Source organism: Amblyraja radiata, chromosome 46 (assembly GCF_010909765.2).
Source record: "Amblyraja radiata isolate CabotCenter1 chromosome 46, sAmbRad1.1.pri, whole genome shotgun sequence".
In the NCBI taxonomy this organism is placed as follows: domain Eukaryota; kingdom Metazoa; phylum Chordata; class Chondrichthyes; order Rajiformes; family Rajidae; genus Amblyraja; species Amblyraja radiata.
The window spans coordinates 5,797,907-6,013,747 of NC_046001.1; the positions used below are offsets into that span (position 1 = coordinate 5,797,907).

At 45.4% G+C, this 215,841-nt stretch overlaps 2 protein-coding genes and 1 long non-coding RNA gene across 8 annotated transcripts; all 3 read right to left on the reverse strand.

The window, feature by feature from the left end:
• Positions 1–4,185: 4,185 nt before the first annotated feature.
• Positions 4,186–165,389, reverse strand: tns2 (tensin 2). Of its 6 annotated transcripts, none has more exons than XM_033015572.1 (29): positions 164,984–165,388; positions 99,281–99,395; positions 89,132–89,169; positions 74,151–74,195; positions 69,769–69,810; positions 67,993–68,042; positions 66,718–66,889; positions 64,544–64,594; positions 62,932–63,054; positions 61,899–61,963; positions 61,421–61,504; positions 59,349–59,461; positions 56,281–56,341; positions 55,562–55,637; positions 50,850–50,979; positions 48,823–48,888; positions 47,601–47,717; positions 39,018–40,640; positions 35,159–35,351; positions 25,289–26,064; positions 23,655–23,741; positions 21,894–22,025; positions 20,379–20,471; positions 19,435–19,512; positions 18,386–18,463; positions 16,630–16,798; positions 14,729–14,797; positions 10,900–10,929; positions 4,186–9,409 (listed from the first exon to the last, which is right to left on the reverse strand). In XM_033015572.1, exons 1-29 carry the CDS (start codon positions 165,080–165,082, stop codon positions 9,268–9,270), a joined length of 4,917 nt encoding a protein of 1,638 aa, XP_032871463.1. In that variant the 5' UTR covers positions 165,083–165,388; the 3' UTR covers positions 4,186–9,267. The 6 variants fall into 6 exon arrangements, with proteins under 6 accessions (XP_032871463.1, XP_032871462.1, XP_032871466.1 ...); XM_033015571.1 differs by having other exon boundaries at positions 39,018–40,643; XM_033015575.1 differs by lacking the exon at positions 164,984–165,388 and adding an exon at positions 130,084–130,254 and having other exon boundaries at positions 39,018–40,643.
• Positions 165,390–188,286: 22,897 nt separating this feature from the next.
• pa2g4 (proliferation-associated 2G4) lies at positions 188,287–209,498 on the reverse strand. The gene is made up of 13 exons (XM_033015817.1): positions 209,274–209,498; positions 202,418–202,546; positions 201,648–201,753; positions 200,935–201,004; positions 199,236–199,328; positions 198,422–198,485; positions 197,287–197,365; positions 194,237–194,315; positions 193,010–193,143; positions 192,705–192,799; positions 191,857–191,984; positions 190,582–190,641; positions 188,287–189,584 (listed from the first exon to the last, which is right to left on the reverse strand). Exons 1-13 carry the CDS (start codon positions 209,356–209,358, stop codon positions 189,519–189,521), a joined length of 1,188 nt encoding a protein of 395 aa, XP_032871708.1. The 5' UTR covers positions 209,359–209,498; the 3' UTR covers positions 188,287–189,518.
• LOC116968848 lies at positions 195,820–196,780 on the reverse strand. The gene is made up of 2 exons (XR_004410543.1): positions 196,261–196,780; positions 195,820–195,969 (listed from the first exon to the last, which is right to left on the reverse strand). It is a non-coding gene; the product is annotated as an uncharacterized LOC116968848 (long non-coding RNA).
• Positions 209,499–215,841: the final 6,343 nt, after the last annotated feature.

Sequence of the window (215,841 nt, forward strand, 5' to 3'; positions counted from 1 at the left end):
GATATGGAAACTAGTCCGCCCAAGACCACTAGAGATTGTTGTGAGTGCAGCCCATTCTATTACACAAATTAGTCTCCAGCCTCTCCACCTATGGCTCCATCTACACTTCACGTTGCATCAGGGAAGCAGCCAAAATAATCAAGGATCAGTCACACATCAATCATTCCCTCTTCTCCCCTCTCCTGTTGGACAAAAGATACAAAAGCTTGAAAACATGTACCACCGGGTTCAAGGATGGCTTCTTCCCAACTATTATCAGACTCTTGAACGCTCCACTCATAAGCTAAGGATGCATTCACGATCTCCCAATTTGCCTCGTTGCAGCTCTTGCACTGTTTTTTAATCTGCACTCACATTTGTTTTCTCTTTTTGCACTACCTTTTGTACTCATGTATGGTATGATTTGACTTGACAGCACACATACAAAGTTTTCATTGTATAGCGGTACACGTAACAGTCAATCGATACCAATGTGATCCACTTCAATCCTTTTCTGCCAATTCCATAGGTTTTTTAATATCTGCTGTATTGGCACATTTTGTCTCATCCTATCACAGATATTCCCTCTGTTCTGCCATTCTCCCCATCCACCACCTTCTCTGCTGCTGAAAACGTACTTGTTTTCTCTCTGTGGGGCATCGGACCTGATTAATTATTTCTTTCTCCACAGATGCTGTCTGATCTGCTGAGTGTTTCCAACATGTTCTGTTTATGTTAGCATTCGGTTGCCTAGCGTTAAAATATCCTGGGCACCCTATTCCAGACACCCTCATATCTCTAAGTTAAGACATTTTGGGGGACATGAGGAGGCCATTTGACCCATCAGCCCCAAATGCCTGACCCCTAAACAAGGGCATGGTCCCATGTTTTGGAACCTCCAGCCTCTTACCAGGACTCTCCATGTCTTAAATGTAGCAGAGAGATACAATATCTGAACAAATCAAAACACTCTTGGAATAAGTTTCATTCAAGCAATCTTCAGGAGGCCAGTAGGTCGTTACATTGCAGGGAAATGAACGGAGCCACTGCTTTGATGATGAGAGGACGCGTGAGCACCAGCATGGATCAGTGGGGCCAAATGTCAAGTTTATATGATGGAAATACTCGGATAGGTTTCTTGGGAAGTGTGGTGTGTGTTGTGTTGCTCACATAGTCACTTCCTACTACTACTACTGCTACTATTTTGCCGGATCTACTTAGCAGTCTGAAGAAGGGTCTCGACCCTGAATCGTCACCCATTCCTTCTCTCCAGAGATGCTGCCTGTCCCGCTGAGTTACTCCAGCTTTTTGTGACTACTTTGCTGGGGACGTTTCAGCAAGGAATGCCGTTCCTCCAGAGCTGCCCAGGCCGAATCATTGCACATCTAAGGTTTGGTGTCTCTCCTGAAATTGGCCGGCTCCTGTGGCAGGGGTGAGTTGATCACATTTCACGGTGCTAACTGGCACATGTGACAAATAAATGTATCTTGTATCTTGACACACGGCCACTTGGAAACACGGATAGAATGCAAAATAACTAGTTTTAAATGTCCTAATGTAATGGCATTTCAAATAGTTGTAGCTCCATTGCATACTTCTAGTGTAATTGCCCTGTAAGTTATTGAGGAACTTGCATCGAAATAACACATCAGGTTGAACCGGGAGAACAGGGTGTTCTATCAATATTGTTATGACCATACCTCTTCCAACGGCCAGCCTCCAACACCGTCAATGTGAAACTTGCTATCAAAGTCAAAACCCGTCTCACCCGCCCACCCCGTCACTCTTGGTCCCAGCATCATTTCCATGCTCAATCCCCCCCTTCCCCCCGATTTCAAACCCCCCTGTGCCCATATCGACAATCTGAGAGTCTGGAAAACATACTGGAGGGATTCCACTTACTTTCCCTGCAGAATTTGTTTTGGTCAGATTTTCATTCAGGTCTTGAGCCAGAGAGATACAGCTTTTGCTCACGGATTCCGTGCCGACCGACCATCCATTTACTCATCAAACATTGCTCCCATTTTTTGTATTATTCAGAGGCCAATTAACCTACAAACCCGCTCGTCTTTGGGATGTGGGAGAAAACTGGAGCACCCGGATAAAACCCACGCGGTCACAGGGAGAACATACAAACTCCGTACAGATGGCGCTGTGATGCAGCAACTCTACCGCTGCGCCATCGTGCAAAAACAAAGAGGTGTCTGTTTGATGCCCCTTTCCTGAAAATGTGTTGCCGTGCGAGTCTTCATGGGTTCCGGATTTCTTCTAATTCTTCAATGAAAAGCATCTTACTTTCCTTTGACATTATGTCACTCATCAGTCACTCATCTCTTGTTTTATCCCTTATGTGGATAGAATACTCACCGTTCCTTTTAGTTTATCATTTTGCATCCTTCAACAGGAGGCATGTAATTTTAGTTGATCGAAAACACTGAGCTCGATGTCCTAGTAATATTTTCCAGGTAACTCAGTCAGTATTTAACGTCCCGAGTCCAATCCACATTGCCCCGTGGTCGGGCATTTCCCAGTCTATCACCGTAACCTTTGTGCGAGCCCCGTCTCTCAATCAATTTTCCATGACATCAAATGCTTACGCACACCGCCTCATCTGTTTGGTGTCTGGCGATGTTTTCTCCGCTATTGCATCTTCTCGTTGACGTGGCTTCAACGCATTTAAAAAATAATTGTCCTCTCACTAGACGTTAGACGTGGGAGTCGATGACAAAGCGAGGATTTATGGTCCATTCTTATTTGCCCTTGAACTTGCATTGCAGTCAGGGTACTTAAGATGGGTCTGGAATTACATAGAGTCCAGACTGATAAAGAGAGATATAACTAGAGGGTTTAATGACAATCCATGGCCATTCTATTTCTAAAAAATAATTGGATGTAAATGCAACTCAACGTCTTTAGAAATAATTTCTAGCGCTTGCTGTTTTATTAACAAATTAAATTCTGTTATACATCGCAGCACAGGAGTCCCATAAACTCTACATTGGCACGGGGAACATTGAAACAAATTCCAACAGCATCTCACATCTTCCAGCAGGCGGCGCCGCTGTAACATTCTTCCCACTGTTAGTACAAGAAAACAAAATATTCTCTCAACTGCTCCAAGCACACATTATTCACACATGGTCTGGAGGAACAGAGGTGAAAACAAGTCAGTCAGTGCTTGTCTCGGTCTCAAAACCTACCCACAAATGGCGTACATTTATAATGTCCCCCAACTGAGCCAGGGTTCAATGTGGCTGAGTTCAAACAGGTAAAGTAAGGGCATTTACTGACACAATACTGCTTGATCCCCTTAATGCAATCCAGGATTCCCAAGTGCTCACTGACAACCCCTGCTAGAGATGTGCCGTGTGGACAAGGCAGTTATGGTTGTGACTACGCCCATGATCAAATAGCTTGTTGCCATGTTGGGTCGAGACTGGTAAACAAATAAGATCATAAGGTCATAAGGAATAGGAATAGAATTCGACCATTCGGCCCAACATGTCTACTCCGCCATTTAATTATGGCTGATCTATCTTTCTTTCCTAACCCCATTCTCCTGCCTTCTCCCCATAACCTCTGTCACCTGTACTAATCAAGAATCTATCTATCTCAGCCTTAAAAATATTCACTGACTTGGCCTCCACGGCAAAGAATTCCACAGATTCGCCATCCTCTGACTAAATACATTTCTTCTCATCTCCTTCCTAAAAGAACGTCCTTTAATTCTGAGGCTATGACCTCTAGTCCTAGACTCACCCACTAGTGGAAACATCCTCTCCACATCCACTCTATCCAATGTTGGTAATTTGCGTAAGGAGTGTGCCTCAGGTGGAGGGAGGAGAGAGGGGTGAGGAAAAAACTTCTCCAGCAACAGAAGCTGTGTCCAGGTAGAACCAAAGCACAGCAGGATTTTAAATAAAAAGGACAGACAGTAGTTAAAGATTTAACACAGGAAACAAAAGTCCAAGTTACTCTGATCAACTATGGGAGCGAGCTGTCCCATGGAGATCTTTCACCTCATCTCTCATGCTAAAATGAATGTTATAACTGACTGACAGGAGCTCTACTCAACTCTCCAGTGGCATTTGTCGCTTTCCCTCTCTTTCCCCCTCCGTTCCTCAGCAGCTTTACAGGTTTAGGCACAGAAAACCTAACCTGCTTCTTGCGCAACTCCAGCAACCTTTTAAAGCCTGATTTTTTTTTCTGTAAAACCTCTGTGAATTATTCACCTCGTTGGATCCTAGGTTTTTTACGATTTTTTTTAGCATCTTTTCCTGTCAGAGAGTGAATGAGGGGGCTTCAGGTCCCAAAGTGTGAGACAAAGTTCTAAGTCTTTCCCAATTAGAAAGCAGCCACATTTTCATGCAGAAATTATTTTTTGAAGGGGGAATTGACAGCTGATGAGCCGAAGAGGTGCTCCTTCTTTATGTCTCGACCGAGAGCAGCACCAGATCTTGGCCAGTCCCACCTGCACCAGACAACTTCATGTAAAGGTTTGGGGGGAAAGGGCAAGAGGACATCTTCGGAGCTGAATTCAACAAGAGAATACAAGGGTCGAACTTCGCTGTGTGCTTGGAAAACAGACATTTACACAAGGCACACCCACAAAAGAATACACAACGTGTTTAGCTGGTGTTTGATATCACACCTCATACACAAAAATAGTAACGGCATAAGGATAATATATTATACATTCTTGACTAAAGCTTATTCCATAAATTCTCCAATATCAGGCAAAATAAATGTCTGAGCTATACAAATAAAACTATAGACTTTGATTAAAATATGTAATATACAGTGATGTTGAAAGCTCTTCAAATATATACCTTTTTGCCACTCAGTCCAAGGGTTACCTCAGCATCACATATTTGCAAAGTAACAGCCAGTACCCCACAGGCAAAGTGGGTTTTAGACTTTGCTGGGCAACCATCATCTCCCTTCCCCACTCCTTGTGTACTTTATGGGATGATATATTTTTCGCGATGGGCAAATTAGAGCAAGGATTGGAAAGGCCACTGTCTAATTTTAGGTAAAATAGAACCCATTCCACGTATGTCCAGGTGAGTGGGAGCTGCCACTCTCTCTCTCATCTCCCCACCACTGCTTGGGAGAGCCCAATCATTCTAATTGTGTTTTATTATTCCTTCAAAAGACATGGTGTTTATCATCCACACTTCCCTGGCCCTAGAGCCAAGTGGATCTGAGAGAGCAGTTAAAAGTCTGGAATCACATCTGGGGTAAGGTAGGCAGATTTCCTTCCCTTAAGCACAGTGGTGCATTAGTGGGCTTTTATGAGAATTTGGTCATTTCTAGAATACACTATAACAGAGACCCTGGCTATAGTGAGCTAGCTTTATATTCCAGATTTATTTAATTAATCTACCTGAATTTGAATTCCCCTGCTGTCATGGTGGGATTTGAATGTGTCCCTTGGATTTGTGGTTCAGGCCTCTGGCTATTTAGTCATTCTGCAATTTACCCCAAATATCATGATCATTGCCTTGCAAGCCTCCTTCCTTGTTTCTAGCCCCTGGCAAGATTTGGGCCAAGGGACTCACTGTTCCTGCTCACCATCCACAAGCCACTGCACCAATGTGAGGTCAGAGCTCCGAGAGCAGCACTGTGGAGCGAGCGGTGTGCTACAAATCTCTTCTCTCGTCATCGGTAACATCTGCAATTCCACCAGCCGAACCACCCTCCTCCCCAAAAACGAGGAAAAGCATTTTGCCAGTACGGCCCTGGTTGTTCTTAGCTTTGATTAATCTGTGAAGCCAAACTTTGAGTATATCGTTAAACATAAAGGTTACAACACAGTTAGCAGTGACTGACTGACTGACATTTTGTGACTGTTTATCATGGTAATAATGAAATCTCTTGGATTAATATTTTTGAGATGTCTATATCGGAAAAAGAACATAAAAAATATATTTTTCTTCACTGAAATGAATGCTCGTGATTCCTCCTTTTATTCAGGCACGTAACCAGAAGGCCATTTGCAAACACATTAGTTTGAAAGACAAATCTCCACACTGCAGGCTTTTGTACTAAGTGGCTGTGTAGAGTGGTTTAATTCTGGGCAAGGGCTCTCTGGGGGGGGGGGGGGGGGGGGGGGGGTCTGTGTTTGCTGAGCTACATCCACACTCACCATCAAAAGCTGCCGAAAACCCTTCCCTTCAACCATCCATTGTCGATCCCTTAGCTGCTTGGTATCTTTAAAAGATCTCTTGCATGTGTACACAATGACAAGGTGTCTGGTGTTGGAGGGTTGACCTATGTCTGTGGCAACCTCTCACCAGCTCTGCAGAAAGCTGCAATGGGGAAAAAAAGAATTACATTCCTACAGCACCTTCCACAAGCTCAAGATATCCAAAGCGTTTGATCTGAAGTGAAATGTGTTGTAAATTGCACACAGCAATGACAACCAAATCATTAATTTTACTGGTGTTGGTCAAGACTTTGCATTTGGTTGGAAGCCACGTGAGCATTCCGACCCTGAAGTGTGGAAGGACATTTGTGTGTTCAGGCTAGAAACTCATAATCCATGTTACCCACCTGAGGGAGTGGTGACCCGTGGTAATAACTCATCGACACTAATCCGTTCCCAAGGGTCTCTCAGTTACGTGCCCCAATAAAATACATTGGCATATTGAACAGGCACAGCAGAAACGATCACATGAAATCGCCACTTGTCAGGTGTTGTGACTCTACTCTGAGATCATATAATAGCCAATCTTTGTCATCAACACATTCAGATACGCAGCACAATATATTATATACACACAATATATATTATATATATCCAGGAAGCTGGTGCTGAGCATCACTGTTTGTTACTAGCTCCATGGTTCCTGTTTACATTAGAATAGAGACCAAGGCCATTTATACTAGCATTTCAAAGGCAAATGAGTACTTCTGCAGGCCAGCACATGTGATCCAAATAATTGAATGCAACATTAGTCAAGGCTGATTCAGAGGCCAGTTCTGGAGATCAGAGGCAAGAACTTGAACTGCAGAAAAGCTACAGGATGCGTGAGCGCTAGGTTCCATCTTACTCTCCTTCTACAGTCCAGTGGTAATGGGGTTGGAGTGTGGTATCTGAGGTTCCCAAGGTGATGTTCATCAGATGGCCAGCTCAGGAGGCCACAGCACAAACCATCCATCACCCAGAGATGCATCTAGGCTGGTTGTTGGGAGAGATGGCAATAATAGGAATGAGGGTAGCTGTTGCTGAATGAAGGATGCTTTAGCACACTGCGGCACTTACTGATGCACACCCCATTCTCTCAGGGATCTGTCACATGGAATTTGTGGTAGGTTAGAGTGTTTGGCTGTGCTGACATTCAAAACCAACCGAGCATCAAAGATGTCCCTGATGGTGCAATGAGAAGGAGATAGTGCAAGGGAATTCAGGACAAGTGCAGCAAGGTTCTGGGAGAACACCAGCTAACATTTCCGATCGACCCAAAAACAAATACTGCAGATGCCTAGAACCTGTCGTAAAAACAGGGAATGCTGGAAACATCAGCAGGTCAGGCAGTATTGATGGAGAGAGAAACAGTTAACATTGACAGGTTAATGACCTTTCAGTGGAAGGTCTGTCAGTGTTCCAGTGAAACTTCATCCACCTGAAACATTGCTAGCAGGGGATTGAAACGTTTTTTTAAATGCCAGGTTGTGCAGCAGATGGACAGATCATTCTCAAGTGTAAATCAGGGCAGAGCAGCAAAGCTCCATGTTTTGGTGCTGAGAATACTTAAAGGGGCAAACAAACTCCGTCCATCCCATGGGAAGTGTCGCAGAAATCAACACTCAGCCAAGGCCACGTTAGGGGGAGCTCACATCTCGCCACCCAGTCTTGCTTGGTCTTGGCTTATTCCCAATGGAACAACCATGGTGTAATGGCCCAGGAACTGAGAGAGCAGCCCTTGCAAATTAGGTCTCCACTTGGATTTTTGTCTTGGGAAGGTGAGTCTGGTTTGTAGGTAATGAAAGCAACTCAGAAGATAGTCTGGTCACTTTCATGGTTCTATTGGGGGAAAAGGTTGCTGTAGTTTCTGCTTCCTCCACTCTTTAATTAGCCTGTTTTCTGAGCAAACTCAGACTGTTTGCTGAACAGAACAGCGCTGGTTTTAAGCCTAGACACGCACCGTAGCCCACGTCCAATTCCCTCTGATACACGAGCTGGGTTTGTGCCCAGACTGACCTATTCTGATATCAGTCGGAAGGACTGTTCGTTCTATCATTCCACAAAACAAAGCTTTGGCGAGTTAACATGCGCTATAGTTGCTGGCAAGGAGTCCCACACAAATCCATCACACTTCATCTTCATGTACTTCCAACTGAGTTCTCACCAGCTTCATTCTCCCAGCGGCTTTCATTGAAAGTCTCGATAAACGTCAGACCAATATTACACTTTCACTGTCAGACTAATATTACAGTTAGACCTGCTCTGAACTAGATAGCCTGATGATCAAAGGCCGGTGCACATTTGACTTTCTGCTGTAGAAGATGGTGGTGTCTTTATACAACTGTGAACACTCCAAGCTACTAGGGACATTTACACTGCAGCACCAGATACTCTGAAAATTCCCTATGCGAGTTTGAGCGAGTTCCTGGTTTCACAAGTCTGGATCTAACATTGATCCCAATCTGTCTACCACCCTTCAATCATCCCACAGCCCCTTTCATCCTTATTTAGTCCCCCTCCTTCACAATTTGCACATACTCTTTGTATTATTCACATGCAGCATCACTCAGTAATCAAGTCTGCAGGGCTCCCCTTTACATGGGCAGTTACAATGAGAATCCTCAGCAAAGCGCAACGTAGGCAGTGTACAGGGTGGTCAACTTAACTCGCCACCACTCTCTGAAGGGGAGCTGGGCTGTGAGGGAGCAAGGCCCTGCTGAACACCGCCACTCACAAAATGGCGCCATCGAACCAGAGTTCAGATGAAAAGGAATCTCATGCAGTCTGATTATCCACCTAGAGGCTAAAGTGGACCTTAAACAGAGAGAAGGGAATGTTTCTAAGAGGAAAACTGATGTTTCTAAAGAAGCTTGTAAGAAGGAACTGCAGATACCGAAGATAGACACAAAAAGCTGGAGTAGCTCAGCAGGACAGGCAGCATCTCTGGAGAGAAGGAATGGGTGACGTTTCGGGTCGAGACCCTTCTTCAGACTGGTTAGGGAGCTTGTTCCTTTGGGTGATGCAGGAGGAGCTAGCTATCCTTCTTGCCTGGCCAGGTGACTCCTTTGGTTTGTCTTTGAATGCAGCAAATCCCTGACTCATCTCTTCTGTGGGCCGAGCATGACTTTGGTGATGAAGTTCACTATGGCGGATGCTGGCTGCTCTGGGTCGAGTTCAGCAAACAGATGGCAGACATTGTCAGACGTGCTTCCCTGCTTCTTCGCCACAAAACCAAACATCCTGCAAGGGGCGGGAAAGAAAAAATAAGAAGAGATCGCTGCATCACGCTCAACAGTATACGCCACCCCTCTGACCATAACTTAGAGCAGCACTGTGCACAGCCTCTGCCTCACAGCGCCAGAGGTCCTGGTTCGATCCTGACCTCGGGTGCTGTCTGTGTGGAGTTTGTACCTTCTCCCTTTGACCGCGTGGGTTTTCTTCGGGTGCTCCGTTTTCTTCCCACATCCCAAAGATGTGCGGGTTTGTAGGTTAATTGGCCCTCTAAATTGCCTCCTAGTCTGTAGGTAGTGGGAGAATCTGGGGGCAGTTGATGGGAATGTAGGGAGAATAAAATGCGATTAGGGTGGGATTAGTGTAAATGACTGGCTGATGGTTGGCACAAAGTTGGTGGGCCGAAGGATGTCTCTGTGACTCTCAACCTGAATGACCCATTCTCACTCCCCTTCATTGGCAGGAGAGGATTCTGTGGACACTGTGGTCATCAAGCAGGGAGAAGTCCCTTCAAGAGTCTGTGAATCCGTCTTAACGTTTCTAAAACTGCAGCATCTTTGCATGCGTGCAACAGTTCAGACTGTGGAGCGGGAACAGTGGGATCAGCTGGCCCACAAACCACCCGCTGCTTGGTGGGCAGTCAGGAGAGGTGTACTGGCTACATCCCTCTCCCCTACACATTCCCCCACTGCTAACCCTCAGTGTCTGGCCTCAGAAACTGTGGCCACCAGGGTGAGATGCTGGGAGTCTGGAGCCTCCCCCTCAGGATGCCGACAGAGAGGGCAGCGAAAAAAAACATTGTCATACAAAAGCAAAACCCTGCACATGCTGGAAATGCAAACTAAAAATGTAACATACACAGCAGCTCAGGCAGTGCCTGAGGAGGGAGAATGAGCTTATGCTTCAGGCTGACGACCTTTCACCAAAACTGGGAAATGATGGAGGCGAGGCAGGCTTTATTTTTAAGACAAGCGGGAGGCGTGGAGACAACAGAGGGTGGGAACCGGAGAAACCGAGTGCCACAAATGGCGGAGGTGCAAGGCGATAGGGGCAGGTGAAGTCACAATACATGGTCCCAGAGGTGGTGCAAGTGGGAATCAGAATTATTGTTGGAACGAGAGAAGCAAGTGTTGACTCCAGAGGACTGCACTGTGCCCAGTTCGAAGCTGAGGTGCTGTTCGTCAAGTTGAGCTTCACTGAAATAGTGCGGGGACAAAAACCAAGAGGTGGTGGTGGAGAGTGAAAGGTGACTGGACGGCCAAGGTCACGTTAGGGGATTATCAATATTAAGTGCAGCAGTTTTGAGATCCTCTGAATGTTTGGGCCCCAGTATGGCTCAGTGTGTGGGAGTTCACGCTTGCTAGAGTCTGGAGAAGGTTGGGAGTGGATGGGAACTCACCAACCAAATGGATCCAACTGACTTGCCTGTGGTTCCCACGTATCATAAATCAATTAAAACCCCCCCAACATTCTCCCCACAACTCCCCAACATCACTTACTTTGATGTTGTGCCATCTGGGTTAGTCCACCTGAAAAAAAGAGTAAACTGAGCGTGGGTGTGTGTGTGTGAATGAGTGTGTGAAACCAGACATAGCACGAATGGGCTCGCTTTCATTTGATAAGCAGAAAGAGTGTATTCCAGTGTGAATTGAAATATTGTATTTTTTCATGGTGCAATTGAAAAACTAAAATCCTTGGCCATCTCTGCACAAAATTGAAAACAAATAATCGTGTCCGGATTACAGAATCAGGCGTGAGAAATTGCAGAAGCTGGCAAAGAGGCAATCATTTACTGAAACAAAACACAGAGTGCTGAGTGCTTCAAATAGAAGGGGAGCAGGTTGAAACTCAGGCTAGGGTGCTTAGTCTAAATAAGGGGGATTATGAAGGTATGAGGACTGAGCTGATTAAAGTTGACTGGGATAGCAGACTCAAGAATAAGACGGTACATGAGCAGTGGTGTACGTTTAAGGGTATACTGTATAACCTTCAAGAAAAATTTATTCCTATGAAGAAAAAAAGGGGTAAGGGTAAGAACAGTCAGCCATGGCTCAGTAAAACTATAAAGGATAGTATTCGGCTGAAGGCAAGGGCATATAAGGTAGCCAGAGATAGTGGAAGGGTAGAGGATTGGGAAGCATTTAAAGGTCAGCAAAAAATAACTAAGAGATTAATTAAGACGGGGAAAATAGACTATGAAAGGAATTTAGCGAACAACATAAAAACTAATAGTAAGAGTTTTTATAGCTATATAAAAAGAAAAAGGGTGGCTAAGGTGAACGTTGGTCCATTGGAGGGTGAGACTGGAGAGTTGTTGGTGGGGAACATGGAAATGGCAAAGGCATTAAACGAGTATTTTGTATCAGTCTTCACCATAGAAGACACAAAAAATATTCCAACGCTGGATAAACAGGGGGCGGTAGGAATGGAGGAGCTAAATACTATTAAGATCACCAAGGAGGTGGTATTAGGGAAATTAATGAGACTGAAGGAGGATAAATCCCCTGGGCCTGATGGATTACATCCAAGGGTCTTGAGGGAGATAGCGGTGGGGATTGTGGATGCATTGGTGATAATTTTCCAAAACTCCCTGGAGGCAGGAACGGTCCCAGTGGATTGGAAAATGGCCAATGTAACACCTATATTTAAAAAAGGAAGTAAACAGAAGGCGGGTAACTATAGACCGGTTAGTCTAACATCGGTGGTGGGTAAAATGTTAGAGACAATTATTAAAGAAACACTAACGGGGCACTTGGATAAACATGACTTCATCGGACAGAACCAGCATGGTTTTGTGAAGGGGAAGTCCTGTTTAACGAATCTGCTCGAATTCTTTGAGGAAGTAACAACCCGGGTGGATAAAGGGGAACCGGTGGATGTGGTATACTTGGACTTCCAAAAGGCTTTTGACAAGGTGCCACATAAGAGACTATTGCTAAAAATAAAAAATTATGGGATTGGGGGTAATATATTAGCATGGGTAGAGGATTGGCTAACAAATAGGAAGCAGAGAGTGGGGATAAATGGTTCATACTCGGGATGGCAACCGGTAACTAGCGGGGTTCCGCAAGGGTCGGTGCTGGGACCCCAGTTGTTCACAATTTATATAAATGATTTGGAGGAGGGAACCAAGTGTAATATATCAAAATTTGCGGACGATACAAAAATGGGAGGAAAAGTAGGGGATGAGGAGGATAGGAAGAGTCTGCAAAAGGATATAGATAAGCTAGGTGAGTGGGCAACAACTTGGCAGATGAAATTTAATACTAATAAATGTGAAGTCATTCACTTTGGGAAAAAAAATGATAGGGCAAGTTATTTTCTAAATGAGGAGGAGCTGCGTTGTAATGCAACGCAAAGGGATCTAGGGGTATTAGTACATGAATCACTAAAAGTTAGTATGCAGGTGCAGCAAGCAATCAGGAAGGCCAATGGAGTTTTGGCCTTTATTGCTAGGGGGATTGAGTATAAAAACACGGAGGTCTTGCTGCAGCTGTACACAGTATTAGTGAGACCACATTTGGAATACTGTGTACAGTTCTGGGGTCCATACTTAAGAAAGGATGTACTAGCCCTGGAGGCAGTGCAGCGAAGGTTTACAAGATTAATTCCTGCAATGAGGGGATTGACATATGAGGAAAGGTTAAGTAGGCTGGAACTCTACTCTTTGGAGTTTAGAAGAATGAGAGGCGATCTCATTGAAACATATAAGATCGTGAGGGGCCTTGATCGGGTGGATGCACCGAGGATGTTCCCAATGATCGGGGAAACTAGAACTAGGGGACATAGTTGCAGAATAAGGGGGGGCTCTTTTAAAACTGAGATGAGGAAGAACTTCTTCACCCAGAGGGTGGTTAATTTATGGAATTCACTGCCCCAGGGAGCAGTGGAAGCAGAAACTTTAAATATATTTAAGACTAAAATAGATGGTTTTTTAGCTGCCAAGGGGATAAGGGGCTACGGGGAGAGGGCAGGGATATGGACCTAGGTATGGTTAGTATAGTAAGACCTGAGTGATCTCCTGGACAAGTGTCGATCGCCTGGATTGGGGTCGGAGAGGAATTTCCCGGATTTTTTTCCCGAATTGGACCTGGGTTTTTATCCGGTTTTTTGCCTCCCCCAGGAGATCACGAGGTTCTTGGGGTGGAGAGGGGTGATAGCGGTATAAAGGGGAGGGTAGTGTCTTGTGTTTTGTGTCTTGTGTCTACTGTTTGTGGGTAAGTGTGTCTGTTTAGTGTTCAGCCATGAGCGAATGGCGGTGCGGGCTCGACGGACCTGGTGGTCTACTCTCGCACCTACTTTCTATGTTTCTATGTTTCTAACTCAGCGGGTCAGGAAGCACTGGATGCTGCTTGGCCAGCCGAGTTCCTCCAGCACTCTGTGATTTGCTCAGCATTCCAGCATCTGCAGTTTGTGTGTGTCTCCAATAATTGACTGAGGATAAGTTCCAGATTTGAGGACGTAATTCAGATACGAAAATCTTGTGTGCGAGGCCAGGCTGCTAAAACAGTCAACGGCAATTTCTAATGTACAAAGCATCCCGTGTGAAATGCCTCTGGAGTTATCAAAGAACATGTCTAAACCTGAGCAATGAGGAAAATTATTAGGATAGATCACCAAAGGGAGGTTGATGGGAACTCCTTCGAGGGGGAAAGAGAGTCATGGAATGTTTAGGGATGGAATTCCAGAGTTAGGGTCCAGGCAGCTGAAGACAAGAGGAGTGCAGCAGTTAAGAACGCTTGTGGAAGCTGGAAGAACATACAGAGACAACTATGGAGGGATTTGAGGATGGAGATTTATAAACCATTATTGGAGCAGGAACCAATGTAAGCACAAACGTGACATAGAAACATAGATAATAGGTGCAGGAGTAGGCCATTCGGCCCCTCGAGCCAGCACCGCCATTCAATATGATCATGGCTGATCATCCAAAATCAGTACCCCGTTCCTGCTTTCTCCCGACAGGTGGATGTGAACTGGAGTGAAGTAAGAGTCTGAATTAACTCCTGCCCAAGAGGCTGAGCATGTCTCCAAATTCTATTCACATTGACGTCGGGCTGTGTGATGCAGCAGGGCTTTAGTGCTCAGAGCTGCAGAGCTGAACTGGGAACAAATAACCTGGAATATTATTTATAAAGTTGGTAATGAACCCTCAAAATCAAGGGGTATGGGGTTTGGTCAGGGTATGACGAGATTATCAACGTCCATACCTTCGCAGAGCTGGCCGTCACCTGCTCACTGCCTAATTTACACGTTCATATTCAAAGTGTCTGAGGCAGAGGAGAGACTGTGTGTGGCAACGTTGGCACGGGTCAAGGGTGGAGTTACCTTCTGTCCTGTGGGCCCAGGTTGCAGAACGTTACCGTGTTGACTGGGTAATGGCGTCTGAAGAAAATCCTGTTGATCAGGAAAGAAGACGACACGTTTAAAAAAGTGGAGTTTGGGTGTTTGTGCGTTCTCAAACTCCACTGTGAAATACAGTCTTAAGACAACCAGAACAAGCCGAACAAAACATTTATTTATAAAACACTTCAACTAGCTTTCTACAAGATGCATTCCGGGATTTTAACTATTCACCATCACTTTTTAAAAAAACTGATTTTGTTTTGGAAATGGGCAGATTTTGGCAACACAATATATTTTTCTGAGTCTAACTAGTTAATATGAATCCGTCAGGGCCTGGCTGTGAGCCTGCAATAGGCTAGTGTGCACACAGTGCGGTCTGAATTATGGCCTCTCCTCAAGAAGCCGCCAACAGGAAAGTGAAGTAAATCAAATTGCGGATAATCATTCATTTCTCAGTCCTGCATGTCAAGAAAAAAAACTTTTAATTTGTACTTTCATGATCTCAGAAAGGCCCTACAGGCAGCGAAGCAGCACTGATGTGTGGTACAGAAGCATGAAAGCGCGCACCAGTCTGAAGAAGGGTCTCGACCCGAAACGTCACCCATTCCTTCTCTCCGGAGATCCTGCCTGTCTCGCTGAGTTACTCCAGCTTGTTGTGTCCACCAGACTCAGGAACAGCTTCTTCCCCTCTGTTATCAGGCTTCTGAACGGGCCTTCCATAAGCTAGGGTACTGTCCGATTCACCTCTACCCCATTGCAGACATTGGACTATATTCTGCACTCTGTATCTTCCCCTTTGCTCTATGTTTTGTACTTGAGTTTGAACTGATTTTATTGTTATATGGTATTATCTGATCTGTTTCAATAGCATGCAGCAAAACAAAGCTCTTCACTGTATTTCGCTACACATGACAATAATAAAGCTGAACTTGCTGTTGTAATGCAGTCAAGTTGTGCACAGGAAGTTCGCACACATGACAGTGTGATTGTGGGCAGATTGTTTATTTCAGTAATGTTGTGGAGTTTAGATTGACTTGTACACTGTGGAGAGCTCACATGCTCTTTGGAATAGAGCCATTGTATCATTTACACCCACCCGAGACAGCAGGTGGGGCCTCAGGATTATGACCATCACATGAGAAGTTTGAAAAAGATGTTCAGGTAGTTTCTAGGGGATCCCCTGAGCACCATATTGCAGAAATGGAAGGTTTTTTAGTTTAGTTTAGTTTAGAGATACAGCGCGGAAATAGGTCCTCCGGCCCACCGAGTCCGCACCAACCAGCGATTCCCGCACATTAACACTATCCTACACACACTAGGGACAATTTACACACACACCAAGCCAATTAACCTACAAACCTGAAGGTACACAAAAAAGCTGGAGAAACTCAGCGGGTGCAGCAGCATCTATGGAGCGAAGGAAAAAGGCAACATTTCGGCCCGAAACGTTGCCTTTTTCCTTCGCTCCATAGATGCTGCTGCACCCGCTGAGTTTCTCCAGCTTTTTTATGTACCTTCGATTTTCCAGCATCTGCAGTTCCTTCTTAAACAACCTACAAACCTGTATGTCTTTGGTGCGTGGGAGGAAACCAAATATCTCGGCGAAAACCCACGCAGGTCACGGGGAGAACGTACAAACTCCATACAGACAGCACCCGTAGTCGGGATGCAACCCGGGTCTCCGGCGCTGCAAGCTCTGTAAGGCAGCAACTCTACCGCTGCGTCACCGTGGGCGCTCTACAACCAACGAGGTGTTGTTGCCCCAGCTCCAATATCTCCACATTAGTAAATTAAAGGGTCTGGGCCGCCACTGGTGGCTTTACAGGACACGCAGCAGATATTACAACAGCTCAAGGTCTCTGGTAATCCTGATTTGGCCTTACTTGCGTTGGCTGTCTGTGAGGGTGATGCCCTGCACGGAGACTTTGAAGTGGACCATGGTGGCAGTGGGCCGAGGCTGCATGGAAAACGTCTGCATGGTTGCTTTGGCAACTGCCTGTGGGCCAGTCAGCGACTCTGTCTCCACCGAGTTTATATACAGCACGTTGCAGGCTGAAAAGAGGAAACATAGATTAGATTGCCCTGCCCAGATCAAACGCCAGCACAAAACATCGTGGAGCTTTCCCAAGGATAAAGAAACAAAATGTATTAAATAGTTGCAAGCATGCCTGTACGATCCGTGCTCTCATGAAGCAATTGTATCTGTCCACATGCTCATACACTCAGAACTACTGAATCATCAGCCTGTTACTGAATCTAAGTCCGTGCACAATAAATGTAAGAGGATAGAGACAAAATGCTGGAGTAACTCAGTGGGACAGGCAGCATCTCTGGAGTGAAGGAATGGGTAATGTTTCGGGTCGAGATCCTTCTTCAGACTGAAGAAGGGTCTCGACCCGAAACGTCACCCATTCCTTCACTCCAGAGATGCTGCCTGTCCCGATGAGTTCCTCCAGCATTTTGTCTCTATCTTCGATTTAAACCAGCATCTGCAGTTCCTTCCTTCACAAATGTAAGAGGATGTCTGTCTGTCAACAACTGATGGAAACCCTTTATCCCATCTCGGCTGTGATAGGTTTTTTTTTGAAGTGCTACCCAATTACTCCCAGTTCCCTGCCCTTTCCCCATTTTTCCATCCCGATAACAACTATAGCTGTGTGGTGACAAAGTTATTGTAGTGGTAAAGTTATTGGATTAGCAGCCAGAATTCTGGACCCGAGACACGAGTTCAAATCCCACGGTGGCATCTGGAACAGTTAAACACAAATAACTGGCTTAAAAGAAAATGTCTTGGTGAAACCATTGGTTTGAACCTGTTGGATTCACCAGCATCCTTTATCTAGTCTGGCTGATGTGTGAGTCCAGACCTTGGTTGAATCTTAACTGCTTTCTCAGTTCAGGGGCAATAAGGGATGGGCGATAAAGCAATGACAGAATTGTGTCAATTGTGAGCTATATTTAAGAGGGAGTTAGATGTGGCCCTTGTGGCTAAAGGGATCAGGGGTATGGAGAGAAGGCAGGGATGGGATACTGAGTTGGATGATCAGCCATGATCATATCGAATGGCGGTGCAGGCTCGAAGGGCCGAATGGCCTACTCCTGCACCTATTTTATATGTTTCTATGTGAGGTGGCACAGTGGCACAGTGGGTAGAGCTGCTGACTCACAGCGTCAGAGCTCCGGGTTCGATCCTGACCTCGGGTGTTATCTGTGTGGTGTTTGCACGTTCTCTCTGTGACCACGTGGGTTTCCTCCTGGTGCTCCGGTTTCCTCCCACATCGCAAAGACATGCGGGTTTGTAGGCTAATTGGCCCTCTGTAAATTGCCCCCTCGTGTGTTGGGAGTGGATGAGAAAGTGGGAAAACAGAACTAGTGTGAACTGATGATCAACGCGGGCTCGGTGGGCCGAAGGGCCTGTTCCCATGGTGTATCACTAAACTAAAACATAAATTAAACCAAATGAGAAGCCCAGTTCCCTTTTGGAAGTTTTAGTTGAATCCGCGTTCATCTCAGGCAGCATACCAAGGACTTGGATCCAGGCCAGATCTAGGGTTGGGATAGATTGCAATATTCCCTCAGCCAAGCAGCAGTGACCTGGCGTGAAGCTGGTCCACAGAGGCCCAGAGTTGCAGCACTCACCTGCTCCCTGTTTAAGCAATTCAGCAGCGGTACTGGTGTTGCCGGGTACAACGCTGTCCGCAGTTTCATCCATGGGATCTGCAAGAGAACGGCAGGACGCGTCAGTGGGGCTGTCAGTGAGAACTGTGGAAAGCATGGGGGGAAAACAACGAGGGGTGGGAGAGAGGATTGGAAGGGAGGGTGGGAAGTGTGAGGAGAGGGAGAGGACGGACATAGAAACAGAAAATAGCTGCAGGAGTAGGCCATTCGGCCCTTCGAACCAGCACCGCCATTCAATATGATCATGGCTGATGATCCAGAATCAGTACCCCGTTCCTGATTTTTCCCCATGTCCCTTGATTCCGTTAGCCCTAAGAGCTAAATCTAACTCTCTCTTGAAAACATCCAGTGAATTGGTCTCCACTGCCTTCGGTGGCAGAGAATTCCACAGACTCACAACTCTCTGGGCGAAAAGGTTTTTCTTCATCTCAGTCCTAAATGACCTCCCCCTTATTCTTAAACTGTGGAGGCCTCAAGCTTGGCATCGACTCCATTCCACATGAGATTAAGTATTGTTGGCCGCACAAATAGTGTAAAGGAATAAATGAACAATGATTGTTTCAAATTTAGCTCTGCTGGTTTGCAATACAATTACTTTGTTAAAATAAAAGCAATGTCCATGCGCAGGATCAAGTGCATCCTGGTGCAAGCATTAAATATTGCAATATATTGTTCCCAAGGCAGGGCTGTGCAGGAATTGGGACACTAGTTCTATCCTACACTCTTGGGACAAATTACAGAAGCCAATTCACCTACTAATCCGCATGTCTTTGGGACGTGGGAGGAAACCGGAGCACCCGGAGAAAACCCACGCGGTCACGAGGAGGAAGTAAAAACTCCGTACAGACAGCACCCGGGGTCAGGATTGAACCCGGGTCTCTGGCGCTGTGAGGCAGCAACTCTTTAGCCAATTTTCATTCCAATCTCTTCCATGCAAAGAGCCCAGAGTAGGTGTGAAGGGACTTGATGACTCGGAAGCACTCCAGGCTTTTCACAAAACAAAGGATTACCTTTATTTGGAATCTTCAGCTTGTAGGGCAGGGAGATGGGCGTGATGGAGTGCTGATACACCAGAGCTGACAGGCTTCCTATGGGACACCCAAACACAAAAGCAAGTTAGTTCTCAATGCCAAGTGTCTGAAGGCTCATTTAACATCAACTGCTTTTCTCACAGCAACTTACGATATAACCAAAACATCTGGAAGACCACCACTGGGAGCTATGAGCATAATGTATTCACTAATAGATCCAGAGAGGAATTCAAGGAATCCTTACTTGCCAAGAGAGTGTTTAAAGTTGGGACTTATTTATATAGGGTGTGACTGAGTCAGATATTGTAGAGTCATTTACGAGGAAGCGGAATAAACACATGTGGGGAAAATGGTATCGGAAGACGTGGGGATGAGGAAAGAGGAAGCTAGATAGGAGATACAGTAGATGCAAAATGCTGGAGTAACTCAGGGGGACAGGCAACATCTCTGGAGAGAAGGAATGGGTGACATTTCGGGTCATGACCCTTCTTCAGACTGATGATTTAAACCAGCATCTGCAGTTCTTTCCTACACAAACTGGATAGGAGAATGGTCAATCTGAGATTAAGTACTGTCTGGCATGGACAGTTGAAGTCATAGAATGAGTGCAATATAGAGATAGAGTCATCGAGCACAGAAACAGGCCCTTCGGCCCAACCTATCCATGTTCACCAAGATGTCTCATCCAAACCCATATCCTTCTACACCTTTCCTATGCATGTACATGAGGGGGCAGCACTGAGGGAATGTCGCAGTACTGAGGGAGCACCACACTATCTGAGGGGCAATGTTGCCCTGTTGTTGGGGAGGTCTAGAGGGAGTGCTGCGTTGTTGGAGGGAGCATGTTGAAGAGGACTTGCAGACTGTGAATAGGTTTGGGGTCACCTGTGTGAGCCTCTAACCTGCCATCTCAATAAACGTACCGAAGTGCGGTTCATTCTGACAGCCCTTGATCTTCACTCCCTTTGAGCCTGTTTCGATGAGGAAATGCCGTACGAGCAGCTCATTTGGGTTGCCTGTGGTAACAATGCAGAGAGTCAGCACACAGAGTCAATACAGCAGAGGGAGGCCATTCAGTCCTTCTAACTCATCCTGACCCAAGGTGCTTGAGATCCTCAAAACCGAAATGTTATACGTTTTACATCCAAACGTGCTACGAGGTTGGCTCAGATGTACTCTCCGTGTTTGCCAAATTATAGATTTTAATCCCAACCTCATCAATGGAGCTTGTCCACTTGGCATTTCTGTTTCCGAGCCAATCTGATCCAACTTTGGAGTTGGTCTGCGTGCGGGCCCGGTGGGTTTGGTCCACAAGTCAGATTCCTAACCTGTTACCTGACTGTAACTCAGTCATAAGTGAACAACACTCGTTTCAACCGCAGGTGCCAAACTGTACACAAAGCCAGTAGCAGCAGCTAAGGCGTGCTTCAATATAGGCTCCTTCCAAGAGAGACACCAGTTGGAACTCAGGTGAGGTGTTAAACCTTCTGGAGGGACGGGTAACAGGAAATCCTGCTTCACTTATTTAAATGTTCAGGTACTCCAGTGGCTCGTCATGGCACCACCAATAGCTAGATCCAGCGGGGAGCATAGCTCTGTGGGCATAAGAGCTGGTCAGAGGTTGAGTATCCTGTGGCAAGCGACCCACCTCCTGACCCACCAAAGTCTTTCCACCATCTATAAAGCTCAAGTCAGGAGTGTGAGGGAATACTGTCTGCTTGCCTGGATGATACAACTCCAACAACTCTCAAGAAGCTCGACTCCATCCAGGACAAAGCAGCCTGTTTGCTTGTCACCACATCCACCACCTTAAACATTCAGTCCTTCCATGGTGTGCACATCACCAAAATTCACTATAGTTATTCAACGAGGCTGCTCTGAGAGCATCTTCCAAACCCTGCCACTGAGAAGGGTAAGGGCAGAATATATACCATCCTGACTTGGAAATATATCACTGGTAGTTTATCACTGGGTCTAAATCCTGGCATCTCTCACCTCAACAGCTCTGTGCGAGCACCTCCACCAGAAGGACTGCCGCGGATCAGGCCAAGAGGTCAGCTCACCACCATTTTCTCAAGGCAATTGGGGTTGAACAATAAATGATGGATTTAGCCAGCGATGCCCACATTCCAAAAAAATGAATTTAAAATTGTCGATGTATGATTATGTGTAAGCTCACAAACGGGGAGCATTCAACACGTCAAGATGGACACAAAACGCTGGATTAACTCAGTGGGACAGGCAGCATCACTGGAGAGAAGGAATGGGTGACGTTTCGGGTCGAGACCCTTCTGCATTCAACACGTCAATCTTGGCCGTTTGTGCGATCCCATTATCGGTAATCTAGCTCCTTTCTTCATTCTGGACATGGGGCAAACATGAACACACACGAAATGTCAGCCCCCACATCGAGACCCGGGTAGCTTTGTGCAACCTACCTTTACTGCTGTGGGAGCTGAAGTTAGCTGGAGGCGTCACCACTTTGAGGGCAAGGCCATAGGCCCCCTGGAATGAATTGCTGTCCCGAATCAGGAATGAGCCAGGCTCCCGGTCTTTCAGAAGGGCAATGGCTGCAAGAGGAATACATTGTTAGCATTCTTTTCAAATAAAGTGAGTAGATTTTTTTCATTACTCGCATCAGCTGTGGTCGGCCTACAGTGAGCTATCTGTCCAGACCAGTCACAAAGCTGCATGCCACCCTGGATCAAGGGTTAGAATTGACTGCTTGTGACCCTAAGATAGACACAAAAAGCTGGAGTAACTCAGCGGGACAGGCAGCATCTCTGGAGAGAAGGAATGAGTGACGTTTTGGGTCGAGACCCTTCTTCCGACTCCCTTTCCAGTTACAATGAATTTAATGAGACAAGAACCAGGCGTCTAAGTGGTTCGCTCACTCCCATTTTACTTGGCTCTTTGCTAAGTTCTGATAAAAATGAGTGGGGTGGGGGTGGTGGTAAAGAAAGGCTGTGCTGAAGAAAGATGCCAGAGAAGATCAAAGTGCCTATCGGTGAAGTTAATGCAGATCCTGAACCGCCCATCTCTTTCCCTAGACTCCCCACTTTGCAATCTATCTACAGCCTGGTTTAGAATAGGTTAAAACTAAATTAGAGTTGAAGTTGTTATCTGTGGAGCTGTGTCCAGAATGGTTTGTTCCATTCTCCATGACGACAGAAGCTATGAAGTCTGTTCCCACCAGGCTATTTTTGAAAGAAAAGACCTCGATGTCAGAACAACAGGAAGTTGCTGCCGACCTCTGCCTGGAACGTAATGAAGGAACGACTCCAAGTTGCTGAGCTCGGATATTTTGCTATTCATGGGACAAGGCAAGGTACCAAAATGATCACTCAAATGAGGAGGTCACCCACGCGGGGCATCCGTACCCGGTGGACGCACGCAGTGCACGGTGCAGGTCGTGGTACCACGCTGACACTGAGCATTTGATTTTAACGTGATTTCTGTGCAAGGTTTCCATTGGGGTCCGTGCAGTGTCAAAATAATCTACTCCAGTGATGCAGCCTGTGAACCGCTGCCTCATAGCGCCAGAGATCAGGTTCGGTCCTGACCTCGGGCGCTGTCTGTGTGTGTGGAGTTTGCATGTTCTCCCCGTGACCACGTGGATTTCTTCTGGGTGCCCCAGTTTCCTCCTGCACTCCAAAGACGTGCGGGTTTGTAGGTTAATTGGCTTCTGTAAATTATTCCTTGTGTGTAGGATAGTGCCAGTGTACGGGGTGATTGCTGGCTGGCGTGGACTCGGAAGGCCGAAGGGCCTGTTTGCATGCTGTATCACTATACAAAACTAAACTGTGTGTAGGGAGTGGGGGGAGGTGATATGGGGAGAATAAATGGTGAATGGATGTTTCATAATCAGTACTCAATGGGCCAAAGGGCTTAGTCAAAGAGAGAAACAACACAGACACTTCAGCCCAATTTGTCCACGCCTCATCTAAGCTCGTCCAATTTGCCTGCATTTGACCTATTTCTCTCTAAACCTTTCCCATCCAAATGTCTTTTAAATGTTGTCATAGTACCTGCCTCAACTACCTCCTCTGGCAGCTTGTACTACATATACATGTGTGGAAAGAGTTGCCCCTCAGGTTCCTATTAAAACCTCCTCTTCTCAATTTAAACCTATGCCTTCCAGTTCTTGATTCACACTGCCAAATATAGTATAGAACACGGCATCTGCCATCAAAGTTCACCTTGGTCCCTGGAGATGTTTGGCTTGTACCAAAACTTCGATGTGTCCTGGACAAACCTGGCACTGATCTGGCTTTCCTGATGTCCGTCTGCAGGAAACACAAAAGGGAAACATGTTCAACATGTTGAAACAGAATGGTTTGGACTGCACAGAGACGAGGGACAAAAGGACAAGCTGAAGAAACGTTTCAACCCAGCGTGTTGAGGGGGCAGCTGACTCTCACTCCTAACCTCTGCTTCCCAACCTGCCTGAGGTTGCAGGTCGATGGTGGCCAAATCCTGCACCTATGTTCTATGTTTCTATGATTGGAATCATCTTCAGGAAATCATAACATCAGTGCTAGAGTTGATAAGCAAAGGACTCGCCAATATAAGAAATGTAAGAAATACTGTAAAACCTTGCAGGAAAGCCATGCACAGTGCAAGCCTCCATTTTACCAGCATTAAGCTCGACAGGTTACTTTTGAAAATCACAAGGGGGTAATGGGATTTGTCTCCTGGGTGGGAGGAACAGCAGGAATATAAGGTCATAAGTGATAAAGCAGAATTAGGCCATTCGGCCTATCGTCCACTCCACCATTCAATCATGGCTGATCTATCCCTCCCTCTCAACACCGTTCTCCTGCCTTCTCCCCTAACCCTCGAAACCCGTACTAATCAAAAATCTATCTATCTCTGCCTTAAAAACATCCATTGACTTGGCCTCCACAGCCGTCTGTGGCAAATAATTCCACAGATTCACCACCCTCTGACTAAAGACATTCTTCCTCATCTCCTTCCTAAAGGAACATCTTATCATTCTGAGGCTGTGACCTCTAGTCCACCTGGCAGTTCAGGGGTCTGGCAGCTCTCAAGAAGGTCCCGGAGTCAGTTCCCGGACTCTGGCATGTATAAACCAAGGGGTTACAGTCTCAATATAATAAAGGGTCAGCCGGAGATGAGGAGAAATCTCTTCATCCAGAGGGTGGTGATTCCATGCAATTGTTTACCCAAAATGGCTGTGGCGGTTCAGATGTTAATATATTGAGAACAGAAATCAATAGATTTTTAGATCTTCTGATATTCAAGAGATGTGGATAATTCCATCTCCATCAACATCAACATGGCATCAGTCTAAGATCTGAGATTAAGGGACTTGGTGACACAGCAATGAAACAGGACCTTTGGCCCAACTCGCCCGTGCCGATCAAGATGCCCCAGCATCTAGTCCCATTTGTCCGCAATTGCTCCATATCCCTCGAAACAAGCAGGAACCCGAAGTCTCGGGAGCTCCAACGCCGCAGAAGGTTCAATCAGCCCCAACGCGAGGTTCGATGGCTCGGCGCGGGGGAGCTGACATCCCCCCCGATGCAGGAGCTGGACGCCTCGACGCGGAGGGCCCGAACACCGCCGGCTACGGGAGTCAAGATCGTCCCGTCAACGGAGGGCTCGAGGCCCACGACCGAGGAAGAACAAGGGAAGGACTTGAACTTTATTTTCGCATTCCATCACAGTGAGGAATGTGTAGGAGTCACTGTGATGGATGTTCATGTTAAAATGTGTTTTTTGCGTCTGTTGCTTTTTAAATTGTATGACTGACCAGGCCAGTGAATTTTCACTACACCAGTTGGTGTATGTGACAATAAATGAACCTTACCTGTAAACGAGTGCATTGGGAAGGCCAATGTGGTCGGGGAGAAGGTCACGTGCTGTGCGGTGCTCTCGCTGGGAGATTGCGCGCCTCTGTGCGTGGGTGAGAAGGACCTTCCATTGGCTGGTCCGTGGCTGGCAGACATCCGCCGTTTCTCTGGTAGAGGCGGCTGCTGTGGGCACATCGAGCCGCCGGCCTGGTAGGTGAAGACTTGGGAAGGAGAGGTGGGCGAACTGTAGGGGGACGCGACGGGGAAGGCAGGGGTTGGCGGTGCCTGGGACTCCGGAGATCCTTTGCAGGACTGCAGGGCGACCATGTCTGGGCTCAGCGGGTGGTGTTGCACGCTGGCAAAGCACGAGTCTCCGGTGGTGCCATGTGGTGGGTGCCTGACAATGGCCGAGCTGGGTGGTGTCATCGAGGCACAGTGATCTGCGGCAGTCTCTGGCACACTTCCCTTGGCAGCTGGGCTACGAGGTGGCGGCGTCCTGCTACAACCATCTTTGCTTTGGTTTGGACTCAGCTGTGCGTCGATGGCGATCGGCTGGCGGGTGGTTCCCGGGTCACCAGGTGCCATGTGGGTCTCAATGCCATTTACCTGATGGGCACCAGACTGTTCGGCTGGGCTGCCGGGGCTCCTGTTCATTTGACAGCCATTTCCTGGCTCAGGAGAGATACCGACTAAGCACAGGCTCGCTTCTGGCCGGGGCGGGGTTGGCTGCCTTTGGCCCGTAGCAGGAGGAGACTGGACAGGAGTCCTTGGGCTGCCCTCCGCTGTTGCTGTGCTGTTGGCAGTAACAAACACATTTGTAAAAAAGTTATGCCATTTACATTTACCCAACATAAAGAATCAGGATACAAAGGCCCAGATATTTCCAGTCCATTGCTGGTGCAGTGGCAGTGTGTTGGACTCCAGAATCCATTGACTCCAAGTTTGGAAGGAAGTATCGTGTCCAGTCATAACAAGCGTATAAGCATTAGTGAACTTCCAACCCACTTGTTACAAAGATGCCTCTTAAGGTGGAGCTTAGTGAGCTTAGAAACATAGACAATAGGTGCAGGAGTAGGCCATTCGGCCTTTTTCAGCACCGCCATTCATTATGATCATGGCTGATCATCTAAAATCAGTACCCCACGCCTGCTTTCTCCCCATATCCCTTGATTCTGGTAGCCCTAACATAGAAACATAGAAATTAGGTGCAGGAGTAGGCCATTCGGCCCTTCGAGCCTGCACCGCCATTCAATATGATCATGGCTGATCATCCAACTCAGTATCCCATACCTGCCTTCTCTCCATACCCTCTGATCCCCTTAGCCACAAGGGCCACATCTAACTCCCTCTTAAATATAGCCAATGAACTGGCCTCGACTACCCTCTGTGGCAGAGAGTTCCAGAGATTCACCACTCTCTGTGTGAAAAAAGTTCTTCTCATCTCGGTTTTAAAGGATTTCCCCCTTATCCTTAAGCTGTGACCCCTTGTCCTGGACTTCCCCAACATCGGGAGCAATCTTCCTGCATCTAGCCTGTCCAACCCCTTAAGAATTTTATAAGTTTCTATAAGATCCCCTCTCAATCTCCTAAATTCTAGAGAGTATAAACCAAGTCTATCCAGTCTTTCTTCATAAGACAGTCCTGACATCCCAGGAATCAGTCTGGTGAACCTTCTCTGCACTCCCTCTATGGCAATAATGTCCTTCCTCAGATTTGGAGACCAAAACTGTACGCAATACTCCAGGTGTGGTCTCACCAAGACCCTGTACAACTGCAGTAGAACCTACACAAAATTGCTGGGGAAACTCAGCGGGTGCAGCAGCATCTATGGAGCGAAGGAAATAGGCGACGTTTCGGGCCGAAACCCTTCTTCAGACGGTAGAACCTCCCTGCTCCTATACTCAAATCCTTTTGCTATGAAAGCTAACATACCATTCGCTTTCTTCACTGCCTGCTGCACCTGCATGCCTACTTTCAATGACTGGTGTACCATGACACCCAGGTCTCGCTGCATCTCCCCTTTTCCTAGTCGGCCACCATTTAGATAATAGTCTGCTTTCCTGTTTTTGCCACCAAAATGGATAACCTCACATTTATCCACATTATACTGCATCTGCCAAACATTTGCCCACTCACCCAGCCTATCCAAGTCACCTTGCAGTCTCCTAGCATCCTCCTCACAGCTAACACTGCCCCCCAGCTTAGTGTCATCTGCAAACTTGGAGATATTGCCTTCAATTCCCTCATCCAGATCATTAATATATATTGTAAATAGCTGGGGTCCCAGCACTGAGCCTTGCGGTACCCCACTAGTCACTGCCTGCCATTGTGAAAAGGACCCGTTTACTCCTACTCTTTGCTTCCTGTTTGCCAGCCAGTTCTCTATCCACATCAATACTGAACCCCCAATGCCGTGTGCTTTAAGTTTGTATACTAATCTCTTATGTGGGACTTTGTCGAAAGCCTTCTGGAAGTCCAGATACACCACATCCACTGGTTCTCCCCTATCCACGCTACTAGTTACATCCTCGAAAAATTCTATAAGATTCGTCAGACATGATTTACCTTTTGTAAATCCATGCTGACTTTGTCCAATGATTTCACCACTTTCCAAATGTGCTGCTATCCCATCTTTAATAACTGACTCTAGCAGTTTCCCCACTACCGATGTTAGACTAACTGGTCTGTAATTACTCGTTTTCTCTCTCCCTCCCTTCTTAAAAAGTGAGGTTACGTTTGCTACCCGCCAATCCTCAGGAACTACTCCAGAATCTAAAGAGTTTTGAAAGTTTATTACTAATGCATCCACAATTTCTGGAGCTACTTCCTTAAGTACTCTGGGATGCAGCCTATCTGGCCCTGGGGATTTATCGGCCTTTAATCCATTCAATTTACCCAACACCACTTCCCAGCTAACCTGGATTTCACTCAATTCCTCCAGCTCCTTTGACCCGCGGTCCCCTGCTATTTCCGGCAGATTATTTATGTCTTCCTTAGTGAAGACGGAACCAAAGTAGTTATTCAATTGGTCCGCCATATCCTTGTTCCCCATGATCAACTCACCTGTTTCTGACTGCAAGGGACCTACATTTGTTTTAACTAATCTCTTTCTTTTCACATATCTATAAAAACTTTTGCAGTCAGTTTTTATGTTCCCTGCCAGTTTTCTTTCATAATCTATTTTTCCTTTCCTAATTAAGCCCTTTGTCCTCCTCTGCTGGTCTCTGAATTTCTCCCAGTCCTCCGGTATGCTGCTTTTTCTGGCTAATTTGTACGCATCATCCTTCGCTTTGATACTATCCCTGATTTCCCTTGTTATCCACGGATGTACTACCTTCCCTGATTTATTCTTTTGCCAAACTGGGATGAACAATTTTTGTAGTTCATCCATGCAGTCTTTAAATGTCTTCCATTGCATATCCACCGTCAACCCTTTTAGAATTAATTGCCAGTCAATCTTGGCCAATTCACATCTCATACCCTCAAAGTTACCTTTCTTTAAGTTCAGAACCATTGTTTCTGAATTAACAATGTCACTCTCCATCCTAATGAAGAACTCAACCATATTATGGTCACTCTTGCCCAAGGGGGCACGTACAACAAGACTGCTAACTAACCCTTCCTCATTACTCAATACCCAGTCTAAAATAGCCTGCTCTCTCGTTGGTTCCTCTACATGTTGATTTAGATAACTATCCCGCATACATTCCAAGAAATCCTCTTCCTCAGCACCCCTGCCAATTTGATTCACCCAATCTATATGTAGATTGAAGTCACCCATTATAACGGTTTTGCCTTTGTCGCACGCATTTCTAATTTCCTGTTTGATACCATCTCCAACTTCACTACTACTGTTAGGTGGCCTGTACACAACACCCACCAGCGTTTTCTGCCCCTTAGTGTTTCGCAGCTCTACCCATACCGATTCCACATCCTCCAAACTAATGTCCTTCCTTTCCATTGCGTTAATCTCCTCTCTAACCAGCAACGCTACCCCACCTCCTTTTCCTTTCTCTCTATCCCTCCTGAATATTGAATATCCCTGGATGTTCAGCTCCCAGCCGGTCACCCTGGAGCCATGTCTCCGTGATCCCAACTATATCATAGTCATTAATAGCTATCTGCACATTCAACTCATCCACCTTATTACGAATGCTCCTTGCATTGAGACACAAAGCCTTCAGGCTTGTTTTTACAACACTCTTACCCCTTATACAATTATGTTGAAAAGTGGCCCTTTTTGATTTTTGCCCTGGTTTTGTCTGCCTGCCACTTTTACTTTTCACCTTGCTACCTATTGCTTCTACCCTCATTTTACACCCCTCTGTCTCTATGCTCACACATTTAAGAAACCCTTTCCCTTTAACTCCATCCTCCACTATCCCATTCGACACCCCACCCCCCTTATTCAGTTTAAAACCACCCGTGTAGCAGTGGCAAACCTAAGAGCTAAATCTAACTCTCTTGAAAACATCCAGTGAATTGGCCTCCACTGCCTTCTGTGGCAGAGAATTCCACAGATTCACAACTTACGGGGTGAAAAGGTTTTTCCTCATCTCAGTCCTAAATGGCCGACCCCTTATTCTTAAACTGTGACATCTGGTTCTGGACTCCCCCAACATCGGGAAAATTTTTCCTGCATCTAGCCTGTCCAATCCCTTAAGAATTTTAAATGTGTCTATAAGATGCCCTCTCATCCTTCTAAATTCCAGTGAATACAAGCCCAGTCGACCCGTTGCCTGAAGTTCAGAGGATCCAAGAACAATGATGTGAACAATACGTTTGATTCTCTGGGAGCACAGTCTGAGTTGGGAGTCAGGGTCTGGGATTAAAGGGGTAACCTACATATCAACCACTGTGATGTTATCATGGTATAGAAACATAGAAACATAGAAAATAGGTGCAGTAGTAGGCCATTTGGCCCTTCGAGCCTGCACCGCCATTCAATGTGATCATGGCTGATCATCCAACTCAGTATCCTGTACCTGCCTTCTCTCCATACCCACTGATCCCTTTAGACACAAGGGCCACATCTAACTCCCTCTTAAATATAGCCAATGAACTGGCGTCAACTACATTCTGTGGCAGAGAGTTCCAGAGTATGCTTCTGGGAAAGGCAGTTTATTGTCATCAGATTTTACATTTATAGATTGCCTGACTGTCGACAAACGACTTTTAATGATGCATTGGATGTCTACAGTGGCGGCGATGTGAGGTGCTTTCACTGGGAGCCTGCTTGCCTCTGCTGGCTAGTCCATGGCAGGCTGACATCCACCATTTCTGGCGCACTGAAGCTTGGTGCAGCCAGCGTAAAGGGTCCGTAGGGAAACAGCGCGGTCTAGGGTCCAACAACCATTGGGGACTGAGGGGCAGGGTCTCCTCAATGCTTCATGGATGTATTGTTTAAGCAGGAAACAGGAGTGAGATTGATACAATGTTTAGGACTGACACTACAATGATTACATACTACAAATGGCGTATATTTTTGGAATTACTAAAGAAGGCTGCCAGTTCTGCAGAAAACAGTGGAGGAACTACGGACACACCAGACTCTCATATTGGGAGGGAAACATTTCAGGAGAGATTCAGTTGAACTGGTTCACCTGTGGACCATCGGTACCATGGAAAGTGAAATGGGCAGTGGAGTGAGTGAAGAGTGCATGGTGCGGCACTGAGCGTCACACACGCACCACAAATGACTCCTTGTGTCTGTGCAATGAGCAGCATTGTCAGTGGAGGGACACAACACATGGTAACGGGGGGGAATGGGAGTTGAAGGAAGAAAGGGACAGGGAGAGGTTTGTGAACGGCGAATCCATGCAAGCACTTAAGAGAATGTAAGCTGGAACATACTTCTTTTGAGTTAGGGTTAAGGATTATGAATTCTTGATCTCAAATCCCTCTAGGGTCTTGCCAATCCTGCAATTTACTTCAGCTTTACAACCCTCTGAGATTTATGCATTCTTTTAATTCCGACATCTTCAATTTTAATTGCTCCATTGTTGAGGGCTGAGCATTCAGCTGTCTGGGCCGTGAGCTGTAAAATCCCACCTTTTTTTCTCGGACTCTCTCTCTCTCTCTCTCTCTCTCTTTGTCCAAGATTTTGGTCATTGGGCCTCATATCTCCCGATGTGACTCGGTGTGAAATTTTGGTTCAGTAATTGCTCCAGGGAAGTAACTAGGGACATTTTACTCAGCTAGAGGTACTAGATATATGCAGTCATTAAGGAGACAACTTCAGCCAACAGTCTGAAGAAGGGTCCCGACCCGAAACGTCACCTACCCATGTAATCCAGAGATTTTGCCTGACTCGTTGAGTTACTCCACCACCTTGTGTACTGTTTTGTAAAACAGCATTGGCAGTTCCTTTGTTCTGCCAGCTGTTCATTGTCTTTGATACTTTTGATTCAACCTGCACCAAGGAGTTATTTGCTGCACCATTGTCAGATCATTGTTCCTTGTGTGTTGGCCCAATACTGTCTCAATAGGAAGCTTGTCTGAGTTGGAGACTCGAGAGAGTCCAACATAACTTGAAGATGATAAAATGTTCTGGATTGGGATTGGGGGGGGGGGGGGGGGGGGGGGGAGGGAAACGTGCAGTCATGTAAAATGAGAAGAATTCTCAGAGCCCGCGCTATCATTCATTTAATTAGGCAGTTGAAGTATTTAGGACAGTGGGGCTGATATACGACCAAGAGACAAACAACCCTATAAATGGTTGGAGTCAGTGTCTCCAATGACTGCATGAGTGCCAAACCTGTGTTGTAACAGTTATCCTCGGAGAGCACTCCCATCAGCCACATGTGTGATCCATCCTAGGCTGAACAGAAGCAGCTGTGGGATAAGAGGGAGCCAACATTTTCTATCAAATTAATTGTGCCAAGTCTTGTGACTTCAGCCACATCATCGTCCCTCTGTGAGCCCTTCATAAAGAACGCTGGGCGTTGCCGCCTTGAGGACTTGAATGTCATTGTCCATCTGGAAATTCCATGTCCTCAATTTCAAAGGTGCCCACGGAATAGGCAAAGAACGGGCAAAGAGTGTAATGAACCAGTTCTGGGTCCCCCCCCCCCCCCCCATCACATGCAGTGGCTAGGCTGCTCGAACATGCAAGGACTGCCAAAGAAGGGTCTCGACCCGAAATGTCACACATTCCTTATCTCCAGAGATACTGCCATGCCCGCTGAGTTACTCCAGCATTTCTAAGGAGTGCCAAAGATTGTCCATCCCAGCGTCTTGGGATCACTCACTGTTTCCCGAAACTGGCTGCTATGAATTCCAGCAGCCATTTCCTGCACAGCTAGCTCCCACCAGCAGGAACGCAATAAATGACCAGAACTTTTGTGTGATGTTGTTTGAGGGATAGATGTTGGCCCAGGAGATTGGGGAACGCTCACCAATCCTCTTTCAAAATAGCATCTACCTGAGAGAGTATACAGGGCCTCCAACAGTGAAGGACACCCTCAGTACTCCACTGCAATGTCAGTCTCCATTTAGGTTCTTGAATGTCTAAAGTGGGATTTGAACTCACAATGTTCTGACCAAGAGCCCAGCGTGCCAGCGGAATGCAGTGGGATCACAGAAGTAATCGATCATCGAGATCTATGGTGCAGGAGGAGGCCATTCGGCCTATTATTTCTATGCCAGCCAACACAAGAACTAATGAGGTTTTTCCAACTTTCTATCGCACTGTGAGTTATGGCAGTTCAATTGCTTCTTCTTCTTGCGTATGGCGTGCACAGCCTAAAGTTGTAAGACAACTTGTTCTGTTTGATCTTCTGTTTGTGCACGCCAGGTTGATTGCATTTGTCGCAACAGGGTGGACCACGTGAAGGTTGCAATCTCCCACCCCAGTTCAACTGCTCATCCAGTGTGATCATTTAACTTAATTTACACAACCATCTTCTGACTCACCTGATCTATCTGTCCTGCCACCTTCAGGAACCTGCGGATGCACACCCCACTGTCCTTTTGTTCCTCTACATTTCTCATGTTTCCCAGAGACACAATGAGCCGCCTGTTATTCCCAGAACTACCACACCCCACCTTGAGCAGGATATGTATTTATTATAACTGGGAATCAAAATCAGTGGCAGATGTTTTATCTCCTTGTGTTTAGGTTATCTAATACTTTCCACCCGGACAATTGAAATGTCTCCCAGGCATTGCTTCACAAACCACCTCCAAAACTCTTTCTTAACTTTCTGGGAAGTCTAAATGATCCACAGGTATAGTCTGATGTAATTTGGTATTTTTGAGGCATTTTGCCCATTTTGTTACTTCTCTATTTCAAACAAGAAAGCAATGTATATAGTGTAGGCAGGAACTGCAGATGCTGCTTTACACCGAAGATAGACGCAAAACGCTGGAGTATCTCAGCGTGACAGACAGCATCTCTGGAGAGAAGGAACGGGTGACGTTTCAGGTCGAGACCCTTCTTCGGGCAGTTTGAAGAAGGGTCTCGACCCGAAATATCAACCAATGTATATACATATTGCTGCATAAACAGAATGACTTGTTTGGGAGGCATTCATCACAAACGCATTCTAGCCAACATTAAATCTGTGAAGCACAACTACTCTCTGCAGGGTGGACCACAGATTAACCATCCAGATCACTTCAGATGGCTGTACACATGAGAGGTTCTTGCCACTGCCACCCTGATGTTGAACTCCTCCATAGAATAAATGGCTCTATGGGGATGCCAACAGCTGCAGTTTCCTGACCAAAATACTGGGTAATCTGCCCAGGTTTGACCTAATGCAGGCTCAGCAAAGTCTATTCATTTCAACAAAGAGGGACAAATGCAAGGAAGCGAGTTAAGTTTCAGGCAATTTACAAATGTTTCATATCGGGTGAGTTAATTGAAATCCATTTAACTGTTTGCAAGTTGATTTTCAATTTTTTAAATGTGCTTTTGATTCTTTTTAAAATGTGATAAGTTCTTTAATAGATGAAAATTTTAATAGCAAAACACAAAATGCTGCAGTATCTCAGCGGGTTAGACTGCATCTGTGGAGGGAATGGGCAGACGACTGTTCGGGTCAAGACCATCTTCGGACTCATTAGACTGAAACATGTTATAGCTTGATAATTCTTTTTTTAAGTTATTGAACATTTTTCAAAGTTTCTAAATGCCAGAGACATTTGGAGCCATTAAAATACTTTCAAAAGTTCTGACATTCAGTAAGTATATGTGGTATAACATATGATGAGCGTTTGACAGCACTGGGCCTGTACTCGCTGGAGTTTAGAAGGGGGGGGACCTCATTGAAACGTACAGAATAGTGAAAGGCTTGGATAGAGTGCATGTGGAGAGGACGTTTCCACTAGTGGGAGAGTCTAGGACTAGAGGTCATAGCCTCAGAATTAAAGGACGTTCCTTAAGGAAGGAGATGAGGAGGAATTTCTTTAGTCAGAGGGTGGTGAATCTGTGGGATTTGTTGCCAGACGGTTGTGGATGCTGAGTTAATGGGTATATTTAAGGCAGAGATAGATAGATTCTAGATTTGTACGGGTGTTAGAGGTTATGGGGAGAAGGCAGGAGAATGGGAGGGAGAGATAGATCAGCCATGATTGAATGGCGGAGTAGACTTGATGGGCTGAATGGCCTAATTCTGCTCCTATCACTTAATGACCTGATGTGGCTTAAATGCATATCAAAACATTTTGGGGGGAGTCGGAGGGGGTGTCCTGTCATTTACAGAAGTAAGATCTTACACTGTATTGGGCTTCTTTGATCAGGACTCCCCTTTGGGAAGTTGCTTTAGATGAGCACAGGCAGGAGAATGGCGAGCATGGGAAGGTCACTGCTCACTGAAAAAACGGAAGTGCTCTCCTTTTTTCTTGCTGCAGATTTCTACATATGTTGCCACAGAGGAATGTACCTTTCAGTATCCGGTCCAGAGCTGCCTGTGGATCCAGGAGTCGATGCTTCAGTCATGTTGGACGGAGAGCTGCACAACACCATCCCTTCACAGTGGTGTCGCCTTGCAATCTCAGGGTTTCTATGTTTTCCAGGGACACCTTGTACCAACGTTTGTTTTCCCCGGGCTATTTGATCAGTGTTGATTTGGACTTCTAACAGAAGAACGAAGGGAACATATGCTTAATGGTTTCTCTTTATAATACTATCGAACATAGAACAGTGCAGGTAGACACAAAGTGCTGGAGTAACTCAGCGGGTCAGGCAGCATCTCTGGAGAGAAGGGATGGGTGACGTTTCGGGTCGAGACCCTTTTTCAGTCTCGACCTGAAACGTCACCCATTCCTTCTCTCCAGAGATGCTGCCTGTCCCATTGAGTTACTCCACATTTTGTATCTACCTTCAATTTAAACCAGCATCTGCAGTTCTTTCCTACACATGGAACAGTGCAGCACAGGAACAGGCCCTTCGGCCCGCAATGTCTGTACCGAACATGTTACCGAGTTAATTCCTTCTGCCTGCACATGATCCATATTCCTTCATTCCCCGCATATTCATGTGCCTATCAAAAAGCTTCTTAAATGCCACTATCATATGTGCCTCCACCACCACCCCTGGGAGTGCATTCCAATCATCTGTGTAAGAAAACTTGCCCTGCACATCTCCTTCAAACTTTGCCCCTCTCACCTTCAAGTTATGTCCTCAAGTCTTTGACATTTCCATGCTGTGAAAAAACTTCCGACTGTCCACACTATCTATGTGTCTCTTCATTTTTATAATCTTCTATATCAGGTCTCCCCTCAGCCTTCAACCCATCTACATTAATGTCCAAGTCGTTTAAATATCTAGCAGGCAACAGAGATCCCAGCACTCCACCACAGGACACAGACGTCCAGCCAGTGGAACACCCTTCCATCACGACCCTCTATCTTCTCTGGGTAAGCCAATTCTGAGTACAAACTATCAAGTCTCCCGTAGATCCAATGGAGGACCTAGCGTGGGGGGACTGACTGCCGTGAGGGACGGTGGGAGAACAAAGGGGGGGGGGGGGGGCTCTCTAGTTTAGAAACCTCTGCCCAGGGGATAAGTCTGTTTGTGTGTTTGTTCATTTGTTCCGGTGAAGGCGCTGTGCACACGGCAGCCAGACAACACTCGCTTGTCTTTTTGTTTTTCACTTTTAATTTAATTTGAATTGCTAGTGTTCGTGTACCTTGTTGTGTGGTGTGACTGTTGGCAGACCAATTTCCCTCCGGGGATGAATAAAGTTCTATCGTATAGTATTGTATCGTATCGATCCCATATGTCTTAATCTTCTGGATCAGCTTATCCTGTGAGACTTTGTCATTCCTGCATCCCTGGACAACTCTAGCAAGATTTACTCCACAACTTCACTTGAAGACATTGCCTGCTTTGTTGAACTGTTTGGGATGGGCTGCCAACCTCTTTCTCTTCCCACTCTCGGCCTGGACCACTGATGGCGACACTTCCCTAGCAGTGGCTCAGAGGTTGATCAAGTTCACATCAGTGGTACCACAGCAGCCAGGGGAATGGCAATTAACTGCATTGAGCTAATCTCACCAAAGTCCTTTCTGAGTGTACATCCCACAGTTACCGACTACAAGTCACAAACAGATGCAGAGAGTTGTTTTTTTTTTTAATTTCCATCCTTGAGTGGGATATATTGGCATTGGAGGAAATGCAGTGTAGGTTTATCAGCAAAATAATTGTATTCCAAACATTACTTTACAAGCGTTACTTTATGGGACTGACATTTGATGAAAGAATGGATCGACTGGGCTTGTATTCACTGGAATTTAGAGGGATGAGAGGGTATCGTATAGAAACATATAAAATTCTTAAGGGATTGGACAGGCTAGATGCAGGAAAAATGTTCCCCATGTTGGGGGAAGTCCAGAACCAGGAGTCACAGTTTAATAATAAGGGGTAGGCTATTTAGGACTGAGATGAGGAAAAACTTTTTAATCAAAGAGTCGTGAATCTATGGAATTCTCTGCCACAGAAGGCAGTGGAGGCCAATTCACTGGATGTTTTCAAGAGAGAGTTAGATTTAGCTCTTACGGCTAACAGAATCAAGGGATATGGGGGGGAAAGCAGGAACAGGGTACTGATTGTGGATGATCAGCCATAATCATATTGAATGGCGGTGCTGGCTCGAAGGGCCGAATGGCCTACTCCTGCACCTGTTTTCTATGTTTCTCAGATGAGATCCCACAAACTAAGTTTGTTTTCTCTGGAAGTTAAAAGGTCATGAGGAGATTTGATCGAGCGATGTATTCAGGGGCATCGATGGGGTGATTGGGGGGGAAACTATTTTCAGTGGTTGGGGAGTTTGGATAATCAAAGCTTTTTGTGCCAGGATTTCAGGAGTGAAGTCAGGAAACACTCCCACGTGCAGAGGATGGGGAGATAATTTGAACTGTGTTCTGCAAATGAATAATTGGTGAGTCAGATATTGGATTAGAAAATAAATAGATTTTTGGCACAAATATGCATTGAGGTACCACATGGGTCATAGATCGGCCTTGATCTTGGTGAATAGCAGAACAGGCTTAAAGGGGCTGAATGGCCTTCTCTCATTCCCATGTTCCCAATAATTATACCCAAAAGAATCCCAACTATTGGGAGCAATCGTCATGCGGTGGTGATGGTGGCTGAGGGCATTGCCAGGAATTTTACCCATGGCTTGCACACCATTTGGGAGAAAGTTGCTCAATGGAGCCACCCGGTGGGCAGAATCCACAATTACAGTCCTGCAAAAATGAATGGAGACTGTTGAGAGAGCAAAACTAAAGAGAACAGGAAAAATATTTGAAAATAGGACTTGTCCTCCCGCACGAGATTTTTACCAAGATATAGATGAAGTTTGTTAAAGCTTCAGTCAATAAGCCTCAACTGTGCTTGGGTAAGGTCTTTAAATAGGAGTGGCTTAAATTAAAGGTACACAAAAATGCTGGAGAAACTCAGCGGGTGCAGCAGCATCTATGGAGTGAAGGAGATAGGCAACGTTTCGGGCCGAAACCCTCTCTAAGTGGCTTAAATTAAACCAGGTTGCCGTTTATCTTCTGTGCTTTTGCCATTTATTCAGCAGTGGTCAGGGAGAGGAGGAGAATATAATTGTTCTATGGTTTCTGATATCACTTTGTTGAATTGTTTTAATCAATCCCAGCACCACAGCAGGGAGTTGCAATGCCCACTGTGGGCTTTCGGTAGCAAACTGGCCGAGAATGGGTAAAAGTAACTAGAAAGTCCGATTAGCATTAAGATCTTATTTTCCAGGGAGCATTCCGACCGACATTGTGCAAACTCTCCATGCTCTTTGGACCGAGAGAAATGCTTGAGCATAAAACATGCAGCAGGCAAAGGGGAAGTTTGCATAGACCTAATTAACTGAAGCATCTGGAATTTGACTTCTGAGAGCAGATGAAGGAAAGGCTTCCTCTTTGGGATGAGATGACAAGATTTAGATCATCAGGGAAGCTTATAAAAGTTAATCGCTCATAGAGCTTAGTCTTATGAACCATGTGGACACCAGTTATTGACAAGGACATCTCAAATTGATTTTTCGTCCACTCCTGTTCAACATTTGAAAAAGTATTTCCAGAAAGCAGTAGGTAGGAGGACAAATGGAGCAGGTAATAGATTAGAAGAGAATGTCAACAGGGGAGCCTGCTGGAATCCTGTATAGATTGAAGAGGTATGGGGATGGCTTCCTGAAGATAGAAGAATTGAGGAATCTGCAGAGGGCAGGAGCAGAGGAGACAATCAGGAAAAGGACACAATCCACGAGGAGCGTGACTTACCAGGTGGTTGGTGTGAGAAAGCGGCTTCTGGGCTTTGTGGATCTTCATCGGTTATTCTTGCTGCTCGATCACAAGCACTTGGGTTCCTGGACAAGACCCGGGGTACAGTCGGGCTCACTGGCGACACAGAAGCAGGCCCTTGTGGGCTCGGACTACACGGTCCCAGTGCAGGAGGTGACATGAGTGGACTATCTGGGTAGACCTCACAGCCTCTGTTGGCACAGTACTGCTCCTGGTAATGGTCGTATGGACAACTGCAGTGTGGATGTTGCTGGTAGTCTGGGCTGTACTTCAGCTCTGGGTACCTGCCGTAAGGAGGGTGTGATTCAGGAGACCCTTCCATGCTTCTCTGAAGCTGCCCATGAGGCACTGGTGAAAGCGGACTGGAGTATGTGTGCACCAACGGGGTTGGCATTGGCATATTTGCATGGGCATGGCTATAACCAAACGAAGGGCATCCGAGCGCTCTTGGGTACTGGCTGTATGGGTGTGCAGGCATCAGCAGAGGAACTGTTTGGGGAGCTTGTCCATTTCTGATCGGATGGTTTAGCAAATGTGGCTTCAGGTGATCATGCTGCCACATGTCCAGGTCAGGATGGCAAGAGTGCTGGTACAAGGACTCATGGTCCAACTTAATGGCATTGAACGCTGCTGCAGACCTCTCCACCTCTTCCTCTGACATTTTTAAGGAACAGTTACGGCAGCCACAGTTATGAGACATGATTTCTGGTGGGTTGCGCTCAAGAAATTGCACATGCTGTCCATCCAACAGTCCCTCTAACTGGTGGTAATCAACGAGCCGGTTTCTATTCGCATTCATGTCGTGATCTCTCTGAGCATCATCCCTCTGTCTAATACGATGGATCAGACCAGGAGGCATTCTCTCTGCGCAAGTATACTGGTGAAACACAGGCGCGTAGCCTTGGAGGACTTCATTGCGTGGACGTTGATAGTTCACCCTGTCTAACATGGCTGCCTGGTGCTGCATGGGGTCTATGCCTTTCACATGCTCGTAGGAATCATGCATCATGCCCTCCATCCCAATCTCACCCACTGGACCCACGTTTCTCTCAAACGTGGGCCGTCTTCTCTCCAGCGTCATGTCTGGCCGGTAGTAGACATCGTTCCGTATTCCTTCAGGGCTGTGGCCGTAACCAGGTATCCTGTGCTCTGGTGAGTGATGGCTGACCTTGAAGTTGTACGGGTGGTGGATGTTTCTCGGCAGAGTGGCGAACCGATTCATCTCGCACACCACTTCATCGTCCAGGATGTCCGTCTCTCGTTCGTTGGAGCCCGATCGGCCATTGGAGCGGCTCTGGGAAGCCGCCCGTGGTTGGGATAGCGCATTGTGCACGTTCTTCACTGCACCGACGCCAAAGCCACTCAGCAGCTGATCCAGCTGCTCCTTCTCTACCTGCGAGGGTGCCTGCTTCGTGCTAACGCTGTGGTCTTCTGTCTTCACCGATGCAGTGGAGTGGCCAGAATCCGTGCTGACAGACAAGGTGTGGCCGCAGTGAACGGACGTGACGCTTAATGGGCTTCCGTTGGCTGTGCCAATGCTTGGACTCCTCTTCTTCACCTTGGCATACAGGCTTCCATCCAGTGGCCCTCGTGTGTGAGGTACTTCTTACAAAAAGAAAGCTTCAGCATTAGATCTGTGACAGAATTTACAATCTAAACGTACAAAGAAGTTCACAAGTTAGAGGAGCAGAATGAGGCCATTCGGCTCATCGAGTCCACTCCGCCATTCAATCATGGCTGATCTCTGCCCCCTAATCCCATTTCCTGCCTTCTCCCCATGATCAAGAATTTGTCTATCTCTGCTGTAAAAATATCCACTGACTTGGCCTCCACAGCCCTCTGTGGCAATGAGTTCCACAGATTAACTACCCTCTGACTAAATAAGTTGCTCCTCGCCTCCTTTCTAAAAGAGCGCCCTTTAATTCTGAGGCTATGACCCCTGGTCCTAGACTCTCCCACCAGTGGAAACATCCTCTCCACATCCACTCTCTCCATGCCTTTCACTATTCTGTAAGTTTCAATGAGGTTCCCCTTCAACCTTCAGCGAGTACAGGCCCAGTGCTGTCAAACACTACATTCTTTTTGCACAGAGGATGGTGGGTATATGGAACGAGCTGCCTGAGGAGGTAGGTGAGGCAGGTTCTATCCAACATTTAAAAGACACTTGGACAAGTACATGGATAGGAAATGTTTAGAGGTATATGGGCCAAGCGTGGGCAAATAGGACCAGAGTAGATAGGGCATCTTGGTCAGCATGAACCATTTGGGCCAAACTGCCTGATTCCAAGCTGTATGACAATGACTCTAAATGGAGATAAAACCTATGATTTGATGTTAAAATCACTTGCATGCCACCTGGAATAGAACATGAATGGGCAGTGCAGACCGGAAGGAATGTGGATGATTCTGACCTTGAGGAACATCTTGCCATGTTCCTCACAATTCTCTAAATCTTCTCAAGCTCTAAGCAATGATTTAAGTTTACTTCATTTCCAAAACTTAAAAATTAATTTTCAATAAGGCGCAGTGATTTCCCCCAAATGAATCGTGTGGCCATGGTCATTTATGGTGCAGGAGGAAGCAATCCGGCCTTTGGCACCATGCCAACTATCCAGCCTGATCCCACGCTCCCACTCACCTAGAAACAGCAAATAAAGTGCTCACTCAGATACTTTTCGAATGTGGTGAGTGAGTTTTTCAGCCTTCATCACCTCTTCAGGCAATGAGTTCCAATTCCCTGCCACAATTCCCTCAACTCCCTTCTAATGCTTCCACATTGGACATTCTTTTAGGAAGGAGATGAGGAGGAATTTCTTTAGTCAGAGGGTTGTTAATCTGTAGAACTCATTGCCACGGAAGGCTGTGGAGGCCAAGTCAGTGGATATTTGTAAGGCAGAGATGGATAGATTCTTGATTAGTACGGGTGTCAGGGGTTATGGGAAGAAGGCAGGAGAATGTGGTTAGGAGGGAGAGATAGATCAGTCATGATTGAATTGCGGAGTAGACTTGATGGGCCGAATGGCTTAATTCTACTCCTATTCCTTATGTTCTTATGACATGTCACTTTAAATCCAAGCCTCCTTTCCCCACCCCCAGGAACCCATCAGAATTGTCCTCTTTGCTGAGGGAAATAGAGTCACGGAAACAAACCCTTTGGCCCAACCCGTCAATGCTGACCAAGATGCCTCATCCCATTTGCCCATATTTGGTCCTTTCATTTTACCCTTTCAAAGCCTCTCAAGTTGATAAACCGCAATTAAAACTTCCCCCCCAGTCATCTTTGTTTCCAGTTAAAAAAAAACTCCAGCCTGTCCTCATAACTATAATTCTCCAGCCCAGGCAACATCGTCATATCTTTCCATGTAAGCACTCTCTCTAATGCAAGGGTCTCCTTCCCATAGTGTGGCTAGAACTGCACCCACTGCTCCAGCTGTGGTCTAACTGGTACCTTGTACACTATCGGCATGTCCTCCCTGCTCCTGGAGTCTGTGCCTTGGCCAATCTATCTGCCCTGCTACCTGCAGAGATGTGTGGACATGCACTGCAAGATATCCATGTTCTTCCTCACTTCTAAGTTGCCACCGTCTACTCTATACCAGATGGTAAATTTGCATCCCTGAATAACCTCATCTGAGGAAGGGTGCCCAACAACGTATTACAAAGGGTCTGGAAAGGGGTCGTGGAAAGAATTTTGTTTGTGAAATTGAGATAGACCCAAAATGCTGGAGTAACTCAGCGGGACAGGCAGCATCTCTGGAGAGAAGGAATAGGTGACGTTTCGGGTCGAAACCCTTATTCAGACACAATTTCATTGTGAAATTGAGAATCTGGCTTCCTTCTGATGTCTATTAGCTGGCACTCGTTGTCAAGGTTCCACCTTGAAGGGCAATCGCTTGTGGGCAGCGCCAGAGTGCTCTCAGCAGCCATCAAACAGTGTGAGGCAGGATTAAAACCTAATCAACTGCAGTGCACTCTGAGATGTATCAACTGGTTCAGTCACAAATACCTCTGGCATTTTGTTTGCCTGCATCAGCAGTTCTCCCGCTAAACTCATTGGCTGTCAGGCACGCGTTAAGATATTCCCATGCATTCCTCCATCCCCCGTGGTCACAGGCACATTTCCTGTTTGGATAAAGAAACTGAAGTTCTGGACTTTGCTTTGAAATTGCACATTGGTCGGACAAATGAGTGTCGGACTTGCGTTCTACTGACATCTTTGACAACTGCGGGGGCATCTCAAAACGCCAGTAAAATAGTTTAAAAGTGCAGTCATGGTGGGAATGTACGAGTCATGCCAGCCAAACTGTCGACCTCAGGATATTGAAGAAAACACCACTGGACCATTTATCGCAATCCAACAGGGCTGATGGAACATGTAGGGAAGAACTACAGATGCTAGTTTAAACTGAAGATAGACACAAAGTGCTGGAGTAACTCAGCGGGACAGGCAGCATCTCTGGACTTTAGGAATGGGTAATGTTTCGGGTCGGAATCCTTCTTCAGACTGAAGATCTGAAATCTGAAGAAGGCTCTCGACCCAAAACGTCACCCATTCCGTCTCTCCAGAGATGCTGCCTGTCCCGCTGAGTTACTCCAGCTTTTTATGTCTATCTTCGGTGTAAACCAGCACCTGCAGTTCCTTCCTACACAGTTGTACTTCCAGAGTACCCTTCCCTCCCCCTTCATTACCGCACTACGTCACAGCCTGCATCCCAGGGCTCCAGTCTCTGTAGTGAGACTTGAACCATCTTTCAACCCAAGACACGAGAGTGCTGCCCAATGAGCTATGGGTGGCATCAATCAAACTTGGACCACTCGGTTGTATTTGACACATTGGCTTAAGCGGGTTTACGGACTTGACTGGCACCAGTGAGTGTGTGGATGTCAACTGCAACTTCTACTTGTGATTCTTGGCTGCTGTTATATTCAGTCCTTGTTAACACAGATGTGTAGGCACGAGGGATGTTGAGATATTTCCTTTTAATCAGTGGTCTGACTCACAATGAAGCTACTGCTAGGAGGAAAGAAAATGTTTGCTTGAAGTGGTCTGTAATAACACGTGAAAGGGCCTGGCTGGTGCTGTGGACATATTCCTTTCACCCGAGCTCGAATCCAGCCAAAACCAACACGATCAAAAGTCTCTGTGTCTGCACAGCTCAATCAGCCCTATAGTCAGCACAGGCCCTTTGGAAATAAAGATCCTGCCCCTAGGTTCAGCCAGACAGGTGGCTGGATTTGTGCGCCACGACACTGCATCCTGGAAGTCAGGGCTATTCTGAGTGTGATTAAGCTTTATTCTCAGGTACAAGCCGCTGGGATTGTTTGATACACGCAAAAGGGGAGGCGGCCATATCACGTCCAGATGAGCAGAAGAGAACCAAGTTCTAATGCAGTTGAAATGATAGAAGTTTACAGCAAAGAAAGTGGCTCCACTTTTCCAAGCGTTGAGGTGAGGAGGCTGGTTTGCTTGCTGTTGTGTGCTGTGTTTTAAATGGTCAAGACCTGGTGCAGTTTAGTTTAGTTTACAGCGCGGAAACGGGCCTTCCGGCCCACTGAGTCCGCGCCGACCAGCGATCCCCGCACGTTAACACCACCCTACACACACTAGGAGCAAGTTACATTTACACCAAGCCAATTAGCCTACAAACCTGTACGTCTTTGGAGTGTGCGAGGAAACCGAAAATCTCGGAGAAAACCCACGCAGGTCATGGGGAGAACGTGCAAACTCCGTACAGACAGCACCCGTAGTCAGGATCAAACCCGGGTCTCTGACGCTGTAAGGCAGTAGCTCTACCGCTGTGCCACCGTTCTCAGCACTGTGGCTGGGATGGTGCCATGGTAATCACAGTCCCACATCTTGGACAAGCTCCTTCAACCAAGTTCACGAACAACTCACCACCAATTTATTAAGGGTAATTCAGGATGGGCAAGAAATGCTGCTTATATCCCATGAGTGGGATGACGGGACTGACGTATGATGAAAGAATGGGTCGACTGGGCTTGTATTCACTGGAATTAGAAGGATGAGAGGAGCCATCTTGAGGAACGGCTGCTAGCCAGCAGCCGTCCGTTTTAATTCGTTTTTTAAAAAAGTTTTTAGTGAGTCCTGTTTAGTGATGTTTGGAGAAATGGACTTTTTAATGTGGGGGGTAGGGGTCAATTTTACTTCTAGGTCCCTACCTGGTCGGCGAGGCAGCTCTTTCTCTGGGCTGCCCGTCGACCCGTCCTCGTGGCCTACCAGCGGGCTTGGAGCGCCGTTTCCTGGCTGGGACCGCCCAGCACCTCGGCCTCGGTGGCGGCACAGCGCTGGAGCGCCATCGTGGAGCGGAGTGGAGCGGGCGATGCCTTGACTGGGTCGCCGCGCTGGATCGACGCGCTGGAGCTCCGGTGAGCTGGACCGCCGAGTTCAACACCTCCGGGCTGTGGGTCTGCGGAGCGGAGCGGGCGGCGCCGATTTCAACATCGGGAGCCTGGGAGCTCCAAACCGGCGCGGCTTTGTCGGCTTCGGAAGCCGCGGTCTCCAGCTAGGAAGCGGCCGTTCCAGGTGGCCCAGCCGCTGAGAGGACTCTCCCGACGCCGGGGCAACACCACCCGGTGAGAGCGGCCAGGAACATCGGGCCTCCGTAGAGGCAATTGCGGTGGCCTCAATAGGCCTGACTTTGGGGTAAAATTGGGGTGGGGACTGGACATTGTGCCTTCCCCCACAGTGGTATCCATTGTGGGGGGATGATTTTTTTGTCTGTAAAGTAATCCTGTTGGTCTTTGTCCAAGATGGCTGCCGTGAAGGGAGAGTGGACGCTGGCACGCTTTAGCTGCCGCTGCTCTCTCTTCACGCTGTGTTTTTGATTTTTTGTTTTTGGACTGAATTCTGTTTTTAATTTGTGTTTCTGTGATGTCTTTATTATTTATTTTATTCTGATTATATGTTTATATTCCTGTTAACCTATGTAAGGTGTCCTTGAGATGTCTGAAAGGCGCCCAATAAATAAAATGTATTATTATTATTATTATTATTATTATTATCTTTTAGAAATATATCCAATCTCATCACATACAGAGAGATTACCTCCTTAAATGGCTGCAGGGGGGGGGAGAGGTGCCCTGGACTCCTATTGTTGAGATTTATTAGCTTCACAGATCAGTAGCCTAGAATAGAAATAGATGTTTGCATTGTTTGAAGTATGCACCAGCTTTTACAGAGGTGCTTTGGCTCTGTGACACCAGTCTGTTGTCAGACACTGAGATAATGCACGTTTTGACTGAGCTTTTGGAAGGTGCAACGCACTGTTGCTCCAACTAGGTACTTGTGCCAATCAGATTAAGATACAAAGGCGCAATCGTGTTCAGAAAAAGGGGACGGAAAGGGGTGGTGTGTGTCTACGTGTGTGTCTGAGAGTGTGTGTGAGAGAGCATGTGGGTGAGAGTGTGCGTGAGAATGTGTGTGTGGGTGTGTGTGAGAGTGTATGTGAGTGTGTGTGCGTTTGTGTGAGTGTGAGAGTGTGTGCATGTGTGTGTGAGTGTGAGTGTGTGTGTGAGTGTGTGTGTGAGTGTATGCGTGAGAGCGTTTGAGTGTGTGAGCGTGAGTGTGTGAGCGTGAGTGTGTGAGCATGAGTGTGCGAGTGTGAGCGTGTGTACGTGACTGTGTGCATGAGAGCGTGCGAGTGTGACAGCTTGTGAGTGTGTGAGAGTGTGTGCGTGTGAGTGTGTGCGTGTGAGTGTGTGCATGAGAGTGTGTGTGTGTCTGTATGTGAGTGTGGGTGTGAGTGTGTGAGCGTGTGTGAGCGTGTGTGTGCGTGTGTGTGCGTGTGTGTGTGTGTGTGTGTGTGTGTGTGTGTGTTGGTGGAGGAACGAAGTCCTAAACTCCTGGTGTGAGACACTGGAATAATTAGCATGATGTTGTTTCTGCAAACGGAGCTACAGAGAGTGCGGGTGTCAGGGGTTATGGGGAGAAGGCAGGAGAATGGGGTTAGGAGGAAGAGATAGATCAGCCATGATTGAATGGTGGAGTAGACTTGATGGGCCGAATGGCCTAATTCTGCTCCTAGAACTGATGAACTTATGAGAGACTGCAGCAGCAGACAGAAGCCACAGAATATCTTAATTCTACACTGTTACTTTCATGCCCAACATCTTTTCTGCAGACTGAACCTTCCAGTTCTCGAAGCTCCATCTCAAGCAAGCATCTACTCTATCAAACTCTGTGTGGATTTTATAGTTTTCAATGATTAGATCACCAGACAATCTAAAATTGAAGAAATAGTTGCAATGTTGCCTATCTAGTTGAAATTACACAATGTCTTTCGTGTCCATTTCAGAATAACCCAAAGTACTTCAGAGTGAATGAGGTCAGTTTGAAATGCAGTCACTGTTGTGAAGTGGGAAACACAGGAGACAACTGCAGTGCAGAAGGCAACATGAGAGATCATCTGGGCTGCAGCAACTTCAGGAGGGGGTTCGGCGTAACCTTTTGAGGGGCGCTTCGGGATGGGCCACAAATACCTGCCTCACCAGCAACACCGGAAACACACAAAAAACATGGAGTTCTGAACTCCATTCCAATACCTTCCAAGCCATCCTCGTGGTGAAGGTTGAAGTTCTCATAGGAATCCCATCTCACTGTTGGATCAGAGGTGTTGTAATCCACAGTCACTGTTGAGTCATTCCTTAAGTGTTCACCCTCTGCAGTTGGAAAGAGAATTGAGATTCATATTTCACTAGTGCCACCTGCCCATATTTCCTTTGTTACCTCTGCCAGCTGACAGACCTCACCTTACCCAGAATTAGATCTAAAATCTAATTAGGATCTACTAGAACAGAATATACAATAGCAGATCAAACAACAAGGTCTAACTGCAAACAGGATAAATTGTGCACAATAAGATCTATTAACAGATCGATTGCACACACAGAGTCCGATTTAAATACTAACAGTGATCTGAAATAAAAACAGATGCTGCAGTTACTCAGCAGGTCAAACAGTGTCTGTGGCGAGAGAACTGAATGAATCTTTTAGGTCAACAATCTTTCTTCAGAACAGTAAAATCTAACCATGTGGAAGCAGATTTTTTTTAACAACCAAAATCCATGTTCTCCACAGATGCTGCCTGACCTGCTAATTTACTCCAGTATTTGTGTCATTTTTTGTAAACCAACATCTGCTGTTCCTTGTATCTCAACAGTCAGACCTTATTGTGCGCAACAAGGGTCTGTTATTTAAATCTTGCTTGCTCCGTAGGGCGGCACGGTGGAGCAGCGGGAGAGTTGCTGCCTCACAGCGCCAGAGACCCGGGTTCGATCCCGACTATGGGCGCTGTCTGTACGGAGTTTGTATGTTCTGCCCGTGGGTTTTCTCCGAGACCTTCGGTTTCCTCACGCACTCTAAAGACGTACAGGTTTGTAGGCTAAATGGCTTGGTGTAAATGTAAATTGCCCCTAGTGTGTGTAGGATAGTGTTAATGTGCGGGGAATGCTGGGCGGTGCGGACTCGGTGGGCCGAAGGGCCTGTTTCCACGCTGTATCTCCAAACTACAATAGATCTGTTATGAGTAGTTTTAGAATAATAAAGATCATCATGCACACAATTAGATCCAACTGCTCATACAGTTCCAGCTTTTAACTGAGATACCTACAGCTCACTGAAGAGATCTGTCTGTGACCCAGCATCTAGCCACGCCCAGGCCAAGGTTTCTGTCTTTCTCTGCCCAGATGCTGACTGACCTTCTGTGCAATTGCTTTCATTATTTTCCACTTACAGATTTAAAACTTTTTATCCTCAATTTCTTACCTTTGATTTTTTCCGGTCCGGAAGAGAAAATGAACTCCACCATGGCATCTCGTGGGAACCTGTCGTCTAGGAAGAGGGCAGATCAGCAGTCAGTACCAATTGTGCCAATGAAGCTTCCGCGTGTACCTAGTGCTCGGGTTCTTCATTATCAACCAACCCTCATAAGTTCATACGCTCTAGGAGCAGAATGAGGCCATTCAGCCCATCAAGTCTACTCCACCATTCAATCATGGCTGATCTATCTTACCCTCTTAACCCCATTCTCCTGCCTTCCCCCTGACACCCGTACTAACCTTGACAGACTCCTGCCATTCTTCGTCGAATTTAAATCCCAAGCCTGAAGGGACTACAAACCACAGCAGTCAGAGCTCCATGCTATTAATGCAGGTCAGGAAACCCCAGTCAGGGGAGAATGTGTCTCAGGTACCCTCTTTCCAGTGCCACTTATTTAATCCCATCAATTGCATTGGCATTAAACATTGGGAGTTCTGTACAACTGATACAATGCCATCCTTTTATTAACTAAGCCCCCAAAACAAATTTCTACCATGTGGTGTCCCGATATCGGTTTTAAGAAAACGAGCTGAGAGATCTACAGGGTTATCAGACACTGCCCTGTTGTTGAAAACATTATTTTACAGGATACATATGTAATATTTTGCGAGTTTAAAACCAGATGTGGTCCATACTGTCCGATTTAAGATATGTACACTTTTCCAGCTGTTACACTGATGATCATCCAACAGTGCTTTCGATTATCATCTCTACCGAGCAACTTTCTTTCATCTATTCCAGCCCAGAAGGGGAATCCTCCATTTTAATCGTGCCACCCTGGCCTCGTTCCTTTCTGAAGCAGCAGTGCTGAAACATTACGGGCTGGTGGAAGGATAACACCGAGGCTCGTGCTCAGCAACCTCAATCCCAATTGTTTGAGAGCAAAGGTGCCACGTTGAGATAGCTTGCATTTATATAGCGCAGCATCACGTCATTTAGCGCCTTACCCATTGAGTAAATTTGAGACGCAGCCGCAGCTATTACGCAGGAAAATGCGGCGGCCATTCTGCGCACAGTGGGAACTCCACAGCGATCAGGCAGATGCGCAGTTCATTTGTTTTTGGTGGTGTGGGTTGGGAATGTTGGTCAGGCCAGCAGGAGAATGCCTCACTCTTTGAATAGAAGCTACGGGATATCATTGGACAGAAGAGGTAGTCAAAAGCCTGTTTGGATATCTGGTACTTAGAATGGCCCTTGTAAACACTTGACGTGACAGCCTGCAGTTCCAAAGCAAGTATAGTGTCTAAAAAATGCTTCATGTGCACCTAGCTACTGTATTGTTAGTAAATATAGCAGGTATTAATGGGAGAGCTGGTAAGTCCTGGTATGAAACAGTGCAGCTTCTGGGTCCAAGGGACCAGCTTTCAAAATCAAGGAATGGCCATTTGGCCCATCTATATGCCTCCTGTAGAACAATCTATTCAATCCATGTTCTCTACTCGTTTCCCTCAGCCCTGCAAATTCTTCTCTCATAAGTGCCTATCCAATTCCCTTTTGAAACCACTCAGTGACTCTGTTTCCAACCAGCCCCCTCTCCCGTTTACAGGCAGCTCTCTGTACAAGAAGAAACATTTGCTCACATCTCCTTGTCCATTATCTTACAAGATATCCAATTCTGGATGTTTTACCTGGGGTCAATGGACAAAGTCTGCAAAACCACCTCCCTGTATTGGGTCTGGAAGAGGCTTGTTCATTCCTCTGAAAAACTATGTCCTGGGGGAAAGGCCTTGTGGCCTCTCTGGGCAACACAGCAAAGGATGGGAAAAGGGGCAGAATTTAAATAACAAAAGTGGAAGCAAAGATTTTTAAAGTTTGTACAGAACAGTTTTTATTTATTTCCCCTACCACCTAACACATGTTTGCTCTTGAGTGGGTGTGGACCGTACAAGGGGGCGTTGAACAGAGAGCATTTCACGTTTGCTGCATGCTTAATGCAGACAGGGATACTGCTGTTCTCGAAAATTCCCACTGACCTCCGTAAGCATCATCCAGTTCATCCTTTCCAAACCAGAGCTGGGTGCCATGGATAGCGCAAGTATGGAACTGTACTCGAAATACAACGTCCCGTTCCGGGTTTTTGTATTGCTTATGGTAACACTTCACCTGCAATGGCAAGATGGAAGAACATGTCTAAGACTGAGCCACTCACTGGACGTCACCAATATTTACAATCGCTAAATGGCCAGGGTGGGGGAGTGGGGCCTCAGCTGCTCCCAGTTCAAGACTTTGTGTTGGTTCTCAGCACACTGCCAGGCACCTTGTGAGGGCCTTGTGTTGGAAGAGGCTTTGGGTGCAGAGGTTGGGCACAGCAGTTTTGTAGTGCCCGTAATGCCTGGTGATGCTCACACAAGCCTCTAATTATTATTGTTGGCCACCATCCTCCAATCTGTAACGATGCTCACACAATCCCTGGTGACACCCACGTAATCTTCCAGACAGTGCTGATGTCCACGGTCTTCCAGTGGTGTCCATGGTCCATCAATCCACATTGGTGTCCATGGTCTTCCAATCCACAGTGGTGTCATAAGCTCTAGGAGCAGAATAAGGTCATTCGGCCCATCAAGTCTACTCCGCCAATCCACAGTGATGTCCATGGTCCTCCAATCCACAGTGTTAATTCCCATTTACGCTCCTCAGTTGAAATCTTCTGTGCCAGAGACCAGGTGAAAGGCAAAGCAGAGGTAACTTTCTCCACTGAGGGCACAGAGGCGTTAGGCGATGCCAGGCTTTTCAGGCTTTTCTGCCTGTCTGAGCATCATGAACCTCATAGTGCAAATGGCAGCAAGTGCCTAGCTGTCCCTGTCCTGTGCACCATATTCTCCGTTTCTTAAAATGCCAGTATTTGTTCCTCGATGCAATCATTCAATAAAAAAAGCAAGTGGCAATTGGTCACAGCAATTAGTAAACATGTTTCAATATTTACAGTTGGAACCCATTCGAAAAGATTTGAAAGCCAGAACATTAGGGAGTCCAAATACCAAATAGTGGAAAAACAAAACTTCAGCCCAAAATGCTAAACACAACTGAATTTTGTCAGTTCAACTGAATCAAGTAAAAGTCAAAGCAGTCTGAAGAAGGGGCTCGACCCAAAACGTCACTTATTCCTTCTCTCCAGAGATGCTGCCTGTCCCGCTGAGTTACTCCAGCATCTTGTGTCTATCTGTGGTCTGCTAATGGACCGGTGACAGATTGGAGGGCAGTTTATTCACAACGGTAGAACAGAAACGTTTATCTCTGAACCTGGCTTCAGCCTGGACTTTTGTGCCCACGTCTCTGGAGCAGATCTTGAACACACAACCTTCAGACGCAGACGTGACGGGTGCCGTGTCAGCTAAAATCAACTGCGGCATGGTGGAGTTGAAACGGTAGAGTTGCTGCCTTACAGCGCCAGAGACCCGGGTTCGATCCTGACCACGGGTGCTGTCTGTACGCAGTTTGTACGTTCTCCCCGTGACCACGTGGGTTTTCTCCGGGTGCTCCAGTTTCCTCCCACACTCCAAAGACCTACAGGTTTGTCGGTTAATTGGCTTGGGTATAAGTGTAAAATTGTCCCTAGTGTGTGTTGGATAGTGTTAGTGTGCGGGGATCGCTGGTCGGCGCGGACCCGGTGGACTGAAATGCCTGTTTCTGCGTTGCATCTCTAAACTAAACTAAACTAGACTAAACTGACCATTTAACTGTACTTACCTTTGCAGTTCTGGGCTTGACATGCAGAATACCGTTGTCTCTCTGGGCAAGCCACTTGTGACAGCTCTGTCCCTTGTCCAGCCGAGGCATCTCCTGATGATGCCAACACTCTGCCTTTGACACATTGCCCCCACCACCCTGCCATGCCCACACTGCAGATCACCGAAAGGTGCTGACGGCCCCGAGACTAGCTTGTAAGCAAGTCTGAAGATAGACACAAAAAGTTGGAGTAACTCAGCGGGACAGGCAGCATCTCCTGGGAGAAGGAATGGGTGACGTTTCGGGTCGAGACCCTTCTTCAACCGGAGCTTGAAGAAGCTGCCTGTCCCGCTGAGTTGCTCCAGCTTTTTGTGTCTGTCTTCCGTGTAAATCAGCGTCTGCAGTTCCTTCCTACACATTTGTCAGCAAGTCCACCAGTGATGGTAACTCCCACACGCACAACATGTGCTTCTGATGCCACTTCGGGCTCTGCCAGATGGCACGGCGCTGTGCCACCTTGTTGTGTGAACCAGATGAACAAGGGAGCCCAGGCAGTTGAAGAGCCAAGGCCTGGAGTTGCGGCAGCTTGGTCAGAATGCCTCAGGTGTGGTTGAACCCACTTTTATTGTCTCGCTACTCCTGTTTCCATGTGCGGCTGTGAAATCAGAAACCCAACCAAGAGAATACTCACCCCTCTCCATGTCACCAATTACGGCAGGAACTACGCCTAATGAAGGAGCCCATGATTGGTGGTGGGGGGGAACAAATGCATGAAAAAATGCAACAAGGTGTGAATGCAAAAAGAAATCCTCCCTACCTGTAGACACCAACTGAAATCATGACTCTCTCTCTGAGAGATGCCTGCTGAGCAAGCCAGGGGCCCTTGTAGGAGCCTCCTACAAGCCAGGGGCCCTTTGGAGCCTCAGTCTGCGTCCAAATTTGGATTTGAAAGGGTAGAAGATGCAAATGGCCGAGGACACAGACTCCATCTCAAGCATCCAGACTGCAGAGTAGAGGCACAGTGGGCACAAACAAACCCGGCACAATTCAGGTGAGGCTCTGCCAGCTAGGGATTGGCACAATAACAACTTCCTTCCCGGTTCAGCACCTTGGAAGGCAAAGGAGCTGGCGTCAAGTTAGTTCAGAGGAGTCAAGGAAGAGACACACACTGGTGATCAAAGTGTCATCAAAATGTGACAGAACGTCTGTGCATTGCATGTCCTGCCAGTTCTGCCGCTGCCCTTAAAGTGCCTGGTTGACAGCCTCGGAAATTCTTAAGCCAAAAAGAGCAGGTTTGCAATTTGATGCCGTCTTTCAGGATGCCCTCGAGTGTTGTACCAGAAATTACGCATTTTTGAAATCGAAACGAGAAAGAAAAGCAGCAGCCAAAATTGTAGACAGTGAGCCCCACCACAAGCAGCAATGTGATGCTGAGCAGAGGATCTATTTTAGCGCTGGTTGTTGAGGGATAAGTGTTGGCACGGAGCAGTAATTGCATGGGATTTTTTCACATCTACCCTGTAAGGCAGCAGGACTTGGGTTTACTGACTCTTCCAAAAACCACCGCTTCAGACAGTGAGGTGCTTGCTCAATGCAACACAATCTGGATTTTACACAATCTGGTTTAGTTTATTGTCACGTGTGCCGAGGTGCAGCAAAAAGCTTTCATTCAGTGGAAGGACAATACTCATTTGAGCGGCTTTTCAAAAGGAACTGCAGATGCTGGAAAATCGAAGGTAGACAAAAATGCTGGAGAAACTCAGCGGGCGAGGCAGCAGCTATGGAGCGAAGGAAATAGGCAACGTTTCGGGTCGAAACCCTTCTTCAGACAATTGAGAGGAATGGCTCAATTGGAATTGAGCCATTTACAGTGTATTGATACATGATAAGGGAATAACGTTTAATGCAAGGTAAGGCCAGCAAAGTCTGGTCAAGGATAGTCCGATGAGGTACATAGTAGTTCAGGACTGCTCTGTGGTTGTGGGAGGATGATCCAGTTGCCTGATTGCAAACGCTCTGGAGCAGGACACAAATACACATCTTCTGATTTGGAAAGAGTGAACACCTGCTGAGCCCTGGGTGCATGGTGACGTGATGTATTTGCCACACGGCTCCTGCCTGCGATGAAGACAGTGGCCCGAGTTTTCCCCTCTCCTTCTTTGCCTCTTTGAAGAACTGGTATCATTGCCAGGCAGGCTCTGCCAAACCATTTTTCCAGAGTGCCAACCAGCAAGGAACGTTGGCAAAAGCAGATTAGCACAGAAAGCTCAGCAGCTTCCCACAAGTTAAGGCCCAAGGAAAATTTTGAAGCCGATGGTGTCAGGGTTTGCGATCCGGGGCGCTGTTTGCCTCACACATATTTCAGAAAGTTTGGGGATGTGCACCAAAATGATTTAACGACGTCAATGTTAAAAAAACGAACGTGAGAGTCAGGTATTGCAATTACAGGAGACTAGAAATGATGAAATGATAATTAAAGTAATGTACATATCAAGGATCAATAGCTTGCACAATAATCATTAATGGAGCATGTATGATAACAACTAATGGAGTGTGTAATCATGTTTAAAGGAATATGTTTAGTTGTGATCACAACATTATGTTTTAAATGATCAATGGAGTTCATATTAATGATGAATGGAGCGTGTATATTAACAGTTAATGGGGTATAAAACTAACTGATGGAACATAGACATAAAAAGCTGGAATGACTCATTGGGACAGGTAGCATCTCCGGAGAGAAGGAATGAATGACGTTTTGCGACCTGTTCCTTCTCTACAGAGATGCTGCCTGTCCCGCTGAGTTACTCCAGCACTTTGTGTCTACCTGCGGCTTAAACCAGCACCTGCAGTTCCTTCCTGCACAAACTAACTGATGGAGTCTGTTATGCAGCAATTAGTGGAGTGTGTGGAGCAATGATTAATGAAGTGTAAAGTCAACAGGTGGTTATTAAAACAATGTTTAATGAAGAGTAAAGTGGTGTGTGTAATAACAATGAATGAAATGCTCCAAACTCACCATGATGTCTCCCTTCAGCAGTAACGCAGGCTCGATGGAGACGCACAGCTTTTTACAACCGGGTGCTTGGACACTGCTGTGGCAAAAGGAATGAAACACGTGGATTTGTAAAGATGCAGATGGCTGGTAATCTCTATCCCGCACACTCATCCCCTCCTCCCCCCCCCCCCCCCCCCCCCCCCCCCCCCCCCCCCCGGACCCCAACAATTTTGGGCCCCATATCTGAGGAAGGAGGAGGTTTACAAGAACAATCCCAGGAATGAGTGGGTTAACTTATGATGAGCGTTTTATGGTACTGAACCTCTATTCGCTGGAGTTTAGAAGGATGAGGGGTACCCTCATTGAAATGTACAGAATAGTGAAAGGCTTGGATAGAGTGGATGTGGAGAGGATGTGGGAGAATCCACTAGTGGGAGAATCCAGGACCAGAGGTGGCAATGAATTCCACAGATTCACCAGCCTCTGACTAAAGAAATTCCTCCCCATCTCCATTCTGATGTAACATGACAATCAGATGCAGTGTTTATTCTGGATGAGGAATTCTTGAGCGAGAGTTAAGATATTATTAAAAACCAAATCCACAGAAAACAATCGTACATGGTTGTTTTTGCATTAAAAGAAGCTTAAGAGAATGTTTTTTCATTCCACGCAAGATGTTTCTTTGAGCATTGAGCATGTAGTCTGCAGACTACATAAATACACAGTAACTGGTCACTTACTAGATGCCTGAGGTGTAGACGAGTTGCATGGACTGATAAATCTTCAGGAATGGGTGGTATCCTGTAATTAAAACAGAAATCCATTGATCTTTGGCCTCTCATGGTCAGACATGGTCAACATTTTAATCTAAAGATAAGCACAATAAGCAAAGAGATAGTGGGAGAGGTTGGAGACCTCTGGAAAGGAGGGAACGGACAGCACTATTCAATCAACCCACGCCGCAAACTGCGTCATATGTAGCTCTATTCATCCCTTCCCTTTCACAACGAGTACAATTGTCCAATTGTCCATTTCAATTCTGCAATACAAGATGTGTAGGAAGGAACGGCAGATGCCGGTTTAAACCAAAGTGGAGTAACTCAGCAGGACAGGCAGCATCTCTGGAGAGAAGGAACGGGTGATGTTTCGGGTCGAGACCCTTCTTCAGACTGATGTCAGGGGAGGGGGCGGGACAGAGATGGAATGTAGTCGGAGACAGTAAGACTGGTGGGAGAACTGGGAAGGGGGAAGGGGTGGTGAGAGAGGGAAAACAAGGGCTATTTGAAGTTAGCGAAGTCCATGTTCATACCGCTGGGGTGTGAGCTACCCAAGCAAAATATGAGGTGCTGCTCCTGGTCATCGCTCTTTGTGGGATCTTGCTGTGCACGCGTTAGCTGCTGAGATTCCTACAATGACTACACAGCTCAAAACTACTCCAATGGCTGTGAAGTAGTTTGAGATGTCCCGAGGTTGTGATATGAGGCTCTGCATCAATCTATTGTTTATGCTGTTAACGGAAATGAATGGTTGACCTGGATTAGAGATCGCCACAGCGATGCATCTTCTTTTCCACATTCCTCAGATTCGAGTCCAAATTTGAGTCCAATTTGTGCTTGCACATAAATAAAATCTAATTACATATTCTGCAGCACTGCTAACTCCCCCAGAAGGTCAAAAACTCCAAAGGACAACCATTACGCAATGTCGTCAGCTGGGCCTGATGTGAATGCTTGGTCTTGTTTAAGATTCGGCTGCAAATCTAGAATGTTATTAGACTAGTGTGAAGAGCTCAGCCATTTCCTGTCCTAATTGCTCTAACTCTGGTTTATGAGCTTGGCGCTGTTAAACAAGCCGACGCAAAGACTCCTGCTTGACCTGCTGCTGTTCTGTTCTGTTGTCACTAAGTCATGCAAAGTTTCGGGGTTAAAGTAGGGGATCGCAAATTCACGGAAAGGTTTCGACACAGGAGGCCATTTGGTTTTATCATATCCATGATGGTCGATGAAGTGCCACCCAACCTAATCCCACTACGCAGGTTGTTGTGGGAAGGAACTGCAGATATATAGGAAGGAACTGCAGATGCTGGTTTAAACCGAAGATAGACACAGAGGAAAACTGGTTTCTAAAGAAGCTTGTAAGAAGCAACTGCAGATGCTGGTTTAAACCAAAGATAGACACAAAAAGCTGGAGTAACTCAGCGGGACAGGCGGCATCTCTGCAGAGAAGGAATGGGTGACGTTTCGGGGTGAGACCTTCAGTCTGAAGAAGGGTAGGTTTAGGCACAGAGTTAGTAATGGAGGGAAGTGTGGACTCTACGAAAGAGCAAAAGTGGTTGTAAAAGCATGGAAGCTAATGGGAGAGCAGGAGCTGTTCAGCCCATGTCGTGGAAGTGAGTGTAGGCAAAGTGGAATCAGCAGGAAAAATGAAGACGGTATTTCAGGAAGCTTGACCCCACTGTGGTGCTTCTCTGCCTGCGAAGGGAAAACAAAAAATAATTTTCCAGAGTTCAGGAGGTTATGAGATTTAAGCAGTTCTCGTGAGCTGAGTAAACACAGTGCAAATGCTCGGGAACATTCAGTGCTGCAGAAGGTCTGGAGGTTGAGCAACTTCCTATATTCCCAAGTAGACGAGAGTGGCACTGCACTAATGGTCACTAATCAATACTAAACTGTGAAAGCTGTTTAAATTCCTTGTCGAGATATGTGGAGCTGGGTAATTGTGACGTATTCAAGGAGCAGCTAGTAGTTGTCAAGGATTCTGTTAAACTCCATATGACATTCCTATAAGTGTCTGATATTATTGAGCAACCGGTTATTGAAGTCTGAAATGTCTTGATTGTTGCCATATTAGGAGCAGTCTTGGAGCGCTGTAAAGGCTGGGATGTTTCTGGAGATATTTCTACTAATTACCATGGCATCCACAATCAACAATTTCACAGTGAATGGCAGGCCCTGGGGAGTGGTGTGGAGCAGAGGGATCTCGGAGTGCAGGTACATAGTTCATTGAAGGCGGCATCATAGGTCGATAGGGTGGTCAAGAAGCTTTCGGTACGTTGGCTTTCATCTGTCAGGATACTGAGTATGGATGGGATGTGAAGTGTTCAGTTTTGGTCACCCTGCTCTGGGAAGGAGGTCATTGTACAGGAGTATAGGAGCAGGGAGGTTCTACTGCAGTTGTACAGGGTCTTGGTGAGACCACACCTGGAGTATTGCGTACAGTTTTGGCCAGTACAGAGAAGGTTCACCAGACTGATTCCTGGGATGGCAGGACTTTCATATGAAGAAAGACTGGATAGACTCGGCTTGTACTCGCTAGAATTTAGAAGATTGAGGGGGGATCTTATAGAAACTTACAAAATTCTTAAGGGGTTGGGCAGGCTAGATGTAAGAAGATTGTTCCCGATGTTGGGGAAGTCCAGAACAAGGGGTCACAGTTTAATGATAAGGGGGAAATCTTTTAGGACCGAGATGAGGAAAACATTTTTTACACAGAGAGTGGTGAATCTGTGGAATTCTCTGCCACAGAAAGTAGTTGAGGCCAGTTCATTGGCTATATTTAAGAGGGAGTTAGACGTGGCCCTTGTGGCTAAAGGGATCAGGGGGTATGGAGAGAAGGCAGGGATGGGATACTGAGTTGGATGATCAGCCATGATCATATTGAATGGCGGTGCAGGCTCGAAGGGCCGAATGGCCTACTCCTGCACCTATTTTCTATGTTTCTATTAAGCTGTCATTGCACACAGTATGTTCTGCAGATAATGGATGTGGATTGAAATAGATCTGCATGCATGCTTCCTGAACACAATTACCTCCATGGGGCTCAAAACTGGGTATAGCAGGGATGACGACATGGTGCAGGAACAGAGGCATGCTGTTCATTTTTATCGCTCCAGATAGCAGGCCGCTGAAGTAATAAATGTATCTGTAGGAGGAAAAGACAGTGAAGTCAGAGCTCTGAAAACTCACTCTAACCTCAACCTGGATACCATCTTGTGGTGCTGGGAGAGGAACACGCAAACCACTCACATACATCGGTGCACTATTTCAGCAGTGACAGGGTCTGAAGAAGGGTCTCGACCCAAAACGTCACCCATTCCTGCTCTCCATAGATGCTGCCTGTCCCGCTGAGTTACTCCAGCTTTTTGTGTCTATCTTCAGTATAAACCAGCATCTGCAGTTCCTTCCCACACATTAATTTGTAGGGCTACAGGAGTACATGGTGAGAAGGAATAGGACCGACTGAGAGTTGGTAATGGGCTGAAATAGCCTCTCTCTCTCTCTCTCTCTCTCTCTGTCATAACAAATATGTTACAATCTAGTCCTCACCGCAGTTCACAAATACAGTCCAGAATTGGGGTGGGCATGAGGGTGGTGGTGGTGGTTCTGCCTGGTGACGGGGCAAGGGGCTTCTGACTGATCCTTGTGCCCTTCCCAACCAAGCTCATTGTGCTAGGAACCAGTTGTAGCTCCTTGCTGAATCAGGAACAACATGTGGATTTGTACGGCACCTTTAACAGAATAAAGTGGCTTCAAGCAGGAGCTTTATCTGATGAAATCTCAGACCAAACCACATTGCTCAATCAAAGCAGGTAGCGTTGTGGGGTGTTTTAATGGAGGAGAGCGAGGCTGAGATGTTTCGGGAGGGGATTCCACCACACTTATAGTCCAGACACAGTGATAGAAACTGGTGCTGATCGAGTGGCCAGAACTGGAGGAGTGCTGAGATCTCAGAGGGTGACGGAGAGGCAAGACTATTTGACGACAAGAATAGCAAATTACATCTTTAAAATCCTCTCTGGTTTCTACATCATGGGAAGTGCAAGATTATCCAGCTCTGAACTGATTCCTGAGCCTGTAGAGAACAAATCAGAGCCTCTTTCATATATTTATCACTAGTAAAGTACGAACACCAACATTTGTACAAAAGAACACCAAAAGTACACACAAAAATCCTGCAATGGTGCTGTAAAATGAACAAGCAATGTATCATAAAAACATAGAAAATAGGTGCAGTAGTAGGCTATTCGGCCCTTTGAGCCAGCATTGCCATTCAATATGATCATGGCTGATCATCCCCAATCAGTATCCCATTCCTGCCTTCTCCCCATCACTTGATTACATTAGCCCTAAGAGCTAAATCTAACTCTCTCTTGAAAACATCCGGGTGAATTGGCCTCCACTGCCTTCTGTGGCAGAGACTTCCACAGATTCACAACTCTCTGGGTGAAAATGTTTTTCCTCATCTCAGTCCTAAATGGCCGACCCTTTATTCTTACACTGTGACCCCTGGTTCTGGACTGCCTCAACATTGGGAACATTTTTCCTGCATCTAGCCTGTCCAATCCCTTAAGAATCCCTGAATGAAAAGATGCTTGCTAATTGTTTATGCGCTAATTGCTATAAGGATATTGGCACTAGCTGAAGAGAGTGGTCTAATTTTTTAATCGGTGGCAGAACTTGTTTGAAGAGGTTCTGACCTGCTGTCTATATATGCACTGGTTGGACATGTCTAAACTGGGCACCTTTGCATTTGCCCTGATGTTTGCACCGGGCAGGTTATTACACCGTAAAACAACTAAAGGGCCTGTCCCACTTTCACGACCTAATTAACGACCTCTGCCAAGTTTGCCCTTGACTCGTACTCGCAGCATGGTCGTCACGAGGTCGTAGGAGGTCGTAGGTAGGTCATGGGAAGGTCGTAGCAGGCCGTGATGCTAGTCGTAGGTACTCGTGGCATCAAGTAGGTTGGGGCGTTTTTTCTAGCCTGATGAAAAATGGCCACGAGTAAAAAAGGTTGTGAATTAGGTCGTGAAAGTGGGACAGGCCCTTAACTGTCAGTTGGAAATGCAGGGTGGTCTCGGTATGAGGTGGGTTCACTCACCTGGTTTGTGAAGGCTGAATCGCTGGAGCCACTTTGTCCTCACAGAACTTCCTCATGGCGAGAGTACTGAGCGCCTGGTCAGCTCTGCATTTTAAAAAGGAGATACGTGTTAAGAACGACTTCACACCATGAACCCTCAGAACAAAACGTGGGATTGAGCACCGCTCCTGGAAATTGAGTGGATAATTCAGACCAGCGTTTGAGTGCAGGACGGAGGGGCTGCTGCAGCCTGAGCTCAATGCAAGAGGCATTTGCTGCATGAATCCTTCCTGCATTTGGGACTTCCCGCCGTGCAATAACTGGCCAGAGAGTCACAGCAAAGAAGCCCTTCGATGCCGTCGCTGTGACTGTCGGCCAGATTCCCACGTCCCGAAACCACGAGTGGGTTTCTGCTGAGTTGCAAGGAGTGCAATTGCTCAGCTGTCCCCCTGATCAGTGCAGAGTCGGCCTGGCTCCAGTTGCGGGTGGTAGATCTTACCCTGCAGAGATCTTGCTGTAGTGCATGTACGCTGCAATGATGACTCCCGTTCGGCCTTTGTTGCCCTGTTGAGACATAAACGAGAGAAGGGCTGATCTACTGGACCAACGTGGAAAAAGTCATAAGGTTAAAAGGAAGAGGAGTATCAATTCGGCCAATCAAGTCTTCTGCGCCATTCAATCTCCGCCATCTCTCCCTCCTAACCCCATTCTCCTGCCTTCTCCCCATAACCCCTGACACCCGTACTAATCAAGAATCTATCTATCTCCGCCTTAAAAATATCCACTGACTTGTCCTCCACAGCCTTCTGTGGCAAAGAATTCCACAGATTCACCACCCTCTGACTAAAGAAATGTCTCCTCACCTTCTTCCTAAAAGAGTGTCCTTTAATTCTGAGACACATTCATAAAGCTGAACCTGCTGGGAATAAACCTGGCAACATAAGATTCAACTTCAAGTGTGAGTTTAGAAGAATGAGGGGGGGAACCTCATCGAAACGTACAGAATAGTGAAAGGCTTGGATGTAGTGGATGTGGAGAGGATGTTTCCACTAGTGGGAGAGTCTAGGACCAGAGGTCACAGCCGCAGAATTAAAGGACGTTCTTTTAAGAAGCAGATGAGGAGGAATTTCTTTAGTCAGAGGGTGGTGAATCTGTGGAATTCTTTGCCACAGAAGGCTGTGGAGGCCGTCAGTGGATATTTGTAAGGCAGAGGTAGATATATTCTTGATTAGTATGGGTGTCAGGGGTTATGGGGAGAAGGCAGCAGAATGGGGTTAGGGGGGAGAGATAGATCAGCCATGATTGAATTGCAGAGTGGACTCGATGGGCCGAATGGCCTAATTCTGCTCCGATGACGTATGAACTTCCCTCATATGCTCGAGAAAAAAGCCTCCTGTGTGTGTCGGGTAGCTACATGCAAAGGGACAGAGAAACTTCAGCAACACACTGCTGGAGTATTTCTTTATCCCGTTTGAATTGCCATCAACCCCCCCCCCCCCCCCCCCCCCCCCCCCCCCCCACCACTTCCTCACCTTGCAGTGCAGGACGACAACGTGGTGTGGGTCAGAGTTGAGCCACATCTCCATGGCTTTGCAGATAGCGCAGATCTTGTCCAGCGGAGGAGCATGAAGGTCAGGCCAGCCAAAGTCCTGAACCTGATAATCCAAAGCAGATCAGGGTTATTATTGCAGAGAAACAAGGGACTGCAGATGCTGGTTTACTAAATAAACACACACACACACACACACACACATACACACACAAAGTGCTGGAGATAGACACAAAAAGATGGAGTAACCCAGTGGGTCAGACAGCATCTCTGGAGAAAAGGAATGGGTGAGGTTTCGGGTCGAGAGCAAGATGGGTCTCAACCCAAAATGTCACCCATTCCTTTGGTCCAGAGATGCTGTCTGACCCACTGGGTTACTCCATCTTTTTGTGTCTATCTTCTGTTTAAAGCAGCATCTGCAGTTCCTTCCTACGCACAAAGTGCTGGAGTAACTCAGCAGGTGAGGCAGCATCTCTGGAGAACATGGATAGGTGATGTTTCAGGTTGGGACCCTTCTTCAGATCTCCATTTGCCTGACCTGCTGAGTTACTCCAGCACTTTGTGCCTTTTTTTCCCCCCAGGGTTACTATTTATTTGTTTACTCATTTCCCAGATGGCAGCATCACTGGCAAGACTGGCATTTATCATTTAACAATCTGGTGGCGTAACTACCATCTTCACCAACACTAGATTTATGTTATTCCAGAGTTCTGCTAACTTCCACAGTGCTATGGTCATGCCTCTGTTTCTAGATGTGATCCACAGAAACATAGAAAATAAGTGCAGGAGTAGGCCATTCGGCCCTTCGAGCCAGCACCACCATTCAATATGATCATGGCTGATCATCCAAAATCAGTACCCCGTTCGTGCGTTCCCTCGATTCCCTTAGCCCTGAGAGCTAAATCTAACTCTCTCTTGAAAACATCCAGTGAATTGGCCTCCACTGCCTTCTGTGGCAGAGAATTCCACAGATTCACAACTCTCTGGGTGAAAACGTTTTTCCTCATCTCAGTCTTAAATGGCCTACCGCTTATTCTTAAACTGACTCATTGCATATTCATTGCATACGATGAGCGTTTGACAGCACTGAGCATCTACTCGCTGGAGTTTAGAAGGTTGAGGGGGAACCTCATTGAAACTTACAGAATAATGAAAGGCCTGGATAGAGTGGATGTGGAAAGGATGTTTCCACTGGTGGGAGAGTCTAGGACCAGAGGTCATAGCCTCAGAATTAAAGGGCACTCTTTTAAAAAGGAGGTGAGGAGGAACTTCTTTAGTCAGAGGGTAGTTAATCTGTGGAACATTGCCACAGAGAGCTGTGGTGCCAAGTCAGGGGATATTTTTAAGGCAGAGATACACAAGTTCTTGATTAGAACGGGTGCCAAGGGTTATGGGGAGAAAGCAGGAAAATGGGATTAGGAGGCAGCGATCAGCCATGATTGAATGGCGGAGTAGACTCGATGGGCTGAATGGACTAATTGTACTCCTATAATTTGTGAATGTGAACGTGAACATCGGGCTGCATGGCCTCCTTCAATGCTGAATCTGTTCTAAAATAGCTGAAATGGTTTGATGAGAACTTCAGTCCAACATACCTTGGGGTTGAGTCTGCTGATATCTTGCCTTCTTTCAGACAGATTGAAAAGCTATAAAATAAATATAGTTATTTTAAACAGGTGAAACATGGTGGATTTGTATGCTGACACCCAGCTGCTGGAGCGGTTAGATCAGGAGCCCCTGACAGTGACTGTTTAAGGCCTCCCAAGAATCAAGCATACTCTTGTACCAGCCACCATTGCTGGATACAAGGGCATTCTCTTGTGTAGCCTTCAGCAAAGACGTGTGGGGTTTACTTCACTTGGGCAGCTTACAACCCAGTGGTATGAACATTGACTTCTCTAACTTCAAGAAACCCTTGAATTCCCTCTCTCTCCATTACTCCCCCTCCCAAGTCGCACCAGCTTCAAAGCTGTCTTGTTGTCTCGTTGTCTGTACTCGTTCTCACCTAGCCCACAGCTAACAATGGCCTGTTTCCTTCATCATCGTTACTTTTTTGCATATCTTACATTTATTTGTTCTATATCTCTCTACATCATCGTCTATATCTCTCGTTTCCCTTTCCCCCCCGACTCTCAGTCTGAAGAAGGGCCTCGACCCGAAACTTCAACTATTCCTTCTCTCCAGAGATGCTGCCTGACCTGCTAAGTTACTCCAGCATTTTGTGTCCATCTAGGGTTTGTGAACCTTAAACCGCAACTGTGCATCCAAAGACTGCTGGGGGATTTTTCAAACAGGAGTTTCTCCCCGTGCTCCTGAACCAAGAATTTCTTTCCATTCTTCTAAACAGAAAGAAAATCACAGGCTCATGAGTGTGGAGCTCCTTGTGAGCTACAGTCCTTTGCGTCTGGTTCCCAAACTCCTCCGCCCATTTTATTTCCTCCCATTCGTGCTTCCACTCAGTAATTATGTGTCTATGGATTGCTTAGCAATGATTGGGGAAACAAAAATGACCGCAACTTTCTGAATGAATTCATGGCACGTGCTTTTATAGCTGCAGACAGGGCAGTGTGGACATTATTTCAGTGTGTTTGAATAGCATTCCTCACCTAATATTGACACAAAGGAGCTCTCTGTTTATTTTAAATAGGTCTCCATCTTTTAAGAGGAGTTGCAGACAAACCGATCCATTTACAAGAAGTGTCTGACTGCCAACTCACAACTTGGCCGAACAATGTCTGGGTGATATTTAGAAGCTTTACACAGTGACAGATACAAATTAAGATTCAGACACGGTGCTATGATAAACCTGACTGCAACATAATCCCAAATAAAGCTGCCTTTTCTTTTGAACTTTAGAATGGCTGGCAAGGGTGGCATTTATAACCCGTCTGTAATTGCCACCTGAAGTGAGTGGCTTGTGGGTCGATATCTGAGGGCATATGAGAATAAGTTATATCACTGTGTGTCTGGCATATAGGCCAGACCACAAATGGAAAACGGTGGAGTCAAGAAACGACAGATGCCGAAATCCTGATCAAAAAGCAGTGTGCTGTAGGAAATCAGCGGGTCAGGCAGCATCTGGGAAGAAAATGGGCAGATGACGCTTCAAGTCGGGACCCTTCTTCAATCTCATGTTCATCGGTGATAGGAGCAAGATTGGGCCGTTCGGCCCATCAAATCTATTCCGCCATTCAATCATGGCTGATCTATCTCAGCGGGTGCGGCAGCATCTATGGAGCGAAGGAAATAGACAACGTTTCGGGCCGAAACGTTGCCTATTTCCTTCGCTCCATAGATGCTGGCGCACCCACTGAGTTTCTCCAGCATTTTTGTCTACCTTCGATTTTCCAGCATCTGCAGTTCCTTCTTGAACATGGCTGATCTGTCTTTCTCTCTCGACCCCATTCCCCTGCCTTCGCCCCATAATTTTCAATAAATGTGTAAAGATTAATGGCTAGAATTAACCAGGATGTTCTCTCTCACGGCTACTGAAGTCAAGTTGGAAGGCAGCTCTGCTCCTGTGGGGCTGAAGGTGAAGGTGGAGATCTGCCTGCAGATCGACTGTTTGCAGCAAGAGCCAAGGTGAAGGTGTGCGTTGGAACAAAAGGTCGTGGGAACGACGGGCAGTGGCTCCTCCCCATAACCCCTGGCACCCTGCAAATCTGCTGAAGGGACCCAACTGGAAACGTCGCCTTTGGATTTTCTTTAAATTCCACTCGACATCATTAAGTGTGCTGAGCATACCCCAAGTGTCTGGAGATCCACCTACCAGATAATTGTCTCCATGCTTGGACTTCAGCATCTGGGCCACCTCCTTCAGATTGCTGCGGTATCGCTGTTCCTCGAGCACCAGCGGGAAGAAGACTGAAATTATCCGCTCCGTGATGTAGGTCAGGTCAAAGTCGTAGTTCCTCTCCATGACGTGGTCCACACTGAAACTCCTGATCAAAGGGCAGGAGAGCAAACCATGGTGAAGAGCTCAGCGGCAGCGGCAGACGTTACACTGACAATGGGCAAGGAACACTGTAACGTAATCACTGTAACTTTGCCACCATGTTGTGCTATCAAATCCCCACCTCCACCATGAAAACCCCAGAGGTTCGTTGACGTTGTTCTGGGAAGGCAACCTGTTTGGTTTGGCTGCACATGACTCGTCGCATACACGTTGGACTCGGACATGGGAAACCGCTCACAAAGCAGCTCTTCCCAGCAGAGCACCCCCCCCCCCCCCTTACTCCCACCACTCCCCCCCCCCCCAAACCATCACAAAGATTACTGCATTTCAATAGCACTATTCACATCCCTTTCAGAACACCTCACTCCAAAGGAAGCACCATTGAAGAGCAGAACCATTGTAAAGTAGGAAAGGTGGCATCCACGATCCCACAAACAACAAATGTGACCTTGAGCAGATTATGAAAACGCTCAGTGTTGACTGAGCGATGAATTTTGGCCAGACCACTGGAGGAGTCTCCACGTGCTCGTCGGCAAAACCGTGGAGTCTTTCGCATCCACCCGAGAAGGCAGACCTCAGTTTTACGTGTCGTCCAAAAGACAGCACTCCCTCAATGCCGCCGTCTTAAGATTCATATACTCAAGTCTGCAGATTGGGACTTGGACCCACAACACTGGGGCTTGCAAGAGGCAAGAGCACAAGCACGGAGCCACAGCTGATACCGGCCACAACTTACAGCAAATCCAATCATTTACCGTTTGAATTTTGAGCATTCCAAAGACTTCAGAACTGGAGATTTCTAATTCAATTAAGCATGCACCACAAACCTCCCAGGCATAGAAGAACATGATGGCAATGTCTATTATATCAGTCTGGCTTTCATAAAGGGCCTTTCAGTGTTGGCTCCTGTGGATGAGTATTAATTCTCTTTGTAACCCTGAGGCCTTGCGTTCTTGGCATCACTGAAGAGGGAGTGAGCTGTGTTCCAGATCACGCACCACCCAAGGCTTCCTTGACACTTCACAAGTTCCTTCATTCCTTCAATTATCTATTTTTCAAATGATCGCCTGAACAAATTGACTGGATTACCTTGGCAGAGTGCTCCTCTGACTGGCACTTTTCAAAGATTTTGTTGACCCCTACACAAAGAAAAGAACTTTATTTCAACCAGTGAACGTGGAAACAAAAAAAACCCATCTCCTACGGTATGAAGGCATCTTGCTTTTTGTTTTATCTCTTCATGTTTAATACTGTTTATCACAACTGCGTGGGCTGGGAACTGGCAAAGTCATTCTTGTGAAGGGAGTATCGTATTTCAGATTTGGGCACGTCGCCAGCTAAACCCAGGAACGCTCATAACAAATCAAATACTAGTTACAGTACGTGAGTTCACCAGAAGAAAGCGATGTTGATGGATAGAGGTTTGGACAGGGAGATACAAGAAGGCTCAGGGGCCGCCAGTGTAAAACCAATGGCCCTCCCTCCGAGAATATATAGCCTAGATTAATCTCAGTTTTACTCTCCCAGATTGTACAGGGCCCCGGTGAGACCGCAGCTGGAGTATTGTGAGCAAGTTTGGTCTCCTAATTTGAGGAAGGACATTCTTGCTATTGAGGGAGTGCAGCGTAGGTTCACCAGGTTAATTCCCGGGATGGCGGGACTGACATAGGATGAAAGAAAGGGTCGACTGGGCTTGTATTCGCTGGAATTTAGAAGGATGAGGGGATATCTTATAGAAACATATAACATTCTTAAAGGACTGGATAGTCTACATGAAGGAAAAATGTTCCCCATGTTGGGGGAGTCCAGAACCAGGGGTCAGAGTTTAAGAACAAGAAGTAGGCCATTTAGGACTGAGGTGAGGAAAAATGTTTTCACCTTGTGAATCTGTGGAATTCTCTGCCACAGAATGCAGTGGAGGCCAATTCACTGGATGTTTTCAAGAGAGAGCTAGATGTAGGTCTTGGGGCTAAAGGAATCAAGGGATATGGGGAGAAAGCAGGAATGGGGTACTGATTTTGGATGATCAGCCATATTGAATGGCGGGGCAGGCTCGAAGGGCCAAATGGCCTATACCTGCACATATTTTCTCAAATATGGGAAGTGGATTTCACCCTAGGGGGCCACATGAGTGGCAAGGGCGACGGGTAAAATTTTGTAAACACTACGTTACGAGGTATTGAATGTACGGATAGCCGCCGAAGATGTCAGAAGAGTTTTGTATATATTTTTTATTCTGCATAAAGTTTATTTTGATTTTTAATTTTTTTTTAAAAAGACACTCGTATGGGCTTGTACACGCCAGAGACTTTCGGAAGGACGGAAGGCCCTTCCGCGCTGCTCTGGGATTTACACAGGGTCAGCAGGGTCATAAATGCCACGCGCAGCAAAGATGGTCCTTGCCAAAGCACATCTTACAAAATGGACACCTGTCACTGCTCAGTAGAGACACCATTCACCGTCGGGAATATAAGGGGCGAAAACACCGGGAAAGAATAAGCATCACGCTACGGGGGAGACGGAAAGCATGGAACATCAAAGCAAAACATTAACCGAAAGGAGGAAAATGGATTAAAAATAAAGAGAATGTACAATTCGGAGGCTTTGAAGTCTGCCTACAGTTTCTTGCTTCACCATCCCTGTTACATACAGTTAAAACATATTAATGCAGAATGTGAGGGAAAACTTGGGCACTTACTCTGTGAAGGAATCTTATCTACTTGTAAAGATAATAGCCTCCAGCACTTGATACTTCACCAAGCATGTGGGCACATGTCATTGCCACAGCGTTTAACACAGACACAAACACAGAGGCTGACAAACAGGCAGACAGTCATGCTCACACGCTCACATTATTTTACTTACCAAATGCTCTATATTCTTCACTGTTCCAGTACCCTTTCTTGGCTATGGAGATCGGAAACAGGAAAGCTATTAACTGACGCATCAACAAAACTAGCCCTTATCCTACAGGAATCCAGACTGAGCCGATTCTGGGCATCCATCCAGGCCCGCTAACGTGACAGTAATGTTGTCCGTTTCGTTCCCTGACCCACAGCGCACCAACCCGCGCGGCCCCCAGCAACTCCACCACCCCACTCCCTTTTTTAAAGGGAAGAGAAGTCAGCAATGTCCTGTCATTTTCAGAAACGACACGACCTCGGAGAGGCAGAAAACGAGAGAAAAAAAGTCTGTAGGATCCTCTTGCCCAGGAGAATTACATTGTGCATCACAGGGGGTTTTTTTGGGTTTTTTTTTTTACTGCTTACATCTAAAAACAACACATTCTGTAAAGTTCTAGTGCTGAATGTGACCCGGTGGTAAATGTAAACATTTGAAGAGGCCAAATATTTATCAAACTTGCAGCGTTTACCAATGAAAGAGCTGGGGAGCTCAGGGCCTACGCAGGGGGTCAGAAATGTTGCAGTGACATCGCTGAAGCGTCCCCTAGCCAGGAAGCCAAGCCGCTCTGCTGGTGGGTCAGGTAGCACAGTTGTTAAGTTCGTGGACTAGTAACCAACAGTGATAGAAAGATGCAGTGTGGGAAGGAACTGCAGATGCTGGTTTGAGCCGAAGATAAACACAAAATGCTGGAGTAACTCAGCGGGACAGGCAGCAGCTCTGGAGAGAAGGAACGGGTGACGTTTCGTGTCGAGACCCTTCTTCAGACTGAGTCAGGGGGAGATAAAGAGATAAGTATGTGTAAGGTGTGAGAACGAGACATCAAAGGGGATGGAGATCAAGGAAGATGTAGAATAGAACATTGTTAGCTAGGAAAAGGTGACAACAAAGCAAACAGAGCCAAAATGTAACCAGAGAGATTAGTACTTAGTCAGACTGGTCGGAGAACTGGGAATGGGGGGGGGGGGGGGGGGGGGGGGGGGTGTGGGGGAATGGAGAGAGAGGGGGTGCAAGGGTTACTTGAAGTTAGAGAAGTCAATGTTCATACCGCTGGGGTGTAAGCTGCCCAAGCGGAATATGAGATGCTGTTCCTCCAATTTGTGCTGGGCCTCACTCTGACAGCGGAGGAGGCCCAGGACAGAAAGATTCTAGGTTCAAATCCCACCTCAGCAGTTGGAGAGCTTAAATTCAAGTTAAACCAACAAAACCAGAGGAATTAATAGCTAGTTTTGGGAACCACCTGCTTCACTAATGCACTTCAGTGGAGTACATCTGCTGTCCTTATCCGCTCTGGTCTCCAGGCCCACCAAATGTACATGGCACATACGTCTCCTTAGTTCAGGGGCAATTGATCATAAATGTCAGCGACGTCAATAGTCCATGATTGAATGAGTTTTAAACAACAGAGTTTTGAAGAATTTTGCCGTAAAATATCCTGTTTTCATTTCATTTACTCATTCATAAGAGGCGGGAGTCATTGGCAGGACCCATTCACCACTAATTGACCCCATGAACTGAGTGGCTTGCAAGGGAAACCAGATGTGACGACAATTCAGCAGTTCCACAGTTACCAGTGCAAATAATAATTTGTTTAATGTGAGATTTGTTCAGTTAATTAAATAACTGCAGGGCTGGGATTTGAACCTCGGGTCCTCACATTAATAGTCCAGGACTCTGAATTCAAGTCCAATGGCGTATCCACTATGCTACTGTAAACTACAGAACTGCTCATGAAGCAAACAGGTTTCAGATGCTTCATAAGTGATAGAAGAAGAATTAGGTTATTCTGCCCATCAAGTCTACTCTGCCATTCGATCATGGCTGATCTATCTTCCCCTCTTAACCCCGTTCTCTAGCCATAACCCCATAACCCCTGATGCCTGTATTAATCAAGAATCTATCTATCTCTGCCTAAAAAATAACCATTGACTTGGCCTCCACAACTGTCTGTGGCAATGAATTCCACAGATTTACTTATGTGCACACACACACTGTATTGATAGAACACATCGACGGTGGCAAGTTGTTTTTTAGGGAGGGAGATTAGTTGGGATACTGCTCGATTCCATGGCACATGTGGGATACGAGTCAGGGGAGCTGTGCAGCCAGCAGACGTGTCGATTGTTGAGGTTATTCAGAAACCTTGCAAACGCATGTACGGTTTTGCAGTCCCCTTAAACTGGAAATTTCCTGGAAAGATAAGGGGCTTCAGATCTGTGGTCTGGACGGGGAAGTGGAGTCGAGGGACACAATCGCACTGTTGAATAGCTCTTTTTGATTCTCTCTTTATTTCCTTAAGACCATCACATATATAAAGGTCTGGCCACGAGGCCAACAAGAATGGAGACCTTTGGTAATTTACACCCATAGAAAGATTGATTGGTGTTTCCATTGACAAAGAGCTGAAGGACTAGGGAACACAGTGCAACATTTTGGCCAATAGATACAAGGCGAAATGGGGGAGGAGGGGAGACTCTTTTATGCAGTGAACAATGATCTGGAACTGGCTGCTTTAGAGGTGCTGAAAACAGTCATTTGGGGCTTTCGAAAGGGACAGCACGATGGCACAGCCAGCAGAGCCGTTGCCTCACAGCACTACGGACCCCCAGTTCGATCCTGACCTTGGGTTCTAGACTCCTCACCCAGGGAACCATGCTCCCAGCACCCTGCAGGAATTTTGTACATCTCAATGGGATTATCTCTCATTCTGCTGAACTCCGGGGAATGAAAGCCCAGTATTCCAGCTTGCATTGTGTGCCGATTTCAGTTCTGCAAATCCTGCCTTTAACTCCCAGTGAGAAGTGTTAAGGGGACGTTATCGATGTGATTGTAGGACGACTTGAAACCCAAGAGCTTTTAAGTCCTGGCTTTCAGCTGCTCAGCACCCCAGCCCAAACAGAAGCACAAACTGATGGCTGACAGTGGGGAATAAGTAACTCGGGGCATCCAGAGGGGTAATACTGGACAGAGAGCAAAGTTAGTTTGTAGTTGGAGAAGTTGGAGGGTGGGACAATGTCAGGAGGACATTGTAAGGGAAGTGGAGGGTGCGGGTGGGGGCACAGGTTTTCTCTTCTGCCTCACAAGGGAACAAAAATCGAATTGAAAATAGCTTACCTTTCTGGGACCAGGTTGGGAACTCAAAGTTGCTTCTCTGTGTTAAAATTGCTTCTCTGGGTTAAAATTGTTGTTGGGGCTGAATGGGACCACAGGCCATGCTGTGATTTTTAACAAAAGTGCCCTGCAGTCCACCAACAATCACCGACTCAAAAGGAGCAGGTGAAGGTTCCACCCGACAGGTTCAGGTGAGGCGAGAATGTTAACTGGGTCAGATTGAAACCTGCCTTTTGAGCTGAAAGCACCGTGTAAACTGGTCAACGCTGCGAATCAGGAGGCTGGCGCGACAGAAGGGCTCATTTTACAGTGTTTACTCACACATTGTTATGATGGAGAAGTCGGGTTGCGCCCCCTTTCATTATTATTACATTCGAAGCCAGCAGCTTTTGATTAGAGATAATGGTGATGTACACAGAATGGGCTGCTTCGTGTAAACACGCAAAAGGATACATGCGTCTGCCATTTAATTGCTTTATGACGGTTAAACACTGTTGATGGTTCCCCGCAGTTCACAATGTAAATAGCATTTGCCTGATCAAATAAATGTATGTGCAAAATCTGGTTTGTTTCCTGACATACTGACCTTCACTGTGATGCTCACCTCTGTTGAGTGATCAAACCGTTGCTAATAGAACTTGTCACTGACAGACCTGGGTGCTATGTTTAGTTTAGTTTAGTTTCGAGATACAGCGCGGATACAGGCCCTTCGGCCCACCGAGTCCACGCCGACCAGCGATCCCCGCACACTAACACACACACACTAGGGACAATTTATATTTATACCAAAGCCAATTAACCTACAAACCTGCAGGTCTTTGGAGTGTGGGAGGAAACCGGAGCACCCAGAGAAAACCCACGCGGTCACGGCGAGAACGTGCAAACTCCGCACAGTCAGCACCCATGCTCAGGATCGACCCCGGGTCTCTGGCGCTGAAAGGCAGCAACTCTACCGCTGCACCACCGTGCCGCCTTTAAGTTGTCAGCAGTAAAATCATAGTGAAGCACACTATCAAAATCAATAGTGACTTCAGGCTGACACAAGGAACGGCAGGTGCCGAGAACTTTGAGCAAAACACAAAGTGCTGGAGGAACTGAGTGGGCATGACAGCAACTGTGGAGGGAATGGACAGGGGATGTGTCTGTCTGGCCCTCTAATGGCAATTCATGGGGGACAGGCATTGACACTGATGTCCTGGAAGCACCAACATGAATCATAGTGAGCAGGTACTTACAAGTTCCAGGCTGCGTGGAGCTGGTGGCACACAGATGGTCATTACCTGCAAAACACAACAACAAACGATGGTTAAGGTCACTTGGAAACAAATTATGGATAAGAACCCCAGCTGAACAACAAACATTTATATTGAAGATATGACACAAAATGCTGGAGTAACTCAGCGGGACAGGCAGCATCTCTGGAGAGAAGGAATGGGTGATGTTTCAGGTCGAGACCCTTCTTCAGAAACGTCACCCATTCCTTCTCTCCAGAGATGCTGTCTGCCCCACTGAGTTACTCCAGCTTTTTGGTGTCTATCTTCGGTGTAAACCAGCATCTACAGTTCCTTCCTGCACATTTATACCGACTGTCCAACAACTCATTCTCTGTGCTACTTTCCCTGACCACTTGTGAAGACCCTGTTCACCAGCGGTCTTCTCGGATTGTAAACGGGAGTTTTTGAAGCCAGAGCTTTGTGTAGTTTTCAAACCGCGAAGCCGAGGTGAAAGGCCATGGGACCTCAGCAGCACAGTGACCACATTCCCAGGCCTAGAGTTCGACGCAAGGTCAAGCCCTGCGAACAAACCCAGGCCCAGAACAAACATTCACCATGCAAACCCGGACTCAGGCCCAGGCAAAGTTGAATCAAATAGTGCTTCAGAGACACCAAACTTGGGGATGGATGCAAAAGGTCTATGTAGAAGCGGGAGTGGACTTTGGAGGAGAAGATGAGCTCCGCAACCCTGAAGCTCGCGTTTGGCAACACTCGGAGGATTCAGCGAGGACAAGCAGCTGTGGGAGATGCATCAGGGAGTCTGACCCCTCAGCAGATCTGGTCAGCCTGAACAAGGCATCGCATCCGAATCTCGGCTCCTCGGTTTGGCTTCGAAGCCTACGAACAATGTCTATGCTGTCAATATCCAATGTTTTTTTAGTTTTTAGTGTTTAGATATACAGCGTGGACACAGGCCCTTCGCCCCACCGAGTCCGCACCAACCAGCGATTCCCGCACATTAACACTATCCTACACATGCTAGGGACAATTTACAATTTAACCAGTCCAATTAACCTACCAACCTGTATATCTTTGGAGTGTGGGAGTAAACTGAAGATTTCGGAGGAAACCCACGCAGGTCACGGAGAGAATGTACAAACTCAGTACAGACAGCACCCGTAGTCAGGATCAAACCCAGGTCTCTGGCGCTGTGAGGCAGCAACCCTACTGCTGTGCCACTGTTCTACCGTTTTTGTCTTGCAGTCTGATGCAAGATGGGCCAGATGCAGAATAAATCTCCCTCTGCATTCATCCAATGTCATGCCTGACCTTGAATCTGGGGGAGGATGCCGTCTTCCTCAAGAAATCACCCCTCATCATTTCCCAATCGTGCCCTGTGAGTGAAGTGAAAGATTTTGTGAATTCCTGGCAGCTTTGCACATTGGAAAAAATTGCCACTGCCCTCTAACTCTTTCCATGAAGCCGCTCGGGGTCAGCAGAGCGAGACCTTCCTTCTTTCAGCTCCACCAGCTCAGGATTCAGAGCTGGAGTAACGATGGACTTACCCGCTGTGCGAGAAAGATTTGTTTCCACTAAGGGTGGAAGCAGGCAGGCCGACAGTCAGGTTTACTCGAACACTAGTGACCCAAGCGAGCTGTATCTCAAATATTTTTCTTGTAGCGCGCTGTTTGGCTGTTGATTTTAATTCAATAGCTGTTGAGTTGCTTGACAGGATAAACTCTGGCCTCTGTTTATAGAAGCCCGTACATCCATCCACAGAACATTAATAAGATGGAAAGCAAATCCAGACAGAGAGTCCTTTCAGTTCCAATGTGTAATGTCTGACTCTCTCCACCTGGCTTGGCTTGGCTTCACTTCACACAATCGCTAAGACAAGCCCCTTTAAACCTCCTCTCTGGGTGTTCTCCAGTTAACCTCCTTTACCTCGAAAACTGACTCCACCGTACACACTCCTGGCTGGCTTCCCACTTCTCCTAAACATTTATTCAGCCGTAACTCAGCGCTTGATGTCCCAACAGGCGTACGTCCCGTTCGGCTGTCACCCTACGTTTGCTGATCCGCGCTGGTTTCCAATGAGTCACGCCTTAAATGTAAAATGATCATGTGGGGTTGCCTATTCCCTCCGGGCCCCATATCCCCCCATATCTCTGCAATAGCCTCCGGTCCTTTAATGTCTCACATCTCCGCACTCTTCCAAGTCCACCTATTTTAAGGACGCTGTTGAAACCCATCCCAAACCGATGGGCCTTTTTTGAGTCAGGGTTATCTTAATCCACGTCCCAGAAGTTACAAATCAAAAGCACAATTTGCTAACAATTGAGACCGGATTGGAGTTCTTTATTTTACTTCGGAGTCACGTGAGTGACTACGTGAAGAACCCGCTTCCAACGCATGCGTGTCATATCGCTACAGCGCATTGCACGAGTCAACAGAAGGGTGGAGGACATCCCCCAGTAACGGGAGAAGGAAAAAAGGACCAGCAAAAGGCAGGTAAGGACTCTGCATTTTTATTCACAGAAAAATGGACAGAGTGAAAAGGAAGCGGTCTGCAAAAAAGCTGCCCGAGAAACGCGTTGTAAACGTGGATGAACGGCAGAGACAGCAGCCGTCGGCTCTAGAGGCCTCGGTAGAGGAATCAGCTGTGCCAGAAATAATTCTGGCACCGACGAAACTTACTCACCGGCCGGGAGGCAAAGTTCACACGAACACGAATAAAAACAAAACCCCCTTTTTTCAAAAAACAAAGAAAATAATACAACCACCAGTAACCATGGAGGTAGGTGGGTGTGGTTCTTTTGTAAAAAAGGGACCCACGACGGTGGGAGGGAGGTTGCAATACTACAGTGACGAATGGTGTAAAATCACTACAGACTCGTATGTTCTAAGCAGTATTCAGGGTTATCTGATAGAATTTACTCATCCCAATAACCCCCCAGTACAACATACACCAGAAAGGCATTTCGTCCTTACAAAAACCGAACAATCTAAAGCCCACATGGAGCTACAACGATTGTATACAAAAGGTGTGATTGAGCATACTACTCATGAACAATTAAAATTTGTATCAAACATATTTATTAAAAATAAAAAAGATGGGGGTTGCAGGATTATCATTGACCTTTCAACCCTAAACACATTCGTTCAATATGTTCATTTTAAAATGGATACCTTTATCACTGCAAAAGAATTAGTATCAGCTGGTTTCTATATGACAAGCATTGACTTAAAAGATGCATACTATACAGTACCCATCAAAGGGGAACACAGACGGTAGTTAAGTGTAAATTGATACCAGAAACTAATATGGATTATCTAGGATTCACCATTAACACGGTCAATATGTTAGTAACTTTACCAATAAATAAAGCCGCAGCCCTACAGGAGGATTGCAGCGAGCTTCTTAACACCAACAGACCCTCCATTAGACGGGTAGGCCGGATAATTGGGAAGATTGTGGCTACATTCCCGGCCACACATTTTGGGCCATTACATTATCAAAATTTGCAAAGAGCAAAAATTAGAGCACTCAAATTTAACAAAGTTCATTTTGATAGACCTATGGAGCTGCCTACGGAAGCTATAATTGAACTACAGTGGTGGGAACATAGCATTAGGTATTGCTCCAACCCCATCATTATTGACAACTCGTCTATGGTATTACAAAATGGTGTATCCAAAGAAACATTTGGATATCGGCAACATAAAGGTAAGCTAAATTCAGTGGCAGACACCAGGTCACGCAAATTTAATGAAAACACGGAATGGATGTTAAATAAAATGTATTTGCTGAAATTACAGCAAAATATGGTAGACCAGATATTGATATTTTTGCGTCCAGGTTGAATCACCAATTACCAAGGTATGTGTCCTGGGAACCAGACCCTGGGGCAGAAGCTACAGATGCTTTCTCACTGCATTGGGGGAAATGGCGTTTTTTATGCTTTTCCCCCATTCTGCATCATCAATCGGGTACAAAGGAAAATTCAACAATATTCGGCATCTGGGATTCTCATAGTACCCGATTGGCCTACTCAACCGTGGTATTCGGTCATACAGGGGATGGTGTTAGAACCATGTTCCATTATTGGACATAGCCCGAATTTATTAATTCATCCAGTAACTGGAGGGGGGCAGTCACCCATGCCATAAGACTATGGATTTGTTGATTTGTAGAGTCTGAAAGACCCACTACACGGCATGGGGCTGTCAGACAGGACGATGAATCTCATCACATCCGCACAAAGACTGTCAACACGGAAGCAGTACCTCGGACACATCAAGAAATGGGGCATATACTGCTTTGACAACAACCTAGACCAAAGGGCCAAGAACATTTCCGGCCGTATTGGAATTCTTAACAAACCTCCATTATGATAAACGATTGGGCTACAGTGCCATCAATAGTTCCAGAAGTGCACTCTCCAATTACCTATCACAAGGAACGGAGCGGCACACGGTGGGAACGCACCCCCTGGTAACAAAACTTATGAGGGGCATATTCAATGCAAATCCCCCTAAAACCAGGTACTCCAAAATCTGGGATGTGGGTGTCGTTTTAAACATGCTGAGGAGCTGGTCGCCCATAAACAGCATTATCACTGCAGAAACTGACCATGAAGATGGTTATGCTCATGGCGTTAGTTACTGCACAACGAGTCCAGTCATTAAGCAAACTGAGCCTGGACTCCTTGATCATCTCACAAGAGAAACTGGTGTTTGTCATACATGAGTTAATAAAACAAACAGACCAGGTTCATCGGGTCAAGTGATTGAATTTATGGCATATCCATATGACGAACGTCTGTGTATAGCAAGACATATCCAATTATACATGGAATATACTAAGAGCATTCGAGGTCAGGAAATGGCTTTGTTAATTTCTTACAAGAAACCGCACAAAAGGGTCACGACCCAAACTATCTCAAGGTGGCTCAAATGTGTCCTAAAGATGGCAGGAATAAACACTAATGATTTTAAATCTCATTCCACCAGGGCTGCAGCAAAATCCGCAGCAAAAATTCTGAGGTACCCACGGACCAAATCCTCAGAATAGCAGGATGGTCATCCGAAAGGACTTTCCAAAGGTTTTATAATAAACCAGTTTTTGGAGCCATCATCATTTTCGGAAAGCATTTTACGTTCAATATTATAATTTGCCCGAAGGGTTACAGGGCTATGATTTCAATTAATAAATGTATTTTCTCGTTATATCACACAAGTCTTTGTATAAGTGTGTCTAAAATTGCTAATGATACTCTCTCCCGATACCCAAGGCAGTTGTGAAGCATGGACTCGTTCCACGGCATGAGGTCACAGAGCTTTGAAATCTTCACGTAGTCACTCTCGTGACTCCGAAGTAAAATAGTAAGATTAAACGAGAACTTACCAGTTTGAAGTTTGATCTGTATTTTATGAGGAGGAACGTTGAGGGAATACGTGCCCTCCGCTCCCACCCTCCTATGATCATATCAAAACTGGTATCTCTTTGATAATCTTACTATGTTAGGTCATTATAGTTTCTGTGACCTCACACCGCTGCTTTGAAGAATGACACGCATGCGTTGGAAGCGGGTTCTTCACGTATTCCCTCAACGTTCCTCCTCATAAAATACAGATCAAACTTCAAACTGGTAAGTTCTCGTTTAATCTTACTATTTTATGATACTTTATCTGTCATATGTACTGAGGTACAGTGAAATTAATTTTTGTATACAGTTCAGTAGAAGTATCACTACACATAAGCACTGAGATAAGCATCTCAGATACAGTGCCAGTGTATAGCAGCAGTACACTGGTAGCCCTCTCTTGTAGCCTCTCCATCTCCCTTGTCCTTCTGTCCTTTGCACTGTTCTAAACATACTTTGCTGAAACTCAAAACCGCCCCACTCCAAAAATCTGCATTTAAATTAATTCTGTGAACATTTTTCAGTTAAAGGTACTCTTCTGCCAAGTCTTGAACTCTGCTTCTGACATAAACAAGATCCGACCCAGGGGAAGGAGGTAACATGTTCAGAATCAATGTCAGTAGTTCACATTTAAACCTTGTTTTGAACGTTCAAAGGCGGTCCAAAGCATGTGGAGAAGTTTCCCTTCGGGCTATGGATACTAATAATCAAAAAGTGTTGCAACTGCAGCAACAAAACTCATTGGAAACCGGAAATTGATTAAGGCCTTAAATTTACTCGAACTCAAATACTCTATCATTTAAAGAGTAACTAGTTTTTTCTTTCCAGGCAAAAATCCAATAATCTTTTTGCATAGATCGCAGAGAGGTGCAGTCACAGTTGAAATGCTCATTTTACAAAAGGATCTTTTTGTGCTGGAAACAAGAAAGTGCAGATGCTGTTTTACCAAGGAACGACACACAGTGCTGGAACGATGTTCTTCCAACAACTCTTGAAGGTGAGGGAGCCAATGTTTAAAGGAGATATGCGGGCTAGGTTTTTTTTGCACACAGCATGGTGAGTGCCTGGAATGCGCTGCGTGTGGTGAAGGTGAAGGTGGAGGCAGAAACGATAGTGGTGTTTAAGAGGCTTTCAGATAGGCACATGGACATGCAGGAAATGGAAGAATATGGATCACATGCAGGCAGAGGAGATTAGTTTAACTTGGCATCATGTTTAGCATAAACATTGTGGGGCAAAGGGCCTGTGCTGTCCTATACCGAAGGTGTAACAGTTATGCACATAGACACAAAATGCTGGAGTAACCCAGCGGGACAGGCAACATCTATGGATAGAAGGAACGGGTGACGTTTCGGGTTGAGATCCTTCTTCAGTCTCGAAACGTCACCCATTCCTTCTCTCCAGAGATGCTGCCTGTCCTGCTGAGTTACTCCAGCATTTTGTGTCTATCTTCGGTGTAAACCAGCGTCTGCAGTTCTTTCCTACACTGCACTGTTCTATGATCTATAACCACAACCATCTTCCTTTCTGCAAGATATGACTCCATCTGTTGGAGTGTTTGCCACCTTGATGCTCATGGACGTCAGTGTTACAAGGGATCCTTGATGCTCCAATTGTTTTTTTTTGTGTGAACAGGACATATCTGGGCCGTTTTCCACATTGTTGATTATATGCCAGTACTGTGACTGGACTAGAACAACTTGGCTCGAAGTGTAGCTGGTTCTGGAATACTGGTTCTGGAATTCTGCCGCTGGGATGTTGTCTAACACTATAGTATTGGCTGTATCTAGAGCTCTCAGACAGTTCTGGATATCAGTTGTGTACAGTTGCGCAACTTGCGTACCGTTTTGGTCTCCTAATCTGAGGAAAGACGTTCTTGCCATAGAGGGAGTACAGAGAAGGTTCACCAGACTGATTCCTGGGATGTCAGGACTTTCATATGAAGAAAGACTGGATAGACTCGGCTTGTACTCGCTAGAATTTAGAAGATCTTATAGAAACTTACAAAATTCTTATGGGGTTGGACAGGCTAGATGCAGGAAGATTGTTCCCGATGTTGGGGAAGTCCAGGACAAGGGGTCACAGCTTAAGGATAAGGGGGAAATCCTTTAAAACCGAGATGAAAAAAACTTTTTTCACACAGAGAGTGGTGAATCTCTGGAACTCTCTGCCACAGAGGGTAGTTGAGGCCAGTTCATTGGCTATATTTACTGTTAGATGTGGCCCTTGTGGCTAAGGGGATCGGAAGGTATGGAGAGAAGGCAGGTACGGGATACTGAGTTGGATGATCAGCCATGATCATATTGAATCGCGGTGCAGGCTCGAAGGGCCGAATGGCCTACTCCTGCACCTATTTTCTATGTTTCTATGTTTCTATCATGTGGAGCAAATAAAATTGGTTGATGGCTGGTTTCTATGATGGTGGTGCCCTCAGGAAGAAGCCAAGACAGATCATGCACTTGGTACTTCTGGCCGAATATGGCCGTTAATGATTCAGCCTCGACTTTAGCATTTCTGGACCCAGCCACCACTGAACACAGGAATGTTCTTGGAACCTCCCCCTCCTTTTAGTTATTTACTTGTACCTCACCATTCAAAACCTGATGATCCAGGACTGCAGAGCATTTGCATGGGTCCATTTATAGATTGTTCAAGAAGGAACTGCAGATGCTGGAGAATGGAAGGTAGACAAAATTGCTGGAGAAACTCAGCGGGTGCGGCGGCATCGATGGAGCGAAGGAAATAGGCAACGTTTCGGGACGAAACGTTGCCTATTTCCTTCGCTCCATAGATGCTGCCGCACCCGCTGAGTTTTTCCAGCAATTTTGTCTACCTTCCATTTATAGATTGCGTAGCTCTGGCCATTGCATGCTGTTTTGCAATGTATCGTGTCTCCTGATGTAACTTCCTCTGGTTAGATCCTGGTGAACACAGTTGATCCCTGGTGAACACTTCTGCTGCTGCTGACTCTGGTCCACAACGCCTTGTGGACGCCCAGTTTTGAGTTGGCATATCTTTCATTTTATTTTTAGTTTAGTGACACCAAACAGGCCCTTCGGCCCACCACCGTACGATAACATTTGAAAAACACTGCACTGGTTGAAGATTGCTTCAGGACATCCTGAACATCCGAGAACACTATGGAAATGCAGCCCATCCTTACGGCACAATAAGGAATTAGGGTCCCAGCATCGTGGAGCTGATTTAGCGCTCTCCTATGCACTTCTCCAGTTCCTTAAATAAACAGTTTGAAATGTCTTTGGAATAATCAAGGTTTGCCCAGAATTGTTTGAGAGATGAATGGAGATCTGTAGGGAAATGAAGAGGTCTGAAACAAGACATTCAACTGACCATCTGTGGGAACAAAGGCCTGCAGTGAATTTGGCCTTTACAATATCCAGGCATGGATACATTTCAGGAAGTCCCAGAGCACTTGAAGTCAATGAAGTGCTTTTAGTGCAGTCCACTATTGTGGGTATCATGGCAGGCAGATTATGTGCAGCAAGATCGTACAAACACCAATGTGATAATGACCAGATAATCTGCTTTGGGGGATAAATATTTGAGGAGGGAAACAGGATAGTGGCCATGGATCTTTCACAGCTGCCTCTAAGAGCAGATGGGGCCTCAGCTTAATGTCTCATCCAGAAAGGGCACGAACAAAGGGCATGGAAACAGGCCCTTCGTACCCACCGAGTCCACGACGACCATCGATCACCCGTTCACACTAGTTCTATGTTATCCCACTTTCTCATCCACTCCCTGCACATTAGGGGCAATTTACAGAGAGCCAATTAACCTGCAAACCCGCACGTCTCTGGGATGTGGGAGGAAACCGGAGGGCTCGGAGGACACACGTGTGGTCACAGGGAGAATATGCAAACTCCACGCACAGAGAGCACCTGAGGTCAGGATCGAACCTGGGTCGCTGGCGCTGTGAGGCAGCACTGTGCTGCTGTACCGTCCAGTTTCAAGAGCCTGATGGTTCTTCAACCTGGTGGTCACGGTTCTCAGGCTACATCTCCCGATGGTAACAGGAGAACAGAGCTTCAAGGCACCTTCCCCATGGCCAACACATCCTGCTCCCCTCTAACATCTAGTGAATAGGCTAAAAACAACCAGCAAGGTTACTGCACTCTAGATCCTTGGAGACATTTAAATGAACAGCAGAAAAGGACTGAGTTTATCTTGTACAATGAAGCACATTTTTTATCTGACTTGCATTCCACAGAGTGGATTGCAGAGGAAAGTCAGCTTCTTAAGGTGAGCTGGATTAGTTTATAGTTTAGAGGTGCAGCACGGAAACAGGCCCTTCGGCCCACCGAGTCAGCGCCGACCAGCGATCCCCGCACATTAACACTATCTTACACACATTAGGGATAATTTACACACACACCAAGCCAATTAACATACAAACCTGTACGTCTTTGGAGTGTGGGAGGAAACCAAAGATCTCGGAGAAAACCCACGCGGTCACGGGGAGAACGTACAAACTCCGTACAGACAGCGCCCTTAGTCGGGATCGAACCCGGGTCTCCGGCGATGGAAGCGCTTTAAGGCAGCAATTCTACCGCTGCGCCACCGTGACCGCCCCAACTGGTGCGCTCTTTAAAACTCATATCACCAGCTCCACTCAGGGTCCTTCTCAAAGATGCTGCCTTGGAATTGCTGGGGTCTTTGTGACATCGTTTCTGCACCACCATCCACCATTTCCATCCACCCTCCTCCCAAACTATCTTGCGAGGTCAAGCTTGGTGCAAGGCCAGAGAAAATTGGCAGGGAGATTCTGAAATGGAAGGACAGGCACTGAGCAAGTTAGCTGTGCTTTGTGGCAGCCTCCCAAGGCAACTCTGCCTTGAAAGGAAACATCTGTCGAGCATGAAGAGAACAGGTTAACTCCCGGAATGCCCAGCAGAGCAGCTTGTAAACTCCGTCTGTGCAAATCAACCTCAAGATCCAAGAATTAACACACCGCTGGTAAAGAGGGCATTAGCCCTTTGGGGCAACTCTACATACTCATCCTATGGCCTAACTGAACTGAAAGTGGCATTTTATCACATTATCCAACGATCAGAGGACAGGAGACTTTTGTAACATTGCACATGCATACATTTGCAATGCACTGAGCTGTTGGCGAGTGAAAGTCAAAGATTCGAAGGGCTCTGGCATTCCTCCCCAGTGACACTCAGTAAAATAGAATCAACAGCCATCCTGATTCCCGTCAGGAAGTTCTCCGCTGCCAACAACATGGCCTGCTACCAAATCTACTGACCTCCAGCATTCTTTGAAACCTCTAACATTTACTGCAGTTTCTCAGGAAAATGTCTTGTCCATCAGGGGCCACATTCCTGCCTGTTCGACCATGTTCACAAGACGGGTCACTTTAAATTAGAGTAATTGTTGGCCCACTGGTGACTTTATTTTAAAAATGTATCGTTCAAAGCCATTTACGCAGGAGTGGGGAGGGGGGAGGGGGGGGGGGGGGACACCTCAGCAGAACTGGACGCAACTATAAGAAGAACCCTTCAGCTCCTTTACATCCACTTACTGTCTGGGTGGACATAGGCAGGTAGCCCACTGTTGCAACTGGACAGGGTGCAACACTTGCACGGGACCCAGTGACAATGGACGAGGAAGGACAACAATTCCTCGTACACTCATGCATGAAGTCGTCCTTCCTTAGCTTCAGGTTCATGTCATCAAAGACAGGGTCAAACTAATGGTATAGCATTCCCCCAGCATTACAATGGAGTGTCGGCATGGACCTGTGTGTTTCTGCCTGCTCCTGCCCCACTGAATTCGTTTCCACGTACCACAACCCCTTCCTATCCCCCCTGGTCCAATCCTCCCGACCTATGTCCAAGACACCTCACATGCCCTTCGTCTCTTTAGTGACTTCCGTTTTCCAGGCCCCCACTCCCTCATCTTTACTAGGAAAAAGGGTCTCGACCTGAAACGTCACCCATTCCTTCTATCCAAAGATGCTGCCTGTCCCAGGTACACAAAACTGCTGGGGAAACTCAGCGGGTGCAGCAGCATCTATGAAGCGAAGGAAATAGGCGACGTTTCGGGCCGAAACCCTTCTTCAGACACGGCCCGAAACGTCGCCTATTTCCTTCGCTCCATAGATGCTGCTGCACCCGCTGAGTTTCCCCAGCAATTTTGTGTACCTTCGATATTCCAGCATCTGCAGTTCCCTTTTGAACAACATGCTGCCTGTCCCACTGAGTTAATCCAGTATTTTGTGTCTCGCAAGACTCAGCAGAACAAAGTTCTCTTTTTTTTATGGTTAATAAATTCTCCAAGGGGTTCAGCTATGTCCAAATCGGCAGATACTCCATCCGACTTGTTACTCAACTCTGTTTTTACAGCTAATTAGTTCCCTCCTCCGCTCCCCCCGTCCTCCTCTGCTTTGCCGACCACTGTCTGTGGCAAATTCTCCAAGGGCTTCAAAATAGGGAGGCCAAGGCAATCAAATATAGCGGCTAATTGTCAGGCAGTCTTGGCCAGGGCTAGCCTGGGAACGGGCATGCCTGGTGGGACTCTGGAGGAGGGGGTGATTCAAGTTTCCGGCTTGGTGGTGATTGGAGATTAAATTTAAACTCCGGAGAACAGAGTGTCCTGTACGGCTTTTGAAAATGTGGAATTTTCACATGATGGCAGGGGCCAAAGTTACTGCAAAGCCTCTCAGCCACACAGATTCCAAAATGGGCAGCAGGCAGCTAACTCTGAATGTTTTGGGTATTAAATAATACTAAGTATTGTTAAAGCCCTCATTTTAAATGGAACATCGACTCTATTGTGTGGCCCTTGCGGTAGATTTTGCATGCTAACATTTTCAGGAAGTATTTTTACAAATGTACAAATGCAGCAAGGAGCTGCTGTTGAGGGAATGCAGCACAGGTTCACCAGGTTAATTCCCGGGATGGTGGGACTCGCATATAATGAAAGAATGGTGCGACTGGGCTTGTATTCACTGGAATTTAGAAGGATGAGAAGGGATCTTATAGAAACAAATAAAATTCTTAAGGGATTGGACAGGCGAGATGTAGGAAAAATGTTCCCGATGTTGGGGTAGTCCAGAATCAGGGGTCACACAGTTTAAGAATATGGGGTCGGCCATTTAGAACTGAGATGAGGAAGAACTTTTTCACCCAGAGAGTTGTGAATCTGTGGAATTCTCTGCCAATTCACTGGATGTTTTCAAGAGAGAGTTAGATTTAGCTCTTAGGGCTAACGGAATCAAGGAATGTGGGGAAAAAGCAGGAACGGGGTACTGATTTTGGATGATCAGCCATGCTCATATTGAATGGCGGTGCTGGATCGAAGGGCTGAATGGCCTACAACTGTACCCATTGTCTATGTTTCTCAGGAGCTAATGCTGCCCTTCAGAGCATGGGGGTGGGCAGACGGCATCCCTACAATCCACTGTCTTGTTTCCTGAGCTCTTTTCACTCATCCTTCAGGGCCTATGGGCATCGCATTGCCTCTGAAGTGAGTGGTTATCTGGATCCTTTTGAAAGGGGAGCTAACGTTGTTGGCTTGGAGTCACATGCAGGTCAGACCGGGTAAGGACAGATTTTATTCCCTGAAGTGAATCGGATCTGATTTTTGACAATGGTCACACGTTTCTCTTGGATATTCGTTTCCTAGGCTACTGTCGTGTGATTCAAACTCACGCATCTAGCTCACTACTCTAGAACTCAGCGGGACAGACAGCATCTCTGGTGAGAAGGAATGGGTGACGTATCGGGTCGAGACCCTTCTTCAGATTGTATTTACGTATAGTATAATTAGCATGGAGTGGATATGGAGAGGATGTTTCCACTAGTGGGAGACTCTGGGACCAGAGGGCACAGCCTCAGAATAACAGGACATACTTTTAGAAAGGAGATGAGGAGCAATTTACTGAGGGGGTGAATCTGTGGTATTCTTTGCCACAGACGGTGGTGGAGGCCAAGTCATTGAGTGTTTTTAAAGCGGAGATTGATAGTTTCTTAACTAGTAAGGCCGTTAAAGGTTACAGGGAGATTAGATTAGAGAGGGAAATATAGACCAGCCGTGATTGAACGTGGAACAGACGCGGTGGGCTGAATGGCCTAATCCTGCTCCTACGTCTTATGGAAGCCGAGTCACGTAACTTTGATGCTGCTGTGGTGAACGACGACTGGATAGCGGGACTGGGGAATTTCTGGAGCTGATGCTCGCAGTAGCAGTGGAGCAATGATTACACAGTACGCTGCAGCTAGCAAGCTGTGGCAAACAGGGATCCTTCTGGCTTCATTTCTCTGTTGTGAGAATTTCCATTCACCACCCCACAGAACCTGTGCAATCGACTGCACCCACAATAATAAAACACACTCCCGTATTTGGAGCGAGGGGTTCAGTGAGGATTGAAGGTCGGAAATAGGAAATAGGGAAAGGGAAGGGGCAAGCATTTCGTCCTTGGAAGAGAGTGGCTGTTACGACCGGCAGTTAAAGGGTTAAGGCAAAGGGCATCTGCCAGTCGGGATTCACGGGCAAACGGTATACATGGAAAGGGGTGCACGATAAGGAAACAAGAGGGAGAGTCAGTAAACTAAAGGCACTGGTGAAAATCCTTTCAACAAGCTGGACTTCCTGAGAAACGATTTAAACTGCTTGAACAAATAGGTTGGGTTATACACAATTAACGTGGGAACATTTGGCCACCTTTGATGTTGGCCTGCCTGCGATGCAGTGTAAAACAAGTCTCCTGGTGCTGAAGTTGCTGCTGCTCTTCCTGCCCCTCTGCAGATCTCCTGCTGCGGTCGAGTCCGTGCAGCTGGCCTCACAGTTGTCCCTGCACTACTCGGCTGCCCTGCCCGTCCTTCCCACGACCTTTTGTTCCAACGCACACCAAACCTTGGCTCTTGCTGCAAACAGTCGATCTGCAGGCAGATCTCCACCTTCACCTTCAGCCCCACAGGAGCAGAGCTGCCTTCCAACTTGACCAGCAGCCGTGAGAGAGAACACCCTGGCTGACAGGTTCATTCCAGCCATTAATCTCAACACATTTATTGAAAATTAGGAGGCGAAGGCAGGGGAATGGGGTCGAGAGAGAAAGATAGCCACGATTGAATGGCGGAGTAGACTTGATGGGCCCAACAGCCCTTATTCTGCTCCTAGAACATGTGAAAATTCCTCTATAACCTGGTGCATTGCAAGCTGACGGCCACAAAGGTCGCCTGGTAAGCAGTAGACTAAAACATGTTTAAAGAGAAAAGAATGATAATATCTGAGATGTAATGAAAAGAAAGATTTCTGGAAAAGCTTGGCAGATCAGGCAGCATCTGTGGAATGGGAGAAACAGAGTCAATGTTTCAGGTCAACAACTTTTCATCAGTTGAATGTTCTGATGAAAGGTCATTCCTATTTTTCTCTCTGCAGATGCTGCCCGACCAGCTGAGTGTTCCCAGTGCTTCATTCTAATTTCATTCAGATTTCCAACATCTGCAGTATTTTTTGCTTATTGAATCCTACAAAGCCAAACTTCGGACAATGCGGTCCATTGAAACCGCAGACCAGGTGAGCACATCTAATGAAAAGACATCTTACCTTGGTTTCACATTTCTTGTGACTTGCTAACTTGCAGACTAGAGGAAGAAAAAAAAACAAGAGTAAGTGATCGATGAAATCCAGTGAGGTTCGTGCTCAGATTGCCAATCGTTGATCACTTTCTCAATCTTTCCTGACACCGCAACAAGACATTTATGTCAAAAATATACTTTATTCATAATATACACAGTAAATAAAATTTGTACATATTTTTCTCTACATTCATCCTACCATCAATTCAATGCATCAACTGTATTGTCTTTCAAAGTCAAAGTCAAAGTCAAAGTATCCTTTATTGTCATTCAGACCTTTTGGTCTGAACGGAATTTTGTTGCCTTGCAGTCATACATATAATAATAATAACAAAAACACACAATAAACACAAATTTAACATCCACCACAGTGAGTTCACCAGGCACCTCCTCACTGTGATGGAAGGCAAAAGTCTTAAAGTCTTTGTCTCTTCCCTCCTTGTTCTCCCTCTGCGTTTCTGCTGACTGGATCGCAAGCAACAAAAGCTTTTCACTGTACCTCAGTACACGTGACAATAAACTCAACTGGGCTGATCATCTCCTCACATTGGAAGACCAACAAGCTTCCGATGGACATTAGCAATTGCAATTCCCACCAGTTTGGATGCAAAATAGAATCCTGCACCATATTGCTGATGCAGCAGCAGGGTGTGACTGTGCCCTTTCAATAACTGCTTTGGATTATCCGTGGTCTGGGAGATTGGCAATCACCTGCTGAATTTTGAGGTGAACCTGTAATAGTCGGCGTTAGCACTGCTGTTGACGGATTTATCAGGAGACCATAACAAAAATGGTGCACAGTTTCTATTTTGTTTGGGGGTATGAGCGATGGGGAAGAGTAAAGGGGAATCAACTGAATTAGTGGGCTGCAAAGAGCGACTTAGTTCATGCCAAAACAAATGCTCATGGTTCGGAGCCCACTGATAAAAAAAATGGGAGAGGTTTGCAGGTGGGGGGAGAGCAATTGACAGACAAGCCCACCTTGTCCAGGCAATCCATCACTTGTGGTTTACCAACAGACTGGAGCAGGACCTAGACAGTCGCAAGGAAAATGACTCATGACCACACTTGAGGGTGTTCGATCCAAGAGCATCACAACTGACAAACTAACTGGACTCAAAGCTGTCTGATGGGCCATGCTGTTCGTGCAAGCGAGCAGTCTCGGGGGACTCTGCGGAGACATCACAGTCTGGACAAGAAAGGTTGGACACATGTTTGTCGGCACGGCGGCGTAGTGGTAGAGCTACTGCCTCACAGCGCCAGAGACCCGGGTTCGATCCTGACCACGGGTGCTGTCTGTACGGAGTTTGTGCGTTCTCCCAGTGACCTGCGTGGGTTTTTTTCTGAGATCTTCGGTTTCCTCCCACACTCCAAAGACGTACAGGTTTGTAGGTTAATTGGCTTGGTGTAAATGTAAAACTTGTCCCTAGTGTGTGTAGGATAGTGTTGATGTGCGGGGATCGCTGGTCGGCGTGGACTCGGTGGGCAGAAGGGCCTGATTCCGCACAGTATCTCTAAACTAAACAAGGTAGAGCGGGTTGAGATCAGGCCAGCCTGCTGGAGCATTGATGAGCTGCCCTGCAAAATGAGATGAGTGGGTTCAAATCTCCAGAGATGGCAAGCTCTGCCACGTCAGAGTAACAACTGGGTGTGGGGGAACAATACCAATGGGAGGGAGGTGGCGCACTAACTGCGTTGGCACCCTCAAGGGCAGCAGTGGCTTGCTGGGTCATTTTAGTGATTCTGGGTCTGGAGGCACGTGGGCTAGACCGGGTATAGTTTAGGTTTTTTTTAATTTTAGAGATTTAACGCGGAAACAGGCCCTTCGGCCCATCGGGTCCGCACCGACCAGCGATCCCCGCACATTAACACTATCCTACACACACTAGGGATAATTTCACATTTACACCAAGCCAATTAACCTACAAACCTGTACGTCTTTGGAGTGTGGGAGGAAACCGAAGATCTCGGGGAAAACCCACGCATTTCACGGGGAGAACGTTCAAACTCCGTACAGACAGCACCTATAGTCAGGATCGAACCCAGGTCTCTGGCGCTACAAGCGCTGTAAGGCAGCAACTCTACCGCTGTGCCACCGTGGCCGCCTAGGGTATGGATGGCAGATTTCCTACCCTGTTCAACATTCATAAACTCAATGGATTTTAACAACAATCTGGTAGTTTTATGGTTACTGTTCGCAAGACCAACTTTTTTAATTCCATATTTATTTAATTGTATGAATTTAAATTCCCTGGCTGCGATGATAGGATTCCAACTTGCACCATCTGGACAGACAACCTCCCTTCCAGATGCCAAGTCAACCACGACACTTCCGTACACATCAAAAAAACAATTTCAACACAACATTCTCGTTTCAGGTATAAAAATTACATCGAGTCCTTTTGTATGGGTCAGGATTTTGGGCAAAGCATGAGTCAATGTTTTCAATGGTAGACAAAAGTGCTGGAGAAACTCTGCGGGTGCGGCAGCATCTATGGAGCGAAGAAAATAGGCAACGTTTCGGGCCGAAACCTTTCTTCAGACTGATGCAAGGTGGGGGGGCGGGAAGAAGAAAGGAAGAGGAGGAGCCCGAGGGCTGAGGGAGAGCTGAGAAGGGGAGGAATGTTAGGTCTGGAGATACAAGAGACAGCAGATGTTGGAGTCTGCAGCAAAAAAAAGTGCTGGGGAATCTCAGCGGATCAGGCAGCATCTGTGGAGGGAAATGGACTGCCAATGTTTTGGGTCGAGACCCTTACTCTGGAATGAAAGAGTAAAGGGGAGAAAACCAGTATAAATAAATGAGGATGGACAAAAAAAGCTGGTGTAACTCAGCGTGACAGGCAACATCTCTGGAGAGAAGGAATGGGTGACGTTTCGGGTCGTGACTCTTCTTCAGACCCGAAACGTCACCCATTCCTTCTCTCCAGAGATGCTGCCTGTCCCGCTGAGTTACTCCAGCTTTCTGCGTCTATCTTCGGTTAAACCAGCATCTGCAGTTCCTTCCCACCCGTTCCATCTCCCCCCCCCTCTCTCTGTCTCTCCATCAGCTGCTGATTATTTCTGACATTCCCTCTCAGCTAGCATTCTGTAAATGTGGTGAGTGAGTTCATACTCTATTAAAGGTCATTACATGTCGTTTCCTCTCTTTGTTTTGTTAATCAGGATTCGATTTTGCAGCTTGTGTGCCAGGCCTCCCTTCAGCCTCTAGACTGTGAGCTGCAAGACCACTGTTTGCAGCTCCTCACAGAAATCTGGGCAGCACAGTGGCGCAGCGGTAGAGTTGCTGCCTTACAGTGCCCGAGATCTGGGTCGATCCCGACTACGGGCGCTGTCTGCACGGAGTTTGTACATTCTCCGAGATCTCCGGTTTCCTCCCACACTACAAAGACGTACAGGTTTGTAGGTTCATCGCCTTGGTTTAAATGTAAATTGTCCCTAGTCTGTGTAGGTTAGTGTTGGTGTGCAGGGATCGCTGGTTGGCACGGACTCGGTGGGCCGAAGGGCCTGTTTCCGCGCTGTATCGCCAAACAAAACTAAACTAAACTAAGATAGACACAAAAAGCTGGAGTAACTCAGCGGGACAGGCAGCATCTTTGGAGAGAAGGAATGGGTGACGGTTCGGGTCGAGACCCTTGTTCAGACTAAACTAAACTCTGCTTGCCAACAAGTGTCTCTTTCCCTCCTCTGGTCGTGTCTGAGGATGAACCAGAGGGTTTCGGCAAAGCTCGAGAATGACGGGTCTGCCTCACCACGCCATCACTTAGACGACCCATTGCCACCACTGTGCAGTTGCACAACTCCGCACTCCTCTGCCTCCCCTGGCGAAATCTCATCCACAGATATCCTCCAAATAATTTCTCCCAAAGCATCCCTAGCCTACTTCCTCCTGAGCACATCCACAACTCTACTGTTTGTCCCAGAGCTTGTACTGATCTCTTGCCTGCCCTACCATGGCTCCTAATTAATCAATACCTCCACTTAAACAATCCTCTTCCTCTCCCCGTCTTCCTCCCCCCCCCCTCCTCCCCCCCCCCTCCCCCCCATCATCATCATTTTTTTTTTAAATTGTCGACTTATTACATTTCATATACAACTTCTTATTTTTTTATTTAATAGCAAAACAGGAATAAGGAAGAAAAGAGTAGAAAAGAAGAGATTGACACAAGTGGTGCGTGAGATAGAAAGATAGTCCAAAAGTAGGAAGAAGAAAGAAGAAGTAGAAGGAGAAAGAGACATTATCATTTCAATAAGCCTCCATGATTGTTATCCACTGCCAACTCCGGCCTTATTAAAGCCTGATTTTCATTGCTCCACTACTGACAGCATGGGCACGAGCTCTGGAATCCCCTCCCTAAACTTCTCCACCTCTTCATTGCCTTCCTCATTGACCAAGTTTCTGGTCACCCACTCCTCTATCTTCTCACCATGACATTAAGAACACCTACTCCTGCACCTTGGCCTTGCGGCCTTCATCTGCAACTGGACCAGAGGACCTCAGTGAGTTACAATCGGTTCTAAAATTTCCTCCACCTTGACCATCCACAATGGTGCCACGCCGGGCTGTGTGCTCAGTCCCTCGCTCTATTCCCTGTAGACCCACGATTACACAGCCGAGTACAACTCCAGCTCAATCTTTAAGTTTGTCAATGACGCCACTGTGGTCGCCCAGGTGAACAACAAAGATGAAATGAAGGACAGGAAAGATATCGAGGACCTAGCGTCATGGTGTCAGGGCAATAACCTAGCACTCCTGTTTTCTAACCTGGCAGTCCAATTTGTGATCCCAGCTACAAAGACAGATGTGTACAGCAATTTGTTCTTCCCCCGCACAATTAAAGCATGGAATAATCTCCACCCAACTATAGTTACCCAACCAGATGCAACTAAATTTAAAGTAGCTATTTCTTCCCAATAACCCTTTCTGGCTTAAGCCCTCCCTCCACCACCTCCAGTTTAAATTCCATTTGGAATATTTTGGAGGACCAAGAAACCAAGAACCACTTAAGAGTCCGCAAGACAAAAGAGTTGATTGTTGACCAAAGCACGAGAGTGCGAACACAACCCTGCCCACATTAACAGGGCTGCTGTAGAGGAGGTCGACAGCTTCAAGTTCCTCAGCATCCATACCACCAGCAACCTAACCTGGTCCCTCCACACTGATCTGGACTACACGTCTTCCCACCCTGCCCCCTGTAAAGACTCCATCCCCTACTCCCAATTCCTCCGCCTACGCCGCATCTGTTCCCAGGATGAGACATTTCATACTAGGGCATCGGAAATGTCCTCGTTCTTCAGGGAACGGGGATTCCCCTCCGCCACCATAGATGAGGCTCACACCAGGGTCTCATCCATACCCCGTAACACTGCTCTCTCTCCCCATCCCCGCACACGCAACAAGGGCAGAGTCCCTCTGGTCCTCACCTTTCACCCCACCAGCCGGCAAATACAACACATAATCCTCCGCCATTTCCGCCACCTCCAACGTGACCCCACCACTCGCCACATCTTCCCATCTCCCCCCATGTCTGCCTTCCGCAAAGACCGCTCCCTCCGCAACTCCCTCGTCAATTCTTCACTTCCCTCCCGCACCACCCCCTCCCCGGGCACTTTCCGTTGCAACCGCAAGAAATGCAACACCTGTCCCTTCACCTCCCCCCTCGACTCCATTCAAGGTCCCAAGCAGTCGTTCCAGGTGCGACAAAGGTTCACCTGTATCTCCTCCAACCTCATCTACTGCATCCGCTGCTCTAGATGTCAGCTGATTTACATCGGTGAGACCAAGCGTAGGTTGGGCGACCATTTCGCCGAACACCTCCGCTCAGTCCGCAATAACCTACCTGACCTCCCGGTGGCTCAGCACTTCAACTCCCCCTCCCATTCCCAATCCGACCTCTCTGTCCTGGGTCTCCTCCATTGCCAGAGTGAGCACCAGCGGAAATTGGAGGAACAGCACCTCATATTCCGTCTGGGGTCCTTGCGTCCCCTTGGCATCAACATTGAATTCTCCCAATTTGGCTAGCCCGTGCTGTCCCCTCCCCCCCTCCCCTTCCTTCACCCTCTAGCTGTCTCCTCCCATCCGCCCGCCCTCGGGCTCCTCCTCCTCCTCCCTTTGTCCTTCTCTCTTTCCCCACCCCCTATCAGTCTGAAGAAGGGTTTCGGCCCGAAACGTCGCCTATTTCCTTCGCTCCATAGATGCTGCTGCACCCGCTGAGTTCCTCCAGCAATTTTGTGTACCCTCCACACTGATGCAGTGATCAAGAAAGCGTATCAGCGCATTTACTTTCTTAGGCAACTGAGAAGGTTTGATATGTCCAAGAGGATTCTCTCGTGCTTTTACAGATGCGATATAGAAAGTATTATGACAGGATGCATCTCGGTGTGGTATGCCAACTATTCTGCTCTTGACCGCCTGAACCTGCAGAGAGAGGTGAACACAGCCCAGCCCATTGCAAGATCATCACTTCCTTCCATCCAGTCCATTTTCATGGCAAGTTGTATCAGGAAGGTTGGAAGTATCATCAAGGATGCCGGTCAACCCAGCCATTCCCTTTTCTCTCTTCCATCTGGCAGATACAGGAGCTTGAAAGCTCGGATGTCCAGACTTAAGAATAACTTCTCTCCCACTGCTGTTAGACTACTGAACCAAGCACCTCTTTCACACCCTCTTCCCGGAGATGCTACCACGTACTCTTATGCTTAATTCTACCTCGCTCAGTTATTCCGTTATCGGACTTTAATATTCTTTTGCACAAGTCAGATTTTACACTACAACCTTGCACCATTCTGCTGTTTTCACTCATCTATTTACCAATGCTTTAATCGCCAACCACTTTACAGGACATCCAAGTCTGAATGTCACACTGGTCATCAATCCGGTGCCTGCTTCCATTGAGAGAAGATAGACACAAAAAGCTGGAAGGTGGACAAAAAAGCTGGAGAAACTCAGCGGGTGAGGCAGCATCTATGGAGCGAAGGAATAGGCGACGTTTAGGGTCGAGACCCTTCTTCAGACCAAAACGCCAGAGTGACTCAGAGGGACAGGTAGCATCTCTGGAGAGAAGGAATGGGTGACATTTCCGGTTGAGACCCCTGAGAGGAACTTGCTGCCAACTTCAACCCCCATTTGTTGCATGACTGATTAAACAGCTCAAGGGGTGGGAGCGAGGAGCATTTACTGTAAGGCAGGATGTTTCACTCAACAAGTTACATGCAGGGACTTTCCAGTCTTTTAAAAAAAAACAGCCCAGTTAATGACCAGCCACTTTGATTAATTCCATTTGATAGGATCCAGGGCCCATTTGGAAGGCCGGAAATTGGAGAAAATATTATCTGCTGCAAAAATGAGATGCAAACAGATAATGCACAGCACACCAGTTACCTTCAGAGAGGGAGAGGGGGAGGGAGAGAGAGCGAGACCGAGAAAGAGAGGGAGAGAGGGAGAGAGGGAGAGAGGGAGAGAGGGAGAGAGGGAGAGAGGGAGAGAGGGAGAGAGGGAGAGAGGGAGAGAGGGAGAGAGGGAGAGAGGGAGAGAGGGAGAGAGGGAGAGAGGGACAGAGATACAGAGAGAGAGAGAGAGAGATGGAGAGAGAGAGAGAGAGAGAGAGAGAGAGAGAGAGAGAGAGAGAGAGAGAGAGAGAGAGAGAGAGAGAGAGAGAGAGAGAGATTGAGCGAGGGACAGAGCAAGAGGGACAGAGCAAGAGGGAGAGAGCGAGAGAGAGAGAGAGCAAGAGAGAGAGAGAACAAGAGAGAGAGAGAACAAGAGAGAGAGCAAAGAGAGCAAGAGAGGAGGGGATAAAAAATGTAGTCTTTTTACTGCCGCTGCTGTGATCTCCCCAGTGATATCAAGATATATGGTATTCTCTTTAAAACTCTCTTTGTTTTCACGCCTATCACAGCTGCTCTATAAACTTCAGGTATTTGACATTGTCATGCAGGCATTATCAGATGTTAGTTTTGCTGGAGCTAATGTGCTGCTCTCGAGTATGCAAGTAGGGAACGCCTTAAATACTCAGGAGGCTACACTGAGTATGTGAAGCTGGAAACTGAGTTGATGTTTCCGGGCTGACCTTTTGTCTGAACTAGAAAACGTAGAAATAAAAGGAGAGATGGAGAGAACAGAACAGTGGGGGAGGGGGGGGGGGGGGGTGTAGGAAGGAACTGTAGATGCTGGTTTAAACTGAAGATAGACACAAAAAGCTGGAGTAACTCAGCGGGTGGGACAGGCAGCATCTCTGGAGAGAAGGAATGGGTGGCGTTTCGGGTCGAGACCCTTCTTCAGACTGAGAGTCAGGAGAGAGGGAAACGAGAGATATAGAGGGTGATGTAGAGAGAGATACAGAACAAATGAAAGAAAGATATGCAAAAGAAGCAGCAATGATAAAGTAAACAGGCCATTGTTAGCAGATTGCTAGGTGAGAACGGAAACCTGGTGACTTGGGTGGGGGAGGGATGTAGAGAGAGGGAGTGCAGGGGTTACTTGAAGTCTCTCTCTCTCTCTCTTCGCTCTCTCTCTCTCTCCTCTCCCTCTCTCTCTCCCCCCTCCCCCTCTGTCTCTCTCCCCCCCCCCCCTCTCCCTCTCTGAAGGTAACTGGTGTGCTGTGCATTATCTGTTTGCATCTCATTTTTGCAGCAGATAATATTTTCTCCAATATCAATATTCAAAACCCTGGGTTTTAAGATGCCGAAGCAAAATATTAGATGCTGTTCCTCCAATTTGCAATTGGCTTCACTCTGACAATGGAGGAGGCTTAGGACGGAAAGGTCAGTGTGGGAAGGGGAATTAAAGTGTTTAGCAACCGGGAGATCAGGTAGGTCCAGGCGGACTGAGCGAAGGTGTTCAGCGGAACGATCGCCCAGTCTACGCTTGGTCTCGCCGATGTACAAGAGTCCACATTTTGAGCAACGGATACAGTAGATGAGGTTGGAGGGAGGTGCAGTAGATGGGGGAGTGGGTGGGGTGGGTGAAGGTATCTGTGGCAGGGGTGAGCCCAAGAGAGTGAAGAAGGATCTTGACCCAAAATATTGACACTCCATTTCCGTCCACAGATGCTGTTTGGCCTCCTGATTTCCGTCAGCAGCTCTTTGATTTGCTCCAGATTGCAGCATCTGCAGTCGCTTGTGTCTCTGCTTCATTGCCTTGCAATTCCCATAAACCCTTTATTGTCGTTCTTGTCGTTATTGTCTTTCCATATTGTCTTTCCGCTGACTGGACCGCACGTGACAAAAAGCTTTTCACTGTGCCTCGGTGCACGTGACAATAATCTAAAGTGAAACGACATATAACCCTTGATGCGGGAAACCTGAAGGCCAAAGGCGAACAAAGTTCAAGTCACATTAGCCGAGCCAGCACAGGCCTGCAGGAAAGCACGCCACCAACATTCATTTAGCTCTCTAGGCTAAAGGAATCGAGGGATATGGGGGAAAAGCAGGTACGGGGTACTGATTGGGGATGATCAGCCATGAACATATCGAATGGCGGTGCTGGCTCTAAGGGTCGAATGGCTTACTCCTGCACCTATTTTTCTATGTTTCTGGATCCATCATAGTTGATGCTTGGCCTGGGGGTAAGGGGGCAGGGCAATTACAGAAGACGGAAAGGGCAGTCATATTTTTAACGGGCTCATTTCTCAAAAGTTCTTTTCACCTTCCTGTCAGAGAGCCCCAAAGTCCTTTGCAGCCATTGAGGTGACTTGAGGTTACAGGTGTCATGTCGGAAATGAGTCCAGGACTCCCCTGCTCTTCTTTAAGAGGGCACCACATCCACCTGAGAGGACAGACATAGAAACATAGACAACAGGTGCAGGAGGAGGCCAGTCAGCCCTTTGAGCCAGCACCGTCATTCAATATGATCATGGCTGATTATCCAAAATCAGTACCCCGTTCCTGCCTTCTCCCCATATCCCTTGATTCCGTTAGCCCTAACTCTCTCTTGAATACATCCAGTGAATTGGCCTCCACTGCCTTCTGTGGCAGAGAATTCCACAGTGTAATGCCTCTCCCAAAAGACAACCGATGAGAAAACTGAACCAGTGTCTGACACCGACGGATTTGTTCCCCTCGAAAAACAGTTTGAAGTTTCAGGAATTGGCAGAAATTCTGCTGCCAGGGCTTCACCTACCGCGACAAAAGATCCCCTGGGACGTGATCGGCTGCTTGCAGGCTACACAGTGCTTCTTCTTCTTAAATGTCTTCTCCTTGAAGCTGTGTGTAGTTGGGGGGTCGACCTTACCAGGCTGTGCAACAGAAGAGAGACATGCATTAGTACCAGCCTCACATCCAACGGACATTAAGATCACAGTCTAGCATCACTGAAGCAAATCCCTCTGATATTAAAGTCACACTTTACACTTGATCCAAGATACTTGGCAGACACAAGAAACTGCAGATGCTGTCATCTTGAGCAAAAAACAAAGTGCTGAAGAAACTCAACGAGTCAGGCAGCATCTGCGGAGGGGAATGGACAGGCGACCTTTTGGGTTGAGACCCTTCTTCAGACTGATGGAGTGGGACGGGAGAAAGGTGGAAAGGAGAGGTGGGGAGACAAAAGTGCTGGAGAAACTCAGCGGGTGCGGCTGCCACACCCGCTGAGTTTCTCCAGCACTTTTGTGTACCTTCGATTTTCCAGCAGCTGCAGTTCCTTCTTAAACAATGAGAGGTGGGAGTTGGGCAAAGCCGGGCAAGTGATCGGTGAGGACATCATGAACTGCAGATGCCAGTTTACCAAAAAACACAGTGCTGGAGTAGCTCAGCACGTCAGGTGGCATCTCTGGAGAACATGGATTTTGCGTCAGGGCCCTTTATCGATAGATGGAGACAGGCGAGGAGGGGAGGTTGATCAGCAGATGGGTGGATTTAGAGGCTAGAGGTGAAAAGGAGAGAAAGGTATGTTAGATAAGGAGAGAGGAAGGATGAAATGTAAAGCCGTAGGAAAAGGATAGGGGGAGGGAAAGGGGAGATAAACAGGAAATATGGAGCTTGGGGATGGGAGATGTGCATATGGAGGAGGGGAAGGAACAGGGTGACTAGGGTGGTGGGAGAAATGAGTGCGTACTTACAGTATATCTCAAAATAATCACTATGGCATCAAATTGTAACACACGAGTCCCATCTCACTTGACTTTCAACAAATAACATCACTCTTCAGGTATCAACGTGTGAGTGTATTGCTTGCCCTACCTTTATAGACAATAGACAATAGGTGCAGGAGTAGGCCATTTGGCCCTTCGAGCCAGCACCGCCATTCAATGTGATCATGGCTGATCATCCCCAATCAGTACCCCGTTCCTGCCTTCTCCCCATATCCCCTGACTCCCGTTATTTTTAAGAGCCCTATCTAGCTCTCTCTTGAAAGCATCCAGAGAACCCACCTCCACCGAGGCAGAGAATTCCACAGACTCACCACTCTCTGTGAGAAAAAGTGTTTCCTCGTCTCCGTTCTAAATGGCTTACTCCTTATTCTTATTCTTTATCTTTTCTGCCTCCCATTTACCAAGCACCCCCTACCCTCAAATCCAAATGGGCACAGAGATCGACTGGGCAACGAGTAGCGTGCTCTTGAGACATGTACAATAAGCGAGCAAGGGATAGGTACTCAAGGAGCACAAGAAACACAACTGGAGTAGCAGAGGCCAGATGCCGAGCTCTGGAGAGATTGGTCTGAGTTTGTGCTCAGGTCTAAGGTAAGGGTTAAGTCTGTGCCTCACTGGGCAACAGAAAACCACAGCGAGGAGAGCCATGCTGCCCGCTGCTTTACCTCTATGCACAGCTAATGCTAAAACAAAATAATGTAGACAGTGGCAATACGTTCATCAGATCATAAGTGATAGCAGCAGAATTAGGTCATTCGGCCCATCAAGTCTACTCCGCCATTCAATCATGGCTGATCTCTCTCTCCCTCCTAACCCCATTCTCCTGCCTTCTCCCCATAACCCCTGACACCCGTACTAATCATAGAATCTATGTATCTCTGCCTTAAAAATATCCACTGACTTCTGGCCTCCACAAAGAATTCCACAGATTCACCACCCTCTGACTAAATAAATTCCTCCTCATCTCCTTCTTAAAGGAGCGTCCTTTAATTCTGAAGCTATAACCTGTGGTCCTAGACTCTCCCACTAGTGGAAACATCCTCTCCACATCCACTCTCTCCAGGCCTTTCACTATTTTCCTACCCCCCCTTATCCCCGCCAAATTTTAGATGCCCCCACTCAGTGAAATAGCTGTTCAATATCCACCACATGAATCCCCCTCAATAAGATTGACTCTCATTCTTCTGAACTCAATGAGTATTGACCCAAATTGCTCAACCAAAGGTGGCGGTAGAGACTCGGGTTCCATCCTGACTACGGGTGCTGTCTGTAGGGAGTTTTACGTTCTCCCCGTGACCTGTGTGGGTTTTCTCCGAGGTCTTCGGTTTCCTCCCGCCCTCCAAAGCCATACAGGCTTGTAAGTTAATTGGCTTGGTATAAATGTAAATTTGTCCCTCATGTGCGCAGGGTAGTGTTCGGCGTGGACTCGGTGGGCCGAAGGGCCTGTTTCAGCGCCGTATCTCTAAACTAAACTTTCCTTAATAAGCCACCTCTTTCAGCCCAGCAATCAACCAAGTGAATCTTCTCAGAGGTAGACAAAAATGCTGGAGAAACTCAGCGGGTGAGGCGGCATCGATGGAGCGAAGGAAATAGGCGACGTTTCGGGTCGAAACCCTTCGTCAGACTGGATAGAGTTTTAATTCAACCTAACTCATGGAATTACTGTGGGCAAATGTTGGCACAGGTCCATCCGTTACTTCAATGGTATTGGAGATGGGGAGGGAGGTGACACAGGTTGCTGGCTCACAGCTGTAGATCTGACACCATCATGCTTGGTAAAATATCTCCCTGCTCATTCCTCCACAAGCGAGTGAGCAAGACCCAAGTAACAAGTAAAATGAAAGGAAACAGTTCAAAGCTTCAGTTATAATACCAGTTGGGTGGGAGGTCAGATGAATGCAGCCATCTATTAATATAGTAAAGGTCTCTTTTGGCTGGGTATGGCACAGTGATTAGATTACTGGGCGAGCATCCAGAGGTCTGGCCCAGTGACCTGCAGACACAAGTTCAAACCCTGCTAAGTAATTAAATAAACCTGGAATGAAAAATCAATAGCAGTTATTCAAAAACATCAAGTTTGCTCCAGCATGGCTAATCCCAAAGGTCATTTATTCAGCATAAAAGCAAAAAATGCTGGGAAAATGTAGGTCAGGTAATGTGACCTCCAGAGAGAGACAAAACGAGGTTAAAAAGCCACGCCGAATTTGGGTAGGGTGTAAACGAAAATGAGAAATTTCACAATGACCCATATCAAACATCAAAATAAGTCCAGTAGTCGCCTCTGGTCCACAATTGCCTCCGATATTTCCCAGGCACAATTTTCCCTCGAACTGAGAGGGTCTGTGTGGAGTTTGCACGTTCTGCCTGTGACTGCGTGGGTTTTCTCCGGGTGCTCTAGTTTCCTCCCACACTCCAAAAACGTGCAGGTTTGTAGGTTGATTGGCTTCTGTAAATTGATCCTAGTGTGTAGGATAGTGCTAGTGTACGGGGTGATCGCTGGTCGGCACAGACTCGGTGGGCCGAAGGGCCTGTTTCCACATTGTATCACTGATAAAAACTAGACCGAAGTCTCTGCTCTGTTTCGCTATCTCCCCCCCCCCCCCCCCCCCCGTATGTCTAAAGTCTAAAGTAAACATAGAACTAGTGTATGGGTGATCATTGGTCAGCGCGGACTCGGTGGGCCGAAGGGCCTGTTTCCATGCTGTATCTCTAAACTAGGCTCTACCAAACCAGTAACGTACTTCATCTCTGATTAAAAGACATGGCTCAAGCTCAGAACTGGCTGCTGAGTTGCGCAATTATACATGGAAAGCACAAGATTGCATGGACCAGCTCTTGTTCCCCATCTCCAGGCTGTTTCATGGTGCTGATTGTACTTTCATCCTATAGCATGCACGGTGACTGTCAGGGCTGTCCACTGACATGCTGCCCATTCAGTTCAATCAACAATGGAACAGGGCCAGGGTTAAAGAAGCATACAATGCATGAAAGATAGACACAAAGTGCTGGAGTAACTCAGCGGGTCAGACAGCATCTCTGAAGAAAAGGAGTAGGTGACGTTTCGGGTCGAGACCCGTCTTCAGTCTATTCCTATTCCTTTTCTCCAGAGATGCTATCTGACCCGCTGGCTTACTCCGGCTTTTTGTGTCCATCTTCGGTTTAAACCAACATCTGCAGCCCCTTCCTTCACATTCCAAGCATGGACGCCATGACCCTTTTCCAGCATTTGACAATTGAAACTTTCCAGAGGGAAAAATATAAATGAGGAAGATAACCTTCTACAGATTTGGAAGTGTGGATCTGGTTGGAGACGCAGTAAAGATTGAAAAGGATGGTAGATAAGCAGGAGCAATGCAACTTGCAGATCCTGATGGCACAGATCGTTTTGTGCATCTTGTTTATGGCCCATGACCCCAAAGGCTCTTCATTCAATTGCCATCTGGGGAGCGAGTGCCCAGAATCTAACCCTGGATGCACGCAGCACAAGCTGCAGAATACACTGCTGAGAAACAGGAAAGCAAATCATTGCTCGTAGAACAAATCTGGTCCGATCGAATTCTTGGTTCATTAAAGATAGACACAAAACAGTTTAGTTGAAAGATACAGCGTGGAAACAGGCCCTTCAGCCCACCGTGTCCGCACCGACCATCGATCGCCCGTTCACACACTAGTTTAGTTTAGAGATACAGTGCGGAAACAGGCCCTTCGGCCCACCGAGTCTGCACCGACCAGCGATCCCCGCACACTAACACTATCTTACACACACTAGGGACAATTTACCAAGCCAATTAACCTACCAACCCATACGTCTTTGGAGTGTGGGAGGAAGTCGAAAATCTCGGAGAAAACCCATGCGGTTACGGGGAGAACGTACAAACTCAGTACAGACAGCACCAGAGGTCATGATCGAACCCGGGTCTCTGGCACTGTAAGCGCTGGAAGGCACCAACTCTACCGCTGCGCCACCGTGCTGGAGTAACTCAGCGGATCAGGCAGCATCTCTGGAGAGAAGGAATGGGTGACGTTTTGGGTCGAGACCCTTCTTCAGACTGGTTCACTAAGTTGGGAATCAAAATAATTATTGCCAAACAAGTGGATTTTGTCCACAATTCTTACTTACTGTCATTTTCCTGTACAGCCCAGCCTCATAGTCATGTCCTGAATAAACAGGAAGGGAACTTCAAGAAAACCAGACTCCACTGCATCACAACACTGCACGTAAGTGGAGCCTGACTCTAGATTAGCATAAATAAATCCAATCTCAGTTTCAATATTTCAACTGGTTTACAGATGCTGCACAGTATAGGAAGATACAGTTTAGCATCACTGATGGATGCCCAGATGTACAGGGTAGGTTATTGTTGCCTCTTGGGAACAGGCAATTAATTTGGTTTGCTGAGCACCTCCTGAACAGGAAATTGTTTGCAGGCCATGACTGAATGGACAGAAAGCAGATGCTCATCAGGAAAGGGTCTGTTAGCCTGCCTGCTATTGTACACACGTGAGGACAAACATTTTGTACTATGACTTGAGCAAGTCCCAGCCTAAACTTGGGAAGTACAGATTGGTGGCAAGATTCTCGCCCACACTAGAAAATGCCAGGCACGCTGCCAACAGGCCAGCCTGCCCCTGCCACATTGATTCCAGAACGGCTGTCTTAGAATAATTTAAAGAATGAATTCTTCAGAGTGAAGGCTTGACATTGCGTGAAAAGTGGGTTTCATGCTGTTGTTTCAATGCCATTCTTTGGAGGCCGGTTTTTATTCATTTTTCAGGGCACGTTCAATGCTACAAGGCCAGCATTTATTGTTCTTTCCCAATCGCCCTTGAGAAGGCGGAGGTGAGCTTGAACCACTGCAGTCATTCAGGATGTACAGAACAGTGGGGAGCCAGGGTCAACCATTGTTCTGTACTGGGTGAGAGTTAGTGGATCTCTGGGCAAAGGGAGTGAGAGGAGCAAACAATAAGAGGCGGTTTCAAAATGCTGCTGCTCCTGAATTCAAACTAACGACTGCAGGAACGTGCAGGCTTGCGAGAGCAAGGAATGAACAGGGTCAGACTCATCTGCTCATGTTCACCCTCTCGTAACTCCAGGCTCCCTGCAGTGTTCCAACAGTCTTCCAACACACTTCACCCCAACTCAAGCCCACACAAAGACTGTGCGTGTTTGCCATCCGTGCGTGAAGACTAGGTTATCTGGAAAACTGACCCTCCTATGCCAGCCGATGGAAACAAGAGCCAGCACCCTGGCAAAGAGCCTTCAGCGCCCTAACTCGGACTATAACCCACCCTTGAAGCCAACAAAACCCCTATATAAGCAAAGTCGACCCATTAAAGGCCCGCAATGCTCCACATAATAATTCACATTGCAAATTCAGAACAGAACAAGGCTTTGCAGCCTTGCCTCATGTCACGTTCATTGAAGGAAACAGGGATGGGGTGGGGAGGCTGAAAACGTCATCATCAGGGATGGCCACGGCTCACTGTGTTTGCGATCTGCCTCACACTCAACATCCCTTCACCCACGAAAGGCATGAAACAATTGGAAACATGGATTGATCGTACGTTAAATAAAAGCTTTTTGGATGTCAGGAGCAAGGGCTACTGCCTGCCCTGGTAACATAAGGCGGCATCAAATCACAAGGTACACCCAGCATCTTGGCCCTAATGTTATAAAATGCAGTCACTTGGATATTGTGACTGCTTGTTGTTTTCAAGTCCAAATTTATGTGGGAAGATTTCAGTTCTGACACTCTCCTTTCCCCTTAAGGCTTCCTCTGGTACAGAGGGCCTTAAGCACCTGGTCCTCCTTTGACCCTCTCAGAGTGAATGGTGTCGGCAGCTGTTGCCTGATCACCCATGGGGCCTTTACAGCCAGATGTTCCTGGCAGATGCAGAGGTCTCATTAACGCACATATCCACTGTCCCTCACGCACAGCAGCAACAGGGCAGCACTGGTACAGAACATGAAGGCCAATTCTTGCCCCGAAAAGGCCTCCGAGCTAATCCGCCAAGTTCACTTCTCCGAATCTGCTGCCACTTTGCGGCAAGCAGAGATTGCTGCAGAACATCCTTAACCTCCAGGGGTCCTGGTCCACAATAAGCAGACAACAAAAGGCAATTTTAGTGAATTGAGTAAGACTGTCCCCTTGGCTAAAAGACAGACCAGATGTGGACTAAACCGCCTTCATTCCTTCCCTCAGCTTTCAAAGTCCCTGCTGTACCAGTATCAAGTCCTGCATTTTCATAATGGCCACTATAGTAGGTCCTGCTCGTGCTACACTCTCTCCCTGCTTGACACAAAATGCTGGAGCAACTCAGCGGGACAAGCAGCATCACTGTAGAGAAGGAATGGGTGACGTTTGTGAAGAAGGGTCTCGACCCAAATCGTCACCCATTCCTTCTGAAGAAGGGTCTCAACCCGAAACGTCACCCATTCCTTCTCCCCAGCTGCCTGTCCCGTTAAGTTACTCCTGCATTTCTTGCAGATTCCTCCATGAATCGAACATAAAAGCATTAGCGGTATAACTTGTCTTGATCAGTGAAATACAAGGACCGTGTTGGGACCACATGGAGAAACCTTGAGGTGCAACAAAGAGAAATTCTGTCAGCCACAACCGTGGCTTGGTGCCCTGACCTCCGAGCAATCTGTTCGCAAAGGGCAGTTAAACACACACATCCCACTGGCTTCCTTCTCTTCCCGAGAACTCAGCTGCTTCTGAACTCTATCTATTCTTCCCCGAGAAAGAAACTATTGGGCCCATCACAGGCCCGAGAGATGGAACATGGGGTTTGGTTGATCTCAACAGCCCCCTGTGCATTGCATGGAGCGCCAGCCTGTTGAACAGAGGTCTGCGCCAAGGAAAGGGTTAATGAGAAGGATTTACTTTTCCATGAAAGAAGAAGAAATCATCCCAGCTTAGATTTCAATAGGGCCTATTACGTGATTTTTGGCAGTATGTCATATATTTATGACTAATGCATTTAATGTACTGAAAAATCCACCCATTCTTTACAAAGGTGCCCTGCGGCAATAAATCAGAGGGAATTTCAGGGGGGAAAAAATGCCCACATTGTGTAACAGGTCTCATGTCAAGGCTACAGTAACAGTTTCCATCCCAGTGATATAATGAAGGCACTGTAGTGGCTTAAAGAGGACCTCGCCCATTCAGAGTGAGAGAGGCCCTTTTATAACTAAGACAACAGTAATACCCTTCAACAACAAAAAAACTATGATAGCCAGGAGAGGGCTTGAAAAGGATTTCATAAGGACAGGATCGATCGTTTTAAACCCAGAGATCGGCAAAATCACTACTGATAGCCAAGCCCAGCCACCTGTAGCCTCCATTCCCCCCCTCCCTCCCCCCTCACCTCTTCCCAGGCCGTTCATGGTTCTTCAACGAGGACCGCAGGGCTTTTATAGCCGCCTAGGAAATCAATCTCCTGTTCCATCATCCCAGTACAGGGTGGCAAAGGGCAGCAAGTAGGCAGAGCACGAGCAAACAATTAGTGCCCACGGGACACAAGGAACTGCAGGTGCTGCGATCTGGAGCAAAACGCAAAGTGCTGGAGGAACCCGGCGGGTCAAGCAGCATCTGTGGAGGAAAATGGACAGACGACATTTTGGGTCGGCATCCTTCTTCAGTCAGAAATGACCCACCCCGTCGTCTGTCCATTACCTTCCACAGATGCTGCCTACCTGCCGGATTCTTCCAGTACTTTTGTGTTTTTTTTAATACTCTAGTGCCCACAGAAGCCAGATGCTGCCACATTGGTATCATTAGCAAAACACATTGCAACAGGTAGTGGGTGTCCTGCTTTCACACCGGCAAGGAAGGTGACATTTACAAGTTGGATGCATCCTCATATCCCCAACCCTTCAAACCCAAGGAAAGGAAACCTCCTCTGTGCCCTCATGCCCACAGCTCGATGACAAGCATGCCACTTGCACACATTTACATTTGCTTCAAGGCAAGATCCCCGCTTCTGTCGGATCAACCCCCAGGTCCCACTTTTGTCACCGAACCCTCGAGTCAGAGGGACAATTCCCCAGTAGGCCATGGGGAGATTTGATGTCAATTCCTATGTGCCTCATGTTCCATCTACCACTGGCATGCTGACAGAAAACACAGCAAAACAAACTAAACACTCCTACCTCGCTCACCTAGTTTAATGATTAATCCCTTGCAGCCTTAGAGCTGCTATCCCTCTTCACAGACCCACCTCACCGAGATGTCCCATCGAACAGAGAAAAAGCAGCAATTTTACAAACAGCACAACTGCAACAGAGTCAAGATTAAGTCTGTGGAATTACCATGAGAGTCGGTTTCACCAGGACACTGCTTTCGTCGTGCAGAAGAATTTCCAAAGCATCCTGTCAGGCACTGCTATTAACAGCAAGCATGCACTTCCAGAATGCGAGCATGTCAGTACATAAACCTTGCTCCCCTTCACAAAGCAGTCCAAAAGAGTTAAAACACTCCCAAGCACTCGCTCTCTTGGGCCACATTTACAAGTCACAGAGCTTTTAAGAATTCCTCAATCTCCCGTCCGGACGCAAGCTCACAGCAGCAAAGCCCTTGGTTTATTTTTTTTGGAATAAAAACAGCCAACCCCACCCTAAACTCACCCACACCCCCCTCCTCCCACTCCTCCCACAGAGCAGTTACCTGAGGCACAACCTCTGTTCCTGGGGCTTGCTGCAGGGTCGACATTCTGCAGTCTGCGAGGCTCGGTGGAATTTTTTTTCCCTCCCTCTCTCTCTCTCCCTTCCTCCTCACACTACAAGGAGCAAAGTGGAACACTGAAGGTCTGTCTGTGTGTGGAGCAGCACAAAGTGCGTTTGTAAGGCGGCTGTGCCGCTCCAGCGTTGGAGAGCAGCGGCAGGCTTGGCCTCTCCGCCTCGGTAGAGCTTGCACTCTGCCAAGAAAACACTTCTGTCCACACAACCATTACCCTGGCACACAAGGAAGCGGAGGAAACTGGCTGATAAGGTGCCCCTTCTCGAGGCACGGCGGCAAGAGAAACACAGACATTTAAAAAAAAACAACAAATGAATACAGGCTCCAGGAATAACTCCTACTTTTTGTGGATATTGAATTAATAATTCAATATCCATGTCAGCAACATATTAGCCGGACACTCTAATCAAATCTTCACACTAATTGTTAGATTAAGTTTCCCTCATGAAAACGTCAGTGGAGTCAGTTTGTGTACATCTATTGTTAACATAGGTGCAGCTTCTTGGCTAAATTTAAGTGTGGAACTTTAGCCGAGACTTTAAAGGGAAAATGCGTGCACTGTAGCGTCGACATTTCAACGTCCATTCTTCTGCATTTATTGACCACATAGGTGACACATGAAAGAGATGTCCTTCACTCTCCTGCCGAGGTATCTGGGGTCCTTAGTAGAAGGTGGCTGGTCAGTAGCGGTTTGTCTGCCAGCCACAGAAAAGTCACTGAAGAGAACTAGCATTTAAGAAGGAACTGCAGATGCTGGAAAATCCAAGGTAGGCAAAAGTGCTGGAGAAACTCAGCGGGTGCAGCAGCATCTATGGAGCGAAGGAAATAGGCAACGTTTCGTCCCGTAAACGTTGCCTATTTCCTTCGCTCCATAGATGCTGCTGCACCCGCTGAGTTTCTCCAGCACTTTTGTCTACCGAAAAGAACTAGCAGACGAAAGGAGGACATTATTGATCTCGCCTACACATCATTGTCACCCCAGTAGTTGTTGCAAATTATTGGGACTCAGGGTCAAATCCGAGGAGTTCCCAGGTTGGTCAATCACCCTCTTGATGTTTTAGAAACATAGAAAATAGATGCAGGAGTAGGCCATTCGGCCCTTCGAGCCAGCACCGCCATTCAATATGATCATGGCTGATCATTCCCAAACAGTACCCCATTGCGACTTTTTCCCCATGCCCCTTGATACTATAGCGAGAGCTCTATCCAACTCTCTCTTGAAAACAGAGAGCAGGACAGAAGCTGAACACTGCATGAGGAGGCAGCATCCCTCCCCTCCAAGTGAGGCCATGGTGGCATTCTCCCTGCTAACCTGTACCATCCAGGGCTCAACCAGCAGCTCGTCCGCATGGACCCCAGAACCACCGGACTTGACGCCCACCTTTCCAGCAGCTTCCGATGGAAGCTTTTACTTCAACCTTACTGAAGACTTTATTTAAAATTCAACATCACCCCACCCCACCCCCACCCCCCCTCCCAGTGGAACAAACCACCACTATCCTGCCCCCACCCCAATCCCTCAATGAAAGTGCACCCCGCTCACTGCACTCATTTTACGTAACACAGACCAAGAACGATGATCATCCTGGTCTCTCATACAACAGCCAATGTTGGTGCCATACTGAATACTGTCGATTCTCAGAACCTCACCTTCTGACTTCTGGCCCACTGCCCTTATCACATCCTCGGGCCCTTACAAAGTGGTTATTAATAACCGCTGCACAGCAACAAGATGCCGTCAGATCGGGATTAATGGTCACTCCCAAATCCTTTTTCCTTTGTGGCTTCTGACAACTGTTAGCCACACCTGCTATAAATTTACTGCGAGCCTTTGAATATGTTCCCACTCGAAAGACTAAAGTGAGAGGGACAATGTTTAAAGGGGATTTGCGCAGCGAGTTTTCTTTGACACGCCGAGGGTGGTGGGTGCCTGGAACACGCTGCCAGGGGTATTGGAGGAGGCAGATACGACAGTGACGTTTCAGAGGCTTCTAGATATGCAGAGAATGAAGGGATATGGATCATGTGCAGGCAGATGAGATTAATTTATCTTGGCATCATGTTCAGCACGGACATTATGGGCCGAAGGGCCTGTTCCTGGGGAATACTGTTCAATCTTCTATCCATTCGGTGAGCCCATAAACAAAACCCATCGCATATCTTTTTTTCCCCCAAGATAGTCCATTGCCTCCCTACTCATAATCCACAGACACCAGCAAGTTTAATTTTGACCCAGACATACTGTGCCTGATCATTCTTAACATCCACCGAAGCTATGACAGATGTAATCTAATGTATGTTGACGTGGGAGCTAAGGGCATTGCAATCATGGCTCTCAATACCAGTGTTCACAAAGACTAGCTGGGCATTGCTACTGGGCGTGCCGTTAGGTCATTGGATCACGAATCTCCCATCCCATCCCAGGATGTCGGCATTTGTGATCCGCCACTCCACCTGTGCCTGTCTGCTCTCCGGTCAGGGAAAGGAGTCGGAAGCATCGGCTTCCTGGGACCATGGATTCCTCCCACACTCCAAAGACGTACAGGTTTGTAGGTTAATTGGCTTGGTAAATGTGTTAATGTGCGGGGAACGCGGACTCAGTGGGCCGAAGGGCCCGTTTCCGTGCTGTATCTCTAAACTAAACTAGACTGTACTTTGTACCAAAAACATACAAGTAACAAATTTTGCTTAGACATTTTGATTTACAAAATTTTACTTTGGAAAACGTTTTCCAAACATCACCCGAGGAACGGCTGCAGTTAGTGCCTGCATGGTTTTAGTCAGGGGGGTAAGATTTTAAAAGTGGTTTGGAATATTGGAGTGCTGTCTTTCTGTCAGTAACCTCACTCAAAGAGATGCAGAGGGTCGCAAAAGAGAAAAAGGCAAACGGTGGCCAAAATTGAATGGAGTACTGGGATTTAGACCAGACTTTAGAGATACAGTGTGGAAACAGGCCCTTCGCCCACCGTTTCCACGTCGACCAGTCATCACACCGTACACTATCACTAACCTACACACTAGGGAGAATTTACAATTTACAAAAGCCAATTAACCTACAAACCTGCACATCTTTGGAGTGTGGGAGAAAGAACATACAAACTCCACACACAGACAGCACCCGTAGCGCCCAGATCGTGTTTGCTGAAAAAGCAGTCGGACTCGGATAGCCCAAAGGCAGGCAGGATAGAGCACCAAACAATCTTCATTGTGATCAGAACATTAGTAGCAACACAACAGAGGCTCAGCTGGGGAACACAGTGAATGACCAGGAGTTTGGAGAGGCTTGGGAGCAGGACCATCCATGGACAGAGAAGCAGAAAACGGCATCCATCACTAAAGCAAGTCCTTCCCTTGTGGCCTGTTGACCGTTAAGACCACTCTAGTCAAATATGCCTCTGCAGTATGTCTTGAGTTAATAACCAGCACACAGTTTACACAAGCTCCTGTCAGATGTAGCAGCTGCCAACACACTGAGTGAAGCCAGTGCCATGTGTTTATAGATCTGAAATATTTTTAGCAGAAGCATTGCAGAACATCACTGAACCAGTCCACACACTCAAAGAACCAGGGTTCTTTGCAGCCTTCCTTTCCATCTGCCTGGGCTCCCCTCCAAAGCTGCTCACTCTGCAAATTCTTGAGCGTTGTTCCAAGTAAGTTGCCTTAAACTACTTGGAGGTTAAAGGTAGGAATTAATTGGCTTTGCAACATTGCTCAAAGTAAGCATCCAAATATCGCAGTCAGCTCATGGAACAGAGTGCTTCTCATTTCACTTGCTGTTATATTCCAAGACTCGTGTTCCCGTGTAAAGTCCATTTCATACCTGGCATTCTCTAAGTGATTTCAACCAGAACTGAATCCATTTACTCAATGCCACCCTCAATCCTCTACCTCTCCCCCACTTGTCTTAACTTCTGTGAATAAACATTCAACTTTCAGTCACTCTAACTGCTCTCCCTGTCGTGTCTTCCTGCAGGGAGAATGGCGAGAAGAACAAAGCAGGTGGTGAGAAAAATTCTTAATTAGTACAGGTGTTAGAAATTATGGGGGGGAAGGCAGGAGAATGGGGTTAGGAGGGAGAGATAGATCAGCCTTTGTTGGAAATCTCTTGAAAGGCCCCTGTTTGCAGGGTATCTTTACGCTTGGAGCATTATCTGCAGAATAGGTAAAGGGTACAGGTTTAATTGTTTCCGCCACTTGGCCCTTTGGTTCCCAGCTGTTATCAGGCAACTGAACCATCCTACCACAACCAGAGAGCAGTGCTGAACTACTATCTACCTTTTTGATGTCCAACGGACTATCCTTGACCGGACTATGCTGGCTTCACCTTGCATTAAACATTACTTCCCTTATCATGTATCGATACAGGGGCTCCCCGATTTACGATGCTTCGACGTAAGATATTTCGACTTTACGATGGTGCAAACGCTGGTCAACGGCAGCGAGCCGCAGCTCACTGCCAGTCACGTGATCAAATTGTATTAAATGCGTTTTCCACTTACGATATTTTCGATCAACGGTGGGGTTATCGGAACATAACCCCATCGTGGGTCGAGGAGCAGCTGTACACTGTAAATGGAACGATTGTTATCATGTATTGTCCTTTTGCTGACTGGTTAGCACACGACAAAGAGCTTTTCACGATTTGACAGATTTCGATGAGGGTCAACGGTCACGGCCAAAAATGAAGAGAATGTTAGGAAAGGCGAGGGCTGTGGATTAGGTCACTGTCCTTTCACCTCTGTGACCTGGGTTTGAATCCAATGCACAAACGAAAGGGTTAAAAGTCACTGCTCTCCTTTGGCTGCACAGATACACAAACATGCTCAATCTGCATCCATCAGCAGGCATGGGCGCAGCACAAAGAGTCTTGTACCATTCGGCAAGGAACAGGAGGCTGCCAGAGGGAGCCTGCTGACACAACGGAACAACAACACACTTGATGAGGAACACGACTATCCTGGAGCAGGCTAATGACCAAGAACATCTATGAATCGTGCCACTCCTGGGCTAGGAGTATGTGATGCCAACAGTGGGTAGAGGATTAATATTCTCTGGTTCAAGCTGAACCACTGTGCCATCAATGTTATGGGCAGCACGGTGGCGCAGCGGGTAGAGCTACTGCCTCACAGCGCCAGAGACCCAGGTTCGATCCTGACCACGGGTGCTGTCTGTACGGAGTTTGTACATTCTCCCTGTGACCTGCGTGGGTTTTCTCTGGGTGCTCCGGTTTCCTCCCACACTCCAAAGATGTACAGGTTTGTAGGTTAATCGGCTTGGTGTAAATGTTAAAATTGCCCCTTGTATGTGTAGGGTAGTGTTAATGTGCGAGGATTGTTGGTCAGTGCAGACTCGGTGGGCTGAAGGGCCTGTTGTGGCGCTGTATCTCTAAACTAAACTAACTGAAGGAAAAGGAAGGAGAGGAAAGAGAGCTGGGAGGAAAGAGGGAGGGAGCTGCAAGCGATGTTGATTCATGAGGCAGATTCCTGGAATTAGTGAAAGCAAACAAATTGCAAATGCTATAAATCTGAAACAAAAATAGAAAATGCTGGAAACTCTCAATACAACAGGTCGTGATCGTGGAGAGAGAAACAGTGTTAATGGCTCAGGTCTATGAACCGTTAACTCTGTTTCTCGATCCACACATGCTACCTAGCCTGCTGAGATATCCAAAATGTGTAGGAAAGAACTGCAGATGCTGGTTTAAATAAAAGATAGACACAAAATGCTGGAGTAACTCAGCGGGACAGGTGGCCTCTCTGGAGAGAAGGAATGGATGACGTTTCGGGTCGAGACTGTCTGAAGAAGGGTCACCCATTCCTGAATTACTCTGAGTTACTCCAGCATTTTGTGTCTATCTTTGAGATATCCAAACTGTTCTGCTTTTATTCTGGGTACCAAGGAATGAGGATTGGACGTGATCTTGAGGGTTATTGAATGGCAGAGGAGGCACAAGGGATCATGTGGACTACTCCATTTCCTGCTTCACAACCAGTAAGAAGCAATAAGCAGAAGATTCCTTCACCCAGACTGAAACTGGAGTAAAGAAAATCCAGAGTATTTCCTTATCTCCAATATCGCTCATGATAGAAGTGAGTCATGAACCACATTCAGCATCATTGGCAAGCGAACAAATCTATAAGATGTGCATGTGACGACTTGCAAGAATGGCAATCAGTTCTGTCGTGTGGACAAAATGCCAAGGAAATGCTCCATGCTGGTTTAGTTACATAAATGAAATACGCATTATCCCCAGCAAGAGAAAACACGAGGCATCTAGAGATATGAAACAACAACCCAGACCATTAGCGTGTGTTGCTGTGAAATCTTCACCGCCGTACAACTACGAAAGTCAACGGCCTCTCCTTGCTGGGTGCCAGTCCTGTTTGGTGATCGGTCTGGCCCAATGGGAATTTATAGGCAGGGGTCGCGCGCATCGACATTGCAAACCTTCCCTCCCAAACCCTGCTCTTAATTTCAAGTGCTGCCTTTCATAAAGGATCCCTGGTGATGAGGGAAAGCCACCTCAGAATCCATCGCAACTTACAAGTTTGCAAGTGGCGGGTCTGGATGTGGACATTGTGAACATCCCTCCCCACTCGCTTTGTCCCCAAGAGATGCCAACCAAAGAGCATTCCACCATTGAAACATGTCGCCCATCAAGACCGTTTCGTCTTCCTCATATTATCTCTTCTAATTCCACTTCTGTGCTGGCTTGGTGGTTCAGGACAAGAGCATTGACAACTCTCACCAGCCCTGCGTCAGGCAGTATTTCATCAACCCCTTTCATTCCCTGCATAACTACCTTAAATGTTATGCCACATGGACCGACTATGAACAATGTACTATAATTCTCTGCTGGAGAGATTTTCCAAAGATGAATGGCTCTCCGAGAAGAAATTCCGACTTGTCTTCAATGGCACTCCCGTATTCTGACAGTGTACACCATAATTCCAGATTCCCCATGACAGGAGACACCCTCTCTGTACCTCAACTGTCACGCCCCCTCAGAACCCAATATGTTTCAAACAGATTGCCTCTCGTTCTATTTTATTTATTGAGCTTCCTCAATTCATTTCTACCTCCCAGTTTTCTGAATTATTTTTTAATATTAGAAGATTTTTAACTTTGATAATGCAAAGGACATAAACTGGTATATAATCTTCATGACTCGTGATTGGAGCAAGAACAAGAGCAAACAGGGAAAGCCATCCAGTTGGCCTGACGACAGCGCTTGAAAAAATGCTGGAATCTCTTCTTGGGACAAGACAAGAGGGCACTTGGAAAACCATAATATTACTGGGCAGAACCGATGTTGATTAATCAAAAGGAAACGTGCATTTCTTTTTGTGGACTTCCAACTCCTGGGTTTTTTTTTTTAGGAGGTAACTAGCAGGATAGAAAAGGGGGATCCAATAGACAGAATACTCCATAAAATCTGGGCTAATGGGATTGAGATTTATAAAGTGGCATGGATAGAGGATTAGTTAATTCAGGAGTCAGGAAGAGGGATAAGGAGAAATGTCTTTACACTCTTTGGGCCGCCACAGGCCTCTCTACACAAGAGGACAGTGGAGGCCAGTTGCTCAATGTATTCATGAGACTGATGCATTTTTTGAACAGAAAGAGAAACAGGAGATTCCGAGAGGGTGGGAGGGTAGAGAAGGGGTTGGGTAGGAGTAGAGGTGGACTGGAGGCAAATGATCAGACTGAATGGTGAATCAGGACTGAAGGCCAAATGGCCGACTCTTATTTCTAATTTTAGGAGGTTTGCCCAGGAGAATGCACAGCTGGAAATGAAGACAATTTAAATAGCTTTGACTAACTCGAACCAGAGGTTGGCACGCAACTGCAACGCTGTGTGCTACAGAAGCTAACTCTCCAATGTTCCCACAGCACCCATTTGGTTAAGTTTGGATAAAAATGTCCATTCAAAAATCCTTTACACCCTTCCCAACACAAAAAAACTAAGGTACTGAGTTCTGGGTGGGCACAATCAGTAGAAGCTGATGCATTTTAAGGTTTTTCAGATCATGGTAAAGTACTGCCTCAAAAAGGCAGCCAGCATCATCAAGGACCCACACCACCCTGGCCACTCTCATTTCGCTCCTGCCATGGGGAAGAAAGTACTGGAGTCTCAAAGCCGTGACCTCCAGGTTCAGGAACAGCTTCTTTCCAACAATCATTTGGATATTAAATCTTACCAACTTCAACTAGCCTCTGAACTACAAACTGCCTGGATTGCATTAGGGTATTTGGGCTTTGTTTTGTTTTTTTTATTTATTGAGTTGTTTTGTTTGTATATTATATTGTCTATTGAGTACTGTTTTTACAACCAGCTGTGTTGCTGCTACAAGTACAAATGTATCTGTTGCTGCTACAAGTACAAATGTAATTGTTCCGTTTCAGGACATATGGCAATAAAACGCTCTCGACTCTCTTGGATACAAGGAGATCAATGTTATAAAAGTTCACACAAAATTAGTTAGTTTAGTTTAGTTTGTTTATTGTCCCGTGTACCGGGGTACAGTGAAATGCTTTTTGTTGCGTGCTAACCAGTCAGCAGAAAGACAACACATGATTACAGTCAGGCCGTCCACAGTGCACGGATACAGGATAAAGGGAATAACGTTTAGTGCAAGGTAAAATCCAATTAAAAAAAGTCTGAGGTAGATGGCAGCTCAGGATTGCTCTCTTGGTGAATGGATGTTGCAGTCAAAATCCATTCTGAGAGGTGGAGGGGGTTAAATTGCTGCTGAACAAATGGAGGTGTGGATTTATTCTGATCAATTCATCGACCTCGCTTATCGTCACAGGTTAAAAGGCAGAGAAGTAAACAGAACCCCCAGGACATTGAAAGTATAGAGAAGGAAACGGCCCCATAGCCTAAGGCTGTTACTGGCTCCTTGTCAAATTTAGTACAGGCGTCTCAGTATCCAGTGAAAGCTCTGCTAGTTTACCCAGCTACACAAGACCAAAGATGATCGTTAGCACCTGCCGGCAATCATTTTTGGCATCTTAACACTGCTCCAAATAAGCCTCAAATTCTTCCTCGTTTGACTCAAGAGTTTACAACCCAGGAAAGTGCAAGACAAGAAAGGACGTTTCCACAAACTCAAACAATCCAAGGTCAATGCCTCCCGCTTCCTTGGAAACTCAGCTCACCGTGTAATTCATTCGAGCTGACCCTTGGCAGATTTATTGCCTGGGCATTGTGCCAGGCTGAAGCAAAACAACACCACTGCCAAGGGTCACCTTAAGCCGTGTATGTCATTGCAATGCATTCCTCATTACAGCAAGCACCAGGTAGCAAGACAACTAGCTGAGCATTGAAAAGAAAGATCCAGAAATGAAACAACGCAGATGCGGGAAATCTTAAATAAAAGAGAAAATGCTGGAAACACTCAGCAGCATCTGTGGAGAGAGGCAGGGGGTTCATGGTACAGGACTCATCGTCATTTGTTTTACAGAGCGGTCACTGACATGAAACATAGAAAATAGGCGCAGGAGTAGGCCATTCGGCACTTCGAGCCTGCACTGCCATTCAATATGATCATGGCTGATCATCCAACTCAGTATCCTGTACCTGCCTTCTCTCCATACCCCCTGATCCCTTTAGCCACAAGGGCCACATCTAACCTTAAATATAGCCAATGAACTGGCCTCAACTACCTTCTGTGGCAGAGAATTCCACAGATTCATCACTCTCTGTGTGAAAAATGATTTTCTCATCTCGGTCCTAAAAGATTTCCCCCTTATCCTTAAACTGTGACCCCTTGTTCTGGACTTCTGGAATGAACCATTCGTTCTTTCTCTCGCTGGATGTCTTCAGCATGTTCAATGTTACATTTCCATGGCATCTTTAGCATTCGTTTTCAGGGTGTCCCAAAGCACTTTTCAGCCAACAAAATACTGTTTGAAGTGTGCTAACTGTTGAACATTCGGAAATGCAGTGGCCAATTTGCACAGCAAGATCCCAAGCACCAATGTGATCATCCATCCTTGTTTAGCAGCTTTCCCATTTCAGTAAACTTCTCATCTCAAGAACCTTGCTAATCGGAGCCACTGACGTATAACAATTGCAATTTCCATTACTCCCTTTAACCCTGTGGGCTTCCTGCAGGTACTCTGTCTTCTTCCCACATTCCAAAGACCTCCAGGTTGGTGTCCTTGCTTCCGGATTCCTGCGGCCTTTGATGGCTAAGATGTGCTTCCCCTTGTACGTTCCCTGCTCAGTTACTTGGCCAGCTCAGTTTTAATGAGCTGACACTGCAACAATTACTGTAGCTGGCGTCCATCCTGCAAATCCAACAAAATATTCCATTTGCAGCTAAGAGTTACAGACTTAGATGCCACAGTTTAATCACCAAATGGTCTATGTGCATCCCAGAAGACAGAAATAGTTGAAGCGACTGAGTTATCTGGCTGGAATCAGCATCCAAATCAGGAGCACTGCCAATGAACAGCCTCCAAAAACTCTCCCCTTGCCTGGATGTGTGCAGCTCCAATAATGTTCAAGAAACTCATCATCAGACAAAGCAGCCCATTTGATTGCCTCTCTCCATCCACCTCCCTACATATTCATTCCTTCTTGCAGTGTGTACCTTCGACAAAATGCACTGTAGCTACTTGCCGTCAACTTTGACAGCATCTCTCATGACCTCTGTCACTTCACGGGGCCAGGGCGGAAACACCAACCTCTGCAGGATTATCTTCAAGTCATACACCTCTCTCAGGAATCATTTCCTTCTTCGTTAGTTGTACAGAGCCCTAGTGAGACCACACCCGGAGTATTGTGTGCAGTTTTGGTCCCCTAATTTGAGGAAGGACATTCTTGCTATTGAGGGAGTGCAGCGTAGGTTCACCAGGTTAATTCCCGGGATGGCGGGACTGTCATATGCTGAGAGAATGGAGCAGCTGGGCTTGTACACTCTGGAGTTTAGAAGGATGAGAGGATATCTCATTGATACATGCAAGATTGTTAAGGGCTTGGACACGCTAGAGGCAGGAAACATGTTCCCGATGTTGGGGGAGACCAGAACCAGGGCCACAGTTTAAGAATAAGGAGTAAGCCAATTAAAACGGAGACGAGGAAACACTTTTTCTCACAGAGAGTGGTGAGTCTGCGGAATTCTCTGCCTCAGAGGGCGGTGGAGGCCGGTTCTCTGGATGCTTTCAAGAGAGAGCTAGATAGGGCTCTTAAAGATAGCGGAGTCAGGGATATGGGGAGATGGCAGGAACGGGGTACTGATTGCTGATGATCAGCCATGATCACATTGAATGGCGGTGCTGGCTCGAAGGGCCGAATGGCCTACTCCTGCACCTATTGTCTACTGTCTATTGTCGTTGCTGGATCTAAATCCTGGAACTATGTTGGAGCATATTTGCCAGAAGCACTGCAGGTTCAAGAAGGGAGCATTCTGGAGAGCAACTAGAGATGGGAAATACATGTTGACCTTGCCACCAATTTCCAAATCCTAGAAATGAATAAAGGGTCGAAGAAATTTTAGGTGAGTCATAGTTGCATTGATGTGGCCTCCGACAGGTTGCTCAATGTGCACAGTTTGTGATGCAGAGCTGAGAACTTGCTCTGTGTTAACCTCATGACTACCCGATTAACCCGAGAAAGGAGTTTAGGAGCCTGGGTTTCCTCACGGGACAGGTGGGGTTTTAGAGTTAAAATTGCTTTTGCTTAAGGAAATAAGAAATAGGGGGCTGATTCAAAGCAGCTGGACTTCCTTGCTGCAAAGTCCCGGGCAGAATTGTAAAATGCTACAGAGGTATTGCAAAGGCTCGGAAATGTTCTTGTTGCATTCTCACAGCTGACAAACTACTTTATGTACCACCATTAGCTTGTATTTAGGAAATTCCTTTAATGTAACAAAAATATTCCAAGGCACCTTGTAGGATCGATCATCAAGCAAGAAGCGATGTTAAATCATATACCATATATTACCATGGGTTCCAGAAGATAGAATTTAAGGAGGGAAGAGGGAGACAGAAAGAGTTAGAGGAGATTTCAAACTTTGGGGTCCAGCCAACTGAAACATAGAAACATAGAAAATAGGTACAGGAGTATGCCATTCAGCCCTTCGAGCCAGCATCGCCATTCAATATGATCATGGCTGATCATCCAAAATCAGTACCCCGTTCCTGCTTTCTCCCCCATATCCCTTGATTCCGTTAGCCCGATGAGCTATATCCAACTCTCTCTTGAAAACATCCAGTGAATTGGCCTCCACTGCCTTCTGTGGCAGAGAATTCCACAGATTCACCCATCTCCGGGTGAAAAAGTTTTTCTTCATCTCAGTCCTAAATGCCCTTATTCTTAAACTGTGACCCCTGGTTCTGGACACCCCCAACATTGGGAACATTTTTCCTGCATCTAGCCCGTGCAATCTCTTAAGAATTTGATATGTTTTATTTGAAGACATGGTCGCCGATGCCGAAGCGACTTTGGGATGGTCAAGAGGCTAGAATTGGAAGAGGTGAGAGATTTCAGAGTGTGTGGACTTCATGAGGTTACAGAGATGAGGGTGGAGGGCAGGATTTGAAAGCAAGGGTGAAAATGTTAAAATTGAGGCACTGTTTCACCACTGGGAACATGTCCTGATATACATCAGGACATGGGCAGCAGAGTTTTGGGCCACTCAAAGCCAGAGGAGTTATTTAATGGATGTCATAACAGAAGACTTATCCGCAATCTTCCTTCACTAGTTCTGAGGGAAGAGAGGCTCTGTCCTTCTCACCTTTTTGCCACCTAACAAGCTAGCGCGGCACATGATGAAGATTAAACACGTGCCCTTTGTGTTTTGCATGATTCCACCACAACTGAAGCACTGTGAGCAATTTTGGGCATCGCACTTTAGCAAGGAGATATTCATCTTGGAAGGCATGCATTATGGATTTATCAGAATGATAACAGGGCTTTGAGGGTTAAGTTACAAGAGACTGCACAAACCTGGGTTGGATTCCCTGCAAGCTGAATGCGGAGTCAGGGACAAGTGGGAGGCAGAGCCTAAACATTGGCGCAAATTCATTCAGAAGTGGTTAGAAAGCACTTAAACATAGAGAGAAGAGAGCAAAATTGGGAATTCTCATCTCCAAATGGCAATCGATGTTGGGTTGATTGTTAATTTGAGATTGGTGATGATTATAATACAGGCTCTGTTAGAATGGCACACTTTTTTTTTACAAGGGGGGCCTTTCACTTTTTTTGCAAATGGTTTGTCTTAAAATATCTCCTTTATCAGTAGGTTAGTTTGCAGTGGAGGAGGTATTGAGACAAAGCTCCTCAGGGCAGGGGAAAGGTTGGGGGCAGGGGGGTTGCGTGTAAGGTTGGGGCTGTGCTACAGAGGTACCTCGTTTTGAAGGAGGTTATTTGTACCCTTCCTCACTGAACAGGAATATTTGTGGGGCTGCAACAGCCTGAATGTCGGGCACAGAAACTATCAGGCCAAGTATTGCTTGGCTGCCCTGTGACCTGTTACAAGTCATCTGAAGCAAGTACTGCTTTGCCTCCCAATTAAACAGCCTTCACCTGGCCCAGCAGCCAGCTCACAAAAGCTCTGATAATCCCGCAAGAGCCAAAAACAGGCCGTGCTTTCTGAGAACTGAGGTCACCCGCTAAATATCATTTCAGTGGCAGTCAGCCAGACTTTCTGGGAGCAGAAGGGCTCTCTGGTACCGTTGACAACTACATTATCTCCCGCATCTGCTTTGCAATGCGTGCGTTAAAACCTTTAAAGCAGCAGCGTTAACGTCTGTGGGTTAAGGGTCTCTCTGGTTAACACTTCTGCTGTTAATTTCTCAAACCTGCAGGCGGACTCTGTTTTGAATCTATGGCTGCTTTGCGCATAGGAAAACTGGAATTTTCCAAAACCAAATTATTAACAGTTTGTCCCTCTGTACCCCTCCTTCCTTCAGCCCTCAATTTTTTTTTGGTTCATGAGTGCAGCAGGGTCTGTACAAACATACAAACAAGCACCTTTTTATAGCCGGGGCCTAGCCTCTCCACAAGCGCACCTCCACCCACAAGGCAACAAAGTGGCCCTGTGTCACTGCTGCACATTGCTCACGACGGGAAAAGACGCAGCCACACCCTGGCCGAGAGGAAACAGAAAGAGCATTCATCGGCAAAGGGGCCGTGGCCAAGCTGTAGCAGAAGATCGCAGAGCCAAAAACAACAGACCAAGCCATCACTGGCAGGCCTTGTGTGGAGTGCTTCACCTTCAAGAATGTTGAGATGAAATTGGGTAGAGTGAAAGGATTGCACATGGGCCTAAACTGGTCAAAGACGCCACTGTTAGGATTTCCAGATCAAGGGTCATTAAATCTCATTGCTTGCATATGACGTGGCTCCTTATTTTTCTTTTAGGTTATTTGAGAAAGGCTATTGCCTTTATAAGGTTTATTTGTGTTTTACTTTGCTCTGTAGCCTGCACTCTCCAGCTGCTGGCTCTTCACTTAGAGAGGCATTTCGTCCAGGCGTCCCGTAGCTTTTGTCATGAAAAAGGACCTGATAGTCCTACTCAGTGCTTTACCTGACACAGACACTTGATACAGTGAAGGCAGAGGGGCATCAAGCGGCACCGAGTCCACACTGACCACTGATCGCCCGCCCGTTCACACTAGTTCTGTTTTCCCACTTTCTCATCCACTGCCGACACACTAGGGGGAAATTTACAGAGCGCCAATTAATCTACGAACCCGCACATCTTTGGGATATGGGAGAAGACCCGGGGGAAACCCGCGCCAACACAGAGAGGACGTGCAAACTCCGCACAGAGAGCACTCGAGGCTGGGATAAAACCCGGGTCCCTGATGTAGTGAGGCAGAGGCTCTTCCAACTGCACCACTGTGCTGCCCAATGAACGGAATGAGTGAAAATGTTAGTTCTCTTGCGAGAGGAATCTACAAAGGATGATCTCTTCCCTTCACAGATCCAAGAAATAGATCAAACGCTGGCTCTAACCACAAATTGATAAATTACTCCATCAACAGTACGTGGGCAAATGCTATGAGGCTGTAATGCTATTTTTATAATCACACAATAGTACTATCAATTACTCATTTTGAAATTGAAATGTTGAAATAATTGGTTACCATATTAAAAACAAACAGATGGATGTCTCCAAAATATTGGATGAGGAGTTTAGCCAGGCTGCGTTTGTTTTCCTTGGAACAGAGGCGGGTGAATGGAGATTTAATCGAGGTGTATAAAATGATGGGAGGCCTCAACTGGGTAAACAGAAAAGGACCAATTTCCCTCAGCAGAGAGGTCAGTAATTTGAAGCATTGATCAAAGGCAACGAATAGAAGAAATAGGGGGAGTCGAAAGGATATTTAACTAGACATGTGCTGGGGGTCCATAATTCACAGCATGAAAGGGCTGTGAAGAAATAAACCATCACATTTTAAAAATAACCTGGATGACTCAGTGAAACATTGTAATCTGTCGTGGTACCGCTGACAACTGGGACTAAGATGGGTGCCTCTTTGACCAGCAGAGGCACAATGGGTTGAAGGGCCTCCTTTTGTGCTATAGATATCTTCGAATTTGTTATTGCTTTGCGTAATGGACAGTTGGCACTCTATGGTAATCAGCGTGTCTTTTTGTAACACTCCCGTGTGGCGTCGTAGGAAACGTTGTGATGGTAAAAGTTGTTGCTGATTTCTTCCAGTAGCAATTAACGAATATGTCACAATTCTGATTCTTGCAACTAGACCCCGTCCTTCTGACCTCGCCTTGCCTTTTCTGTCCCGTAGCCTCGCCCAATGTCCCCGTGGCTTGGGTTCTGCAGTCGGCCCACCCCTTGTGCTCGCTGAAACTCCGAATCTCCCCGACTCTCTCGTTTCCTATAAACCACTCCTTTCCAGCCTTCCCAGCCAAGCTATTGAGCACCTCTTCACATTCTCCCTCAAAGTTGGTACCAAGTTCTCAATGTGATCGGAGAATTGTCTTAGGATGCACAAGGAACTGCAGATTCTGGCATCTTGAGTAAAACACAAAGTGCTGGAGGAACTCAGCGGGTCAGGCAGCATTTGTGGAGGACATGGACATTCCCTGTCCATTCCTTCCACAGATGCTGCCTGATCCTCTGATTTATTCCAGCACTTTGTGTTTTACTCGAGTTTTCGGATGATTTGTAAATGCCACGTACATGTTAGGTACTGGTGCTGCTAACACCACATGCATCTCTCAGTGAGACGAGTCCCCACAACCCATTACAACCTGGTTTGATTTTTCCCGCAACCTGACCGCATATGCTCCATTATTCCGAACCCGCCAGATTAGGGAAATTGCACCACCTACTGCGCTGGCTGGCAACTGCAGCGACTCAGAATAACACGAGACTTTCCAAACACGGCAGATGATGGCAATGAGAGAGAAAAAAAAAGTAACACGGCTCAAAGGTGGGAGGCGAAAGTAGACCCGCCTTTCCAGGTCCGAATTTGTTGAGTTTTCCGGTCGGCCTTCAATTTCCAACCCCCATATCCTGACCTTATTCTGATCTACTGTCCATGTCGAAATACGCGTAGCCTCTGACCGACATCAGGTCCCATTTCAGCAACACATCCACAATTAAAATCCTTATCTTTGGCATCAAATTCCTCCATAGAATAGAATAGAATATTCCTTTAATAATCCTTTTCAGGAAATTATTTGCCACGACAGCTTCAAGACAAACATAACATAACACCACGCTTTCATACATAACAAGTTAAAATACGTTAAAATACAAGTTAAAATACAATTAATTAAAAAAAGTGCAGTTATTTGTGCTCATTAAAAAGTCTTATTGCAGCTGGTAAACAGGACTTCCTGTATCTCTCCGTTTTGCACATTGGTGCAATCAGCCTCTTGCTGAAGATACTGCTCTTGATCACCTTCAGGGCATGGAGTGGGTGAGTGGGGTTTGTCATTATGGAACCTAGTTTATTTAAAGTTCTGGCCTCTGCCACCTGCTGGACCGTTCGTTGCTCAGCCCCGACCACTGAGCCGGCCTTCCTAATTAGTTTGTCCAATCTGTTTTTATCCGCTATACGGGCGCCATCTCCCCAACAGGCCACAGCAAAGAACAGAGCACTGGCCACCACTGAATGGTAGACACTGCACAGTAGGGGTTGGCAGATATTAAAAGACCTCAGCCTCCTTAAAAAATAATGTCTCCGTTTCCTCAGTCCCCACAACTCCCTAGTGCTCTAACAACCCCCAGCCTTCCTATATATCTCTCAGCTTGTTCGACCCCCACATCCCTATCTCTAACCACACCTTCTCTTGCTGCAATCCTGTTGTTTGGTCTCTATCTCTGTATGCCCGTCACTGTTACCCGATTTGCCTCTAGTCTACACCAGCGCTGGTTCCAGCAGAAACGCCAGTTTCAGACATTTTCAGAAATGCCAGCAATGCTGTTGCCAGTTGAACTATTCGACTATTCGTCAATATTCAAAATCTAGGCAAATATAAGTGCGACGTCCTCATCCCGAACACATCAGCATTAAGCCTGACCCAATGGCTTCACTGTTGAAGGCCAGAGCAGGGAGTGAATCTTAGAACCCATGCCAGTCCACACTGCTCACTGAATAAAGACCATGGGAGAAATAACTTCCCAGATTGTAACGTGGGCCACTTGTCAGCAGAATCTCAGCTTTCCACCTCCTTACCGAAGCCTTGGAGGGTGGGAAGTGCAGGTTTCCCAGAATGATATCTGAATTCCAAAGTTTCAATTCTGAGGCAAGGTTACACAAACAAAGGCTGTATTCCATAGAAATGAGAAGAAAAGTTGATTAGGTTTGAAGGGGGATTTAACGGAAAGTACACAGATTTTGCTGAAATAAAACAAAATGACGGAAATTCAGAAGGTCAGACAGCATCTGTGGAAAACAAAACAATTAGTGTTTCTGGTCAATTACCTTTAATCAGAAAGGGTTTCTAACTTTGTTTCAGTACCCATGCTTCTATGACCACAGTGCTGCCTGCCCCACAAAGTATTTTCAGGAGTTTTTGTCAACATCTGCATTGTTTTTGAAGAGTTAAAGGGAGTGCAAGGTGTCTCGGATGTAAATTGGAAGGGACTAGTCAAGTGGGGATAAGATGGCATCAAGATCTGTGGGGCAGGAGTAGGCAGAAACAATGGATCTATTTATATACAGTTATATGCTGTTGCATGCCTCACTCACATGCTCACAATTTGTTATACAACCCAAAACAGGCCCTTTGGCCCACATTGTCCATGCTGACCATCAAGCACTCATAAACACTAGTATCATTTAACAACACTTGATCCGTATCCTTCAATGCCTTGGTAATTCAAGTGCTCATGCAGATGCTTATGAAATGTTGTAAGACTCTCTGCCTCCACATTCCCTTCAGGCAGTGTGTTCCAGATCCAGCCACCCTTCGGGAGAAAGAATTCTTCCTCAGACCCTCGTTAAACCTCCTACCCTCTGATTTGAGGCACCTCTTCCTATCTACGCTCTCCATGCCCCTCATAATTTTATGTCTATCAGGTTCCCCATCAGCCTCCTCCACTTCAAAGGAAACAAACCCAGCTTATCCAGTCTTTCCTCATAAACGGAACACTCCATCTCATACAACATCCTGGCAATTCTCTTTGGCACCCTCTCCGGTGCAATCATATCGTTCCTACTCTGATGAAGCATCTTGGACCTGAAACGTTAACTCTGTTTTGCTTTTACAGATGCTGCCTAAACTGTTGTGTGCTTCCAGCACTTTTTGTTTTTGTTTCAGATTTTCAGGATCTTCAGAGTTTTCACATCCTTCCTGTTGTCCGGTGACCAAAACTGCACACATACTCCAGCTGCCGCCTAACCAACGTTCTATAAAGGTGTACCATAATCTGCTCCAGCTACTGAAGGCAAGTATCCCGTCTGCCTTTCTTCATCACTTCTTCATCTACCTGTGCTGCCACCTTCAGAAACCACGAAGGTCCCTCTGTTCCTCAGCCCTTCCTTGGGTCCTACCATTCACTGTGTATTTCCTACCATTATTAATCTTTCCAAAATTCTTACACTTGCATGCACGCTGATAAACGATACCGTCCTCACGTTCACACTCACTTCATGCTCACATTAGCAAGGAGTGCTCATACTCACTTATATCATGCTTGGGATCACATGGGCTCATGCTCACACACATAGCTCCTTGTCACACTTAATGGCTCACAGACATACAAACAGGTGCACATCAACATATTCTGCATGCTTGCTCACACACTACACTCCTTTATTTTCCATTCTGGACAGCCATGGTCACCCTCACAAAAAAGTTCTCACCTTGAACATTGTCTCTGATATTCAAGGACAAATGGACTTGGGCTCCAGATCTGCCTGCAGTGCGTCACACCTCATCGCAGCTTGTCAAGGGCCCACGAGGCACAAAACAGGCTCAAGATTTGGGCACAAAGTTGCAACTGGACTCCTCCAAGAAACAAAGGCTATTCTCAAACTGAGCTTAAAACAATTCAAAGCGATGCTGGAAAAGCTGCCTGTTGTCCTTTAATTGTCCTGTGTGGCTTTGTGCTACCGGATGGCAGGAAGTGCACTGCATTCAGAACAATATTTAGCCTGTTCTTAATGGGACTATTTCTGTTTCCGTTCAATGTTAAAGCAAACACAAGAGAACAGGTGGCGTGAATGTGATCACACAAATACCCACAGCCAGAGAGCCACTATCTGTGGGGGTAAAACCTGACACCGAATGGGGTATAAGATGGCTGAAAAGAGAAGACTCGCATCTCCTTGGGGCTTTTTACAATCTCAGGTAATTCCAAAACATTCATCAATTAATGTATCCCCGCAGCAGCCATGCTGCACACAGCAAGATCCCACTACAACAATGTGATAAGGGTTGTAGAATTCTATGCATCCATCTGAGGGAGCAAGCTGGGCTCTGCTTTAATGACCCATCCACAAAGAACACACCTCCATCAGCACCACACTGCATGCCAGCAGCCTGGGTTTACGAGCTTGAGCCTCTGGAAAGGGATTCAAATCACAACCTTCTGAACCAGAGGTAAGAATGTTACACAATGAGCTAATGGGAAGCAAAGTCACTTTCAGTCCAGGTCTTCATAGTCTTAAAAGCAGTGATATAACTAAACAGAAGTGTATTGACCACTTGCCACACTGCGTCAGGTGTTTACCCACTGCTAAACTATTGGTATAGAGGAGTTGTCCTGTTCATACTGACCTCTATCCTCTAATCACACATTAACAGCACTCCACTCCTACAGTGGGAGAGGAAACAGGCAACATCACAGTATAAACTGAGGCAATGACAGGCTCGTTACCACGGCTTGAGAGGACGATCACCTTTTAAATAAGATAGAAGGAATTATGCACAACTCCTGGATTCTCTCCTGCACCCGACTGTAGTCGGAAATAGTCCCATTCCACAGTCTGCACCCAGGCTGAATTATGAAGTGTGCTGTGGACTCAACCCCCAGCTGATCTTAGCCTGGTTCTGGAGAAGAGTGTTCTCTTTCGGAAAAACCTTTCAAACCCTGATGGTGTTGGCTTGTAGGAAACCTGGTGGGCAAAAAACAACCAGGAAGATGCAACAAACCACGAATGGGATGAACTACCAATTGGTCTGTTGGGGAAGGTATATTTATCAAGATACCAGAATAAATCCTTGCTTTCCTTTGAATTATTCCAGGTAATCACTTAGGCCTACTTGCACAGACTGACAGGCGCTTATTTCAACATCTGCAAGACAGCAGCTCTGATGATGTACCATTCCCTAGGTATCACCCTCGAAAAGCCTGGGTTCCCAGTCATGTCTGCTGGAAATTGCACCTGGGGGGTGGCAGAAGTGACAGAGGACCTTGCGATAAAGTGGAATGCCCCAACCAGTCACAAAAACACACCAAACATTGATCACTGGATGAAGGACTGCAAGGCAAGCTGAAACCTTGAAACCCCGGCGAGGAGTCAGTATCTGCACTGGGTGGAAGGGACTCTAAATAATCCAAGTCATTTCTTGCTTCATTTATCAAAGGCTACCTCTTTGAGTACAAGAATCAACTGCATATGACAGGAGAAAAGGCATAGAAAGCCGAGAGACTCACCCTGCTTCGCCCAGGCTTTACAGGGCACTCTGTATCACTTTTAGGCTTCATCCTGACTAAAGCACTCCGGACAAGCAGCAGGATAAGGAAGAAGGAACAATAAGGAGGATCACAGTCACAAAAGCAACTACAGAATGAGAAGGGATGATCGACGGCTTCCTGACGCACATCCCTGCTTCCCTGAGAGCATCCTGCATCCCCTTGCTTCCCCCCAACACCCCCAACACCCTCCACCCCCTTCCACCAGGGCAGGGTGCTGCACACTGACAGCCCTGTGTGAAATGGACAGCTCCACTGACGTAAACACTGATTAATCTTTCAACCAAAACAGACATTTCAAAACTCCGACCCGTTTCCTGTCTACACCCACACTATTTAACTACATGAGTTTTTTTTTTTTGCTATAAATTCCTGGTAATTCCCAGTTTTATTTAGAAAAGAGACACAGGAATTACAATCTGCATTACATTCTGATTAAGACTGCTTGTTTCCCAATTCAATCTCTAGGGTCTGGTTAACCACAATAATATAATAATCCTTTATAATGAGTCAACTTTTAATTTGGTGTTGAAAGTGTTTTACTTTAAAAATAAATCATATAATTAAGCAGTTCCTTTGATTTTTTTATTCTCATCCTTGTTTTCAAATCCTCCTGAGACTCAATCCTCCAGGTGAGTAACCCTCTAAGATCTCCAGTAACTCTGGTCTCTTTGCCATCCACAAAAGTTCCTGGTTGAATTTTAGGAATGTCCCAGAAAGGGTAATTATAAAGTTTCATTCTTGGGGGCCAAAAGAAAAATCACATTTCAATCATAAAAAATGTATAAATAATTGAATTTCTAGGGTACAGCACTTACTGCTTTCATCACAAAAAAAAGCAGCAGCCTCACAACTTTTGAACTTTTAAATTTTGCCTCTTATCGAGGCTCGGCTGTGAGATTGCGGAGATCAGAGGAGATATTGTGTCCAGACGTGTGCTCAAAGCAAGCAGTTAATTTGGGAAGCATTCAAGCTGAAGTGCCTTGGCCCAAGGAGGACCTGACATTCTATGTATAAACAGCTCATGGGCGTGATACTTTGCAAAGGCGACAGTGTTTGGACAATGGCCCGTTCAGCTCAGTGAGAAGGCAGTGTGGCGAGTGTATAAATGTTCCACGACAGAAAGACCAGGTTGGTGCCATTGGGATGCTTGCTGTAGGCAGGGTGCTGGGGTATAGAGGCTGCATTCAATGTTTCTGGACTGAGAGACAAAAGAATCACTGGAGCTCATAAATTAAGTTTATTAAACAGGAATTCCCTTATTAAAGGGAGCAGAGTTTCTGTGGCTCTACTGCCAATAGCATGAAATGGAAGTCTACAATTTCCAAGCACGTCCGTTCAACTTCTGCACCACCCAGATCTGCACTTTAAGTTTCAGCCTGTGACTTTTGTTCTGTCATGAAAGTCTGGTACAAACCCAGGAGCCTATTGGTGACCCCATTCAGTGCAGAAAAGAGGAACTCCTGAGTCTGAAGTGTTTGGATCCCATTACATTACAGGGCAAGAAGAGACTGTGCTCCTGGGAGCAGCTGGGTGGAGCTCACAGATTGATTTGATGGCGGAATGGGTAAGGAACTAGACTGGCAGCATGATGTCTGGACCTTAGATCCAGAGACCCGAGTTCAAACCCCTAGTGTGGGGAATTTAAATTCAAGCAATTGAAGAATGTTTTAAAATCTAGCTTGTTAGCAGTAATCATAAAACTCCTGGATTCTCATAAAAACCCACCTGGAAATCTGCTGTTCTGGCCTGGCTTACGTAACTCCATACCCACTGACGACCATAGATCAGGGCAATTATGGATAGACAATAAACACTGGTGTCGCCAATGATGCACACACCCTTTGTACTAATAAATTAAACCAGATCTATGTTTTGATACAGGTAACTGAGGAGTGTATAGGTGCATTATAATTAAAGTCCGGAGAAACAAGGAGGGTGAAGTCAGAGAGATTGTAGTTGCTATAGTTATATTATACAAAAAGCCTGATGTTAAGCACCTGTATGAGATTAAGAGACACTTACCATGGCTTGAGGACCGTCAGTTTGATAGCCCACAAGAACACTGCCAGCATGCTGCAGGTTTACAACACATCGATCATCTGTGTGTTTTGGGCTTCCTGCCCACGAATAATGGCAGCTCTCCTGCACATGTCGACAGTGGGCGGGATTTATTTGTAAAATAACTCTTTGTTGCTCTCAAGGGCTTCACCACCACATACCCAGCATCTCAGCAGGTAATTTTGCATCTGACTACATTTGGGCCGATCATGACAATAGTTTCATGCTGTTGGCAACTAAAGACTGCTGTTTCACTCAGCAGATTAAACCAGCCTCCTTCTGGTGTATGTGAACACCTTTCTCACCAAATAAATTATGTATGATAATATGCAGCAAGAATGTTATCCCTGCCATACACAGTAAAACATTTACAGGCTGAAAATGTTTAGACAGCTCCCTCAAAACACAGGATGAAACAGGTTCACTCACGTTGTGGTCAATCATCAACATGTTTCCTTTCAAAACCTGCCCTATGCTGTGAGACTTGAAGTCTATTTCTTTAAGCCTTTAAGCCAGCAACACATTTCACTGAAACAAGTGCACCATTAACCAATTTCCAGCTCCCTGGTACCTGAGCAGTCAGGAAGTGTGCCCAAGTTCCCCACAAGCACTCCCAATGGTGTAGACGAGGCAGAAATTCCTTAAACAAAAATTCCATGACTTTAATAAGGTTCAAATTTACTTTGTTTGGCTGTTGCAAAGCCTTGGCTGAAGTCCGATCCACAACTGCCCTTTCAACTGCACAAGACAAATATAACGTTAATTAATTATGCTCTGACACTTGGCTGCCTCGAAGCATTGCGTTCTGCAGCAAAGCACATCAAGCTCCTGGCAAGAGGGTCTTTGCAAGAAAAGAAAATGTCAGCTGATCGTAAGATCAGGTTCAACAGCATCGCAGTCAAGAGCCAAATGGTCTGACCCACCTTCACGATGGAGCACTTGATGAGTTGGACTACTGGTAGCAGTATCTGATTTAAAGTGTTCAGTACAGTAGTCCTGATCCCTAAAGCAGATTTATTTGCAGGGCTGTGGGTAAAAGCTGAATAGTGTCATTAAAGCTTCTTCAAAGAGTTGCCATTGGCACAACAGGTAGAATGGCCTCCTTCTGTCCTGTATCAGTCTCAGTTGTCCTTGAAGACAATTCCCTGCAAAGATATTACAACCTCTGGTGTGAGGGCTTTTGCTTTTCTGGCACACGCTGCCATCGGGCATCAATTCAATGGGGTCCCTGGCATCCAACAGTTGTAAAGTTATCAAATAGGCTGAGCAACCAATCTTATTTAAATAATTCTCACAGCCATCTAATAAGGATGTTTTAATTAGCTTATCACACATGGTACTATATAAAAATTGGGACAGATGTAAGTTAAGCAGTAGCTGAAATTTCATAAATAAACAAAACAAAAATGATGGAGCAGCGATGGGAGGGATTAACATACACAAAATGTGTTTTGTTAGGGAGAGTCTGCTCAGCGGTATCTGTGGCTTGGTTCACCAGTGAAAACTCACTTTGACCTTATGTAACAATCTTTTCCAAGTGCCCTGTCTTTAATAATAACTTCCAATATTACCCACTGACATGTTAAGCTAACTGCCCTGTGGCTTCTTGAATAAATATTTTTGAATAAAGAAGCTACATTTGATATTTTCCAATCTAACACAGCCTTCCCCAAATCTATGGAATGTTGGAAAGTTAAAACCAATGCATCAATTATCTCACAAGCCACTTCTTTTAAGTCTCGGGGATGAAGTCCATCAGCACCCAGGGACTTATCAGCCATGTTCTACTCATCTGCTTGAGATTGTTCCTCCCTTCCAATTCACAATTTACAGCTATTTCTGGGTTGTTAGTTGTATCCTCTGAAAATTAATGCAAAATTCCTGTTTAATTCATCTACCATCTCATTTCCATTATAACTCCCCAGACTCATTTTCTGCAGGACCATCAATTTGTAACTCTTCTCTCTCTTTTAACTATCTACTGAAATTCTCACAATCTGTTTTTATATTTCTGACTTGCTTGATCTCAAACTCAAATGTTTCCTTCATTATGAATCTTTTAGTTACTTTTTGCTTTTCTTTATATTCTGACCTGGCATCTGTCTTTGTGTAACTATATGTATTTTCTTTATGTTTGATATTACCTTTAACTTATTTAGTTGACCACATATGGCGAGTCCTCTCCTTGGAATTTTTCTTTCTTGTTGGATTGTATGTTTTGAAAGATTGCCTTAAATGTCTGCCACTGCTTCTCAGTTGACTGATCCCTTAATCTAATCCATCAGTTCACTTCAACCAGCTCTGCTTCCATGCCCTTATACTTGTCCTTATTTAAAGCTCATTGATGGGACCAGAAGCACATGTGCCAGACCAACTAAGGATGGCAGATTTCTTCGTGGCACCATGAATTAGGTGAGTTTTCACAGTACAGCAGTTTAATTGTCATCATTACTACCATTGTTTTTTTAATTAATATTCCAGAGTTTTACCTGAACTTTACTTCCATACTTGTCATGGTGGGGTTTCAACTCGGATCTTGGGATTACCTGTCCAATAATTTAATCAGCAGCAACACCAACATACTTGGCCCCCATTGCTTGAGATTTCCATGATTAGGTGTCAGTATACCAGGTTCCATTCCGAACCAGACTATCACCACCACTGAGTGCACCTTGGAAAGCTAGAGACATTGACTAGCAGGACTCCGCTCTGAAGGAGAAGCCTCGCAAATGACTTTCTCGTCCCTTGTCTACTCAGACGTTTCCACATCGGAGAGGAGCATCAGTGAGGATTTGGCAGGGAGGTTAAGCACAATCCCCTTATCACTAAAGTGGAATTTCTCCAATTACTTTGAAGTAATTCCACATAATTTGCAGTTGAATAGTCAACAGGAATGTGTTCTTGTTAAGAGAAGATTTCTTGAAGTTGTTTTTCTAATGGGCATACCATTGTAGTTTCATAAGGCGGGGGTGGAGAGAGGGGAGAAACATCAACACTTGTACTGATAGACTTCAGCCATGAGTTCCCAGAATAAAGCTGAAAAAACATCCAACTTGCAGAGAGCGATGATGCGCACACCTGTTGTTATCATGATTGCAGCTCCATACACCAAAAAATGTCCGATAAAGTCAGCTTTGTATTTGAGTTTGCAAACAAGGGGCGATGAATTTACTGAGAATAATCATTTCACTGATAAAAGATGAAATGCAAGAAAGACGGAAGCATCTCTAACACTTTCTCTGCCCTAGATTGTTGCAAAATGCAATCACTGCTGCAAATTTGAACATAACAAGCTTCCACAACCTGCAATGTGATAATGACCAGATCATCAGTTGATTTGGAGATTATTTGTTTTTTTAAATATAAAATCACATTAGAAATATAAATAGGGGAAATTGGAAGGGGCTGAGGGAAAAAGGTGAGTAAAGGGAGGGTAATCGGAGGTGGGGGGGTGACTATGAGAAGCAGTTAGGAGGAGGTAAAGAGATGGACGAAAGGAGAAATGAAGGAGGGAAAGAATCCGGATGAGAGTGACAGTTATCATGTGAGAGAGAGAGACGATTGAGAGGGGAGAGGGGGGGGGGGAGAGGGAGACGCACCCAGATATCGAGACAGGGATAGATGCACAGAGAGAGAGAGAGACAGAGAGAGAGAGAGAGAGAGAGAGAGACAGAGACAGAGACAGAGAGTCAATTCCAAGAGACTAAAGTGATAGTTAAACCTACAAATGGAGTGAGTCTTGAAGCTACAACCGACCGAGGCGACAATGCTGATTACTGATACATTGTTGACAGTGAGAATTATCATTCTTGGGTAAAAGTAGGAATGCAATGACTAACAGATGGAAATGGCTTTGGGACAGGCTTTGGGTGGAGTGATTACCACAACACCATCAATTACTAGTGTGAAGGATGTTCAAGTTGGTCTAAACCTTCTCACTATGTCTTAACAGTTGTCTATGTCTATGTCTACACAGTTCCATGACAAACTGAAGTAGCCCGTGCTCTAGGAACTGGAGTTGAATGTGTGAGAGGCTCTGGACAGAATGGTTAGCATGGCTTGGATGATTCCTTTACATTCCAAAATGGGTAAACAGAATGGTGAAAAGTCAGCAGAAGGTTATTTTCATGGTTAAAGTCGTCTTCACATCATTAGTTAGGAAGGCAGGCAGCTTCACAGGGCTCCAGTGTCATAGTGAAGGAAGTGAGCAATAAGAAGGGCAAAGGGGAAGAAGCAGAGAGGGCCCGGCACCGTCACGTCATTCAGGTTGATGTGGCATTTGGCTCCAGAAGAGACACAGAATCAAAGGGAAGAAGTAAGGAAAAAGTCTGAGACACTACTTAATATACACAAACTCACAGATTACTATATGCAGTTGAATATTCACAGACCCATAGACTGTACACGTTGAACACAGACCTACAGGTCACGGTAGCTCTGTTCAGAGCTCACTGTACATAAACCAACACGCCATTCTATACAGACATTGTACATGGACCCACAGCTCACTGTACACCCATGCCTCACTGTCCATAGTTTAGTATACATAATCCCTCATTGTATACAGCTCAATGTACAGAGTCCCACAGGTACACAATATACACAGCCCACTCTATGCAGACCCATAAGTCACTGTACACAATGTATGCAGCTCAACAAACACAGACCCCTATGTCACTGTACGTGCTGGACAAGACCAACAGGTCATTATGTACACACACAGCCCACTGGACAAGCCTCAGAGTATAAAAGTGTACACAGTCACACTATGCTAGATGCCATGTAAACAATGCTGTGCTAAAGGTTGATATTTTATACTAGATTAAGTGGGACCCGTTGGGTCCCAGCATTACACGGGAGGGCTGGTTACCCAACGCAATATTCCATCTCTCCACCAATCCCAATATTGCTCGCCGGGGGGGGGGGGGGGGGCTTTCTGTTGCGCTAGTATGCGTGTTGTGGGCCAAAGGTACTGGTTTCGAGGGCTAGTATAGACATTGTGGGCCGAATGGATTCTTGGGCTGGCAGCTCAGTCACTGAGGCCTGGCAGTACAATCACTCGGACCTGCCAGGCTGGCAGCTGAGAAACTGACAGAAATTCTGCCCAAAACAGGTGACAGACTGTGTGAGAGAGAAGGGGGAGAGGGTGGACTGAATGGATTATTGGGCTGACAGTTCAGTCACTTACAGCTGGTGGGCTGGCAGTTCAATCGCTCACGGCTCGTGGGCTGGCAGTTCACTTACTCACGGCTGGTGGGCTGGCAGTGCAGTCACTCACGCCTGGTACGCTGGCAGTTCATTCAGTCACCCCTCCTCCCTTCATCCCCCCCACTCTGCTCCTTGCCATTCCCCTCCCCCCCACACATTCAGTCCATCTCCCTACAACCTACCCCCATGCACACTTAGCGGCTCTCCCACAGAGCAGCCATTCCTGCCTATTAGGTTCCCATTGTGATGAAGAACACGCAGGCATGAAAAGTGGGAAAAGGATTTATTAAAGTTTAAATTGTGAATTACACTTAAAATATAAGAACAAATTAAATGTTAAAGATGAGAATTATTAAGTTCTTTCTTGTGTCTCTTGTGTTCTGCTGCTCACTGCATCTTGATGGCTATTTGATGTTGATAAAAATTTTAATATAGAGAGATTGTGCGGTTGTAATTTGTTGTAATTCTCAATCCTCTGGACTCACGGAAGAATTTGTGCAAAGATTTTTTTGAGGCGGGGCTGTCGGGGTGGCTTCTTCTTTCGTGTGGCGTGCACAGCCTAAAGTTGTAGGACAACTTGTTCTATTTGATCTTCTGTTTGTGCACGTCGAGTTGATTGCATTAGTCGAAACAGTGCGGACCACGTGAAGGTTGCAATCTTCCGCCCTGGGGGTGGCAAACGTCCTGCAGCCGAGGGAGGGGGACGGCTTCAGGCGGGTCTCTCGTGGGCTGATGAGGGAAGGGGTGTCCTGCAGCGGGGGATGGGGGCAGCTTCAGGAGGGGGAGCATCCTATAGCCAGGCGGAGTGCAGCGTCTTGAGGTGGGGATGCCAGTGGGGATGCCAGTGGGGGGGGGGGGGGGGGCGGCAGTGAGTGACCCACTCATGGCCTCTGGACTCACTGCCTAGGGACTAACTCATGGTCTCTGGACTGACAGACTGAATCACGGCTCATGGACTGGCTGACTTATGCCCGACTTCTGGAGTCACGTCCGACTTTTGTAAACTGAAAACTGTAACATCCACATTGAGGAACAGCTTCTTCCTGACAGCCATCAGGCTATTAAACATAACGAATAAGCTCCGAACTATGAAATACTATATTATTTGTACTATTTGTTATTTGTTGATCACACACACACACCCCCACCTCACAGACACTCACACACACTCTCACACATATACAGACTCTCACACAGACTCACACACACAGACTCACAACCAATACTAAAATGCCAAGTAACTTCAGAACGTGGTGAACATACAGTGTGTAAACCGAATGATTCAAATGTTTAAAGCCTCCTGTAGAGGCGGCTGCTGGTGAAGCAAAAACGTGCTTTAAATAACGTCCAACAAACACACTCACCATAGACAGAGCAGTAAGCTGTCTTGAATTATTCAACGACATCTTCACTCTGTGCCTTCTGCAGTCAGCGCCATCTTGCCACGAACCGGAAATGACGCAGTCAGTGCCATATTGACGATAACTGGAAATGACGTCATCGGCACCTTCTTGCCATTAAGCGGAAGTCACGGAATGAGCGCCAATTTTGCAATTAAACAGTCCTGATCTTATAAAATGTTTATTCAAGCTTAATCCATCCGAAAACTGCCACTTGGCAACCAAAATTCATTTTGTGAACACAAATTTTTCAAAAGGGCGAGGCAAACAATTTGGCAGCAGCCACCTGATAACCAAAATTCATTTTGTGAACACAATATTTTTAAAAGGCGAGGCAAACAATTTGGCAGCAGCCACCTGACAAATTTGGAAACAAATAAAAAAAGATTTAAAATTGAATCATATACCACTCTGCCTTCCCATTGTAAATAATCCTTTATTCAAATCATCCTTTATGGACAAAGGTTTCACACAATGGAAAAATTATGGAATCAAAAATATAGGACATCTTTATGGGAAAGGTACTTTTCTTTCATTTCAAGAGTTGCAACAGAATTATGGACTGCACTCAAATAATTTCTTCAGATATCTACAAATTAGAGATTATGTTAAATCTAATACACAAGTCTACAGGAATAGGGAATCAGAAATTCTTGATGAATGTTTGAACAAGCATCCTAATACTGAAAAACTAATAGCTTATATTTATAACACCCTACTAAACAACGAGGTACCACCGACCGAACCATATAGATACAAATGGGAAAATGAAATAGGTCACCCTATCACGAAAGATATGTGGGACGAAAGTTTACAACAAATACATCAATGTTCATTAAATGCCAGACATACTTTAATACAATTCAAGGTCTTACATAGACTACACTACTCTAAAATAAAACTAAATAGAATCTTCCCACAAATCTCTCCTATTTGTGATAAATGTCTACATCTAGAGGCTAATTTAACACATACGTTTGCAAACTGTATAAAACTTAAACATTTCTGGACTGATATTTTTGAAATAACTTCAGAAGTTATTAATACAAAACTGGACCCAGACACAAAATTAATAATACTTGGAATATCAGAACAAAGCTTAACACTCACAACAAACCAAAGAAATTTCCTCAACTACAGTATAATAACCGGGAAAAAATTAATATTAAAATTTTGGAAAGGCCCTACAACCCCCACAATTAAAATGTGGATTACGGAAATGTCGGAGACCCTATACTTAGAAAGAATTAGACTTGTCTTAATGGACAAACAAGATCTTTTCCATAAAATTTGGGCTCCATTCATTAACTATCTGAAGGGATAGATTGGCACAGCACGAGGACCCAACTGAAACTTGAACTCAGGAACAGATGAAAAGTTATACTTTATAACCTACGAACCTATCTCCATTGACGTATTACAGGTAACCCATTCCACCTCCCTTGTTTTTCTGTTGTGTTTTTTTTTTCTTTTTTCTTTGTAACTTTCTACCCTCTCTTTCTCCCTCTTGCTATAAAAAATAAAAACACTAGAAGCAGAAGTAATTGATAATGGAAATTTTTTTTTACTATAATATGTAACTACATTTTATAATATGTCTACATCTAATAAATAAATTAAAAAAAAAAAAAAAAACAATTTGGCAGCAGCCACCTGATAACCAAAATTCATTTTGTGAACACAATATTTTTAAAAGGCGAGGCAAACAATTTGGCAGCAGCCACCTGACAACCAAAATTCATTTTGTGAACACAAACTTTTTAAAAGGTGAGGCAAACAATTTGGCAGCAGACACCTGACAACCACATCGAGGGGACTCACCGTGGAGTAGACGTGCGTTCAGTGTTATTCGCAGCTCAGAGAGCCGTGATCCTCTCGCTTCCTGGGTCTGGCAGAGACTGATTGAGGCACTACACTTCCGGTTTTTATAGTCCCTCCCCAATCCCCCCTGCCGCCAGCGGGGGCAGCAGAGAGAATGGGGAATTTTTAAAAAACATTAATATCTCTCTGATTTTTCATAGATGGGAAAAATCCTCTGGTCCAGGAAGGCGGAGGGGGGCTCTCAGCGAGGTGGCCAAAAATGTCGGCCGTAGGTGACGGCGTTCTCTCGGAAATCGCAGCACAGTGGGCCAAAAGCGGTCAAGATCAGACTTTTAGTAATATAGATAGATATCACACTGCAATTACCTAGTGAGCCAAAGAGGCCATGGAACGGCCTACCTGCCATTCACAGTGACATTTCTGCTTGTGTTGTTCACATAACCAATCTTAAATCTTTTCAACAGTTTTTTTGTTAGATCGCTGCTGTTTATTGCGTGGGGCAGCAATAATGTGTGTTACGATGTATACACAGAATATTCCTTCCGGTGCCCAGCCAACATTCTTGTGCAATGCCAATATGAATTCCAAGTCTTTTTAAACAACTGCTTTCAAGACCCTATAAAATTCGAAGTAATTGTCTCAACATTGTTAACTTTTGCGAGGATACTCACTCATGTACGCATGTACGCTGTAAATGAACAGGCACATGGAACGTAACTCAATTGATGCACGAGATGAATAGTTAAAAACACACATAAAATTCTGGAATCTATTAGATGGTTACATTCAAAGTTTCGGACTAGAGTCCCTTACAAATCCGACATAAGCCAAGCAATTCCTGTGAGCTGCACTAAATGGTTTTTAAAGAAAAAGTGGGTCTTTTAAGTGGTATTTCTATTGATCTATGATGGCTCAAATTCTTCAGAGGTACAAGTCTAGGGTTTCCTTGGAGAGTTGTAGCGTAGGTTGAGAACTTATTTAAACAACTTCCTATTGAGATTTTTATGTTAGTACTGAAATGCCTGTTTATGTGGTGGTTTGAGGCTGCTTTTACAAATAGGTGCATAGGGTATAAAACAGCCTTCATTCATTCATTGAATTACTTCAACTGGGTTATCACAGCACAAAAAATGATGAATGGGTGTCTCTTCTTTTGGCTTGGTAGATTAAGGATGGCACTTCATTGAACCACCTAGAGATCTAAAGCCAGCATGGATGGGATGTCCTAATGGCTCCCTGGCTGCCATGTGCTTGGTGGGGATAAGGGTGGTCACCTCCTGATAAGTGATTGTATTTCCACTATCTACATTGGATAGTGAGGAGATGGGAAGAAATTTTCTCTTCACTTATCAAGTTTATGGTCACATCATTTTCCTCAGAGAGGAAATTATTGGGTAATTGCTCCTGTCAATAAGTGATTGATTAATCACATGCATAATATACGCGACTGTACTCCACTTACTGGATCTTGTTGGAGAAACCATTCTTTTTTGGGTGCAGTTTCTGCTTCCTCTGCTTTAAAACTAATAGATAGTTTTATTTTTTTTAATAGTTCTATTTAAAACTAATAAGTGCTCCCCTACTAACATTTCAGTCACCTGCCCTGCCTTATTTCCAACAAGAGGAGATCATCTCTAGTAGAGCCATCTGCATATTTGCTGAGAAAATTGTCCTTAACATTTAACAAATTCCAGCCCATACAAGCCATTAGCACCATGGCAGTCTCAGTCAATATTTGGATCTCCCTCTATTACTAACCAATTATTCTTGCCAAAATAATACATGTGATCACCCTGCATATTTGCTCCTCTAATTCTTGTTGACTATTGGGGGCCTATTATACGATTCCAAAATAATCACCCCTCATTTCTCATTTCGCCTTGTTGAACGATCCCCCAGAAATATACTCTCCAAGTACTGCTGTGTTATTCTCCCTATTTACAAACACAAATTCCCACCTATTTTACCTTTACCTCTATCCCTCCTGATGCATTTGTACACTAGAACATTGAGCTGCCAGGCCTGGTCCTCTCTCAGCCAGGTTTCTGTAATAGCTATAATATCCTAGTCCCGTGTTCTTGTACTTACCTCAGCGATGGAGTATTTTCAAATGTTTTGGAAGGTTTGGAAGGAATCAACTAATCCTCTGGGAACCATGCTATGTAAATTGCTCAAAAAATGTATTTTTTGAAATTGATTCAAGACCTCCTCATTTGGACAAATCATACTTTACAATCAGATAAACGTCAAAAAGAGAATCAGATTGCTTTTGGAAGCTTTGGCCTGTGTCTCTGTCCACAAGTCAATGACAGCACTTGTAAAAACAATTCCTCGATGTATATGTTCCTCAAAGTTACCTCACAAAACACTGGAAAGTCTGTGGCTTACATTATGAAATCATATCCTGGATATGATTCGAGGAGCGAGTTCTTCAAGAAACACCATTGCCTAGGTGAATCGCCATCAGAGGACGGGGGAATTCCACTGAACAGCAACTGGGCTACACATCACACATTAGCAGATGTTGAAATAAAGAGCTGCAGATGCTGGTTACTACACAAAAGGACACAAAGCGCTGGAGTAACAGACGGGCAGCTCTGGAGAACGTGTATAGGTGACGTTTGGGGTTTAGGCCCTTTATCAGACATTGTAGGGGAGGGGGGGGAGAAGAATGCTGGAAAAGGGGAGAGGCAGGACAAAGCATGGCAGTTAAAATGTCAACATTGGCAAGGGGGGGGTTTGATAGGTAGCTGGTTGGAACACAGTCTGAAGATGGGTCTTGACCCGAAACGTCACCCATTCCTTCTCTCCAGAGATACTGTGTGGCCCACTGAGTTACTCCAGCACTTTGTATCTATCGTTGGTTGGAGCACAGGCCAGACATAAGAATGGAAGGTATGAGGCAGGTGTGAAGATATGCGGATTGTAAAGCTTCCCTGATGAAGGGTCTCGACCTGAAACGCAACTTATCCATGATCTCCAGAGATTGCGCCTGACCTGTTGAGTTACTCCAGCACTTTGTGCCCTGACGAGTTAGTAAGTGAAACTCAGCTAACAGCTCCAGCATGAACACAAGATGAACAGCCACTCTTCTGTGCCCTGTACTGTTATTATTCCATAAGGCCGGAAAATATTTATCCCTCACTCAACATTATTAAAATAGATTATTTGGTCGTTCTCACATTATTTGCTGGAGCTTGCTGTGCACAACCTGTATTTCCTCCATTACAACTTGGAAAGTAACTTAACTGGAACTTTAGGATGTTGTAAGGAGACCTGGCTCCCACCAAGAGTAACACAGCAGGAGCTGTGATCTGCTGCCTCGAACCACGTATCAGACTTTAGTCTACAATGTTTGGTTGAAACACAGTGGAAAAACTTGCTTGGAAAAGTTTTGTGTTTTGGTTTAAACAGTGTTTCCAGCATTAAGTTCCTCATTTTCGTGAGAAATAAAGACGGCAGCAAAGGGGATTTTCAGCAAATAGTTCTGGAGCGACATCATCAGTGTGCTTTTCCTTTGCCCTCGGCAAGTGGTGTCGTCCAGTCATCGTGGAACGATGTTTTCGTACATTCTTCTCAGTTTTTCGTTGACTGTTTATGCAGCTGCCTCTGCTTAGTTTGTGGTCAATGCCAGCCTATTGGACACAGACTTGTTTTGCTGTTCTGTGGGAGCAGAACACTTCAGCAAATGTGACCGGAAATTCTGCACGCAAAAGAAACACATTGCCCGACAGATATATGATAGGCAAAGAGCGTGCGGGGTCGGAATAAATATGGTACGCGTTTGATTAGAAGAGCGTTTGTTCTTCGCCTCGTGCCGAGCTGGGAAAGGCGTCGTCCTGAGGTAAACCCCGCCACAGGGTGCGGGCTCGAGCGCTTGGCGGGCTGCACGTGCGGCGCCTAGCGAGCGTCCGCGCCCGTGCCCTGTGGCGGGGTTTACGCCAAGTACGCCAACAAAAGCGCAAATTTCGTGATAAATTGTGCTGTGAACTGGTAACATGTCGATTAATATACGGCGATGCTCCGCTTGGGTTCTGGAGTCCAAAAGACACTCGCACACACACAGCAGGTACGTGTCCAACGAACAGACGCGGGCTCGAGCTGTGCGGACGATCTTTAACGCCCGTCCAAAGAGAACGGTGGCGCGTACTAACCATGAAACATGGCAATAGTTTCACTTCCAAAGCTTGGTTGGGTTGATTGCAGCAGAAACATATTTGCAAAGTGATTTGAAAGCGGTTTGGGCCTCCAGCTCAAACGGCCCAGGGTGAATGTTTACCAGTGAGCCATTACAATCTGCAACCTGCTATCTTGAAAGAACAGTGGAGGCACATTCAACAGTAACTTTTAGATGCGGAGAGACAGATACATGGAAAATTAGAGCAGGAGCAGGTCATACAGCTCTTTGAGCCTGATTCAACATGATCATAGCTGACCATCCAAATCTGTCAGTCTGTTCAAGCTTTCTCCCCAAATCCTTTGATCCCTTCAGCTATATCAAGCTCATTCTTAAATATACTTGGTTATGGACTCCCCAGCCTTCTGGAACATCCTTCCTGCTTCCAATAAATCCAGTCCTGTTAGAGTCAACTGAAGAGTGGCCTCTACTGTAACGCATGAAAAGCAGCAGTTAATTTGTGCACAGCAAGCTCCCATAAACAGCAAAGCGATGACAACCAGATTGTTTTAAATAAACTGTCCCATTTAAGGAATATGGTTCTGGACAGCAGGGAGAACTCCCCAGCCAGTTTTTCCCCCCATAACAGGATCATACAATCTTTGGCCCTCAAGGAGAGCAGAGAAGTCTTAGTTTAATAACTCTGCAAGGCAGCATCTCCAACAGTGCAGCACTCCCTCAGTACTGCAATAAATCAATTCAGACCTTTGTGTTCCAGTCTCTGAATGGGACTGGAGCCTTCAACCGTCGAGAGGCAACATGTGCTTCCCAGGGGGACATGGGCAGTATGTTTTGAACAGAATCTGTACTTGCCTTCTTTAATTTCTTAAACTAAAAACACAATGCACTGTATTGTAATTCCTTGCCTTGGAAGAGAGCCACTGTCCTCGAAACATCCAAATACATTGTCGGAAGTCCCTATCTGCTGGAGAAAATCCAAGTTGTTTAGTACAGCTGAGGCCCACCCTTTTCCCAATTTTGTGTTAAGTTCTTATCAAAGGTAATTTTGGTTTGGAACATTCAGAACTTTGTGACATTTGCCATACAGTTGATTGCAGATAAAACTGTTTGACACAGCTATCAAATGAAAATATATAAAAACACTTATAATGGCACAGAAGCGAGCCGACTGGCCATTGACTCCAAATCACCTCTTTGTAGATTAGTCTCTTCAGTCTATTTTCCCTACTCTATTTTTTCCACAGCTTTGCAAAATATTTTCCCCAAGCTTATCCAGAGCCCTGGCTGGATCAATTCCCATCACTCCAGCAAGCAGTGAATTTTAGACACCATTTTCTGCATAACATAGCTGTTCTTCTGACAACCCACTGCCCTTTCCATCTTTAGCCCATCGTTATAGTTCCATGTCCCTCCTTCTATGAACTATCTGCTAATGAAAATAACTTCCTTCTGTTTACTGCAAACCTATCACGGATTCATCCACATCTCTCAAATCTCCTCTCGACCTTCGTTGCTCCAAGCTTCTCCAGTCCAAATCCAAGCTTCTCCAGTCGAAACTCAGTTGAAACTGTGGAATTTTGTAAAACTCTTCCTGTTCTCAGATCCAGAAAGGCTGCACTCCAGAATACCAAATGTAGTGCAGTGCGAGACATACTTTTCCAAACTGTTTGAGCAAATTGGAACTCTGTGGAAGAAACTGGAAAAAAAAGACGACGGCAACATCCATATTTTTTTTCTGGAAAGGGGGGAAGCGATCATCTGGGAACAATTGGACAAATTAGCCTTGCATCATCAGGAGGGAATCCATTGAAGACTATAGCAACGAACAACAAATATCCTGCAGCAAGCAACTCACTTCCTGACTCCCCAAAGCCTTTCCATAATTGACAGGGAACAAATCAGGAATAGGATGGAATATTCTCCATTTGCTTCTGAGTGCAGCTCCAACAATTCTCATGAAGCTTGATACCATTCGGAATAAATCAGCCCACTTGATTATACCCCATTCACCACCCTAAAACATGCATTGATCCACCACCGGCTCATAGTACCTACAAAATTCACTGAAATTTTTACTTCACTAAAAGGGACTACTCTGAAGGTACTTCCCAAAACCACACACTCTACCATCAAAAAGAACAAGGGTTTCAAGCACTTGGGAACGCCACCACTTGCAAATACCCCTCCAAATTGCACGCCACTCTGACTTGGAAACGTATTGCTTTTCCTTCATCGTCGCTGGGTCTAAATCCTGGAACTTCCTCCCCAACAACACTGTGGGAGCATGTTCACCAGATGGACTACAGCGTGATTAGGTGACTAAGAGCTAAATATTGGCCTCACTGGCAACGCCCAGTAGGAAATAAATAAAGTAGTGGCTGTGTAGAAACATAGAGAATAACTAATCAAAAGTATTCATTGCGGAACTGTAAAGGGCAGGCCAGGTTTGACTAATTGAATCAAGTTCCTTCAGGAAATGACTGTGCGGATGAACAGAGATTTGCCTTGGGAACTTTCCTATTTTACACCGAGAAAAATGTAAGATTAGTGGCTGGTGAGAAATGCGGAAAATCTTTGCACTCAGAGAGCTGTCAGGATTTAAAATGATCTCCTTGAAAAGGTAATTGTTCCCAATTTTAAAAGGGATTTGGACGGGTACTAGAAAACAAGGGTCTTTAGGTTTACAGAGTAAAGGTGTAACTGAAGAACACAACTATCTCAATGAACCAGCACCGTTATGATGGGCTGAGTGGCTTTCAATGCTGCAAACATCTACACCAGTACAAGTAAAAATTGAGATGATAAAGAATTGTACAGGATGTCGGTGAGGCCGCATTTGGAGTAATGTGCTCAGTTTTGGTCGCCATGCTATAGGAAAGATATTGTTCAGCCGGAAAGAGTGCAGAGATGATTTACGAGGATGTTGCTAGGTCTTGAGGGCCTAAGCTGTAGGGTGAGGTTGGACAGGCTAGGACTTCATTCCTTGGAGCGCAGGAGGATAAGGGGTAATTGTACATAGGCATGTAAGATCATGAGGGGATTTGATAGTGAGAATGCACACAGTCTTTTACCCAGAGTAGGGGAATCAAGAACCAGAAGACATAGGTTTAAGGTGAGAGGAAAAATATTTAATATTAAACTGAGGGACAACTTTTTCCGCACAGAGGATGGTGGATATATGGAGCGAGCTGCCAGAGGAAGTAATAGAAGCAGGTGTTATAACAACATATCAAATGCATTTGGACGGGTACATGGATAGGAAATGTCTTCAAGGATATGGGCCAAACACAGGCAGGTATGACTAGTGTAAATGGGGCATCTTGTTCAGCATGGGCAATTGGGCCGCAGGGCCTGTGTCCATGCTGTACGACTCTGACTCAAATTATTTGCACATTTTCATAGAATGCCTAACCAGAATTATGGCAAAAGCTAAATTGTTCGCTCAGTTTAAGGGGTCAGATGGCAGCAGAATTACTTTTGGTCAGACTAGTCTTGAGTCAGTGGGTTTCATTACCAAAGTCCTTGCATTCTCTCGCATAGTATATGCTGTCAAATGATCCATATACTGACTGTGGCACTTCAGCCAGTTTCTATCCATACCCACCAGGAAAGCTCCAATCAAAGTCATGGAGGAGTAAGGACCAAACCACTGCCTGTATTCTCTCGTCTTCAAGCCACTTCCTCCTTCACTGACACTGTATAAAGTTCCAAGGATAATACAGAGTTTAGAATCCCAATCCAAGCACAAGATGTTCGAATTATCTAGCATTTACCGATCAGTAGCTCATGCATTCAGATCTATAGGACAATTCCTCCCATAGACAGCAGCACAGCTTTAAACTCAAATGCCTCTGGAATGAATCACTGGGCCTCGAGTCAACGGTTACATTTTAATCATTTCAATTTTAAACCTGTCCAGATCTTGATCCAAGTAAAACATTTCCTTGCAAGGTATGCGGCCAAATTGGACTGTCATCAGCCAGAAAATTTGTCCATCTCTTCATCCTGCAAGGGAGTAGTAAAATGCACTCTGCATCCAATTCAGCCTCTCCACTTAACCTCCTGCAACATCAGAGGATCTGTTAACCCATCACTGCACACTCTGGCAGGTTGGGAGAGCGGGAACTGAAAACAGTCGGCATGTGCCTCAATCAATTTCACCCTTTCTTCGTTGCCTTTCTTTCCCTACAACCACCCTCACCCTGCCAACTCCACCCTCACCTCCACAATTGAACCCAGGACAGAGAATGCTATTTTGAGCTCTCTTTAAGATACCTCTGTCAGGAGATAATCACGTGAATATAGACCCTCTGAACAAATTATAGCAGCTAACTGGCACCCTCAGGTTTGTGCCCTCCTTCACTACCCTATGTCCCACCCTAGCAAAGTCAACCATGCAGGGGAGAAAGGAGAGGGGGAGAATGGATGAAAACAAATAATTGATTGATAATTTGGCTGGAAAACCAGCCAAATTTGGCAAGGCCCAGGCTCGATTTGGTTTTGATCTGTGTTTGTCATGGCTGCTGCCCACTTCTTGAAAGTACTTTTCTCTGCCAATTGGACAGTACGGTATTTTACAGTGAATCTGAAGCAGAGAAACAGGCCATTTGACCCCTCTGTTCTACATTTGGAAACCTTTCCCCAGCCTTCTCCCTGTGCCCAACCATTCTCATCTGGACATCAGGTTTCCCTTTATATCTGCTTCAAGCACTCTATATTTAGTCAGAGAGCTCCCCGCCACTTTTGCAACTCTTTGTGCATGAACATTCCTTCTAGATTCTGAAACTGAGAATTAATAGTTTCCTGAAGTTCACCCAGCAATGAGAAAGGGCTTCTCCTCAACCATTTACAGCTCAAAGATTTGTATCATGTTGTCCCTTCTACAGAGAAGGTCCCATGCACATTCCTCCTTATGTGCTAACCTCCACTCCCCTACCCACCTAATAAGATCAACATTTGACCCCTGTGTGACACAAGGCATCCCATGGTCATTTTGAGGAAGAGCAGGGGAGTTCTTCTCAACATCCAGGCCAACATTTGTTCCTCCACCAATATCATGAAAAACAGATAGAGCTGCACCGTGCTTGACCCAACATATATCTTGTGCACAGATGAGTTATTGAGAGGCACAGCAGAGGAACAGGCCATTCGGCCCATCGAGTTCAAGCCGAACATCAACAACCCATCAACACCAATTCCATTTTATTCTCTCCACATTCCTGTGCACTCCCCCCAGATTCTACAACTCGCCTACTTACAAGGCCAATTAATCTACCAACCCACGCCTTTGGGATGTTCATGGAAACTGAAGCACCCAGAGGAAACCCATGCAATCAAGGAGAACATACGAACTCCACAAAGACAGCAGCGAAGGTCAGGATTGAACCCGGGTCACAGGAGCTGGGAGGCAACAGCTCTATTAGCTGCCCACTATGCTGTCGAAGTAGCTGTTATTTTACAAGGATTGACAGTCGCACTTTATTTATCGTTAACATCTCAAAGATCGTGGTCCAAGTCTTCCCCGTGGGGGCAGAAACATTATGTGGTGGATGTTGAGAAAGTCAAGAGTTTGCCAGACTTGAACGCCACCTCTTGGCCACACATAGGATTGGGAAGCAAATCCTTTCATTTTGAAATGGGTGACCAGTCTTTCACATTTTCCGTCAAACAGCAACAGTAGACTGGTAGATTCATACTTCAGAAAGGAAGATATTCATTAACCCGACTATATCTGAGAGGGTTGTGCAAGATAGCTCGCTATTTAGGTTTTTATAAAATTGCACCATATCCTTAAAATCCAGAAATAGCAATTGCAAAATAGACTGGAGGTTGTTTCAAAGCATGACCCAGTTACTCTTACTCCTACTAGGATATCAACATCGTCTAAATATTAGGAATTATGTTGGCAATATTGAATATAACTACCAAACACATAAACCATGTCGAAGGTAGACACAAAATGCTGGAGTAACTCAGCGGGACAGGCAGCATCTCTGGAGAGAAGGAATGGGTGACGTTTCGGGTAGAGACCCTTCTTCAGACTGATCATGTCACATAAATCATGTCAATTGCTGCCTTAAACTAACGAAGCAAAAATAAAAATTAGAAGCAGATTTTTTTTTTTTTTAAAGGAAGGAGGGAGACCTTAATTCATTTTTCCCTGACAGGAAAGGGCTCGGAAAATAGTTGAAGCAAAGATTTATGGAATCACACAGCCCTCAGCCGGAGTTAATCAAAGTTCAAAGTTTAAAACTCGCCCCTTTTTCTTGCCAAATGCTGCTATATTTCACAGGATGTGTCATGGTCAACATATATAAAACCCACATTTAAACTGTCTAAAAACCCAATGGACACGCCAGAGCATCTGGTGCAGAAAGAATTTCGGATTAAACTTGCAATCAATTAAAACCCAGGAGGGGTCTGTTTCCTCTGTTTTCCAAGAATGTGGATCTTCCATCATCATTGGAAAATAATCACATAAAATAAATTAATAGCACCCCATACTGGGGATAATTAAGAAAATAAGATTGGATAAGATACTTGGCCTATGAAATGATATAAGGTCTGCAAGTTAGTTGAATACGGTTAAGTTTTGGATTCAAATCCTGGCTGGTTCATCACGCCAATCTATATAAGATGGTGTTACTGTATTCTTCAAACATATTTTGTCAGTAGCATTATTGCCTTCAGATCAGACGATTATAAAACCTGGGCCAGCATCTTAGTGCAATAGAGGGAGTGCTGCACGCACTGTGAAAGGTGCCATGTTTGAATGGGGCTAGAGGAGTGCACAGGCATTGAATACTGACAGCTCTTGGAAGGCTATGTTAAACGCGCACACATTGCATCCATTAAAGCAAATCAACACACGCACATGAATCAAAATAAACAGTGTACATTTGCCATTTCAACAAACGCCCAAGTGCTATGGAGTCATCTGCAACTGAACACTATAATTAGTTCATTGCATATTCATTCACATTTAATTAATGTCACTGTAAAGTCATGGAGTTGTACAGCACAAAACAGGCCCTTTCAGCCAACTACATGCATGTCAACCTTTTTTCCATTGACACTAATCCCATTTGCCCACATCTGGTCCAAGGTTTCTCTGTTCATTAACATTCTTTAGCGCCCTACCATCGACTGAATATGTCCTATCCCCATTGGACTTTTCAAAATGCATCACTTCACACTTGTCGTGATTAAGTTCCATCTGCCAATACTCCAACTAACTTTCCATCAGATCTATATCCTGCTGTAACCTTCCATGCTATCCACAAACTTTCATGTCATCCACAAATTTAGTAATCTTAGCTCTACTTTCACATCCAAGTCAATAATATCTCACAAGCAGGGTCCCAGCACTGATCTCTGCGATATATCACTGGTCACATCTTTCAATCATAAAGACATCTTCTGTCACTACCCTCTACCTCCTATTGCCAAGCCAAATTTAGATCTAATTAGCCAGCTCATGCTGGATCCCATGTACCGTAAACTTCTGGACTACCTACCATGCAAGACCTTGTCAAATGTCTTACTAAAGTCCAAATGGACATCGTCTACAACCCTGCCTTCACTAATCTTACTTACCTCCTCAAATGCTCAATCCACTGAGTGAATTTTCCCCGCACAAAGCCACAGTGACTTTCCCTGATTAGCCAGTCTTTCTAAGTGTACACAAATCCTTCCTCTTAAGATTTTCTCCAATAATTTACCTACCACTGACACAAGGCCTGTATTTCCTGGCATATCTATGCTGCTCTTCTTAAATACAGGAAAACATTAGCTATCCTCCAGTTTACTGGCAAGTGAAGATGCAAAAAATCATCATCAGGGCCCAGCAATCTCTTCCCTTCCCACAGATCTCATCCAGTCACGAGGCTTTATCCACCCTTATGCTGTCCAATAATATCCAACACCTCCTCTTTAATACTATCCTGCTCCAGATTATATATGCATGCCCCCCTCCCTCCCCCACCCCCCAACCAATGTCCAGAATAAACCACATACACATAGTCCTTAAGGTGCTGTCAGTTCCAACAAGCAAACGCTGATGGTTGTGGCAGTGGTTAATATTGGAACATCTGTCTCAGTGTGTGGCCAAAACTGCCTCCATTGCCAAGGCGGCAGCCAGCTAGCATTTTAAACCCATGTACTAAAATCAATGTGCAGGCCGGCATAGTGTAGGCGGACTGCCCTCCTGTGGTGAATTTCAAGCCCGCACCTCCAGCCAGTCCAACGCTTAAAACAAACTTAAAGGAAGTATAGGTCGCCTTCAACCCTCAATTGACCTCAGCACCATTGGGTTAAGGAGAGAGGAGAAGGGTTGCAGTGACTCTTAGTGCAAACCGTATGTGAGAAGATCAGGCTTGGGTGCTTCACCCTCCGTTAAATAGCCAGCAGGTAACTTGCCAGACAGAGAGGTACCTATCTAAGGTGCTGTGGTGTAGCACGAAGTACAAACACCTGTCCCCTCAGAAATGACCTACCCACCTCATACCTTGCATGACCGAGCAATCTTTGAACATTGGCGACAAGCTCCTCACTTGCCTTGAGATAATGTGCAAAGAGCACTGTATATGGTCATGTCAGTGAACAGTGGGGAGCTGTTTAGCTGTTTTGCTGCCTGCTTGTAATGCACTCCCACATTCTTGGAACTGCTTCAAATCGACATTAATTAGTGGACAGATTAAATGCTTGAGTTGCGAGTTAATCCTCATGGGTTCTCAAATATCGAGCTTGAGCCCCCGCCAGCAACTTTAATGGAGCTGTGTCACTTCTGACGGACAAACAGTTTTTAATAAAAACCTATCCATGCAGAAGGACTCGTGAAGTTGGATGCAGCATTGCCCAAGAGAACCTCAGGGCGACCTCCCGTCATTTTACTCTAGGATGAAGGTCAGTTTGCCCTTCTCCTTGCTGCGCCCGTCTGGAACTTGCTTCCTTTCAGCTCCAGTTGCACCATCCTTTGCAACACTGCAGGTTGTGATCGAAGTGACTCCCACATTCTAATCCAGCATGGAAAGTACTTGTGGCCATTTAATCAAAGTCATCCACACCAGCCTCCGCCCACATCTCTCCAACTGATCCTCTTCGACTCCTTCCACTCAACCGTTGTACCATCTCCAGGTTGGAACATATCCAGGCTGTCCACTTCCTCGTGAGAAATAGTCCCTCATCCTCTCCACTCTCTGCATAATAGATATCTCCCAAATACCCTGTTGGATTAATTAGTGATTATCCTATTAGCTGTAAGACTATGTAATTTGTACACTGTGCTTGTTTCATTGATCTTACGGAAGATGAGCAGTTATCACAGAAGATTGTAGTTCCAGTGGCACAGCTGGGAGAGTTGCTGCCTTACAGCAGCCAGAGACCCAGGTTCGATCCTGACTACGGGTGCTGTCTGTACGGAGTTTGTACATTCTCCCCATGACCTGCGTGGATTTTCTCCGGGGTCTTCGGTTTCCTCCCACACTCCAAAGACGTACAGATTTGTAGGTTGTGGATTGGTGCAAATGTAAAAATTGTCCCTAGTGTGTGTCGGATAGTGTTAATGTGCGGGGATCGCTGGTCGACGTGGACGTGGTGGGCCGAAGGGCCTGTTTCCGTGCTGAATCTCTAAATTAAACTAAACAAAGTAAAACAAAAGGATAGAACTGATTCTGACACATCCGTTCCTCCAGATGACACTATTTAATAATATTAAAGCAGGCTTTGATAAAAGTTCACAATGTGTTTCCTCGATTGTGTACAGTTAAATCAGGATACATATTGCACAGAAGTCAGGAAATCAGCAGCTGGAATTTAGAATTAGAAAAGGATTTGGGGGATGAAAAGTGATTAAAATCAGATTTAATACATTCAAGAAATGATATTTATTTCAACATCCCAAATCCAGGTAAACAACTGTGTTAATGTTCAACTATACCATTTTGATCTGATTGCACACCCGTCTTGATCCAGCTGTGAGGAACATTAAGTTTAATCATAGAATGACATTGATGCAATCATGGTGGAGTTAACAAGGAAAGCCTTAGTATGTGAATTACAGCTTATTTATTTTAACGTGTTCTTATCCAACTATTTCAAGACCCTGACTTGATAGGCCTTCTATAGTGGCAGTAAGTTTCAGGACCACTATAGAGGGCACAAAGAACCAACTGCATAGTGTGTGGACCTGGAGTCACTTATAGGCCAGAGCAGTTTTTCCGAAAGGATGCCAGCTGCCATGTTAACCAGTGCCAACCTGCACCGGATTTCATTGTAACTCGTTTTCCAGCTCCCCTGTGAATTTAGTCTGCCTCCACTGCTCCTTGGCAGTGCATTCCAGACTCCAAACACTTATTTTGTAAAAACAATTGTTTTCCCTTATATCACTTTTGGTTCTTCTCACAGTCACCTTCATTACGTGTGCCCTGGTTTCTGGAGGCCACGTTACTGATGTTGAGGGGAGTGCAGTTGGTAGAAGTCGGCCAAAGCAGTCCCCACCCATTTCTGCGAAAACCTCTCCTGCCAATGTACCACAATCTGACCCCTGGAGAACCAGGACTTTCACCTTCAGGAGCTCCATACCACTATTTTCCCCTGGTCCCAGCAACGTTTTGGACGACCTAACAATATATGATTCCTGATACTGAACACATTGCTGGCCTTTGCGCCTCATCACTGATCATATATTGTGGAACCTCCCTTAGACAAACGCGGGGCTCTTCTTAACGCTTTGTTCCACCTGTTGACATTGGTTTCCTGACACGGTTTGCATCACCTGTACGATTAGTTTGGTGCATTGAAGAATATCCAGCTGTGTGTCAGCACAACAAACACCCCACCAGCATGCTGTGAAACAGAGCTGAGATATCAGTTTAGTTTTAGTTTACTTTAGAGATACAGCGTGGAAACAGGCCTATCGGCCCACCGAGTACACGCTGATCACCCGTACAATAGTTCTATTGTACACACGGTTTACAGAAGCCAATTAACTTACAAACCTGCACATCTTTGGAATGTGGGAGGAAGCCAGAGCACCCGGAGAAAACCCAACAGTTCTCCCAACAGCCAGCAGACCCTGATCACTCCCAATTCCCAGACAGCTCAGGCTTCATTGGAGACTCCAGTCAATACAACCTATTGTTAGGGAATGCTGGAGGTGCTGGCCATCTGACGTGACATAAAACCAAAACTCCATCTACCTTCTCAGGTAGATATGAAAGATCCTTAAGCACTTGTTGACTGGAGAGCAGAGGAGCTCTCTCTGGTGTCCTGGCAAATAATGATTCCACAACCAACATCAGCAACTTAAATTATACGCTGCCTTTCATATCCTTGTGTGTGGAATCTTGCTGTGCACACAATGTAAACAAGATGCTGGCAACACTCCTCAGGTCAGGCAGCATCTGTGGAGGGAGAAACAGAACAGCTTTGACATAAAATATAAACTGTTTCTCCTTCCACAGATGCGGCCAGACATACTGAGTGTTTCCAGCATTTTCTGTTTTTATTTAGAGATCCGGCATTTATAATTATTTGTTTGTTTGCTGTGCGTAGTGTGTCTGCAAGCTCGCTTTCATTACAACAAGCACCCAATTGGCTATGAGACACTTTAGACCTCCCGTGCTCGAGAAAGATGCTCCAGAAATCTGTTCTCAATTTAGGACTTCACCAACCATCAGCCCCAGATTACCCGAATGAACTGCTGTAGTGGTGCTGTCAGCAGCAGAGTTAACAGTTCGGTGAGATCAGACTGGCTCCTCACTCTGTAGTCTGCTTACTATCGCCATTATGCCAGCATATTCAATTCACATCAGGCACTGTTCTTTAAATGTAACAGATACAGACAAATAAGCAAGCATCCTGCTGCTCCAATAACACTGAAGGCCAATCTCTCGTTCCAATTTATCAGCAGCCTTGACAGACCTCAAATGCTCTGGGAACCACAAGCAGTTGCCTCACATAAATAAAACAGATTTTTCATCTCAAAAATCTCAGCTGTCTGTTCAGCACATGCTTAAAGCCCAGAGAGACGCAACCTCTGCCCTGTTTGACAGGCAAACCATTTTAATCTTTTCCAGGCTAGCAGGGTTTAAAGACCTACTTGCACCTCTGTTGTTACAGCCGAAACAAATCTTTGTGCCGAACAAACTAGTTTACAGCACAGCTAGGGTTAACAAAGACTGAGAGGGAATTACAGGATTCAGTTACATCAGGAGTTGCTGTTGCCTTTGTGACCTCTAGGCATGACAGTTCCTGGTCAGCCTTCCATCTTCCACCCTCTGTAAACTCCACCTCATCCAAATCTCTGCTGCCCCGCATCCAAACTGGCAGCCAGCCCTGGCCTGCCGTCATCCACTGAGCTCACTCATCAACACTGGCTCCTGGTCAAGTAACAACTCAGTGTTAAAACCTTCATCCTTGTCGTCAAACCCCCTCCTCCAGCCCCACAACTCTCAACAATCACTGCGCTCCTCCAATTCCAACCTCTTGAGAATCCCTGAATTTAACCACTCCACCGCTGGGGCCTGGATCCAGAACTTTGGAATTCTTTCCTTAAACTTCTCTACTGGTCTTTCAAGGTACCTCTTAAGTCCTAACTCTATGGCCAAGCTGTAGTTTAGAAGAGCGAGAGTTGACTTGATTGAAACATAAAAGGTCTTGACAGGGTGGATGTGGAGGGTACATTTGCTATTGTGGGCGAATCTTTCACTAGGGGGTCTATTTAAAACCATTTAAAACAGACATGAGGCAATTGTTTTTGCTTCAGAGGGTTGTGAGTCTTTAGAATTCTCTTTTTCAAAGGGTAATGGAAGCAGCGTCTGAATACTTTAAAGGCAGATGTTGGTACATTCTTCACAAGCAAGGAGGTGCATGCTTACTTGGGGTTGTTTGTTCACTTGCCTTACTATTTCCTCATGTAGCTTGGTGTCGGATTATATTTGCTCTTGGGAAGTATGTTTTACAATGTTAAAGGCACAATGCAAATAGAAATTCTCCCTTGTCAAACTTTTCTGCATATATTTTTCATCCTTTAAAAACAAAATAGAACCATTCAGAGAGTGCCAAGAGAGTCTTTACTGGAGTTGGAACTCAATTGGACTGGTGCTTCTTGGAGCTTTCAACAACAACGTCTACATCTGACTTAGATCAGCGTAAGAATGGTGATTGTTGCATCTGTCAAAAAACAGTCCCAGTAACTCATTGGGCACTCGGAGCACAGCATGTCCTTGAGCCATGAGACAAACACCAAGGAGTTGACATCAGTAGAGTTGTGAAAGGAGCTGCCTCCATGCCAACTGCTGGTGTGTTAGAAATTGCACTGGGGAGTCCACACAGAGCACATGAGCTCATTGGGCTGGACGCTAAACACTGTTGGCTAAAAGTGCGGACCCAAACTGGGCAGAATCCTACTTCTGTTCCAGATGGTCCACGTCACCTCCAAACTGAAGTATAATGAGCATCGGGTGAATGCCAGCCTTCAAGTCCCATTACTAACTGGAGGTCTTTAGAGGAAACTAGACCATGTGGGACCCATTGGGCCCCGTTCCCCCAACACAATATTCCACCACTCACCCATAGCCCCCAACTGCGCAGACGCGGCTGACGAGTTACCGTTGTGACGCGAGTCATGGCAACCCTCCCCAACTGCGCCTCGCTATCCCTCTTCCTACCCCTATCCTCCTCATCCCCCAGCTCTCCCTCCCACTCCTCTTCACCCTCCCTCTTCTTTCCCCTCTCCTCCTCCCCTCCCCCTCCTCTCCCTCTCCTTTCCCGTACCCTCAGTCACTCCCTCCATTACCCCTCTATAAGATAACTCCACTTGATCTGAAACACCAACCGTAATACAGCACTCTCTCCGTACACCTTAATCCTTGGATATTTTAGTAGAATACTTCATATGTTTAAAAAATGATTTGGCCTCATTCTGGTGACCAGTATGGCATTGGCAAAAATCTTCATATTTAATAATAATAATAATAATAATAAATACTTTATTGATCCCCTCAGGGAAATTCAGATGTCCAGAAGCTCCCAACCAACAAACCCACAGATTCAAAACGAACGCAGACAGAAAATACATAGAATACAATGTGGACACTACCTGAGAGCAATAAATACTTAAAAAGACCAATAATTAACAGTTAAAAATTAATAATTGCAAAATGCATCCCCCTACAGCCTAGCGGTCCGAATTATAAAATCTAATGGCTGCAGGGGTGAAGGATCTCCTGAACCGCTCCGTTCTACAGGGCAGGGAGAGGAGCCGGTTGTTGTTCCGAGTGCTCTTTTGACTCTCCAGAATTATATGGAGGGGATGCCCGGGGTTTTTCAGGATGACCTGCACCTTGTGCCTCATACGCCTCTCAAGCACCTCCATCCCAGAGTCTACTCTCCCCTCCAGCACTGAGCTAGCTCGTTTAACCAGTTTGACCAGCTTCCTATTGTTTTTTGCACTAATGCTGTTGCCCCAGCAGACAACAGCGTAGAAAATAACGCTTGCAACCACTGTGTTGTAAAACATGTGCAGCATATCCTTACACACATTGAAGGATTTGAGCCTTCTGAGGAAAAAGAGTCTGCTCTGGCCTTTTTTGTAGAGGGAGTCAGAGTTGACAGACCAGTCCAGTTTGTTGTCGAGGTGCACTCCAAGGTATTTATATGTATGCACCACCTCAATGTCAGCCCCTGCAGCGTTGACCGGCTGAAGGGGGAGCTTGGACCTGCCAAAGTTAACCACCATCTCTTTAGTCTTTGTTGTGTTCAGGGTGAGACAGTTCTCTTCACTCCAGGCACAAAAGGCACTGGTCAAGTTATTTCAAGTAGTTCTCAAGTCGAGCTTGGTTCAGGTACATCGGCCATTCTGGAAACACCACTTAAAATGACCATGCAGAGTTAATTGTTACAGTTGGCCGGGTCACCAGATAGCCACCGTCTCAGCTGACCTCTGCAGCACCACATCCGGCCGACAGTACACTGGGAAACAGATAACTTGGCACATGAAGGCTGACCCCTCCCTCAGAGAGGCAGATCTGCATTAAATGTTTCAAAATAATCTGTGTCCTAGCCCCATGAAACAAGATGGAAACTGTCAGGGGCAACTTCCATCCTGCCTGTTGCTTTGCGACTGCAACTGGAAGCTAGAGGATTTCCAGTCACAAGGCATCCACAGTTTAAGTTCTTGAAATCATCTTCATTTTAATCCTTTCAGATTTACTTTTTTTCCCCAAATTTCCATTAGAAATCTTAGCTCGGCTTTCACCTTGGCAGAGGAGCATACAGTATTTCTTCTGACAATTGAAACCATCAGGCTCTGTTAAATATTGATTTTATTGAACACGTGTGGTCCATATGTGACTCATTAGAAAGGAGAGTGTGTCGGCCTTTTGACAGGACATTAGGTCACACATGTTTGGGTCTCTATTAGCATGAACCCTTCTCTCCTTGAGTGTGGAGCAGATTTTCTGTAGAAATAAACTGTCCTAGCTCCTACACAGAAGACCTGGGCAGCACACTGCAATGAAGGGAATTAAATCAAGATTTATTTGGAAAAAAGTCTGATTTTACAACAGAGCAATTTAAAGAGGCACTACAATTCTTGAAAAAAAAGGTGCAGACCAAACCACAGTATCCAAGAACAGATTGCAATCAGCACTTTGATCAGGGACACGTTGGTAGGCAGGTAATGCCCCTGTCCCACTTAGGAAACCTGAACGGAAACCTCTGGAGACTTTGCGCCCCACCCAAGGTTTCCGTGCGGTTCCCGGAGGTTGCAGGTGGTTGCCGGAGGTTGCAGGTAGGGAGACTGACAAAAACCTCCGGGTACCGCACGGAAACCTTGGGTGGGGCGCAAAGTCTCCAGTGGTTTCCGTTCAGGTTTCCTAAGTGGGACAGGGGCACACACATTGCACTGCCTAAAAGGGTATTTGAATAGCTTCAATGTGAACTTCTGAAAGGGGAATTGGATCAAACCTCAATCGTTTTGCAGAGCAAGGAGAAAGAGCAAAGCGAGTGGGGCCAACACGACCAAATAAAGTCAGTTATACAGCACCAGAATAGAAATAGAGACCCACCTATGCTAATCCCATTTGCCCACATTCTTCTGCACCTTTCCTAACCAGGTATTTATCCATATGCCTTTAAAAGAGTTAATTGTACCCAGTTCTACCACCTTGTTCCATCTAACCACCATCCCCTGTGAAAAACCTGGCCCACAGATCTCCTTTAAGTTTCACCCCTCTCACCTTAATCCTGTGCCCTGTAGTTTTAGAGCCCCTTGCCCTGGGGTAAAACAAGCTCTGACAATTGATCCTTTTAGGACCTGCTTCTAAGTGTATCTCATTCTACAATGCTGTAAACTTATTGTTAATGATTTGCTCACCATTATTTTTATTGAACAGCAGTTTCAATGGAGAGGTGTGTTAGAACTCCAGTGAGTGACTGAGGGAAACATTTCAGGGGTGGTATTCCGATGCACCTGAAGCTCCCCTTATCGATGGTAGTCACAGATTTGGGAGGGGCTGTGAGTGCAGTCTTGCAGTCGACACACCCGAGACAAACTAATGGGTGCATGTCTCCAATATCAGTAATAAATGTAAGTGGCTGATGTAGGTGTAAATCTTTGCGAGTCCTGGTAGATTGGCTGTTTGCGGTGCTGGATAACTTGGTATGTTTGCTGAGTGCACAAAGTACTTTATCGCAATGTACAGGTTAGAAATTTGCATGCATTTCTGCCTGATGTTTTATCACCAAGTTCCACTTGACCATGAAAGGGGAATCTGGATTGTAACACAGGGACACACCAACGCTGGCCATTACCATCCCCTGTACGATGCAGGCAGCACACTCACTGAGCTGTGTCCATATCCCCATGTCCGGATGAGGATGGACAGAAGCCACACAAAGCCCTTTCAGAGCATCGGAAGCCGAGGGGAGAGATAGGGTAGACAGTCAGAAACTTTTTCCCCAGGATGGAAATGTCAAAGACTAGAGGGCACAGCTTTCAGGTGACAGGAGCAAACTTTAATGGAGATATGCAGGGCAAGTTTTATTTATTTGTTTTTACACAGAGGGTGGTGGGTGCCAGGAACACGCTGCCAGAGGTCGTAGTGGAGGCAGATACGATAGTGCCATTTAAGAGGCTTTTAGATAGGCCCATGGATATGAAGGGAAAGGAGGGATATGGATCATTTACAGGTAGGGGAGATGAGTTTAACTTGGCATCATGTTTGGCACAGACATTGTGGGCCGAAGGGCCCATTCCTGTGCTGTACTGTTCCATGTTCTATACAAGTTATTTGGAAACAACCTCCCATTTTCAGAAAGAGTCCAATCACTGTACCATTTTATAAGTGGCGTACACTCCCCAGAAGGTGCAAGAGTCTGGGAAAAGATCTTTTGTAGTCTGCAGAATTCCCATCGGGCACAGTCAGAGTGTAGCTCGAATCAGGTCAACACAAGGAATCAATACTAATGATTAGCATGGCTAGTGACAACCGTTTCAAATAAACTATGTCCTTGAAGAAGTGTGAAATCAGCTTGGGATATTCACGGCAATAAACACACACTATCTGTTCAAAGTCAAATCACCGTCTGCACTCCACCGAAGTGGCTCCCTACCCTTCTAAATGAAAGGCCCACTTGTTCACACTCGTTAAAATATGCACACATCTTCCCCACCCCTATAAAGGCCTGATGAGCTTTCCCCATTGAGGAGTTTGGGGTTGTCCCCTGAATTCTCTGGGACCTAAGTTTTTATTTACTTTAACTTCTTGTGAACGTTCTTCTACCTCAATAATAAACCTCAATAGCATTAAACCCACAGCGCCCTTGTGATCTTTGGCACATGCCGAGCTGGGAACTGCTGCTTTGAAGCAACATACAATACGTTTTATGCATTTCCTGTGAAGTTTGTTAATTGCAACTGGCGAATACACTTAATATGGAAACTGTCGATGTATACCGGTCACGCTACAGTGAAACTCTCCCGCTAAAGGCGGCGCTGCAATGCCACTGGTGCACAGAGGATGCCCCTTGTGATGTGACCAATGTACACAGAATGGTCCCATCATAAATGAAAACATAAGAGCCTTGGAATGGGAATACAAAAAAAAGAGCAAGCACAGTTGAATCCGAAGGCAGATTGAATTACATCTGTGGCCCTGGTCCACCTGGAGTTCCGCACTTGGCATCCTGCCACAGGAGATAGGTTGGAATACAGGATGTCTATCCCAACTTCAGGCATTACATTGGCAAAGTTTGACGACATAGCAAATAAAAAAAATTAAAAGAAAAGAAGGAAACCAGTCATTTCCTGCTGGCATCAGCCAGCACAAAGTAGAGATTATATAAAGCAAGCATAAAGTAGGACAGACTTGCATTTCTATAATGCCTTTCATGTACTTTTTAAAATACTCCAAGCCCCTTCATGGCCAACAATCGCCATTGCAACGTGGAAAATGTGGCAGCCAATGCAGGCACAGGAAGATCCCACCCACAGAAAAGGGACGATGAGCTGTTAATTTGGTTTTACTGATGCTGGTGCAAGTACGCAGCAGGTCAGGCAGCATCTTGCGGGGGAGAGGGGGACACAGTTACCATTTCCGATTGATGAGGTTCTGTCACAGCTTGTGTTTCTTTCACCATTTCTGATGAAAGATCGAGACACCAGAGCCTGCAGATGCTGGAATCTTGAGCTAAACACAAAGTGCTGGAGGAACTCAGCGGATCAGGCACAACTGTGGAGGGACGTTTTCAGGTCAGGTCTTAGGACTGAGAAAGGGTCCCAACCCAAAACGTCATCTGTCCATTCCTTCCGCAGATGCTGTCTGACCCGCTGAGTTCCTCCAGCACATCAGCCTCATCTCTGTTACTCTGCACAGATGCTGTCTGACCTACTGAGGATTTTCAGCACTTTCAGGTATTCTGATTTCAGGCAGAATGTTAACTGTCGGCAGCCCCCAATCTGAAGAAAAGCAGATATTGCCCAATGTTTGGCATCAAATGTGGCTACTATGCCTTGTGGCCTACATACAGTATGAGTGGTTGGCTGGCCAATGCTATTCCAACTGGTGTGCTCCCATTTCATTTCATAGCCAAGCAAGGATTGTTCAAAGACAGACACAAAATGCTGGAGTAACTCAGCGGGACAGGCAGCATCTCTGGAGAGAAGGGATGGGTGACGTTTCTGGTTGAGACCCTTCTTCAGACTGAGAGTCGGGAGAGAAAGACGCAGAGATAAGGAAGTGCAAGGTTTGAAAACGAAACATCAAAGGGGATGAATTTCAAGGGAAATGTAGAATAGATCATTGTTAGCTCGGGGAAGCTAACAACGAAGCACACAAAGGTAAAATGTAATCAAGGGGACAGTCGGACTGGTTGGAGAACTAAGAAGGAGGAGGGGATGGAGAGAGAAGGAAAGCAAGGGTTACTTGAAGTTAGAGAAGTCAATATTCATATCGCTGAGATGTAAGCTACCCAGGCGAAATATGAGGTGATGTTTATCCAATTTGCACTGGGCCTCACTCTGACAGTAGAGGCAGCCCAGAGCAGAAAGGTCAGTGTGAGAATGGGAGGGGGGTTAAAGTGTTTAGAAACCGGGAGATCTAGTAGGTTTAGGCGGGATTGTCCAAGCGCAACCATTATGCTGGTCCCACAAATGGGCGCCTCCCCTCACCCGCCCAACCGCAAGACAAAACTAAAAAAAAAGTTTTGCCAAGCGTTGAATACAATGACACGCCATGCGCCGTGGTTCGCATGTGACAATCATCGCAACACACCCGGCTTCATCCAAATAAACGGCAGATGTTTTAGATTTATTTAACCAGGCAATGTTGCCTTTTTTTTAAACTGTCCCAGACTACTCCCAAACTGGCTCTAATCCCTTTCCTGTCACTTTCTGTTCCGTGATGTTTCTTCTTTAAATCGCGCGTTGCAAATACTCGGAAATAAAACATTAACAACTCGTGCTCTTCAGAAGAAGGAAAACAAAACCATTTCAGTTACTTGAACTTTGGCCTCAAACTCCTCGCACTGAGTAAAACAGCAAAAACAACAGCGTGCACATTCTCGCTAAGAAATGAAACAAAAACAATTCTGACAAAGTCAAAAGAAACTAAAGAGCTCAATTGTGTCGGGCATGCTACATATCTGAACTGCCCCGCTACTTACGATAGCAATGTCACACAATGTACACAGCGCTCATACACACACGCTGACAGCGGATGGTCTGAAGTACCTTTGTAAGCCTCATTTTCTCTTCTTTCTTTTTCGTGGGTTCATCTGGGGTTCCGCAAAGCTCCTTCCCGCAGCAATCGAGGCTTATAGAACAGCCCATGCAGATCTCTCCTGCGGCTGCCGGTGCGAGAGATGTTTTTTTTACCGCCCCCCTCTCACTGAGAGAGACCGAGCCCAGTTGACTTCAGTCTAAGCACCGCCTCCGAGTTGAACACCATCGCAGCAGAAGCGGGCTTGCCAGATGTGGATGATGGGGGGGGGGTACAGATGTTGCTGTTCCCTGTCTCACAAACAGATGTCAATAGTGCTCGCAAGGAGCCAGTCTCATCGCACTCGGGCACTGGCTCTGACTAAAACTTCAGCTGCACTTATTGGACTGTACTTCAGATTTCATAACACGTCGATCAATCAAATTGGGTTTTCAAAGAACAAAAGATGACGGCATGCTGCGAGTATTTAAACTCAATAGCATTTTTTTCTCTCTCTCTCTCCTTCCTTCTCTTGGGGCAAACTGTAACCTGCAAACAATTACTTAAACTGGGGGGGGGAAAGGCAGACAGCTCCAATTGATGCAGACAGTAGTATCACTCACAGCAAATGTTTAACATGGAGTGCAGAGGGAGCGCTGGGAAGTTCATCATAACTGGACAAATGTTGGTCATGCTGTTCCAGCATATGTCTTGCAGAACTTGCAACAGATGTGCAAAGAAGTAGCCCAGTAGTGGTACCAGTTGTGGCACGTGCTCAAATATAAACCAGGCGAACACTCACTCGAGTAGACCGTTTCTCAGGGAGTGCTGTGTGAGATTTGGTCGCCAAATTATAGGAAAGATGTCAACAAAATAGAGAGAGTACAGAGGAGATTTACTAGAATGTTGCCTGGGTTTCAGCAACTAAGTTACAGAGATAGGTTGAACAAGTTAGGTCTTTATTCTTTGGAACGCAGAAGGTTAAGGGGGGACTTGATAGAGGTCTTTAAAATTACGAGAGGGATAGACAGAGTTGACGTGGATAAGCTTTTCCCATTGAGAGTAGGGAAGGTTCAAACAAGAGGACATGACTTCAGAATTAAGGGACAAAATTTTAGGGGTAACATGAGGGGGAACTTCTTCACTCAGAGAGTGGTGGCTGTGTGGAATAAGCTTCCAGTGGAAGTGGTGGAGGCAGGTTCGATTTTATCATTTAGAAATAAATTGGATAGGTATATGGACGGGAAAGGAATGGAGGGTTATGGTCTGAGTGCAGGTAGATGGGACTAGGTGAGAGTAAGTGTTTGGCACGGACTAGAAGGGCAGAGATGGCCTGTTTCCGTGCTGTAATTGTTATATGGTTATATAGTGCGCGCTGTCCCGCGAATCAATATTATTATTTCATCGAGCAAACCTCAATTGCAGTGCCTCCAATGCAAATATCTCCCTCGTGATACGAAGAAATCCGGACTGGGCAGTTCTCCAGGTGCGGATGCAGCACGAATCCCCTGCCTCTCCACTTCAGACTCCCCCTGCATTCCCATTTGCCTTCCAAATTACTTGCTGAGCATGCATGCTAATTTAGTGTTTCCCATTCAAACAGGTCACTCTTACTGCCATCATTTCATAATCTCACATTATAAAAACAATACACTGGCAGAATTATTATTTTTTTTTAAACAGTCGGACGCTGGAATGTAAAGGGAGGCAGCCGGGTTACTAGCCTGTAAAACTAGATGGGGTGAAGAACATTCTTTGGGCAAAGCTAATCATGTCGGTGGCTGAATGAAGCTATCAGTAGAAGGGATTGCGATTGCTGGCATTAAAAGCATCTTCATCTTAATCACCACTGATTTACCCATGAACATCTGAATCCCAACCAGAAGACCAGGGATGTTACAGTTTTAATGACTGAGATTGTGGCGCATTCCCAGGACAGACAGGCAGTTATCAAACCCATGGGATGACGCACAGAATCAGTTAATGCTGTCTGAGGCTCGGCGAGTACAATCGCACACAGCACTCCACTCAATGGGAACAAGATGCTATTTTGTTGGCATGCTGCCAAAGCACTGTGTATTGTGATCATATCAAGTGCTGAACTTTCCCCTTTTGTTCTTTCCAAACTTTGAGCACATCGTACCTTCAATCTGTCGCCATGAATGTTGTGCACTAGCGTGGCCTGGTCCTGAACAGGGAATATCCCTCACAGTACAAGGCTAGTCTCACTTGACACTTCTCCAATGCATTATGCTTTGGTTCTGGTGGTGAGGTGGTCCGTTATCATTGCATTCATGGCTTTGGAGCCGTGCTGTACTGATGTCATCTCCTAACACACCATTCCCCAAGGCATCATCCCTCCAGGAGCCATTCCTTCCTCCTTTAAAAGCCAGGCCTAGAAAGTAAGAAATCCAAGCGGGAATGGAGCCACTTGCCGCCCCCCCCCCCCCCCCCCACCATTCATGGCTGATATTTTCCCTCAAGGACACCTTTCTACAGTTGCCCCCTTACCCTCTAATTCTTTTCGTATCAAAAAAATTCACCCATCTCTGTCTTCAGGAAGCGAAGAGGTACACACACCCCAGTTTGCATTGGCGGTGTCGAAGTAGAGATGGTTGAAAACCTCAAGTTCCGAGGAGTCAATATCACCAACAACTTCTCATGGACCACCCATATTGAAGCAACGGCCAAGAAAGCACGCCAACGCCTCTACTTCCTTAGAAGGCTTAAGGAAGTTTGGCATGTCCCCTACAACTCTCACCAACTTCTACAAATGCACCATAGAAAGCATTTTATCGGGATGCATCACAGCACGGTTTGGGAACAGCTCCACCCAAGACCACAAGAAAATGCAACAAATTGTGGACACAGCCCAGAGCATCACACAAACCATCAGGCAAAAGGTATAGAAGTGTGAAAACACACATTTCCAGATTCAGTGACAGTTTCTTCCCAGCTGTTATCAGGCAACTGAATCATCCTACCACAACCAGAGAGCGGTCCTGAACTACGATCTACCTCATTGATGACCCTTGGACTATCCTTGATTGTACTTTGCTGGCTTTATCTTGCACTAACATTATTCCCTTATCATGTATCTATACACTGTAATAACTCGATTGTAATCATGTATTGTCTTTCTGCTGACTGGGTAGCACGTAACAAAAGCTTTTTACTGTACCTCGGTGCATGTGACAATAAACTAAACTGCCTGACCCTCTGAGTTACTCCAGCACTTTCTGTTCTACTTTTGCCATGAACCCTGTGTGCCCTCTTGTGGAGCAGGAGATCAAGGAGGCAGGAAAGGAGATGAAAAGTAAAAGATCAGGCACAATCATATTGAATGGCTGAATGGGACACCCCAACTTCTATTGCTTAAGTTCCTATGGAAATACTCAGCCGGTCAGACAGCATCTGCAGAGAGAGACACAGGCTTCGAGATTCAATTACCTTTCATAACCTGCGAACCATTCCAACGTTTCATTGGTATTTCTATTTGAACTGCTGTTCTCTGGAATTCTTTCTCGGATTTATTTTTTCTCTCATCTCGCCCTTATTCCTTGGTATCTGAAGTCTTAACAACTATTTCCTGAGTTCAATCTTTCATAATCCTGATCTCTCCAATTACATTCCTCAAAATCTTTTTTATTCTAAAGAAAGCATTTCATAATTTGATATATTTTTTGAAAGAAACTTTATCCTTTGCATCAGAAGCACTTGACCACGGTGGACATTAAAATACTTTCTCTCCCCTTTAGTAGCTGTTAAATCAATGTGCCGTGGAGCAGTTTAACATACAAATCTCATTTGGTTGGGCCAGATTGCCAAAAGCAACATGGTATGCATGAACAAGGAGGCTTTTTTATTGGCCACTTAAAACAAAACTGGATCTTAGAATCTTTTAGCTTCAACAGAACAGTTTTACAAGTCATCGCCTGTACACCTTCAACATTAGGAACGTTTAAACAAAACAGTACGGTTACGTGGCCTGGTCCACTCAGTCGCTGGAGGTGGACAAGTCTTGCAATGTTTAGAGTGTCATTTCTCGTCACAATTGCAAACAGCATGAAATCATTTGCAGTCACTTCCGGAAACCTTATCTGAGGCTCTCTTGCAATCACCGCAGAGTTTCAATTTTATGCGCCCATTCCACTTAGATTTACAAAGCACTAACACGGCAGAAACAGGCCAGTCAGTCCGTTCCCCTTACTAGTATTCCCAGGGAATGTGTCAATATTTACAGGGGGTCCCTGGGGAGTGTGTCAGTATTTATAGGACCAGAGGGCACAGCCTCAGAATAAACGAACATACAATACCTTTAGAAAGGAGATGAGGAGGAATGTCTTTAGCCGGAGGGTGGTGAATCTGTGGAAGTCATTGGCACAGAAGAGTGGCTGCAAGCATCGAAACATTGACCGTTTCTGCCTGACCTGCTGAGTCTTTCCAGTATTTCCTGTTTTTGTTTCAGATTTCCAGCATCTGCAGTTTTTAGATATTCACTCATAGTCATATTGAACAGCAGGGCAGGTTTGAGAGGCCGTGAGGTTTGCTCCTGACATGTTTTCTCATGCTCTGAAAACTAACAGCAGGGCAACGTAGTAAAGAGGACTTTGCATTTCTATTGCCCTAAGCCCTTTCTAGCCAACTAGGTACCTCTGAGACATAGTCATTGCTGCAAGGTAGAAGAAATACAAGTCACGTGCACAAAACTTTCCCACAGACAGCAATGTGATAACTAGATGATGTACTCTTGACTTTTGAATGATGGCTAGGACTGTGGGTAGAGGTCTATGAGATTGCTCACATCCTTCCGGGAGAGCAGAAGGTTTAACGTCTGATGGCACGGATTTCCTTCAGTATTGGAGTCGGCCCCCACTGAGGTAGACCAGTTATGGAGGCCTTGAACTCACAACCCTCTGACTCAGAGGCAGGACAGAACGCTGTGGAGGCCAAGTCAATGGATATTTTTAAGGCAGAGATGGATAGATTCTTGATTAGTACGGGTGTCAGGGGTTATGGGGAGAAGGCAGGAGAATGGGGTTAAGATGGATTAGCCATGATTGAATGGCAGAGTAGACTTGAAGAGCCAAATGGCCTAATTCTGCTCCTATCACTTATGACAGCCACCTATCATGGCACGACAGATTTATAGACCCTTTGGTTCGGCCTAAGCCATTGGTATCAGTGGGATGGGAAGTCGGGTCGGTGTTGAGCATGGATGAATGGGTCTTCATGTTGGCAAGCTAGAGGGGCTGGGTGTAGACACGGTATCTGACAGAAGGGGTACATCTGGGGCCTTGAGAAGTGGTGGGGAGCAAGAGCCAGGGCAAGCTGTCTTGTGAAAGCTGATCTCTGTCTGCAGAAGCCTCACCTCCAGCTCTCAGTGTTCAGCGATAACCTGTCGTCTCCTTGGCAACACTTTGGAAGGTCAGCCCGCCATTGTCAACTTTGGCTCCGAAACACGTATATTTTAAAAAAAACATTCAAGATCGTATTTAAAAACAAGCGAAATAAATGTTTAATCCAAGCCATCGCTTACACTGTCGCTGTTGGAGAGACAAGGTAACAATGCTCAACTTAAAGAGAAAACCATTAACATCCTTAATCTTCATTAAGGAAGAAAAAGCATTACAGCCAGCACCAGGAGGCTTTGACAGCACATCAAGCTCTCCCTGTGAAACAGTGTGGGCCTTCATGAAGTGGGCGCAAGTATGCGGTTTATTAAAGTGTATAAAATTTCACAAAACCGTTCCACACCAATACTCAAAAGCATCAATCATAACTCATGTACGATGGAGTTAAAGTCCGACTGGGGAGTGATTCACAAATTCTTAACACAGAGACCATTAAAATGGGCACCCGGCCAAAAGAATACTTAATAAGTTTAACTGCAACATTCATTCTTGTTGGTCGACGCAGGCTAAAATTCAGTGCGGTTAGTAATCAGATTAACATTTGCGAGACAATGGGAAAGTGGTTTGACCCTCTCCTTTTAAGGACCGGGTCACACAAAATCTACAGTCGACCTAATACCTGCAGCTCTCGAGTTTGTAATTCATTTTATTCCCAGAAGATTAGAAGTTAAAAGTTTTTATTTTTTATTTTTATAATGGTATAAAATCGGCAACTATTCATGAGTTGCTCCATCACAGTTGTGATCAGGAGTTGAGGTTTAACGTGGATGAGACTGGGAAATTGGGGTCCAGGGTTTATTTTGTCTGCCAAGTGCCTCGATTGTGCCAAGTGTTGTCCTTAACATCGGGCCCAATTTATGAATCAATCTCTGACCATCATGGACCTGTTGAGTGGAAGGAGGATTCTCAGCGGGGCTATTTCAAGAGAGAGCAAAGAGCCAGAAACCGTCCACTCTGTTCCCATCACGCGTCACTAATCTGTGGGCCAAGTGGTGAATTAAACCGTTTGGGAAATAAAAAATTTCACAAAGCCTGCAATGAGCTCACAGATACAAGTACAACATTGAAAATTCGCACGCACAGACCAAGTTGAAGTGTAGCATTGAAGAGTTAATTTCTTTCTAAAAAACATACGCAGTGTTGTAAAATTCTCCACAATCGAACTTAAACACAGCTGAAGAGTTTGGCTTCCAGGACTCTCAGCCCTTTACAGTAAATGACCCACTCTTCTGAGGGCAAAGAGGATCTTAATAAAAATATTATTCCAAAAGACTGAATTGAATCCAAAATGATTCCGATACTTCAAATCACTCTTTCCACACCAGTTTCCAGCCCTATCTAATCCACGGCTGCCTGTCCCAGTGCAGCGTGTGAAAACAGGAAACAGCAGCCAGTAACCCCGGAGAGCCCAGGCAGCATCTGGTGCTCATGGCAGGGGGACATTGGCCACCCTCGGCCTTGCCAAGCCTCTGCTGTGGCCCTCCGCCAGGGCTCAGCTCTGACGATTCGGACAGAGGTCACCGTCATTCTGCAGCACATCTATCCCGGTGCCTGCAACAGACCCCGTGACAGAGGGCTCTCCCAGATTAAGGGAAGTTTCCCGCGGATCTGAGCGAGAGGGAGAGGTGTCTTTCTCTCTCTACCCCTTCACTCTCCTTCCTTCATTTCTGCTGCACTCTTCCCCCTCCCTTCACATCTCCACCATTCACATTTTCTCTGCCCCCTCTACTCTTACCTTATTCCCCATCCTCATCTCCACCCAAGTCACAGAGTGACAGTATGGAAATAGGCCCTTCATCCCTCTGTATGCACCAACCATGGGAGAATTATTTAGGCCACTAGATGGTGGGAAAGGAAGAGGTGGTACATTTTATGCTTTGTGACACCACATCTTAGCGTTTTAAACCATGCCTGCCAAAAATTCCTTGCTGGTAGCTACTTCTTACTTAGTATTCATAAAACACCAACAAGGCCCAATGGATCAGATTGAGCCAGGGTAGGGGAACCAAGAACAGGTTTGAGGCGAGTGGGGGAAAGATGTAATAGGAACCCGAGGGGCAACATTTTCACTCAGAAGGTGGTGGGTACAGGGAAGGAACTGTTAGTGTACTTGCGGCAGGGACTATAACAACATTTAAAAGACAGGTACGTGGATAGGAAAGGTTTAGAGGGACATGGGCCAAACGCGTGGAGGTGGGACTAGCGTAGATGGGGCATCTTGGTCGGCATGGGCAAGTTGGGCCGAAGGGCCTGTTTCCACGCTGTATGATTAGGAAAAGGGGAGATGCAGCGAGACCTGGGTGTCATGGTACACCAGTCATTGAAAGTAGGCATGCAGGTGCAGCAGGCAGTGAAGAAAGCGAATGGTATGTTAGCTTTCATAGCAAAAGGATTTGAGTATAGGAGCAGGGAGGTTCTACTGCAGTTGTGCAGGGTCTTGGTGAGACCACACCTGGAGTATTGCGTACAGTTTTGGTCTCCAAATCTGAGGAAGGACATTATTGCCATAGAGGGAGTGCAGAGAAGGTTCACCAGACTGATTCTTGGGATGTCAGGACTGTCTTATGAAGAAAGACTGGATAGACTTGGTTTATACTCTCTAGAATTTAGGAGATTGAGAGGGGATCTTATAGAAACTTACAAAATTCTTAAGGGGTTGGACAGGCTAGATGCAGGAAGATTGTTCCCGATGTTGGGGAAGTCCAGGACAAGGGGTCACAGCTTAAGGATAAGGGGGAAATCCTTTAAAACCGAGATGAAAAAAACTTTTTTCACACAGAGAGTGGTGAATCTCTGGAACTCTCTGCCACAGAGGGTAGTTGAGGCCAGTTCATTGGCTATATTTAAGAGGGAGTTAGATGTGGCCCTTGTGGCTAAGGGGATCAGAAGGTATGGAGAGAAGGCAGGTACGGGATACTGAGTTGGATGATCAGCCATGATCATATTGAATGGCGGTGCAGGCTCCAAGGGCCGAATGGCCTACTCCTGCACCTAATTTCTATGAATCTATAACTCTACGTGGAACAGGACAAATGAGGAGCATAAATGGAAACAGGTGGCCAGCAATTTCACTTCACACTGGGAACATTGCTTCCAACAATACAATAAATTTAACTGTAACATTATCGCAGAGATGTTTAAAACAGGGTTGTGACCAGACTAGCAGCCAGTGGTCAGAACCATCAATCGTGGCAACATTTGATGACAAAAAGACAAGAGTGAACCAAGATAAAAGTGATGGAAACACTCAAAGGGTCTCCAACCCATAACACTATCTTTGCATCTCTCTCCACCGATGCTGCCTGACCTGCTGGGTATTTTCCAGCATTTTGACAATGGACAATAGGTGCAGGAGTAGGCCATTCGGCCCTTCGAGCCAGCACCGCCATTCAATGTGATCATGGCTGATCATCCCCAATCAGTACCCCGTTCCTGCCTTCTCCCCATATCGCCTGACTCTGCTATCTTTAAGAGCCCTATCTAGCTCTCTCTTGAAAGCATCCAGAGAACCTGCCTCCACGGCAGAGCATTCCACAGAGTCACAACTCTTTGTGAGAAAAAGTGTTTCCTCGTCTCCATTCTAAATGGCTTACTCCTTATTCTTAAACTGTGGCCCCTGGTTCTGGACTCCACCAACATCGGGAACATGTTTCCTCCCTCTAGCGTGTCCAAGCCCTTAACAATCTTATATGTTTCAATGAGATACCCTCTCATTCTTCTAAACTCCAGAGTGTACAAGCCCAGCCGCTCCATTCTCTCAGCATATGACAGTCCCGCCATCCCGGGAATTAACCTTGTAAACCTATGCTGCACTCCCTCAATAGCAAGAATGTCCTTCCTCAAATTAGGGGACCAAAACTGCACACAATACTCCAGGTGTGGTCTCACCAGGGCCCTGTACAACTGCAGAAGGACCTCTTTGCTCCTATATTCGACTCCTCTTGTTATAAAGGCCAACATGCCATTCGCTTTCTTCACTGCCTGCTGTACCTGCATGCTTACTTTCATTGACTGATGAACAAGGACCCCCAGATCCCGTTGTACTTCCCCTTTTCCCCAACTTGTTTCTGGATATATGTCCAATTTCTAGCAAAAACTGCAGTGCACCTTTCTAATTTGAGGCCCTAATAACAATCTGTCAGTCTTAAAAGCAGTGATCACAAAACTATGCTTTTGTTCACATCAAGAAAAATATTGAATTAAAATGTAAATTCTCACGTGCCGCGGTGGGATCTGAACTTGGGCCAGATTTTTGGATTGCAAACCCACGACCTGAACAACTATACCAATAGTTTAAGAATAAGGAGTAAGCCATTTAGAACGGGGACGAGGAAACACTTTTTCTCACAGAGAGTGGTGAGTCTGTGGAATTCTCTGCCTCAGAGGGCGGTGGAGGCAGGTTCTCTGGATGCTTTCAAGAGAGAGCTAGATAGGGCTCTTAAAAATAGCAGAGTCAGGGGATATGGGGAGAAGGCAGGAACGGGGTACTGATTGGGGATGATCAGCCATGATCACATTGAATGGCGGTGCTGGCTCGAAGGTCCGAATGGCCTCTACTCCTGCACCTATTGTCTATAATATTCTGCCATGGGCTTTGCATTGCTCTCTCTCGCTCCATGGCCAATGCTGCTGACCCCCCATCATCTTACCAACTATTTCAAGATGCTATTAATTCCTCACAAACTCTCTGCTGTGTTGATGGATACAGCAATGATACTTATACAGGGGCTATCTCCTTCATGATTCCTGAAAAAGATTGGGTTGTTAGCTTAACTCTGCCCTCTAGTGGTGTTTCTCACTCACGACCCGAGCAGGGCAGGGAGAGAGAAGGCAGGAATATCTCTGTGGAACTGAACACCAAATGTATAACACATCGTGGCCACAAGCACGAATCAGAGACAGAATAAACTCCAGCATTGGAAAAATCACGTTACAACTAATGCTATAGAAATCTACTGCAAGTATTTAGAATCCGTACTCATATATTTCTGCCCGCATTGGACTTGGAGTCCGACCATTAAACTGGGGATGGTTGAGAGAAGTTTCTCTCTGGTATGTCTCAGCATCGCCAAATAAACCCAAGAACCGAATGCATAGGTGGTCCTACTTGTTGGGAGTTTACTCCGGATGCACTATGGTAGGTCGCTTAGTTTTAGTTAAATACTAGACCAAGTGCAGACCCGTTGGGTCTGTTCCCCCAACGTGCGGTTGTGGGGGGGGGGGGGGAGGCACATGCAGCGTCACACACACTAACTATCCCCCCCCGCATACACGCTAATTACCCCCCTTGATATTATATTAATATTATTAATTTGCTCCTTTTACCCCATAACCACCCTATCTGCTGCCGCATAGCCCCCAACTTGCAGTCACATCTAGAGAGGGAGGGGGGTGGGGGCGGGGGTAGAGAGTGAGGGCAGAGAGAGAAGGGACAGAGACAGAGGCAGAGACAGAGAGAGAGGGGCAAGAGGGAGAGGGGTGGAGGGGAGGAGAAGAGGGAGGGTGGGTGAGGGGGGAAAGGTGGGTGAGGAGGGGAGAGGGAGGGGAGGAGAGAGAGAGGGGAGGGGAGGAGAGGGGGTGAGAGTGAGGGGGAGAGAGAGGGGGTGCTGAGAGGGGGGTGAGGGGAGGGGAGACAGGTGGGGAGCAGGGAGGGGGAGGGAGGGTGGAGGGAAGAGGGTAGGGGCTGTGGAGGGGAGGGGGGTTTAGGGGAGGGAGGGTGGGGGAGGGGATGGAGGGGAGGAGGGGGAGACAAAGAGAGGAGAGAGAGAAAGGGGGGAGGGAGGGGGGGAGAGAGGGGGTGCTGTGAGGGGGAGAGAGAGGGGGGTGCTGAGAGGGGGGGTGAGGTGAGGGGAGGGGGGAGAGGTGGGGAGCAGGGAGGGGGAGGTAAGGGGGTAGGGGGGTGTGGAGGGGAGGAGGGGGAGAAAAATAGGGGAGAGAGAGAGGGGGGAGAGAGGGGGGAAGGGAGGGGGAAGGGAGGGAGGAGGAGAGGGGGGAGGAGAGGGGGGGGAGGAGAGGGGGGGGGAGGAGAGGGGGGGAGGAGAGGGGGGGAGGAGGGGGGGAGGAGGGGGGAGGAGAGGGGGGGGGAGGAGAGGGGGGGGGGAGAGGTGTGGAGAGAGAGGAGGGGAGAGAGAGAGAGTGCCTTTTTACTTCAACCCAAATCCCCCAAACAACCATTTGCAGGCAGTGCCTTTTTACTTCAAACCAACCATATTTTCATTTTCAAACCACATTAAGGGCACTCACAGTTGAGTAGACATGTGTTCAGTGTTATTTAGAGCTCAGAGAGACGTGACCTCCATCTTGCAGAGACTGATTGAGGCACACCACTTCCTGGTTTTATAGTCCCCCCTCCCTCCAGCAGGGGCAGAAGAGAGAATGGTGATTTTTTAAAAATATTAATATCTCTCTGATTTTTCATCGATGGGAAAAATCCTCTGGTCCAGGAAGGCAGACGTGGGCTCTGAGTGAGGGGGCCAAAAATGACGGCCGTAGGTGACGGCGTTCTCTCGGAAATCGCAGCACAGTGGGCCAAAAGCGGTCAAGATCAGACTTTTAGTAATATAGATAGATTGGCAGCCATGTGCATGCAGTGAGAAATAGACAAACATTTTAGGTTGAGGACAAAGTGCTGGAGTAACTCAGCGGGTCAGGCAGCATCTGTGGAGAACATGGATAGGTGACGTTTCACAGAGTGCTGGAGTAACACAGCGGGTCAGGCAGCATCTGTAGAGAACATGGATAGGTGATGTTTCACAGAGTGCTGGAGTAACTCAGTGGGTCAGGCAGCATCTGTGGAGAACATGGATAGGTGACGTTTCAGGTCGGAATCTTTCTTCGTGCACTGTCCATGTTCTCCAGATACCTTTGTAAGTATATCTGTAAATTAAGACCAATATTTCTATCTGAAACTTCATCTGAAATGAGATGTTTAATAAAGAATATGCACAAACACAAGTGTCTAAATACAATTTACAGGACAAAAAATGGATATTTAAAAACAAAGTAAACAGGGCCAGTCCAAGTGGTAAACTTTCCAAAGCAATGTTTAATTTGTAATGCAGTGATTATCTAAATACTTACAATAAGATGTTGGGAAGATCAAAATCCAGACAGCTTGAGTCTCCAAGATACTAGAAATAATTTCAAATCAATTATCTTGTCAAACACAAAAAACAATTATAGTTGATTGGATTTTGAATGAGAGCATTAATGGTGTGTGTCTCCATGTATGCGACTTAAAGTAACAGCATCTGGTTATTTATAGTTAAAATGTAATAACTGTGACCTGCAGAAGCGATTTGGACCGTCACTCTGACCCTGACGAAAAATCATTACGCACGCACCACTGCTCTTGGCAACGTGTAACTCAATCCGAGGCTGGTCTGTGTATGGAAGTGGGGTAGAAGAAGCAAGGATAGGAAGTACTGACCCAATCCCATAGAACAATTTAATCATGTTGAAGTGAAGTTCAAAAGCAAAATGCAACAGGCAACAAGTCTGATTTGCATAAAATGTATGCATGCATCATACTTTTAAGGTGCCCCTCCAAAAGCAGTGAATTAAAGAAATGTAAGAATAAGAGGAAGGATGCAATGCCAAGGCTTTATAAAGTGTTGGTCAAGGTTCTGCAACACCCTCTCTCGCTGCACCCTCTGTAATTCCTCCTGCTCTCCGACCAAGCTTTAACCTAGACTCGCTATCTCAGCCATGTGTGTTTTCTCGGTGCTTACCAGCACCTCCATCTTCTGACTTGGGTATTCAAATTGGAGGAACAGCACCTCATATTTCGCTTGGGCAGCTTACAACACAGTGGTATGAACATTGACTTCTCTAACTCCAAGTAACCCTTGTATCCTCTCTCCATTCCCTCCCCCACCCTAGTTGTTGTACTAGTTTCAGTCCTGTTGAGTTTCACCATTTGTATTACTAGTTATCACCTTCCCCACAGCCTACAATGGATCATTGTGGGCTCAATCTTTTTTTGATCATCGTTGCTGGCTTTGATCTGTCTTTTTGCATATCTTTGTTCTATGTACATTTTCATATCTCTCGGTTCCCTCCTCTAAATCTCAGTTTGAAGGGTCTCAACCCAAAACATCACCTATTCCTCTTCTACAGAGATACTGCCACAGAGGGTAGTCGAGGCCAGTTCATTGGCTATATTTAAGAGGGAGTTAGATGTGGCCCTTGTGGCTAAGGGGATCAGAGGGTATGGAGAGAAGGCAGGTACGGGATACTGAGTTGGATGATCAGCCATGATCATATTGAATGGCGGTGCAGGCTCGAAGGGCCGAATGGCCTACTCCTGCACCTAATTTCTATGTTTCTATACTGCCTGACGTGCTGAGTTACTCCAGCTTTTTGTGTCTATCTTACAGAAACATTGTCTGCCTAAAATGGCCAATGTGTCACGCCAAATGTAACTTCTGAGCTCAATTAAGGATAAAGTGGTGTGAATACACAGGAATATGTGAATCACTGACATCACCTTCATAGCTCTCTCTTGATAACGTTTGCTTTTGTGCTTTTCTGTCAAGCAAACCCCCTTGAACTTTGGGAAATTTGAGAATCAAGCCTTTATCTTCTTTAGGTGGATGGGAAGTACTGGAGTAAGGTCAGGCTTTCAAATACTCGCATATAGAAGCACAAGCAACTGGCAAACAACAGCTTAAGTTAATGATCAAAGTTTATATTTCATTCAATTTGGTCATTGTGATTTCTTTTAAACATTGTTGGGAGCTAGATGCAGTACCGGATGCAGAGTGAAAATGTTCAGTCAACATACAATGGTGATGTAGGGAGGTGCCCTGAAAACCACATTACTTCAATAACACCAACAGTTTTCTGTTAACCTCAGTAGAGTCATTTGTTTCTCACCTAGATAAGATGTTTAATCATCTCATCAATTACTGTTGCAATCAAAATAGTGCATGAAACAGGCTGCAGTGTTCACCTGCAAAAGGAGCAGCAATTCTGCATGAATTAGTAATTGGTTTATTGCCACATGTACTGAGATACAGTAATAAACTTTGTTTTGCTCGCTATCCGCTCAAATTATACCATGAACGAGTACAATCAAACCACACACAAGTACAACAGGTAGTGCAAAGAAAATTAAACCGAGTGCAGAATATAGTGTTACAGCTACAGAGAAAGTACAGATTTACAAACAAAAATTAAGGGCTGCAGTGAGGTAGATTGGGAGAGCAGGACGACATCCTTAGCTTTTAAGAGGTCCATTCATAAGACAGGAATAGCTTCTTCCCTCACTGTTAGCAGAATCTAGTAGTGGAAATGCAATGGCATGCAAAGGAAACTGGGCCAAAACTGTTGCTTTTCACATGGCAAGAGACGACAGTAAATAATGTTGAATATTAGACACTGTTTAAGTTCAAATCTCCAACTTCAAATTCAAACATTGTACTAATCAGCAGTTTGTTTGGCCTGGCTGCTGTAAAACAACAATTTGTTGGGATCCTTTCCGAAACGGGGTATTTGCAAACAATAGCAACACTGCATTTGCCCAACAACGTGAATGGGACACAAGCGTCGAAATATTGTAAACATTAGATGGAAAAAATGAATGTTAACTTCACAAGGTAGCAACATCAATGCTGAAGAAAAAGGATAATCCAGAATCCAGCAAGTTCAACAGAAGTTGTGGGTCAATTTCAAGAGAGAGAGAGAGAGAGCGAGGAGTAGAGGGAGAGAGACACGAAACCTCACCTTCCTTTCTCCAGAGATGCTGCCTGACCCGCTGCGTTACTCCATTTTTTTTGTATCAATCTTCGGTATAAACCAGTATCTGCAGTGCCAAGCCGGGCATAATGGTTCAGCATTTAGGATTTGAAAAGTGGCCGTTATCAGTGCGGGCGGGGCGGGAAGCAACGGCCACCATTGCGCGGGAGCAATCGTTGACAGTTGGTCGTGCCAGGAGCGAGCGTTGACAGTTGGTCGGGCAGCCCAGGAGCGATGGTCGACTGTTGTGGTACGTGAATGAGCGAGGGTCAACAGCTGGACGGCCGAGCGTCAACATTTGGGGGGGGGGGGGGTTAACGGGCATTGAACAATTGATTGAGTGTACGGGCGAGAAGGGTCGGCAACAGTTCGACCGTGCGGTTAACGGGCGGCGTGGGCTGTTGATGGGCGTCGACAATTGAGAGGGTGAAGGCGGGCGGGAGTGTCAACAGCTGGAGGCCGTCAGTGAACGAGCGTTGATAGTTGGGTCGGCGGGAGGTTAACGGACGTTAACGGCGGGATGTTAATGGGCTGGAGGTCAAAAGCTGGAGCCGTGTGGGGGAGTGACAGGTGGGGGCTTAACAGGTGGGGGTGCGGGGGTCTAACGCGACAGTTGTGGGGGTCGACAGTTGGCGCTGGACGGGTGCGGCCATTGAGAACGCGCCTGCGCGGGGTTCGATTGTTCACGCCATTTTGAAGGACTGCCTTGATACGGTCATGGCGTTCACATCTACAGCTCACTGTTCTGCTATCTATCTATATTACTAAAAGTCTGATCTTGACCGCTTTTGGCCCACTGTGCTGCGATTTCCGAGAGAACGGCGCCACCTACGGACGTCATTTTTGGCCACCTCGCTCCGAGCCCCCCTACGCCTTCCTGGACTGGAGGATTTTTCCCATCGATGACAAATCAGTGAGATATTAATGTTTTTTAAAAAATTCACCATTCTCTCTGCTGCCCCTGCTGGAAGGGGGGGGGGGGGGGGGGGGACTATAAAACCAGGAAGTGGTGTGCCTCACTCAGTCTCTGCAAGATGGATGAAGCCAATGGGTCACGTCTCTCTGAGCTCTGAATAACACTGAACACATGTCTACTCAACTGTGAGTCCCCTTAATGTGGTTTGAAAATATGGTTTGTTTGAAGTAAAAAGGCACTGCCTGCAAATGGTTGTTTGGGTGCTTTGGCTTGAAGTTAAAAGGCACTACTTACTGCAAATGGTGGCTTGGGTGCTTTGGCTTGAAGTTGAAAGGCACTACTTACTGCAAATGGTGGCTTGGGTGCTTTGGCTTGAAGTTGAAAGGCACTACTTACTGCAAATGGTGGCTTGGGTGCTTTGGCTTGAAGTTGAAAGGCACTACTTACTGCAAATGGTGGCTTGGGTCCTTTGGCTCGAAGTTGAAAGGCACTACTTACTGCACATGGTGACTTGGGTGCTTTGGCTTGAAGTTAAAAGGCACTACTGCAAATGCACTTACTTCCTGTTTGCACTGTACATTGATTTTAGATAAAACGCTACCACTTACGGCTGTGATTTTTGGCCATCTTACTCAGTCCCCCTCTGCTCAGCAGAGAATTCTTCCCATCAATGAAAAATAAAAGTGTTATTAGTGTTTAAAAAATGTTGAGAATATCTCTCCTGTCAATCACGCCATGAAGGCCACACCTTTTCCGGTGGGAGGGGGAGGGGTTATAAAACCTGGAAGTGTGGGTGTGGCTCAGTCTCTGCATAATTGGGGAGGGAGAGGTCACGACTCTGTCTGAGCTGTGAATCAACTGAACACACTGAATGTCTACTGAACTGTGAGTTTAGTGTTTTGTGTGGTTTTATGGTGGTTTCATCCTGCATGAAATGGTTTGAAGCTGCATTTGAATTTGGTGGCCTTGCACCCTGCTTGAAATGGAATGAAACTGCACTTGAATTTGGTGGCCTTGCACCCTGCTTGAAATGGAATTTCAAGGAATAGCCATGAGTCAACTGCCAGCCCACCAGTCGTGAGTGAGCTGCCAGCTGATCAGGCTTGAGAGACTGAGCTGCCACCCCAAGAATCCATACCAGCGCTCCAGAAAGCCCCCCCACTGGCCATCAATATTGGAATTGGTGGAGAGGTGGAATATTGCGTCGGGGGACCAGCTCTCCCGTGTGAACATGGGACCCAACGGGTCCCACTTAGTCTAGTTAATTGCTATAATCGACAATGTAGACAACCCTATCTGTCTTTCTTCAGGTTCCCCAATAACAAAGAAAGGTGAGGAAATATTGTTTTCTGTCGATATTATTCTGTCCTGAATATGTTATTGAGGGGGAGAAGGATTTTATTAAAAATGTGTACATAAACACGACGAAATTTAAACTTGGATACTTGGAATGAAAAGTGAAATCTCTACCAAAATGGAAGAATTCTGGGCGTTTGTGGGTCTGGTGTTGGCGTAGCAACGAATCAAAGGCTGGCACCCACAGGCTGGCAACCACAAGTCAGGCAGAAACACAGCCAGCCAGCAGCCACAGAGTTTTAATATTATACTAGACCAAATGCAGACCCGTTTGGTCTGCTTCCCCAACGCAGCCGTTCCCTACCCGTAGCTCCCACGGGGGACGTGGTCTTCCAACTCAAGCGGCTCAGGAATCAGCAGTGCGGCTGTTTTTAAATGTCGTCTTTGAGGCGAGATGTGGGCGCCAGCAGCCGTTATGGTCGCTGGCCAGCAGCAGGCGACAAAATGAGTGAGTGGGGGGGGGGAATGATTTTATTAAAAATGCGTACATAAACACGACAAAATTTAATGAGGAGTGGATACTTGGAATGAAAAGTGAAATCTCTACCGAAATTTTAAAAAAAGTCGGCGTTTCTGGATCCGAATCAAAGGCTGGCAGCCACAAGTCAGAAACACACACAGCCAGACACACACACACACACACACACAGTTTAAATATTATACTAGACTAAGTGGGACCTGTTGGGTCCCATGTTCACAGGGGAGGGCTGGTCCCCCGACGCAATATTCCACCCCTCCACTAATTCCAATATTGGTGGCCAGTGGGGGGGCTTTCTGGAGTGCTGGTATGGGTTCTTGGGGTGGCAGCTCAGTCCCTCAAGCCTCATCTGCTGGCAGCTAACTCACGGCTGGTGGGCTGGCAGTTGACTCATGACTATTCCTTGAAATTCCATTTCAAGCAGGGTGCAAGGCCACCAAATTCAAATCCATGTTCCTACCATTTCAAGCAGGGTGCAAGGCCACCAAATTCAAGTGCAGTTTCTTACCACTATGAGCAGCGTGCAAGGCCACCGAATTCAAGTGCAGTTTCCAACCACTTCAAGCAGGGTGCAAGGCCACCAAATTCAGTGCAGTTTCATACCACTTCAAGCAGGATGCAAGGCCGCCAAATTCAAGTGCAGTTTCATTCCACTTCAAGCAGGGTCGAAGGCCACCAAATTCAAATGCAGCTTCATACCATTTCATGCAGGGTGAAACCACCATAAAACCACACAAAACATCAAACTCACAGTTCAGTAGACATTCAGTGTGTTCAGTTGATTCACAGCTCAGACAAGAGTCATGACCTCTCCCTCTCCCATCATGCAGAGACCGAGCCACACCCACACTTCCGGGTTTTATAACCCCTCCCCCTCCCACCGGAAAAGGTGTGGCTTTCAGGGCGTGATTGACAGGAGAGAGATTCTCAACATTTTTTAAACAATAATCACACTTTTATTTTTCATTGATGGGAAGAATTCTCTGCACCTGCTCAGCGGAGGGGGGACTGAGTAAGATGGCCAAAAATCACAGCCGAATGTGGTAGCATTTTATCTTAATTCAATATACAGAGCAAACAGGAAGTAGGTGCATTTGCAGTAGTGACTTTCAACTTCAAGCCAAAGCACCCAAGCCACCATTTGCAGTAAGAAGTGCCTTTTAACTTCAAGCCAAAGCACCCAAGCCACCATTTGCAGTAAGAAGTGCCTTTCAACTTCAAGCCAAATCACCCAAGCCACCATTTGCAGTAAGTAGTGCCTTTCAGCCTCAAACCAAAGCACCCAAGCCACCATTTGCAGTAAGTAGTGCCTTTCAACTTCAAGCCAAAACACCCAAGCCACCATTTGCAGTAAGTAGTGCATTTCAACTTCAAGCCAAAGCACCCAAACAACCATTTGCAGGTAGTGCCTTTTACTTCAAACAAACCATATTTTCATTTTCAAACCACATTAAGGGTACTCACAGTTGTGCAGACATTTGTTCAGTGTTATTCAGAGCTCAGAGAGACGTGACCCTTTGCTTCATCCATCTTGCAGAGACCGAGTGAGGCACACCACTTCCTGGTTTTATAGTCCCTCCCCCTCCCTCCAGCAGGTGCAGCAGAGAGAATGGTGATTGTTTTAAACTTCAAGCCAAAGCTCCCAAGCCACCATTTGCAGTAAATAGTGCCTTTCAACTTCAAGCCAAATCATCAAGCCATCATTTGCAGTAAGTAGTGCATTTCAACTTCAAGCCAAATCACCCAAGCCATCATTTGCAGTAAGTAGTGCCTTTCAACTTCAAGCCAAAGCAGCCAAGCCATCATTTGCAGTAAGTAGTGCCTTTCAACTTCAAGCCAAAGCACCCAAGCCACCATTTGCAGTAAGTAGTGCATTTCAACTTCAAGCCAAAGCACCCAAGCCACCATTTGCAGTAAGTAGTGCCTTTCAACCACATGCCACCATTTGCAGTCAGTGCCTTTCACCTTTAAAGCCAAAGCACCCAAGCCACCATTTGCAGTAAGTAGTGCCTTTCAACTTCAAGCCAATACACCCAAGCCACCATTTGCAGTAAGTAGTGCCTTTCAACTTCAAGGCAAAGCTCCCAAGCCACCATTTGCAGTAAGTAGTGCCTTTCAACTTCAAGCCAAAGCACCCAAACAACCATTTGCAGGCAGTACCTTTTTACTTCAAACAAACCATGTTTTCATTTTCAAACCACATTAAGGGTACTCACAGTTGTGTAGACATTTGTTCAGTGTTATTCCGACCTCAGAGAGACGTGACCCTTGGCTAGATCCATCTTGCAGAGACTGAGTGAGGCGGACCACTTCCTGGTTTTACAGTCCCTCCCCCTCCCTCCAGCAGATGCAGCAGAGAGAATGGTGATTTTTTTAAACTTCAAGCCAAAGCTCCCAAGCCACCATTTGCAGTAAATAGTGCCTTTCAACTTTAAACCAAAGCTCCTAAGTCACCATTTGCAGTAAATAGCGCAATTCAACTTCAAGCCAAAGCACCCAAGCCACCATTTGCAGTAAGTAGTGCCTTTCAACTTCAAGCTAAAGCACCCAATCCATCATTTGCCGTAAGTAGTGCCTTTCAACTTCAAGGCAAAGCTCCAAGGCCACCATTTACAGTAAATAGTGCCTTTCAACTTCAAGCCAAAGCACCCAAACAACCATTTGCAGGTAGTGCCTTTTTACTTCAAACAAACCATATTTTCATTTTCAAACCACATTAAGGGTACACAGTTGTGGACATTCGTTCAGTGTTTTTCAGAGCTCAGAGACGTGACCCTTGGCTTCATCCATCTTGCAGAGATTGAGTGAGGCACACCACTTCCTGGTTTTATAGTCCCTCCAGCAAGGTGCAGCAGATAGAATGGTGATTTTTTTTAAACTTCAAGCCAAAGCTCCCAAGCCACCATTTGCAGTTAGTGCCTTTCAACTTCAAGCCAAAGCACCCAAGCCACCATTTGCAGTAAGTAGTGCCATTCAACTTCAAGCAAAGCACCCAAGCCACCATTTGCAGCAAGTAGTGCCTTTCAACTTCAAGCCAAAGCACCCAAGCCACCATTTGCAGTAAGAAGTGCCTTTCAACTTCAAGCCAAATCACCCGCCACCATTTGCAGTAAGAAGTGCCTTTCAACTTCAAGCCAAATGACCCGCCACCATTTGCAGTAAGTAGTGCCTTTCAACTTCAGGCCAAAGCACCCAAACAACTATTTGCAGGCAGTGCCGTTTTACTTCAAACAAACCATATTTTCATTTTCAAACGACATTAAGGGTACTCAGTTGTGTAGACATTTGTTCAGTGTTATTCAGAGCTCAGAGACATGACCCTTGGCTTCATCCATCTTGCAGAGACTAAGTGAGGCACACCACTTCTTGGTTTTATAGTCCCTCCCCCTCCCTCCAGCAGGGGCAGCAGAGGAAATGGCGAATTAAAAAAAAACATTAATATCTCTATGATTTTTCATCGATGGGAAAAATCCTCCGCACGCGTAAGGCGGAGAGGGGCTCTGAGCGAGGTGGCCAAAAATGACAGCCGTAAGTGGCGGCGTTCTGTCGGAAATCGCAGCACAGTGGGCCAAAAGCGGTCAAGATCAGAGATTTAGTAATGCAGACTAGACCAAGTGCAGATCCGTTGGGTCTGCTCCCCAATGCAGCCGTTCCCTACCCATAGCCCCCACGGGAGACGTGGTCCAACTCAAGCGGCTCAGGAATCAGCAGTGCGGCTGTTTTCAAATGGCGTCTTTGAGGCGAGATGCGGGCGCCAGCAGCCGTTATGGTCGCTGGCCAGCAGGAGGCGACAAAGTGAGTGGGGGGGGGGGGGGGGGAAAGAAGGATTTTATTTAAAATGTGTACATAAACACAATGAAATTTAATGAGTGGATACTTGGAATGAAAAGTGAAATCTCCGCCGAAATGGAAAAAATCAGGGCTTTTGTGGGTCGGGTGTTGGCGTAGCAACGAATCAAAGGCTGGCAGCCACAAGTCAGAAACACACAGCCAGACACACACTTATGATTGAACATGTCAAGAAATCATTTTCCAACGTTATTGGGACTTTCGTTAGGCCGTATTTGGTGTGGTTTAGTTTGGAGATAAGAGCATGGAAATGCTCTTCAGCTCATCGAGTCCACACCACCCGAGTCACATCGAGATCACCCGTTCACACTAGTTTCATGTTATCCCACTTTCTCACCCACTTCCTACACACCAGAGGCAATTTAGAGGCCAATTAACCTTCAAACTCGCATGTCTGTTTGATGTGGGAGGAAACACACGTGGTCACAGGGAGAACGTGCAAACTCCACACGGACATCACCCGAGGTCAGGTTCGAACCTGGGTCTCTGGCGTTATGCAGAAGCTCTATCTGTCGCACCTACAGGAAGGAAGCGAAGGCTTTGGAGAGGATGCAGAAGACATTCCCAACCTTTTACCCCAGGGTACAAATGTCAAATCTTCGAGGGCATAGTTTTAAGGTGAGAGGAGCAAATTAAAGGTGATGTGCAGTGCTTTGGGTGCCTGGAACATACTGCCAGGGGTGGTGGCAATAGGCAGATACGATAGTAGTATTCAAGAGATTTTTAGATATTGCATTGTACCTGCAGGAAATGGAGGGATATGGTGCAGGCAGGGGAGATTAGCTTAATTTGCCATCATGTTCAGTACAGACAACGTGGGCTGAAGGGCCTGTTCCTGTGCTGTTCCAAAATGCCATTGGTGCTGTGCAATAATCCCAACTGTAGCAACGAAGGACACACTGGGTCAACTCGAATGTGCTCATGATATTTTGATACTAAGCCTATTTTCACTACACAGTATGGGAGCTTTTACACATACAAGTTTAAAATTCAGCAGCGTGAAGAGAAAGTTGTTCCACTGAGTGAAGAGTTGTAGTGAAAGAGGTCCCAAATTTTCAAATCACTACCTAGAGACAAGGTTAAGAAAAATTCCTACAAAAAAAATTGCGACAGATAATTATGTCCAGCTGCAATATCTCAAATCCATATTAAAGCACCTCCAAAATCCCTTTGGATTCAGCACAGAAAAGAGAAAAACTTATTAAAAATATCTTGAATTGAGTTTTTTATTCGACGACTTAAAAATGCACGGAGTGCATATTTTGAGTATGAAAAGCAGATGGTAGGCAGCCATGTTGCACTAACAATGCCAGATCACTCCCAGCAGCTGCTCCAGGGTCAGTGCCAGGGCAACAACAGATGAACAAGGAAGCATTGCTGCCTGCAAAGGTCGTGCGCACCAAGTGGTAGCAGTGTGGTGCAATCACAAATCAACCATTATAATCAACAACAATGGACAACATCCATAAAGACTGGGAATCATCCATTATGACCAGGATCACATCACACCGAGGGTCCTTTAATGACTGGAAGGTATTGCAGCCAATGGCAGGGGACATGAAGCAAGACAAACCAAATGCAGGATTAATATTGACTTATTTATTTAATCCCCACAGTGACCCAAAACAAATCATGGTATTACACTGAGCTCCTATCTCACACACACACACACACAGAAGTCATTGACGGTAAGTAAGGGCTGGCAAAACAAGAGTCCTTATTCTAGTTTGGTATGCTATTCTTTTTTAGTTTTTTTTAAATAAAAAAGGTAGGGACAGCATTTTCAAATATCAACAGAATACTGGCCAATCTTCAAAAGAGACAGAAATCAGACAGAACCACACAATTCATTATATTATATAAATCTGCATCAATTCAGCCTTTGCTCACAAGTACACTTCCAATCCTGCAATTCAGGCCTGTAAAATGTAAATTCCCTCTTCCCCAAAAATATGAGAGAGAAAAAAATAAAACATTTCACAGTACAGAAACAATGTACATGGACTCCGAACTGGTCTATTGTCAATTGTTATTTGGCCCATTACGCACAGAGGTTCAGAATTAATCTTGGTATTAATTTTAAAACAAAATATTCCCAGCCTCCTGGAGATTGCGAAAAACTTCTGAATTACTTGGTATAGGTAATAATAGCTTTGCATGTACTTTTTTCAATTTATCCTGAGCTGTTTCGAGTCTACAGAAAACTCTACTGGAGGAAAGATTACCAGCAATTGCAGCATTTTTTATTTATAACCACAATAGGTAACGGGGAGAATGGCAATATTTCATAAAACTGGATACAAAAGGTGGTGGAAAATGTTGTCTAATAATCTATACAGTTTAAAAATGTTTTGGAAACTCTGCCCTATTCCACCCACCCCAAGATCTGAGCAAAGAGCATTAGATGGCTATAACACTGTCTCAGTAAGCAGTAATAGCCAACAAGTTGGATGACTACACAAACACCCGAGGGAAACTACTGCATAGCAAAAAAAAGGCCTTGGGCTGGGGTTAGAGTTAAACAGCTACCTTTAAATCTTCTATACCAATTACTCTCATTGCCATATGTTCTTGCTTGGATAAAAAATATAAAACCATACAAATAGCACAAAGATTTTTTTTGTTTTTTTATTTTTTTTGAAGTAGTCTGCAGTCATAAATGCGAGTCTTGTGGTCCTCCCTCAGTGTAAGAATATAGGAGCTGGTGAAAAGGGTCCCACAAGCTGTACACTAAACAGCTGGGGGCTGGAGCTCGCCATCAGGTACAGACAGTATGTCAAAGGTCAGGTTAGTTCTGGGGCTATGGTTACGAGAGGTCAGTCTCCAGTCTCGTTCTCCTCATTGGTGCTGCCAGTGGTGGCAGGGAGTCCACACTGGGAAGCCTGGAGATGAAAGATATACAAGTGGATTAAATTACTGCGGGACAAACGCATGCCATTTACCACTACAGCTTTTAGGGAGAGCGGTGAGGCGGTGGTGGTGGGGGGGGGGGGGGGGGAGGAGGAGCCCATCATATTGTATTTAAGAGCTTTTACTCACCAAACAGAGTCAGAGTCATACATCGTGGGAACAGGCCTTTTGGCCCAACATGCACCATCTACACTAGTGCCATCTGCCCATGCTAGGCCCATAACCCTCTAAACCTGTCCTATCCATGTACCTGTCCAAATGTCTCAAATGTTACGATAGTACCTGCCACAACTTCCTCCTCGTCCGATATAACCACCAACCTTGGTGTAAAAAATTTACCCCTCAAGATTCCTATTAAATCTTCCCCCCCCTCACCTTAAACCTATGTCCTCTGGTTCTCGATTCTCGTAGGCAAAAGACTGTGGATTTACCCGATCTATTCCTTTCATGATCTTGTACACTTCTGTAAGATCACCCCTCATCCTCCTGCGCTCCAAGGAATAAAGTTCTAGCCTGTTCAACCTTTCCCTATAGCTCAGGCCCTCGAGTCCTGGCAGCATCCTCGTAAATCTTCTCTGCACACTTTTCAGCTTGACAACATCTAAATATTGGATTCACAATTGGAGTCTCCATCACAATTTTCAATCTTTTAAGAAGAACAAATGGATGCAGAATTCTCTGTAGATTATTGTATTGGGAGTAAATGTTTTTTTCCCTTCATTCCATGTCATTATAATACATTGAGTTATTTAGCCCAAAAGCTCCATTTATCTGAAACGTATGTGCAGCAAGGCAAAGCTACATATTGTAACTTTGTACATTTCTCCCAAGAAATTGGCACGATTATAAATTTCTACATGGAACATTAATTAGAAGATAGTTTCTACAATGTAAAGAACAAAATCCACTTGCAGGAACTGAAATGAAAGCAGCTGCATTATCGCTGAGCTCTCAAAACATGCTACGTACCACCTTCTTCTTCTTCCTCCTCTTCTGATTCCTTCGGCTCACAGAACTTTGAATCAGGGCCTAAAAAGGTGATTTAAAAAGATTAACTTGAATGCAAGTTACAAGAGGCAGGACAAAGAGCAAAAGATGGCGAGACACACCAACTTGTACATCAATAAATATTTTAGGCATAATACTAAAATATAGTCATAAAAAGGGTTATGGAATTTGCAAATGTTCCCTGTGACCAGGTGGGTTTCCATTGTGTGCTCCTGATGTGCTGACTGCTAGGTTCATTTTTTATTAAAAATTAACCGCTGAGGATTGATATGGGAATCAGAATAGACTTGATGGTAGACGAGAGAAAATAGGTCACGTGGAAACACATAGGGGAATGAGATAGATTGGATTGCTTCAAGAACGCAGACTCATTTTATGCATTCCAACAGGATGTGGCCATTGTTGGCAAGGTGCATAATTTATTGCTCTTCCTTATTTATCCCCTGAATAGTTTGCTGGGCCATTTCATATGGAAGCATTAACATTGTGGTTGATTCCTATGTATTTGGAGCGCGTATAGGCCAAACCAGATTAGACAGCAGATTTGACATCTTTGTACCAATGCATTTTTATGGATAGGAATTCAGTAACAACTATAACTCTAACATAATTTATGATTACTGTCTTTCAAAAAAGCAAAATCTACTGGTATTGGGAATTTTCTCAAACTGGAAATTTGGGAATCTATGACTAATAATCGCAAAGTTATTAGACTCCAATGAGTCAATGTTGGTTTTGCTAACCTTCAACTCTTCCAATTGGGTTTCCATTTATCATACAGATTGAAAACTTAGACCCATCAACTCAGCCAACCAGAAACAAAGGGTGCGATAAAAACAGTAACCTTCGTTTCAGAGGTTACTGAGGGTTCATTTAATCCCAAATCAGTTTGAATGGTTCATTTCATCGCAACTGAGTCAAAAAGGGGCAACAGATCAATTTTGTAAACAACTCCACTTACAGACCTCCACAAAGTATAGGTTTGAGTCAGAGTACAATTGTATACAAGGTTTATCTTTGCTTCGACGTCAAAAAAACAAAGTTAGAGAAAGAAAGCAATGCAAAACCCTAAGTATTTCCCGATGAAACTGAGGATCACAAATGCTGCAAGCAGAATGGGTTAAAATAAAAAGATGCCTCAAGGCCAATATACAACTTTAAAGATTTTTTACATTTTGAAATCTGCTTTTGATTGCAGACGAAATTGAGAAAAAAGGGGTTGTTTTCATAACTTGCCTTCAGGTCAGGGTCCTTAATGTCCAATTCAGACTTGTAAAGTTCATTTTCAAATGTTCCACTGGTGATTCTCATGGGACCATTTGGCATGAGCAGGACTGTGAACTTAAACTGAGCCACAAACTCCCCTAGGGAAGCACAAAGAACAGACATCAGTGAAGCAAAAAGCATGACTTCAAATTCAGGTATCAATAAATGACAACATTTCAGGTGTTAAATGTCCCCAGTATTTAATCTAACAAAATTACAACTCCACCAATGCTTCCAATGATCAGTTATAAATGTACCACTTGAAAATAAAATTTAAAATTTCAACACAGAACAGGAAAACTTGGAGGTACAGTAGCCAAGGTAAAAGAAGCCCCCTCCTGGAAAGTGTGTGAGATTCTGCATTGACGTAACCAGAAGTGAACAACCTAATCATTTGTGGATTAAGCTCAGCACATGAATAATGGCAGAAACAAGAACCTGCAGGTGCTGATTTATAGCAAAGATAGACACAAAGTGCTGGATTAACTCAGCGGGTCAGGCAGCATCTCTGGAGAAAAAGGATTGGTGACGTTTTGGGCGGGGACCCGAAGAAGTTTGAAGAAGGGTCCCGACACAAAATGTCATCCATCCTTTTTCTCCAGAGATGCTGCCTGACCCACTGAGTTACTCCAGCACTTTGTGTCTATCACATGAAGAATGGTCATCTACACACACGATCTGAAGCTGCCAGCAGTCACAGAATATATATTCAACATGGAGTCAGCAGGGAATAAAATGGTCACTTATTGCAACAGGGAATACCATTGCAGTTTAACAAATTATTCAGTGTTGTCATTCACAACATTCAGGATTCATACCTTCCTTCTCATAGAGTACATTGAATGGCTGTAGAAGCTCATGCTTTGCGCACTCCATAACTCCCATTCTGGCTTTTTTCTCATCTTCAAATGCCCTTTGAAAAGAAACTTTTGTTTTATCAGCATCCTAAAGCAGCTGCAGTTGCAATTCTCAGGTTTCAAGTTTGAGGGAAATACAACTATTTCACATTGAATAGAATGGGTCAATAGAAGTATGCATATTACATTGATTTAGATCAAATGAAGTAATACCAATGCAATCCCAGGTTACATGAAGTAACAACCACATGCTCGATCAGGCTTACCTCAGAGTGAAGGGCATTGCATCAAACCGCCTTTCAACCTCACTAAAAAAGGCACGAGAAGTCTTCATTTTCAAACCATATTGTTGTGTTGGGTCCCTCTTATACACAGTTGTTCTTTGACCAGCATCTTTTGCCTAAAGACATACGCGAGTTAAGGAGCTTGTTTTCAAACATATGCATGCTCGTTGGCATTTTAACAGGTTCAAATCCATTGACCTTCACCCCATATCCCAGCTCGTTCAAATCTGTCATTTCCCTCCCTCTGTTGGAAACCAAAGAAATCTAGGTGCACATTTAGTAAACACATATACACTCCACAGCAATCTTTAGCCTAGACTGCACTCCATGGTAGATGTACATACACATCATTACCGTCCATACACAACATTTAAATTGATGGCGAAAACTCACTGTCTCATGCCTGCAATATATTAGCATTTTGGCACTACATGTGCAAAGTCATTTTCCCAGCCACTGATTTCACTTTCACAATTCCAACGACAGTACATTGTCATTTATCTGGAGTTTATGCAACAGGCAAATAATTCATTAAATTGCTTAACATTCTTAGACTGCCCCCATCTGACTGAGCAAAGTGATTGGAATTGAAATAGTAGCCAAGCCCAGGCTAGGTGTAAAAGTCGAGGCATAGCTTACAAAAGATTCTTTGTTTTTTTATGAAAATAGAGTCAAACAGTGAATTTTATTTCAAGTGTTGAGCAAAATAGGTGTGAAAAGACATATTTAGCTTTACATTTATACAAAGGTTGTGCAGTTATAGGCTGCTAACATTAACATCCTCTTTGCAGATTTAGCACTTCACGTGATTGCAAGTACAGTCATCCATTTGATTTTTGCTGCATTTCACAGTAATACCATTTAGCCATCAGAAATAGAACTGTAGTACCAAATATTGATATTTAAAACGGTGAGGAGATGACATATAGTTTGGCAATTTATTACTGCGCAATGGCGAGTTTGTTTTAGATGGACACAAAGTGCTGGAGTAACTCAGCGGGACAGGCAGCATCTCTGGAGAGAAGGAACGAATGGGTGACGTTTCGGGTCAAGACCCTTCTTCAGACTTTGCTTTGCTTTGTTTGTTTGTTTTAAGCAATTCTCGCACAACCCTCCATTCCCCATGGATGCTGGAAGGCTGAGAGTAAACTTTCCATTCCAAGCCCAAAATAAAACAAACTCATGGCCTGTAATGTACCAACTCCTCACCTTGCCTTCTCCGGTGCTGATTAATACGTCAACGGCATAAACTTCATGTACTTCAAATGCTGTCTTTTCATGATCTTTCCTTTACAAGAAAATGAGCACAGTCAGACCACCACTGATGGAAGAGTAGGATTAGACTCAGTAACACATTAGGATAGGGAAAGGAAGCAGTATAGACGTAAATGGTTGAATGATTCATTTCTATGCATCCTATCCAATCTTGGGAATAATTTCAAGGCACACCACTATCCAGAGAAACTCGCTCTGCGAAAATATCATCCACATAGTGTAACGCTCTTAAAATGGATTAGTATTTTCTTTTGACATTCACTCTCACTAGTAACATGTAAACATGATTTAGATGCTACAGCAAAGCAGTACTCAACATGGGACTAATGTGGGCAAATGGGAATGGCATAGATAGGCATCATAGTTGGCATGGAGGTGAGCCAAAAGGACATTTCTGTGCTCTATGATTTTACTTAGTGTAAATTCTTGTCCATGCCCTTATTGGCACATCGAAAAGTCCTTCACAACCACCACAGTAACAATTAAAGCACCACCGTTGTTCACAATGCTCGCAAACAACCCTTCATGACTAGGTGCTATTGACAGGTCAATGTCACCTTGAAGATAATTTTTTTAAAGAATCTTATTAAAAACTAGACTAAGTGGGTGCCTTTGGGTCCCGGTCCCCCAACACAACGCATTCCCCCTCACCCATAGCCCCCAACTGCGCAAGCGCGGCTCATTTCCTCAGCCCCCAGCACTCCCTCCTCTTCATCCTCCCTCTCCTCCCCCATCCCTCCCTCACCGCTCCCTCTCCTACCCCCCACCTATCCCTCTATCCACCACTCCTCACCTTCCCCTATCTCCCCCCCCCCCACTATCCCTCCTGACCTCCGGACTGCCCTCCTCTCCCTCTATTCCCCACTCCCTACCTCCCCCCTCCTCTCCCTCTATTGCCCCTCCTCCCCACTCTCCCTCCTCGCCTCCTCAGGAACTCGAGGTTGCCTCTCCTCTCGCTCCTTGCGTGCCCATAGCAGCAGCAGCCGTCTGCCTCAGAGCCCAGGCCTCGGAGTTGCCTCAGCCCGCCGCACAAGCCCGGAGCAGCAGCAGCAGCCATTGGCCTCAGAGCTAGACTCAGCGCCCCGGATCCTCAGCGCGGCCTCTCCCCGCCGCCCGGAGCCAGCCGCTGCCACCCGCAGACACAGACCCAGCGCCAAGGCAGTGGATCCCCGCGGGCCTGGTGGAGAGCCAGCCTTAGAGCACAGGCCCCAGATCGTCGGCCTAGCCTCTCCCCGCCCCTGGAGCCGGCCGCTGCTTTCCGCAGACGCAGCCCCAGCCTCACCCGCCAAGGTGGCGGATCCCCGCGGTCCCGGAGCAGTGGTAAAATGCTGTTTTTAAAATCTTACCCGTGTCACCGTTGTGAAAAAAAGATGGCAATCTGAATTCTGGTAAGGCCCCAACTCACAGACGCTGCCGAGGACCCGCTGCGTGCCCTTTGTGATGCCAGTAATGACGTGCACGGGAACTCACCCCCAACTGTGCATGGCAGGGGTGTTGTTTTAAGTTCTTTTTTTTTATTTTTATAAACGTTAATAACCTTTAAAATATACCAACAACCTGAACAAAACTTGTTTCATTTACACCACAGAACAATGGTGCGTAAGGTGGGCCAAATATAGTAGCGCTATCGTGTACTGTTTCTGCGCAAATAGAGGTACAACACAAACCTTTAAACGAGAATATCTTTTAAAATGTACCATCAATCTGCACAAAACGTGTTTCATTTACACCACAGGACAATGGTGCATAAGATGGGCCAAATATAGTAGCGCTATCATGTACTGTTTTTGCGCAAATAGAGGTACAACACAAACTTTTAAACGGTAATGACTTTTAAAATATACCATCAATCTGCACAAAACTTGTTTCATCTACACCACAGGAAAATGGTGAATAAGGCGGGGGGAAATTGTAGCGCTATCGTGTACTGTTTTAGCGCAAATAGAGGTACAACAAACTTTTAAACGTTAATGACTTTTAAAATACACCACCAATCTGCACAAAACTTGTTTCATTTACACCACAGGACAATAATGAGCAAGGTGGGGCAAAAATTGTAGCGCTATCGTGTACTGTTTTTGCGCAAATAGAGGTACAACACAAACCTTTAAACGTCAATAACTTTTAAAATATACCATCAATCTGCACAAAACTAGTTTCATCTACACCACAGGACAATGGTGAATAAGGCAGGACAAAAATCATAGCGCTATCATGTACCGTTTTTGCGCAAATAGAGGTGCAATGCAAACCTGCAGATAACGAGATGAGAATTTTAGTTATATTATATATATATATATATATATATATAGTCCAAGTGGGGGTCGGGTCACGACGTCATACGGGAGGGCAATCCTTCCCATGTTGGCGGGGTCAAAAATCTCACTCTCTCCTTACTCCCCTTGAAGCTGCTGATCCCATTGTCTCTCTGTCACCTCTACCTCCCTCTCCTTTTCCCTACCCTCAGTCACTCCCTCCCTCACCTCTCCCCTTTCGCACTCCCACCTCATTAAAGACAATGTTTAAATAACATTTCTTCTCCCATCACCCACTCCGTCAACTCTCAGAGCTTCTGTATTGGCAGCAGAGATCACCTTGTGATGTCATTTTCGGTTTTCGGAATCTTCATGGCACGTTGTGTAAATGAGATCCCATTGTGATTGGACGACTGTGAGATGCCATTGTGACATCATCACTGGAGGCTGCTAGAAAAGTCTCACTCTCCAAGGCAGTTAGTATTTTCAAAGTTGGCTTTTTAAAAATGTTAAATATCAATAACGAGAAATATAACATTAAATGTGAAAAACTTGATACTAACGACCACAGGAAAAAGTTGAGTAAGATTCGGCAAAAAAATTTGCGCTATTGTGTACCGTTTTGGCGTCGTTCCTTGATCTCACAGACAGACAAACAAGACAAGACTTTTAGTATAATAGAGATACATCAGTTCATTTGAAATGAAAAGCCAAACTTTCAAAACTTACTTTTGCTGATCCGTGGGGTTCTGAATGATTGTTTTCTCCCCATCAATAACATGCTGTTTGAGTTGGTGTGACAGCATACCTGAACAGAAATAATTGCAACTGAGATTGTGGTTTGAAACCACCTGTCTGCCCCAGCCCAAATCTTAAAATGTCAAAAAAAAAACCCATACTGATCGAGAAATCACTCCCACGATTTGAGGAAGTCAACCTCAAAATTGTTCGTACAAATTTGATTTTCCCCAAGTAGATTAAAGATCTCCCCCATAATTACTAATATACCCATTATGCACCTCTTGTTTCTTCATATATACCACACCATAACTGTCAGAGGACCAAAAACAATGCACACTAATGTTTTCTGCTCCCTGCTTTTCCGTTGCTCCAAAACAGATTTAATTCGGAACTATCTGCTAGCTCAACATCCTTTCTAACTACTGTACTGATATCATCACTTATTAACAGAGCAACCCCTCCACCTTTACCTTCTTGCCAGTCTTTATTGAATGTCGACTGTCCTGGAATATTTAATTACTGCCGTTGTTCACTCTCCAAACAGTGGGTAAACTGAATTTACTGCTTCTCAATTCAGGTGCACTCATCCTTGTAATGTAATTAATACTTCTGTGAAAGGGGTCTGAATGAGAATAACTCCATTCACAAAGCCCATATGCAGCCACTTCAGACAAATCGAGGACCTTCCTGCATTATGTTGATACAACGTACCCGTAAGGGATGTATTAGTTTATTGAAGACCAAATAAAAGTGGCTGCCAGTATTTTAATCTTTCATGCGGAGTATTTGCAATCTGCTGGACAGCAAGTCCACTCTGTGTGTGACGTCAGAGTTAACTGAAGTTTATAGCCTGCTCTAAATACAAATAAATGCAGCTCCTGAAAAGTGCACGAAGAACATGCATGTTTACCCAATCAGCTGATTACTGATCCACCTTAAACATAGTGTGCAACCTACTCCCACTTGCAAAGTACGAATGCTGATCATATACAGTGGATATGGCATTCTTCACACTGAGAGCCTTTCCCAGTTTATAAAAAACACTGGAGGAAAGTGGGAATTTGTTTTTAGGAATGAAAACGATACAGTAATTTTTTCCTGCAATCAGAATTGGGCATCTCACCTTCTATTGGAGTGCAATTAAAGGACTGAGCAATCTTGTTCCAGGCTTCTGTCACTTGAGTGTTCTGAGGTTACAAGGAAACATCAATAACATTTCACACAAATAACAATATCCATATAAAAAGTCAAGAAGAACATTTCTGGCTTCCAACAATAATTTATTGCTCTCCAAATAAAACCACTCAAAGGCAAATAAGAAATTATAGAATGAGTTGAATAAAATATAAATATAGACAGAACAATGATTGGTGAAATCGAATACATATTGTAGATAACAAGAAAAATAGGTAACACATGTGCACCATGAATGGCTTTGAAATGGCTACGGGTGAAAAGTTGAAAAACGCTCGAGTTCAACATCTGAAGTTGAAACACAAACAGAAGGAAATTATCAATTGATCCAGCCTTGCTTAACATTGTGCTCGGCGACAAGTGCTGCATTTTGGACAGGGTGCACCTTTCTGAGAGTACATGCGGTACAAGTTCACTGGATTTAATGGGTTAAATTACAAAGACAGGCTACATGAGTCTGGCATAGATTCCTTGATCAAAGAGTTTTGTTTGACTTGTATCCCTTAATTAAGTGTTAATGCCTTGTTTGGGTGCAGGAAAAATATTTTCCCAGGCAGGGGGAAGGGGGGGGGGGGGGGGGAGAAGAACCAAGAACAAGAGATTAGGGTAAAAATGAGGATTAGTAGCTAATGGTTAATAAAATGGTTAGTAGCTTCTGTGGCCAATGTTAGCAAGTATATTTGATTCACTGGGGCAAACAATGCTTGTTTTTTTATTTTTATCTCCTTTTTCAACAACCTTACCTGATTGCCAGGTTTTACTAGCCGCAGAGCTGCTTCTGCACAATAGTGTGCAGCTTTAATGACATCAGCCTTGCGCCCGGATACAGGGCTATCCTGCAAAATAAAGTATTTTGATTAATGAAAAGCAAGACCAAACAAAATTAAAGCAAATGCAATACGACCCAAAAATTATTTCTACCAAACTTCTTAAGGCTCAGGCTAAATTAAAATTGGACATCATTTCAGTTTGGCCATTCCTGTCATTTATAAAGGGGAAAATGTGTCCAGAATCTTTAAGAAACCATTCACAAATGATATTTATTAGGAATCTAAAGAGACTCTGCATGGCTCCAATAGGATTTTAGATAAACCCAGACTGAAAATAGATTTATTCCTACTTAAACAAAAAATATGCTGTAAGTTATGACTGCATGCTACTTTTAGTAAACTCAGTACAATTCCATCAACCCCTTAAATAATGGGTTGAAAAAATATTAAGGCACAATAGTGCTCCAGCAATACACTCATTATATTGGCATTAGTCATGGGAAATGATTTACATTTGATGACTTCCTGAAGTGATCAAAGGTATGGTTGTTAAATTTGCAGAGGACGCAAAAATAGACAGGAAGCAAGTTGCGAAAAGGACAAGCAGTCCACCAAAAGGGATAGATTGTATAATGGGCATAAAGTGGCAAATGTAGCATAATGTGGGAAAGTTGTCTATTTTGGCAGTAATAACAAAATAGCATATAATCTAAAATGGCAAAAGATTATAGATCTCAGAGTTGCACAGAGTTTGCATGATCTGCAAAAGGTCGGCAGATCGTCCAAGTAATTGACATATGATAGTGATAGTTTAGTGATAGAAACAATTAATACAAATGTTTGGAAGCCAAACTGGAGTTGTGGTCTCACTGCTGAGACCACAACTGCAGTTATTCCCCAAAACATTGCATACATCTCATCTGCAACTTGTACACACAGAATACCAGACTTTTGAGTCTGATATTCAGAGTATAATTCTTTTAGAATTTTGAAACCAACCCTCCCCATCACTACAAATGTTCATTCAAAACAGCAGGATAAATGGTGATGATCAGACTAGAGTGGGGAATTCTAAGAGCATAGCTGTTCAGTCAGCACTAGAGATTCATAACATCTGGGTTTATGGATAGAGATCAGTCACTTTATTTTTTTTAAATCATTGCGGAGTTATTAAAATGTTCATTCATTGTGGAGCATATTCAGAGTCAGCTTCTTATGCCAAGAGATGGCAGGAATGACACTTGTACCCATAATTATCACCACGTTGAGCAGCTGCACCGTTGCGGAGAAGCTCTGAGGAAGACAAGTTTCCAATTCCCCTTCCTCTCTTCCTTGAGCAGACAGGCAGGTGTCCGCCACCTGTTATTGAGTCGTTTTAAGCTACTATTGCAAAAGGCCTGGCAACAGATCATTTACTTTCTCTGCTCTCAACAAGGCACAGATTTTTATTTTTATTTTTAAATGAACAGGGAATTAAGTGACTCAATTTGCAGCAAGATTCTTTTTTTAAAGTTTGAGCTGAAAATGAATTACACTTATGCTGCCAAAATCTATCTCAATAGTCTAAGCAGCCCCATTAAACAGAAGGCAGAGAACATTCCTTTCTATACAGCTAGAACATACCTCGGATATCGCAACAACCTAACTGCTTGTACTCCAGAAATGAACATACCTTGCTGACACCAAGAATAAAACTGTGCGCCACATTCGCAATGAATCCATCCACATGGACGCCCAAATCACTGTTGGGAAGGGGGGGGGAAAAAATTGCATAAATCTCATCTGCAACTTGTACACACAGAATAGAGTGATATTAAGAGTTCTTTTATAATTTTGAATCAAACCCTCCCCATCACTACAAATATGCAAGTGAAGAATGCACAGGAGCTTCCTCCATGAGAAAAATGGTAAAAACAGTATTAAAAATGACCCAGGGTGCCCATCAGTCAAGGCTTGGATAGGGCCACTACAACTTCTTCCTTGCCTCTGGATTTCAAAGAGGAATGGAGAGAACAAAGGGGGAAAAATGAAGTGAATCAGTGTTTCCCAAGGATCAGTGAGCAGTAACGACTGCTGGAAAGTGGGTGTATGAATGTCAAGCACGAAATGGATCAAAACTCCCCGCTGTTCTTCCAACAGTATTTGGAATCCTTTACTCCCACCCGAACATTCATACTTGATTTAACATCTCATATGAAAGATGGCATCTCTGAATTATTCCCCACTTCTTCAGTTCCATACTGAAGTGCCATGGTAAATGGCATGCTAAAATCCTGGAGTAAGACTTGAAGCCACAACCTTCTGACACAAGATGCGAGATACCTAGCAAATCGGGTTAACATTAAAGGCACCCTCAAAGGCTTATAAACATGAAAATGTACTTACATTTTAACAAGATCATCCTCCTTCAGGACATAGTCAGGGTCACTCTTGAGAGGAGAGTAATGGCAGACACAGTTGTTCACTGAGATACACGTGGGAAAGGCAATTCCTTTAAAAAAAAAAGGGACACACAAACCATTTACTCACAAAAAAAAACATTAATGTTAATATCAGTCAAATACAAATTGAGCGAATGGTTAAAGACATTAGGCGTCTAAATTTGCTACAAAATTGGCTTGGTGATATGAGGCAGAGAAGAGAGGTGGATGGGTGTTTTTTTGACCAGAAGTCTCTCATGGTAAGCTGATCCAGAGGATTGAGGAGGCATGGGATCCTGTGACTTGATAACCACATCTAAGGAAGAAGAGGGTAGAGGCACTTACACAACCATCATTTTGAAGATTAATTACTGGAGCAAATTTAAGCATTCTTGTATACAAATTCAGTTGGCTTTCTGGTAACACCATTCATCAGTCTGATGGCTGAGTATTACAAAGACGTTTATTACTCATATTTATTCTGTTTACAACTGCTCACAGTGCCCTCCATATTGTTTGGGACAAAGACCCATCATTTATTTATTTGCTTCTGTACTCCACAATTTGAGATTTGTAATAGGAAAAAAAATCACATGTGGTTAAAGTGCACATTGTCAGATTTTATTAATGGATATTTTTATACATTTTGGTTTCACCATGTCGAAATTACAGCTGTGTTTACATATGTATGATGCTTCGTCTTAAAAAGGGAACTCAGGATCAAGTGCCACTGACCTTTTTTCATTTCTTTCTCCTTCTTGAAAATTTTCCCCGTTTCCTCCATGATCATTTCATCTCCTTTCTCACAAAGGCTTACGACAGATACATCCACCCTCGCTGCATCTACCAGCATCTTCAAAACACCTGCAAAGGAATATATGTTGGCAACTATTGAGCATAATTCATTAGCTTCATAACAGTGAAGCTTTAATGCCAAAAGGTCTACGTATTCATTGTCTATAGAAATCATATTTGGGGATCTGGACTGAACTGGTTCAGCTAATACTATCCAATTATTCCCATGAGCTAGGAGTGGAAAGCAGAAACCAATAAACACAAGTTGGTAAAAATGCTTCCCTTTGCATCAACTTCATAGCTAATAGCACCAACTGCCAAATGTAACAGCCAAAGAGTAATTTTTTAATTAAAAGATTGGGCAATCCTTATGTGAACCACTACCACAGGCTGTGGAAGAGGTCTTGCAATGCAGAGGATGTGCTGTGCGGTAAAGTTTAAAGGTTGCACTCCCACTCTAAATGAAATCTCAACCTAGCTATTTAAGATTTTACAAACAAAGGGGCTTTAGTTCTTTTAAAGAAAAAAGTGCTTAGGTAGCAGCTGCACCAGCCCTCCCACCTGCCTCTAAAAACCTGTTCATTGCCAGTTGTAGAATAACTCGACAGGGAAAACATTTAGTAAATAAAATTAAAGGAAATATAAAATGTGATTCCTTTAACAGCAAAGATGCAGCCACTTGAGCCAGCTGCTTCTTTAAAGAAAGACACCTGGGAACAAATGACAATGGAGATCATAGGTTCAAGGAGCAAAATTAGGCCATTCGGCCCATCAAGTCCACTCCATCATTCAATCATGGCTGATCTATCTTTCCCTCTCAACCCCAGCCTCTTGCCTTCTCCCCATTACCCCGGACCCCTTTACCAATTAAGAATCAGTCAATCTCCACCTTAAAAATATCCATTGACTTGGCTTTCACAGCTGTCTGTGTCAATGAATTCCAGATTCACCACACTCTGGCTAAAGAGGGTTGCAACAGAAGAAATAAAGGAGGCAGGCTGGGGCGTATGCACAGATCAAAACAAAGCCGCCCAATTTAAAGTCAAACTAAACCTTCTAATTCATTTAACTCTTAATTAAATGCAGTCTAATCCATAGCTCAATCCATAAAAAGCTTCAGTGAGCAGGTAAATCAAGCGAACAATACAGAGATTAGATTTGTCCTGTTTTTATTATTCCAGACGTAGCAGGTTAATTTTCCTTATTCTGGTTCTTTTCACTGTTCTGTACTGGTGCAGCATGACTCGGAACAGGACTAGCAGTGGAGTACGAGTATGCAGCACCTCACTGGACCCACAGGAATAGTTGCGCCTACTGCAATATAGTGAATCAAACTGGCCAAAGATTGACATTTAGGAAGTCCGAACAGATTGTGAACTTGGCATTCTGCCCAAATATTACAAACACTTCAGCCTAGTCTTTGCATGCTTGGGGTCTGCCATCACTGAAAATGGGGATGTTTACCAAGCCACTCCTCTAGTTAATAGCTTTAGAGCCCATTACTATTTAAAGTTTAGCTCAAATCTAGAGCAGTACATGAAGGCCAATCCAGCAGAGTCCACGGTTAATAGCAAGACATTTCAAAAATGTATTTCTGCAACAGCAAATTATACTAAGCATAACAATAGCAGCAACCTTTCCTCAGTTACAGAACACTTTGCAATTGGCACTTAACAATGCAAGTGTAACAGTAGCCTTCGCAGCCTTCAAGGTAAAATTAAAGTTTAAATGCTGGCTTCACGCCAGCTGCTATCCTGCATCAACCAAACAAAGCCAAATCAATGCAATACTATCCCCTTGACACAGTTTCACACCACATCTCCAAAGTCAAATTCATTCTTGCAGGAAGCAGAATCACTGCATTATTAGCCAAAAGAGAGTGGAACAAAGGTGATTTAAGAAATTTACAGCCTCAAAATAGCTGTTTTCTGTTGTTGCCCATAAGCATTTAGTACTAATGTTGACAAAGGATCCTGGGCTCCCTGCATCCAGTGAATATTGGAGAGAACAGTGATATTGGTTTTATCATTTCAGTGAATTGAGAATTTTCCTGAGACGCAAACTGGTGGCAACTTCCCAGTACCTCAGGGAGACTGGTACAGGTAGTTCAGGTCTCAGATCATACAAGAGTGCAGGGAATAGTGCTGTCCAGTACAGCAATTGGCCTGTAAAATGCCCTTAATGTGTCGGATACAAAAAGTGGGATAACATGGAACTAACATACAGGTGGCATGTTGGTTGGCATGGACTCGGTGGGCTGAAGGGCCTGTTTCCACACTGTATTTCTAAAGTAAACTAAACAATGACTTTTGTGACAGATACAAGGTCTTGACCTACAATGGTCCAAGGATTGTGCTGACATATTGAAAGCGGTGTTGAAGTTCAATTGGATTTGTCTTCTTTTTTTAAAATAGCCACAATTACACAATGAGGTGCCCTGTAATTTGCCAATCTGCCTCTGCTGTTCAACATGCAATCCCACAATAAAGTTTAAGACACTTGAAAAATGTGGACCATTTCCTACATCGCAGGCGCCACCTGTTGAAGGCAGACGTAGATTTGCGTGAAGTCAATGGAGTAGGAAATCCACAACCTTCACATTCAAAGCTTCCATTCTAATCTTTGCTTGTACCTAAATAACAAGTATACTTAAACTAGCATAAGATCAACTGAATACCAGCATTTACCATTGAATTGTTACACTTGTATTGTGATTAAACTCCATAGCACCTTGAAACAACTCCAACTTAATTATTTGTAGTCATCTATGCAAGATAGATGAGAAGGGATATTACTGTTACGCAAGAGGGAGGATGTTGAGCAATTTTAGTTTTAAGATTTTTATTAAATGATGTATTAACCAGAACACATGTATAAATCTGCAGAAAGTAATGATTAGTTACCACTGAACAACTGCTCTATTACTGAATACGGTAGCCATATTTTGCCGATTTCCCTGTCTCTCTCTTCCTTATATATGGCGTGGATTCCAAATTTTGGCAGTCCTCCAATACTTTGTCCAAGTGATAACTCTTCATACAATAATGAGACTGTGGGTGGGGGGGGGGGGGGGGGGGGGGGGGGGGGGGAGTGGTTAGGGCGCTGGAGAGGTTCCAGGAAAAGGGTTTACATATGCAAGGTCAAACTTGTCTTTAACTGTCATTTGATTATGAAGATTTCATGCAGGAATAAATGATGTGACAAAAAGGAAGTTTGCTGCTTTCTTCTATTGACATACCAAAGATCACTTAACCGCGCCGGAGCCTTGATCTGTATGCTTCAATTACAGATTGTTTTCAAAAGGAACAAAGACTTCAGTTTATATGGTATCTTTCACAACACCAGGACATCCTGAGCCACTTTACAGCCAATGAAGTACTGTTGCTGTTGTAATTAGAAAACAGTCAAACTCTTGGGCACAGCGAGAAATGACCAAACAATCTGTTTTTAGTGACTGCAAGATAGGACACCAAGAACCACTCCTAGCTCTTGTATAGGCAAGAACTGCAGATGCTGGTTTAAATCGAAGATAAACACAAAATGCTGGAGTTACTCAGTCTGAAGATGGGTCTCATCCCGAAACGTCACCCATTCCTTCTCTTCAGAGATACTGCCTGCCCCGCTGAGTTACTCCAGCTTTTTGTGTCTAACTCTTCTTCAGAATAGGCCTATGAGACATTTAAAACAAAATCCATATGTCCAAAATTGCAGCTTGCACTCAATCTAATATTACATCCAAAGAACACCACTTCCAACAGTACACCTCGTACCATCTTAGCTATCATGGGGCTGTCTACAGTTGCTTTTAACCAGAAAGTCCGTTTTCTCTGCACGTCCTCAGGGAGGCTACCTTAGTAGCCAGATGCAGATACAACCTCTGATAACAGCCAACTTGTCAATCAGCACCCCGCCCTCCAACCCGAAAACTGAGATGGTGAATAAAGGGAGGAAAGGACAGCTATTTACAACTGAAGCCAATCCACTCCTTAATAACCATGCATAGGTGCTTCCTGCATTCATTAAGGGATTGCAATCAGAAGATCCCTGAGCAGTTTTCTTCCAATTCATACTGAGAACTGCAGATGTGTCAATTTTTCTAGCAAGGCTATTACACGAAAACTGGGTACAAACCCCAAACAAACATTGCCTATGAAGAAACTCTTACAAGGGCACTCCTTAATTCAGTTCAAACCATGACCATAAACCAACTTACTGCTTATGGCTAAATTTGCTTCACTTATCCCAGATCACCAATGTGATTATGTTGTCAAATTAATTATGAACACACTAACGGAATTCAAGGAAATCAGGCTGTCAGAGTGTACGGATTGCAATAACCTCAACAATTTGCACCCAAAGACAAATGCTTTAAAAAAACAAGGATAAATCACGACCCCTAAAGAATAAAATGCAAAAATCACATGACACTAAAATCACTAACCTAGAGGCTCCAATAGTTTTATATGGTCCCGCCATCCTGTCTAGTTAAGTTATTAGACCTACTGAACTGTTACAGATTTGCAGCAAACCTCAAGCTTGAAACAGAGCCGAGAAACAAACATATATAAAAAGCCCGTCTGACAACATGAGACACGACTTGAGTGCAATTGGTCTCTTTGTTCAGTTTTATACAGAAAGCGTTACTTTTGCATGAAAGGTATTTATTGGCAGCAGGTAATAAAGTTAATAATTAAACCATGAATTCTGATAAGTGAATTTTGCAATAATTGATAGTGGGCAATATGGCAAGTTAACAATTTTATGATTTTATACAGCAAACGTCTGTCCTTCCACGTTCAACTTCAACTAAGTAGGAACCTCTTCAAAACCTCTGACTACGGTCATGATTCCCAGGCTTCTGCACACTTTCCATCACTACACTTCCAGGACACCGCATAATTTAAAACTAAAATGAAAACAGAAAGCACACAGCAGGTCAGGCAGCATCTGTGGAAAGAGAAAAAGGGGTTTCATCTCAGGTCAAAGATACCGTTTAACCTGCTGAGTGTTTTCACCATTCTCTGTTTTATTTAAAATTTCCAACATTGCACTTTTATTTGTAATTTAAAATTAGTCGGGCCAATTTTTTCAACATAAAATTTTCATAGCACAATGGAAGCGCACAAGAGTATATCAACATTTTGTTTTAAAATAGAATCATTAAAAGAGGTATAACAAAAATTCACTTTCCCCTCCCTCAACATAGAATAAACTATTCCACCACAAAAGGTTCACTGGGCGCCTGTGCAGTTCACGATCACAGCAGCGATAAGAGGGTCTCAATTAGCCTATCCTCATACGATGTAAGGCTAACAAGCAATTGGTAAACACTAATTGGAGGCAAACACGATAACTATATGGTCACGCCTGATCAAGAATCACGGGAAAAGTGAAGCTATGGCCCAACAAGAGGTCAAATGCATCCAGCAGCAAATAAAATAGATAAGAAGCTGCAGAAAGTAGTGGATATAGCCCACCCCACAATCAAAAGCAACAAGAAGATGACGACATCCATCAAAGAACCCCATCATCCGGGCCATGCTGTCTTCTCGCTACCAACATCGGGCAGGATGTACAGAAGCCTGAAGTCCCACACCACAAGGTTGAGGAACAGCTATTTTTCTATAAAGATCAGGTTCTTGAACTGACCTGCACAGCCCGAATCCAACTTCAGCAACAGAACACTACACCACCACGGACTTACTTATATTTGTTTTTGGAAGTTTGCATCTAGCTTTGCAGTCGTTTTCTTTTTACTGTCTTGTTTAATTTATGTACAATTTATATATAATTTAAGTCAGTGCCTTTGATGCTGTAGCAAGCAAGTTTGTCATTGCACCTGTAACCCACGTACTTGTGGCATATAAACTCGACTCGACATTTCGGGTGGAAGTATTTACTCCAATCTATCGTTTTTAAAGAATTAGCCCCTATCTGCGTCTTTGTTTTAGAAGCACGTAGTGGAAAAGTGCGATGAGAAATCGGTGCAGATTCACGCACTTATTTTCCCTTGCGGGAAGAGAATAAGCGCGCGGAAGGCTGAGAGAAGCCAGATTCGGGCCCTTCGGCCCATCGCCTCGTGGCCCGACACTTGGAGATATCGACAGTCGCCAAGATATATTGCACCCTGTGGCGCAGGGGGTAGCCGGATGGGAGTCGGGTCGAGCGTACCGTGGCCGCGGTCCCACTGACGAGGCCTATTCTCTTCCCACGTGCCCACATGGCAGCACTGTGGCTGCGGGAGGGAGTGAGTGAGAGAAGGAGTTCGTGAGGCAGCCCCGCTGCCGAAGCCTATTCTCTCCCCACTCGTCTGCGGGACGGTGAGTGAGAAGGTTACTCACTGCCGAGGCCTATTCTATTCCCACGTGGCAGCACTGTGGCAGCGGGAGTGAGAGAAGTAGTTAGTGAGGCAACCCCGCTGCCGAAGCCTATTCGCTCACTCGCCCACATGGGGGCACCGCGTCTGCGGGAGGGAAATAGTGAGAGAGGGAGGGAGGGAGATCGTGAGAGGCGAGAGTGAGCCAGCCCCGCTGCTGAGGCCTATTCTCTCCACACTCGCCCACATGGGGGCACCGTGTTTGCGGGAGGTAGTGCTGGAGGTAGTGAGTGAGAGAGGGAGTGAGAGAGAGGGGGAGAGAGCCAGCCCCGCTGCTGAGGCCTATTCTCTCTCCACTCGCCCACATGGCAGCATCAGGGTTCCCTCAGAAACCGCATCGCAAGGCACCACCTGTTGCTTCACGACCCTCCAGCCACCCCCCACGGCCGCTTGATTCTCCAGCTCAGCCCTCGCACTCACGATTGGCGATGTCACCGCCCATCTTGTACTTGGTGACCACCAGATCCTCGGCGATCGTCTGCTCCTGGCTCTCATCGTCCGACATCTTTCCCTCCTGTTACCCACATGCCCCCGCGGGCCGCCCGTCACCAGCCCGCCCTTGTGCCGCGGGTGCTCACGGACCTTGTAGTTTCACGCACCATCCACCGATGAGAGCGACTGCGACTCGGAACGACAAACCCCACAAGGCAGCGCGGTCAGTCGCGCATGCGGACCGGTGCGTTCTACCCCTGACCGTTGACTGATTTTTGTGTGTGTGTTGTGAGTCAAGTGGACTTTTTTGTTCTCCGCCCGCGCCAAAAGAATCAGCGTGTAGAAGAGTGGAATAACGAACAAACTGTAAGAGGGACTAAACAATAACAACAAGTTTGCGTAGTGAGCAAGGCACGCTCATTATCGAATCCTCAAACTGACAGTTAAAGTAGTACCACAGAGGAAAAGCAAGTGGGTGGTTCTTAAATTCAGGTGCAAATTTGAAACGGCTGATGTCATTGAATTAAATAAAATTTGAATTTCAATAGCACCATTTATAAAGTATCAAATATATATGTGTTTGAAATGAAGACGGTTGTTATTGCTGGTATGTCCATTCGTGCACAGCAAACTACCAGAAACAAGTGTGTGATAACTCGGTGTGTTGAGGGATAAAAATAGTTTAGGGTACTAGAGAGAACTTTTCTGCTCATCCAAACAGTCTTATGAGATTTTTTTAAGAGGGCAGAAAGAATATTAATTGAATGTCACATCTGAAAGATAATACATAGGTTACATCTCAACATGACTATGAACTTGCAGGAATGTTATCTCACGCTAGAGAGAGTCTAAACTGGCTTGGCAGAGGGATGGAACCTGAGAGAAACAAAGTTGGCAATGGAAGTGAGAAATGTAAGTAAAATAAATAGGCATTTGAAAACACAGACAGGGTCAGAGGAAGGAAAAAATGTTAAAAGGCGAAATTTAAAAGCAACATATCTTATTGAAAGTTACATCTGCAAGAAGGTGAGTGGATTAACAACACAACTAGCCCTAAATAGGAATTATCTAATTACCATCATGGAAACATGGCTGCAAGATGGCCAGACTTGGAAACAAAATATTTCATGGTATATGACATTTGAGAAGGACAGGCATAAGGAAAAAGTAGGCATGAGATGGCACCAGTACAGTACGTACTCAGAAATGCTCAGAAATTATGCTGGCTTGGCAGATGGTGACATAGAATTAGAAACAATTTAAGTTTTGCCAAAAAACAGCAGGGGGCAGGAAACATTGGTGGGAGTTGTTCATAGGCATCTGAATAAAAGTCGTGATGAAGGGTGCACTATAAATGAGCATATCAGAGATGCGTGTTTAACTACATGTATCATGGCATTTTTGATCCATTACTAGTCTGGGAAAATTTAGAGGATGAATTCCTGGAATATAAATTCAGGTGAATTTCTGAACTGGTCTGTTGAGGAACAAACAATTTTAGACCTAACACAGTACAGAAAGAAAGGTTTAATTAACAAGGTAGACACAAAATGCTAGAGTAACTCAGCGGGACAAGCAGCATCTCTGGAGAGAAGGAATGGGTGACGTTTCAGGTCGAGACCTTTCTTCAGACCAGTAAACTGCAGCAAAAGGTATGATGTTGGACAAGCAATCATTAGCAGCTAAAGAAATATGTGATTTGTAACAAATATACATTCTTTCAAGGCAATAAAAACATAATGGGAAAATGAATTAATCATGGATTACAAGAGATAGTAAAGACAGTATTAAATCTAAGGAAAAGTCTTATAAAGTTACCAGGCTGGTATTGCATCCTTTTACAGATTCCAGCATTTTCCCCAATTAGTGATGTCAAACTAACAGATTGGCCATTCCCTTTATTTTTTCCCCCAACGATGCTCAGAATAACAAAAATCAATGATCCTATAACCAACACTATTTCACCACAAAAGATGCCCTGCCATGGTTTAATACTTAGCAACGGTTCCTATAAGTTGAACTTGAAGTCAATTCCCATGGGACTGGTAACTTGTAAAGTAATTACATCTACTGGAGATTTTCAAGGCTTTTTATGAGGAAGTCAATATTCATTGATCTGTTCATAGTAACAGCAAAACTTTTCAAAGGGATGGTGAATTTGTGCAAGGAGTTTGTAATGGGGTAAGAATACAAATAAATAGTTGCACAAATAAATACAGGTAACCGCCCTGCCCCCCCCACCCCCCCACACACACAATATGGCCATCCTAGTTCACACTGACAGAATTCACAAATCACTACCCTGAAATTTGAGACAAGGAATAAAAATTGCTTACATGGAATCCATGTGAAAAAAAATTAAATTTGGGGCTAAGAATATTTTGATAATTAGGACCCCTTGGGCCAGATAGAATTCAAGTTACATAGAAAATAGGTGCAGGAGGAGGCCATTCGGCCCTTCGAGCCAGCACCACCATTCATTGTGATCATGGCTGATCGTCCCCAATCAATAACCCGTGCCTGCCTTCTCCCCATATCCCTTGATTCCAATAGCCCCTAGAGCTCTATCTAACTCTCTTAAATCCATCCAGTGATTTGGCCTCCACTGCCCTCTGTGGCAGGGAATTACACAAATTCACAACTCTGGGTGAAAAAGTTTTTTCTCACCTCAGTTTTAAATGGCCTCTCCTTTATTCTAAGACTGTGGCCCCTGGTTCTGGACTCGCCCAACATTGGGACCATTTTTCCTGCATCTAGCTTGTCCAGTCCTTTTATAATTTTATATGTTTCTATAAGATCCCCCTATGTTTCTATAAGATCCCCCACAAGTTGTGGCACAGGTAAATCAAACAACTAGAGATTTGCATTACAAAGTGGAGATGTGCAGTTGGAAGGAATGGGCATTAAGAGAACAGTATATAGCGGGCAGTATGAGCAGCTAGCATGAACTGAGTTATTTTAAACAAGGTAATCATTAGCGAGGTAGGTAAAGTGATAGTTTTTTTTCTTGCAAACTGTACCAAACAGATCTAACTAAACAGCAGCTGTATGTTTTTTTTAAACTTTCTGAAATGTACACGTTTTCATTAACATTTTTACAATTTTCAAAAAACTGACTTTAATGATTGACCTTCTCTTTGTTACATGATTTGGATTAGGAGGCATAAATTTGATTCCATTTATTTCAATATTATCCAATCAGTGGAAATTAATTTCTGTTAAGCGAGATTTGATTTGCATATCAGTCTAAACTTTCACGATAAACTGCAATTAAAAAAAGCAAGGTTTGGTAATTGTTATTAAACAGTATATGAGATTTTCTATTTACAAAATATTACTTCATGGAATTTCATTCTTTGTTGCTTTTGGTGAATTGAAGGGAGTACTTTAAAGAGAGCTCATCGCGATACACAATATGTTATCAGGGCTTGTTACTTACAGTGGCTGAATAAGTCCAAGTGTATCAATCACATGGATTTCTAGAATTTCAGGATCAAATTCCAAGAGTCTGTCCATTTTTCCAAGTAAGAAATATGAGTGGCCTTGATTATTGTATATTGATTTACATTTGTAGTAAATGTTTCTAAATTGGGTCATGTTCCGGTTTGGCTGATCTATCTTTTGCTCTCAAGCCCATTCTCCTGCCTTCTTCCCTTTGACACCCTTGCTAATCAAGAACCTAACAATCTTGATTAGTATAACTGATGGAATATATTTCCAGGGGCTTTGCGGTGGTATGTTTCTGCAGTATAATAGCACGATAGGATGGGGATCTAGTGTATTAAGCAGTGGGATTTGATACTGAGCCTTTATCCCACTGGAAAGGGATCTGATAGCATTGGAGGGAGGGGGGGGGGAGGGGAGATTTGGAAGTAATGATGTAAAGGTCCCAGGATTGAGTCATTTTAGGCAGGAGAGGATTGTAAAGTCTGAACAGCAAGGGAATAATGGTAGGGTCTGTACTAGTAATGGGAGAGATGACTCTACCGCTGGCCTCGTATATCTATGGCATATGCAAGTTCCTCAACCCCTTCACTATCATGAGCAAAACACAAAGATCTGGGTGAACTCAGCTTGTCACACAGCATCTGGGGAGGGAATGGACAGGCAACGTTTTGGGTTGAGACCCTTCTTTGGACCTCCATTATCATGTAACGTCAGTGTCAGGCTGACTTAGCTGGTATCACTCTGACCCACAAGCCAAGAGATTATGGGCTCAGGATCAGCCAGAGTTTGACTCGTCAGTGCAATACTGGTTGTGAGAAATTGTGCTCAAAACAATCCTCAGCTCTCTACCTCACTCTGTAACAAGAATGACTATTTGAGAGAGGGCAGCAGAAGACCAAATCTGTTGGAACCAAATCCTCGCAAAGGAGGAAAAACTCATGAAAGGTATTTGAGGAACATCAAAGCAAATATGTTGCCATTTCCCAAGGCTTTGCTGGCCAAAGTAGGTTTCCTGTGCATATTGCATCATGAACCAGCCCTCTCCCATTGACAGCCTTGAATAGCCCTGTTTTAGCACAATACAGAACAGCCCGTTCTAAATGTCATGCACCAGAACAAAAGAGGTGGTGTCTCTTTAATACTTTGTTGTATTTTCTACATCCCTCGCACTGTGCAGACAGATTTGCCTGTTCTGCCTGAAATATCTCTATGTCCATGGACTCTATTAAAACTATACAATTTGCAGATATTTTCAAATGTTAGATATAGAAATATCACAGTCATTCTGTTGTTATGTAGAATTGAAACAGATTCATTTATAGCTCCTTTTTCTATTTCTAATTACAACCTGACATTCGGATATGATGGCAGAAAATTCAGCTTTGATGGAATTTTTCCAATTTCACAAGAGTTGTTTATCACCAGAGGTTACACAAAGACAGAAGACAACAAAATAGGAAATACGAAAAGCTTCCAACCATTTAAAAAGTAGCACTGGGAGAAATCTTCCAGGTAAGTAAATCCCTGCCATTGGTCATAAAGGACCAGGAAAAGGGTAAAATTATGAAATAGGAAAGTAACCGTATCCCCTCCAATTTCCTTCCTTTATTTAATCGGAGGTTCATTTTAAACGAAGATGGAGAAAGCAATTCCAACCATTTTCATTAAACATTAACATACTGTTAATACATGCATAACTTCCACTGAGACAAAGAGAATAGCAGTATCTAATCAGCAATATTGTTACTCCTAACCTTAGGGTTTCAATACAATCATAAATAGTTAGCTATTCAGACTGCGGAGATGATTCTGATATTTAATTAGGTCATGGTTTGTAGCTCAGTTCTATTTACTTACCTTTAATTCATGTTCCTGAATATTCTTATCAAACAACAACAAAAATCAAATCTCAGGTGTTGGAAATGTCAAAGATCCCTCGGCACCCCCCCCCCCCATGCAGCCTTTTGTGGGACTTTTCACTGACCATTGTGTGAAGAATTATTTTCCAATTCACCCCTGAAAGCTCCAGTTCTAAATCCTCCACCAGAGGAAATATAGTGTCTAGGCATGTACCCTCACTAATCCCTTTACCGAGAACACATCGATTTGATCACTTCTTCAACACAAGGGTTAAAGGGGAAGCTTAATCTGTGTTGTGAAGATGTTCCTGCTGTGCAAAACATTCTTACTCTTAACAGTTAAGAGAAGACAAGCAAAAGTAAAAACATTATGGTTTTCTTGTTGATCAAAACTTTGAGCTCAATCTCACAAGATGAGTGCAGGTTTTTTTTTTTACACAAATATTTATTTTAATTTTACACAAATATTTATTTTAATTTTACACAAGGGGCTGTACAGCTTCCAACCAGTTCCCCGAGATTCCGTAAAAACAGCACTAAGTACAATAGCAATTAAGAAACTAAACAAGAAGCGACATATACTCGTCTCCCCTATTTTACACTACAATCATCTTTGTATTTAATACTCAGCAAGTCTTCGGTCACAAACGCATACTGTGTAAAACATAATCACATTAATCCTGATAAATCTTTAAAAAATAGAAAATTAAAAGTTTTATTTTACCACGGTTTTCTTCATTCCAGTCAACATAATATATTAAGCACTGTAGTGCCAGAAAATGAAAATATGTCAGTCCTGTAGGTATTAGAATTTGAGTACTTCAAGAGACGATTGGTTTGAAGTAACCACAGAGTTAATTCTACATGAAATAACCCTCTGAAACTTGTTACAGTTCTCAAGCAGCAACAAAGGCACTCTTTTATTAAATAAAATAGTTTTCCCTTCTCCATTGTAACCCCCTCTGAAGGCACTGCCAGTCTTGGGGCACAGATTCAGTTGCCCTTCATTCAGCTTTTCTTCATGTGAGAGTCCAGGAAATATCAGTGGGTTGATTGGTGTACATACAGATTCCAAGCAGTAGTAACATCCCTGAAAATGTGCACTAAAGTGGCACTGTGCAAAGACCTGTGTGAGTTTTGTGTGCGCTCCCCAGGCAGCGATATTCTATCACCCATAGTAGATTAGGCTTTTCACTAGGAAAGTCATACAAAGGCCTTTCCACTGCAAACTCTCAATTAAGCAGAGTGGG

What these genes read in the sequence shown, in the direction of transcription:
- tns2 (XM_033015571.1), bottom strand. Translation starts at nt 165,082, where the DNA reads ATGGGCTGTTCTATAAGCCTCGATTGCTGCGGGAAGGAGCTTTGCGGA. An exon ending in TGCTGAAGGGAGACATCATG is followed by an intron (nt 50,980 to 55,561) that starts GTGAGTTTGGAG and finishes TTGCCATTGCAG; the next exon opens with GTGAAGTGTTACCATAAGCA. An exon ending in CTCACAGACAGCCAACGCAA is followed by an intron (nt 14,798 to 16,629) that starts GTAAGGCCAAAT and finishes CCTGATCAACAG; the next exon opens with GATTTTCTTCAGACGCCATT.
- pa2g4 (XM_033015817.1), bottom strand. Translation starts at nt 209,358, where the DNA reads ATGTCGGACGATGAGAGCCAGGAGCAGACGATCGCCGAGGATCTGGTG. An exon ending in TTATTCTTGGTGTCAGCAAG is followed by an intron (nt 199,329 to 200,934) that starts GTATGTTCATTT and finishes TTTATTTTGCAG; the next exon opens with GATAGCCCTGTATCCGGGCG. An exon ending in GCAATGCCCTTCACTCTGAG is followed by an intron (nt 192,800 to 193,009) that starts GTAAGCCTGATC and finishes TTCTTTTCAAAG; the next exon opens with GGCATTTGAAGATGAGAAAA.